This window comes from Saimiri boliviensis, chromosome 17 (assembly GCF_048565385.1).
Source record: "Saimiri boliviensis isolate mSaiBol1 chromosome 17, mSaiBol1.pri, whole genome shotgun sequence".
Lineage (NCBI taxonomy): Eukaryota > Metazoa > Chordata > Mammalia > Primates > Cebidae > Saimiri > Saimiri boliviensis.
Genome location: NC_133465.1, coordinates 24,274,528 through 24,513,607, shown reverse-complemented (window position 1 = coordinate 24,513,607; position 239,080 = coordinate 24,274,528). Strand labels below are relative to the sequence as shown.

Sequence of the window (239,080 nt, the reverse complement as noted above, 5' to 3'; positions counted from 1 at the left end):
GAGCAGGGTAGGATCTCCACACCAGCAAGAGGGCAGTGCTGCAACCTGGGGAGTGCTGCGGTGGGAGCAGAGCGAGTAAGGGGTGTGTGTGTGTGTGTGTGTGTGTGTGTGTGTGTGTGTTTTGAGTCAGGGTTGTGCTCTGGGTGCCCAGGCTGGAGTACAATAGTACAATCTTGGCTCACTGCAACCTCCACCTCCTGGGTTCAAGTAATTCTCCTGCCTCAGCCTCCCAAGTAGTTGGGATTTCAGGCACCTGCCACCATGCCCAGCTAATTTTTGTATTTTTAGTAGAGACGGGGTTTTGTCATGTTGGCCAGGCTGGTCTCAACTTTTGACCTTGTGATCTGCCCGCCTCGGCCTCCCATGGTGCTGGGATTACAGGCATGAGCCACCGGACCCAGAGGGAAAGGTTTTAAGTAAGCGCATGATTTGGGTCCTGGGGGACAAACTCACAGAGGCACCTCCTTCCTCCTGAAGGCCACACGCCTCTCTTTGGGGTCACACCCTCTTTTCCTTGGGGGCCATAACCTCATCCTTGATTCCTCATCCACTGCCTTCATTTGAACAGCTTCTCTCCTCAGTCCCTGACAGAAAATCTCAAATCTCATTGTTCTTTTAGAGCCTCAGATATATTACAAACAGACTTGCATGGGGAAAACCAAGACACACGATCTTCACTTTCTCTCACACATGAGGTCATGCCCCGTCCCTTCCAGTGAAGTTCCAGAATAAAAAGTAAGGAGACAGATAGATGAGAGTGACAGGTGCAGTGTGCATGCTGGTAGTGCCAGGCACTTGGGATGCTTGAGCTCAGGAGTTCGAGACTGCAGTGGGTAGATCACGAGATCAGGAGTTCGAGTCCAGCCTGGCCAACATGCTGAAACCCCATCTCTACTAAAAATACAAAAATTAGCTGGGTGTGGTGGTGCAGGCCTGTAATCCCAGCTCCTTGGGAGACTGAGGCATTAGAATTGCTTGAACCCAAGAGGTAGAGGTTGAAGTGAGCCAAGATCATGCCACTGCACTCCAGCCCAGCAAAAGAGTTAGGCTCTGTGAAGGAAGGAAGGAAGGAAGGAAGGAAGGAAGGAAGGAAGGAAGGAAGGAAGGAAGAAGGAAAGAAGGAAGGAAGGAGGGAAGGGAAAGAAAAGAAAGAAAGAAAAAAAGAAAGAGAAAAAGAAAGAAAAGAAAGAAAAAGAGGAAGAAGGGAGGGAGGGAGGGAGGGAAAGAAACATTTACAAATATGAAGAAAATTAAATTTCTATGTCATCTTCAGAGTAGTATATGGACTATAACACACGGTGCCAAAAGTCACCAGCCCCATCATGAAAGCATCACTGAGCATCCCAGCTGGACTCATTCATTCTCTGAACTCATTCATTGATTCATTCAACAAAGATTTGTTGACCACTCTCTCAACTCATTCTCTGAATTCACTCATTCGTTGATTTGTCCAAATATCTATTGAACATCTATTAAGTACCAAGACCTGTGTACAAAATTAGCTGGGCATGGTGGCACATGCCTGCAATCCCAGCTACTCAGGAGGCTGAGGCAGGAGAATTGCCTGAACCCAGGAGGCGGAGGTTGTGGTGAGCCGAGATCGTGCCATTGCACTCCAGCCTGGGTAACAAGAGCGAAACTCCGTCTCAAAAAAAAAAAAAAAAAAAAAAAAAAAGAGAAATTAGGAGAAGGCGTAAAATGACAGCAGCATGCACAATGTTATTCATTTCAGCTTGGCTGATGACAGCAAAAGACTGGAAGCAACTCACGTGCCCATCAATAGGTGTCTTATGAACAAATTATGATACATTCTCACCATTGGAAACTATGAAGCTACAAAAGAATGAGGAAGGATCTTCTGTAGCCAAATGAAATGACCTCCAAAGGATAATATTAAGTGAAAAACAATAAAACATCAATTCTCCTGCCTCAGACTCCTGAATAGCTGAGGCAGAAAGGTTGGTATTGTCTATTATGTCCTCAAAAATATTTCTAGGGCTGGGCATGGTGGCTCAAGCCTGTAATTCCAGCACTTTGGGAGGCCGAGGCAGGCAAATCACAAAGTCAAGAGATCGAGACCATCCTGGATAACAAGGTAAAACCCTATCTCTACTAAAAACATAAAAAATTAGCCAAGCATGTTGGCACACGCCTGTAGTTCCAGCAACTCAGGAGCTGAAGCAGGAGAATCACTTGGGAGGTGGAGGTGGCAGTGAGCTGAGATCTTGCCACTGCACTCCAGCCTGGGTGACAGAGCAAGACTCTGTCTCAAAAAAAAAAAAAATTGGGGGAAAACATACACGTATTTGCTTGCAAATGCATAAGTATCTCTGGAAGAATACACAAGAAACTGGTGACGCTGGCTGATTCTGATGCAAACTAGATGTGTGGGGACAGTGGTAGAGGGGGGCTTTTCACTGAATTCCCTATTGTATCTTTTACACTTTGAATCATATACATGTATTAACTTTGCAAAAATTGTAATTAAATTTTATTTATTTCATTGTTAAAATTAATTTTAGAACAGCATTGATAAGTAGGAACAAGATAGGCCATCTTGTAATAAATAAGACAAAGGGCTAATAAGACAGTGTTCTAATTTTTTTTGTTTTTTGACTAAGCCATGCTCTGTCGGTGAGGCTGAGGCACAATGGCACAATCCTGGCTCATTGCAACCTCTGCCTCCTGGGTTCCGGCGATTCTCCTGCCTCAGCCTCCAGAGTCTGTGAGATCACAGGCGCCCACTACCTCACCTGGCTAATTTTTTTGTATCTGTAGTAGAGATGGGGTTTCGCCATGTTGGCCAGGCTGGTCTCAAACTCCTGACCTCAGGTTATCCACCCACTTTGGTCTCCCAAATTAGAATTACAGGTGTGAGACACTGCACCCAGCCTAGAATATATCAATTACAATGACTGGCTATTAAACCATCAGGATTAACCAGTTAGGTGTCACTACGTTTGGTCTTTTACTGCAAAGAAAGCTGAAATGAAATTTATGCTTTGGTGAAGCCATTACACAACCTACATTTCTGTGATTAATTTCAGTTCCCAACCATTGTTTCCTCTTGTAGCGAGAACTCCGTGGTCCAAACACACTAATGAACAGAAACTTTGTAGTTTCCCTGAATATCTGATGGTGATTGAGTACCTATTTTCAGAAAGTTTTTGCATTATTTACCCATTTAACAAATCTCTTTTTTGGGGGTCGGGGGGACGGAGTCTCGCTCTGTCACCCAGGCTGTAGTGCAGTGGTACAATCTCAGCTCACTGTAACCTCGACCTCCTGGGTTCAAGCGATTTTCCTGCCTCAGCCTTCCAAGTAGCTTCGATTACAGGCACGCACCACCATGCCAGGTTAATTTTTGTATTTTTAGATGAGGTTTCACTATGTTGGTCAGGCTGGTCTTGAACTCTTAACTTCAGATGATCTGCCTGCCTAGACCTCCCAAAGTGCTGGGTGCTTCAGGGTGGGGAGCATGGAGTCAGCCTCTGGTATCAGACCCAAGCTCAAGTCCAGATCAGGCTTATAACTAGTTGCAGAATCTTGTTTTGTGTGTGTGTGTGTTTTGTTTTGTTTTGTCTTGTTTTTTGGTTTTGAGGTTTTGGGTTTTGCCAGGGTCTTGCTGTGTTGCCCAGGCTGAATGCAGTGGCAGCAATCATAGCTCACTGCAGCCTTCAACTCCTGGGCTCACTTGATCATCCCACTCTGCCTCTCGAGTACCTGGGACTACAGGCATATACCATCTGCCATCATGCCTGGCTGTTTTTTTGTTTTTGTTTTTTTGTAGCTTCAGGGTCTCCTATGCTTCCCAGGCTGGTGTCGAATTCCTGGCCTCAAGCAATCCTCTGGCCTCAGTCTCCCAAAGTGCTGGGATTGCAGGCATGAACCACTGCGCTTGGCCCCAGCTGTATGATCTTGGGCAAATTACTTGTCTCTGCATCTCGGTTTCCCCATCTGTGACAAATGCATACAACCGTATCTACCACATAGGGCTGGATGAGGATTAAATGAAATAATATATGCAAATTCTTGCAGATGCTCAAAAAATATATTGTGTTCTTCCTTTCCCTTCAAGCTGCTTTGTGTCTTGCTATACTCAGGAATTTTTATTTACAAGGCAGCTTTTTGTAGTAAATAAGTGATATAAATAGCATATATCACAGGACAGTAGTTCCTAACTAGCAGTTTATATCAACAGCAAATGAAAACCTCCTAAAGTTCTTCTTAGGTCTACTCACTCAGCGTCATCAAGGACAGGGCTAGGGCATAGGACTGCAGTATGTACCTATCACCTGTATAAATAGGTATTACATGCGATGATTAAAATTTTAAATAACATAAAGGGGAACACAGTGAGAAGTAAGTCTCCCTCCCATTCCTATCCCTCTGGCTCCTTTTTCCTTCTGAAAGGCATCCATTTGGTCCAAATATGTCTCATTATTGTTTTCTAATTCTTTCTCTATGTGTTCCTCAAATTGGATACGTTCTATGTTTTTATCTTCAAGTTCACTGACTTTTTTTTTTCTATTTTCATTCTGCTATAAGCCCATCTAGTGAATTTAATATTTCTGATATAGCATATTTTTAGTTCTGGAATGCAACCATTTCGTTATGTTTTAGAAGATTCTGTTTCTCTGATGAAATTTCCTATTTGGTCATTTGTCATTAAAATATTTCCATTTATATCCAGTTCTTCTTTTTTTTTTTTTTTTCTGAGACAGAGTCTCACTCTATCGCCCAAGTTGGAGTGCAGTGGTACGATCTTGGTCCACTGTAATCTCTGCCTCCTGTGTTCAAGCAATTCTCCTGCTTCAGCCTCTGTGATTACAGGCACCCACCACCACGCCCAGCTAATTTTGGTATTTTTAATAGAGACAGGGTTTCACCATGTTGGCCCGGCTGGTCTCGAACTCATGACCTCAGGTGATACACCCACCTTGGCCTCCCAAAGCACTGGGATTACAGGCATGAGCCAGTGTGCCCAGCCTATTTCCAGTTCTCATCTCATGAAATATTTCCATCACAGACTTAAAAATATGTGTATTTTTCACTTCTATTTAAGTCTTAGATGATTTCCTGATTAAAAATGAAGAATTTAGACTCAGTGATGGTCACAGAAATAAAATCATTTCCATCTTTTAAAAGATCATTTTATTCACCTTGAAAGCAATTTTGGATTTCAGACTTTAAAAATAATATTTCCCTTGAAAACGGTCTCAAGGATCTAACGTAAATGAAAACGGCATGAATCCTGATAAGGGATTTGAAGAAAGACATCAAAACACACTGACTTTTACATGTTTTGTTTTAACTGAGAGAGAGTCTTCATCTGTTGCCCCGGCAATGGTGCCATCACAGCTCACTGCAGCCTCGACCTCCTGGGCTCAAGCAATCCTCCCTTCTCGATCTCCCAAAGTGCTGGGATTACAAGCATGAGCCATTTGCATGCTTTTTCATCGGGAATTTTTGTATCTGTCTCCAGTGCCTCCTTACGTAAGGTATACAACTTACGGGGCAACTTTCTAGTTGCCTGAACATTCTAGTGACAGAAAATAGGGCACGAGAACACGTTTGCCGCCTGTCCTACTGTTGCTAAAATAGTTTTGGCCCTTGAGTTCATGGACAAAGAGAAAGCAGTTTTGTCCTGGCCACTCACTGGCGCAAAAAAAGCAGCCCCGCCACCTGCGTTAGGAGAAAACCACGTTTTCTATGCATGAAAGAAAAGGGAACAGAACCTCTGCTAAAACGATGCCCAGGAAATTCACATCTTTTGAAATTAACTATTCCATTGGTTCTATTAATCAGTAGGGAAGTATATAATATGTAATCAGTATAGATTATGTTCACTGACGATTGCTCTAAGGATGGTGCCAGGCCAATTCTGAAAAGAGTACCTGGAACAAAATAGGCGCTCAGTAATCTTCCTTTGAATTAACGAGCAAGAAAATTTAAAACATATGGTTCACCTGGATGGTATTTCCCAATACAAATACCAGGGGCTTTCACGAAAAGCTTTTGATGGACTTTTTTTTTTTCTTGAGGGGCAACTTTTTTCATACAAAGTTTCCATTGAATAAAGTTTCAGAGAGAACAATTTCGCTCTATGGCAGAGTCTGTCTGCACATCGAAGTTGTCTTTGCTCTTTATTTATTTATTTTTTGAGACCAAGTCTTGCTCTGTCGCCCAGGCTGGAGTGCAGTGGTGTGATCTTGGCTCACTGCAACCTCCGCTTCCCAGGTTCAAGTGATTCTCCTGCCTCAGCCTCCCAAGTAGCTGAAACTACAGGTGTGTGCCACCACCCCTGGCTAATTGTGTGTGTGTGTGTGTGTGTGTGTGTGTGTGTGTGTGTGTGTGTGTTTAGTAGAGATGTGGTTTCACCATGGTAGCCAGGATGATCTCAGTCTCCTGACCTCATGATCTGCCCGCCTCCGCCTCCAAAGTGCTGGGATTACAGGCGTGAGCCACCACACCCGGCTGTTTTTGCTCTTCGTGATTATCAAACACTTACAAGATCTGAAGGTCCAGTTTCCAAGAAAGGAAGATGGTCATGGATACTGGTGTAAGTCAGGCCTTCTAGAAAAGTTTGAGCAACTGCCTGATCTCTTGAGTTGGGAAAGGTATTTTAAAATTAGTATTGCATAGCAAAAATGATGTGTTAATTGTTGTTAATTGTCTTCAGTGTTAATTGTGGGCTTGTTAATTGCATAAATCATGACTTCCTTCATGTTTTATTTGAAAGTGTAGTTTAGGATGCTAAATATATGTTTATTGTTTGCAAATACCTATGTGCTGGGATTTATGTGAGCCAAGCAAAGTCTGATTGGGCCAAACCCGGGAAAATGTGATTATGTTTATTCTTATTTTACTATCTGGCACAGCCCGTGTCTCCTGATAATTTTAAGAGTGTCTGCTATTGAATCTTGGCAGACACCGTCCAGTGTTTCCCAGAATACGGGCAGCCCTCCAACACTCTGCCTCGGAACCCCTCCCGCAGGGGAGCTTGTTAAAGGATGGATTCCAGGCCCCGCTGCAAACCTGTGAATCAGAACTGAAGTTGAACTCTCGATGCAACTTCAGGGGCGCTCGCTCCGTCCTCCCCGTGGGCTGCCCTTTGTTTTCGCGTTTCCACAGGAAACAGGACTTAGAGCTGAAATTGTCTTTGCACTTTGGTTTCTTTGCTCATTAATACAGAATAGCGTTTTGTGCTGTGACTGCGAGTGTGCTGAACAGACCCTTTGTGTTTTAGGGGAAGAAATTCAGTGCCTCGTTGCTCTGCATCACCACTGGCCCTGGTAGCTCCGCGGATAAACCAGCTCAGACTTCACCCTTGAGGATTAACGTTGCATAACCACATAAGGCCACTTGAAAGTCAAGAGGAGGCGGAGCAACGTGCGCACTGGGATCTTTGCGTGGTGGGTTTTTCTGTCTTTTGCCCTTTGTCCGGCACAGCAGCTGAGGGTGCTGAAGCAGGTGAGTCACTTTCAAGAGCCGAACAAACTGCAAGAACTTCTCCTGGAGACGGGCGTGAAGGCTGCTGACCCACGTCCTGCCCCTCCACTGCCCAATTTCACACCTGGGATTAGAGGGGATGAAACATTTATCCCATACACTCTTAAGTTCGATTCCTGGGGCCTGCAAATTAAACTGATAAAGCCCAAATTAACAAGAGAAAAAGTATACCAATTTTAGTGATGTTAATATTTTTATGTGCACAGAAGCTTCACAAAAATAAGTAGAAAACTCAAATAAATGTTTAGACTTGAGAAATTATAAACGATTTTAGCAAAGGCTAATAGGTTATAGAGAAGTGACTGGATAAAGAAAAGAAAGTTTGCGCTTCCAGGAGTGATAAGCTGTGAGAAAGTGCCTAGGAATATATGGGAGAAATTAATGACAGAGAAGAGTCATCTCTCTTCCATTTGTTTATGCAGACTCTTCTCCATGCAGCTCCCGTCACTAGCGAGAAGAGTCACTCTCTTCTGGGTGCAGAGAGGCATCTTCCTCAAAGCAAAATTTAGGACCTGCATTTAGGCAGATAGGAAGGGCGGAGAACTTTTACCATGTCTGCTGTTTCTTCACTGCCTGCAGCTCAAAGTCTTCTTCTGCCAAGGCAGCATATTTTGGCGTGGCAGGTTCTGATCCTCTTTGGAATCATCAGCACATCCAGCTGGGGTGAGGCTGGGCTGGGGCTAGCATAAAGGAGGCGTTCAAGCAGTTTCCTTGAGTTCCAACCACAGCGCTGCAGAACAATTGGTCTGTGGCCTGTGGCCTGCTCGCCCCACGATGCCTAAGTTGCTGCCGAGTAATTTATGAGTAGTCCTCTGAACACAGAGGAAGCTAGAGGAGCAGGATTGACATACCCACCAGGCACAATCACTGTAGGAAGACAGAATCAGTGAACATCACACCTCCAACTTCAAACTACTGAAAATGAGATAATAATTTTTAAGAGCTTTGTGAACTATGTGGATAAAGCATATTTTCTGATAAGCCTAATACTATGAACGATCAATTAAAAATGGGAGTTCCTATTTCAAATCTAAGCAAGGATGGCCTGGGTGCGGTGACTGTCGTCTATAATCTCAGCACTTTGGGAGGCCAAGGAGAGCCGATTACCCGAGGCCAGGAGTTCAAGACCAGCCTGGCTAACATGGTGAAACCCTGTCTCTACTAAAAATACAAAAATTAGCCGGGAGTGGTAGCAGGTGCCTGTAATCCCAGCTACATTGGAGGCTGAGGCAAGGGAATTGCTTGAACCTGGGATGCAGAGGTTGCAGTCAGCTGAGATCAAGCCACTGCACTCCAACCTGGGTGACAGAGTGAGACTCCATCTCAAAAAGAAAAAACCAAAATCTAAGCAAGAACTTGAACTCCAGGAAATCAGTATGTTCCACAAGAGGGCAGTATAGTAACTCATTTAGAAAACAGTAGGCTTGGAAGAGCACATTTGTGACCAGTTTTTAAATTTGTGATGAGAACTGCTTTGAGCAGAAACAAAATGAAATCTCATCTTTACCATCAAGTGTTTGTCTCGATGATGTGAAAACTACTCAGGAAGACTGTTTAAAGTCTGAATGGCATGCTTTTGAGAAAGTAAGTTGCTTGACTTGAAACTAAATGGCCATGTTTTCACTGGTTGCTATGTTGCTCAGTTGCTATGTGGTCTAGTAGCAGCTACAAACAAAATCAAGGCGATCACATTTCCTCTGCCTCAGCCCTTGGAAAAGCTGCATATGCCTGAGTCCTCACCTCCAGTTGTGCCTGGAGCTACAAAGTTTGCGGAGAATTTAAATCGGGAAACATAGTAATCGTTATAGCTAGCTTTTTCTGAACTCTGAGTACCAGGCTGGGCACTTTACATGGATTATTTCTTTCAGCCCCATGGTCGCTCCATGCGTTAGGAACTATTATTATCTTCATTTGACAGATGAGGAAACCTAGGCTCTTAGAGGACTGAGCGGTTGCCGGTGGGAAACGGCTCATCCATGGCAGTGTCGGGATTCCAACCAGGCAGATCAAATCTAGATCCCAAGTTTGAGCTATTTCTAGGCAATTGGTGGCAAAGATAGAACTAGAACCCATATATCTTTGTTGCAAATTAAAGAGTGATGTTAATGTTGAAAGTGATGTGTATGGACAGGACTAGGTACAAGAACCCTTTGGGAGAGGGCTGATGGGACAGACACAAAGTGACTGTGTTTGCAAAAAGACAGGTTCATGCCAAGAAACAAGGACATTCCAGGCTGAACTGGGATGCCCCATTGATGCCAATTACACGCAGTGACAGAGTGGCCAAGACCGAGGGATTTCCCCATTGCCTTCTCAACTCCACAGTGCTCTGAGATCCACAGGCTGGTGGGCTCCCCAGGAGGAGCCTGCAGAAGGTGCTTCCTCCTTCAGGGATAGAAGTTCCCCTAAATCCCCAGAGCCTTTAGTCAAGTTCATCCGGAAACTATCAGAATAATCATCACTGCTATCCCTTGAGAACTCCAATGCCAGGCCCTGTGCTAAGCGTCTTACTTGTATTAGCTCATTTAATCCTGTGTCCACCACCTGGGAATGTCACGGGCTGGCCCCTCTCACAGGAGCTGCATATGTAAGGCATGCGGACATGTACGCATGAAAAAGTAGGTCTTGTACACAGATTGCTTTTCCTAAACCCTCCCTCATCTTTCAGCAATGCTGCCAATTTCGTTTTTAAAATGTAGCCCACTTCTGAGTAAGCATAGCAGATTGCTCACTTCTCCCTTCCAAACTCCACTGAAATGGCAATAAAGGAATCCAGAATATATAAACTCATAAAGGGATAAAAGGAGGGAAGGGACGCACGTGGATGAGAGTCCTGCGGATGTTCGTAAGAGAGAGAGGAGCAGACACGGACTTGGCAGAACTGGGGATCGCTGCTGGCTCCCTGCAGACGAGGAAACTAACAAGCAGAAGGGGCTTGGTCTTGCACAACTCCAGATGCTGAGGACGGGGAGATCCAAATCTACAGAAGGTGTGCATGAGGCACGGGACTAAAAACAGGGGGGCTAAGTGGCCTGTATAGCGGAAGGATGTGCCCCCTTCCTCCTCCTACAGCAGGCACACCCCAGCTATCCACCCACTCATCGCATCCCTCCCCACCCCCACTGCCAGCAGGAGACATGACATCTTCTCCCTGGATAACTGAATGGCTCCAGAGAAAAGACCTCCACCTTCTGACATCTTGGAGTCCTGCTCCAGTTTGAAAGCCAGTTTGGGCTGGGCGTGGTGGCTCGTGCCTGCAATCCCAGCACTTTGGGAGGCTGAGGCAGGTGGATCCCCTGAGGTCACGAGTTCAAAACCAGCCTGACCAACAGGGTGAAACCCCATCTCTACTAAAAAAAGAAAGAAAGAAAGAAAAAAAACAAAGTTAGCTGGGCATGGTGGCACATGCCTGTAATCCCAGCTACTTGGGAGGCTGAGGCAGGAGAATCACTTGAACTGGGGAGGCAGAGGTTGCAGTGAACCAAGATTGTGCCATTGCACTCCAGCCTGGGCAGCAAGAGGGAAACTCCATCTCAAAGAAAGAAAGAAGGAAAGAAAGAAAGGAAGGAAAGAGGAAGAGAGAAACAGAGGAAGGGAAGGAGAGAGGAAGGAAGGAAGGAAAGAAAGAAGGAAAAGCCAGTTTGCTGTCTGGCAACCTTGTCAAAAATCCTTCTAAGGACAAGCCTCATCCAGTCCCTCAGAGTCCCCCTTTACGTTTTCAGCGGGTCACACTTAGACAAGAACAGGCCGCCCAGGATCACCTGATATTTAAAGACAGCCTCCAACTTGGAAGAGAGGCATCCAGACAAATAGGAAAAAGGAATTTGGAGAAAGCAGAGATGCTGGAAGGAGTAGAAACAAAAAGTGAAAAACATTTGATGAGTCATTTCTTCGGAAAAGTAAACTAAGATGTTCTAGCCATTTAACAGGAGTGAAATGCTTTATTCTCTTTCTTGGATGTGACTTTTAAAGGAATTAACGAGAAAACAAAAATGAAATTTTGGAAAGTGTTCAAAAGAAGAGTCAGAATGAAATATGTAAAAACAAGTTTGGTGGAAGATAAAGTAGAACAAAAATACACAGAGATTTAAAAGCAATAATAACTGAAGAAATATAAGAATGAGGACCACTCTGGGAAGTCCAGTTTCCAGCTAATAGGAATGCCGTGAGGGGAAAACAGGGGAGAGAGAGTGAGAGGAAAAACAATACCACTCCCCCAAATTGGAAGATGTGAGGCCGGGCGTGGTGGCTCACGCCAGTAATCCAAGCACTTTGGAGGCTGGATCACCTGAGGTCAGGAGTTCAAGACCAGCCTGACCAACATGGTGAAACCCCATCTTTAAAAAAAAAAAAAAGAAAAGAAAAAAAGATGTGAGTCTCCAGATTGAGAGGCCCGACTAAATGCCCACACTAAGGTGCATCATCACAAACTTCAGAAAACCCAGAATAAAGAAAATATTTCTAAAACTCCCTGAAGGAAAAAGGAAAAAAACATACAGAGGTTCAGGTATCAGCCTTGGACTTCTAAATAGCTGCACTAAAAGTTAGAGAACAATGACTTCAAGCTTCTGTGTGAAAATGATTTTGAGTCAAGAATGCTTGTAACCAGATGATCAATGAGGTAGGTAGGTGGAATCAAAGCATCTGATATACCTCACACGGGTATCCCCTCTTAAGTAGCTGCTGCAAGATGCGCACCAACAAAATGAGGAAGTAAACTAAGAAAAAGAACGTGGAACTAGAAGTCATGGGATTCAATGCTGGACAGCAGTGAAGACAAATGCCAGGATAATAGTGGCTAGGCAGCAACCAGTCCAGAGGGGAGCAGGATGGCAGGCACTAGGAGTGACACACCCCAGGAATCAAAGAAAATGGCACGTTTGAGGTTATGGAAAATAGGCTCCAGAAACATAAAAGCACTTGGGGAAAAAATTAGCAATTGCCACACAGAATAGTAGCAAATGACAAACAAAAAGTAACGATTAATTCCAGGAACTAAATGAAGAGAATGGCTCATGCAAAGGGCCTGAGGTAGAAGTGAGCCTCATGCATTCAGGGACTAGCAAGGAGAGTGGGGCTGCCGCAGAACTGGAGAGGGGGGGAGACTAGGCAATGAGCTCAGAGAGACAAGAAGGGCCAGGACGTTGTGAGGACTCAGCCATTTACTCTGAGCAAGATGGGAGCTGCTGCAGTGTTTTGTGCAGAAGAGCAACATGATCTGACTTACATGTTGGCAAGATAATTCTGCCTGTGTGCTGAGAACAAATGGTAGGAGGGAATCTGTGGAAGTAGGATGCTTTTGCAGTCAGAAGGCCACTGCGGTGATCCAGGTGAAAGACAATACTCATGGCCCCATTGGATGATGGTGGCTTAGACCAGGGTGGAAGCATTGGAGGTTACAGGGATTCATTCATGGTGGTGGAAAATTATTAAGGGAAAGTATTAGAGAAAGTTACAGAATATAGTCTCAAACTCTAATGGAAGGCCTAAGGGTTTCTTCTATAGTTCTTGGCTGAAGGGAGCTAGAGTCTCTTTGCAGGAGCTGGAGAGATTAGGGTGCAAATACAAAGGACTCTGAGTGGTTTACCTAGCTAGCTTGTTTGCTCATGTGGTCCTATAAAAGTAACCTTTGTGGGGTTTTTTGTTTTTGTTTTTGAGACAAAGTCTTGCTCTGTCACCAGGCTGGAGTGCAGTAGTGCAATCTCGGCCCACTGCAACCTCCACCTCCTGGGTTCAAGCAATTCTCCTGCCTCAGCCTCCTGAGTAGCTGGGACCACAGGTGTGTGCCACTATGCCTGGCTAATTTTTGTATTTTTAGTAGAGATGGGGTTTCACCATGCTGGCCAGGATGGTCTCGATCTCTTGACCTCATGATCTGCCCACCTCAGCCTCCCAAAGTGCTGAAATTACAGTTGTGAGCCAGCGTGCCCGGCCTAAAATTAACCTTTGATCATTGCATATGGCTCTCTCCAGGGGAGGCTGACCAAGGATATTACCCACTAATGGTGTCTGCTTTAGGCATCAGAACCTGTCCTTTAATCTTTAACCTCCAGTGGTGTTGACTCCAGCCTTTGTCAATTAAACTGTACTGAATAAATGCGAGTCTCATTAGCTGGTGAGGGCCAGTGATCACAACTGTCTACAGCACTCTCCAAGGTGTCTGTAAGCAGCCACAGACACTCAGCCAAACTGGCAAAGCATAGTATCTGTGTGTCAGTACACTTTATTCATCCATCACTGAGTCAAGGTCTGCAGGACAGGCCCTCACAAGTAGTAACTCCAACAGGAGGTAGTGAGAAGCAACTGGATTTTGGATATTTTGAAGGCAGAGCCAAATATTCCTTATAGAATGAGAGCTATGAAAGAAAGAGAAATTAAAGACAGCCTGAGCAACCGGAGGGATGAAGTTGTGGTTAAATGAGGTGAGACCACAATTGGAACCATGTTCCCATCACCTGCTGCTGACCTAAACTTACAGACGTAAAGCAACAATCATTGATTATTATTAGCTCTGACAACCCTGGCAGTTAACTGGCTCAGCTAGGCAGGTCTCGCTCCATGGTTAGGGCTAGAGTTAATTCAAAGGCCTCCTTGCTCATATGTCTGATTCCTCTACTAGAAGATTCTTAGAGCTCAGGGATGGACTGGCAGGGGCTCCTTGGGGCTCTCTCTCTATGTTCTCTGGACAGGATCTCTCCAGCATGGTGGCTTCAGAAAAGCCAGGCTTCCTGCATGGTGGTCCAGAGCTCCAAAGGTGTAGGTCCTAAGAATGAGAGGGAAGCTGTATCTCGCTGTACAACCTGTGTCAGAAGCAACACAGCGTCATTTCAATGGCATTCTGTTCCTTAGAGCTGGGTCACCATGTGCAAGCGGGGAGGGAATCAGATTCCTCGTCTTGATGAGACGAGAATCCAAGAATCTGAGATATGTTTTCAAACCACCACAGCAGGTTTTGAGGAGACCATAAGAGTTGAGGAACATTTCGAGTTAAATATTATTTGCATAGTCATTATAAACACTATCAATTTAACCAAAGTTGTGATATGACCACATTGTGGGAAGACTGAGCAGCTGAAGTGACAGGGTCATTGGGACAGGCAGGGCCTGGTTCCCACTCTCCGCCATAACGGGCGCGTATGAAGAAAGAATTAAGAAAGAAAAGAACGGCGACATCAGTCAGAAATCTGGGGATAAACGCAAAGTGAAATACACAGAAGTAAGGATTGTTCCCTCTCAGGAGCAAGATGGGGTGAGGAGGATGGTGGGGCAGGGGATTTGTGTTTTTCAATATGGCTCTTAGTACCATTTGACTTTTTTCTTTTTTTTTGAGACAGAGTCTCGCTCTGTTGCCCAGGCTGGAGTGCAGTGGTGTGATCTCAGCCCACTGCAACCTCCACCTCCAGGGTTCAAGTGATTCTTGTGCTTCAGCATCCTGAGTAGCTGGGATTACAGGTGCCTGCCATCAAGCCTGGCTAATTTTTATATTTTTAGTAAAAACAGGGTTTCACCATGCTGGCCAGGCCCGTCTCGAAGTCCTGACCTCAGGTGATCCGCCCCCTCAGCCTACCAAAGTACTAGGGTTACAGGCATGAGCCACTGTGCCTGGCCTCCATTTGACTTTTAAATTTATGTACATGTATTACTCCGGTAAAATAACTGTTTTAAAAGGATGTAAATTTCATTTCTGTAAAATTGATGTTAAAATGATAGAAAAATGCTTCCTTCAGCAGCACATATACTAAAATTGCAATGATACGGAGATTAGCATAGCCCCGAGCAAGGATGATACGTGAATTCGTGAAGCCTTCCATATATCTTTTATGTAAAAATAAATTTTTTTAACTCAAAAGTTTTAAAACTGAGAGAAAAAAAAATGCCCCAATCTGGGCAACATAGTGAGATCCCATCTCTAAAAAATAAAAATTAAAGAATTTGCTGGGCATGGTGGTGAGCGTCTGTAATCCCAGCTACTCAGGAGGCTACAGTGAGAGGACTGCCTGAGTCCTGGAGTTCGAGGTTGCAGTGAGCCATAATTGAACAATTGCTCTCAATCTGGACTACAAAACTAGGCCTCGTCTCTCTTTTTTTTTTTTTTTTTTTTTTTTTTGAGACGGAGTTTCACTCTTGTTACCCAGGCTGGAGTACAATGTCGCGATCTCGGCTCACCGCAACCTCCGCCTCCTGGGTTCAAGCAATTCTCCTGCCTCAGCCTCCTGAGTAGCTGGGATTACAGGCACACGCCACCATGCCCAGCTAATTTTTTGTATTTTTAGTAGAGACGGGGTTTCACCATGTTGACCAGGATGGTTTCGATCTCTTGACCTTGTGATCCACCCGCCTCGGCCTCCCAAAGTGCTGGGATTACAGGCTTGAGCCACCGCGCCCGGCCTTCGTCTCTTAAAAAATAAAAACTAAGGCCGGGCGCAGTGCCTCATGCCTGTAATCCCAGCATTTTGGGAAGCCAAGGCAGGTGGATCATCTGAGGCAAGGAGTTCAAGACCAGCCTGGCCAACATGGTAAAACCCCGTCTCTACTAAATATAGCAAAAAAAAAAAAAAAATAGCCAGATGTGGTGGTGGGTGCCTGTAGTCCCAGCTACTTGGGAGGCTCAGAGAGAAGAATCGCTTGAACCCAGGAGGCGGAGGTTGCAGTGAGCTGAGATAGCACCATTGCACTCCAGCCTGGGCCGCAAGAGCAAAACTCCATCTCAATAAATAAATAAAACTTTTAAAAATAGTGGGGTGTGGTGTGGCTCACGTCTGTAATTTCAGGCAGATCACGAGGTCAGGAGTTTAAGACCAGCCTGGCCAATATGGTGAAACCCCATCTCTACTAAAAATACAAAAATTAGGTAGATGTGGTGATGTATGCCTGTCATCCCAGCCACTCAGGAGACTGAGGCCGGAGAATCACTTGAACCCGGGGGGCAGAGGTTGCAGTGAGCCAAGATCGCTCCGTTGCACTCCAGCCTGGGTGACAGAGCAAGACTCCATCTCAAAAAATAAATAAATAAGTAAATAAAAATTAAAAAGTTAAAAAAACTTTAAAAAGCCGCATCCCTATGGCAAGTGCAATTTTAGGAAAGACTCCAGCCCAGTCCCTTTCCCCTCTGTGCCTTCCCCTGGTGTCTCTGGCCCCAAAGAGCACTCAGACTCACATGATTGATCGGCCTGGTGCTCTCCCACCAAGGACCATTGCGGCTCCCCAAGTCTCCGATGCCCACCACCCTCCTCCTGATCCTTTGGGGCTCATGCCCATTGCAAAGGAGAAAACTGGCTAAGTGAGTTCCCATGTTCATTAAAAGGTGGATGAGAAGCCAGACCTCCCGGCTGACGGTTCAATGGTGTCTCCAGGATAAAAATGATAGTTGCCGTCACTGAAGATGATCTGGCAGGTGGCATGGGGGACAGAGGTGGGGGGAACATTCCTGGAAGGGAAGTCCATCCCTCTAAATTAAGTGCATTAATTTTCCCGAATAAAGACGCGCCTGTCATGAAATCCACTGCCTGGAAGAGATATTTGACACAGCTGTGATGGGCCCTGGCTGGAAATACTCTATTTCCCCTTAGTCACCCTCCTCGGGGCAGGGTAAGCCTGCGGGCTAAAGGAACAGAGAAGCAAACTGATCTGTGGAATGAAATTCCCCGGCTCACAGGAAAACTGCAGTGAGGGGAGCAGGGAGCAGGGGACAAGGTTCTCAGCAGAACTTCGGGTTTTCTGTTGCCCTCAGGGCGGTCGGGGGTGTGGGAACGAATCTGGGATGTAGAAAATCAGTCCCAAGTAGGGGGTGGGCCCGATAGAGAAACCCAACCCGGGAGGCAAGGTCATTGTCATCACCGTTAACCCTCTGCAGACCAGAAGCCACCAGTACAGCCAACTAACCGTGATTATTATTGTATTTATGAGAACCCTTGTGTTTGTCAAAGCTCTTATTAGAATGTTTTAAGTGGCCTGGAAGGTGATGTTCCCCCAGTTTGCCAACGTGCAATGCCATGGTAACCGTGAGGGTGGAGCGGTTTTCACGGGCAGGCACGACAGCCTGCCATGGTCAGGTACACAGAAGCCCCTGAGGCCCGGGATGGCAGAGGGGACAGACACGAACAGAATCCCTCTGTGCCCCGAGGCTGCTCACATCGGACCCACAGCCCCCAGTGGCTGAGGTGCCTGCATTTTCCTCCGCAGCAGGAGCCGTGGTTTGCGCCCTCGTTCTGCCACGCCGCGTGGTTAATCCAGTTCCCTTAACGGCACCAGGGTGCAAGCGCTGCGTCTCATGAATTGGAAGGTGCAGCCCCATCAACACTGTGGGTTCCGAAGCGAGTGGAGGGGGAGGCGTGGTTGGCTTCTCCCTGGGTGGCCTTGCGTTTTGACAAACAACAGCAGGTCCTTTCGGGGTCTCTGGCCCAGCATCTCAGCACATCTCTGTTCTAACCTGAATTTGATTTTCTGTTTTTTTTTTTTTTTTTGTTTGTTTGTTTGTTTGTTTTCAGTCTCATGCTAGTGATTGAAGGGAATGAGACTGTGATCTCCCTCATGACACTAATAAATATCCCTCATCCAAGGCGGTGACACTGTACTTTGGGGCTGAAATCTGAAACTTAACCAATGGCAGTTCTGGCCCAGCCTGGAGAGGCTAAGTGACAGCTTGTTATCTTCAGCTTCGTTTATTAACATCAGCTGAATAAACAAATCCCTATGGGATCATAGCCCTGCTCCCCAGGAACCCCTCCCACTGGTTCTCAAAACTCTCTGCTGATTGAAGAGTTTTGAATTGAAGCCATCTTGAATAAGAAGGTACCACTGGAAGGAAATTCAATGGCAGCTGAGTGATTCTGAAAGTGAAGTAAGCACTTCACCTTCAGGAAGACGGGCGGAACCACTCATTCTTTCATTCCATCCTTCCAGTATTTACTTGGCTCCAAACAACCTGTTGACTTGGCAGTCCAGGCCATCCATTAAAAAATACTGATGAAGGCTGGCCGTGGTGGCTCATGCCTGTAATCCCAGAAGTTTGGGAGGCCAAGGCAGGCGGATCATGAGGTCAGGAGCTCGAGACCATCTTGGCCAACATGGTGAAACCTCATCTCTACTAAAAATACAAAAATGAGCTGGGCGTGGTGGCGCGCACCTGTAGTCCCAGCTACTCAGGAGGCTGAGGTAGGAGAGTCGCTTGAACCCAGGAGGCGGAGGTCGCAGTGAGCTGAGATCCCACCATTGCACTCCAGCCTGGGCAACAAGAGTGAGACTCCGTCTCAAAAAAAAGAAAATATTGTGGAGCCCCTGCTAGGTCCAGTAGGGAAGCAGGCGCACACTCTGCCCTCAGGGAGCTTATAGTCTAGTGATAAAACAGGAGCCATGAGTGATGGGATGAAGTTCCTGTGCTCCCAGGAACAGAGATAACGGAAGGGTGTTGATGGCGGCCTCCCCAGGGAAGTGCTGTTTGGACTGAGAGACAATGTAGCCAGCATCTGAAGCCAGGTCTGCTCATTTCTGCTTGCCAGCGTAATTTCACAAAGCCCCTAGTTCTGTGACCACATACAGCTCTTCGAAAAGATGCTTTGAAGACAAAACAGGACAGAGCACACGGCCAGGGGAGGTGGTCCCCAAAGCCCCGTGAAGGAGCTGCTCACCCCAAGGACAACAGGCATCCAGTCAGTGGAGGGGGCGACATGATCAGATTTGCATGTTAACGTCATCCTGGTTCCAATGTGGACAACTGGTCAGAGAGGGGCGGCAGTGAAGGCCTGGAAGCCAGTTAAGGAGGCACTTGCTCTCATCCAAGTGAGACGGGACAGGAGCTCAGCCAGGCTACGGGCAGAGTGGGTGGAGAGCTCGGATGCGGACAGACAGAAATCTCTTATTTATTTATGTATTGTTTTTTATTTTATTTATTTATTTATTTTTGAGACGGAGTCTCACTCTGTCGCCCAGACTGGAGGGCAATGGTGCAGTCCAGCCTCACTGCAACCTCCGCCTCCCGGGTTCAAGCGATTCTCCTGCCTCAGCCTCCCAAATAGCTGGGATTACAGGCACCGGCCACCACGCTCAGCTAATTTTTGTATTTTTAGTAGACGCGGGGTTTCACTGTGTTGGCCAGGCTGCTCTCAAAGTCCTGACCTCGTGATCCGCCCACCTCGGCCTCCCAGAGTGCTGGGATTACAGACGTGAGCCACTGTACATGGCCCATTAATTTATTTTTTGAGAGACAGGATCTCACTTTGCTGCCCAGTCTGGAGCGCAATGGCGCAATTACAACTCACGGCAGCCTTGACCCGGGCTCAAGCAATCCTTCTGCCTCAGCCTCCCAAGTAGTTGGGACTACAGGTACATGCCACCATGCCTGGCTAATTTTTAAACTTTTTGTAGAGACGGGGTCTCACTATGTTGCCCAGGCTGGTCTTGAACTCCTGGCCTCAAGCAATCCTCCCAGCTTGGCCTCCCAATTTGCTGAGATTACAGATGTGAGCCACTGGGTCCAGCCTGGAAATCTTTCTAATACATAAAAAGTTATTGGCCGGGAGTGGTGGCTCACAGCTGTAATCTCAACACTTTGGGAGACTAAGGCAGGCAGATCACTTGAGGTCAGGAGTTTGAGAACAGCCTGGCCAACATGGTGAAATCCTGTCTCTACAGAAAATACAAAAATTAGCCGAGCATGGTGGTGCACACCTGTAGTCCCAGCTACTCAGGAGGCTGAGGCAGGAGAATTGCTTGAACCCAGAAGGCAGAGGCTGTTGTGAGCTAAGATCATGCCATTGCACTCCAGCCTGGGCAATGGGAGTGAGACTGTCATAGACACACACACACACACACACACACACACACACACACACGTTCTTAAAAATCAAGTGGGCTGGGCACGGTGGCTCACACCTGTAATCCTAGCACTTTGGGAGGCCAAGGTGGGTGGATCACGAGGTCAGGAGTTTGAGACCAGCCTGACCAACATGGTGAAACCTTGTCTCTGCTAAAAATATACTAAAAATATATCCCAGTTATTTGTGAGGCTGAGGCAGGAGAATCTCTTGAACTGGAGAGGTGGAGGCTGCAGTGAGCCGAGATCGTGCCACTGCACTCCAGCCTAAGTGACAGAGCGACATTCCATCTCAAAAAAAAAAAAAAAAAGTGAAAAATAGAAAAATGAATTAAGACAGAAGAGTTCATAGAACAAGATATACAAGTCTCCCATAAACATGAAAATATGCTCGTCTTCACTCATAAGAGAAATACAAATTGAAACTACACTGAAACCATCTGTCACCTAAAAATTCAAAAACCTGCCAGGACTCTCTGTTGGAGAAAAGCAAGCATTCTCACGTTTCTGGTGACAGTGCAAAACAGAAGATTTTGCAGTGTCTAACAGAATACTTTTTTTTTTTTTTCTTTTTTTTTGAGACGGAGTTTTGCTCTTGTTACCCAGGCTGGAGTACAATGGCGCGATCTCGGCCCACCGCAACCTCCGCCTCCTGGGTTCAGGCAATTCTCCTGCCTCAGCCTCCTGAGTAGCTGGGACTACAGGCACGTGCCACCATGCCCAGCTGATTTTTTGTATTTTTAGTAGAGACGGGGTTTCACCATGTTGACCAGGATGGTCTCAATCTCTCGACCTCGTGATCCACCCGCCTCGGCCTCCCAAAGTGCTGGGATTACAGGCTTGAGCCACCGCGCCCAGCCCAGAATACTTATTTACCCTTGAACCCAGCAATCTCAATCCTGGGAACTAACCCTGAAGATCCACCCCCTCAAATGCAAAACAGTATACACCTAAGGCTGCTCCCTGCAATCCTGTTTCTAATAGCAAAATAGTGGAAAAACAAGTCAAGATATCCCTGCATAGGAGATGGGCTGAACGAAGGATCAGCTAGCCACAGTGGAGCGCTACCAGGCATTTTTTAAAAATAAGGCGGATCAGCTGGGCACAGTGGCTCACACCTGTAATCCCAGCCCTTTAGGAGGCCAAGGCAGGCAGATCATCTGAGGTCAGGAGTTCAAGACTAGCCTGGCCAACATGGTGAAACTCCATCTCTACTAAAAATACAAAAATTAGCCGGTGTGGGGGCGGGCATCTGCAGTCCTAGCTACTCGAGAAGCTGAGGCAGGAGAATCACTTGATCCCAGGAGTCGGAGGTTGCAGTGAACTGAGATTGCACCACTGCACTCCAGGGTGGGCAACAGAACAAGACTGCATCTCAAAAATAAAAATAAAAAAAAAGATGAGGAGTATCTCTAGGAGATGAATTCACTTGTTAATGAAAATAAAAGTTAAAAGCAAGGTACAGCAGAGAATGTGTACTATGCTATCATTTGTGTAAGAAAAAAAATAATGCCGGGTGCGGAGGCTCATGCCTGTAATCCCAGCACTTTGGAAGATCAACGCGAGTGGATCACTAGGTCAGGAGTTCGAGACCAGCCTTGCCAAGATGCTGAAACCCCATCTCTACTGAAAATACAAAAATTAGCTGGGCACGGTGGTGGGCATCTGTAATCCCAGCTGCTCAGGAGGCTGAGGCAGGAGAATGGCTTGAATCCGGGAGGTGGAGGTTGCAGTCAGCTGAGATTGTGCCACGGCACTCCAGCCTGGGAGGCACAGCGAGACTCCGTCTCAAAAATAAAAATAAAATAATAACATAGCTATGTACCTGCTTATTGTTGTGGAAGGAAGGTAAAAAGGACGCGAGGAAAAGGAGAAGACAAACAAGGAAGAGAAAACAGAGAGGAGGGGAAACGGAGGAACGGGAAGGGGAATACACCCATTCATGTAGTGTTTTTCGACCTGGGTAAAGAATATACATAGGCAAGAAAGAAACAAAAATGACGGAACAAACCTTCAAGCGAATACAAACAGAATCAAATAAACCTCATACATATCAAACTCATAACATGGCTTCCAAGAGAAAATTAATAATTCAATTACCTTTTTTTTCTTTCTTTTTTTCTTTTGAGACAGGGTTTCACTCTGTCACCCAGCTGGAGTGCAATGGCACAGTCTTGGCTCACTGTAACCTCCACCTCCCGGGTTCAAGCAATTCTTCCACCTCAGCCTCCTGAGTAGCTGGGACTACAGGTGCCTGCCACAACACCTGGTTTTTTTTTTTGGAGGATGTGGGGGCAGATTGCAGGTGACTCACACCTGTAATCCCAACATTTTGGGAGGCCAAGATGGGCAGATCACCTGAGGTCAGGGGTTCAAGATCAGCCTAGCCAACATGATGAGACCCCATCTCTACTAAAAATATAAAAATTAGCCAGGCATGGTAGCTTATACCTATAGTCCCAGCTACTCAGGAGGCTGAGGCACGAGAATCTCTTGAACCCTGGAGGAGGAGGTTGCAGTGAGCTGAGATCACACCACCGCACTTCAGCCTGGACAGCAGAGTGAGACTCAGTCTCAAAAAAATAAATAAATAATTAAAATGAAGGAAATGCTCAAAGAACCATGAAGATATGTCAAAAAGACACAAGAGCTGTCTCCTCGCTCTGAACATTTTCAGCATCAGAAAAATATTACAATAGTAAGGCATTACAAACACCTTGAATTAAAGGGAAGAAAAAGAATCATAGGCCTACAGGAATACTCAAAAACTGAGTTAGAGGGAGGGAAAGACCTTCTTTACGGAAGAATGCCAGCCAGTAAACATCAAAGAAATGGTGCCATTTTTTGAGACGGAGTTTCATTCTTGTTGCCCAGGCTGGAGTGCAATGGTGCGATCTCGGCTCGCTGCAACCTCAACCAAATTGAGGTAAAACACTCAATTTGAACAACCACAGACTCCCCAAAGCCCTGGGCTATGAATCCTGATGTAGAAGGAGAGTGGAGCTTAGGACGCAGCACAGAGGAGCACCAAGCTGAGGAGAGGAGGCTCGAATGAGCGGAGCAGGGAAAGCCACAGCCAGAGAGGGGGGCAAGCCAGGAGAAGCGCAAACGCCACGCAGTCAGCACACCAGGTGGGACGCTTGCCACTGGGAGTGATTAAAGATCAGATCCCTAAAGATCGTTTTGTTTTTGTTTTTGTTTTTCTGAGATGGAGTATCGATCTGTCGCCCAGGCTGGAGGGCAGTGACACCATCCTGGCTCACTACAACCTCCGCCTCCCAGGTTCAAGCGATTCTCCTGCCTCAGCATCCCGAGTAGCTGGGATCACAGGCATGCGTCACCACACCCAGCTGATTTTTGCATTTTTTAGTGGAGACGGGGTTTCACCATGTTGGTCAGATGGTCTCGAACTCCTAACCTTGTGATCTGCCCGCCTCAGCCTCCCAAAGTGCTGGGATTACAGCAGGCGTCCCCAAACTTTTTACACAGGGGGCCAGTTCACTGTCCCTCAGACCGTTGGAGGGCCGCCACATACTGTGCTCCTCTCACTGACCACCAATGAAAGAGGTGCCCCTTCCTGAAGTGCGGCGGGGGGCCAGATAAATGGCCTCAGGGGGCCGCATGCGGCCCGCAGGCCGTAGTTTGGGGACGCCTGGATTACAGGCATGAGCCACCGCACCCAGCAAGATCAATTTTACATCCACCTATGCGACAGTAAGAAAGCGGGATCAACTTCAGGGATGAAGGCGGACAGTCAAGACCTGTGGTAACACTGTCTGGCGTCTCTCTGGTGCCGCCACCACATATCACCTGCCTCTGATTCAGGGCCCCTTCCCAGCTGCCTGAACTTCTCCCTCCAGCGAGGCTGCCCGGATGCCTTGGAGAGCACAGCCTTCTGAGCTCCATTCTTCCTGGCGTTTTTCCTTGTTTGGTGCTTTCTAGGGAGTAGGCAGGTCATAGGAATTTTTTTTTTTTTTTTTTTTTTGAGACAGGGTGTCGCTCTGTCACCCAGGCTGGAGTGCAATGGTGCACCCGAGGCTCACTGATGCCTTGACCTTTCTGGCTCAGTCCATCCTCCTGCCCTTGGCCTCCCAGGTGGCTGGGACTGCAAGCACGTGCCACCACCACCCGGCTAATTTTAAAACTTTCTGTAGAGACAGAGTCTCCCTATATTACCCAGGCTGGTCTCAAACTCCGGAGCTCAAAGATTCGTCCTGCCTCGGCCTCCTAAAGCATTGAGGCTACAGGCATGAGCCACCATGCCCAGCCTAGGGATTTTTAATGTGCTCTTTCAAAAGGCTATGAGGGCTGTTTGGTGTCAAAGCACATCCAAGTACCAAAAGATAAGAGATCGAAAGCTCTGAAAGCATGCCCAATCCAAACTTCAAAAGTGAGAGAGATAAGATGGCTCAGAAATAACCATACTGGGTCCACTTAGCATTCAGCAGATCACGTGGTTGTGAGAGCACAGCTAAAAGAGGGAGATAAATAAGTCAAGTGGGCCACATCCACGGGCATAATCAACTATCAGAATGAGTCAGTCACCTGTCACCAGCTGAGAAACGCAAGCCAGAGCTGGCTCTGCTGGGTTGGTCAGATGTCCCACCCCAAACTGACCAACTGAACCAGCATTTCTAGTCTTCTGAATTGCCTGCAGTCCTATAGGCCTGGTGGTGACGGCAGAGAATAAAACCTTCTCTCACACTGGTCTCCAGTTACAGAGTCCTGATCACTGCCGCTTGGAAAGCTGAGAACTTTTCCTCATCTAGCACATTTGCGAAACTCATTGGCTTTAACAAACTGTTCCCCACACACCTGGCCTGTGCGGTCTCCTCTAACCAGCATGTGCTGTATCATATTCAGAAAGTAGTTATAGGCGCTCACTGGCCTTGAAAAATATCCATCAGCTGTCGGATAAGCTGAAACCCATCGAGGCTCTGGTGAAACGTTCACTTCAGGGAAACACACACACAAGGCAATTTGATCAGACTTCACACGTTTTAACAAAATCCAGGTGAAGGAATCGCCTCTGGAAAAACAGAAGACTCTTACGGGCAGCTCCAAGAAATAATTCTCTCGAGAAAGGGAAAAAAGATGTGAAATTCTCTGTACTAGGGTAGAAAACAAGATGAAATGGGATTTCACCAAATGTGGAACTTTCTCGTAACCCCAATCTAAAACGGTGGTTTCCAAATGTCTCAGGATTGTGAAACCGTCTTGGATTTTCCTCCCACACTTTGTCTTAGAGGTAATCAAGTTCAAAACCCATAAACCCTAAAAAATCGTAAGATCCCTCACCCCTCACCCCACCCCCCACCACTCCCAAGGAAGACCGCAGGCAAGAACACCATGGAAACGACTTTAAGATCTCGAGTCTGTAGAGGACACCATTCCTAAAGTTTAAAAGAAATTGATCTTTATTCTGGCAGGATCTGCTGTTTCATGCAGAGTGTATGGCCATGTCTCCGACTCGGGAGAGCTCTATTTAACGTGTGCGAGTACTCAGTAACATATACCCATGCTTTTTACAGAGCCCTTGTGTTCCCAGATTGGCTTTAGGTTTGAAACCCTAAGCTTCAGTTGTGTCTCTGCTAATAATAGGGCTCACCTCCCAACGCCTGCAAGAGACAAGAGGGCTAGTGAGGGAATGGCTTCCAGTGTGGGGGAATCCGAGAGAAAGGGCAGGACAGCGGCCTGGGTCAGCCAATCCACGGAGAACACTGCTCGGCCACCCCCAGGCCCAGCCATGTTCCTCCTGACACCCCCAGGGATCTCCTGCCCGCTCCCAACATGCCACACAAGGGACACTTGGGACCCCAGAAAGGCACTGATGTTGAGAGCCCGCTGCATGAGATGAAGACACACACTCGCTCCTTAAAGAGACGTTTGAGACATGCATGGCTAAAATCCAATCCAATTATACGAAGATTCTTGGCTGAAAATAAGCTAATGGCTGGAGCTTTATAGAATCTCAAGATGTTTCTATGTAAATCCTACCACCAAACAGCTGTGAAAATAAACCAATGGGCTTCCTCCAAGTATGAGCCCACCCGAAACCCTGCTGTCTTGGGCCACTGATTATCACAAACACTGCGGCCTACGTTTAGAGGACAGACCTCGAGGGGAATCTGCTGATGCTCCTTCTGCACCACGGAGCTGGGAGAGAGACGGACTCAGAGCTGACAGCTAACATCATCTTCAACTTTCCAGGCAAGTGATTTCAGTGCAGAAACAGGGTGGGGTTTCTGTGGATGTTCACTTGGAAGGTGTACACAGCCTCTTATTTGCAGAACTCCCTTCTCCCAAACAGAAATAACAAACCCCAAGCAAAGTTCAACACATCTTTTTTATGTACAAATGGGTCACTGGCACAGAGGGAGTTACTTTTTATAAATATCTGCAGCAAATCCCCTAAAAAAGATGTGAATAAAAACGCTCTTTCTCAGCACAAAGGGCTTATCCTGCCTCCAAATCGCAAACTTCCCGAGTGCCTGTGCTTAGTCAAACACCTGTGGGCTCCCTGGGAAAAACAGGATCATATTGGGACCAAAGGGAAGAGCCTTCCTATCTCCCGGGAGAGCGGAGGTGACTTGAAGGTCATCTGTCGCCCAGGACTTGGGAGTGATTAAACTGCTCCTTCCCAAGACTTACGGCGGCCAGTCGTCTTTGTCTAGCTGCTGATTAAGTGGCAGCGGCCCAGAGGGAGGAGAGGAACTTACAATCACGTGAGGAAGTAAAAAAACTCTGGGTATTTTGATTTAAAAAGAACACTTGGTAATCAATATAACCCTGTAAAGCCAATGTATCCAATTCACCAGAAAGAACATCTTAGGTTAGCATTCCGGAATCTATCAAGACAAGCGTTGCTTTAGGAAGATCATTACTTAGCACCAATTTCTCTCTCTCATAATTTTTCCTTTTCCTCCGAGCCCTCGGCTGTGATCAGCGCTGTCGGAGCAGAGCTCAGCGGCACTTTTAATCAGTAACACAGCTGGTCTCGAGGAGGAGTGCGGTCACACGCCACAGAACAAACAGCGCGCTCACGCCAAATGGCAAGGCCACTGGAGCACGCGGACCCACGGCCTCTTCCTGGGGCTGCTCTTTGACTCTCCAGGCCCAGGGGCTTTACTCGAAGCGACGCAGGTGGTTGTACAGCGACTGGACGTAGGTGAAGACACACATGGGGTCTGGCTTGCGGCCCATCACCATCATGTCCTCGACTTCGATGAGGCGCTCACAGTTGGCCAGATTCCTGAAACACACAAGCCCCATCAGAATGGCGGTCCAGCCCCACAGCCACGACAGGGCACAGAACTCAGCCTGCAGCCAGAGGTTCGCCCCTCTTTCTTTTCTTTTTTTTTTTTTTTCCTTGGTGTCCCACCCCAATTTGAAAGCCAGTTTGGGCCGGGCGCGGTGGCTCAATCCTGTAATCCAAGCACTTTGGAGGGCCGAGAGCAGTGGCTCACGCCTGTAATCCCAGCACTTTGGGAGGCCGAGGCAGGTGGATCACCTGAGGTCATGAGTTCGAGACCAGCAGGGAATTCAGATAACCTGGCAGAACCTTTGGACTCACTGGCTCCAATGCAGTGTTTCCAAACTCCCAGATTTATAAGCCCCCTATATAATTAATATTTTCATTTAAATAGACTTACATTATTTAATCTGGCTTTTATTTTTTAGACACAGGGTCTTGCTCTGTTGCCCAGGTGTGAGTACAATGGCACGATCCTAGCTCACTGTAGCCTCGACCTCCTGGGCTCAAGTGAGCCTCACGCCTTATCTTCCCAAGTAGCTGGGATAGACACATACCACCATGCCCAGCTAGTTTTTTGCCATTGTTGTTTTGTTTTTGAGACAGAGTCTCGCTCTTATTGCCCAGGCTGGAGTACAGTGGCACAGTCTTGGCTCACTGCAACCTCCGCCTCCCAGGTTCAAGCCATTCTCTTGCCTCAGCCTCCGGAGGAGCTGGGATTACAGGTGTCCACCACCATGCCTGGCTAATTTTGTGTGTGTGTATTTTTAGTAGAGGCCAAGTTTCACCGTGTTTGCCAGGCTAGTCTTGAACTCCTGACTGCAGGTGATCCACCTGCCTCAGCCTCCCAAAGTGCTGGGATTACAGGCGTCAGCCACCATGCCTGGCCCAGCTAGTTTTTAAAAAATAGTTTTGTAGAGATGGGGGTCTCACTGTGTTACCTGGACTGGTCTTGAACATCTGCCTCAAGCCATCACAAAGCCTCCTGAGTAGCTGGTATTACAGGCACAGGCGAGCCACAGTGCCTGGCATATTGTATTTAAATGTTAAGTGTGACTATATTTAAGTCAAAAAAAAAAAAAAGTACGCTGAGTGTCCTTGCTCACACCTGTAATACCGCACTTTGGGAGGCTGAGGCAGAAGGGTCACCTGAGGTCAGGAGTTTGCAACCAGCCTGACCAATACGGTGAAGCCCAGTCTCTACTAAAAACACCAAATAATATGCAGGACGTGGTGGCATACGCCTGTAATCCCAGCTACTAGGGAGGCTGCGACAGGAGAACTGCGTGGACCCACGAGGGGGCGCTACTGCGTCACTGCACTCCAGCCTGGGCAATGGAGCAAAACTCCTTCTGGGGAGCGCAGGGAAGTAAATAGCAATAGTATATGGAAAGTTAGCGTGCGTTATTAAAATAAAGGTAAAACTAGGTCAGGTGCGGTGGCTCACACCTGTAATCTTAGCACTTTAGGACGCCGAGGCGGGTGGATCACAAGGTCAGGAGTTCGAGACCAGCCTGAACAACGTAGTGAAACCCTGTCTCTACTAAAAATACAAAAGTTAGCCAGGCATGGTGGTGCATGCCTGTAATCCCAGCTACTCAGGAGGTTGAGGCAGGAGAGTTGTTTGAACCTGGGAGGCAGAGATGGTGCCATTGCACTCCAGCATGGGCAACAGTGCAAGAATTGGTCTTAAATAAATAAATAAATCTAAAACTAATAAAGCAAAACATAAGTTTATCCATTTGCCTCCTAAAAGTGCTTTTAGCCTTTTTTTTAATATATATTTTTGAGATGGAGTCTTGCTCTGTGGCCCAGGCTGGAGTGCAGAAGTGTGATCTGGACTCACTGCAATCTCCGCCTCCTGGGTTCAAGCGATTCTCCTGCCTCAGCCTCCCAAGTAGCTGGGATTACAGGCGCGTGCCACCATGCCCAGCTAATTTTTTGTATTTTAGTAGAGACAGGGTTTCACCATGTTGGCCAGGATGGTCTTGATCTCCTGACCTCATGATCCACCCACCTCAGCCTCCCAAAGTGCTGTGATTACAGGCATGAGCCTGTGCACCCAGCTGACTTTTTTTTTTTTTTTTTTTTTTTACCATGACCCATAGTAAGGAAGATATTTTTATTATGATTCAGCACAGGCAGACATGTATGCGAAAATAAACTTTCACATCCTTACCTTTACTACTGCCTGTATTTTCTCCGCGATAATTCATGTTATTTCTCTCCCGTGTCCCTCCCCAACTCCACCTCTTGAAAATGCTGGTCAGGAAGCACTGAAGTGATTTTACAATCACTAATGAGTCATAACCGGCACTTTAAAAGATTGCTTAATATCATTGCCACCCCCCTCACCCCCCAGGGCCCTCTGCCTCTGGCGTAGGAAGTACAGGTTTAACTTTTGGCTCACTGGTTCAGATTCGTGTGTACACTGTGGCCTTTCGCTGGGGCTCAGAGGGAGGGCGAAGGCCTGCCTCATGGCTGTGGGAAGAGGAACTTCAGCAGTCAAGACACACCGCGCTGAGCATCTCAGCACCGGGTCCTAAAGTAACAGCAGACGGCCTGCGGAACGCCCAGCCCCGCGGCCCCGCCCCCTCCGACTCTGCTGACGGCGTGCCTGGTTCCCCTGGGTTCTCGCTGGAACCGCCCTGACATTATCAGGCAGAAGCAAGAAGGCAGAAACGATCGCACTTGGCCCAGTCGTCAGCGCCCTTCCTTCAGCAGCTGTGTGCACTTTTGTAGCTCCAGGGGGCCCCAGTCTTTTGTTTTTAGTTTTTGTTTTTCTTTCCATCGATAAGTGCCTGACTGTCGGGGTTCAAATCCCAGCCCCACGTCTTACAGGCCCTATATCTTTGGGCAACACACTTCATTTCTCCAGGCCTCAGTTTCTCCATCTGTGAATTATATCTGCCTCAAAAGTGTGCCATGATGATCGTAAACCCATGCCAGTCAGACGGCATCACAAAGGGCACATCCAAAGAGCTAATAAACGTTTGAGATTAGGCTGGGCGAGGTGGCTCATGTCTGTCAGCACTTTGGGAGGCCGAGGCGGGAGGATCACTTGAGCCCAGGAGTTTGAGGCCAGCCTGGACAACACAGTAAAATCCCGTCTCTACAAAAATCGCAAAAATTCCCCAGGCATGGTGCTGCGCACCTGTAGTCCCAGCTACTGGAGGCTGAGGTGAGAGGCTGGCTTCAGCCCAGGAGGTGGAGGCTGCAGTTAGCCTGGATCGCACCACTGCACTCCAGCCTGGGCGATGGAGCCAGACCCTGTCTCAGGAAAAATAAAACCAAAACAAACAGAAAAAGTCACAGCACATTCTTGTGGCCGTTTTGATGACGATGCCTTGCATTAAGAAACAGGGTGGGTCACAGAGAAAAGGCCTGAGTGTGAAATCCAAATAGTCGAGTTCAAACTCTGGCTCTTCCAACTGCTTCACCTTCTGTGCCCATTTCCTTACGGTGGTTCATGCCTGTAATCTCGGCGGGCAGATCACCTGAGGTCAGGAGTTCGAGACCAGCCTGGCCAACATGATGAATGGTTTTTATGTCTCTACTAAAAACATAAAATTAGCCAGGCGTGGTGGTGGACGCCTGTAATCCAAGCTACTTAGGAGGCTAAGGCAGGAGAACTGCTTGAGCCTGGGAGGTAGAGACTGCCGTGAGCTGAGATTGCACCACTGCACTCCAGCCTGCGTGCAAAAAAAAAGAAAAAAAAGAAAATTGGAATACCAGCTCTGCTATCCCTCCCAGTGGGCCTGTTGGGAGGTTGTGATTCCACAATGTGTCTTTATGCATCTTGTTCCCCAGAGAGTCCAGCCAGAGGGGAGACCCCTGTGAGCGAGCAAGATTCCTCTGACCCACCCCAGTTTGGCACGACCCACTCAGCACTTTCTACCAGGACTCACACGGCTGTGCGCTCCAGAGACAAAGGCTGTAACATTACCCGAAGCCCTGCTCTGCTGTGCTGGCTGGCCGCCAGGCCTCCTATCAGAAACCAACTGTCACGGCGAAATGGAGACATCTGTCCTGGATCCCCTCCCTGCCTCCCTCTTGGGGTTGCAGCCGGTGGCCTGTAAGGGAATCCAGCAGGCTTTGTGGGGTGGTGAGTGAGTCTGGCCCGCTGAGCGGGCACCCTTTCTCCCTGGGACAGGACAGGCCAGGGCTCCATGTCAGGGAAGTCGGCCCTCTGATGCGAGCAGGCATGCAAAGGTGCTTTGTCAACGATAAAGCATTGAAAATATGAGTTCAGGCCAGGCGCTGTGGCCCATGCCTGTAATCCTAACACTTTGGGAGGCTGCGGTGGGCAGATCATTTGAAGTCAGGAATTCAAGATCAGCCTGGCCAACATGGTGAAACCCCATCTCCACTAAAAATATAAGAATTAGGCCGGGCGCAGTGGCTCACACCTGTAATCCCAGCACTTTGGGAGGCCAAGGTGGGCAGATCACCTGAGGTCAGGAGTTCAAGACCAGGCTGATCAACATGGTGATACCCTGTCTCTACAAAAAATGCAAAAATTAGCTGGGCGTGGCGGCGCGTGCCTATAATCCCAGCTACTCAGGAGGCTGAGGCAGGAGAATCGCTTGAACCCAAGAGGCGGAGGCTGCAGGGAGCTGATATCGCACCACTGCACTCCAGCCTGGGCGACAGAGTGAGAGAGAAAGAGCGAAAGAGAGAGAGAGAGAAGGAAGAAAGAAAGAAAGAAAGAAAAAGAAGGAAAGAAAGAAAGAAAAAAAGAAGGAAAGAAAGGAAAGAAAAGGAAGGAAGGAGGGAGGGAGGGAGGGAAGGAAGCCTGAGTTCAGAGAAGCTGGGGACCTGGGTTCACCTTCCTGAGTGATCCTGTCACACGTGGCGCCCTCCTCTTCATCTGCCACACAGGTGGAGCACCTCCTCTCCCAGGCCTATTTGGAGGATCCCAGGTGTGTGGGAACAGGCTGCACACATGGCCAGGTTGTCAGCCCTGACAGCGGTGGCCTCAGTGGTCCCACATGTTAATTGGGGACAGCATGAGGACTCCAGGACCTCCACCCATCCAAACACCCCCATCAGAAGCACCAGTCACCTCTATAAAGGCCCTGCCTCAGCTTGTTCATCTCAGGAGCCAGGGAAAGGGGACCCAATTTCCTCCAAGGACAGCTCAGAGCCTGCTGCAGACGCTGTGAGCACAAGAAGGTTCCTCTGACATTTCTTACGCTATTTGTGCCTGTGTGTACCTCCTACCTACTGGTCCCACAAGACTACTTATTCTAACTTTCCCCCCCATGAAAGAACCCTTCACGTGCCAGAAGAAAACCTTGCTTTCATGTCTTTCTCTGAACTAAATAGCTCTGATTCCTTAACTGTCCCCACAGAGGACACCTTAGGACGCACTTCTCTGAGCCAGGTCTTGTTGCTGTGACACCCACTTCATAGGAGGCCTTCAGAATTGCTGGCATGTTCAAGGTGCCGCTCACCGTCTGCAGAGAGCCAGCTGATTCCTGCTTCATTCTAGAGACTGCCTTTATCCTCTGTTAATGACCCCTGGCCCCTGCTCTGGCAGCAAGTCTTCAAGACCAGGGTGGCAGCTAGAATGGGAGTGGGGGCCATGCCCTGTGTCACCCTCCACTGCCCAGATCACTGGCTTCCACCGCAAGCAACCAGGGCACTGGGCCACGATGCATTTATACCCACTGTTGTTATTGCTAAGTTGAGCACAGGAGAATGTGGGGTTCCTAGGGGAGCGGGGGGGGGGTGTCACAATACGCAACACGCAACCACCATCTCCTGGCTCCCTCTTTTCTTCCCCCTGCCACCTTCGCCCCTCACCAACTTCCTTCCCTGAGAGCTTCAAATTCTCCATCCCATAGGCAGGGATCATCCTCCATCTCCATAGCTCACAGCACACCCTCAAGAGTACCCGCCTTCCACAAATCCCCTGAGGTCAGGAGGTTGTGAACAGCCTGGGCAACAAGGCAAAACCCTATCTCTACTAAAAATACAAAAATTAGCCAGACGCAGTGGCTCACACCTGTAATCCCAGCGTTTTGGAAGGCCGAGATGAGTGGATCACCTGAGGTCAGGAGTTTGAAACCAGCCTGGCCAACATGGTGAAACTCTGTCTCTATTAAAAGTACAAAACTTAGCTGGGCGTGGTGGCGGGTGCCTATAATCCCAGCCACTTGAGAGGCTGAGGCAGGAGAATCGATTGAACCTGGGAGGCGGAGGTTACAGTGAGCTGAGATTGCTCCATTGCACTCCAGCCTGGGCAACAAGAGCAAAACTTCGTCTAAAAAAAAAAAAAAAGAAAGAAAGAAAACAGAAAAAAAAAAAAAAGCACCTGCCTCCCACCTCAGCCTCCCAAGCAGCTGGGACCACAGGTGTGCACCACCACACCCAGCTAATTTTTTGTATTTTCTGTAAAGACAGGGTCTGGCCACGTTGCCCAAGCTGGTCTCGAACTCCTAAACTCAAGCAATCCACCCGCCTTGGCCTCCTGAAGTGCCGGGATCAGACTGCACCGTGAGCCCGGGGCTCACTACCATTTTTAAAGTGCCTTTGCCTGCACCCTGCGTCAGTCAGGGAAAAGCCGGAAAGGGTTTCTGCTACTCTCTGTCTCGAGCTTCAGCTACCACAGGGCTGGCCTGGAAAGGCGCTGGAGGAGGGGTCTGGGGGTTATTTTAACTTTTTTATGCCTGCTCTAAATGCAGGCAAGGATGCCAGGAATCGGACTAGTACCTCCTATCTGGTTTTAGACAGAGACACATGGGCACTACAAATAGCCTGGAAGCCCCTTCTGCTCCAGCGAAACCCGAGAGCAGGCCACATTCCCCGCAGGGCAAGTGGGAAGCCTGGGGCTGCACGTCCTGCACTCTGCCTCCAAGGAGGCGGAGGGGACCGGTGCAGAAGGGTCAGGCGTCTTCCATAAAAGGGGCTGGTCCCCGCTCGTTCCAGATCCCGGGCACCTGTGAGGCAAGGGAAGCTCGCTGCGCTGTCAGCGCCGCGTCACTCACACAGATTAGGCCGTGGGGAATCTCTGAGACCATAAATCATCAGGTGCGGGTGGGGGAGGGGAAGCACACACCACTTTCACTCCAAAGGTCACTGACGCATCTTTGTGCCTTTAAGGCGCTTGCTGGCCGAAATGTTTCCTTTTTCCTGCAAGGGTAACCCATAGCCTGGGGACCTGCGTCCTCCTTTCCCTTCCAGAGGTTGCCTTTATCAGACCCCATGCTCCTCTCGTCCCACCCTGCCTGCCCCCACGCTGTCCTTCTCGGCCCTGTGGTTCCTTCTCAGCCCCGTGCTCCCTTCCCGGCCCTGTGCTCCCTTCTCGGCCCTGTGATCCCTTCTCGGCCCTGTGCTCCCTTCTCGGCCCTGTGATCCCTTCTCGGCCCTGTGATCCCTTCTCGGCCCCGTGATCACTTCTCGGCCCCGTGCTCCCTTCTCGGCCCCATGATCCCTTCTCGGCCCCGTGATCCCTTCTCGGCCCCGTGATCCCTTCTCGGCCCCGTGATCCCTTCTCGGCTCTGTGTTCCCTTCTCGGCCCTGTGATCACTTCTCGGCCCTGTGCTCCCTTCTCAGCCCTGTGGTCCTGCTGCCTGCATGCCCTGGGTGGCTTTCAGCAGCACATGTCTGCTCAGCCTTTGCTGCAAACCTCAGGAATATGGGTGACGACATGACAGCCAGCATCCTCAGGCAGGTGTCCCTGCACTTTCCCGCCAGCTCTTCTAAGCAGCCTATTGTCTAGGAAAGGAGGTGATCCAAGCTGCCGTCCTCCCAAGAGGCCCCAGTCAGGCGAGTCAGTCTTCCCAGCCCTCTCCCCCTTGTGATGAGTCATGAGGGGAGGTGCCTTCCCAGGCTCTGAGCAAACCCCCATCCCCGACCCTGGCACAGGCCTGCGGTGGGCGCCTCTTCCCACCCCCTCGAGTCAGCAGAAAAGCAAGAACTCATCTCAGCGGCTTCAGCAGACCCATCCTCCCTGCCCCCCTCCACAGCCGGAGCAGGCTCCGGCCACAGGGAGGTTAGGCTGGCGATTTTACACTGCTGTGTGCTCCAGGAAGGCAGCAGGCAAAACCTGGACCAGCCTCGCCGCCGCCTCCCCCTCACCCCACCAGGCTGGGAATAGCAGAAACATCTGTTTGGAGTGTAGAGACTCCCTGGACCCAAACCTGGTGCTGGGGAAGCACCACCTGGAGTCACTCTGGCTCTGGCTGCCAAGGGGAGCTGTGTTCCCTGCAGGCTGGGGCACGGAGCCACCACCCCATGGCCCGTGGCATCCTCTCTCTCCCTGCCACAGCCTAGCCTGGTCCAGGGCGGAGGGTGACCGAGGTGGCCAGGACATAAGCGGGCACCACACTGGACTTAGACAACGAACAAAGAACCCTGAAAGACAGTGTGGCCTCTCCGCTGGGGCGGGTGCTGGGGTGCGCGCCCCAAGGCCCTGGCCCTGCATACCCTGACAGTCTGGTTGTTGACGGCTGCCCATCTAGGCTTCGGCAGCTGGGCCCCATCCTCTGGAGCTGCCTGCTCCCCGCACCACGCACTCCCCTTGTCTCCACCTCCCCATCGTCTGCATCCAGTTTCGCAACACGTTCGGCCAGAGCTGTTTCTGCAATTAGGATGACAGCTGACCCCAAGCAGCCAAGACAGAAAGGCTTTTCAAGTATACAAGGAGTTCTTGTGACCCCAGGGGGCTGAGTCCAAGCGCATCATCCAAGGCAACCCAACAGGGCTGATACCAAGATTCCAAAAACACACTGAGGAGCTCAGAGCCAGCGTCTCAATTCTGCCCCCAGAGTGAGAGTGGCTGCCCAGAGAGGGGCGGCTGTCTCAGGTCAAAGCCAGACTCAGAACACCACGTGTGGGTCACAAGACACCCTGGCTTTTGTTCCTTCCCTGGCCAGGCTCAGGGTCCAGGGAGGTGGGTCGGGGCCAAGGCCCGATGACTGGGCCAGGAAAGGAGCAGGGAAGGCAGGTGAGGCCTGGGGTGAGGCTCCTTCAACCCAACAAGCCCATGAGGACCACTCTTTTTTTCTTTTTTTTTTTTTTTTTCCAGACAGAGTTTCACTCTCGTTGCCCAGGCTAGAGTGCAATGGCATGATATCGGCTTAACGCAAGCTCTGCCTCCTGGGCTCAAGCAGTTCTCCTGTCTCAGCCTCTTAAGTAGCTGCGATCACAGGCATGTGCCACCGTGCCCGGCTAATTTTGTATTTTTAGTAAAGACGGGGTTTCTCCCTGTTGGACAGGCTGCTCTTGAACTCCCGACCTCAGGTGATCCGCCCGCCTCGGCCTTCCAAAGTGCTGGGATTACAGGCGTGAGCCACTGCACCCTGCTCGGTGAGAACCGCTCTTAAATGTGGGCACTGAGGACCCAGACCAGAAACAGACATGGTCAGTTGCAGACCGACGTCAGAGGCTGACGCCAGCGGGCACAAAGGCAGGGAGAGAACAGCAAACGTGTCCTCCAGAGGCTCGGCTTTGGGGATGGCCTTACTTCTCTCTGAGCTTCAGAGAGCTTAGCGTCAGGCAGCCCCAAACACCACTCATCTGTGCCCTGCTCCCTGCCCTGGGGGCCGAGATGAACCACAGCCACAGCTCCTGGCCCCTCTGTCTTCCTATTGGGTTCAGTCCCCAAGAGGCACTGGCATGAGGCAGGAGGGGAGTGAGGCTGGGCACTTATCCTATGGCTGCCTCCCTGCCAGGTCACGGTGAGCTGACTGCAACCATTGCCAGAGCATGGTCCTCATCAGACCGTCCTCTCCACCCAGGCCGTGGACTGCTGGCCACGCACTGCTGACCACAGACCGCTGACCACGCACTGCCGACCACGCACTGCTGACCACGGACCACTGACCACGCACTGCTGACCACGGACCGTTGACCACGCACTGCCGACCACGCACTGCCATTCTCCCCAGGCTGCTGCTCAGGGCCTGGCCCTCTACCTCATTCCTGCCCATGCCTTTGTCAAGAGTCCCTGTATGAAACTCTCCTCGCCCAGTTTTTGGCTGTGCCCCTGTGCCCCGCTGGAGCCCCAGCAGACACACCTAACTTTGCCACCTCTCCTAAGGCCTTTAGCCAATAACCAAATCCCAAACTCGCTTTCCAGGTGCCTCCTGAGCCCAGAGCCACTCCCATCCTCACCCCAGGAGTGGGACCTAAGCAGCGAGGCAATTTCACAGTCAATGCCAGAACACGATTTAGGGAAGGAAAATCTGATTGGAAGCAAAATCTCCTTTTTGCTTTTTAGACAGAGTCTCACTCTGTCACCCAGACTGGAGTACAGTGGCTTGATCTCAGCTCACTTTAACCTCTGCCTCCCGGGTTCCAGCAATTCTCCTCCCTCAGCCTCCCAAGCAGCTGGGACTATAGGCACACACCACCATGCCTGGCTAATTAAAAATCTCCTTTTAAGTGGCCCAGAGAGTAATCAATTTCTTGCTAATTGGCCGCCGTAGGTCAGGCAAGCAACAGCATCTCCACATCAGTCCAGAGAGGACAGATTCAGAGCTCTGGGGGACTCTGTCCGGCTGCCCTTCATGCCTGGTCCGTGGCTGTTCTCCCAGAGTGCACCCCAGAAGCTGGGCACCCAGCAAAGGGGGCAGGTATCCCAGGAACAGAGTCCCCTCCCCCACTGAGTGCTGTGTGACTCGGAACATCCTTCTCCAGGCCTCAGTCTTCCCATCTGCTTGACAGGTAGACAGACCACATGGCCTCGGGGTCCTTCAGCTTTGCAGACAGCTGCCCCACAATCCACTCGCCCCATGACCCCCCTGGGGACGAAGTTGGGCTCAGGGACCAGGCTGGGGCTGGCAGCCAGCAGGAGCCACCACACTCACTCGGCCATGGTGAAGGCCAGCTCGAAGTTCTTCTGCCGCTGCGTGGGGCTCAGGGAGTTGTAGTCGAAGGCATCGGGGAAGAAGGAGTGCACCAGGGCGCAGAAAGCCATGCCGTCACTCCAGCTGGAGGAGAAGTTCTGCAGGTCCACGTGCTGTGGGAGGGGAGTGCAGTCAGCGTGGGGCCCAGACACAGATGCCTGGAGTTTCTCAGCACACGCTGCGGGCAGTCAGGCACCCACTGGGAAGGCATGATGACTGTGGCTCCCATCCCTTAACCCCAGCCTCAGCAGGCTCCTGCCCAGGCTGGAGAACAAGGACAGGGGCAATGCCTGGTCAGGCCCCTGGCGGGCAGGTCCCAGCAGCCGGAAGGGAGCCTGGCTCACCTGGTAGCCCAGCGTCTTGCTGCGGCACCACTCAAGCAGAATCTGCTTGATGCTGCTGGCGCTGGCCACACCGAAGCTCTGCGATCGCTTCAGCCGGGCCCGGGCCTCGCCTTTCCCCCTGCAGAGAGAGCGCAGGCCTGCTGCGGGGGCCTCCAGCCACCATCTCCCACCGCGGGTCCAGGACAGGGGAGGCAGTCCCTGCACCCCCAGGGAGGAGGCCCCCGCTCCCTCTGCTCACCCAGGAGAGATGCCGACAGCACGCAGGCTCAGCTGTGCCCATGTCCACGGCACGGCCCCGTACACCAGCCACACAGCCTCCTTTGATGGTATGTGGTGGGACCATCCTCACCCAAAGCGCCCTCTAGGTCCCCTGTCTACTTCCCACCCCAGGAAGCAGGGGTCCCTTGGGAATCCTGAGACCGAAGACCCTGGCCCACCCACATAGCCCCAGGCCCTGCCTTCTGCCTGGAACTCCTTTCCCTGTTCCTTCCTCCCCCGCCTCCTTCTGAGCCCCTCTCCTAATGGAGGGCCTCCTTCCCTGATGGCTCCTTCCTAACCAGGAGGGATGATTTCCTCTTCTGGGCCCCAAGAACAGTCCCTAACGGTCGGGACCAGGTTGTTTGGGGTGAGTGGGGACACGTCCTCAGTTGGCCTCCCTCACTAGAGTTGAGCAGGGACTGGCTGGCATCTTCATCATCCCACAAGGCCTGGGCCACACCCTGCACGCAGCAGGCATCAATACCAGGAACTGACACGAAGACAGGCTGAATATGCAGAGGCGGCTGGAGCCCAGGGAGCCTCGAGGCCTGGAGCCCTCGTCTCTCGAGGCCTGGTAGCAGGCATCCGCTGTGAGTGGGCATCTGTACTTCCCCTCCCCCATCTGTGAGTGGGCATCTGTACTGCCCCACCCCCCGTCTGTGAGTGGGCATATGTACATGCCCCCCCATCTGTGAGTGGGCATACGTACATGCCCCTCCCCCGTCTGTGAGTGGGCATCCGTACTTCCCCTCCCCCCATCTGTGAGTGGGCATCTGTACTTTCCCTCCCCATCTGTGAGTGGGCATCCATGCTTCCCCTCCCCGTCTGTGAGTAGCATCCGTACTTCCCTTCCCCGTCTGTGAGTGGGCATCCGTACTTCTCTTCCCCATCTGTGAGTGGGCATCCGGGCTTCCCCTCCCTGTCTGTGAGTGGGCATCCGGGCTTCCCCTCCCCGTCTGTGAGTTGGCATCCGTATTTCCCTTCCCCATCTGTGAGTGGGCATCCGTACTTCCCTTCCCCATCTGTGAGAGGGCATCCGGGCTTCCCCTCCCCGTCTGTGAGTGGGCATCCGGGCTTCCCCTCCCCCATCTGTGAGTGGGCATCCGGGCTTCCCCTCCCCGTCTGTGGGTGGGCATCCGTACTTGCCCGCGGTCTCCTGCTCCCACTTCTCAAACAATGCCTTCCGGGCCTGCGCCCCCGAGGTGCGGGGCAGCGTCTGCGACCTCACCAGCTCCCTGCGACGCTCCCCCGGCCGATGGACCTGAGTTGTGGCTGGCGGCTGCGGGGACACGGGTGACTGGGGTGGTGTCACCAGCGGTGGGCTGAGGAGGGAATCGCCGAGTTGGGGTGTGGGCCCAGCAGCCGTCACTAGCTCAGCAGGCCCTGAGGTCCCCATCCCGCTGTGTGACAAGGCAGCTGCACCGTGAGGGGCGCTCAGAGAGGAGCCGCCTTGTTCGGGACCCCTGGCGATTTGGCAGGTTTTCCGAACCGTGCTGCCTGGCGGGCCTGGCCCATAGGCCCAACTCAGGAGGGACGCCAGCCCCCTCTCTGGGCATCACCACCCCCTTGGCAGTTGTCAGTGCCTGGGGAGACAGGGGACCCCCTCCTCGAGCAGGAGGTGCACCCAGAACCAGCCCGGTGGGGCCAGGCCTCCTGCCTCCACGGCCATGAGATAAGACCACTGTTTCCTCTGAAACCGTTTGCCAGGAAGTCACAATTATCCTTTTATTATTAAAGAAAAAAAAAAAGCCAAGCCCGCTACCCCACCCCCACCCCCATCCCCATCCCCAGTTACAGTCCGGCTGGCCAGAGTGGGGAGGCCTGCACCACAGGGAAGGCCCGGCTCACCTGTCCCTGCCCGCAGCCCTTGGGCAGGAAGTTCCTGGCTCCGAGGGACCCCAGCAGGCTGGGATGGAAGAAGACTATGCTCCTGTCCTCCCTCTCCTGCCAGCCGAGACACCTCCTCCAATTTTTTTTTTTTTTTTTTTTTTTTTGAGACAGAGTCTTACTCTGTCGCCCAGGCTAGAATGCAGTGGCGCCATCTCGGCTCACTGGAACCTCCGCCTCCCAGGTTCAAGTGATTCTCCTGCCTCAGCCTCCCAAGTGGCTGGGATTTCAGGCATCCACCACCATGCCCAGCTAATTTTTGTATTTATTTATTTATTTGAGACGGGATTTCACTCTAATTGCCCAGGCTGGAGTGCAATGGAGCGATCTTGGCTCACTGCAACCCCTGCCTCCTGGGTTCGAGTGATTCTCCTGCCTCAGCCCCCCGAGTAGCCGGGATTACAGGCATCTGCTACCACACCCAGCTAATTTTTTTATTTTTATAGAGATGGGGTTTCACCATGTTGGCCAGGCTGGTCTTGAACTCCTGACCTCAGGTGATTCACGGCCTTGGCCTCCCACAGTGCTGGGATTCCAGGCGTGCACCACGGCTCCCGGCTCTTCCTCCAATCTTTTGACTGACTTGAGTGGTCCACAAAGAAACCAGCCTGTGGCCACATTTCTCCCAATGAAGCTCTCCACCCAGCCCCTCTGCCCCACTCCCTGCTCACATCTTCCCCCAACCGTGCCGCCCAGTGCTCCAGAGATCCAGCCCCGAGCCTTCCATGGAGATGCCAACCCCTGGGCGGCCTGCGTCCAAAGCCGAGAAGACATCGGCGTGGCGACTTCGCGGGAACATGGGCCCTGACCCACCTGTCGCTGTGTTTGCTGGCTGTCACTGCCCCGTAGCCAGAGCTTGACACAGACCTCGTGAAAGAGGAACTCTTCTCTGTGGAACAGACAGAGGGAGAGAAGTGACACACCCCTGCCCAGGGAGGGCCGCCACAGCCTCCCTTCCTCTGACCTGGCATCACTTCGTGGATGAACAAAACTTCTGGGCTAAGCCAGCCCTGCCTCAGTGACAGTGACAGAGAAGGGAAGATGGGCACTCGCAGCAACAACATCAAGGAGGTCTTTTCAGCTGTCCCGCCCTGCTCCTGAGAGGGCAGAGCTCAGGGCCCGTGCCATGTATCTGGCGAACACAGCTCCCAAACCCGTCCCACAGAGGCCGGTGCCACCTCCGCCAGGACACAGCACAGAGGCCTGATCACAGGCCACATCAGGCCTGGGGCCTTGAGGGAGGGGACAGTGCCAACGTGCAGGGCAAGAGCCACCTTTCAACTGTGGCCTCCACCTGTAATAAAAGCCACGGTTGCCCCCACCAGGGGATGACGATATTTCTCAGCATCTCTGGGCAGGAGCCTGGGAGGATGGGCTAAGGGGAGGGGCAGACATGGCAGGCAGAGGCAGGGCTGGGCTTGGTCCCTCGTTTTCCAAGTCACCCACCGACTCCCCCTCCCCAGCCCTGGCCCTCCCACTCCCATCCCAAGGGGAGGTCCGCCCAAGGCTGCGCTGTCCTGCTCCTACCGCTAGGACTGGGAGTCCAGGGCGTGGTGGCCTCGCTGGGGCTCGGGTTGAGGCCCCCCAGGGTGGCAGCAGACGTGGGTGATAGAGCCGCAGCTGAGTTCTCCCCAGAGAATCTGTCAGAGACTCGGGTGACAGCCGTGACTGGCTGGTGGGGCAGCCGCAAGGAGAGACTCACAGGGCGAGGCCTGGGGGGATCTGGTGCCTGGAAAGTTTGGGCAACCTCGGAGGGGCCATCGCCTGGACCTGGAACATGTGACCAGCATGGGTGGGTGGTCAGCTGTGGCAGCCACAGGGGCCTGAGACCTCCCAGAAGGGCTCTAGCCTCCCTGAACCTTCCTCCCACCTCCTCCAGGAAGGCCTCCCTAACTGCTGACCAGCCTCCCTGACCTCCTACCAGGGATATCCTACTGCTCCAACCAGAGCTGATTTTCCCCGCTTCCCTTCATGGCCAGCTTCATAAATACTAGTTGGCTCACAGCCCACTCTCTACCCTATTCAGTGCTTAGAAAAATTCCTCAGCCTCTACTTGCTTTCCTCTAGAAATGGGAGAGCTCACTACCACCTGAGATCTTCTGACTTTCCTCTGTGTTTCAAAAGTTCTACTGAATGACGCTGCTCTCCTGGCAGTCTCTCTGCCCGCTGGGGTTCAGGCTAGAGTACCCCCACCCCAGGCCAAGGGCTGGCCTGGAGCAGATACTTGACCAAGGCCTTACTAAACCCCCAAACCTACCCAGCCACCCCTCCGCTGCCCTCAGCCCTACCTGCCCCCAGCTGGTGCCCGTTTTCCATGATGCAGGAGTTGAAGGCCTTTTTCATCTCCGACCCACTGGCCTCGTCATAATCCAGACTCTACAGAGACACAGACCACACCAAGAGCCCGTCAGCCAGGGGAAGCTGCCTGCCCCAAACCCCCTCCTGGTTCTGGCAAGATCCTGGGAGGCAAATACCTCCACTGGGCTCCTCCCCGAGTCCCAAAAAGCTGAGGACAGACATCAAGATTGAGGATTCCAAAGTAGGTGAGGCCACCTCACCCTTTCCCCCAGGCTGGACCAGATGATGGTCAGGAGTGCCTGGCCCCCTGCCCCTCTCACCTGGGCCAGACTGACACGGACACCAGGTCTTTCTGCACCAACGATAAGCAACAGCGCCCCGATCATGCTGAGGCCCGTTCGTGGGTGGCCAGGACACGATTTACCCGGCCGTTCAGAGCCTGGTCAGCTGCAGGTGACTCACCCATCCCGGCTAGGTGGTAGGAGTGGGTGGGGCAGGTGGGGGCAGACAGACAGCCAAGACCAGGAGCCAGTGGGGAACCTGGGATCCAGGCCGTGCTGCCCATCCCTGTGACCTGGGCCACAGCACTTCCCCTCAGGGTCTCAGTTTCCCCGTTTGACAAACGGGAGCAGGCTAGGCAAGCGACGCTCGGCATCCACCCAGCACCCAGCTCTTCTTCCAGGCACACCCCTTATGCCAACCAGCCTCTGTTCTCCCAGTAGATGCTGCCAGAGCCATTTGACAAATGGGACCCGGGAGTCTGAGAGAGCATGTGCCCCGCCCAAGACTATACAGCAGAAACCAGCTGGGACTTGTGGCCAGGGGAGAAGTTCCCAACCGTGGTCCTGGTCCCCTGCTCCCAGCAAAGGCGTGTGATGGGCTGAGAGTGTCTGTGGGGCTGGCAGGGGCTCCACCGAGAGCCCAGGACGAGCGGCTTGAGAGGTCGGCTGTGCGTCTTGTAGGTGCCCTGGTTTACAAGGTTCCCAGGCAAATGATGACACAGCCCTGGCCCGGAGGGCTCAGCTCCTCTCACAGCCAGGGCAGGAGGCGCGCGCCCTGCCGTAGGGAATCAGTCTGGCAGGGGAGCCAGGCTCATGAACAGAGAGGGCTGTGTCAGCATAAGGATGCCTGGCACAGGCTCCACCCAACCCATCAGGGCAAGGAGGGCCCCTCAGAGCCAGAGGTGCCTGAGCCACATCCAGAGTGAGCCCGGAGGACGAGCAAGGGAGGGCACACCTAGCAGAGTGGTCAGTGTCTGCTTCTGCAGAGACATCAAGGCACAGGTATCCTGACCATGCCCGCCTGGGACTCAGGCAGATGCAGCAGTGCACCCAGGATGTCCGCCTGGGACTCAGGCAGATGCAGCAGCGCACCCAGGATGCCCACCCAGGACTCAGGCAGATGCAGCAGCACACCCAGGATGCCCATCCGGGACTCAGGCAGATGGAGCGGCGCACCCAGGATGCCCGCCCAGGACTCAGGCAGATGCAGCAGCACACGCAGGCTGCCTGCTTGGGGTCCTCGACACCTTAGGAAGGAACCCACAGTCCTCGGCTCTGTGTTTCAGGAACACCCTCCAGAAGATGTCAGAGAGGGGCACAGTGGAGGAGACCAGACAAGACACTTCTCTAGTCCTGGGCAGGAACTGGGGAGGGAGATGGGGCACTGGGAGGGCCATGGGCAAGAAGGACTGGGGGCTTTGGGGGAAAGGGATGGGCCTGGAGACTGCGCGGATATGGAAGAGGAAGGGTGCCAAGCCTCTTCCAAGCCCAGGCTTGGTGGGACAGGTTTCACCTGGGGCATGTTGAGGGCATGAGCTGAGGTGTAGCTGAATTTTTGAGTCTGGAGTTGAAGAGAAAAGAAGGATGAGGGCGGGCGCTGTGGCTCACACCTGTAATCCCAGCACTTTGAGAGGCCAAAGTGGGGGGATCACGAACTCAGGAGTTCAAGACCATCCTGGCCAACACAGTGAAACCCCGACTCTACTAAAAATACAAAAATTAGCTGGGCGTAGTGGCGGACACCTGTAATCCCAGCTACTTGGGAGGTTGAGTCAGGAGAACCACTTGAACCTGGGAGGCGGAGGGTGCAGTGAGCTGAGATGGCACCACTGTACTCCAGCCTGGGGTGACAGAGTGAGACTCTGCCAAAAAAAAAAAAAAAAAAAAAGATAGAGAGAGAGAGAGACAGAGAAGAAACAAGGATGAGCATGTTGAAAAACAGAAGTCAGGGCATGCACTGGGCTCCTGGAAGTCCAGCAGAGGAAGAGCAGCTTGGGGCCCCTGGGATAAGGTCCCAACATTTCAGGAAGCAAAAGAGCAGTCAGCAGAGAAGGAGGAGCAGCCAGAGAGGTAGGAGGAGCCCTTGAAGAACTGTGAGAAAGCCAAGGCCAGGAAGGAAGTAAATCCAGAAGCCAGGCACGGGGCCGGCCGCAGTGGCTCACGCCTATAATCCTAGCACTTTGGGAGGCTGAGGGGGGTGTATCACTTGAGGTCAGGGGTTTGAGACCAGCCTGGTCAACACGGTGAAACCCCGTCTCTACTAAAAATACAAAAATTAGTCAGGCGTGGTGGCAGGCACCTGTACTCCCAGCTACTTGGGAGGCTGAGGCAGGAGAACCGCTTAAACCCAGGAGATGGAGGTTGCAGTGAGTGGAGATTGCACCACTGCACTCCAGCCTGGGCAACAGAGTGAGACTCTGTCTCAAAACAAAAGGGGGAAAAAAGCCAGTTTCGTCCAAAGGCAGCCTGGGGTCGAGGAAAAGGTGAAGAGGAAATGCAATCAGGCGTCCATTGGGTTCAGCAAAAGAAGAGGCCACGGGTGCTTAGAAGCATGGGACAAGGAACGGCGGGGACAGGAGAGGCCTAGGGGAGAAGTCCCAGGGAAATGAAGGCCGCACAGTAACTTTGGCCCTGAGTGGAGCCGGGGGAAGGGGTCAGAGGGGTTTTTCCAGAGGGAAGAGGCAAGACCACATTTATATGCTGAGAAAGGTGAGGGGACCTCTGCAGGTGGGGACCCTGGGGAGCTCAGAGCGGGCAGGACCCAGAGCCTGGGGAGAGGCAGCCTTGGAGAGGAGGTGACCCCTCAGCTCTTGATTCAGGAGTGGGAGGAGGAGAGGCCGGGCCTGCTCTCAGGAACACAGGAGAATCACCCTGCATCTCAAAGAATGGGCACCCCTCCAGGCATGTCGGCAGGGGGCGAAGAACCAGCCAATCCAGCTGGAACCGCAGCCCCCACTGTCACCATGGCTGTGGCTCTGGGGTCTCCATGACCCCCCGCCACACCCCTGCTCTCATCTGACAGGTTCCACAGGCCCAGGCAGGGCCCTGGGGGGAAAGGCTGAGGGCGAAACCATTTTCCCAGGAAATGTGTCTCTACGGGTGGGTGGGGAGGGGGGTCCCCTACAGATGCCTGTCCCTGCACGTTGCAGTCCCCTCAGCAACCCCCATGGTGCGCCAGGGGACCAGGTGCTGTAGCAGACCTGGTAGTCAGTTCTCTCGGCTAGATCCCTGCTAAGGGAGGAGGGGAAGGGGCTGGGGTGCAGGGCTGAGCCCAGACTCCCAAGCTCCCCTGCCTCAAGACTAGAAAGCATACCTCACCTGGGGAAAGGGTTCTGCCCAGGCCTTGGGTCAAGGTGCAAGGGGCTATTCTGAGATCACCCTCCAATCCATCATCACACCGATAGAGAGAGGCAGTGGCAGAGTCAAAGTATGGGTCTTGGGTCTCTTACCCCATGCCAGGGCTCTGTCCACGAAGTGCTCTGGCCTTCTAGGGGGCAGAGAGGACAACTCAGGCAACTTGTCTCCCAGGGCCCGGGTCAGTGGGTGCCCTGGCCCACGGGCTCTGTCTTAGACAACGAGGGTGAGGAAAAGGAGGGGGACTGGGGCCACCACCCAGTGGGACCTCCACGAAACTCAGAGCTCTTCAACCAGAGGGCTTGGCTGGAATGAGCTGTGTCCGCAGACCCCCCAGTAGGCTACTGTGGTCCTCTGTTCAGGGCAGCTGCCTCGGTCATTGGGAAGGAAACCAGGGAGGCACCTCCGATCTGGGACGGGGCAGAAATCGCTGGAGAGGCCTGGCGCTGGGGACAGGTCCTGTCGAGCTGGCCTGGTACTCCCCAAGAGTCCCCACTTCAGCTTTGTTTCCAGAAAGGGGAGGTGCCCCATGGGGGAGCCCAGGCCTGGGGTGATAAGTCTGATTTCAGGGGCCTTCCTATTGGAAGAGCTTTTAGACGTTTTTGTGGGGGAGGACGCATATTTCAGGCGTTCTGGGTGCTGCCTGAAGTGCGTGGACCCATCCGTGGGGACAAAGCCCACGCAGGGCCAGAGCCGCATCCTAAGACGATTCACACGGCTGACCCGGCCTCCTCCACTCACACCGCCGTTTGAAAGGACTGGATTCAAACTTCTCCCTAAAGCATTTAACTCTCTTATCACAGTGTGTCTGGGAAAGGAAGGCAGATAAGGCGAGTCTGGTTTCTTTCACGGTCGGGCCTCTGACATGGGGCTGGCTCCTGGCGGCTGCTCCTGAGGCCTCCGTGGCCTCGGCCATGGGAACTCAGTGGCTCTAGCTCAGTTGAGGATGACATTTCCAGGTCACAGCTCTGGTCCAACCTGCTGGGGCCTGGGCCTGGCCTCAGGCTGCCACCATCCACCTCAGGCCCCCACCTGGCTCCCAGATCCCTGCTCCCAGCCAGACAGGATTGCTTGATCAGCCCTTCCTGCGCTGAGTTCAGGACACATTTATATACTGGAGACAATATACCTCCAATCCCTCAGTCCCCAGTTTGAAAGCAAATGGGTCTCTAAATGTCATGGCTTGTTACAGAGGGTCAGCATGACACCGGCCTCTACAATGCCGGGTAGCACTGTCATCCCTGGCTTGTGTGGGTGGGATGTCCCACCAAGAACCCCACTACCCAGACACAGCCTGGGAGGTCAGACGCCCAGCAGCCTGGTGTTCGGCTGTGACTCTGTCCACGGCCAACACTCAAGTTTCACCCAGCGTTTAGCTGTGGTTCTGTGTCCACAGCTCACACTACAGTCTACTCTGCACCCAGGCTCCTTGTTTGTGACCAAGCTCTGGATCACACGGTGCTGGTCACGGCACGTCAGCCTGAGCATGTGAATGGCTCCACACGGCTCAGCCCGAGCATGTGGATGACTCCACACGGTCCCTCCTCTCGGGCCGGACGCTGGCCTGGAGGCCGTGTCAATGCTCCCGAGGCGGAGGACAGCAAGAGAGGTAGGGATTGGTGCTTGTGAGGTCAGCCCCGTGCTAGCTGCCTCAGGCCCAGGGAGCAGGGCTCAAGGGGTGTCAGGGTTCTAACCCAACTGGGGACCGTAGCCATGCTCTGCCCACAGAGCTCACCTAATCTTGCTGCTCACGCCCCTGGCTGCCTGGGTCTCCATCCTCAGTCCCCAAAAGGCGGATGCATCCCCTGGGTGCCTGGGTCTCCATCCTCACCTCCCAAAAAGCTGATGCGTCCCCTGGGTGCCTGGGTCTCCAGCCTCACTCCCCAGCAGGCTGATGCATCCCCGCTGACCCCAGCCTCTTCTTTCAGGAGGGCTTTCTCTCTGGTTTGCTCAGAATGGGCTCTCAGTCCCTCCTCCCTCCCTGGCAGCTCCCCAGTCTATTTTTGATTTCCTTCAAACTCTTCTGCCTTGGCCCAGAGAGCTCCCGCATCTCCAGCCTTGCCCGCTCTCTGGAGCACCAGATCCAGCATCCACCTGCTCTGAGACAGCTTCACCTGGTTTTCCATAGACCCTCATGTTCAGCACAGCCTGGGTGGAACCCAGCATCTCCACCCAGATCTGTGGCCCAGCGGTCCCCCAAGCCAGGGCTCCCCTCTGAGACTACCCCATCTGCTCACTCCCCTCTGAAACACCTGCCCAAGGCAGCTCCTCTACACACCATGGCCCATGCCCCAGCTCAGACCCTTCCTTTCTCCTTGGACCGTCACAGTTAAGTTACCCATCTCCAGCCACCAGCCACCTTCCATCCACTCCTAAGAGGGCTTGCCAGACACAAAGACCCACATCCTGAGCCTCACCCACCAACCCCTAAGCCAGAGGACCAGCTTGGTGCCAGTGAACAATGGCTAATTTCCACTGACAAAAGGCACAACTGGAGAGAATCCTCCCCCCTCTGTGTGTGTGTGTGTGTGTGTGTGTGTGCGTGCGAGCCCATACACACACACAAATTTACATGTATATGTGACTCTGACATTATTTTTCTTAAAATTTGGACGGCTGCTCCTATGAGCAGGCAAATAGCAAACGCATGTTAAAATCAAACCTCAGAAACAATGATGACACAGCCGACAAGGCGCGTGTTAGCTCACAGCGGTGATTTTATGCCACAGCCATGTAGAGTGTCATGTTCAGAAGCCAGGCCTAAGTGTATCCACATTTCCAGAAACTTCACACGGAGCGCTGGGACACCCACAGGCTCTGCCACCAGGACACGCATCAGAACCTCGCACAGGCTGGAGAAAGCCCAGCTCCTCTGCCCCATACACCACAGCCACTCCCCACCCCACTCACATGCCTCGAGGTGGCACTGTCGCCAGTGAGTCCTTTCAGCGTTTCTGAGGCTTAATGCACCACCCACCCCCATCTGCACCTGTGGCAGCAACCCTTGGCCCCCCAGCAGTCAATGTCTCCCTTGCTGGGAAACCCGATGAGAAGGGACTGACTAGTGTTAGTGTCTGGAGCAGAGCACGTCCGACTGCCCAAACTTGGTCTGGGGCCACCTCTCACCCTGGCTGGGACCTCCAGGGAGAAGGTCCAATCTGATATCCTCCTCCAGGCCCCCTGAGGTCCAGCCCAGCCCACAGCAGGAAATCTGAGTGCCCCATGGATCGGACCAAGGAGGGAGCAGGTGCAGGTTACACAGCGGCAGACCCTGGGAACTCAACCCCAGAGCACATGCCTGATCAGGATGGAAAATCCCACCCAAGGGTCACTGCACACGCCATGGAAACACTGGAAACATTCTAACCGCCCTGGGTGGCCCATGAGGGAAGTAGTGACAGGTCCCCGTCGGCCTCTGCCCCATCCCCACATGGTGTGGGGTTCTGGCCAGTCACTGACCCCAGGAATCTAGATGCCGCTGGAGGCTGGTTCCCATCTCTCTCCCTTCCCGGTAAGGGATTTTCGCCCCCCAACCCCCACCCCGGGATGCCGGGATCCCAAAGGCCGCTGCTGATCGGTTGGTTTGGGAACGCCAATGCCCCTCGGCCCCCCTTCCCACCCAACCAGGGGCCTGAGTTCTCAACCTGGGTTAATCAATAACCAGAGCCGTCAGGCCTCAGTGAAGCGGCAATGCAGGGGCGCGTGAATGGAGGGTGGGGGCAGGCAGGGGTGGTGACCATTCCAACACGCCCCGCGCGGCCCCAGGCAGTGCTGAACTGTCGGGAGCTGGACCTTGGCGCCCAGGCCCTTGGTGTCATGGGACAGAGGAGAGAGGGAGACGGGACTCGGAGCAAACAGAGCCTCGCTCCAAAAAAAGGGCGAGGGCCCAAGACAGGTGCAGCGGGCAGGCTAAGTGGTCCTCCCCCTGCCGTCTCCAACTCCGGAGGGGCGGCCGGACCCCATCGCTTATTCCGAGTGGTCGGTGATAGGCCCCAGCCCCTAAGACACGCGAACGCAGACGGTCGGGGCGAAGGGGCGGCAGCCGTTTCGGAGCCCCACTCCCCGGTGCCAGCGCGCGAGCTCCCCGGGGCTCACCTGGCCGCGGCCGGACAGCGAGAAGGTGGCGTGGCTGGCGAAGCGCGCGCTACCCAGGCGGGGCGCACGGTCCGGGACCCCGGGCGCGGGCGGGGGGCTGGGCGTGCCGGGGGTGCCCGGGGTGCCAGGCGCCGGGGACATCCCGCTGGCCAAACCCAGCGCCTCCACCTGGCGCGTCAGGCGCTCGAGCTGCGCCTGCAGCCGCTGGTTGTCCCGCTGCAGCTCGGCCACCGTGCGCGCCAGGGGGCCGGCCAGGCGCAGCGCCTCCGACACCCGCCGCTCCACGCCGCGCTGCAGACCCTGCATGTCCTCGTGCAGCGCGCGCACCGCGCCCTCCAGCGCCGCCTCGTAGCGGCCCAGCGCCTCGCGCACGGTGCGCGCCTCCTGCGCTTCTGGGGAGGGCTCCATCGCCCAGCGGGGTGCGTGGGGCGAGAGAGGGCCGGGCCGGGAGAGGATCCGAGCTCCGCAGCTCCGGGATGCGACTGGCAGTGCTCCGCTGGCTTCGCACGAGGGGGAGGCCGGGGAGGCGGGCGCGGGGCGGGGCCTCGGGGGCGGGGCCGGGCCGACTCGGGGACACCTCCCTCAGCCCTGGAGCCGCGCGGGACGGTGCGCAAGGAGAGCTCGCCCAGTCACTCCTCTCCCCGGCTCCGGACTGAGCCCTGCAGGAGGGGCGGCGGGCCCACCCGAAGAAGACCCTGGCCCCCCGTAGACCGTGGAGAGCACACCCGGGATGACGCGTTCTCTTGGGGGGCTCTCACGCGCAAGGCCCAGGTCCTGCCGCGGGCCGAGACTCCGGCCCTGCTTGGGGGCACCTAGAGCAGCAGCTCCCAGCGCTGCCGCCCTTCCCGTGGGGCCCTCCCTGCACAGCAGGCACGCGCTCACCTGTAGGACCTCCGTCTGCAAAACTGCACCTGTTCTAAGACCTCAGGGAGGAGACAGGTGGTAAGGTCCCCTCCCTGACTCCGCAACTATGCGCTCTCCCCTCCCGGTCCTACTCTGTGTAGCAAGATCTTCGTGCCCTTCGCACCAGCGGTCGGTGGAGGCTCCGGGCTCACCAAGGGCCCTCTGTTAGGGGGTCCTAGAGAGGCTAGAGGCAGACAGAGGAAGAAGGGGGCGCCAGGGCTGAATCTCCAAGCCTTGGAATGGGTGGCTTCGGGACTAATCGCCCCCTCCTCCAAGGAGAGTCTCAGTCACTGGCCTCTACCCGCAGGCCAGGGGTCCTACCCTGATTCCTTCTCAATGCTCTTCATGCCTGAACCCAGATAGTTCCCCCTTCCAAACACACACCCCCAACCGTAACCAGAAAAGGGATGCAGTGATGGGGAAAGCTCGCTCTCCATTTTCACTGTATCATAAAGCTGATTTCGAATCAAAATGGGAACGTATCCCCCTTTGTCCAAAAAGCCTTTTCTTGTTTTTTTTTTTTGTTGTTGTTGTTGTTTTGTTTTTGTTTTTGTTTTTTTTTTGAGACAGAGTTTCCCTCTTGTTACCCAGGCTGGAGTGCAATGACGCAATCCCGGCTCACAGCAACCTCCGCCTCCTGGGTTCAGGCAATTCTCCTGCCTCAGCCTCCTGGGTAGCTGGGATTACAGGCACGCACCACCACGCCCAGCTAATTTTTTGTGTTTTTAGTAGAGACGGGGTTTCACCATGTTGAGCAGGAGGGTCTCGATCTCTTGACCTCGTAATCCACTCGTCTCGGCCTCCCAAAGGGTTGGGATTATAGGCGTGAGCCACCGTGCCCAGCCTACAAAAAGCATTTTCTAACTGGCCTTCATTTTTTTCCCAAGCCTGGCCTGCCTGAAAGAGGCCCAGAGACTGGGCAGGCACAGCCAGCTGACCTGCAGGAAGGAGAAGTCTGAAAGGCTTGTTCATATCCTGGTCAGCTCCCAAGGGTGTTTGGCACTTACTAACCCTCCTGGGTTGGCCATCATTGCCCCAAAGGAACTGGAGCAGCCTGACAGATGCTAAATGCTTGTTCTCTCCCCCAACCCCTGCCCCAAGGGGACGGGAAAGAATGCCAAGTTACCTAATCTAAGGAGCCTTCCAGCAATTATTTCATGAAAAAGTGAAATGCCAAAAGGCGTGCATGTTGCATGTTTGTGTGAGCATGTGTGCGTTCCACGTAGCCGTCTGGACAGGGTGAACCAAACTGCTCCCCAAACTCTTCCTCCAGGTGGAATCTCGTAGCAGCCTCCAGAGACCCTGCTGCTGCTGCTCTTCAGACAGCACTCAGAGCCCCTGCAGGTCTCAGCACAAGAACCTGGAGTTAAGAAACCCTGGTCTCAGCCACAGAAGCCAGTCCCTTCCCTTGTAAGATCTAAGGAAGGACCGTGTGGAGACGTCTTGAGAGGGACTGGCTGTGCTGGTCCCCAGCCTTCTCTCCGTCCTCCAGGAGAAGGCAGAATGTCTGGGCCATGGGTGGGAAGCCTGGCAGGAAGGAGGAGGTGGCCGATGGCAGAGGCCGGCTGCCTGGGATGCATCCACATTCCCCAACCTCAGGTGTGTCATCTGGTCCCTCCTGAGCCACATGGGAATGTGTAAGAGGAGCTTCCAGGGGATGGGGATGGGGGATGGGCTGCTTCTGGGGCTGGAGGAGAGACTCGGTCAAGGGTGGAGCTGGGGTCTCACTGTGGTTTCTGGGAAGGCAGATGGTATGAGACCATCCATCTGGCTCCTTTTTGTGATCAGTCAGACCCCCAAGTCAGTAGCCGGGGTGCACCTAGGAGAGGAGAGAGGAGCCAGGGGCATGAGGAAGAAGGTGATTCTGGGGTGGGAAGGGGGAGGGGGATAGAGGGTCAGCACCACCCTCTGACCTGGCTCCGTGACAGATGGAGCACACTGCAGCTCTGTCCTCAGGCCAGGGCTATGGGGAGCCCTCCCTGCGGGCCCCTCCCCCACGCTTCGCAGCTCCACCCCTGACCAGTACCAGGCTGCGAGGGAGGTGAGGGCCTGGGGCTGCGAGGGAGGTGAGGGCCCCCGAACCTGGCTGAACTCCCTCAACATTCACCAGCCCTGATGTCAGCGAGCAAGTGGAGACCAACCTCCCACCGAGGCCTGGGGGCCCTGGCGCCTGCCCTTCCCACCCCAACCCGTGGCTCTGTCCCCTCACTTCCTGGCTGTGCCCCGGTTGCTGCCCACCGGGCTCTGCTCTGCTCTGGTCTAGGCTGGATGCAGAAGACGGGACATGCTTTCCCCAGCCCCCCTGCCAACGTCTCACAAAATCAAATCCTGCCAGGCCAAAATCAAAGGTAGGGAAGTTAGCATCTTTGGGTTTGAGGTGGGGAAACTGAGGCCCTAAGATGGGCAGGGACTGGCCCAAGGCCACACAGCAAAGCATGAGAAGACAGGACTGGAACCCAGAGCCCTGCCCCAGACCTGGGGTGCAGCACCCGGTTTCCTGCACGCCAGTCCCAGCTCACCTCCTGGGACAGCAGTCAGGTTCCACAAGGTCAGGGCAGCACCTGACTGGCTGGAGACCTCAATCCCCTGAAATTGCTCCTCAGAGGCCTCCAGTACCCCCATGACCCTCGGGACCCCCAGGACCACTCCCTCTTCCTCACTCACGTGATTCTCCTCTTTCCCTCCCCAGCGACCTTCCTGAGTGACCATGCTTTTGCTAATCCCTTCACCGAGGTGGTCCCAGAACTCTGAGCTGGGCCTCCCCCGTCTCACCTGCACAGCCTCCCTGGGTGGCCTCACCCCGACACCTGCGGGGTGCTTGCCCCCTCAGTGCTGAGGACTCCCACTTCTCTGCCTGCCCCCAGCCTCTCCCCTGAAGGCCCTGCACACTTTCTAGACTCCTCAGGTCCTGGCAGAACACGAGTAGGGCTTCCAGCCTGGGGAAAGGACAGGAGTGGGGCCACAGATTCCCGCACACCAGGTGGAAGTGGGCTCTGTCCCCCTGCCTGGTTCCACTCCTTCTGCCTCTGCACCCTGGGTCCACAGGCACGGTGCGCAGGCACGCATTGGCCCCCGTTCCTGGAGAGCAGGAGCTGTCTCAGCGTTTGGCTGTCCCCATACCTGAGTCACAGCTGGCTTTAGTCAAGGCTCAATAAACGTGGCTGGGTCCTCTGGGAAAAGGGGACTTACTGGAGAATCCGTGGAACCGATAGGAGCTGGATGTGTGGACAAGAATGAGGGAAGGGAAGAAGGCAAGGATGGCTCCCAAATTCTGACTCCGGGATATGGGGGTGCCATTCATTAGAATGGGTCACAGAGGCCGGGTGAGGTGGCTCACACCTGTAATCCCAGGTATGAAACCTTCCTTTGGGAGGCCAAGGTGGGCAGATCGCCTGAGGTCAGGAGTTCAAGACCAGCCTGGCCAATGTGGCAGAACCCCATCTCTGCTAAAAATACAAAAAATAGCTGGGCGCGGTGGCGCATGCCCGTAGTCCAAGATACTTGGGAGGCTGAGGCAGGAGAATCAGTTGAACCTGGGAGGCGGAGGTTGCAGTGAGCCGAGATCATGCCACTGCACTCCAGCCTGGTGACAGAGTGAGACTCCATCTCAAAATAAAATAAAATAAAGAAAGAAGATCAAATGGGTCACTCGCTGGGTCAAAGGCAGCTGCACATCTGACTGGGATCCCTCCAAGCCCCCTCTACCAGCAAGGACTCAGACTGGAGGGTCAGGCCCTTCTTGGCCCTGCCACACCCCCATGGTGGTCTCGCTGGCTGGGACAGCTAGCCAGCCTGGCCATCGGGGTCACCATCAGGAAGGTGGCATCCAGCCACACCCTGACTCCTCATGGTCTGTGACTGCAGGGGCCCACGGGGAGAGGGCCTCAGAGGAGATATGCGCCTCGGGACCAAACCCCACCGCCCCTGGCGAACACGTCATTCCCCCTTCTCCGCCCAAATCCTGAAATCCAGCTTCTGCCCTGGAAACTGTTGCCTTGTTATGAGATCCAGAGGGGTGGGAATGCAGGGCTTAGGTTTATCTTTTCCTGCCAGGTTGCTGGATTCAGGAGCCAAGAAGAGTGATAAAGAGGGAGGTAGAAAACTTGGCGATGATTGTGCAGGATGGGGCCCCATGGTGGGCACGTCTTGGAGGCTCCAAGTCTTACCTCCAGCTGGGTCGCAGGGCAGTGCCCAGGAGAGGGACGCATGGGTCCCACAGCTCTGCCTGCCTGAAGCAGAGCCACAGGGGTGATCCTGGGACCCTCCTGATGTCTGGATAACTTCACCTCTGCCAACCAAACCTTCTTTTAAATTCTGTCCTTCCTTCCCAACAGACATTCTGCCAGAGACACGTGTACCTTTCAATGTTCATCTCTTTCCCGTGTATCTGAGGTGAGGATGTGTCTGGGCATCCATGCTGTTTGCATCTGTGTATGTGTGTGTGTGTGTGTGTGTGTGTGTGTGTAGAGGAAAGATTTGGGGGTTCAGGCGTCTGTGCTCCTTACCAGCACGGATAGGTGGTGTGTGGGGCATGCACACATTTGTAAGTGCCCGTGTTTACAGGAGGGTTTGTAATGCGCTTGCTCCCAGGTGAGGAGCCTGTCCGTGTGCACACATTCACGTGCACGCTCGCAGTACGTGCGTCGCTGTTGACATCAGGTCGTGTCTGTGCAGCGGACACCACTCACATGCTTGTACGTGTATCACATGTGTGCACACACGCTTCCATCTATTAAATGTGTGCGTGGACAATGCTGAGTGAGCATGTTTGAACATGTATATCACATGTCCCAGTGCTGGCTCACTCTAATCAGAAGTAGGTCTCTAGAAGATGCAGATCCTGGCACTGGGGGGGTTGCTAAAATTCTAAGCATATGGCTGGACGTGGTGGCTCATGCCTGTAATCCCAGCTCTTGGGGAGGCCAAGGCAGGTGGGTCACCTGAGGTCAGAAGCTCAAGGCCAGCTTGTCCAACATGGTGAAACCCTGTCTCTACTAAAATATATACCATCAGGAGAGTTCGGGACCAGGTGTGGTGGCATGCGCTGGTAATCCCAGCTACTCAGGAGGCTGAGACAGGAATATTGCTTGAACCCAGGAGGCGGAGGTTGCAGTGAGCAGAGATTGCAGCGCTGCACTCCAGCCTGGGCGACGGAGCCAGACTCCGTCAAGAAAGAGAGAAAGAAAGAAAGAAAAGAAAGGGAGGGAGGGAGGGAAAGAGGGAATGAAAAGGAAAAGAAGAAAGAGAAAGAAAGGAAGGGGGAAAGGAAAGGAAGGAAAGAAACCTCATTTCTACTAAAAATACAAAAAATTAGCCGGGCATGGTAGTGAGCACCTGTAATCCCAGCTACTCTGGAGGCTGGGGCATGAGACTCATTTGAACTGGGGAGGCGGAGGTCGCAGTGAGCCGAGATTCCAGCATCCCTGTACTCCAGCCTGGCTGACAGATCCAGGCTCCATCTCAAAAGAAAAGAAAAGAAATCAGGGTGGCTGTGAGGTGAGGAAAGGGAGTGAGCTGAGCCTCTCACCCTCCTGCACCAGCCTTGGGCCTCTTGACCGCAGGGAGGAAGAATTTCCCGCAGGCCTCTGCGGAGGCCCAGGCTACCCCGAGAACAAACACCACCTACTCCTGCGCGGAGGGGCTGTCCTCCCTGCAGAGGCCGGGGCTGCGCAGGGTGTGGGGTGGAGACAGCTGCTTCCAGCCCAGATAAGGCTGTTTGGCTCAGATTTTCCATTTCCAGGGCCCTCCCCCTTGGGTCTCAGCCCCTGAGCCCTGGCCGAATGGCCTGGAGAGGGCTCTCCACTGACTCACCAGCTCCCTACCCCCACCCTGAAAACTGCGGAGCCAGGAGGGGAGACTGAGTCCGGGAAGAACAGGCACATGTTTAAGGCCTCAGGCCAGCAGGGACAGTTTGTCCTGGGCCAGTGGGAACCGAGGAAGGGGTCTCTGGGGCAGGCCAGGCCCAGCCTGGGGGGACCCTTGGAGCTCACATCCAGACTCTTGGACCTCCGAAAATCCACCCAGAGCTGGGAGGAAGGAGGACCGGCCTCTCCTCTACAGCAACAATGCCTCTTTCCCTGTGGAGCTCGGCTGCTCCAGCCCAGAGGACCCTGAGACTCCAGGGACAAGCAGCCATTGCCGGGGAGAGAACTGGGACTCCAATCGTGGGACCTGTCCCCTTCCTCCCTCAGCCCTCCACAGCTTCCCACCAACAGACCTGGCGCCTCCCGCCTGCCGGGCCTGCCTTCCCTCCCTCTTCCCAGAGAAGGGGTCAGGGGAGGGGTTATTTATAGGCCCTGGCTCAGCAGCCTTCAGGACAAGAGGAGCCCGAGCCCCAGGGCTCTGCTCCCCGGGCCTTCCCCAGGGGCCTCACCGGCCAGGCAGTGTCCACTTTCAGCCCAGCAAAAGGCTGCGTCAGTCAAGAGTGGGCAGTGGGGGCGGGGAGGCCAGGCCGAGGCAGGGGGCTGGGCCGAGCCCTGGGCCGGAGCCCACTGGAGCCACCACAGCCCATAGACCAGCTGGGCTTCCTCAAAAGCATTTTGGAGACTAACTGGGGCTGGGCTGGGGCTGGCAGGGGAGGTCTCGGAGGCTCCAGCCCCTCCTTGGCAAGGCCTGGACTGCCATCAAGCTGCCACTTTCCCCCAGCCCCCAGCTGCATCTTGCTTTGACAACCTGTCCCAGCTAAGACCCCTATCTCTGACTCATGGGTCCCCTTGCCAACAGGGGAGTGCCTCAGGGGGCCATTCAAGGCCCCTCCTAACCAGTCCACCCGCCGATCTCACCTCTGTTTCTCAGCTGCTGCCGCCACAAACCACAAATACAAAACTCTCTTGCAGTTCTGTGATTGCGCCTGGGTTTCTGCTTCTCAAACGGACACATTCCTGCTCATTCTCCAAATCAGGGTCCCGCTTAACCACCCCCTCCTCCGGGAAGCCTCCCCTGATAAGGCCTGTCCTTACCTCGTTACCTCCACTAACCCCATGTGCTGTCCACTATAACACAAACCTCGTCACACTCCGTCTTCCTCCTCCAAAGCAGGGCTGTGTTTCTCAACCAGGGGTCTCTGTTTGGGGTGTGTCTGTGTGGCCACCTGCCCCCCACCAGGCAAGGGGCTCCCTAAAGGGCAGGACCCTGTCTCCTTGTCCCTCTGTCCCCCGTCCCCATCACTCATCCCCACTCCATCAGCCAATGCTTGTGGAATGAGTGAATGAGTGAACTACTGAATAAACAATGGGTGATGGGCCAGGCACAGCAGCTCATACCTGTAATCCCAGCACTTTGGGACGCTGAGGCGGGCAGATCCCCTGAGGTCAGGAGTTCGAGACCAGCCTAAACCCTGTCTCTACTAAAAATATAAAATTAGCCGGCTGTGGTGGTGCATGCCTGTAATCCCAGCTACTCGGGAGGCTGAGGCAGGAGAATTGCTGGAACCTGGGTGGTGGAGCTGAGATCTCACCATGGCACTCCAGCCTGGGCGACAAGAGCGAAACTCCATTGCAAAAAATAATAATAATAATAATGATGGATGATGAAGAGGAGAAAAATGGGAAGGAAAGCAGGAAAGACACGCCGCCCCGTGTCTCCTGAGCCCAGGTAAGCACTTGGTGTCCCAGTGGGCGGGAAGGCGGCAGGGGCAGCCCAGGCCAGGTCTCAGTGACACGGCTCAGCCCTGAGCCACAGCCAGATCGGTCACTCTCATTCTTTCCAGATCAAAGTTCCCCCAGGGAACAGCCTGGAACCTGACACTGGCACTGGGAGGGTGGAGCCAACTGGCCCAGGCAGGAGGAGGGCACTGTGAGGTCGGGCGCCTGACCTCAGACCCAGGGACAGCAGCCCAGCAGCCAGGAGGACGTGGATACAATACACACGCTTACTCCAGCCCCGCCCTGCCCGATAGGGGTCCGCACAGATGGTGGGAGGAACCCCTGGCTCCAGGCCTTTTTCCCTCGGACTCCCCAGAGCTGTAATCCCCCACGGCCGAGGACTCGTTCCTTGCACTGCCACCTCCTCTATATTTCTTTTCTTTTTCTTTCTTTCTTTTCTTTTTTTTTTTTGGAGACAGAGTCTCACTCTTGCCTGAGCTGGAGTGTGGTGGCTCAATCTTGACTCCCTGCAACCTCCGCCTCCTGGGTTCAAGATATTCTCCTGGATCAGCCTCCCAAGTAGCTGGGACTGCAGGCACCCATCATCATGCCCGGCTAATTTTATTTTATTTTATTTTATTTTTTATTTTTTTTAGAGACAGGGTTTTGCCATGTTGGCCAGGCTGGTCTCGAACTTCTTTTTTTTTTTGAGATGGAGTTTCGCTCTTGTTACCCAGGCTGGAGTGCAATGGCGCAATCTCAGCTCACTGCAACCTTCACCTCCTGGGTTCAGACGATTCTCCTGCCTCTGCCTCCTGAGTAGCTGGGATTATAGGCACGCGCCACCATGCCCAGCTAATTTTTTGTATTTTTAGTAGAGACGGGGTTTCACCATGTTGACCAGGATGGTCTCGATCTCTTGACCTCGTGATCCACCTGCCTCGGCCTCCCAAAGTGCTGGGATTACAGGCTTGAGCCACCACGCCCGGCCTGGTCTCCAACTTCTGATGTCAAGTGATCCACCCATCTCAGCCTCCCGTAGTGCTGGGATTACAGTCGCAAGCCACCTCACCCGGCCTGTATTTCTGTATTCCTCTGTATTCTTTGTTCTCTTTTGGGTCCTGAATCCCTTGTTCTCTCTCCATCTCACTGTGTCCCTAGACATGAAGAACAGCAGTGAGGTGGCATGGTAGCCTTCTCCTCTAAGGAGGCAGCTGTCTTCACGTCTGCTTCCTCTCCAGGCCCCGGTCCCTACAGCCTGCAGGGAACAGATTCGTCCTACTGGTGGGCTGGGATGGGAGAGCGGGAGAGAGAGCTGGTCGCCCCTGCTGCAGCCAGACCTCCTTGGCAGCCTCGGACTCCTGCGTCCAAGCCAGTGAGTAGGCAGGGGGGATGTGGGCAGAGCATGTCTAGGTCAGAGGGTTGGTGTCCCCAAGCCAGTCCCTGAGCCTGCCACTCTTCTTCCATCCGCCTTCCACTCTTGGCTGGGGAAAAGCATGCCACTGTCAGAGGTAGCATGGACTTCATGCCCCCCGCCTTGCGTGCAAGCTAAGGCATGAGGGCACACGTGCACACACGCAGCAGAGAGAGCCACAGGACTCTGCATCCCAGTCGTGGCTCAGCACTCTTTTGGCCTCAGTTTCCTTATCTGTAAAATGGGGATCATAATAATAGTATCTGCATCCTAGGATTGTTATGAGGATTCAATCAGTTCACGTTTGTAAATCCCTTACAAAGGCCCATACGTCTGGTACGTAGTGATCACACACACACACACACACACACACACACACACACTGAAGAAAATTAATGAATTTGCATATATGTTTAAAAGGGACTCTTAATAAACACTAGAGGCGGCTTTCACCTTTATCCCGTTGCCCCAGGCTGAGCTGGACTTGGTCACAACAGGTCCAAACGGGCTTGATGTGAGTGACTGTTGTGAATGCAGAGCTCTGGAGTGCGTGCGTTTCTGCCGATCCGCTTGCCAAACAAAACCAAGTTCACAGGAGCTGTAAACACACGTAGAGAAGTCACAATGCTTCGGATTGAGATGGTTGAAACCCTTTTCTTCTGCTTCAAACATACAGTCATGAGCTCTTTTTCAAAGATAACAATGACACAAACATGAGCCATAACAAAAGGTAGACAGTTTTGCAGACCAAAACTGGAGACTTCTCCTTGGGAGAAAGGAGACCGGAGCCAGGAGGGGACACAGGAGCTGATGTTGGCAGTCTCTGCGGAGGGAAGACAGCAGGGCAGACGTTGGGCCACGGTGCCGATGTCAAGCAGGACTGGGAGCAGAGCCTGGCTGCCACTGGGACCCGCCCTGCCAGTGAGAGAGCATAAGCCAGAGTGGCTACACCGCCTCTCCAAGGTCATGGCAAAGGTCAAGCCACATGCCTGTGGCTCAGGAGAGCCACCACACTCACATGGACTTTCCCAGAAATGCATCACTCACATGAGGTGGAGACCCACAGCAGATACTTCTGAGAAAACTGTTGGTTGGAGCCCAGCCCAATATGAACCAAGCTGAGGCACTAACAGATGGACTTGGTTTCTAGAGACTCTCCAGATCACCTACAACCAGGAAGCACAGAGCACTGAGGAAGACCAGCGTCATGTAAGCAAACGCTGCAAAGAGGGGAACTGATCACTGAGAAAATCGTTTTAGAGCTGATCAAAAACACTTTAAAGAAAGTATCTTTAAAGTCCTCACCTGTAATCCCAGCACTTCGGGAGGCCAAGGAAGGTGGATCACTGAAGGTCAGGAGTTCAAGACCAGCCTGGCCAAAAACTCCATCTCTACTAAAAATACAAAATTTAACTAGGTGTAGTGGCACATACTTGCAATCCCAACCACTTGAGAGGCTGAGGCAGGAGAATCAGTTGAACCTGGGAGGTGGAGGTTGCAGTGAGCAGAGATCACACCACTGCTTTCTAGCCTGTGTGACAGAGCAAGAATCCGTCTCAAAAAAAAAAAAAAAAAAAAAAAAAATTATATGAGTGGTCCTGTTGTGAGAAAAAGAGAGAGGGTGCAGGAAGTCTACAAAATACTGCTGAGATAAATTAAAGAAGACCTAAAGAAATGGGGAGATATACCATATTCATGGATCTTAAGAATCGACATTGCCAATTCTCAAATTTATCTAGAGAGTATCACTATCCCAATCAAAATTTCTGCAGGCATTCATTCTTAAAAACAGACTAGTTAATTCTAAAATTTACCTGAAAAAATTTTAATAAGAAATATGGGCCAGGCATGGTGGATTACACCTGTAATCTCAGCAATTTGGGAGGCCGAGACAGGTGGCTCACTTGAGATCTGGAGGTCAGGAGTTCAAGATCAGTCTGACCAACATGGAGAAACCCCATCTCTACTAAAAATACAAAAGAATATTAGCCGGGGATGGTGGCACACACCTGTAATCTCAGCTACTCAGGAGGCTGAGGTAGGAGAATCGCTCGAACCCAGGAGGTGGAGGTTGCAGTGAGTCGAGATTGCACCATTGCACTCCAACCTGGGGAATAAGAGCAAAACTCTATCTCCAAGAAATAACAATAATAATTCAAAAAATTAGCCAGGTGTAGTGGCACTTACCTGTAATCCCTGCTACTTGGGAGGCTGAGGCAGGAGAACCACTTGAACCCAGGAGGCAGACATTGCAGTGAGCTGAGATCATGCCACTACACTCCAGCCTGGATGACGGAACAAGACTCTCTCTAAAAACATAAATAAATAAAAATTAAGAAATAAATATGTTGGAGGACAAAACTATTCAATTTTGAGATGTATTATAAAGCAATTATAATAATTAAGATAGTGTTCTCTCACTCTAAGGGCAAACAGGGATATCAATGGAAGAGAATAGAGTTCAGAATTAGGCTCACAGTCAACTGATTTTATCCAATGGTAACTCAGTGGGGAAAAGGATAGTCTTTCATATAAATAGTGCCAGACAAATTAGATTACCTATATGCCAAAATAAAATTTTAAAAACCTTGACCTTTACCTCACATCGTACCTTAAAATGAATTTGAAATAAATCATAGACCTAAATATAAGAGCTAAAACTATAATACTTCTAAAAGAAAACATAGAACAGAAACTTCATGACCTTGAGTTAGGCAAAGATTTCTTACATGGGAAACAAAAGCAAAATGATAAATAGAACTTTACCAGCATTTTAAAGTTTTGATCTTTAAAGTTGCTATTAAGAAAATGAAAAGCCGACCAGGCGCGGTGTCTCATGCCTGTAATCCCAGCACACTGGGAGGCCAAGGCAGGCAGATCACGAAGGCAGGAGTTCAAGACCAGCCTGGCCAACATGGTGAAACCCTGTATCTACTAAAAATACAAAAATTAGCTGGGATGGTGGCACATGGCTATAATTTCAGCTACTCAGGAAGCTGAGGCAAGAGAATTGCTTGAACCGGGAAGGAGGTAGAGGTTGCAGTGAGCCAAGATCGTGCCACTGCACTCTAGCCTGGATGACAGAGTGAGACTCCACCTCAATAAAAACAAAAATGCAAAGCCAAGCCACAGACTGAGAGAAAACATATGGGAAATTTGTTTATTGATTTAATGGGGTTGCTAAAAATAAATTTTTTAAATAATAATAATTTAATAAAGAACTTGTATCCAACATGCACAAGGAACTCTTAAAATTCAGTGATAGGCCGGGCACAGTGGCTCATGCTTGTAATCCCAGCACTTTGGGAGGCCAAGGAGGGTGGATCACCTGGGGTCAGGAGTTCGAGACCAGCCTGACCAACATGGCGAAATCCCGTCTCTACTAAAAATACAAAAATTAGCCAGGCGTGGTGGTACGCACCTGTAATCCCAGCTACTTGGGAGGCTGAGGCAGGAGAATTGCTTGAACCTGGAGGTGGAGGTTGCTGTGAGCGGAGATCACACTACTGCACTCCGGCCTGGGCAACAAGAGTGAAACTCTGTCTAAAACAACAAAAATAACAACAATAATAATAATAAAAAATTGGTAATAAAATAAAATTACCTGATTTTTTTAATGGGAAATGGAAATTGAAAGTATAATAAGATACCGCTACACACACACACACACACAGACACACACACAGAGGAACACACAGAGACACACACAGACACACGCGCACACACACACACACACACACACACCCTTAAAATCTTAAAAACTGACAATACTTAAGTGCTTCCAAGAATATAAAGCAACTGGAATATTCATCCAATGCTGGTGGGAAAGCAGTAGGTACAGTTATTTTGGAAAATAACTTGGTGACTTCTTGCTGAGTTAACCATATACTTACCATATGACCCGGCAATCTCACCCAGATATTTATCCAAGAAGAAATAAAATATTCATCCACACAAAGACTTGTGCACAAATGCTTGTAATGCCTATATTGTTTATAGTAAACAATTGGAAGCAGTCTAATCTACATCAATGGATGAATCAATAAAGTGTGGTACATAGATACAATGAACACTCCTCAGCAATAAAATGAAAAAGCTAATACATGCAATGACACAGATGCTTCTCAAAGTCTTTATGCTAAGTGAAAGAAGCCAGATATGAACAAGTACATCTTGTATGATTCCTTTTACAATATATAAGTCCTCAAAACGTGGTTTCTTTTTTTCTTTTCTTTCTTTCTTTCTTTCTTTCTTTTTTTTTTTTTTTTGAGACAGAGTTTTGCTCTAGAGTGCAGCGGCACCATCTTGGCTCCCTGCAACCTCCACCTCCTGGGTTCAAGCAATTCTCCTGCCTCAGCCTCTTGAGTAGCTGGAACTATAGGTATGCGCCACCATGTCTGGCTAATTTTGTGTTTTTAGTAGACACAAGGTTTCATTATGTTGGTCGGGCTGGTCTCGAACTCCTGACCTGGTGATCCTCCTGCCTTGACCTGCCAAAGTGCTGGGATTACAGGCATGAGTCGCCGCACCCGGTCGAAACGTGGTTTCTTAAGTAAAGACCAACATATAGGAGTCAAAATCAGATGAGTTCGTGTCAAGGACCAGAGGTAAGGCGTGGAGCAAAGGGGTGATAGAAAACTGCTTCCTTGTTGGAAATGTTCTTTGTCTTTTCTTTTAAACAGGAAACTGATTATATTCATTTGTAACCCGTCACCTCATAATTCTTTAGGATGTTCAAAGTTGGATTGACCATATGCCCATCCCTGTTCCTCTTGACACTCGGTGAGATGCAGCCATCTGAATAAGTGGGAGTGTAATATTTGCTCCGGGAATTACGTCAGGAGCCTTAAATCCAAAATGCAATGAATTGAGTCTTTTAACCCAATGGTTTGCCACTGTTGGCAGATTTAGGAACATCTGAGGCGAGAGCTCACATTATAACGGGGTGGCACAGGGCTCCCCCATACCCCAAAACCTTTCCAAGTGTTTTCCAGGCAAATGCCTCTTTCTCCTCGAATCCAACGATCTTGGTTACAGCTGACGGTAGTGCAATAGATGGGTCTGTGTGTTGATCTAGGAACTCCTTGATGGTATGATATGTTGTCATTTGCACTCTACCAGCCACTAGTCTAACCTGCTCCGGTAGCTCTTCTTCCAGGGACTCTAATTCTCCTATTTTCAAAGCAAAGACAAAGGGATCCATCCCAAGGTCTCGAATGAAACCAGTCAGCCACCAGCCCCACGTTGTCACTGAGTAACAGGTTGACACCACCCATGTGTGGGTCGTTGGAGAGACACCATCAGGTTCTTGAAGCATTTTTGAGCCTGGAGACTATTCACATGAATTTTGTCCCTCGACCCTGCTACTGTGTCAGCCATCAGGTCACAACCGTGCCGAGGTACAGACGATTTCTCGAAGGATGTGGATTCCAGGTCTTCCCTTTGAGGATTTCACCATACGGTGTTTGGGTTCTGTTCTTTCCACTACTGGAATCGCAAGATACAACTCCCCAGGGATTCCTACAGATAAGAGATATTCAGCCTGGCAGGGTGGCTCACGCTTGTAATCCCAGTGCTTTGGGAGGCTGGGACAGGCGGATCACCTGAGGTCAGGAGTTCAAGACCAGCCTGATCAACATGGAGAAACCCCGTCTCCACAAACAATGCAGAATTAGCCGGGCATGAAGGCGCATGTCTGTAATCCCAGCTACTAGGGAGGCTGAGGCAGGAGACTCACTTGAACCTAAGAGGCGGAGGTTGCCAGTGAGCCGAAAGCACACCATTGCACTCCAGCCTGGGCAACAAGAATGAAACTTCGCCTCAAAAAAACAAAAAGAGATTGTCACGTAATGCATCAAACAAAAGCAGAGAAACACCTAGCTTGTTGTGATGGGATGGATGTGTGATCAGTGGGTTGGGTCTTCTGCTTCCCCAGTTCCAGGATGCGGTTCATCTAGGTAGGTTGGGTACTGCCCAAATTTCCACTTAGCTCAAAGGACTTCCGTCCAGGAAATGGTAATGTGGAGGGAGGCTCAGAGATGCCCACGGGGTCCTCCATGGTGAACTATAGTGTTGGTTTCGGGAGCAATTGGTTCCTTCTTGGTCTTAATTGTGGTGTCAGTTGCTATTGGTGACTTTTACTTTATGCAAATTATACCGGGTGCGGTGGCTCACACCTGTAATCCCAGCACTTTGGGAGGTTGACGCTGGTGGATCACATGTCAGGAGTTCAAGACCATCCTGGCCAATATGGTGAAACCCGGTCTCTACTAAAAATACAAAAATTAGCAGGGCGTGGCAGATTAGGAGTCTGTGGTCCCAGCTACTCCGGAGACTGAGGAAGAAGAATCACTTGAAGCCCGGAGCTGGAGGTTGCAGTGAGCTGAGATTGCACCACCCTACTCCAGCCTGGCAACAGAACCAGACTCTGTGAAAAAAAAAAAAACCGTACCTCAAAAAATCTGATTTTTAAAATCCAAGTCCTGGAGCAGTGGCTATGCCTGGGATCCCAGCATTTTGGGAGCACAAAGCGGGAAGATTCCTGAAGCCCTGGAGTTCCAAACCAGCCTGGGCAATATAACAAGACCCCGTCTCTACAAAAATTTTTTATTTTAAAAAATAGTTCATGAGAGATGTGCTGACTGATAGTGGTTTTATCATAAACTGAAGAGAGCTGGCTGCACTGGAAACTGGTACCCCTAAAACCTATTATAGGAAAAGGATGTGTGATTGTTTTCGATAGACCAGATGTGATCTAAGGGGGAGGCAGACCAGCATCAGGCTGCATTAAAACCTGCCCCACCTTGAGCAAGAGCTATTTAAAAAAAAAAAAAATGGCCAGACGCGGTGGTTCACACCTGTAATCCCAGCACTTTGGGAGGCCGAGGCAGGTAGATCCTGAGGTCAAGAGATTGAGGCCAGCATGGTGAAACCCCATCTCTATTAAAAATACAAAAATTAGCCGGGCGTGATGGCGCATGCCTGTCATCCCAGCTACTTAGGAGGCTGAGGCAGGAGAATCACTTGAACCCGGGGCGAAGAGGTTGCAGTGAGCTGAGGTCGTGCCACTGAACTCGAGCCTGGCAACAGAGCGAGACTCCGTCTGAAAACATACAACAAAAAAAAACAAAGAATAAAACCTGCCTAGGAGCGCCACCTGGAGAGAAGGTGAGGCCCAGCAGGAAGAAGCTGAAGCCAGAGCTGCCTGAGCCAAGAGCTCAGCTACGCCAAGGGAACTGCAGGTGAGACCCAGGAATGGGGTCAGCTGGAGGTCTGGAAAGGACCTAAGAAAGTGTCCCAATAGATAAAGAGTCAGCCATATACGAAGCCCAAGAAGCTTCCGTAGCAGCTCACACAATACAAAATCAGATCTTCCCCGCCCCTTTCTTCCTTTCCCTACCATATCAACGCTGGGAGTCCAAAAGCAGCCATGTGAGTGAGGAGGAGGAGAATCCCAGGGCACAGGAGCAGGAGGGGGCCAGGGGTACATTGAGAAGTGAATTAGAGTCTCTCCCTCCTCACCACACCCTTCCTTACATTTACACACACACTCGCACACACACACACACACAGCCTTTTGCATGCTGCTTGCCCAAAACAGACGGAGAAGGTGCAAGGGAGAAGTTTTCAACTTTTTATTTATTTACTTATTTGAGATGGAGTTTCATTCTTGTTGCCCAGGCTGGAGTGCAGTGGCTGGATCTCGGCTCACCGCAACCTCCGCCTCCCAGGTTCAAGTGATTCTCCTGCTTTAGCCTCCCAAGTAGCTGGGATTACAGTCATGCGCCACCACACCTGGCTAATATTTTGTATTTTTAGTAGAGACGGGATTTTACCATGTTGGCCAGGCTAGTCTCGAACTCCCGACCTCATGTGATCTGCCAGCCTCACCCTCCCAAAGTGCTGGGATTACAGGTGTGAGCTACCACCCCCTGCCTGAAATTTTCTTTTTTTTTTTTATTGCATTTTAGGTTTTGGGGTACATGTGAAGAACTTTTCAACTTTAAATGGACTTTTAAATTTTGGAGAAAGGTTGTGGGGTGTTTTGGGGTCTTTTGGTTTATACTTTTTTTTTGGCATTTTTTTCACTGTGATACAGTATACATAACACAAAATTTACCATTTTAACCAATTTACATGTATATGAATCATGTCAGTGTTCCCAGATATGCTCACACTGTCACACAGCATCTGCCGAAGCTGTTCAGCCTCCCAGATATACCCACACACACTAAATAACAGTAACTCCCAGCCCGCTTCCCCCGCCCCTGGCAATCACTGCTCTACCCTCCAGCTCCATGAATGGAACCACACTTCTTTTTTAATTGCAATTATTGAAATGAAACTTTTTTTTTTTTTTTTTTTTGAGACAGGGTCTCACTCTGTCTTCCAGGCCAGAGTGCATTGGTGCAAATATGGCTCACCACAACCTCCGCCTCCCGGGTTAAAGAGATTATCTTGCCTCAGCCTCCCTACTAGCTGGGACTACAAGCACCCATCACCATGCCTGGCTAAATTTGTATTTTCAGTTGAGACAGGGTTTCATCGTGTTGGCCAGGCTGGTCTCAAACTCCTGACCTCAGGCAGTCCACCCACTGTGGCCTCCCAAAGTGCTGGGATTGCAGGTGTGAGCCACCACACCTGGCTAAAATGGAACTGCTTCAGCCTCCCGAGTAGCTGGGATTACAGTCACCTGCCACCACACCCAGCTAATTTTGTATTTTTAGTAGAGACGGGGTTTCTTCATGTTGGTCAGCCTGGTCTCGAACTCCCGGCCTCAGGTGATCCGCCTGTCTCAGTCTCCCAAAGTGCTGGGATTACAGGCATGAGCCACTGTGCCCTGCCATGAAATGAAACTTTATAACTTGAAGTGACCCAAAAACTTTTTACCAAAGCATAGTGTCCCAAAAAGACGTGGGCTTGCTCTATATTCAATTCAAAAGAATGGTGATGGGCTGTCCCCACAGAACAAACGTGAATAGAGATTAGGAGATTAAAATAAAGATAGACTGTGAGTCCTATTTGTTCAACGCACAGCTACCCAAAGAAGAGATTTATTTTCCCCAGGTGAAGGTATAGAGTCCAGGGCTGATAGCACTGGCTGAGTGGTCGGCGAGACTCAGCCTCCTTCTAGCTGCCTGCCACACTGCCTTTCACGCAGTCCTTCAGTCCTCACGGCCCAGGCCTAGAGGCTGAATTCCAGCAGGAAGAAAGGGAAAGGGCAAAGGCTTTTGGGAGAATTAGGAAAATCACTCCTGTGTCCCGTAGTTCGGAAGAGTGACCTGGTTGACAAAGCCTGCTCTAAAGAATCAAGAAGTAAGAAGTGCCGGGTGCGGTGGCTCACGCCTGTAATTCCAGCACTTTGGGAGGCCAAGGTGGGCAGATCACCTGAGGTTAAGAGTTCGAGACCGACCGGCTTGGTCAACATGTTGAAACCCCGTCTCTACAAAAAAAAAAAAAAAAAAAAAAAATTAGCGAGGCATGCTGCTGCATGCCTGTAATCCTTACTACTTGGGAGGTTGAGGCAGGAGAATTGCTTGAACACAGGAGATGGAGGTTGCTGTGGGCTGAGATTGCACCACTGCACACAGAGCAAGACTCTGTGTCAAAAAAAAAAAAAAAGAAAGAAAGAAAGAAAAGTGGGTTCTATTAGGGAGAAGAGAGGGCAGGGAGCCAGAAACCTGACAAACATCACTGCAGCAGGTAATATCTAAGATAAACAAGACTCTCGGCACAAGAAAAAGGCTGGGGCCCAACGGCAACTAGAATACTCTTGCCAGGAGGTAAAAGGAGTGAATACAGAACTAGATGCTACCAGGAATGGCCTCATAATTCATCCCCTCTGCTTCAGAAATATTAAGGAAAAAATGTGACAAAGCGATGGCCTCCTACTGGAATTGAACTTCCTCCTAGTCCAGGGCTAAGACACACTCTTCCCGGGAGCTAGCAGGTCAGGAGCGCACAAATGCCCTCTGTGCCTCTGCAGAGCCAAGCTGCGGGTGCTGTTTGCTGCCCTCTAGGGGCTTCTGGATGTATACGCATCAGTCAGTGTTACTGTCAGCAAAAGACACACTTCCGCCTGAGTTAAATAGAAAATAAATTTATGAAAAATCTATGGACACAGAAAGTGGATGGGGGTAGAGCTGTTGGAGAGCTAGCTCAGAGGCTATGCAGCCAAGATCAATGTCCCTAATCATGTTGCAGAAATGTCTGGTGAAGGCACCACTGCCTCCACCTCATCTGAGCACCAGCTGCCACAGTTAATGTGCCTGGTGTTGACCATCACATACTGAGGCAAGGTTGTAAAGGTGCACTGCTGTCCCTGCCAGGCAAAAACAAAGGAATTCTGGATTCTCTGGTGACTGGGATAAGGAACAAAGCATTTGACCAGGTGAGGTGGCTCATGCCTACAATCCCAGCACTTTGGAAGGTCGAGGCAGGCGGATCACATGAGGTCAGGAGTTTGAGACCAGACTGGCCAACATGGTAAAACCACCATCTCTACTAAAAATATAAAAATTAGCCAAGTGAGGTGGCACATGCCTATGATCCCAGCTGCTCGAGAGGCTTCGACGGGGGAATCACTTGAACCTGGGAGATGGAAGTTGCAGTGAGCCGAGATTGAGCCACTGCACACCAGCCTGGGTGGTAGAGATGAGACTCTGTCTAAAAAAAAAAAGCATTTTCCAGGAGCTATGTTGATTTTTGCCGTAAAGAAACACCTAGAGGCAGGGTGCGGTGGGTGATGCCTGTAATCCCAGCAGGTAGATCACCCGAGGTCAGGAGTTCGGGATCAGCTTGAGCAATGTGGTGAAACCCAATCTCTACTAAAAATACAAAAATTAGTTGGGGAATGGTGGCAAGTGCCTATAATCCCAGCTATTCAGGAGGCTGAGGTAGGAGAATTGCTTGAACCCAGGGGACAGAGGTGCATTGAGCTGAGATCACACCACTGCACTCCAGCCTGGGCAACGAGAGAGAAATTCCATCCCAAAAAAAAAAAAAAAAAAAAAATCATCGGACTGAAGCTCAGTGTCAGAGAAGCTGATTCAATTGGCTCGGGACTGGGTAAAAGGGAGGGACCAGGATATTGGTGTTTGGGGTTTTTCCCAATTGCTACAGGTGATTCCAATTGCAGAAATCACTAGCTAAAGCAGTGGTTCCCAGCCTTGCCTACACATTGAAGACACCTGGGAAGCTTCAACAATTGATGAAGCCACAATCTAGAGATTCTGATTTTGTCATTTAACTGATCTGCATAGGTATTTGAATTTTTCTTTTCTACAAATACATGTGTTTGGTGAGTGAGGAACAACAGAAGGCAGAGAGATGGTGCCGCACACAGCTGGTATAGGCTTGGAGGCAGAACTCCCAGCAGAGCAGGCCAGGCAGCACTCTGGGCCTTAGTTGGTGGGCGAGAGCCGGCAGGAGGTCTGGCCCAGGACTGGAGGGGCCCAGGCATGCTGCAGGCTCCCTGATCCAAGATTCTGGGTGGCATCGGTGGTGGCACCTGGGCTCAGCTCACATCACTCAGAGCCTTGCAAGGCTCGGGCACTCAGAGCCTGCAAACTCGGGCAGCACAAGGGTGGCGTGGTGCCCGTTGGAGTTGCAGTGCTTCAGCTGGATCTGTGCCACCTGCTCCTGGAAGTTGGTGCTCGGGTTCTGGCCGCAGCACATGAAGCCCATCTGGCCACTGGGGTAGGTGCGGATGGTGCAGCAGGCACCAGGGGGAACGCTGACTGGCAGAACTGCCGCCTGTCCTGGATGAGGTCCGGGTGCAGCCACTGGCACTCACCCTGGCAGCCTCACCCTGGCCCTCTTCCTTGAGGGCCGTCTTCATGAGCTGGGAATAGGACTCCCTGGGGAGTCCTATTTTGCTGGGCCCGTGGAGTCTGAGGAGTCAGTGATGGTCGCATGAAAGGCCTCCTGATTCTGTTTCCTCCTGATTCTGTTTCATGAACTCAAAACCGTCACCCACATGGAGGGTCAGCTTCAAGCTAGACTAGCCAACAGCCACGCCCAGCAGGAACTTTTTGGGGACTTGGATGGCACCCTCGACGATCTCACACTGGACCACAGACTCCACGGAGCAGTGTGTTTCACCACCTCGGGCAGGACCCGGATGGTCAGCACCTGTTGGGGACGGGGGGCGCGGGGGGGTCGGCTGCAGAGAGGCAGGTGGGCAATCAGCTCCTGGGAGGAGAACTCATCTCTCTCTGTGCATCGGATGACACTGTCGTCGGACACCAGCACGTGGCCATGGGTCTGGCTGCAGGTGAGGATGTCCTGAGAGCGCGATCGCTGGGTTTGGAGCAGCTGCTGAGCTGCAGCGATAAGGCCTGGCCAGGCCAGAGGCTGCAGGTCCCTCAGAACCAGTCCTCGTGGATGGCAGCGGGCCAGAGGCGGCTGGGCCCTCGGGGCCAGTCTCCATGATGGGCGAGGCTGCACGGAGCTGAGTGCAGTGGCGCAATCTCGGCTCACCGCAACCTCCGCCTCCCGGCTTCAAGCAATTCTCCTGCCTCAGCCTTCTGAGTTCCTGGGACTGCAGGAGCCCGTCACCACGCCCAGCTAATTTTTGTATTTTTAGTAGAGACAGGGTTTCACCATGCAGGCCAGGCTGGTTTCAAACTCCTGACCTCGTGATCCGCCTGCTTCAGCCTCTCAAAGTGCTAGGATTACAGGCGTCAGCCACCCTGCCTGACCAGTTCTTGAATTTTTTAAAGCTTGGCAGGTAATTCTAATGTGCAGCTAAGGTTGAGAACCATTAAGATAAGAGGATGAATGAGGGAATGAAGAAATGAATGAATCTACAGTCTTAGGCTTCAGACTTCAAGCCAGTGTGTGTGTGTGTGTGTGTGTGTGTGTGTGTGTGTGTGTGTGTGTGTGTCTATTATCCATAATAATCACTGGGGAGACTGAGGCTCACAGAGCAGAAAAAGGAACCCATGTTTTTGAGGGACTGCTCTGTCATAAGCACTGATCTAAATGCTTTAAATGCATTTTCTTATGAATCATCTAAACAACCCAGGAGGATGAATATTGTTATCCCATTTCACTGAAGTGAACTGAAGACACCTACAGGTTAAATGTCTTTTGCCTGCAGATCTGTATTCCGTTATTAGCCGACACGGGAGTAGACCCAGGCCTCCTGAAGCCAATGCCAACCCCCACCCCTACCCTGAGCCCTGAAATGAGAAAGGCCACACTGGAAATGTACCCCAAGCCCAACTAGTGGAGGTCTCGTCCCAAAGAGTTAGTCAGGTTCTGTGAGCAGAGGAATGCTGGCTGGGCATGGTGGGGCCGAAAATAATGCTGACTACTGGACAGAAGGAGGCTGAGGCTGGGGCAGGAGATGGGGGCAGCACAGACCCCTAAGGTGCTCAGATGCCTTTTCTTAGGAAGGAAGGACTGACCTGCATTCTGAGATTCTAACCTTCTTACATTGTGTTAACAGAAAGTGAAACCAAATTATTTTATGACATCATAAAATCGTAAAATGTCATAAAATAATCCAATGGTCATTTTGATTCCCACCCTCCCACCATTGGCGAAATTGGAAGGTGTTAACCCTAGGCTGCTCTGATTGGTTGGTTTTTTTATTGGTCCAAGGGGAAAAAAAGGGGAGGGGGAGCCAAAGGTTTCTCTGGGGAATTAAAGACAGACACCAGCTAAGAGAAGAAACAGGAGAGAGAGAAGTGAAGACAGCAGGTGAACCTGAATTTGTTTTGAGACTGAAGGTGTGGTTCCAGGTCTGTGGCGGTGAGGAAAGCACGTCCAGCTGGAGCCAGACTTTCTGGGAGGGGAGCCCATTGACCTGACTTCACAGGCTCCCCAGGTGACTGTGACCAACTTAAAAAACCCCGGTACTTGCTTGTGAAGAGGCCGAGAGAAAGGGAAGCAGCTGGAGGGCCAGATGAGATGATGGATGATTTGAAGGATGATTTGTATGGCTGTGGTTTTAATGTAGAAAATACTTCAGCTTTTTCATTTTTACTTTTTTATTGAAAGACAATATTCATATAGAAAAGTACACGTCATCAGTGCCCAGCTTGACACATTTTCACACTCAGGACACTCCTGTAACCAACGCTCAGATGAAGAAACAACATCTGGACCGGGCGAGGTGGCTCACGCCTGGAATCCCTGCACTTTGGGAGGCCGAGGCGAGTGGATCACCTGAGGTCAGGAGTTCGAGACCAGCCTGGCCAACACGGTGAAGCCCCGTCTCTACTAAAAATACAAAAAATTAGCCGGGCGTGGTGGTGCATGCCTACAATCCCAGCTACTCAGGAGGCTGAGGCAAGAGAATTGCTTGAACCTCGGAGGTAGAGGCTGCAGTGAGCTGAGATTGTACCGTTGCACTCTAGCCTGGGCAAAAAAACGAAAACTGTCTCAAAAAAAAAAAAAAAAAAGAAAAGAAAGAATGTCTCCAGCATCCCAGAAGCCCTCTCGTCCCTACTTCTAAGGGCAGACTCGTTTTGCCTGTTTGTGTACTTTATGTAAATGAAAGCACTTCACGTGTGCTGTCTCAGGCCTGGCTGGTTTCCGTCTTCCTTACGTTTGTCAGCCCTGTGTATGTTATTTGCATATGGCTGTAGATCGCTCATTCTCACTGCTGCAGAATGGTCCATTGTGACTTACATCACTCATTCCAGCGATCATGGATGTTTGACGCTTTCCAGCTGGAGGCATTACAAGTAGAGCTGTTTTGCAACAGGTCCTTGATGAGAATCCCAGAACAAACTTGACCATGCTTGGTTTCCAGGCTGTGGTGTCACCTCCTGAACCACGGTCGCATAACACGCCCAGGGAGTTCTCTTATGAACCAAGTTCCTCCCCAGAGAAACCCAGACCCGGAGTAGCCTCAGGCTTGAGCCTTGACTCTGGTCAGAGACCAGATACCCTGACGCCAGTACCTCGTCACATGCTGACCCAAGCATGTGGGACCCCAACCCAAGTCGCCACATAACTGTAGCTCTAATTCAAGTCCACGGTTTCTACGCTAGAGTCCTGGGTGGGATCCATGGGCTACATCCCCCCAAGGGGAAAGGGGGGCATCCAGCAGGTGCCTGAGTGTCAAGGTCGTGGCATTAGGGATAGGCTCCTCCTCACTGAGCTGCGATCCCTTACAGGCAGTCACAATGGAAGCCGTGTCGCGAGAACTCCCCGGGCCTTGTGTCCTAATGGGGCAGGCTCACATGCAGCCTCCTTGGCCCCATGCCCTGCCCAGACCTGTTCTGGATTCCACCCCACCCTTCCCCAAGGTCGATGCCACCTCCCACCTGCCAGGCTTGGGCAGGGCCTCTGAGACACGGCCAGGAAGGCTGGCAGGCAGGAGGGCTGGGGCGAGCACTGGGGGCCATGGAGGGGACAGCAGAGCCCGTAGTCTATCAGAAGCTGTTGCTCTGGGAGCCAAGCTTGGAGTTGGAGGAGGAAGAAGAGGAGGAGGAAGAGGAGACATCAGAGGAGCTGGTTCCCAACCCCTGGAGGCCCCAGGACTCTTCTGGGTAAGTAAGGGAGGGGTCTGGGAACTAGGCTCCCCAGGCTTAAGGTTGGCAAGTCCCTCTCTCTGGAGCCCCTCAGGGGAACCAGGTGACTCCCTGCTGGGCTTAGCTCCACACTGTCCCATCAACTTGGTGAAAACCTAGGCTGCAGCTCTAGACTTGGCCCGACCCAGTCACAGGTCTGTGCATCTGGAGGGACATCGCTACCAAGCCAGCCTCTGTCCTGTCTGCTGCTCTGTCAAAGGTCCCCAGCCCCCGAGCCCTGGTACAGGAGGCACCTGCTGGGCAGGTTGGGGCCTGGCTACACCTGGCGGCGCCTGCTTCCAGCCCCTTCTCTCCTGCCTGCCACACCCCATGGGGCCTCCCTCCCACCTGATTCGACTCTGCCTCTCCAGTCTCCCCTCCAGAGGCTCCCGCCCTAGCTACCCTCAGTTTCCCCAATCCTTTCACAGCTCCATGTTTTTGCCCAAGTTGTGCCCACTGTGAAGAAGCCCTTTTCTCCTTGGCAAACTTGTACTCTTGCTAAATCAAACCTTTTTTTTTTTTTTAATGGAGTCTCGCTCTGTCGCCCAGGCTGGAATGCAGTGGTGCGATCTCCACTCACTGCATCCTCCGCCTCCTGGGTTCAAGCAATTCTCCTACCTCAGCTTCCCAAGTAGCTGGGACTACCGGTGCATGCCACCGTGCCCAGCTAATTTTTTTTGTATTTTTAGTAGAGACGGGGTTTCACCGTGTTAGCCAGGATGGTCTCAATCTTCTGACCTCGTCATCTGCCCATTTCAACCTCCCAAAGTGTTGGGATTACAGGTGTGAGCCGCCATGCCGGCGCTAAATCAATCCTTTTGGGAAACATTCCCTGGGGTCTCTCGGGGTTCCTGGGCATCCCTCTGTCCCAGCGGTAGCTCAGGACACCCCTCTGCAGGAACAAGGCCGGTGGGCTGCCCGGAACCTGGGCCCGTCTAGCGGCCGCCCTGCTGCTTCTGGCTGTGGGCAGCTCCCTGGCCGTGCTGCAGCTCCAGCATCAAGGCAACCCCACAGGAAGCCTGGGCTCTGCGGCCCCTCCACCCAGTGGACACTCCCATGGCCCTGGCGTTTACCACCATGCTGCCATCATCAGCCCTACAGGTCAGTCATGCTGGCGGCAGCTCGGGGGAGGGAGGATCAGGGGTCACCGGGCGCAGCCCCTCCCTGCTGTATGACAGTCCCTTCTTGCTGCAGCCGCATGCTCCCACCTAGGCCGAGAGCTGCTTGTTGCCGGGGGCAACATCGTGGATGCCGGCGTGGGAGCCGCTTTGTGCCTGGCGGTGGTGCATCCTCATGCCACGGGGCTAGGTCAGTGATCCCAGACCCCGGACCGCAACCCCAGCCCATAGCCTGATCAGTGACCTGGGCCTCAGGGAGTCAGTAGCCCTGACCTCAAGGCTCACTGAACAGGACCTCAGGTTTGGGCAGCAGTCCCCACCCCTTGAGCCAGGTCTGTGTCACCTTGACCTCAGGCCTGGTCAGTAACTCCTGATCCCAGACTCAATCAAGGGATCTTGACTGAAACAAGTCAGTGGCCCTTGACCCGCGCATGCTGAGTGACCCCTCTGTCTCCTGCAGGTGCCATGTTTTGGGGCCTCTTCCACAATAGCTCCTCAGGCAATTCCACGGCCCTGACATCAGGCCCAGCGCAGACCCTGGCCCCCGGACTGGCACTGCCCACGGCTCTGCCCACCTTGCACCTGCTGCACGCACACTTTGGCCGCCTGCCCTGGCCACGCCTGCTAGTGGGCCCCACCATGCTGGCTCAGGAGGGCTTCCTGGTGGACACGCCCCTGGCAAGGGCTCTGGCAGCTCGGGGCACAGAAGGCCTCTGTCCACTGCTTTGCCATCCTGATGGGACCCCCCTGGGTGCTGGAGCCCGAGCCACCAACCCACAGCTGGCAGCTGTGCTTCACAGGGCAGCTCTCGCTCCCACCTCGGACCTTGCTGGAGATGCACTACTGAGTCTGCTGGCGAGAGACCTGGGGGTGGAGGTGCCCTCGGCTGGGCCCAGGCCCAAGCTGGAACCAGCACAGCAGCTACCCATAGCCCAGGGCATCCTGTTCACCACCCCCAGTCCCTCAGCCGGCCCAGAGCTGCTGGCACTGCTGGAGGCAGCCCTACGGTCTGGGGCACCCAGCCCTGACCCCTGCCTACCAGTCCCACAAACTGCCGTGAGCCCAGAGAGCAGCACCCTGGCCACCGTGGACAGCAGCGGCTCTGTGCTCCTCCTCACCTCCTCGCTCAATGGCTCCTTTGGTTCTGCGTATCTGTCCCCGGGCACGGGGCTTCTGCTCAGCAACACGACTAAGTCTACCGCTACTGCCTGGGCCTGCCCCCTCATCCTCCGGGGCAGCCTGGATGACTCAGAGACCAATGTGTTGGGGCTAGTGGCTTCAGGGACCCCTGAAATGGCCAGAGCCATGACTCACACCATACTCAGCCATCTGGCAGAGCCCCAGACCCAGGCCCAGCACCAGCACCAGGGCCAGCAAGAACCGACAGAGCAGCCCAGCACTTGTGGCCAAGGGACCCTGCTCCAGGTGGCAGCCTACGCAGAGCACGCCCATGTCTCCAGTGTCCCCCATGGCTGCTGCCCCTATCAGGGGATCTGACAGGATGGGGGTGGGTCTGGCACAAGACAGGGTCATCTGAAGCCTGGAGCAGAAACAGAGCAGACCCAGCAGCATGGAGTGTCCCCAGCTCACACCTGTCATCTCGAGCACTTTGGGTGGACAATGCAGGAAGATCCCTTGAGCCCAGGAATTTGAAACCAGCCTAGACAGCATCGCAAGATCTCATCTATACCAAAAAGTTTTTAAATCACCAAGTGCAGTGGCAGATGCCTGTTGCCCCAGCTACCTAGGAGGCTGAGGTAGGAAGCTTGCATAAGCCCGGGAGTTCAAGGCTGCAGGAAGCTAAGATTACACCACTGCACTCCAGCCTGGACAACATAGTGAGACCCTGTCTTTTCAAAATAATAATAATAATAATAATAATAATAATAATGATGATGGAGGGGTGCGGTGGCTCATGCCTGTAATCCCAGCACTTTGGGAGGCTGAGGCGGGTGGATCACCTGAGGCTAGGAGTTTGAGACCAGCCTGGGCAAAATGGCAAAACCCCATCTCTACCAAAAATATTTAAAAATTAGCTGGGTGTGGTGGTGCACGCCTGTAATCCCAGCTAGCCAGGAGGCTGAGGCAGGAGAATTGCTTGAACCTGGGAGGTGGAGGTTGCAGTGAGCCAAGATCACACCAGTGCACTCCAACCAGGGCAGCAAGAGTGAAACCTCATTTTTAAAAAAAGTGTGCCGGGCGCGGTAGCTCACACCTGTAATCCCAGCACTTTGGGAGGCCGCGGCGGGTGGATCACGAGGTCAAGAGATCGAGACCATCCTGGTCAACATGGTGAAACCCCATCTCTACTAAAAATACAAAACATTAGCTGGGCATGGTGGCGCGTGCCTGTAATCCCAGCTACTCAGGAGGCTGAGGCAGGAGAATTGCCTGAACCCAGGAGGCGGAGGTTGCGGTGAGCCAAGATCGCACTATTGCACTCCAGCCTGGGTAACAAGAGTGAAACTCCATTTCAAAAAAAAAAAAAAAAAAAAAGTGTGCATCTATTATGTGCTCGCTACTGGCTCAGGCCCCAACCTCTGCCCTTTTCCGTTAGCTAGATTTGACTTGTGGCATCCAGAGCTAGCACAGTCATTCTTCAAACCACCCAAACTGAGGGAATCGCTGGCTCCTTTACCAGCTAAGGAACACGAGGGTAATGAGGAAAAAGCAACAGGGCCTGGGGCAAGCACTGAGTTCAGATCCAGCTTTCGGAAGGGCAGCAGAAAGAGTGCAGAGCCTCTGTCTCAGCAAGCACTGGGCCGCAGGGAGCAGGGCAGGCAGAGCCCAGGGTACTGCTGGCATCACCGCCCTTCCCTTCAGGGAACCCTCTACCTATCTTCCTCAATCAGACTGATACAAAATAAAGATCAAGTCTCCGGGAGGCCAAGCTCCGTTCCTGCCTCTTGGTTAATTTCCCATTAGCCTTTGAAGCAACTGGAGTCGGGGCTTCCCTGATGGGCAGCACAGATGACCAGTAACCAGAGAGGGGAGAGGCTGGGTTGGTATCTTTCAGCTTCTCCGGCTCCGCTCACCTCCTGCCTCCGGGGGCACTAGACGTGCTAGGTGAATGTTTTAATCTCACTTTCTAGAACAGACAGCAAAGCAGGGAAGCAGTTGAGAGGGTGAGTAGAAGGTACCCTAGGGGCTTGGGTACAAAAGGGGTTGGAGTTGAGCATGTAGAAATTCAAGGTGAAGGGTAGCCCTGACCTCCCCGCAGGGTTAGGTCCTTTCTGGACCATAGCCCTCTAAAAACAGCTTCTCAAACCAGGAAGCAAGGGTGACCGGCAGCACTTCCCTCCCTTGCCATTGTAAAAGGCTTCTCTGATTTAATAGACCCTTTGATCCCACCACCTCCACCTCCCACTCCCAAGAAAATTCTTCTCCAGCTCAGTAATGGCACCACAATGTACCCGGTTATTTTAGTCCCAAACCTGCCATCCCCCTCACTTCCTCCCCTTCCCCATGTCCAATCCATCACCCACCCCACCTGCTCCACATCAGCCCACATCTGACCTGTTCTCATTTCCCTGGGTCCAGTCCACCACTGTCTCTAACTGGTCTTCCTGTTCTTCCACTTGTTCAGACCTACAATCCATCATCCCCCCACACAGCAGCCAGCATCACCTGGTGAAAATTTAAATCGGATCCAGGCCCGCCCCTGCCTTCAACTCACCAATGACTTCCTACCACACTCAGAATGAAATCCTAGCGCGAGGCACTAGGCAACCTTGCTTCTCTGAGCCACCTGGTAGGCTTAGACCCTGCAGTCCTGGGCCTTTGCAGTTGGGATTGGGATTTCCTCCCCTTAGATCCTTGCAGGAGTGTGGGGGAGGGCTTCTTGTTACTCAGCTCTCGGCCCAAATGCCAGCCACTTCCTCACAGAGGCCTTCCCTGAGCGATCCCTCAAATCATTACCACAGACTCTGTTGAATAATAATTCGCCGTTGTTGGAAATAGATGCTCAGTGCTGCAAAGAAATCTCGGCACTGATACAAAAGATCTTTGAGCAATGCAATTTTTACTTCCTGGGCTACAGGAAGGGTACTCTCACTAGCCATCTTGCCACAAGAATACGAATAAAAGAAAGCAGACATATTTATTTCTCAGGCCTGGACGCTCTTTCACCCCCCTTACAAAGCAGAAGGAAGGGCAGGTAGAATGAGTTAATGATGGTCGGTGAAGGGTTATGTCAATCACGTGTCTTGGAGACGGAGGCCCAGGTGAGGAGAAAACCTAAGGCATCAGCGCTTTTTTCATACTTGTCAAAAAAATAACAAGGTCACTAAGATTTATGTTACTATTACTAATTCTTATCTTCTAAGAAAAAGAGGAACCAGGTGCAGAAGCAAAACTTGAAAGTAGCCACAGAACGTGACCTCTGAAGCACAGCACCGCAGAGAGACAATTAAGTCCCCGGGTGTCTGTGGGCCTCCCTGACAGTGTCAGGCCTGCCACAAGAGCTTGGGGAAGCGGAGTTTTCTCCTCACTCCCCCAGGAAGGAGACGTCTGGGCCATCTTGGACGTCTCCTTCCCTAGCTGGCTAAACCCCGAGCTATCACGGCGCTGCCAGTGCCGTACAGCCCAGAAGTCCTCCAGCAGCCCTATGCGGGCGTGACAGAGGGCTTAGAGCATCTGGCCTTAGGGTCACCTCTTTTCCAATGCCACTTCAGTCCCATACTTTCTGAGACTTATTAGTAAGATTGGAGATTATATCATTACATACATGTATATGATTACATATGAAGAGCTATGTGATTACGTGATTATAAATCTGTATATAGTTATGATTACATACGAATAGCTATGATTATGATTATATATAGGAATAACTATGTAACTATATCTCTAATTTTTTTTTGAGTTTTTTTTAATTGCAGTTCAGGTTTTGGGGTACATGTGAAGAACATGCAAGACTGTTTACTAATTCTACATTTATATGAGAACATGCTGAGGCTTCAGGCCCTTGCTCCGGCTCTTGCTGGGTTTTCCCCCACAAAAAGGAACTTCTCAACTTCCCACAGGTGTGTTTTTAAGCGGTGATGTATTCACGTTCCAGCACCGAAAAGGCTCCCTCTGACCCCTGCATTCCCAGGTCTCTTCATAATTACGATCGTTTTCAATGCACGGGGCTCCGTGTTGCTCCAGGAGAGCAGCCGCTTTGTTCCAACCGCCCAGCGCCGCACATGGCAAGAGCCAGTAACTGTTGAATGGCTCAGGGCTCCGAGCGCAGGGCCACCCCGGGACGAGGCGGATGACGTGCTGCACCTCGGTTTGTCTCCGAGATGGGCCCTCAGAAATCGCCCCGTGGGGCTCCACGCGCCAGGGTAGAGCGGGAGTCAGCGGAAGGCTGGAGCCACCGCGCGCGGCGCAGCAAGGGACTTCCGCTCAGGGCGAGGGCGGAAATGCCGGCCCTCCTGGGGCCCCGCCCTCCTGCGCCCCGCCCCTTCTGCGGCCCCGCCCTAGCCTCGCTCCTCTTCGTTCCCCCAGGCCCTGCCCCTCCCCTCATGCGTCCCCGCCCCTCCTGGATCCCCGCCCCTCCTGCGTCCCCGCCCCTCCTGGATCCCCGCCCCAGCCTCGCTCCTCTTGGTTTCCCCAGACCCCGCCCCGCCCCCTGCCCCGCCCTCCCAGTTTTTCCTCCGAGCCACCTCAAAAAAACAGTGCGCATGCGCCGGGCCCTGACCTGGAAGCGGCTGGGTCCCGGGCACACGTGTTTCGGTGAGTGTGGCGGAGATGGGGAGCCGGGAACCCACCCAGCCCCTGTCGCCCGGAGACGCGACGCAGAACAGCGCCCGGCCTGCCGACCGCCACGGCCTGTTGAAACACAGCCGCGAGTTCTTGGACTTCTTCTGGGACATTGCGAAGCCTGAGCAGGAGACGCGACTTGCGGCCACGGAGAAGCTGCTGGAGTATCTGCGCGCTAGGCCGAAGGTGGAGCGGCGGGTTGGGGCAGGGGCCGCGCACTTCCCAAGGCAGCGGCGGCGGGCCCAGGGATGTGGGATGGGGGCACGTGGTCGCGAACCTGGATGCCAAGGTGCGCGGGGGCGTGCAGCTTCTTGTCACTGTTCAACGCGAGGGTGCGCTTGGTTCCGCAGGGGTCCGAGATGAAATACGCCTTGAAGCGGCTAATCACGGGACTCGGGGTCGGACGAGAAACAGCTCGGCCCTGCTACAGTTTGGCCCTCGCACAGGTGAGGTGGTGTTCCTGGCAGGATCCCAGCCACGCAGGTGAAAACGGTGGGGTGTGAGGAGGGCGGGTGTCCCAGCGCGGCAGAGGGGCAGGGCTGACTGGAGGCCAGCCTGAGGCAGCCTCCTCACATGAAGGTGGAGAAAGCGTGAGCGAGGCCTTTCTCCAAAACAGTCCAGGCAGGGGGAGTGGGAAGCGGAGCAGGTTTTCTTTCTGGTGCTTGGGCTACCCGGCCTCTTAGGTACACCTGCTGGGAGCAGTGAGCGCTGGATGGAGTGGGCTCCCTTAGGCCTGCAGGGGCATTCAGCTGATTGGAGTAGCCCACTCTCTGAGGAGCCCTGACAAGGGAAAGAGCAGTTAAGACCCAGGCCCGCCGGATGAGCCGGAGTGGGGCTCAGACCAGGCTGTGGAGAGAAGACCCAGTGGCTGAGAATTTCAGCAGAGCAGTCTAGGGGCTGTAGAAGGTACTTTTGTGGCTGGGAGCGGTGGCGGCTCACACCTGTAATCCCAGCACTTTAGGAGGACGAGGCGGGTGGATCACCTGGGGTCAGGAGTTCTACACCAGCCTGGCCAACAGGTTGAAACCCCATCTCTACTAAAAATACAAAAATTAGCTGGGTGTGGTGGTGCACACCTGTAATTCCCAGCTACTGTGGGGGCTGAGGCAGGAGAATTGCTTGAACCTGAGAGGTGGAGGTTGCAGTGAGCGGAGATCACAGCACTGTACTCCAGTCTGGGCAATGGATCGAGACTCCATCTCAAAAAAAGAAAAGAAAAACTGCCCTGGCCCAGTCCCAGTCCCAATCCCAGTCCCAGAACCACTTGCAGACGGTACTTTGGAAACCCTAGTGGAGACGGCGCAGGGAGGCAAGATTTGTTTCCCTGAGAGCAGCTTCAGAGGCATTCTTGGGGTGCAACTAGGCACCTGAGACTTCTTGGGAGGAGCTGAAGGGGGATGGGAGGTTGAGGTGTGAGGATGTACTGGGCCGCTTCCTGAGCCCCTCTTCTTCCTGGCAGCTGTTACAGTCTTTTGAAGACCTCCCTTTGTGCAGCATTCTGCAGCAGATACAAGAAAAATATGACCTGCATCAGGTGAAGAAGGTGAGAGTGGGCCCGGGGAGGTCAGCAGCCCCGTGGGTGAGAGGCTGTGGGTGGGAAGTCCCACAGCCCCTCATGCTATGCCTGGAATCCTTTTCTAGTCAATGGTGAGACCTGCTCTCTTTGCAAACCTGTTCGGAGTGCTTGCCCTCTTTCAATCAGGCCGGCTGGTGAAGGTGAGAACTTTGGGAGGGCAGGGGGGATGTAGGCTGGCCTTGGATGGGTGGGGGACAGTAGTGATCCCTGCTCATACCCTCTGCCCCTCTGTGGGGACCAGGACCAGGAGACGCTGAGGAAATCGGTGAAGCTGCTGCAGGCCCTGGCCCAGTACCAGAACCACTTGCAGGAGCAGCCCCGGAAGGCCCTGGTGGACATTCTCTCCGAGGTATGAGCTCACCAGCCGTGCAGGCTTGGGAGACACTTCCCACTACAGAGACATCAAGAGGGCTCAGATGAAAATCAGGAACAGCACTGTTCCATAGAAATATAAAGACATATAATTTAGGGCCGGGCGCGGTGGCTCACGCCTGTAATCCCAGCACTTTGGGAGGCCGAGGCGGGTGGATCATGAGGTCAAGAGATCGAGACCATCCTGGTCAACATGGTGAAACCCCATCTCTACTAAAAATACAAAACATTATCTGGGCATGGTGGCGCGTGCCTTTAATCCCAGCCACTCAGGAGGCTGAGGCAGGAGAATTGCCTGAACCCAGGAGGTAAAGGTTGCGGTGAGCCGAGATCGCGCCATTGCACTCCAGCCTGGGTAGCAAGAGCGAAACTCCGTCTCAAAAAAAAAAAGACATATAATTTAAAGTGTTTCCATGACTTTGTCGAAAAGGTAAAAAGAGGCGGGGCACGGTGGCTCATGCCTGTAATCTCAGTACTTTGGGAGGTGGGCAGATCACCTGAAGTCGGGAGTTTGAGACCAGCCTGACCAACATGGAGAAACCCCGTCTCTACTAAAAATATAAAAAATTAGCCAGGCATGGTGGCGTATGCCTGTAATCCCAGCTACTTGGGAGGCTGAGGCAGGAGAATCATTAGAACCCAGGAGTTGGAGGTTGCAATGAGCCGAGATCACGCCATGGCACTCCAGCCAGCCCAAGCCATATAAGAGTGAAACTCTGTCTCACAAAAAAAAAAGATGAAACAGGTGTCATTAGTAACATTTTACATCATCTAGTGTATCTAAAATATTATTTCAATATGCATTTGTATACAAAACTGTTGAGCTGGCAGGGCACAGTGCCTCAAACCTGTATTCCCAGCACTTTGGGAGGGCAAGATGGGTCCATCACAAGATCAGGAGTTCGAGACCAGCCTGGCCAACATGGTGAAACCCTGTCTCTACTAAAAATACAAAAAATTAGCCAGGCATGGTGGCAGGCGCCTGTAGTCCCAGCTACTCAGGAGGCTGAGGCAGGAGAATCACTTGAACCCAGGAGGCAGAGGTTGTAGTGAGCCGAGATCGCGCCACTGCACTTCAGCCCAGGTGACCGTATGAGACTGTCTCAAAAAAAAAAAAAAAAAATCGTTGAGGTTATCTTCACTCTTTTTCTCAGTGTGTTTCAAAATCCAGCGTGTATTTTTATACCTAGGCACATCCCTGTTCAGATTTGCCGTCTTTCAGGCGCTCAGCAGCCCCGTGTGGCTAGTACCGCTCTAGAACTGAGCCTGGCACGTGGCAGGTATATAAAACGTTTGTTGTTGCTGTCCTGGTCAAGGCTGGTCCCTCGTGGGCCTCCAGTGCCTGGCATGGGAAGGTACACCTAGGCCTTTTTGCCACTGAAGAGAAAGGCAGGGGCTGGCAGGTCGCAGGCCAGGGCATGCTGAGGAGTCTTGACCTCAGAGCCAAGAGGACCTGAATTCGAATCCCAGCTGTCTACCTAGGGCCCCTTGTGTATAAAATGGGCTAGTCCTGGCCGGGCGCGGTGGCTCAAGCCTGTAATCCCAGCACTTTGGGAGGCCGAGGCAGGTGGATCACGAGGTCAAGAGATGGAGACTGTCCTAGTCAACATGGTGAAAACCCGTCTCTACTAAAAATACAAAAAATTAGCTGGGCATGGTGGTGCGTGCCTGTAATCCCAGCTACTCGGGAGGCTGAGGCAGGAGAATTGCCTGAACCCAGGAGGTGGAGGTTGCCGTGAGCTGAGATTGCACCATTGCACTCCAGCCTGGGTAACAAGAGCGAAACTCCGTCTCAAAAAAAAAAAAAAAGAAAAAAAAAAAAATGGGCTAGTCCTCTGAAATCCCAAAACCAGGAATAATTAAATGGGTAGCTCTGGCTGGGCGCCATGGCCCATACCTGTCATCCCAGAACTTTGTGAGGCTGAAGTGTGTGGATCACTTGGGGTCAGAAGTTCGAGACCAGCCTGGCCAATATGGTGAAACCCCATCCCTACTAAAAATACAAAAATTAGCTGGGCGTGGAGGTGCACACTTGTAATCCCAGCTGAGGTAGGGGAATCGCTGGGACCGGGGAGATGGAGGTTACAGTGAGCTGAGATCACACCACTGCACTTAGCGTGGGTGGCAAAGCAAGACTGTCTCAAAAAAAAAGCAGGGGGGGGGCGGTGGGCGCAGGTAGCTCCGGGCCAGTTAGCATCAGCAGGATGCTTGTCAACAACCAAGCTGCCTGGGAATTTGAGTTTTTCAGCAAATGGCCTCTGATGACTCTGGTGCCTGGCCAGATGGCCCTGTGTCAGGAGCCTGGCAGGTAAAAAAGGCCGCTCTGGGCTCACCCTGCAGAGGAAGCCGCCATTTCTCACCTCTCTGCCTTAGGTCTCGGAGGCCACGTTGCGGGAGATGCTGCCAGAGATCCTCAGCACCGACTTGGATGTGATGCTCAGTTGCCCTGAACAGCTGGGGCTCTTCCTCCTGGCCCAGCAGAAGGTGCCCTCTAGGCTCAAGAAGCTGGTGGGATCCGTCAACCTATTTTCGGATGAGAATGTTCCCAGGTGTGAGGGAGGTGGGTGGATTTGCCCCTCCCTGGGGCCGTGGGACCGCATCTGGCCAGACCAAGATTGCCTGTGTGGCCTGGGGGTGCCCCGGCTGCTCTTGCCGGTGAGGCAAGCGTTCCCTGAGTCCCCTGCCCCCAACAGGCTGGTGAACGTGCTGAAGATGGCAGCGTCCTCCGTGAAGAAGGAGCGCAGGCTGCCCGCCGTCGCTCTGGAGCTGCTCCGCCTGGCGCTCAAGGAAGACAAGTTTCTGCGGTTCTGGAAGGGGGTGGTGGAACAGGGGCTGCTGAAGCTGCAGTTCTGGCCAGCCAGGTGCGTGTGGCACGTGGCCTCTCTTGGCCCCCTTCCCTCTCTGTGAAGTGAGACTAGGCCGCCAGTCCTGAGGTCCCCACAGGGCAACCAAGGGCTCTGACCATGCTCGGTCCCACATTCCCTCCTAGCTACCTGTGTTTCCGCCTGCTGGGCGCCGCCCTTCCCCTGCTGACCAAGGAGCAGCTGCAGCTGGTGATGCGAGGAGACGTGATCCGACATTACGGAGAGCACACGTGCACGGCCAAGGTGGGCACCGCCAAGGTGGGCCCTGCCCGTGCAGCCCAGTGCTGCCGGGAAGGCTAGGCAGGGGCTCTCCTTGCCAAGAAGGGGAGAGGGCACCTCAGGGGCCTGGCCGGAGACCTAGGTGTCCCCGCGGTCTGAGTAGTGAGCTGCCTGAACCCCTTCCCCTCTGACAGATTGTTTTGAGTGGGAGTTTTCTCTTGTCACCCAGGCAGGAGGGTAATGATGCAGTCTCTGCTCACTGCAACCTCGCCTCCCAGGTTCAAGCAATTATCGTGCCTCAGCCTCCTGAGTAGCTGGGATTACAGGTGCCCACCTCCACGCCCAGCTAATTTTTGTATTTTCAGTAGAGACAGGGTTTTGCCATGTTGGCCAGGCTGGTCTCAAACTCCTGACTTCAGGTGATCCACCCAACTTGGCCTCCCAAAGTGCTGGGATTACAGGTGTGAGCCACTGCGCTCGGCCTCCCTCTGCCAGTTTTGAAAAGGAGCGGACCCCCTCTTTGGTGTGAGTAGCCAGCAGGCTGTTCAGACCTCCCTCCACCCCCGCCCGTGTTGCGGTGATGAGAACAGTCGTCGTGACCATGTTCGCACCCCAGCATACCTGGTGCCCAGTTAGCGCTGCTGGGTTTACTGTTCTCAGCAGCTCATTTTATCTTGGCAGCGAGTTTCCGAGAGCTGTCATTCTGGGTGAGAGTCAGACTTGAAGCATCAGGCAGTGTTAGGAGCCTGGCTTGGACGGCGGCGTGCACCTGTAGTCCGCGTTACTCCGGAGGCTGAGGTGGGAGGATCACGTGAACCCAGGATTTCGAGGCTGCAGTGAGCCATGATTGTGGCACTGCGCTCCAGGGGCACAACTGGAAAAAATTAAAAAGAGCTTGGGCTGTGAGGCCAGACGTGGTCCCACTGGGAGCCCTCCGACCCGGAGGAGTTTTTGTGTCTCACGGTCCTGGCACCGAGGCAGCGCGTGAGAGGTGGTTGGGTTCGGTCCGAAAGATGACACGGCTAGGAATGGGCGGCATAGGCCTTGAACCAGGGTCAGCCTAGCCTCTTAACCACCACTCTGCCCGTGCATTGAGCCAGGAAAACGGGCCATCCCCACCCAGCAATGTGGCAAGAGGGGCCTTCTGGGGCCAGAGGCACTGAAGCTGGGGAAGTCGGACCCGGGGAGGCCTTGACACCAGACGGAAGCACTGTGGTGACCCGGAACGGAGCAAGCTCAGGCTCAACCCTGCTGTGTGCAAGGGGAGACCCTGGGCCTCGGTTTAGCCGCAAGCCTGTGGGCTCAGTGCCGTGCCTAACTCTTACAGCTCCCAAACCAGTTCAAGTTCGCCCCGGAGATGGAGGAGTACGTGGGCACCTTCCTAGAGGGATGCCGGGATGACCCTGAGCGGCAGCTGGCCGTGCTGGTGGCCTTCTCATCCACCACCAACCACGGCCTCCCCGTGGTGCCTACCTTCTGGCGGGTCGTGCGGTTCCTGAGCCCTCAGGCCCTACAGGGCTACGTGGCCTGGCTGCAGGGCATGTTTCTCCAGCCGGACCTGGACTCCTTGATTGACTTCAGCACCAACAACCAGAAGAAAGCTCAGGATGCATGGCTGCACGTGTGAGTGGACCATGCAAAGGAACCCCTCCTGCAGGAGTTAGCTTCCCTGGCCTGCAGAGCCCAGCGACCCCTCCCCCCCCGCCGCCAACCCGTGTCCTGGCTCTAAACCATGAGCAGAGAGAGGAGAAGCACCATAGCTCTCAAACAAGGCCTTGATTTCTTTGTGGGGTCCCACACGGGCAATTGGGAGGGGGACAGCTTAGTTTTCTGTCTCTGAGATCAGTTAAAGGAATGTTCTATTTTTGCCAGTTCGTTCTTTTTTTTTTTTTTTTTTTTTTTTTTTTCTGATGGAGCCTCACTCTGGCCTAAGCTGGAGTGCTGTGGTGTGTAATCTCAACTCACTGCAAATTCTCCCTACCAGGGTCAAGCAATCAAGCGAGTCTCTGCTTCAGCCTCTGCAGTAGCTGGGACTATAGGCACCCACCACCACGCCCAGCTAGTTTTTGTTTTTTGAGATGGAGTTTCACTCTTGTTGCCCAGGCTAGAGTGTACAATGGCGTAATCTCAGCTCACTGCATCCTCTGCCTCCCAGGTTCAAGTGATTCTCCTGCCTCAGCCTCCCAAGTAGCTGAAATTAGGTGGCATGTGCCACCACACCCAGCTAATTTTTGTATTTTTAGTACAGACAGGGTTTCACTGTGTTGGCCAGGATGGTCTCGGACTCCTGACCTCGTGATCCCCCCACCTCTGCCTCTAAAGTGCTGGGATTACCGGCGTGAGCCACCGCACCCGGCCTTAATTTTTGAATTTTTTGTGGAGATGGGGTTTTTACCATGTTGGCCAGGCTGGTCTCCAACTCATGACCACAAGTGATCCACCAGCCTTGGCCTCCAAAAGTGCTGGGATTACAGGTGTGAGCCACTGAGCCCAGCCTGCTTTTGCCAGTTCTAAGTGGCTCACGTGACCTTGCCCCTGCGCCCCAGGCCTGAGCGAGCTGTGTTCCGGCTGCGGAAATGGATCATCCTCCGACTGGTGAGCCTTGTGGACAGCCTGCACCTGGAGATGGAAGAGTCCTTGATGGAGCAGGTGGCCAGGTACGAGAGGTGCTAGAGCTTCCCGTGGGCGTGTGGTCAAGGAATTGAGCCCCTCAACTCATCCTGATTTGTGTCCTCTGGAGCCAGAAGCCTTTGGGTTGAGTCGTTAGTGGGGAGCAGGCACAAGGGGACTTGGGAATTCCTCAGGAACCTGTAGGGAAGGGACCCAGAAGGCATCCCAGCTGCAGGCGGCCTAAGAGATTGAGGCATGCTATGCATGCCCTGCAGGGAGCCTTTGCCCATGGGTGGCATCGGGGAAGCCTGCCCCACACCTGCCTCGTCTGTGCCCGAGCAGAGCCAGGTGCTCACCTCACCCTCAGCGTGCCCGGTTGCAGGAGGGGGCTGCACTGGCCCCGTGATTGCAGGAGCAGTGGCGTGACTCGGCCGTGACCACGCAGCCTCACGTCTCTTGGTTCCTTGAAAGGGGGCACCAATTCTCTCTCCCCAGCTTGGGTTGAGCCGTGTTCAGCTGGGGATCCAGCCCTTCCTGGCCCAGCCACCTCCAGCCTTGCCCATGAGGGCCCTGAGGACTGTACCCAGAGCAGAAGGGGACAGAAGGCTCCCCTCCTCCTGGCCTTGAACCCTGGGTGATGCCACTAGGGGATGGGAGCCCATGGAAACAAAAGGCCGTGAACAGCGCCGGCTGCTCTCCCGCCCGCCCCAGGTTTTGTTTGTTCCATTCGTTCTTCGTCACAAAGAAGCCCACATCCCAGATCCCCGAGACAAGGCAGCAGCTCTCCCTCCCTTTGGAAAGTCAGGCCCGCGAGGCCGTCAGCAGCGCCTTCTTCAGGTGAGCCTGGGGCGGCTCGGGAGAGGTCTGAAGGTGGAAGGCCTTGAGGACGCCTGTTCCCTGCAGTTCCCCGACGCTGGGGACAACGGCCGGGGTCCTGGGGAGGGCGGAGGGAGCCGGCTGTATTCACTCATCGGTCTGATGACCAAGCCCTGCCCCTCGCCCAGTCTGCTGCAGACCCTCAGCACGCAGTTCAAGCCGGCATCGGAGCAGACCGGGGGCGGGCCGCCCTGGACCTACCGCCTGGTGCACTTCGCAGACCTGCTGCTGAATCACAGCCACAGCGTGACCCCCGTGACACCCCTCACTGCGCAGCAGCGCCAGGCCTGGGACCGGTGAGCAGGTGGGATTTCCAGGGGGTGGGCAGGACGCTGCGGTCTGACGGCGGCCGGGGCCTGAGGATCTGCCTGGCTCCCCACAGGATGCTGCAGACTCTGAAGGAGCTGGAGGCCCCCTCCTCAGAGCCCAGGGCTGCCGCCTTCCAGCACCTTCTGCTGCTCGTGGGCATCCACCTCTTCAAGGTACTGTGGCCTGGGACAAGGGGCCGTGAGCCCGGGGTTCTGCGGCTGTGAGGGCTGTGGGGGGGAGCCAGGATAGGCTTGGGGAGTTATGTGGGGAGGTTTCCTAAGCCAGCCTCATCACGGGTGGAACTAGCACCCAAGGAAACATCACTCCGGCCCCTTAGCAGGCACCAGCTGATGTCCTGAGCTTTCCAGGCAGGCCTTCTAAATCCCCGCAACTTGAGGCAGACTCTGCTTCTCCATGTTTGACGTGGGGAAACTGAGACTCAGAGGCAGAGTAGCTTGCGCTGTACCCTCCAGCTGTGGGAACACCTTCTGGCCACGGGTTCCCTAAAGCCACGGGGTCTTCCTGTCAGTTCTTCCCGTCAGGAAGCCCTGACCACATTCAACACTCAGTACCCTGATTCCTTTTTTGTTTCTTTGTTTTTGAGACAGAGTGTCATTCCATCACCAGACACCAGGCTGGAGTGCAATGGTGTGGTCTCGGCTCACTGCAACCTCCGCCTCCCGGTTCAAGCAATTCTCCTGCCTCAGCCTCCCCAGTAGCTGGGACTACAGGCATGCGACACCACACCCAGCTAATTTTTTTGTATTTTTAGTAGAGACGTGGTTTCACCATGTTGGCCAGGATGGTCTCGATCTCTTGACCTCATGATCTGCCCGCCTCAGCCTCCCAAAGTGCTGGGATTACAGGCATGAGCCACCGTGCCCGGCCGTCTGTTTTTTGAGATGGAGTCTTGCTCTGTGGCCCAGGCTGGAGTGCAGTGACGTGATCTTGGCTCACTGCAAGCACCGTCTCTCGGGTTAAGCGATTTTCCTGCCTCAGCCTCCCGAGTACCCGGGATTACAGGTGCCTGCCACCGCGCCTGGCAAATTTTTGTATTTTTAGTAGCAATAGGGTTTCACCATGTTGGCCAGGCTGGTTTTGAACTCCTGACCTCAGGTGATCCGCCGGTCTTGGCCTCCCAAAGTGCTGGGATTACAGGTGTGAGCCACTGCATCTGCCCTCACCCTGATTCTTAGAGAGTTTTCTTCTCACAACATGGGAGGCTCTTACCGAGGCTGCTGGTCTTACGTAGCCTGAGTACATGGGTCTCTCACTTAGCCTGTCTGGCCACTTGGCTATGGTGGTTTTACTTGCCAGCTTTGGTTATTCCGAGCCCAGCCTGTGGATGAGCTGTGTGGGTAAAGGTCGCCCATGATACCCCTTCTGGGTCTTGGCATCAGACCTTTGATAACAACGGAGCCCTGCTGATTCCAGGACACATATGGAGCCTGCAACCTTGGGGTCTCTGGTCTTACATAGAGGAGGCTGCAGTTCGCTGTGCCAAACCCTCAGATAAAAGGTGCAGCTGTGGCCAGGCACTGGAGCTCACACCTGTCATCCCAGCACTTTGGGAGGCCGAGGCAGGCGAGTCACCTGAGGTCGGGAGTTTGAGACCAGCCTGGACAACATGCTGAAACCCCGTCTCTACTAAAATACAAAAATTATCCGGGCGTGGTGGCAGGCGCCTGTAATCCCAGCTACTCAGGAGGCTGAGGGAGGAGAATCACTTGAAGCCGGGAGGCGGAGGTTGCAGTGAGCTGAGATTGCACCATTGCACTCCAGCCTGGGCGACAGAGCAAGACTCCATCTCAGAAAAAAATGAATAAATTAAAAAGGTGCGGCCCGGAGGACAGGGACCTGCGTGGCACACAGCCTGGGAGCCGGGAGCAGTGACCAGGGCTTTGGGCTGCTTTCCCTACCCTGGCCTAAACGTTGAAGCTGCCCACTGGGTTGTGAGGGAAGTCTGCCTTTTCGGGACCAAAGATCACATAGTTGTCAACATTCCCTGCACACAGACTCTGCCACTTCAGTGCCTGGAGTCTGGGGCTATCCCGTCAGATGAGTTCGGATATAATTAAATTAGTTGAAACTAATGACTTTCAATCCTGTCTCATGCCAAGCCAAGCATGGAGGAAGTAATCTAGAACGATGAATTGGGGGCTGTAACTGCTGTAACTGATCGTAATTCAGATCCTGTAACTGTGTATTAGATGTAAAAAGGCCCTCAGCCAGCCGGGCGCGGTGGCTCACGCCTGTAATCCCAGCACTTTGGGAGGCCGAGGCGGGTGGATCACGAAGTCAAGAGATCGAGACCATCCTGGTCAACATGGTGAAACCCCGTCTCTACTAAAAATACAAAAAATTAGCTGGGCATGGTGGCGTGTGCCTGTAATCCCAGCTACTCAGGAGGCTGAGGCAGGAGAATTGCCTGAACCTGGGAGGCGGAGGTTGTGGTGAGCCGAGATCGCACCATTGCACTCCAGCCTGGGTAACAAGAGCGAAACTCCGTCTCAAAAAAAAAAAAGGGGCCCTCAGCCCTCGATATTCTGGGGTCCAGCTGGGGTCTTCCATTCTGGATTGTAGGATGGCTGGCCGGGGCGGGCCAGTGGCTGGGCTGTTGAAGACTTCTGGTGCCACTGCTTCCTTTTGGCCAGCCCCTTGCCTGGCTCAGAAGGGCTGTCCCCAGTGTGTGTCCTGCCCTGTCCCCAGTCCCCTACAGAGAGCTGTGACCTGCTGGGTGACATCCAGACCTGCATCAGAAAGAGCCTGGGAGAGAGGCGCCGTGGGAGCCGTACCAAGGCCATCGGTGGGTCCTTGCTCCTGGGACAGGGTGCGTCCTTGGGCACGAGAGGGACTGGAGTGGCGCAGTGAGGCCATCGGTCCCCTGCCTGGGCTCAATCCCCCCCTTGCAGACCCCCAGGAACCCCCATGGGTAGAGGTGCTGGTGGAGATCCTGCTGGCCCTGCTGGCCCAGCCCAGCCACCTCATGCGTCAAGTGGCCCGGAGCGTGTTCGGCCACGTCTGCTCCCACCTGACCCCGCGTGCCCTACAGCTGATTCTGGATGTGAGTTGGGACCTTTGGGAATGCACCTTGGGCTGGGGCTCACTGGGCAGCAAGCTGCACCGGGTGGGGGGACGCTTCAGCCTGTGGCCTCCCAGCCTCCCTCCTGCAAGCCTGCGCCTGGTGGGAGGGGTCTCGGCAAGGCCCTGTCCTGGCCTTGCAGGGTGTGGACACCTCTCTCAGGCTGTTTTCTTCCCTGAAATGGGGACCTTTGGCCAAGGCCGGGCGGGGGCCGCAGATGGGTCAGTGGCCAGGTCTCCTCCCCAGGTGCTGAACCCCGAGACCAGTGAGGATGAGGATGACCATGTGGTGGTGACAGACGAGTCTGACGAGCGGTGGCTGAAGGCCGCAGAGGTCCTGCCGGCGCGGGCCAGGCGGGGTGGTGGGAGTCGGAAGATCGCGGGAGTGGGAGGATTGCGGAGGTGTGTGACGCGCCTGTCCCCATCCCACAGGACAAGAGCGAGGACAGCGAGGAGAACAGAGGCTCGGAGAGTGAAGACGAGAGCGATGGGGGAGAGAGCGAGGAGGAGGAGCGTGACGGGGACGTGGACCAGGGCTTCCGGGAGCAGCTAATGAGCGTGCTGCAGGCTGGGAAGGCGCTGGTGAGCGGGGCCGGGGAGGGCTCGTGAGTGCCCGTGTTGTGTGCCCACCTGCCCGAGGCCAGGCTGACTGCTGGGCCTCTGTCCCTCAGGGTGGAGAGGAGAGCGAGGACGAGGAGGAGCTGGGGGACGAGGCCATGATGGCCCTGGACCAGAGCCTCGCCAGTCTCTTTGCCGAGCAGAAGCTGCGGATCCAGGCCCGGCGAGACGAGAAGAGCAGGCTGCAGAAGGAGAAGGCGCTGCGGCGTGACTTCCAGATTCGGGTGAGCCTGGGGGCCAGCTCCCCCACTGCCTCCATCCCCGCCCCCCTGCGCCCCGCCCCCGCCTTGCTGACCAGCTCTCTCGGCCGCAGGTGCTGGACCTGGTGGAGGTGCTGGTGACCAAGCAGCCCGAGAACGTCCTGGTCCTGGAGCTGCTGGAGCCGCTGCTGGGCATCATCCGGCGCAGCCTGCGCAGCAGCAGCTCTAAGCAGGAGCAGGACCTCCTGCACAAGACAGCGCGCATCTTCACGTGAGCGCGGGGCAGGGCAGGCGGGCAGGCGGGCGGGTGCGGCCAGCAGCCCCCAGCCCCCATTCCCCAGGCAGAACGCCTGGCTTGCTTTCTGTACGGGAAGGAGAGAGCCAAGCTTCCAGCCTGGGCCCTAGCTTGCAGGCTCACCGCTCAGCCCTAGGTCACGTGTCACTCAGTGACTCACACAGTCCCTGGTCCATCCTTGTGTTCTCCTGACACATTCGAGCGGTGCCCTGGAGCTGGGGTCCACCCCAGCCCTTGACAGTCTCCGGTGGGGCTGTGTGGGGGGTGGGTGGGGACAGTGGCAGCACCTGTGGCAGGGGACACCCACCCAGTCCTTGGGGCTGCAGTGTACCTGGGAGTTTGTCAGGGTGGGAGGCCTTGGGGAGTGCAGAAAGGGAAAAGAGCGTCCCGATGGGAGGCGGTCAGGCGAGGCGTGAGGCCACAGGCCCCTGAACCCTCGAAGGGCCTGACCCTAGTGGGGCTGGGGACCACAGAGGCATTTTCAGCAGGAGCATGAGCGTGGGGAAGGCTGTGGGTCTGGTTTCCGTGTTCGGAAATGGCTGGTGGTGTGGAGAATTGGGCAGGGCCCAGCAGGGAGGCGATGGCAGGCGCCAGGTACAGACCTGCCTTCAAGGGCTCAGGTGCTGGTGCTGGGTAGTCGAAGGCCTGGGCCCCTGGGCACTGCACGGATGCTCTGCAGGGCGAGGGGCGTGGCTGGTGGTCATCCTCCACTCAGCCCCAGGCCACACCTTCTCAGCTCTGCCAGCGTGCGTGGACAGTGTCGCTCGTTGAGCATCCTGCCCCTCATCCCCACTCTGTCCCGGCCCTGCAGGGCCACATAGGGTTCTGAGCACAGAACCCTCACCTCGCTTTACCACTGCCCCATGAGAATGGACAGGAGAGGGGCGCCAGGCGGGTGGCTGGCCCTGGTGCAGCCCTCCTCGGGGAGCTGTTCTGTTCTCCCCCGGGGTGCCCCCTCGCCCAAGCACGCCGAGCCCACATAGCTCCCAAGCAACCTGCAGGCGGTCTTGCCTTCCTCTGTGGCCTCGGTCACGCCTGTGTTCCAGGTCTGTTTCCCCACCTGTAAAGTGGGACTTGCTTGGCACTGCTTGGCAGAGCGGGGTGGACCGAGTCTGTTCTGACCAGCTCTTGTCCTCACCACCCACAGTCACCACCTGTGCCGTGGCCGTCGCTACTGCCACGACTTGGGTGACCGCGTCGAGGCCCTGCATGGCCAGGTGGCGCGGCTGGTGGAGCAGGCTGGCCGCCAGCCCGACTCCTCCACCGCCCTCTACCACTTCAACGCCTCCCTCTACCTGCTCCGGGTCTTGAAGGGCAGCACTGCTGAGGGGCGCGTGCACGAGACGCAGGAGGAGCTGGAGGCTGGCACCGACCCCAGCCCCGCGCCTGAGGGCCCGCAGGTGAGCAGGGCCTGGCCCAGGTGGAACCCACGCACTTCACACTTCCCCAGGACCCACCCTCTGCCATCCGAAGCTAGCCCAGTCTCTGCTCCCGTCCCAGAGGCCCTCTCCTGGCCTCAGCCAGCTCTCTCACCTGGCCTAGGCTGCCGGCTGCCTGGACTTGAACCTTGCAATGCACGTCTACTCGTCAGCACTGAGCTCCTTCCTGACCAAGCGCCACAGCCCCCTCACGGTCCCCATGTTCCTGAGCCTCTTCTCCCGGCACCCGGTGAGTGTCAGGGCCCACCCTGCCCACTTGGGGTCCCCTCTCAGCCCCACCCATGCCTCACAGCCCTCCCCTCCCTGCCAGGTGCTCTGTAAGAGCCTGCTCCCCGTCCTGATCCAGCACATCACAGGCCCAGGGCGGCCCCGCCAGCAGGTAAGACACTTCCCGGCTCCCAGCCCAGGGCCTGTGTGAATTAACCTGCCTAACCCGCTTCTGAGGCCCCAGAGCACTGCCCTGGTGAACACGGGCGCAGCTGTCCCTGCCACACCATGAGCACAGAGGCACTGAGGGGGCGGGGCTGGCCTCACTCCCGCTGCCCATCTGGCCACACAGAGGACACCCCAGTAGTGTCTGCTCAGGTGCCAGGGCTACTGGGGGCAAACTGAATGAAGATGGCATTAGCCAGGAATGGGTAGGAATTGTCCCTCCCGAGGTCCCACCTCTATCCAGCTAGGAGGCCTCGGTGCCCCCACCTGTACGTGAAGGCACGCAAGCAGGTGGTCACAGAGCCCAGAGCAGCAGGTGGCCTCGCACGCCGCCCACAGCCATGCCTGGCAGGCCCCCTCGCCCCCCTCAGTCTCTTGCACCCAATGTGCTGAGGCTCCAGGCAGCCACCTTCACCCAACCACAGGCCCAGGCCTGCCTGCTGCTCCAGAAGACCCTGTCCATGCGGGAGGTGAGGTCGTGCTTCCAGGACCCCGAGTGGAAGCAGCTCATCGGCCAGGTCCTGACAAAGGTCACGGAGGTAACAGCCAGGGGGCGCCCCTCCTCCCCACCTGCTTGGGATTGGTTCTCTGGGAGAGGACAAGCCAAGATTGGAGCCTGAGCCTCCCGGAGTATGGGGGATGGGGGGACGGGGAATTGGGATTGGCCCAGGAGACCGTCCCTGCCTCTGAGCTTTAGTCCCTGCTGGGCAACAAAGGCTTTGACAGCTCTCTGGAGTGCCTCAGCCTGGCCACCCCTCCGCAGAACCTGCGCGCACTGGGGGAGGCGCAGACCAAGGCGGAGCACCAGCAGGCGCTGTCCTCCCTGGAGCTGCTCAATACTCTCTTCAGGACCTGCAAACACGAGGTGAGGCGGGGCCCGGCCCGGGGCAGTGTGGGGTTCCTCCTGGGGGCCTCGAGGTCTCCCGGGCAGCAGTACCATTCACCAAGCCGGACCTTAGGGGTGGGGGTCATGTGGGGAAGGTTCTCAGTGCCTCAGTCGGGGCTCTGGGCTGTCATTTGTGTAGTTACAGAGCCGTGGATGGGCGAGTGACTAGGACAGGGACTGTGCCACCCTGTACTGCAGGGCGGGGTGCAAGGGTGTGGCACTGCCGTGTCCAGTGAGAAGGCTGAGAAGGGGCCAGCAGGGCTGGAGATGGTGAAGGGTGGGAGAAGACTCGGTGGACCTACGTTAGGGAGGCCATGTTTCCAGGCCTGGTGCAGGCCGTGGACGGGTGGAATGTGACAGGTTGGGCAGCCACAGGGCAGGGCTGGGAGGCAGCTGTAGGTGGCCATCTCGGTCTCCCAGTCTGGCCCAGAGGGCAAGGTTTGGGGGGCCTCAGCATAGGTGCCAGTCAGCCCTTACGGAGGAAGAGCTTGCCAAGGCTGTACCGGCGGGCAGAGGTGGGGCTGGGGATGGGGCCTTGCAAAACTGGGTGATAGCGAGGAAGCCAGGAGAGCAGGACTCCTGGACGCCAGCGGATTCCAACAGTAACCCATTCAGGATGTGCAGGGAGGCTGGGGGGAAGGGCATTGGCACCCTGTAGTGATGGAGTGGCGGGGATGGCCCTCCTGGAGGTGGGCGCACCAGGGCCACGGCAGAGACTCGGAGACCAGGCCTGCGGCTGTGGGGAGGAGAGCCAACACCTGGCATGTGTTTCCTCCAATGCTGAGAGAGACACGGACGCCTTAACAGGCAGAAGGAGAGGCTGAGGCCGAGGAGAGTGCAGGGGTCGCGGGCGAGACAGCCATGGGGCCAAGGTGGGAAGACCACCGGGAGCCCCAGAGAGGCCTGCCCCCTGCGGCCACCACCGCTCTGCCTTCCCACCCTCTGCAGAAGCTGACCTTGGACCTGACGGTGCTCCTGGGCGTGCTGCAGGGGCAGCAGCAGGGCCTGCAGCAGGGCGCGCACTCCACCGGCTCCAGCCGCCTGCTCGACCTCTACTGGCAGGCCATGAAAACCCTGGGAGTCCAGTAGGTTCTGGGCGGGACTCGGATCACCCTCACACTGCTGCGCACGCTCAGATGGGGGAGCCCTGGGCTTCTGGGGCCCCACGAGACCCGGGTGGAGGTGGCTGGCGCCCTCACTGGGCACCTTCTTACCTGCTCACTTCCCTTCAGGCGCCCCAAGTTGGAGAAGAAGGATGCCAAGGAGATCCCCAGCGCCACCCAGAGCCCCATCAGCAGGAAGCGGAAGAAAAAGGGCTTCTTGCCAGAGACAAAGAAGCGCAAGAAACACACGTCGGAGGACGGCACGCCTGCAGCCACCGGCGGGAGCCAGCCCCCCGGCACGGGCAGGAAGAGGAACAGGACAAAGGCCAAGGTCCCGGCCCGGGCCAACGGGATGCCTACCACCAAGAGCCCAGCCCCTGGCACCCCCACCCTGAGCCCCAGCACCCCTGCCAAGTCCCCAAAACTGCGGAAGAACAACCAGAAGCTGTCCCAGATGAATGGAGCTCCCGGCTCCCCGACGAAGCCTGCAGGCCAAAAGCACCACCACGAGGCTCTTCCCAAAAAGGGGGTCTTGGACAAATTGCCACCTTCCACACTGGCACGGAAAAAAGCAAGGCCGCCTTTGGTCATCAGGAGCCCCAGCCTGCTCCAAAGTGGGAGCAAGAAGAAGAAAGCACAGCTGAGGAAGGCCGGGAAGCCCTGAGTGCAGGCCACCCTCAGCCTCCGTCTGCCCAAGTCTTCTGTTTTTCCACCATGCTTTGAATATACAAGCCACTTCTAAGGCTCTGTCCCCAGGGAGGGTGTCACTGCCTGCCCAGGCATCCTGCTCTGGTAAGCACAGCCCAAGCCGTTCCTGCATGGGTCCCAGGATGCAGAGACCCCCCTGGTTCTAGGCTGGGACTGTGGCTTCAGGGCCCTGTGGGCCAGGTCCAGGGCTCTGGGGTTCACCTGGGTGGGTACAGGGTGACATGCTGGCTGCAGGCTGGGTACAAGTGTGACCGTCACTCACATCTCTCCCCCACCCCCAGGCTTTTTTGCTGAGGGAGCCACAGGGAGTGATTTAAATAGGTTTATTTCTTCATTTACAAGAGGAATATATTTGGCTTCTCTCTTAAGACTCTGAGATTCACAATCAATCAGCAGCTCTAAAAAATAAAGGAGCAGTTTGGCTTCCGGAAGGAAGAGGAGGCAACACTTGGACCAGTTCTTGTACAACAAGAAAACATCGCTGGGGCCCCGGCTGAGGCTGGGGTGGAGGCTGGGCTTCGGGGGTAACCACCCCCACCCCACCCTCATCAAGCCTCCCCGGGTACCCCAGAGCTCGGTGGGTGGGTATTCCACTAGCTTACACCCACTGAAGCCACAGCCAGCCAGTAACTAAGGGGTAGGAAGAGCATTGTCCAAGCCAGCTCTTGGGGTCTCCTACTGGCCACTGGGGCCCCCGACACCAGCACCACCTTGATGGCAACAAATGTGCAGGGAGTGTGTGACACAGGGCTAAGCTCCCCCAAAGGGGTTTGGGGCTGGTGTGACGTTGGCAGCTGCATCTTGGTGTGCGCACAGGCGTGAGTGGGGTGATCAAAGCCAGAGTGAAGGCCTGGCCCCAGGGGGTCATTTGTGTGATAGGGGCTGGCCTCTCCCAGCACCTCAGCCCATGCAGGAAGCTTTGTGGAGAGCTGCTTCCTCCGGCAGTGGAGGCCTGGCGGCTGCCCCATAAATTCTGGGAATGGTCTTCTGGGCCCGGGCCCGGGCCCTGGCCCTGGCCAAGGCTCAGCCCAGCCTCTGGAGGGAGTGGGTTCCTGGCTTGGGGTGGTGGCAGGGAAGGGCTAGACAGCAGAAATATTCCTGGGGCCCAGGTGGTGTGCCGCTGCAGCCAGGGCCTTCACCCCTGGTGATGCCAGCTTGTCAGAACAGTCCCCACCTGGGACCTCCAGGCCACCAGCCAACCCGAGATAGACAGTGGCCTCAAGCGAGACCCGCCCGGCCAGGGGGTGCCCAGCTTCATCTGCCAGGTTGAGTCCAATGCCCCCAAGGTCAGAGGCCAGCTGAAAAGCCGTGGTCCTGAATGCCGGCCCTCACCTGGGCCTCAAAGCTGGGACTGCCGCCCCGAGACCTGGGCCGTTTCCTCTCCATATGGCCCAGGGCCTGGTGAGTCTTCAAAACTGCGGATCGTGCTTTGCCCAGCAAGTTGCCTGGGAAAGTCCAGCCGCCTGGCCCTGCGTTCCAGGGAGGGCAGGGACTTGCCCAGGATCACATAGGCTGGTGGCAGGCCAGGCTCTCGCTGGACACCCACTTCGGGCTGCCTTCTTCCTTGGCCCCAGGGGCCTGGCAGCCCAAACCTAGGGCCAGGAATCTGTCCAGCCTCGTGGCTCCAACACACACAGCCTTCCAGGGTGACTGAGGACACCGCCTCTTCCTGAAGCCAGGGCCACTCAGCAGGTCCTGGCCAGAGCGGGTGGGCGCCTAGCCGTGGATCATACAAAAGGCTGGTGGGCAGCCCAGGCGGTCCCGGACGCTGTAGGACACCTTCCAGACCAGGTGGGAGTGTGGGTTCTTCATTGTCCCAGTGGCACCTGGGGAAAGGGGCATCGGGTCAGAAGGGGCTCGGTGGGGCCCCCTGCCAGGCTGCCCTCCCTCCCTCCTCCACTTGCCGTTGGAGCAGCAGGGCTCCCCCCGGGCTTGGGGCTGTGACCCTGGTTCTCATGCTGCTGGGAAGCTGTAGCTCCCACAGGGAAGGTCCGAGGAGCCAGGCCCTGGTACCTCCAGGAGGACCCAGGAGGGCAGAAGTCCTGATAGAGCAGGGAGTTCTGGCCAGGCCACACCCAGCCCTTGGAAGGAAGGAAGGAAGGAAGGGGAGCTATTTACTGGAAGCTGGAGCCTTGACCCACAGCTCCATCAGTGAATTCTGGCAACATCAGAGTCCAAGCCTAGGGTTGGTGGGAGGTGCTGGGGCAGGAGGGGACTCTGGAGGAAGAGTGCTCCCTGTCACCTAGCCCTGGCCTTCCCCCTCCCCTCCCCGAGGGCCTCCCTGCCTGCACTCACCACCTCAGACTTTCACAGATGCGGGCGGCATCACCAGCTGGTTCACCCTGGGGGAGAGACGGGCGGGGGTCAGGGTGGCGCGTCAGCAGGGGCCGGGCCCGGGCACTGCTCTGGCACATCGCGTCGTGGGGGCCAGCTGACCGGAGGTGCTGGGCAGGGACCTCGTCAGCCCCAGGGGGAGGTGGGAGAGCCCAGGGGTGGGGAGAGGAGAGAGAGAGGAGTGAAGAGGAAAGGAGAAAGAAGTCAGAAGGTGAGAGGAAAAGGAAGGGGGAGGGGTCCCGGCTTCGAAAACCACCAAGTCCAAGCCTGGACCACCAGACACCCCTGTGGCCCCCCACAGCTCCAGGCCGATGCTGGCGCTGAGCCCCACAGGCGCGGGAGGCCCGGGGACTGGACCCCAGCAACCAGGCCACCCACTGGGTGCACCCAGGTCTCCCCTCTGCCACCCCCGAGCAGAGCTCCCAGCAGCCTCCCTTCAGCCCCACTCACTGCTGCTCAGCCTTGGCACGGTCGCTGAGGAAGAAGAGTGCCGTGGCGAGGAAGAACATGCCCCCCAGGACCACGACGAAGGGGCAGAGCATGAGCGCGTAGCCCAGGCTCAGGAACTCCCAGAGCGGGGAGTCCTTGGTGCTCTGGCGGATCAGGTCTGAGATCTGTGAGGATGTGGGGGGTGGGTGTCAGGGCACAGCCCTCGAAGCCCTCAGCCTCCCCAGGCCAACCCCTCCCCACCCCCGCAGGGCAACTCACAAAGCCAATGAGGTAGGGGCTCCCGGCGTCCCCCAGCAGGTGGGAGGTGAAGCTCTGCAGGGCCACAGCCGTGGCGCGCCGGGTGGGGATGACCACGTACTGAGGGAGAGGCGGGCAGGTCAGCGGCCCGAAGAGCCAGCCCCAGCCCCGGGCCTGGCACCTCCGAAGCCCCACACCCTCAGACTCCCTCCTCCCGTCTGGACCCTGCCCTCCTCCCCGCCAGCCACCCCTCTCCTCCCTGAGCCCCTCCACTCACACACAGCTTCAGTCACCCCCTCAGCGCCAGGGGCTTCCCCACCTCCAGCCCAGACCAGTGCCACCTGCCCCAGAACGAAAGCATCATTGCCCTCAAACCTGCTGTGCTCCCGGGACGCCCCTCAAATGGGAATCTTCACCTCCCTCCCAGCTACTTGCAGCCAAGGGAAGGTAATTTGGGGGCTGCCCAGGTGCCAGTCACTAGAGGCCATTAGCCCAGAGCCCTCCGAGCCATCGGGAACAGCCACACCGCCACCTCTCCTGCTCCGCTCTCGCTCTGTTCCTGAGACCAGGCTGCCGTGGCTTCTGCCATTGGCCCATAGTCACGGGGACACCGAGGCCCAGAGAGGCACGTGTTCCAGGGGAACCCGAACTCTAGCTGGGGCCATTTGTCCTCACTCCCATCAAGCTAAAGACCCATCTTGGTTCCCCTCCCTGAGGACCAAGTAAGGCCTGACGCCTGGGACGGGAGCTGGTGAGGCAGGCCCCTGCCTGGAAGAGCCTCTGCTCACACCCGTGGGCACCTCAGCACTGAATGCCAGGTACTGCTGGGCCCCAGGCCCCCATCAGACCAAGCAGGCCCGAGCCACAGGAGGCCCACTTCAAAGCGGGGCAGACCAGAGTCAGGAGGGGCTGGGGCGGGGGCGGGACAGGCACAGCCAGCTCTGTGGGTGTCCCGAGCCCCTGTGCCCTGAGCTCCAGCTGCCTCACCTCTTTGGAGTGCCAGCCTTAGTGGACATCAGCAGTCAGCACCCATGGGCACCGCATTGCAGGAAAGGTGGGGGCGGGTGGAAAAAGGCCTGCATCTGGTTAAACGGAGCGGCCTCGTTTCCAGCAGGAGTCAACTGACACTGAATAAACTGGGACACAATTTCCCTGGGACCCTGACCCTGCTGGCAGCCGGCAGGTACTCCCCCGGGGGTGGTGGAGGCAGGGGAGGAGGGGTCCTGGCCAGCACCAAGGGCACTTGATCTGCACAGACTCACTCGTCCCTTCACACTGGGCGTGGGCAGCGACCCCAGCCCACTCCTGCCACTGCCTGGCTCTGTGCTGAGGCTCAAAGCTGCATCAGACCTCCCCACCACCACCGCAGCACATGGACTCAGGGGGACAGAAAGAGACAGCCCAGGGGAAGTGGATACACCAGGAGGCTCGGGGTGGGCAAGGCAGGCTTCCCAAAGCACAGGAGCCAGCAGGGGCTGCGGTGCCTGGCAGACTCATCTCCTGGGCTGTCCCATGCTGGGCACCCAACTGCAAGCACCCTGAAGGTCCACCCATGAGTCCTTCCTCTGTCTGCCCCAGAGCCTGCCCTGACACCTCTCAGACACACTCCCCTGTCCCCTGCCAACCCTGGCCAGGCTGATCCTTGGGCACGAGACCAAGTGTCACACCCCTGCCACCCCCAGCCAGCCACGAATTCTTAGCCCCCTCCTGGCTCCTCCCAGGGTGCTCCCATCCCCACCCAGGGACACAAGCGCCTGCTGGCCACTCAGACGGCCCTTTGTCCCCTGCCGGCTGGTCTGGAGCCCATTGTTGGCCCTGTGAAGACGGCCTCTGTCCGCCAGCCCCAGCCACAGGCACTCGGGCAGGCGCGCCTGGGAGCCAGGCTGAGCAAGGAGGGGCAGAGCCCATGAACACTCAGACCCGGGGGGAGGAGTGCTGGCAGGCAGCAGTACCTCGGTGCCAGCCTGGCACTGCCAGCCTCCCAGACACTAACCTGAGCCTCGAGACACCCCTCCCCACCCGGTCCCCACATCTCACTCTGCCCGCCTAGCCCTCTGCTTCCTGGCCCTGTCCAGACGCAGACCCCAAACTCTGATCCCCTCCCTGCCTCTGGCTTCACCTTCCCGCCAGGCCTGCCTTCCCGCCCACCCCCTACCAGCTCTCCTGCCCCTTCACCCGCCCTTCCCAGCCGCCCCTGTGAGGTCGAGGCCTGGGTCAGCTGCACAAGGTGACCTCAGCCTCCCTGGCTCACCATGAGGATGTCAGCGGTGATAGCCCAGTTGGAAAACAGCAGTGTCTCCCCAACGAAGATACAGATCTGCCCAGGAAGAGAGCAAAGCAACCATCAGGGGACCCTCCCCCTGCAGCGGCCACGGGCTGCTCCCTACACTGGCTGCTGGCGGGGAGCCCACAAAACCTCACCCCCCTCCCAGGCCCGCATCCATTCATGGGCCGTCCAGAGACTTCAAGCCATGCCCATGGCCCTGAGGCACCCAGAGGACACAAGAGGCCAGGGATTCGCAGGGCAGCCAGAGAACAGGAGCCTCCCTAGGGAAGGGACCATCCCACAAGTCAGACCGAATTTCCCATTCTAGACCCTCCCGTGGCCCAGGCCCAGCTCCCCCAGCACCCCTCCCCCCACCGCACTCACATAGGCCCCTACGATGCTGCTCTTGGCAGCCACGAAGATCAGGCAGATGAAGATGGCAGAGCCCAGCATGCCCACGGCACACACCAGGGGGTCGGCCCGCTGGGTCCGCAGACGGCACCAGCGCGTGGCCCCTGCACCCGTGACCACGCCCAGGAAGCCCGTAAAGCAGGTGATGGCCCCGAAGATGAGGCTGTGGGGACAGAGGATGGGGGCATGAGTTGAGGGGCGTCAGGGCTCAGGCTGAGGGGCCTTCCTGTCCAAGGTCCCACCCCAAGGGGCCCCACCTGTCCTTGGCCCCGCAGGGCGGGCTGCTGCACGACTCCGCCGTCTTCTGCACGACTTGTGCGCGGTGCAGGTACAGCGGGATCCACATGCCCAGGGCCCCTGTGGCGAAGGAGACAGCCGACGTGGCCAGGGAGGAGAAGACGTAGCTGCGGCTGGGGAGAGGCCAGGCAGTGGCACTGAGCTGAGGGACCTCCTCCAGCTCCCACGGGCAGCCCCGTGCATTGGGGGGACAGAAGGCCCCAAAAGCCTCGTCTTACAGGCCCCAGGGGTGAAGGTTCAGGCTGCAGGAATAATGGATTCTTGGGGCCAAAACGTCCCTCCCAGCACTGAGACAGCAGAGCTGGCGTGTGTCCAGCTGAGGGTGCGGAGGGCTGCCCTGCAGGGAGAGCCCCTCACCTCAGCACTCCTCCCCCTGCCCGCCAGGCCCTTCCCAGCCATACTCACTTTCGGATCAGGGCCTTCATATCTCGGAGCCATGAGGTCCGGGCCTTGAGCTGGTCCCCAAGCTGGTCGGCATGGCCTCTCTTAGTGGCTGGGACCAGGATGAGGATGAGCGTTCCTGTGATCATGCCCAGGACAGGGGACACCTATCAGGGAGCAGGAAGTTAGGACACCAGGGCCTAGCCAGCCTCGTCTCTGCTGCAGAAGGAGGGTCTCGGGCAAACCGTGACTTCTCCAGGCCACAGGCTTTTCCTCTGAGCTGGGGTCTGCCAAGCCTTCCTAACTGGGCTGCTGAGAAAAGCTGGGGCTGAGGTCAGTCAAGGGGCTGGGGGCTTGAGATGGACCTTCCAGACCAGGGGCAGGACCGGAGCAGGGAAGATGCAGGGAAGGAAGCCAGACAGACGGGAGGAAGAAGGGGTGGGTAAGTGGAGCAGTGTGTGGATGGACAGAGGAGGAAAGATGGCTAAAGAGATGGATGGAGAACAGGAGGGAGGGAGGGAGGGATGAATCGATATATGGATGTATGGACAGACGGATGAATGGACAGACAGACGGACGGACAGATGGATGGACGAATGAGAGAAGTAGATAGCCAGATGGGATGATGACTTTGAGGGAGGAGAGAATTCCTGAGGCAGGTTCCCAACATAGGTTCCTGAGTCACAGGGCACTGGGAAGGTGCTGTCTGGGCGTGGAGCGTCTGACTGACAGACCAGGTGGGCTGGCATTTAGGGGGATGGCCCATACAAGCCCCACAGGAAGAGGCTCACCAGCCCTTTTGGGTCTTCCCTGTGTCCAGCCCATTTTCCAGAAGAGAACCTCCAAGGCCCCAGGTTTCTCTCCAGATGGGAGGGTGACATCCTGGCAGCCTGGATTCCATCCCAGCAACCCCTCAGAACAGTCTCCCTTCACGCCCCCGGGACTGGGAGCCCCTGGGTTGGGGAGTTCCTCTGCATGCCACCTCCCTCTCGCACCACCCCCCCCCATTAAGAAATTCCACGGAGGCCGCTTCCTTCCTGCTTTTAGGAAAAAACACTTTGTCTTAAGCTTCCGCTCCTCCGAGACACTGGGGGCCTGTTTCCTCCGATTGCACTGTCCTGGGGCCTCGGTAACTTGCCCCAAACCCAGTGAGACAGGAAGTGACTCCAGACCCTGGGGCTCCCATGCAGAGGTCTTGTCCCAGCCTTACCCTAGCACAGTGCCAGGGCTGGAAGCAGGAAGCACCACCATGGACATGGAATTTCCTGACATGGTGGGAGAATCCTTGGTTCTCAACCTGGGACTCCTGGGCAGGAGATTCCAACCCTCAGCCTGGGGGCCCTGAGGGCGGCAGGACTGTGTCTGGCTCCCCGCCCGCCTGAGCATTCTGACACCTCGAGCTGTACTAATCTGGAAGGGCAGGGATTTCAGGGTCCAGGCAGCTGGGGAGGAATCCTGGAGGCCTACGTCCTCGCCTGGGCTCCCTCTCTGGGCAACCCTGGGGCGAGGTCTGGACTAGAGGGTGTCCTTGTGGAGGGAAGGGACGTAGGCCTTACCCGCAAGGCCCAGTGCCAGTCTCCGGCTGCCTGCTTCACGCTGGAGCCAGTGATGTAGCCCAGGCCGCTGCAGAGAAGAGACACACGTCAGGCTGAGCAGAGACGGGCTGGGGACAGGGAGTGCCCACTGGTCTTCGAGGAGGCTGCCCACCCTCCCCACCCGGCCAGCTGGCCAGGGAGTGGGTCCAGGCGTTTCTCAAAGGCTGGCCATCCACCTGTTGAGTTCCCTGAGGGTGCAGGGCACCTTCCCCAGATCCTCAGCCAGAGCCCGGTGTCTCGGCTCTCACCTGCCCAGTGGGATGGCGAAGTAGAAGACGGACAGCATGAGCGTACGCGTGTTCTTGGTGAAGAGGTCGCCGATGATGGTGGGCGCGATGGTGGAGTAGCTGGCCTCGCCGATGCCCACCAGCCCCCGAGACAGGACCAGCAGCCAGAAGTACTGTGGGGAGGGGCGGCGGATGCTGGGGACCGGCTACCCGCTCTCTGCCTCTCATCTCCTTCCCACTTTGCTCCCTCCCCCTGCAAGGCCCAGGAGCCAGGGGAGAGAAGGGTAAGGGTGCTGGTGGGCTGCACCTCTGTAAAAACGACCTCCCGGCCACTCCAGGCCTCAGTTTGCCTCTGTATAGTGGGTCTGATGGGGCCTGGCTGGCCCACGCTGGGTTGGCATAGGACGATCCCAGCTTGAGAGTGGTATGGCCCAGGCAGACCCCTCGGCCCCGATAAGCTCTGGGGACGCAAGCCTAGGTGTTCACTCTCCACCAACCAGGAGACCTGCTCCCTGGTTCTGGCTGCACTTCGGGAGCCTCAAGCCACCACATTTCACTCTGTCCCTCTCCCAAGCCGGGTGACTGGGCCAACTCTGGCAGCGCTGCATGCCCAGTGTGAGTCGGGAGTGGGCAGGGAAGCCCAGGGGGCCCAGAGCCCCTCCCGCTGCACACATCAAAGGGCAAAGCCTGGCTCAGCGAGGAAGCGTGGGGCCCTGCCAGCTGCTGGTGGCGCGACCCTTTGATGTGGACCTGTCCCCTCCTGTCCCCAGCTGCCCGAGGCCTGACAACCCAGCCTGGTCATCGTTCCCCAGCCCCACCCTGACCACTCATCTGGCCAGCATTGCCCACATCCAGCCCTCTCCAGGGGCTCCCTGACTTCCCTCCATCTGCTCACCTTGCCCCCAGCTGGCTGTGATCCCGGGTGCTGCCTGGGTGGGCCCATCTCTGACCCCTCATGCTGGTCTCTTTCTCCCTCTCGCTCTTCCCATCTCCCCATCTGCCCTTAGCTCCTCACCTCTGTTTCTCTTCCTGGGATCACCTGCCCACAGCCTTGGCCTGTTTTTCTGTGGGGTCATTTGTCTCTTTTGCATTTTTTTTTTTTTTTTTTTTTTGAGACGGAGTATCACTGGAGTACAGTGGTGCGTTCCTGGCTCACTGCCACCTCTGCCTCCATGGATTCAAGTGATGCTCCTGCCTCAGCCTCCTAAGGAGCTGGGATTATAGGCACCTCGGCCTCCCAAAGTGCTGGGATTACAGGCATGAGCCACCATGCCTGGCCCTCTGTGTGAGGCAGGGCACAGGGGCTCACGCCTGTAATCCCAGCACTTTTGAGAGGCTGAGGCAGGAGGATTGCTTGAGGCCAGGAGTTCGAGACCAGCCTGGATAACATAGCGAGACCCTGTCTCTACAAAATTTTAAAAATAAAATAAAAATCACCAGGACATCAAGGTGCACGCCTGTAGTCCTAGCTACTTAGGAGACTGAGGCAGGAGGGTCAGTGGAGCCCAGGAGGTCAAGTCTTCAGTGAGCTGTGATCACACCACTGCATATCAGCCTAGGCGACGAGGCACGGTGAAACACATTTAAGGCCAGGCATGATGGTTCACACTTGTAATCCCAGCACTTTGGGAAGCCAAGACGGGTGGATCACCTGAAGTCAGCCTGACCAACATGACAAAACCCCATCTCTACTAAAAATACAAAAATTAGCCAGGCATGGTGGTGAGTGCCTATAACCCCAGCTACTCAGGAGGCTGACGCATGAGAATCACTTGAACCCGAGGTAGGGAGGGCAGGGGGTGTCAGAGGTTGCAGTGAGCCGAGACTGAGCCATTGCACTCCAGCCTGGGCGAAAGAGCAAAACTCCATCTCAAAACAAACAACATTTAAAAATAGAATGAACGTAAAAGGAAACCTTCCATGCATCTTGTCCTGTAACTTCCTTTTGCCCTCTCATTCTTATCTTTTTGAAACCCATTTATGCTGATGAATCAAGATCTAGTTCATTCTTTTCCTGTCAAGAGTCTCACGGGGATGGGCACAGTAGCTCACACCTGTAATCCCAGCACTTTGGGAGGCTCAGGTGGGTGGATCACCTGAGGTCAGGTGTTCGAGACCAGCCTGGCCAAGATGGTGAAACCCCGTCTCTACTAAAAATACAAAAATTAGCTGGTGTGGCGGCATGTGCCTGTAATCCTAGCTACTTGGGAGGCTGAGGCAGGAGAATCACTTGAACCCGGGAGGCAGCGGTTGCAGTGAGCTGAGATTGTGCCATTGCACTCCAGCCTGGGCGACAAGAGTGAGAGCGAAACTGTCTTAAAAAAAAAAAAAAAAAAGTCATACATCATTTATCTGTGAAGCCAGTGACCGCCATTTAGATTGCTTCCTTTTTTTTTTTTTTTTTGCTATGACAGTGCTGCAATGAACCTTCTTACGTGCGTGTGTCTACAAGCTGGAATTTCTCTTTTGGGTATATACCCCAAGGAGAGGGCTGGGCCGTAGAAAATACAGAGAGTTTTATAATATCCTGCCCTTTCACTCTGAAAAGAGACTCGACCAATTTACACTCCCATCGGCAGGGCTGGAGTTCCCGAGTCCCCGCAGCTTTGATAACACTTGGTATTGTCAGCCTTTGTAATTGTCGCCAATCTGACGGGTGTGAAACAGTACCTCACTGCTCTCATCTGCATTTCCCCATTGCTGGAGAGGCTGAGCACTGTCTCTTCCTACATTTATTGGCCGTTTGGGTGTCTTCTGAAGCTGTCTGTAACCATCCCTTGCCCATTTTCTGCTGCGTTATTTGTCTTTTTCTTACTGATGTATAGTCCTAGATTTTAAGAGCTTGCTTTTCACTTTGCCCTCTCCTCTCTGGACTTTATTCTGCAGTATGGTTTGAAATACAGACCAAACTTTTCTTTCAATCCAGATGGAGAGAGTTCCTCCCAAGCCACCTGTTTCAGATGCAGCTGCCCTCCTCCATGAAATCCCCACGGAAGTGAGGACTCTGTCGCGTGGATCTTAGTCCACGGCTCTGCTGTTTGAGTTAGAATAGCTGCATTTTCATAACCGAGAGGCAAATCCCCTTTCACTGTTAATTTTTCACAATGTTCTTGGCGGCTCCTGGACATTTTCTCTGCCAAATTAACTTCGGAACCCCATGGCCACGGTCTACCAAAAACCCCCATGGGACGCAAATTGTGACTGCAATGGATTTCTAGATTCATTGGGGGTGACCTGTTTCTCTCTGTGCCTCTGCTTATCTCCTTTACCAGCTCTCCCTCCCCTTCCACACACCCAGAGGTGGGCCCAGACCTGGCACGATGGCCTCGACTCACTGGTCAGTCCCAGGAGCAGCCCCAGAGGTTGGTGACCAGGGGCCTGGCCAGGGGCAAGACAAGACCCTGAGGGGCCCTAGAGGTTTCTGATCCAGTCCCTTTTTTTTTTTTTTTTTTTTCTGTAGAGAGAGTCTTGCTCTGTCACCCAGGCTGGAGTGCAGTGGCACAATCTGGGTTCACTGCAACCTCTGCGTTCCCAGGTTCAAGCAATTCTTTGGCCTCCACTTTCTGAGGAGCTGGGACTACCGGTTCACATTGCGATGCCTGCTAATTTCTTCTGTATTTTAGAGATAGGGTTTCACTGTGTTGCCCAGGGGGGTCTCGAACTCCTAAGCTCAGGCAATCCACCCGCCTCAGCCTCCCAAAGTGCTAGGATTACAGGCGTGAGCCACTGCACCCGGCCCAGTCCTTATTTTTGACTGTGGCCACCAGGCTCACTTGCCATCCTGGGTCTGGAGCTCACCTGACCTGACCCTCCTCCGTGAAGCTGCCGAACGAAGCAAGGATGTCCCTGGAAAACCTGCCGATTCTCTCCGCCCTCCCTCCAACATCCCCTTTGTCCACCTACATCTGACCTGGCCATTGTTCTTCAAACTTTTTCAGAGCTCAGCACTACCACAGAAGGAAGCCCAGACCCTCGAGCCTGGCATTCAAGCTTCTCCATGACTCAGTCCCCGCTTCCTTCCCAGTGAAGATGCAATCCTCAATCTTTCTTTTTTTTTTTTTTTTTTTTTTTTTTTTTTTTTTTTTTGAGATGGAATTTTGCTCTTGTCACCCAGGCTGGAGTGCAGTGGCACAATCTCCACTCACTGCAACCTCCGCCTTCCAGATTCAAGCAATTCTCCTGCCTCAGCCTCCCACGTAGCTGGGATTACAGGTGCATACCACCATGCCTGGATAATTTTTGTATTTTTAGTACAGATGGGGTTTCTCCATGTTGGCCAGGCTGGTCTCGAACTCCTGACCTCAGGTGGTCCACCTACCTCAACCTCCCAAAGTGCTGGGATTACAGGTATGAGCCATTGTGCCCAGCCCAATCTCACTCTTTCAATACACTGCACCATTTTTACATCTGTGGGTTGGCTCCCTCTGCCCATGATGCCTTCACTAAAAGGCCTAATCTCCCAGTCCTGCCTGCCTAGCTCAAATACCACCTCCTCCAGGAAGCCTTCCCTGACCCCATGGATTTTAAGAGACAGCTGTCTCTTTAGTGAGGACACTTTCTGCACCTCTTGAAGGCTCTGAGCACAAGAGCTCCTGTCAAATCTTCCTGCCCAAAAGCCTGGGTGCTCCCAAGGACAGGGCTATACTGAAAGCCTCCTTGAACACAGATCATGTCCTCCCCTTCTTCCATCATCTTTCTCTACAGCAGCCATCATGTGATTGCCCCTCTCTGCTTGAATGCCCCTAGAGATGGGAAACTCACTATCTCACAAGGCAAACAGGCTCCTCTGCGGAAGAAAGAGCAGAAACAGGGACTGGTTGAACACGGGCCGTGTTCCAGGGCCTGGCCCTTCACAGCTCGGCTACTTCTCACAGGAAACCTTCGAGTTGAGAAGCATCATCCCCATTTTAACGATGAGGAAACCGAGGCTCAGAGAGATTAAGGGTAAGTTTCTCTAGGTCACAAAGCTGAGTCGGCAACAAAATTGGGATAGTCAAGCCGAGACCTGGGAGAGCTAAATGAGAGGATGCTTCTTTGTGTTGAATTGATGGTTGCTTCTGTGGAACATCAACCCAAGAAGTTAGCTGGTCATCAGACCAAGCACAAACTGAGCAAGAACCAGAGAGGGGTAGTGACTCCCCCAGGGTCACACAGCCAGGTAATGGCAGAGCCAGGACTAGAACCCAGGGCCCTCACTCCTAGGCCAGACTTGTTCTTTGCATCCATCCCAAGTCAGAGGGCCACTCAGAAGAAGTCAGGAGGCCACTTGGGCTGCAGGTCTCTCAGGTCGGACCAGCATGGGGAAGGCCCCAGCTGCAGGGCTGGTTTGTGAAAGTGCCCGAAGACCACCTTGTCCCTCTGCACTGGGAACGCGCTGGGGTTCAAGCAAAGGAGCTGGAAGCCCTGGGCTGGACGAGCACAGGCCAGTGAGACTCGCTGCTCGCTGGAGGGCCCGGGAAGCAGGGGTCGGGGAGAAGCCGGGGTGGGCCTCACCTGCTGGGGAATGAAGGAGCTGGAGAAGGTGACTGCCGACCAGAAGAAAATGCCGCAGCTGAGAATCACCTTCCTGTTGAAACGATCACCCAGGTAGCCGAAGATGGGAGCAGCCACCATGAAGCTGCAGATGAACACTGCACAGGGAAAGGGGAGCTTGAGGGGCGGACCGGGCCCCGCGCCCCGGCCCACCGGCCCACTTCACAACCGCTTGAGGCCAGGTCCCCGTGGGGCAAAGCGACTGAGGAAGCAGCCCAGAGACAGGGGACCTCAGCTCCACCTGCACCCCAGGACGGCGGGACCGGCCTTACGAGGTCAGGCGATTCCGTGGCACCATCCCCTCCAATGTATGTCCAGTTGGCCCAGTTTGTCCAGTTTTAGGTGAGCCCCTTGGGTACTTTTTTTGAGAGCCTTGCTCTGTCACCCAGGCTGGAGTGCAGTGGCGCGATCTCGGCTCACTACAACCTCCGCCTCCTGGGTTCAAGCAATTCTCCTGCCTCAGCCTCCCGAGTAGCTGGAATTACCGACTTGTGCCACCATGCCCAGCTAATTTTTGTATTTTTAGTAGAGACAGGGTTTCACCATGTTGGCCAGGTTGGTCTTGAACTCCTGCCACAGCCTCCGAAAGTGCTGAGATTACAGGCGTGAGCCACCGCGCCCAGACTTGGGTTCTTTCTAAAAGAGTAAAGACCTATTTATTGAACATTTTCTACATGCCAGACACTGTGCTAGGGGCTCAGCATGTCATATCTCATGTATCTTTTTAAAATTTGCTTCTGTTTATTGTTTTGAGACAGGGTCGTACTCTGTCACCCAGGCTGGAGTGCAGTGGCACAATCTCAGCTCACTGCAACCTCCACCTCCTGGGTTCAAGCAATTCTCGTGCCTCAGCCGCCTGAGTAGCTGGCATTACAGGTGCAGGCCACCATACTTCGCCAATCTTTGCGTTTTAGTGGAGATGGGGTTTGGCCATGTTGTCCAGGCTGGTCTCCAACTCCTGGCCTCAAGTGATCCACCTGCTTAGGCCTCCCAAACTGCGAGGATTACAGTTGTGAGCCACTGCACCTGGCTGTATCTCATGTATCATGTACCTTTCCAGCCCCTCCCACCTCACAGATGCAGAGTCAGACACAGAGGGAAAGTGACTTTCCCAACAGCTCACAGGCAATAAAAGTCCCAGTGGGGATGTGACCCCATCTGCCTGACTCCAGGGCCTGTGTTTCTTATACTTTACCACACTCTTGTACTCCTTATTCTACTTGGGAAAGAAGTTCAGAGAGGGGAAGGTATCTACACAAGGTCACACAGCAAGTCAGGGCAGAACTGGGCCTGGAACTCCATTTCACACCTGCTGGATCACACAGCTGCCCTTGCTCCCAGCATCTCAGGGGCTTTCCTGCTGGCTGAAGACACTGTCATCCATCCCCCCATCCTACCCTCCTATCATTCACCAGCACCGCCACCATCAATTTTTTTTTTTTTTTTTTTTTTTTGAGATGGAATCTCGCTCTGTTGCCCAGGCAGGAGCACAGTGTCACAGTCTCGGCTCACTACAACCTCCGCCTCCCGGGTTCAAGCAATTCTCCTGTCTCGGCCTCCCGAGTAGCTGGGACTACAGGCGAACGCCACCACACCTGGCTAACTTTTGTCTTTTTAGTAGAGACAGGGTTTCACCATGTTGGCCAGGCTGGTCTCAAACTCCTGACCTCAAGCGATCCGCCCGCCTCAGCCTCCCAAAGTGCTGAGATTACAGGCATGAGCCACCACACCCGGCCACCACAATTTTAAATAGAGGGGTCAGAGGAGGAGATATTTCAGCCAGGATCTGGAGGAGGTAAGGAAACAAATCATGCAATTCTTGGGGCAAGAACAGCAGGCGCCCAGACCCTGGGGCAGGAGTCCACTCAGCATGTCAGAGGACAGGAGTGAGGCTGGGGTGGGGCCTCAGAGCCCCCGGTGATGACTGTGACGTCCATGGATGACAAAGGAAGATATGAGAGCATGCCGAGCACACACCATGACCTGGCTTTGTTCTTCCAGGACAAGAGGTTAAAAGACTCATCGGGAGGCCACTGCCAGCAATGGGAGGGGCCTCGGAGGTCCCAGGTGGTATGAAGAGGCACAGAGCAAGGCAGGGTAGACCCTAGGTCACACGGCAAGGCAGCCCCCTTCCCCGTTCCTCCCCCTGGAAGGCAGTCCCACAGCTGATGGACAGATGGCCAGACAAAGGCTGGGAGCGGCAGACAAGGCAACCTATTGGCCTCTGACCGCCAGGCTGAATGTGTGCGTGGGCCCGGCTGCTCCTGCGTGGGCCTGAGACCCTGGCGAGATGGGACCTGAGAGGAGAGAAAGAGGGAGAGAGGAAGAAAGGAGGAAAAGAGAGGGGAAGGCCGGGCGAGAGGGCTGGGCACAGCCCCCTGAACTTGGCTGGGGGAGTGACCGCCCCTCTCTTATGCAGGCAACAGCAGGCCGGGGAGTGTATGTACATGGTGGGTGTGCAAGGAGACCCACTCATTCCAGAGGCCTCGAGCAGAATCTCCTGTAGGTGCACAGACCTGGGCATGTGAGACACTCCCTGGGCTCAAATTCACCTCTGCTCCCTCCCAGCCGGTAACCTCAGTCAGGTCCCGACCTTTCTGTCCCACCTTCAATAGTGTGCTGAGAAACGTTTAACTGGCTCTGAAAAAGGGGCTAGAAGAGCCCTCATGTGGCGTGTTTGCTCCTTTTTGTTTGTACTTGGAGTCTCTGTCTCCCAGGCTGGAGTGCAGTGGTGTGGCCTCGGTTCACTGCAACCTCCACCTCCCAGGTTTAAACAATTCTCCTGCCTCAGCCTCTGAAGCTGGGATTACAGGTACGTACCACCATGCCTGGCTAAGTTTTGTATTTTTAATAGCAATGGGGTTTTGCCATGTTGGCCAGGCTGGTCTCAAACGCCTGACCTCCCACCTCAGCCTCCAAAGTGGTGGGATTACAGGCGTGAGGCACCATGCCCGGCTGTGGTTGCTCATTTCTGTGGTGTAAACATCCGCCCTGGCTGAGTGGTCACTGATGGGAGTTAGAGAGGGATACGCTGCCCGGGGTTTCTGCTGCACAAACAGAACAGACCTCACCACCACGGGAACACGCTAACACTTAAACATAGTACAATCATTAGGAAGTGAGGGCTTTTGAGTTATCACTTTTTTTTTTTTTTTTTTGAGATGGAGTCTCGCTCTGTCCCCCAAGCTGGAGTACAGTGGTGTGATCTCAGCTCACTGCAACCTCCGCCTCCAGGATTCAATCGATTCTCCTGCCTCAGCCTCCCAAGTAGCTGGGATTACAGGTGGGAACCGCCACACCTGGCTAATTTTGTGTTTTTAGTAGAGATGGGGTTTCACCATGTTGGTCAGGCTAGTCTCAAAGCCCTGACCTCAGGTGATCCGCCTGCCTTGGCCTCTCAAAGTGCTGGGATTATAGGCGTGAACCACTGTGCGCGGCCCCCCGTTTCTAATTACTTAATTGTAAGTTAATACAATTTAGTTATTAACAATGGTTGTATTTAACGACCAGCTCACACACCATTCCTGAAATGTCAACAATCGACTCTCATGAGCCCGTCTGAGCCAGCGCCAACATGCCAACATCCTCATCTGTAAAATGAAGATAAAAATAGCAGCTCTCCAGGGTTGGTCTGGGTACTGCCTACTGCATGTGAGGAGGTACTTAATGCCACACCCTGCCCAGAGCAGGCCAGCCTTGGTCAACACTGGGCCCTTGTTTAAATTAGTCAAGGCAGAAATTATTTCCTCACATCTAGAAAAAGAATTTTTCCTGCTGGGCCTGCCTCCAAGGACCTGCCTGAGATCACATCAGAACGTGGGCAGGAGGGAGATTTCCAGTCGCATCAGGACTCACGCATGTTAGGGGGAGGGGGAAGAGTTGCCCTCCCTGTGCCTGCCTGTGCCAGGTGGGGAGTAGACAGAAGCAGAAGAAGAGTTGCCCCCTGTCTGGCCAGGGGCAGATCCTGTTCATAAGTTGCCCCGTTTAAGGACAACCTATGCTGAGCAACCAGCAAGGAGCTCCAAATCCTGCCAGAATAATGAAGAGGGGCTTCCTGGAGGTGGCGGTGTCAAAGCTGGGTGCTGAAGCATGCACAGGAGTTTACCATTACAATAATACTTAACATCAATGAAATACACTGAAATGTACACTTCAGATCTTACCAGCAATACCAGATCATGGTGGATGAGGCATAAAGCTTAGTGTTCATGATAACCACACTTATTTATGGAGCACTTGTTACAGGCAAGGCCCAGGCATGCAGCCTCGACATACACACAGACAGTCTCACTTCATTCTGTTCTCTTCATTTGACAGAGGAGACAGTACAGGCTAAAAGAAGTGACGTCACACTGCTAGTGTGTGGCTCAGCCAGAATTCAAACCCCAATTTGGCAGGCTCCAGAGCCCTTGGTTGACATCACTCCACCGTCTGCCATGCTGGGAAGCGGGACGGTCCCCGCCGATGTTCCAAAGGTCAGAGAAAGCTCAGGGCACTGTGAGGACAGCAAGGAGACAGGTCAGCCCACGGTGTGAGAAGGCTGAAGAGGAGGCAGCGCGAGGGGAGGCCGTGGAGGGAGGACTGGACTCTGAAGGGCAGGGCAGCGTCTGGTGTTTAGAAGGCCATGGAGAACCACCGCCCCCAACAACACGTGAAAAAGCCCCCGCCATGTGGGTGAAGAGGCGTCAGAGGGCCAGGGCCCAGACCTTGGCCAGACCCTGGCCATCATGGCCATTCTCCGCTCTTGGCCACAATGGATCAGGAAGCACAGGCCCCTCCTGGCTCTTTCAAGCCCTCCCTGGCTTCTGGCTGCTCACTCAGATGGGCAGAAGCCCCCAGGACCGCAGGTGGACTCCTGGCAGAGACAGGCTCGCCCCAGCCCCGCCCACCGGCCCCAGCCTGATGAACTTGCCCAAGCACCTACGTGCCTTTAGCTCCCCAAGTCCATGCCCATCTTACAGCTGGGGTCACTGAGGCCCCAAGAGGTGGTGGAATTGGCCCTAGATGCCAGCATGTGAGGAAGGAACACTCCACACCGCTGCCTGCCCCCAGTGCCTTCCCTCAGGACAAGGCGTCCAGGGTCAGGGGGAAGGTGGGGTCCATTATTGCCGATCTCCCTCTGCTCAGGATGGACAGGAGAGAAGACCCCTCCTGGCCCTCTGGGAGGCCACAAGCCTTGAAGGGGCCTGAACACAATCAGGGTAGGCGCGGGGAGGGGGCAGAGAGAACGTCGCTGGCAGAAGGGACAGGATGGGCGAAGGCTCGGCCGTGTGAACCTCGTCTGATGTGGACACAGAGGCCAGCAGGCAGCTCTGCTGAAAATAAAGACCAGCCTGGCTGGGCCTCCAGGCTAGAAGCTTCCCCTGCCCACCGCCCCGCAATCCCGTGGTCTTTGTTTGTTTGAGGAGAGCTTTCTGGGCAGACTGGCGGCCCCACCCCTGGTTCTGGCAGGGGCGGCTTTCCCAGCAGTTCCACAGGAGGACATCCTGTGGAGGGTGCGGGGAGCCCTCGCTCAGCTCACGTGTGCTGAGCCCACAGGTCTGGGACAATGGAGAGGCAGGGCAGGCAGCCAGGGCCTGGCGGGAGGGGTCGGGCAGCAGGGAGGGAGGACTCAGAACAACCTGCCGGCCTCGGGGTCTCGGGCCGGCGCTTCACTCCCTCCCCTCGCTGTTCAGGCAGGAGGCCATCAGAAAGCCACAGGGGGTGGACGGGTGCCTCAGGTGCTGGCCACCTCTCACCTCACGGCAGCCCAGAGCTCAGAGCCCCCACGGGGACTCACTGTCCTGGTGGGCAGGCCCAGACCCCCGTCCATGGTGAGGGGAGCCACCTTCCTGGCATGTCTGGCCTGTATGACCCCAGAAGGCCATTCTGGAGCAGGAGAGATAGGGCTGAGCTTGGGGGAGCCCTGAGCCCCCACTCTGTGACCTTGGACCCTGCATTCAGCCCTTGCCTCGGCCTGGGCTGAACCACGGCTATTTTTACATAGCTGACCTGTTATTTGGAGAAGACTTGCCATCCTCCACATCCTGTGGGCAGGGAGGATGCTCAGGAGGCATGGGTGGGGTGGGGCCGGGCTCTGTCATCCAAGGGACAGCCCAGATTGGCCAAGCCAAGGGAGAGTGCTGAGGATAGATGGCCCCATCGGCACCTGAGAGCTCACCACACTCAGACTTCACACCTCCTCTGTGATCCCTCTACCCAGGATATAAACTGTGCTGGCCTCTCAGGCCTCAGGGTGAATGAGGTTTTGGTGCCACGTCTTGAACAGTGTGGGGGGCTTGGGGAACAGCCACAGGAGCTGTCCGACTGTGCCTTCAGAACCCAAGTCTGCTGAAGCAGGAGGCGGTTGGCAGGCTGGCCAAAGATGTCGGGGGAGAACGGCCAGGACACTCGCCCTAAAGCAGAGAGGCACTGTCTGGTTTCAGTCTGAGCTGGCTCTTCCTGTCCCCACTCTCCCTCCGTTCCCCCCTCCCCATCATGGCACTTCCTCATGACCCCACAAACTCCAGCCCTGAGGAGCCTTCAGCTTCCTCTGCCACCCTTCCCACACTTGATCTCGGAATAAATACCCTGATACACACATCTTACATGGACCTGCCCTGCTCCAAAACCTTCTCTGGCTCCCCACTGCCCCAAGACAAAATCCACATGCCTTATCTTGGCCTTCAAGCCTTTCACAGGCAGACCCTGCCCACTGTTGAGCCTTTTCACCTCTGTTCTCCCCATGCACCAACCCATGGCCAATGGGCCACACAGGTCACTGAGTTAGGCAGTGTCACAAACAACCTTCATTCTCCCTCATCCTCTGTGTGGCACTGATGTCGATTTCCTCAGATCTAACTTTCTTTTTCCTTTTGAGACGGAGTCTCGCTCTGTCACCCAGGCTGGAATGCAATGGTGCGATCTTGGCTTACTGCAACCTCTGCCTCCCTGGGTTCAAGCAATTCTCCTGCCTCAGACTCCCAAGTAGCTGGGATTACAGGGGTATACCACCATGCCCGGCTAATTTTTGTATTTTTAGTAGAGCCAGGGTTTCACCATGTTGGTCAGGCTGGTCTCGAACTCCTGACTTCGGGATCCGCCCACCTTGGCCTCCCAAAGTGCTGGGATTACAGGCATGAGCCACTGCACCCAGCCTGCTCTATTAATTTGGAATTTGAGTTTGTCTGCAGTGACGATTGTCCCCTGTGTCCCATGCAGGCTCTGCATCATGAAGAATTCCCTAAGGAATGGTCTGGGATTTGCTTCTGCTGGGGTCCCTGGAAATATAGGGGGGGGCCTCCGTGGGGAAGGAATTAGAAGGCCCAGGCCTGTATGCAGCAGAGGCTGGAACTAGGCTCTCTCCATCAAGCTAGAGCCAGGTGGGAAATGTCCGTTCTTGAAAGGGAACTCCACCAGAAAACTACCCACCAGCGTGGGGACACAGCTTGGAATCAGGGAGCTTGGCTGGAAATGGAACCACCATGCTTGGAATGCAGAAGCCCCAGGCCTGGAAACTGAGCCAGACTGGTGCTCCTTTGCTGAATCTGGACGACGTGTTATTACGGAAGTTGGTTGGGCTATTCTCACCGTTTTTTATGTATGTTTAAAATTTTTCGTGATAAAAATGTTTATATTAAAAATACTGCGACAAGCTTCGAAGACATTTCTCTGGTCCCTAAACACTCTGCACCACTTGGCTTCGATTCTAGCTCCTACTCCATTTTCTGAGTTCAGCTCTCTGCTTCTGGCATCTGGGAATTTCCCTGCTAGCTTTAGCTGTCAAGCTTAGCTTTGTAATTTAAACATGTTTTCTTGGCATATTTTATCTAGCTTGGAGGGGAAAGGAGGGCTTCACACATTTACTCGATCTCGCACGCTGACTACAAACTCTCACTCATCTTTCAAAGCCTCATTCTGATGTCTCCTCCTCGAGGACGAATTCTCCACCTGCCACCTGCCAGGGCGAGGCGCACGCTCTCTGCCATCCACCAGGCTCCCACAGTCCCCCTGTGCCCGGGTGGTGACTTGATGATACATTTTCTGCCCCCGTAGCTAGAGGGAATCTACCTAAGGGCAGGAACTGAGTCTGGGCAGAGCCCAGCACACAGCCTGCCAAGCAGTAGCTTCAGTGGCAGCTGCCTCTTTAGGTATAGGTCATGGCGGTTCCTGATTTCCCAAAACAGCAAAGCCTATGAGCCGTAATTTTTTTTTTTTTTTTTTTGAGATGGAGTCTCATTCTGTCACCCAGACTGGAGTGCAGTGGTGCAATCTCAGCTCACTGCAACCTCTGCCTCCTAGGTTCCAGCGATTCTCCTGCCTCAGCCTCCTGAGTAGCTGGGATTGCAGACACATACCACCAGGCCCAGCTAATTTTTGTGTTTTTTTAGTAAGAGACGGGGTTTCACCATATTGGCCAGGCTGGTCTCACACTCTTGACCTTGCTATCTGCCCGCCTTGGACTCCCAAAGTGCTGGGATTGCAGATGTGAGCCACCACACCCAGCCTTTTTTTTTTTTTTTTTTTTTTTTGAGATGGAGTCTTGTTCTGCCACCTGGCATGATCTTGGTTCACCAGAATCTCCACCTCCTGCTTCAAGTAATTCCCCTGCCTCAGCCTCCTGAGTAGCTAGGATTACAGGTGCCAAGCACCACACCTGGCTAATTTTTGTATTTTTAGTAGAGACAGGGTTTCACCATGTTGGCCATACTGGTCTCGAACTCCTGACCTCAGATGATCCACCTGACTCGGCCTCCCAAAGTGCTGGGATTACAGGCATGAGCCACTGCACCTGGCCCGTGAGCTGTAATTCTGCTGTGGGCTTTCACAGAGGCTGAGCTATGACTCCTGCAGGCACCTCAGGGGCCAGGCTCCAGCTAGCGGCAGTCTCATCTGCAAAGGGGCCACTGAAAGTGGGCGGTCCTCAGCAGTTTTCACACTTGGTCCCAGAGGGGAGGCAGCAGGAGCAAGCCCAGGCCTACCCCTGAGCCACCCCCTCCCTGTCTCCTGGCCCTGCAGCCCCTGGTGCCCACAAATAAGCAGGCAGCCCAGCTCTCAGCCCCGGCCCTTTGATCTGGGCAAGCACCAACACCTGGCTGGCGCCCTCCACCTGGCTCCGACCTTATCGGGCTTGGGGAAGGCACAGATGCCTGGGACACAGGCCAATTAGGTGACTTGCCTAGTTGTCCACTGAGTCACATCCTGGTCTACTCGAATGGCATCTTGGCTCAGGTGGCCGAAGGGGTGAGGACACCCTAGAGAGCCATCCCAGCTATCCTGGGGCAGGTGACAGGTGAGGGTCATCATGCACAGACTGACTAGAGGGTCCCTGAGGATGCTGAGAGCTCTCACCACAGCCCAGAGGCACCCACCCTGGGGACACTGAGATGCCAGACACCCAGACCATGCAGGCCAGTGGGCAGGAGAGGCAGAGGACAGGTCCCGCTTCTGGGCTGGCTGCTGTCCACCGTGAGCCCTCAAGCAAGTGGCTTCCCTGTCTTGGCCTTTGTCCCTGTCTCTGATAAGTGAAGCTGACGAAGGGAACCTGCAGGGTTACCGGAAGAATCAAACAAGATGACGCGTGGCGTGCCCTGTCCACCTCTGGCCAGGTCACCGGGATGAATAGGAACTGTGTGAATTCTCTTTCATGAGCCCAAGAAGCCAGCCAAGGACAGAGCCACAAAAAGAACCAGGGAACCCTCACAGCTGCCTTGAGCCAAGCCCCATGACCCTCCCTACCATTCCCTGTACCTCCCACCCCTCCCCGTCCCTGGGCTGTGCTGGCCCCGACCATGCTCAATGGGCATTAAATGGAAGATGCTTGGGGTAAAACCTTACTCCAGATGAGGCAGTGAGGCCGGGACTAGGAGGGAGATGGGGCTCAGGCCAGGTCCCCAGTGAGTCAGGGGCCATGCAGGGCAGGGGTTGGGCATCAAGGCCTTCTCCACCCTTTCCTCACCAGCCTGGCAGCCCACTCCTTCCCATGCGCCCGTGTGCCCGGAACTCCGTTTCCCAGCCAAAGTGCTGGTCACTGCATGCGCACAGCCCAGAGGGGGCCACAGGAACCTGTCTCGGGGACAGGGTAGGCAGACTTATTCTGGCCTAGCCAGGGAGGCCCAGGAAGAGGTGGGGGAGGGGTCGGGCTCATGGCCTGGGAAGAGGTGATGTCTGCCAGGGCAGGGACCTGGACACCCACAGGGGACACTGGACCATACAGCCTTGCCCCATCCTAGCACAGTCCAGTCTCACGTGAGCCCCGGAACCATTGCATCCCCTCTCTCTGAGCCCTGAAGTCCCCATCTGGGCTATGGGGACAGCTAGGAGGGGGCGGTGAGTGGCTGTGGCACTCTGAGCTCAGGAGGCATTGTGCATACTGGAATGCCACTTAGACAGGTCAGGCAGGTTCCTGGGCAGAGCCAGCTCACTGCACCCCTCCCTCCCAGGAGGGCCCAGGAGGGGAAGCATTCACCAACTGGAATGCAGACCACAGGGACCTTACGCTACATCTGACTGGGCCTCCAACCCGGATGGACTCTGGGACCAAGGGCCCAGAAAAGGCAGGGCCCAGGCTGGGGCCACACAGCACCCCCAGGGCAGAGTCAGGACCAGCCTCCTGCCCCAGCCCTGGGTTGCAGGACTGGCTGGAGTCTCTGCCCGGCCTGAGGGGTGTTGCTGAGGGCAAAGCCAACGAGGCCAGAGGGCCAGGAGCCCAGCTCCGCCGGGACCATGCCTCGGCAAGGGCAGGGACAGGGAGGCACATTCCCGGAGGGAGGTCCTGGGAGGCTGCCGTAACTGCTCCATGGCCTCCCACACTGTCCCATCAGAAGCCCATCAGAAGCCTGGGCCCTACAGGAGAGGGTGGCAGGGAACTTCAGGCCCACGGCCAGTCCAGGGCCGATTCTCAGGCGCCTGCCCCGGGCTTGGGAACTGCTCTCGGGCTGACTAGGTGGAGTCTCCTGCTCATCACCTAAGAGGTGATTCCCAGGGTGGATGATAATGGAAGGAGTGTGGGGGAGGACAGGAGATAAAAACAGGGTCACCATGGCTCTGTTGGCACTGCCCAACTTACTGACTTAAGGAGCTCCCTACACCAGCATCAGGATAGATCCCGGATCACTGAGTCCCGATGAGGCCCCAGGACCCAGAGGAAGGGTCACCTCGCAACCTTGATCCTTGACCTGCATCCCCGTATCTGCCCTCGGGGCAGGTATTACTCATTTTAGGCTCAGAGACACGTTGCCATTGGCAGGCGACAACATTGGGATTGGGGGACAAAGCCCACTCTCTTTCCAGGAGTCAGCACCGGCGAAGAGAAACCGGGGTGGGGTGGGGGGCAGAGGACGGCCAACAGGACAGGACCCATGACGCCAGCGCCTGGGCGGAGGAAGGTAGGGGTGGGCCTCACCTGACTGCAGCAAGCCGGCGCCTCGGTCCTTGACCCCAAAGTGCTGCTGGATGTCCAGAAGGACGCCTGGAGGGAGACAGAGTGTGCTCACTGGCCGAGTCTGATGCCTGGTGTCCCCAAGCCCAGCCCAGCCTCTTTCCTGCCCTGCAGGGCCCAGCCTGCCCCCATCTGCAGATCTCCTGCTCTGCTACGACCTCCACCCTGCCCAGGTTTGCCAGGCTTGCCTCCCGCCCCGCAGGGGCCTCCTGTCACCAGCCCGTCCCCATCACTCGCAAAGGCCCGAGGGGCAGACACAGGCAGCGCTTGTCTGTGGTTATTCTGCCCCATGGGCAACTATGCCTCCTATCTGCCAGCCTGGGCCTCCTCCCTACCTGCAGCCCAGGCCTGGGTCAGTGCAACAGACGCCGGCCTTTCCCTCCGGGTCCATGACCTAGAGAGCAGCGGGGGGCCTGAAAGCTGCAGGGAGCCCTCTGGCCTGGGAGGGAGCAGCCACACTCACTCTGGTTCAGCTGCTCATGCACACACACACCCACACACACATGCACACACAAGCACATGTGCACACACGCGCGCGCACATGCACACACGTATACGCACACGCACGCACACACATGCACATGTGCGCACACACGCGCACACATGCACACACACCTATACGCACACGCACGCACACATGCACGCTCACACACACACGCTCTCACCTCTGCTGCTCTCAGGATTGTGTAACTGGGCCCTCCCATTATCAGACACAGGGTCTGGGGATACAGAGGGTAGTGGGTGGGGCTTCAGGCCTGATTTCTGGGGAGAAGTGGATTCCTGAGGCTGAACCTGCTCCCAAGCCCAACTACTTTAAGGCTTTGCATGTCACGGGATGCGGGCAGCAGCTAGACCACCTAGAAACCACCCACAGCTGCCGACTGACTGACAGAGCCATAGCTTGACGGCAGGAAGGCAGGGTCCGGGACCCTCCACCCCTCACAGCACCCAGCGAGGGCTTCTGAGTAAGTACAACCCGCAGCACTGCAAGGCCTTGGGGTCCCCACCTGCACTTCCCTCCCAGGACAGCAGGACCCAGGCCACAGGTCAGAGCCCCCCTGACCACAGCACGTCTGCAGTGAGAAGGGACAGGGGAGGAAGGAGGAGATGGCTCTGCCCTTGGGGACTCCCCAGGCTGGGACAGAGGCCTCTGGGGGACTGCAGAGCTCTCCATCATGATGATGATGATGGCAGCATTCAACAGAGGATGGTTTGCCTAACTGACCATTAAATGCCTGTTTAATCCTCATTCAGCCCCAAGATGCTGGTACCAGTATCCGAGTTGACAGATAAGGAAACTGGAGCATAGGAAATTAAGCCATGGGCTCAAAGCCAAGCCCCAGGGAAGCAGGAAAGAGTGGAATCTCCGAGCACTGTATGAGGGTCCCGCTGGCAGCTAGGACGGAGGGTGCAGAAGAATTGGGGAGGCTGGAATGTCACCATCCCTCCCGAGACCCAGGTTGGGATGCTGAGCGATTTCCTGGAAGGCAGGACCACATGGGCTGATGTCCTAGCAGCCTGACAGCCCCGAGAAGCTGTTTCCTCGTTAATGTCCTGAGTGGATTGACCATATTTACCCAGGATGAAGAGACTGTGAGAGGCCCAGTTAATGACTTAATTACCAAGGCAGGCTGTGACTTTGTCTTGACGGTGGAAGCCGGGGCCAGTCCTAGGCCTGTGGATGGCAGGGCCAGCGAGAGGGACCTCTGAGGTGTCCTGCCCCAGCCCCAGGGGCTCACCATCCCACAACCCATTCCTTTCTGAGTCAGGACCTCTGTTGCCCCTCCTGACATGTGGCTTTGATCCCGTCACTCCGTGGCATAGTCACTGTCATCTGGGGCTCCCCCACGCCCAGGCCCTTCACCAGACCACAGGGTGCTGGTGTGGCCCTGCCAGCCCTGCCCTCTGCCTCCCTTCTCAGGATACCGCCCCTCCATTAGCCGCCCCAAACTCCTCATGGCCCCCTGACTCCACATACGTCCCCTTCTTTTTCTGAGACAGAGTCTCACTCTGCTACCTAGGCTGGAGTGCAGCGGCTCGATCTCTGCTCACTACAACCTCCACCTCCCAGGTTCAACCGATTCTCTAGCCTCAACCTCCCGAGTAGCTGGGATTAGAGGCACGGGCCACTATGCCCAGCTAATTTTTGTATCTTTAGTAGAGACGAGGTTTCACCATGTTGGCCAGGCTGGTCTCGAACTCCTGACCTCAGATAATCCACCTGCCTCAGCTTCCCAGAGTGCTGGGATTACTGGAGTGAGCCACCGCACCTGGCCCACACCTCCTCTTCTATTCTTGTATGACTTCATCAACTGGGCTCACTCCTGCCACTCCTCTGAGGCCAGATCAGATGCCTGATGTTCTGGGACATCTTCCCTGGTTGCTCCCCTCCCACCACTCTCTATATAAGTTACTTTCCTCCACTCTCCCCCGTCCAAACTCATTTTAGCACTGGGCCCACCAGCATGAGTGAGTTCTATGGGGAATGCATGCAGGAGCGTGGGTTTGAGCGCCTCCTGAGGCCAGGAGCTAAGAACCACTAGTTACTGCTGCCTGCAAAGTTCCAAGGAACTGTGTGAGGTTTTGAAGATGGTACAGATGCCGGCCTCACTTTCTGTGCTGGTATTTGTGATTCTCATCCCATTTTATTTTGGAAGAAACCAAGGCTCTGAGACGTGAAGTCATTTGTCACCCAGCACATTCTGTTTTGGAGTGAGATCTGAAACCAGGTCGATGGCCAAAAACCAAAGCTTGTTCTCCTGCCACGCTGCCTTCTGCGTGGTTTGCTGGTGTCCTCCAGGGCCCAGCACGCACGTGGCCCACAGGAACTTCGCACATGGGTGTATGTGGCCTCATCCTCCACTAGACCACAAGCAAGGCAGGGCCATGGCAGGTCATCTCCAGGACTCAGACCAGGGACTGTCACGATTTTGGTGTTGGGTGGACAGAAGGATGGGCAGAGTCAGGAGGAGGCAGGAGGGTCCCCATCCATAGGCCAGGGGAGGGACATGGGTCTGCAGGTTCTGTGTCTGGGAGGGAGGCCATATCAAATAGCCATTATGGGCTGAATGTGGTGGCTCATGCCTGTGATCCCAGCACTCTGGGAGGCCGAGGCGGGTGGATCACCTGAGGTCAGGAGTTCAAGACCAGCCTGGCCAACATAGTGAAACTGCCTCTACTAAAAATACAAAAAATTAGCTGGGCATGGTGGTGGGTGCCTGTAGTCCCAGCTACTTGGGAAGCTGAGGCAGGAGTATCGCTTGAACCCAGGAGGCAGAGATTGCAGCAAGCCGAGATCACACCACTGCACTCCAGCCTGGGTGACAGAGCAAGACTCTGTCTCAAAAATATATATGCATATATATATAGCCATCATGACCACGTTCTGTGGTGCACGACAAATCAAAACACTCGTTTCCTCCCTGCAGCACATCCCAGCCATCCAACTGCACACACTTCCCCACCTGATGACTTCAAGGTCCAGCATTTGCCTCTGCCTCCAGGAAGCCTTCTGACTTCCTCTACCACATAGAGCTCCTGGTAGAGGGAGGAACATTCCTCCACATCCAGATGGGCACCTAAGGTCTCTGGGAAGTCCTGGGCAGTTCCCAGGACACAGGAAGCTGTGGATAACACGGCCTGTCCCCACCCCACCACTCCCCAGATCCCGGCCTTGGGTCCAAGGCCAAGCTCCAGGAAAAAGACCAGAGAGAGCCTTCTCAGGGAGCAGGGCTTCCTGCAGGCTGAGAGGCCCAAGGTCGGACCTGGTCTCAGCCTTTCTGGCTTGCTTTCCCTCTTCCAGGCCTGGAAGCGGCCTCAGCCACAGGAGGGTGAGAATCCTGCTGGCCGCTGGCACGGGAAGCGTGTGTCACAGCAGCTCGGACGTCGCCTCAGATTTTCCTCTGGGCTCCAGCACCCTCCCTTCTTCACCACAGCCTTATTTTTAGCCTCTTTCCTGAAGGCTGAGGTTTGGTGGGTCACAGGACGGGCCTCACGCCCAGGAACAGCCTCCCACAGCTGGGGCCAAGCCTACCTCGCCAGCTCCGGAACAGGCAAGGGGGGGGTTCCCACCCCAGATGCAGACCCCAGCCAACACAGCCACAGTGCGGGCCTCTCCAGGCGGCACCCCAAATCCACAGCCAGAATCGTCCCCTGGCCACAGAGTCCTCATCGCCCAAGAACACGGGAGTGCCTGAGTCTTCTCATCCAATGACAGCGGTTACATACCTCCCAAGCCCCGGGAGGCATCACCTCTTGTCTGAGGCCAGTGTCCCCTACTCTGGGCCAACTGTCTCTGTCACCTGGCAGGGATGTGGCACTGGGCCACTCCCTGGCTTGGGCCAGTGCATTCAGCCTCTCCCTGGCTTCCAGCTCCTGCACAGCGGCCCACACATGTGCCCATACCTCCCTCGTCCTGGTGGTGAGAACAGCTGCCTTCTCCCCTCCCCTCCTTTCACAGGTGATGGTATTTGTTGTCGCTTTGAGCAGGGTCTTGCTCTCTGACCCAGGCTAAGGTGCAGTGACACAATCACAGCTCTCTGCAGCCTTGGCCTTTTGGGCTCCAGCCATCCTCCTGCCTCAGCCTCCTGAGTAGCTGGGACCACAGTCATGTACCACCACACCGGGCAGAGAAGTTCTTAAGAGTTCTTTCCCCTTCCCAACTCAATATCCTCACCCGCTTTCCTCCTCCGAAACCAGCCACTTCCTGGAGACTCAACCCCCAGATGCTCTCATCCCATTTCCCAGACCCCTGACTCTGATTCCCCAGCTCACCACTGGGTCCCCATTCCCTGAGACACTGCAGGACCCTAAGAGTCAGCTGTATTCTCCATCTGCTTCGTCGCCCGCCATCCTCCCTGGGCTCCCTGCCTCCAGCCCCTGCCAGCCGGCCAGCCTGCCTCTGGCCCCTGCCTCCCTCCCACTGCCTGACCTCACAAGCTCTTACAAATCTCCTACTGGGTTCTAGGTCCTGGCCTTGGGCTCCAGAGGCCACAAGAGCATTCCTGGACTCACAGAACTAGCACTGTGACCCCCTGGCTGTCACCTCTGGCCAGGCCTCAGAATCGCCCATCAGTCCTTCAGGGCCCACTGGCCCACGACCCTGGTTCAGTAATGGTACCAACACCGAGGATCACACACACATCCATGCGTATCAGCCAACTGCTTTATGCCAGGCGCTCTTCCACGGGCACGGCTGCCCACTCACACGGAGCGGCCCAGACTTCTAGCATTTGAGGTCTCCACGATCTGGCCCTAAGCCAGCTATTCTCCCAGCCACAGTGCCCACCACACACACACACACACACACACACACACGCACGCAGCCCCTGACTCCAGCCAAGGGGAGTGCCACTAGCCAGGCCCCTCCACCTCCCTGGACCCCTCCTTCTTCCTGTGAAATGCAGAGACTGGGCAGATCAGTGGCCCAAACTTGCCTGAGAAGCCCAGTCACCTCTAGGGAGGGTGCTTATTAAATACAGTTTCCTGGGGCCCGCCCCAAGCCTGCGGAGCCACCGTCTCTAGATGTGGGACCCAGGTATCTATAAACGCACTGGCCGGGTGATTGGAAACCCAGGCCCGGCTGCTCGGAGCTCCCCGGGGAACCGCGCAGCGCAGGCCACACGCCTCCAGCCTTGGCTACAGCCAGACCCTCTTCCTAAGACAGTCATCTCTAGCCATTAACAGCTGCCTCGCCCTCTAGGGCCCAGATGCAAGGTCGTGTCTGTCGGGACACCTGCCCTCTTTCCTCCGAGGCTCTTGGCAAAGTGGTGCCCGTATCCGCAAGGGCACCCCCAGAACTGAACTCTGGCCCTGACTTACTCAGCGGTGGGTCCCAGACAGTCGCAGTGATTCCCCATCATTGCCAGGCCCTCCGCGGCCCCCAGAGGAGTCAAGCCCCGATTCCACGACTCCTGGCCGCCTCCTCCTTCCTCCAGTCAGGCCCAATCTGCTGACACCACAGAATCCTCAAAAGGCCCAGGTGTAAGGGGAAGCCCACACTGACCTGGAAAACCCTCGGCAGAGGCCAGCCTCAAATGCAAGATGCCAGCAGTGTGACCCTGAGGTGTCCTCCTTCCTAGGCAGCCCAGACAGGCCACCTGGTGCTCAAGCTTGTCCCCGTGTGCCCCTGCTTTCCCCAAGCACGGTCAATATCAACACACCTTCACCCTGCCCGAGCCTCTCAGCAGCAGCGGCTTACCTGAATCCTCAAGAGCATGGGCTCCAGAACTGGAGCATCTGGGTTTAAGTCCTGGTTTTCCCACTTTCTCTGCTGTGTGACCTTGGGCAAACGACATAACCTCTCTGTGCCCATTTCCTCCTCTGTAAAACGGCTCCATTTGAAGACCTGCTTCATTTCACATGGTTGTGGTGAGGTTTAAGTCGCTTAATCCACGTACCATGTTTAGAACAGTGCCTGGCACACAGTAGGTACTCAACAAATACAAATGTCAACCGCCCCAGGGCCTAGGGATCTGAAGGGATGGGCCCTCATGCCCTTGGCCAGTCCCTGTCAGAGGGACCTGGGTCCCCGTGTGGAGGTCTCAGTGCTGGCTCACGCTGGGAGTCTTACTCCTGCTCCGGCCTGGCTCAGCTCAGCTCAGCTCCCACCCCGGTAATTACAGGGGCCTGGGAGCCTGGCTCTGCTGACCTGGCGCTGGATGGCTAAGGATGGGAAGCCACAGCAAGGCCCTGCCGGCACCCCACCAGCCTAGGGACCGGGCCAAGGCCGTCCCGAAGCCAGCGCCCTGGACTTGGGCACACTCACTCCTACCCATCCCCAGGCTTCCAGAGGGCAGGATCCTGCCCCCATCTGCCCAGAGGAGGCTACATGACCTTCAGGAGCAGCTGGCCCCTACTCTGAGCCTCGGGTTGCCTATTTGAGAAGTGGCCCAGAATCCCAAGACATCCCTGCTGGGCTCATTTCTGAATCTCAGTCGGGTTTGTTCTACGTGTGCCAGTCCCCTGCCCCCATGCCACCCTGCAAATCTGGGCCATTAATGCATGGCACAGCAGCTTCGTGACCCTCTCTGCAGGGACCACGAGGATGAGGCCCCCAGCCCAGAGCCTTGACCCCTCAGAGAAACACCGCTCCCCACCCAAAAGTCCTGCCCCCAGACCTCACCAGCCCTAGAGAGACACCACCCCCGGAGCCCAGAGTGCCCCCCTCCTCCCTGCCGTGTCTCTATGCCCAGAGTGGGCGGGGCTGGGTGGCCGGGCCTCTGGCCTGTGGTTCTAGTCTATCATTTGGGGCCAGCTTTACTGGAACCAGGCTCTGCCTTAGCAATTTGGGGGCTTTGCACAGCCACTCCTTGCCCAGCTCAGCCTCCCCAGCCCTGTCCTGGCCCAGGGACTCCAAAGACCACCAGGGGCCAGGGACAAGTTGGCCACAGCCTTATCATGACCCATGAGGGTGTGGGCTGTGTGCCTGCAGACACAGGCTAAGCTAGGGGCCTGGGGAAGAGGGTGGGGAAGAGACAAGAGACCTCCAAACAGCTCCCCTTGAACCCACAAACTCTCAGCCTTCTCCCACATGCTGCTTCAGTCACCAAGGAGGCCGGGACTGCTGCTCCCCACCTCAGATGGAAACTGAGACGCAGAAGGTGAGACGCAGAGGCTGCAGGAGCAAGGCCGGGCTGGCCCCCAGGCTCCCACATCTGGCCTATGTTCCCCACCTGCACCTTAACGCCCCCCAAAAGGCTGCAACGAGTCACCCCTCAACATCCAAGCCAGCTGTCTTCACATGGGTGCTAGACACAGTTGAGCGACAAGTAAGCCCACCTCTCCCCAGGCACCGCCCTTTTCAGTTTACAAAGCCTCATCCTGCTGTTTGCCTCCTGCAAGCCTCCTTCAGAAACCCCAGGCCTGGCAGTGAAGGAATCACGAAGACCTCGCAGCTCTAGGAGCGGGAGCAGGGAGACCCTGGCCAGGGCTCCAAGCGGGCAGAAGAAAGTGGGAGACAGGACAGCCCGTGTCCGCAGCCTCCACCTTTGGCTGGGACGTTGTTCCAGGTTTGTTTCTCCCGCTGATACAGATGCTCACCCTCATCTCCCCTATGGCCCCGTTCACCCACCTCCCAGCCAGCAGGCGAGGACCAGGCCCAGAGCAGGCCAGCGCTCTGCATGACACGGCCTCCCTGTGTGACCTGGGCCAGCCCTTTGCCTCAAGTGGCCTATCTGCAGAAGAGACACGGCAAAGCCGCCACTGTGCCTCCTGAGTGTAGAAAAGCCGCCCTGCCCGGCTTGGGGGTTGGGCAGCCTCATTGTCAGGCTGAGGCCTGGGGAGACGACTACTTCCTCCCATTTCCTTCCTGGACACTCAGGACCTGAGGCTCACTGTGACCCCTGGTCAGGACGGACGGCACCAGCCACTGTCGGAGAAGCCCTGATGTCAGCAGAGGGCCTGGCCCTTCACCTGAGCTGTCCTAAACCTACCAGTCCCCTTTCAACCCAGAAAAATGTGCTTCGGGTCAGGCAGGACTGAGCCACCCCAAGTCTCAGCCAACTGAGTCTGTGGCTCAGGCAACAGGGCTCAAGCCTGGGTATCTGCCATGCATGCGGGGGTCCCAGGTGTGACCGGGCTCTGCCCCTCATGGCTGCAAGGGGATGGTGACCCTCCATGGGGATAGTGCTGTGATGGAGGCAAAGCCGAGTTAGGCGCCAGGAGTTCAGAAAGGAGTTAGGTGCCTGGTTCAGCCCAGAGCACTGGAGAAGACATCCTGGAAAGAGGACGCCGCTGAGACCCACCAGGGGACATTGCAGGTGGCTACTGCACTTCCAGGAAGCAGATCTGGGTGTCCTGGGGAAGGGAGGCGCAGATAGAGCCAGGGATCAGCAGACTTTCGTTCCTGAGAGCAAGTGCAACAGAGGGACAAAAACCATCTGTCATGGATTCAGGGATCAGAGAGAGCCAGGATTTGCCTCGGGTCACACAGTAAAGCTGGCAAAGGCTGGCAGAGCCAGCAGCAGGGAGCTCAGCCCAGGAGACATTTGGAGCCCATGAACCCCTAGGAATCAGGCCAGTGTTCTCCTGGCCTCCCCCATTCTCATCCCACTTCTGCCTTCAGGATTTCAGGCCCCCACAGGCAGAAACAAAAGCCACTTCCTACTGCAGAAGGATCTGGGGAAGGGACAAGGAGCTCCTCCTCTGAGCAGCTCTGAGCAGGGCAGTCTCCGTCTCAGAACAGGCAGACCCACAGCCTTCCTGCCTCATCCACAAAAGGAGAAACGCATGCACAGGCCAGGCCCATCACCGGCCCAGGGCCCCAGACCAAGGTAGTATGTTTCAAAGCACTTCCTCCCAAAGCACCAGAGGGGCCGGCAGAGCCCGCCGGAAGGGCCTTCAGGAGGAAGCAGGAGCAAGGAAGTGGACAGCAGGCGGTTAGTCACGGGGCGCTGGCATTCCAGGCCACCCGGCGCTCCACCTGGGTGCTGGCCCTGCCAGCCAGGCACTCTGGATGCCCCGCCCCTCAGGCCTCAGCTGCGGTTTCCCCACAGTGCAGATGTAGTGGCCAGGACAGGCCACCTAAGATGGCAAGGCAGGGGCACTGCATATCCTCAAGGCGGCCATCCTTATCTAAAGAGAGAGCCGAAAGGCAGGGCCTGGCTTAGCCCCTACCCACCCAGGTGGCGCTGTAAAAGCCCCGGGGCCTCAGTTTCCCCATCTATCAATTCTGGATAGACTTAACGGGACAGACCACAAAATGGGCCAATAGGAGAGTGAGCCCCAGCCTGGCACCCCCCACCCTCCTGCACCCAGCTCAGTGGCTCCGGGGAAGCCCCCTAGTCCCTCCCGGCTTATGTTCCCAGCTGGGTCCCCATGCTCTTCGCTCCTTCTGGGTTTGTGTTAGTGAGCAGTTGCCATGGATACAAGTCTCAGCTTCTTTGGCAGAAAACGACTCCCCCAGGGCAAGGCTCTGCCTTTCCTCAACAGCCCCCACTGCACCCAGCTCCAAGTGCCCAGGCTGCCACGGGGTGGATGGAAGGGAAAGAAAATAAATAGGTCTCCGAAGGAGAGCAGGTTCCCCAGAGAAGTTGGAGAAGGATCTCAGTTCCCAAGTAGTCACTCACCAACCATGAACAAAGCTGGGGCCGGCTCCCTCTTGCAGGGTCTGTTCCAGGAGCAAAATACTGCCACCTACACCCGCAGCTCTGCTTTCGTTTTACAGAGTGGGGCAGAGCTGGTTAGAGGCGCTGTGAGCCCCCTGTCTGAGGAACTCCCTCCTTCTCCTGACCTGGCAGCCAGGCGTGGGCTCTGAATACGGAGTGCATGGCTGCTAGGCTGGTAGGGGCTGTGGGAACAGGAGCCTAGGGGACCTCAAACTGCCTTGGCTCAATTAAACTGAAATTCACCTGCCCGAAGGGCTCTGGCCTGAGTCGGCAGAGCTGCGTTCCCAGACCAGAAGCAAGGGGCATGCCCCTACCGCCACCGGGGCTCCTGGGGCCGGAGAGGAGGCCATACTGGCTGGTGTGGCCTGCTCCGCCCCACGGGTGACCTTGGGGAAGTGTCTTTGTTCTCTGAACGGCCGCGTTCCCATCTGCACAAGGAAGTGGAAGGACAGACTTAGAAGAGGTTTCTGGGCTACCTCGATTTCATCCAATGGAAGCAGCGCTCGATAAGAAGGGAAGCACAGGAGCCGGGCCCTCCTCACCCGCTCCGAGGCCTGCTGCCCTCAGGGGGTTCTCATGGGGCAGAGGAGAGGCTGTAATTAGCAGGATCACCGGTTGGGTGGCGCTGGGAAGGCTCTCGCAGCGGCACAAGCTACTGGAGTTCCCAGGATGGAGACCAGCCCTGTGGAGAAGGGAGGGGCTCGAAAAGGTGTCCTGAAAAGGACTGTCATAAACAAAACAATCACCAAAAAAAAAAAAAAAAAAAAAAAACAGGCAGGGCTTCGTGGCCAGGGGCCCCACTTGAGCAGAGGCATGAAAGGGAAGGCAGCTGATGCTCGTGAAGCCCTCCTAGGAATCTGGCCCCGTCCCAGGTGCTGAAGATACAGTCTCATTTATCCCACACAACCCAGGAGGCAGGCGGGAGGGGAATGATCACACAAAAGGCTCAGGTGATGTCTTCAAGGTCACACAGCTGGGAAGCCAAAGACCCTTGCCTCGATCTCTGGCAGCAAAGACTCTAGACCTGCACTGTCCACTCTGGTGGCCGCTGGCCACCGTGACATGGACATGTGCTGTGAATGGAAAACGCACACACTGGGTTTCAAAGACTTCATATGAAAATGAAGGCAAAATATCCTATTAACAACTTCATATATATTTTTATTCATTTTTCTTTTCTCTTTTTTGAGAGGGAATCTCACTCTGCGGCCCAGGCTGGAGTGCAGTGGTGTGATCTCGGCTCACTGCAACCTCTACCTCGTGGGCTCAAGTGATTCTCCTGCCTCAACCTCCCAAGTAGCTGAGACTACAGGCAGCTGCCACCACACTTGGCTAATTTTTGTATTTACTTTAGTAGAGACGGGGTTTCGCCATGTTGACCAGGCTGGTCTAGAACTTCCAACCTCAGGCGATCTGCCTGCCTCAGCCTCCCAAAGTGCTGGGATTAAAGGCGTGAGGCACTGTGCCCAGCCACTGAACTGATATTTTACTGGGGCTGACAGAAATATATATGTCAGTTGGTGATAAATACTGTGAGGAAGGATAAAGCAGGCTAAAGGATTACAGGCACATGCCACCATGCCCGGCTAACTTTTGTATTTTTAGTAGAGATGAGGTTTCACAATGTTGGCCAAGCTGGTCTCAAACTCCTGACCTCAAGTGATCTACCCTCTTCGGCCTCCCAAAGTGCTGGGGTTACAGGCGTGAGCCACTGTCCCCAACCCTAACAACTTTTATATTGAATACATGTTGAAATATATTGGATATACTGAGTTAAATAAAATATATTATGAATTAATCATACCTATCTTACACTATTTAAATCCAGCTACCAGAAAATGAATATGTGGTTTACATTGCATTCCTTTTAGACAAAGCTGATCTATGCCATGAACAAACACATGTAAAGGACAGATTAAAGAAGGAGAGTGGGTCCTCCCGTCACTCTTTGGCGGGGAGCTGAGGCCAGGTAGGTGTGAACATCAAAGATGGAGCAGGGCAGCGCCTGAATCCCCACCTCCGTCCCAGCTGGGCCAGCCAGCAACAGGTGGACTCAGGCCTGGGATGCGCACTCCCCAGCCCCTAGCACATCAAGCCATGGCAGTTACCATAGAGACAACAAATAATCCTAAAAACTGAACTTGGGGAAATGGAGATGGGGAAATCTGTCATAGAGAGAGGGGCAACCAGGCTCATCCGGAAAGGAAATCTGTCTGCTGTGTGTTGGGGGTGGGGTGGTGTGGGAGCTCCCATCACAGGCCAGGAGAGGGAGGGAGGCACAGCCCAGGCCGGTGTTTGCACAGGGTTTTCCGGGCCTTCCTCCATAAGCGCCACACGCCCCTTTTAGCCACCACTCCCCACCTCCCCTCCCCTATTCACCAGAAATTTCCTATCTCATTTCCCCATTCTGACAGTCTGACTCTGAGACCCAAGTAGAGGTGGGGACAGATAAGCGCCAGCCCTCCCTGATGCCACCCTCTCAGGCTCTGCCCCTGGCAGAGGCAATTCCCCTAAGAACGTCAGAGGGGGTGGTCTGGGGCCAGAAAAATAAAGCTGGAAAGCGTTACAGTGCCAGAAGTAGTGCCTACCATTCATTCTTCAGCTGAGAAAGAGGGGGAAGACCTCTTCCCAGGCAGACCCTTGCTATTAGATGTAACACCAGCTTTGCCAGTCACTTTGGCCATCTTGGACAAGGGTGTCCAGGAACCTTGGTCCCCCCCATCTACGTCCAGAAGCCTTTTTTGAACTGACTACAGGTCCCAGGTAGTCTCTGATTTCTCCCCCAAAGGGTGGCACTTAAGCTCCCAGGTCCTGGCAGCATGGTGCATGGAAGATGGGGGTTGGCTCAATATTCCTGCTCTCTAGACCAGAGTAAATGCCTCTTTGGGACAGCTCCACCCAGAAACCATATCACTAGTACCCACTTCCAGCTTCCTCCGGTGGAAGGACAGAGAGCCAAAGGGGTTTTGAAAGCAGCAACAGGGGGAGGGGAAGCTTCCACTCTCCCATGGGAATTCCTCCCTTCCACTTGACACAAAACTCCATGCAACAGAGGGGGAGACTGAGGCTCGGAGAAGTGCACCAGCTGGCGTGTGGTTTATGTCAGGGCTCTCTTCTCTCAACTGCCACAAACTTCTCTTTAGAGTGTGTCCAAAATAAATCCTTCTCTCTCTCTCTCTCTCTCTCTCTCTGTCTCTCTCTTTCTTTCTCTCTCTCTCTCTCTCTCTCTCTCTCTCTCTCTCTCTCTCTCTCTCTCTCTCTGTTGTGTATGTATTTGGTAGCTCCAGATTTCACTAAGCTATAGTTTGTCAGGTTCTGGGCCAGCATGCCAGGCACACAGTACTGCTCTCCTCCTGCAGGGAGCCCCTACCTATGCCAGTCTGGCCAGAGTCCTTCCCTCTCAAGATGCCACCATTCCCAACGAGCAGCAGCTCAGTCTAGGGCAAATTCCTACCCCTAGACCCACCCCTAAGAGCTGGGGAGGGGAGCCAGAAGGAAATTCCAGAACCACGTGCATCCCCCCCCCCAAAAAAAAAAGCCCAAGGATCAGTCAACTCACAAATGGGCAAAGAGACCTAAACACTCGCTGAGACTGGCCCAAGGTCACACAGCAAGCACATTAGGAGCAAATCTGGGACTAGAACCCAATCCCGACCCCAATCTCGTCCCCAAGGCTAATTCCCAGAGATGCTCCCTGAGGATGAGGCTCTGAGTCTCTGGTTCCAGAGGCCTGCGCCCTACCCTGAGCCCCAAATGCTATAGAGCAGGGGGAGGCGCCTTCAGGCCTCTGTATGGGGCCAGCTGCAAACCGCATCCCGGGTCCCCAGGCGCCGCGGACCCGCCCCGCCCCTCCCTCCGCTCCCCGCAGCCCAGAGCCTTTGTCAGCCACGCGCTCACACGCTCACACACACAACCGGGCCGCCACGCGCGCACACACCCGTCTCCCTAGCGCACACCCGCAAGGGGCGCGAGCACTCGCCGCACGCACGCTGAGGGGTGGAGGCGGCGGAGAAAGGAAGGAACTGACGGGCGGTGGACGGACAGACGGCCTGGGCTGGGGGAAGGGAAGGAGGCCCGGGAACCTGCGGCTGGGGTGGGAGGGGCTCAGAGAGACGCAGAGGAGACTCTTGGAGAAGAGGACAACGGATGGGCCGCCAAGGGCTGGCGAGGACGCGCGGGCTGCTCCGGGGTGGGGACTCCTCCAACCCCTGGCCCCGGGTGGGTAGGAGCGCGGAGGCGTCCCTTGCCCAGTTGTGCCTGAGCAGAGGGCCCGTGGGGACCTCGCGTAGGGCCTGGAGCTAGGAAGCCGGGGACGACAGCTCTCTGGGGTCCCCCGAGGCGGGGGTGGGCTGGGTGGGGTCCTGGCCCCCAGGCGGGGTGGGGCCCTCGCTCACCTGCCACGGTGTACCTGTCCAGGTAGTTGAGCACGTTGCCCAAGCTGAGGATGGCGGCGGCCGCCCCCCGCCCGCGGCCCAAGCTGGCCGGTTTGGGCTGCTGCGCGCCCGGGCCCTTGGCAGCAGCTGCGCAGCCGGGGGTGTCGGGGGCTGCGGCCGGGGCCCGCCTCACGCTGCCCGACAGAGTCTGCACCTCATCGTCCGCGGCCGAGACTCCAGCGCCGCCCGCGCCGCGCGCCCCGCAGCAGCCGCCACTGCCAGCCCCGCGCTGCGCCCCCCGGCGCCGCCGCCGCCGCTCCGCGTCCGCCTCCTCCTCCTCCGCGCCGCCCGCCGCCGCCGAGGCGCACTCCAGGCACATCATGCCGGCCGGGATCGGGGCGGCGGGGGGCGCGGGGGGCGCGGGGCCCAGCCTGGGCCCGCTCAGCGCGTGCGTGCGCCGCGGGGCCGCCGCTGCACCATCCCGGTCGGGCCCCGTCGGCTCCTGCGCTCCGGCCCCGGCTGCGGCGCTGCCACAGCTCGGCTCGATGCGCTGCCGTCGCCGCCGAGGCTCTGACAGCTGCGGCCCGGCCCCGCCCCCCGGGCCCGGGCCCAATCAGCTCCGGGCTCGGGCCACAGCCCCGCCCCGCACGTGCTGCCCCGGGGCGGGGGCCCGGGGACGGGGGGCGCGGGCGGCAGAGCCCCTCCCGCAGACGGGGGCGCAGTCACCCTGGGGCCTCAGGGCCGCGAACGCCCGCAGGGAGCGGGAGAGGGTTTGTTCTGGCTGCGGAGCTGGGAGCCGGGTACTGGTGGTGGCTCCCAGCACCTACTCAGGACTCTCCACCCAACCCCTGCCTCGGGCGTGGACTCCCAGCCGAGGCGCTGGGAGAGGGCTGTGGGCTTGAGCGTATTAGGGCGAACTGGATGGAAGGGTCTCAGATGGCTGAAGTCAAGGGCGCCTGTTGGAGAGCGGGCGGCTCCTCCCATACACACACGCCCTGATTTAAACAGTGGAGGGAGGGCCCAGAACCTCGACCTCCACCAGGCATGGTGGGCTGCGTCGCCTACCTCCCCAGGACAACCCAGATCCAGCCCCAATCTACCCCGGGCCCATTCCTGTGGGGACAGTGGGGCCCTACCCTTGCCCCACAGAGTGGCCGGTAGCCCATGGCAGGGGGAGCCAGGGCTCTGATTGGGGCCCAACAGAAACAGGATATTCAGAAGGGGCTCTTCTCTCCTGAGGGACCCATCTCCAAGCTTCAGACTTCCGGGTGCGTGCCAGTGTACGAAGCCCTCAGTGGCAGATGGGAGGCTGGGTCCTAGCTCAGCTCTGCCCTGGTGTGTGGCATGACCCTGAACAAGACACCCACTCTTTCTGGGTTTCCGTTTCTGTATCTGGGGGCAGATGGCAGGATGGGATTCAGTCACTTCCCCTTGGTGGGGCGGGTTTGGGGGGTTCTGCCTCCTATGGAGAGTGGTTGGGGAGCTTCTGTGTTCCTGACTGCCATCACGGTTACATCCCTCCTCAGAGGTGCTCTGGATCTGTGACAATCCCCCCCTTCCCTCCCCCATTCACCTGTTTGGGGCTTTCATTGAAATTAAAATCCTGTACAAACAAAATGCAGAGGACAGAATGTTAGAACTGGACGGACCTTCAGAATCCAGTTAATTATTCCCTGTGTTTCACAGACAAGCCCCAGGGCATGGACATGACCCAGTAGAACAGGCAGCCAGTCTGTGGCCAGGCTGAAGCTCATTCCCTGATGCACGCTTCTCCAGACCCCACGTCCATGAGCAGGTGCATCTCATGAAGCTGGCGGGCACAGTGAGTCATGGCATAGCCAACGGGTGACGCAGCACGAGGCACCCCCTCCACTGTCTCTTGTGAGCAGAGTTAATCCCCAAGCTGGTGTTTCTTGGCGCCTTCGAGGTGTATTTTAAATTCTGCAAAGTGACTAAAAATATGCTTCAGCGTGCTGGGTCTGAATGGCTGTGACGGGAGGGTTAGGAAAACAGATTTCATTCTGAAAGTTGCCGGCTGCCTCTTTCCAGCTTGCTGAGCTCAGGCCTGCAAAGGTGGATGCGGGTGGGTTCCCCTGGGTGGCCTGGCATGACAGGTGATTAGCAAGCAAGGACAGAGCTAGGCACTCCGTGAGGCTAGAACCTGGCCCCCACAATGATCCTCAGAAGTGTGTGATGGTGCCAGCAGGTGGACAAAGCGCAGCTGTGGGAGGCTGCCCAGCGCTGGAACTGTGTTTGGTGGTGAAAGGCACAACCACAGCTCTAGATGCAACCCCACGGTCCCCTCCAGGGGGGACACTTTTGGCCTTGACAGAAAGGGGTGCATTCTGTCTACTGCCTTCCCTTTTCACCACTGGGAAGGTCCCAGAGCAGGGGAAGAGGGTGGCATTGTGAGCCTTTCAAACCTGGGGACCTCTCAGCTGCCACCAAGCAAGCCAGCTGTTCCCACTGTGTTTTACTGGGGTTTCAGCTCTAAGGCAGTCTCTAGGGGATAGGTCCTTGTGTGGGAGAGGGGGCCACCAAGGGCAGAGCAACAGGGAGGACAAGAAGCCCTTTCTGGTTGTGCAGCCCTGGGCAAATCCCCACAGCCTTCTGAGAAGCTCTGGCAGTATCCTGGGACGGTCAGACATAAGACTGGTAGGGTTCTTTCCTCCATGTCACCAATAGGAAACTGAGGCCCAGGGAATAGAAGTGATTTGCCCAAGGTCGCGCACCTGGTAAATGATGGCACATGGACTCAAACCAGGTGTGTCCACCCTCTAATCCAGCACTTCCTTCACTCTCCCACTCACTGCCCTCAGCCTCTGAGAGACACTGGTTCCTCAGCGGCATAACAGGAGGCTGAACTCCATAGCTGAAGGACCTTCTGAGATTCATCTATTAGATCTAGAACACAGCTTCAAAATCAAATGGGAGCCAGGTGCATTGGTTCATGCCTGTAATCCCAGCACTCAGGGAGGCCGAGGTGGGTAGATCACTTGAGTGGGAGTTCGAGACCAGCCTGGCCAAGATGATGAAACCCTGTCTCTACTAAAAATATAAAAATTATCTGGGCATGGTGACATGCACGTGTAATCCCAGCTGCTCAGGAGGCCGAGGCAGGAGAATTGCTTGAACTTGGGAGGCAGAGGTTGCAGTGAGCTGAGATCATGCCAGTGTACTCCACCCTGGGTGACAGAGCGATGCTCTGTCTTGAAAACAAAACAACAACAGAAATTAAAAACAAAACAAACCAGAAAAACCAAAAATAAATGGGGGGAAAAAGAAAAGAACACACACCCAAAAAAAGAAAAAAATGGGGCACAGGACATTCATGACCATTATTCAAAGGGCAGGTATATTCAGGCAGTAGTGGGATAAACACAGAAAAGCAGGTTTCCTTGCTCAGGGACTTTTCACAGCCTTGACTTTGAGAATGGACACTCAAGTCTCCCAGAGGGAAATATACAATGCCATGTTCCTAGGTGTGTGTGACCACAGAACGTCTTGTAAGACTAGAGCTCGGCAGAGCACACACTGAGAAATACTGGCCTAGAATGTGCTCGCTCCTCCACAGCTGGCAATTGGGAGCTCAGTCCGTCTGCCCCCTGCCCATCCTCCTGCATGGGGCTGTCTCCAGGGCTCAGGCCTTGGTGGCTTCCCTCCTCCCTTAGCAGCTTCTGCCTTGGCAGCCTCTCACCTAGGCCTGAACTTTACTTTTTTTTTAAGAGGCAGGTTCTCGCCAGGTGGCTCACTCCTGTAATCCCAGCACTTTGGGAGGCTGAGGTGGGCAGCTCACCTAAGGTCTGCAGCTCAACACCAGCCTGGCCAGCGTGGTGAAACCCCATCTCTACTAAAAATACAAAAATTAGCTGGGCGTGGTGGTAGGTACCTGTAATCCCAGCTACTCAGGAGGCTGAGGCAGGAGAATCAGTTGAACCCAGAAGCAGGAGGTTGCAGTGAGCCAAGATCGCTCCAGCCTGGGTGACAAAAGTGAAACTCTGTCTCACACACACACACACACACACACAAAAAAAAAAAGAGGCAGGGTCTCTGTGTCACCCAGGCTGGAATGCAGTGGTAACCTTGAACTCTTGGGCTCAAGGCATCCTCCTTAAGAAGGGGCTTCTTGAGGCCAGGCTCAGTGGCTCCCAGATTGGCTCCTGGATTACGCCTGTAATCCCAGCACTTTGGGAGGCCAAGGCAGGCAGATGACTTGAGGTCAGGAGTTCAAGATCAGCCTGGCTAACATGGAGAAACCCCATCTCTACTAAAAATACAAAAACTAGCTGGGCGTGGTGGCACACGCCTATAATCCCAGCTACTCAGGAAGAGAATCGCTTGAACCAAGGAGACAGAGGTTGCAGTGAGCTGAGATCACCTCACTGCACTCCAGCCTGGGTGACAGAGCAAGACTCCGTCACGGGCGGGGGGAAGGGGAGGAAGGGGCTTCCTCTCCTGAGGGTCCGCACTTCAGCTTCCCAAGTGGCTGGGACTACAAGCATGCACCATCACATCCAGGTTTTGTTTGTTTGTTTTTGTTTGTTTGTTTGTTTGTTTGTTTTTAGCAAAAGAGTTTCACTATGTTGACCAGGCTGGTCTCAAACTCTGGGGCTCAAGTGCTCCCACCTCAGCCTGCCAAAATGCTGGGATGAGAGGCAGGAGCCACCATGCCCAGCCATAGCCTAAACTTTCAATCATCATCCATGTGACCCCAACACCCCAACCTCCATCTCTATTCAGGGCCCCATCTCCAAACAGTAGATCTATGTGTGGTCCCTACACATTCCCCTCCCCATGCCCAGATATCCCATGGGCACCTTGGGCTCAACACATTTGAAACTGAACTAGTCATCTCTGCCCCAACCTGCTCCCACTCTGGTATCATTCGTCTTTTGGCAAAAAGCATCATCGTCCACACTGTCGCTAAGCAGGAAGCCTGGGGGCCACTGGGGCTCCTCTTACTCAACACCCACATCTAAGGCCTTTCCATTTCTTCTCTTTCACTTCTCCCCATGTCCACACTGCCCGCTCTGCCCTCTGGCTTAGCTCAGACCTCTCTATGTCTCACCCGGACCCTTGCTCTCACATCCCCCTCCAGTCTTTTTATTTTTGAGACAGTGTCCTCCTGCTCTGTTGCCCAGGCTGGAGTGTGATGGCGTGATTTCCGCTCACTGCAAACACCGCCTCCCAGGTTCAAGCAATTCTCCTGCCTCAGCCTCCCGCGTAGCTGGGATTACAGGTGCACACCACTATGCCCAGCTAAATTTTGTATTTCTAGTAGAGATGGGGTTTCACCATGTTGACCAGGCTGGTCTTGAACTCCTGGCCTCAAGTGATCCACCCACCTTGGCCTCCCAAAGTGCTGGGATTACAGGCGTGAGCCACCGCGCCGGGCTGGCCCTTCAGTCGTTCCTCCACATTGCTTTCCAGTCACTTTCTGAATCACACAAAGGACCTCATCATTACCTTGAACAAAACCTTTCTAAGGCTCTTCACTGACTATAGGGTTAAAAATATCTAATTTCCTTAAGGATCTCTAAGGGCCTTCACAACCTTTCACAACCCATGACTGTCTCCAGCTTCAGGTCCTGTGACCCATCTCTCAAAATTACCCTCTGCCACACTGAACATGGAGCTCCCTGAACTCACAGTTATAATACTTCCTGGAGCCTGGGGGAGGCGCAAGAAATGGGGCACTTGTCTATAGCCGCCGTCCGCCCCTCAACAGAAAAGCCCTTGTCCCACTAACACAATGATGATTCAGGACCACGGAGAGCATCCCGAACGCGACCCCACCCTCACCCCCACCCGACCCTGACTGAGGCATGCTCTGCCTGTGCCAGCTACTCACTCATCCTTCCCACTTGTCCTTCAGGAACCCAGCACAGAAACAGCTTCCTCCAGGAAGCCTTCCTTGACCCACCTGAACAATCATTTCCTCCTCTGGGCTATTGAGCAACCTGTGTATCCTTCCATCACACCAACACCATGCTGATTTTGTCTGTACAAGAGTCCGTTCCCCACCCTTCACCAACAGACGGTGAGCCTCGAGGGCCCATACCCTTTCTGATTCATCTCCGTGAGCCAGTACAGAGGAGGTGCTTAAAGACTGTTTGTCGACTGAATGAGTAAATGACATTTAGCAGGTGCCCAGGAAATGTGTATTAATTTGCATCATGTGTCTGTTGCTCTGAGTGACTCAGAAACGAGTTGATTCCTCTCCTGGTCTCTCTGGAAGAGACATTTTCTTCCTGATATGACTCCACCCTCCATTAGCTTCCACCTGCCGTTTGCCTCCACCCTTTGATTAGCCTTCCCCACAGGTCACCACCCACGGTGGGGAGAAGGCACCTCCTCTCTGCTCTTGCTGTCACCAAGCTGAGGACTCGTTGCGGCCTCCCTTCCCTCCCCCAGCCCAAGCCTGCCTCTGCTCGGAATGCTTCGTCTCTGCCGCTCTCTCCTGATCAGAACAGATGGCTCTGAGTCCTCACTAACACAGAAGTTCCTGTTCTGTCATTAGAACATTTTTAACACTTTCTAAATTATAGAAGCTCCAGTCTCTTCTCATCATGGATTCAGACTCAGAAATAAAGTTGCCATTGAGGGTCATCGAGTCCAGCCTCTTCCCCAGCCCACGGAGAGGCTGCGTCTCAGAGACGGCCAGGGGCCGCCCAAGATATTGTAGTGGATGCTACCTTTGTTTATGTTTTCTACCATCTTGTTTTCTTTCTTGTCTATTTTTATTTTTATTTTTATTTTGAGACAGAGTTTTGCTCTTGTTGCCCAGGCTGGAGTGCAATGGCGCGATCTCAGCTCACTGCAACCCCCGCCTCCTGGGTTCAAGGAATTCTCCTGCCTCAGCCTCCCAACTAGCTGGGATTACAGGCACATGCCACCCGGCTAATTTTTGTATTTTTAGTAGAGAAGGGGTTTCTCCATGTTGGCCAGGCTGGTCTCGAACTGCTGACCTCAGGTGATCCCCTCCGCCTTGGCCTCCCGAAGTGCTAGGATTACAGACGTGAGCCTCCGTGCCCAGCCTGGCATCTCGTTTTCTTTAATTCCTCTTTGGTTTTGGTGCTCAGACTTCCTTCCCCTTCCAAAAGCACCCTAGTTGCCTGGTCTTAATGGGTCTACAAACCAAGGCATGGGTGTAGGAGCCAAGCTAGCCCAACTGGACTCTCTTGCCCAGGGCTTTAAATCTTGAGGAGGGTGGCAAAAGAACAGGGATAAAAGGTCTAGAGTTCTGGCACAGACCCCAAAATAATATGGCCTAGGAACCAAGGCTCCTGAATCTCCAAACTTCTCATCAATTCTATGAGTTCCTAAGATGCTTTCAATAGAGTTTTGCCTAGTTAAGGTAGTCAGTCTGCTTCTGTCACATACAACCCCACAACACAAACTGATATGCTCACACAGGAGCAGAAACAGCCACACACCTCTCTGTGTTGAGATAAAGCATGACTCCCGGAACCTCTGGCTGCCTGCTGCCAGCTTTGTCTGTAGAGGCTGCATTAAACAACCACCCAAACCCACCGAGGCACAGAGGAAAGTTAAACACTTCAGGGAATGAAACAGACCAATATTTGGTGCTGCAGAGGAACAAGCCAGGGGTTAGGATGCGAGAATCCAGATACACGGGTTCAAACCCTCAACCTTCAGGACAAAGTAGAAAAAGAGATTTTAGGCCAGGCACGGTGGCTCACACCTGTAATTCTAGTACTTTGGGAGTCTGAGGCAGGTGGATTGCCTGAGCTGAAGAGTTGGAGACTGGTCAACATGGGAAAACCCTGTCTCTACTAAAAATACAAAAAATTGGGCCAGGTGCGATGGCACACACCTGTAATCCCAGCACTTTAGGCGACAGATGGGTGGATCATGAGGTCAGGAGATCAAGACCATCCTGGGTAACATGGTGAAACCTCGTCTCTAGTAAAAATAACAAAAAATTAGCCGGGCATGGTGGCACACGCCTGTAGTCCCAGCTACTCAGGAGGCTGAGGCAGCAGAATCCCTTGAACCCAGGAGACAAAGGTTGCAGTGAGCCAAGATCGCACAACTACACTCCAGCCTGGGTGACAGAGAAAAATAAAAGATACAAACAATTAGCTGGGTGTGGCAGTGTAATCCCAGCTACTCGAGAGGCTAAGGCATGAGAATCTTTTGAAACTGTGAGGCAGAGGTTGCAGTGAGCCATCACGCCATTCCACTCCAGCCTGGGCAACAAGAGCAAATATTCATCTCAAAAAAAAAAAAAAAAAAAAAAAGCTTATACCAATGTCCCCACAAGCACACACAGGTACACGTACATGCACACAGACACTCACACCTGCATTCCAGGATAACACCTAGAGCTGGAAGGCAGCGTGTGTCTGGAAAGAGCAATGAACACATGGAGAGAGCCAGGTCAGGCTTCAGAACTCGTCCTGCTGAGCGGCATTTTTCCTCCTGTTGACATTCCCAACAAATGAGTCCAGAGTATCAGTGGCTGGGATTACCCAAGTGCCCTTAGGCGGGGAAGATGTGTTCTCTTTACCAGACTCCACTCTAGCCCGAGTGGCTGGGCACTCCCAGGCTGGCATCGTAACCTCCGCCCACCAGCATTGGCCCCAAAGAGGCAGAAGGTGAGAGTCTGGGTTGGCTGCAGAGGAGATATTGGTCCCCATCACTCACAGTGTCCACTAGTCCCAGAGCTCCCACTCTGCCCCAAAGCCCTTCAGACAGTAGCATCGTATCCACTCCCGACCGGGCGTCTCGTGTGGCTCAGCCCTGGGAGCTCCACCTTGCCCTGCCCAGCAACCCAAACAACAGAATGCACTTGAGTCATAAGGAACTACCCTGGATCACAGGATTAGAGCCCAGCTTCTCTGCCTGCACCTGAAGCCCCTCTGATCCCAGACGGCCTCTCTCACCTCCTCTCCCCACTCAGCGACACACGCACCCTCCTCTCTGGCCGCACCACACCCCTCCATGATTCATTGCATATCTTCTGCTCGGCCCTCAGTGGATACGATACTCTCTCCTCTACAGCCAACCCAGACTCCCACCTCCTGCCTCTTTGGGGCCAGTGCTGGTGGGCGGAGGTTACAATGCCAGCCTGGGAGAGCCCAGCCACCTGGGCTAGAATGGAGTCTGGTAAAGAGAACACATCTTAGGCTGGGCGTAGTGGCTCACACCTGTAATTCAAGCACCTTGGAGGCCAAGGCGGGCAGATCACCTGAGGTTGGGAGTTCAAGACCAGCCTGACCAACATGGTGAAACCCTGCCTTAAAAAAGAGAACACATCTTCCCCCCACTTAGAATTCCCTTCCCCCACACCTAGTTACCAAATCCAACACCACCTCCTTTAAGGCTTCTGGGGCACGGAAGCCCTTAGTCTTCACACAGGTGTGCCACACTTGCCTGTCCCACCATGGGCTATGAGATCCATGGGCAGGGCTGCAGTTTGATTCGCTGCTGGACATCCGGAGGGGCACCCGCTGATACCAATGCATGTTTGTAGAGTTGGCACAAACGGGGTTTCTGCTTTTCCTCTACTGGATGCTGGGTGGGGGAGGTGGCGGCTGGTGTTTTCTTTTTGTTTTGTTTTTTGTTTTTGAGATGAAGTCTCACTGTGTCACCGAGGCAGGAGAATCGCTTGAAACCGGGAGGTGGAGGTTGCAGTGAGCTGAGATCGCGCCACTGCACTCCAGCTTGGACAACAAGCACGAAACTCCATCTCAAAAATGAAACCATCTCTCTTCACTACAAACCCTGCCCCCCGCCCCACCCCCGCTGGATCAAGCGATCCTCCCACCTCAGCCTCCCAAGTATCTGGGACCATAGCCGTGCACCAACACACCCAGCTATGTTTTTGTATTTTTGGTAGAGATGGGGTTTCACCATGTTGCCCAGGCTGGTCTCGAACTCCTGAGCTCAAGCAACACATCTGCCTCTGCCTCCCAAAGTGCCAGCGTTACAGGTGTGAGCCACCAGGCCCAGCCGAGCGTTCTGACCCGTGTTCACTCATTTTCTAGGAGCCTTGCCTCGCAGGGGTCCTCCCTGGGGCTGTTGGGAGGAAGGTTAAGATCCTCGAGCTGGGCTTCTGTGAGTCTAGACCCAGACTGTGCGAATCACATGAGGACCAGGCTAAAAAGCCACATCAACGCACCTCTCAAACCCAGCCAGGGAGTCAGTGGCTCTCAGGGGGTCAAGGAGCCACTGAGATCACTCAGCCAGTGAACGCTGAGAGGGACTGAGGCACTCTGCTCCCACCCTGGCTGCCTCCTTCTTAGGAAAAACAAAATATCCTCAGACATCTTTTTCCTTGTAACTTCAAAGGCCGCCTGTTGCATGAGCTCAAAGCATTGAGTCACGGTCAAGGGCCCAGCCAGCCTGCGGGGAGGGTTGGCTCTGGGCAGGTGTGGGCTGAGCTGGAGAGCCCTGCTCCTGGGGCCTGTTGTGGCCAACAGTGGGGGCTGGGAGGCACCCCACAGAAGGCAGGGACAGAGCAAGACAGGGTCAGGGGGTGCGGAGGAGTCTCAGTCACTGCTCTGCCCGCAGCTGCCGGGAGACAGGCACAGCCTGGCACAGCGAAGGTGGCCGTCAGTGAGTGAGCAACTGATCGCCTGGCTGGGCACCAGGGGAGGCGGAAAGAACATGAGAACAAGCCTCCCCACTGCTGCCCGCCTGGAAGCTGTCGATCTCCTGCAGGGCCTGCTGAGCCCAGCTGCTCTGAACCCAGCGGCAAGCGAGGGCCCCACAGAGCCAGCCCTTCCCACAGGCTGTGCCAGGGTCAGAGTATGGGCCCAGGGAAGGCTGGGGATGCAGAATGTGCAGGCCAGTAAGATGCCTTCACGACCACTCAAGTCCTTAGCAGGGTTTCGGGGCAGGGCGCCCATGTCTGTGTGGGCGCTTCTTTGTGTGGTCACCTGGAACTTAGAGCCACATCCCCACACCAGTGCCCAGTGGAATCTCATCTTCAAGACTGAGATTCAGCCCCCAACATTTTGTTCAAAGAGTGGAGTTGGCCTGGCATGGTGGCTCCCGCCTATAATTCCACCACGTTGGGAGTCCAAGGTGGGCAGATCACCTGAGGTGAGGGTTAGGAATTCAAGAGCAGCCTGGCCAACACGGTGAAACCCTGTCTCTACTAAAAATACAAAATTTAGCCAGTCATGGTGGTGGGCACCTGTAATCCCAGCTACTTGGGAGACCGAGGCAGGAGAATCGCTTGAAACCGGGAGGTGGAGGTTGCAGTGAGCTGAGATCGCGCCACTGCACTCCAGCTTGGACAACAAGCGCGAAACTCCATCTCAAAAATGAAACAAAACAAGCAAACAAAGGGTGGAGTCATGCAGAGGGTGTCTCTCGCCCGTGACTTTGCAGAATGGAGAAGCTGGGTTGGAGTGGGAGGTCCCGGGTGAGGACCCCTAGAGACCCATGCCCAGCACCCCCTCAGCTTCCCCACTTTGGGGGCAGCCCTGCACCCTTGGTCTGGACCGCCCATCCCATCGTCTCCTGCTTCCCCTCCAGCAGAGGCAAGAGAGGCTGTAAATAACACACTTGTCTACGGGCCTGAAATCCACGGGATTTGTACCGGCCCCACAGTAGCCAGGCTGAGGACCCCAGGCCGGAGCAGCCGTGAGCCGGGCCGCAGGCACAGGCCCAGGCCTCCCACGCAGGGTGCTGACAGCTCAATTCCCAGCCCAGCCACGGGGTCCTGCCAGCTCTCCAGCCGGGAACGCAAAAGTGGCAGATGCGCCTCAGCCGGAGTCCCCGAGGACAGCCAAAGAGGAACGGAGGCATTGCTACCATGGGGACGGGCGGGAGGCGTGCAGGCGGGGCGGGTGCAGGCGGGCGCCTCAGGGCTCCTCTGTGGAGGCCCCAGTGCCAGAAAGCAGGGCTTGTCTCTCCAGGTCCTTGCTGTCCACATCCTTGCTGTCTGGGGTCCCTGCAGGAAGAAAGATGCCCAGCATGCCTGAGGATGCAGAAGGTGCTTTGCTTTGAGGCCAGCGCTCAGCACGGGCTGTCCGGAAATCCTCCCTGTCCCATTCTCAAAATGCATTCCAGATCCACCCGCTTCTCATCACCCTCAGTGCCACTGCCCTCGTCTCGGCACGAGTCTCCCCTGGAGGGTCTGAGTCGGCTCTGCCTCTCGGCCTCAACGCTGACCCTCCCCCGTCTGTTCTCAACACGGCAACCAGGGTGATGCTTTCACAGCATCCATCAGACCACCTCGGCGCTCCTCTCCTGGAAGCCCCCAGCAGCTCCCGTCTCTCTCCGAGTGAAAGCCACGGTCTTTACAAGGACCCCTGCTCTGGCCCCTTATCCCTCATCCCTACCACTGTCCCTCCTGCCGCTGCTCCAGCGACACTGGCCTCCTTGCCGATCCTCAGACACATCAGGTGCGCTCCCACGGCAGGGCCTTTGCACTGCCCGAGGGCCTTCCCCTGGGGGCTGAATGGCTCACTCCCTCGCTGCCGCGAGATCTTTGCTGCAGTGTCGCCTGCACGGCGGGGACCCTTGCAACCTGTGCACACCTGTCCCTCTCTCCTTCCTTTTTATATTTTATTTTATTTTTTCGAGATGGAGTCTCACTCTGTCACCCAGGCTGGAGTGCAGTGGCTCAATCTCAGCTCACTGAAACCTCCGCCCCCTGGGTTCAAGAGGTTCTCCTGCCTCAGTCTCCCAAGTAGCTGGGATTACAGACGTGCACCACCTTGACCAGCTAATATTTGTATCTTTAGTAAAGATAGGGTTTCACCATCTTGGCCAGGTTGGTCTTGCATTCCTGACCTTGTGATCCACCTGCCTCGAACTCCCAAAGTGCTGGGATTACAGCCTTTTTTTGTTTTCGAGACAGAGGCTCACTCTGTTGCCAGGCTGGTGTACAGCAGCGCGATCTCGGCTCACTGTAGCCTCCACCTCCCAGGTTCAACAGACTCTCCTGCCTCAGCCTCCGGAGTAGTTGGGTTTACAGGTGCCTGCCACCACACTCAGCTAATTTCTGAATTTTTAGTAGACACGGGGTTTCACCATGTTGCCCAGGTGGGTCTTGAACTCCTGACCTCAGGTGATTCACCCGCCTCTGCCTCCGCCTCCCAAAATTCTGGGATTACAGGCATGAGCCACCTCGCCCAGCCTCTTTCTCCTCTCTTTCCCGCTTTATGTCTCTCTGTAGCACTCATCACCCTGATCCTGCTGTGTATTTTACTTTTTCTGTTTCTGGTCTGCCTTCACCAACGAGAGTGTCAGTTTCTACAGGGGCCTGGACTTGGCCCAATTCTTTCACTGCCCAGCATCTGCAGCCTTGCCTGGTACGTAGCAGGGGTGTACTAAGATTTCTGAATGAATGAACAAACAAGCTGGCCAGGGGCTCAGGGGGTGGCCAGTGCTGTCCCCCACCCCTAGGAAGTGTAGCCCTGAGCCCGGGCTGGTGCAAGAGGTGGGGGTACCTGTGCCAGGCTGCCAGGCCTGGGCCCGGTCTCTCTCCAGGTACAGCGCAGTCAGCAGGAAGCAGCCGCCCCCGAGGGCGATCACGAAGGCGCAGCACAGGAAGCTCTGTTGCAGGCTGAGGAAGCGCTGCAGGTAGGTGTCGGGACGCCTGGCCCGCAGGGCACTAGAGATCTGCGGAGGAGAAGGGAGGGTCTGCCAGGTCCTCGAGGCTGGCCCCCAGGCCTTGGCAAGGGCACTGCCTCCCCAGACCCTCCCCACCCTACACAGGCAGAGGCGTCTTACAAGTCCCATGAGATAGGGGCTGCCGGCGTCTCCCAGGATGTGGCCCACCATGATCTGGAGCGCCTCTGCTGTTCCCCGGCACCTGGGCACCACCACAGACTGCAAAACATAGGCACAGCAGGGGCACCCCAAGTCAGGCCACTGTCACCTCCTGCTCCCCACCTGCCAAGGATCTGCCCAGAGGAGTGAAGTCCGTTCAGGTGAGTGGGGTGGGAGGGAGTCGACGACCCCCAAGGCCTGAAGTCCCACCCCAGAACATCAGGCCCATAGGAAGTCTCCCAGTGCCCCAGGATGGAGGTGACAAGGCCCTGATCAGGGCCACCCCTCTTGAGACTTTGCCCTTGAACTGGGAAGGAAGCAGGCAGGGCTGTGACTGCAGTGACAGGGTGAGGTGTCTCAGCTGAGGGGCCCAGGACGCAGCAGCGCAGGTGGGTGGGGTGAAGAGCGGGTGCATGCCAGGTGTCTGCATGTGCAGAGGGCTCAGTCCTCTCAGGAACCTCAAGGTCCATAGGGCAGCCACCAAAGGCAGCCTATGTGGAGAAGCTCATGTGACTCCACAGAAGAGGATGAAAGTGTTAAGAAAATGAACTCTGGACTGGCCAAGGTGGCTCACACCTGTAATCCTAGCACTTTGGGAGGCTAAGGCAGATGGATCAACTGAGGTCAGGAGTTCAAAACCAGCCTGGGCAACATGGTGAAACCCCGTCTCTACTAAAAATACAAAACTAACTGGGCTTGGTGGCACATGCCTGTAATCCCAGCTACTCGGGAGGCTGAGGCAGGAGAACTGCCTGAATCCGGGAGGCAGAGGTTGCAGTGAGCCGAGATTGCACCATTGCACTCCAGCCTGTGCAACAAGAGTGAAAACCCATCTCAAAAAAAAAAAAAAAAAAAAAAAAAAAAGAACTCTGGAGTCAGACTCTCCGGTTCTGATCCAGATCCTTACTCGCCAGCTGTGTGACTCTGAGCAAGCGGCTTCGCCTGTCTTCCCTCAGCACCCTCATCTCCAAATGGGGCTAAGAATAGTGGCTGTCTTGAGAGTCTGACGCGTTATCATTATTCATCTAGTACCCGGAGGCTTCACGTGAACATCAGACTGAAATACGCTCTGAGACAGAATGCTCCCAGGCACTTGAACTCAGCCACACCTTCTGCCTGACACACCTTCAACTCTCTGGTCCATCTGGAGCACCTCTGTTTGTCATTTAGGACTTACCTTTGGGTGACCTCCTCTGTGAAGCCCTCTCAGAGTTTGGGTACCTCCCCAGAGCTCCTGCAGCCCCCATGCACAGCCCTAACTGAACGCAGTTGCCCAGAACTGGGAGAGGCCCTTTCTCTGCCCACCTCCCCTTATTCCCCATGGTGTGTGCACAGCAAAGAACCTAATTTCTCTTGGGTTCCCTGAGTGCAGCAAGGTACCAGGCACAGAGGGCACTAGCTGAGAGTTTGCCAACCACATAAGTCAAGTACGGCCAGGCGCGGGGGGGTGCTCACACCTGTAATCCCAGCACTTTGGGAGGCCAAGGCGGGTAGATCACCTGAGGTGGGGAGTTGGAGACCAGCCTGACCAACATGAATAAACCCTCTCTCTATTAAAACTACAAAAAATTAGCCGGACATGGTGGCGTGTGCCTGGAATCTCAGCTACTCAGGAGGCTGAGGCAGGACAATCACTTGAACCCGGGAGGCAGAGGTTGCAGTGAGCCAAGATCATGCCATTGCACTCCAGCCTGGGCAACAAGACGAAACTCTGTCTCAACAAAATAAATAAATAATAAGTCAAGTAAATCCATCTGGGAGACTGTTCCCAGGAGAGACTCTGTTAGAACCCAGGGCTACAGCAGGAGATAGAAGGAGGGAGGCGGAGGGGGTTCAGGCAGAGACCCCATGGTCACATGAACCGTGAACCTACCTGGACAGCCACAGGGAAGCTTCCCACTCTGGAACCTTATCCCCAAGACCTCCGTGTCCGTAATCTGAGGCCACGAGTCAATGACAGTCAATGTTAGCTGAGCATGGTGGCTCACTCCTGAAATCACAGCACTTTGGGAGGCCGAGGCAGGTGGGTCACTGGATGTCAGGAGTTCGAGACCAACCTGGTCAACATGGTGAAATCCTGTCTCTACTAAAAACACAAAAATTAGCTGGGCGTGGTGGAATGTGCCTATAATCCCAGCTACTGGGGAGGCTGAGGCAGGAGAATGGGTTGAACCTGGGAGGTGGAGGTTGCAGTGAGCTGAGATGGTGCCTTTGCACTCCAGCTTGAGTGACAGTGAGATCCTGTCTCAAAACAAAACCCCAATAATAATAAAATAATAATAATTGCCAACATTTGTTGAATGCTTCCTGTATGCATGCATGTTCTATATTAACTTAAACAACCCATGAGGGGGATATGGTGATCACCTGCATTTTACAGATGAGAAAACCCTCCACAGGTGACTTGCCCAAGGTCACCCAGCCTGAAATAATGGCTGACGTTGCTCCCAGGCCTTCTCCCTCCAGTACCTGGCCCTTTGACCACTCTGCTGTAACGGGCAAGGAGGAGCAGTGTTTCCAGCAATATTTATGCATCTGTTTTTTTTTTGTTGTTTTTTTTTTTTTTTAGACGGAGTCTCACTCTGTCGCCCCGGCTGGAGTGCAGTGGTGCAATCTTAGCTCACTGCAACCTCCACTTCCCGGGTTCAAGCAATTCTTCTGCCTCAGCCTCCCAAGTAGCTGGGATTACAGGCACCTGCTACCACGCCAGGCTAATTTTTTGTATTTTTAGTAGAGACGGGGTTTCACCATGTTAGCCAGGATGGTCTTGAACTCCTGATCTCATGATCCACCCACCTCGGCCTCCCATTGTGCTGGGCTTACAGGCGTGAGCCACCGCACCCAGCCTTATATTTACACATTTGTAATAGAACATTCAGATATGCAAGAGGAAGATGAGGATAGGTTCATTGCCAGCCCTATAAATGGATGGCAGAGGAATCGGTAACTGGCAAAGAGACGGGGAGAGGCATTCCAGGCAGAGGACAGTGTAAGCAAAGGTGTGGAGGGGGATTCCAGGGACATGATCTCTGGAATTCAGAATCCCAGGGGACAGAGGCAGGGGGTTTTGCGGTGGGCCAGGCAGAGTGGCGGGAGTCACTGTGGTGCCTGGCTGGTCCTGGGGCCTCTGGCACTGAGCCACCCTGTGCAGGTGGTGAGAGAAACCGGACCTCTCGCCATCCTCTGGATCTGCCAACAGGCCTAAGAAGGAACTGACCACAGCTTTGCACCTTCCATGAGGACTTCCTTCTCACCCCATAATTATGTGATTACTCACTGGTGGCTCTGGAAAGACAGGCGAGGCTTCCTGGAGGGAGGGGCCTGAATGTCCAAAAAGGTCCACATGGAGGCTGGGGCTGCCTGGACCACCACAGTAAGGTCCGGGCAGGCTGGCCCCTTCTTCCTCCCCCAGGAACCCCAACCTGCTGGGCCTCGGAGAGAAGTGGGTCTCCCCGAGCCTGTTCTAAGACCCTATTGTCACCATGCAGCCAGCAGCCAAGGGTGGGCCCCGCAGAAGCCGGAGAGCCCAGGGGGTAATTTCAGAAATAAGAGGCTTTGGGTTCCCAAAAATCCAGGCTCACTCTATTCTGAGACAAAAACACCTCTGTTTCTAGCTCTCTCTTCTTAGAAAAGCTGCTCCCTTTATAGCCCAGGGCAAAACCAGAGCCAACCAAGAACTTGGAGAAAGACGGAACGGCAGCCACCAGGTACAGACTCCCTGGCAGCCTTCCTCCTGACCCCGAGTCAGCCCTCGCCCACAGACGCCCCTGGGAGGGCGAGACGGGAGACAGGCGAGTGAGCTGACAGTCCCCTGGGGGGCAGAGACTGAGCAGGGAAGCATGGAGACCTGGGGCCGAGGGAGAAGGCAGAGGTGACAACCCTCCGGGGACGTGTGGGGACGCCTGCTGACGGGTGGGAGATGAGCCTGTGGCTGGATTCCAGGACCCCAGAGGACAGGCCTGAGAGAGAGAGAGAATGAGCTCCCCTTCTGCTGTAGCCCTCACACTGGGGGGTTGGGGTGGGCTGGCTCTGGGCCACCCTGAGTGGGGCCGGACAGACAGCAGGGCTGGGAGGGAGCTGAAGACCCCATGACTAGGTTAGGGGAGGCAAGGAGCTCTGCCTGGAGAGATGCGGGTTCTGGGGACACGATCACAGCCTCCAGGGAGCAGGGCCCTCTGCGGCCCAGCGAGGCCAATGTGGGGTGCCATAGGTGGGTCTTGGCTGTGACTGGGCCAAATCATTTTCACCAACAGGAAGCCCCCCAAAACCGGGTTCGGTGGCTCACACCTGTAATCCCAGCACTTTGGGAGGCCGAGGCAGGCGGATCGCCTAAGATTGGGAGTTCAAGACCAGCCTAGCCAGCATAGTGAAACCCCATCTCTACTAAAAATACAAACATTAGCCAGGCATAGTGGCAGGCACCTGTAATCCCATCCTCTCTGGAGGCTGAGGCAGGAGAATCACTTGAACCCGGGAGGCGGAGGTTGTAGTGAGCCGAGATCACGCCACTGCGCTCCAGCCTGGGTAACAGAGCAAGACTCCGTCTCAAAAAAAAGAAAAAAAAGAAAGCCCCCCCCCCACCCCACCGCCCGAGAGGCAGGGTCTGCCTGAGGTGGAGGGAATGAGCTCCCAAGGGAGGCGTATGTGAACAAGGGGACGGCTGGAGTCTGGCAAAGCATTTATGGACTGGGGAGCTTTGGTGCCAGGCCAGTGTTCTCAAAGTGTGCCCTAAGGAATTCTGCGGCAGAGTCACTTGGGAAATTCATTAGAAGCAGGTGCCTGGACCCCAGCGCGGACCCTCGGAATCAGACGTGGAGGACCCGGGACCTGGAAGCTGGGTTGGTAACAGGCTCCGTCAAACCTGATTGTTCAAGCCACTGGACCAGAGAGCCCCTGAGTTCCCTTCTCCAGAAAGAACCTGGATTCTCCCCATTGTGGAGATGGCATCAAAGAGACCAGTGTCCCGAGGAAGGAACGATCTGGAATTCAGTGGGGCCCACAGGCCCGCTCAGCAATCTGGGTGACGCAGCTGTGAGCTCATTCTATCCTTATAGCCTGGGGTGTCGTTGGTGGATACCACCACGATACCTATTGGACAGCTGAGCAAACCAAGACCCAGAGAGGTTCAGCCACGTGGCCAGGATCACACAGCTCCCTAGGAGCCAGGCTGGGAGCGAAAGTAGATGGGCTGCCACAGAGTCCTCGAGCCTGGGGTCTGCTGCCCTCTGCACTCTGATCAATGCACAGACTCCAACCTCCCAGACACCTGCAGTCTCCACTCGTTTCCGTATCAGCCCCTCGTGGCTTTCCTGGCTGCCGAAAACTGTTCACCTGCACGTGCCCAGCCCTCAGCTCCCTGCTCCCTCGTCCTGTGCCCCCACCCCATACACACCCTCCAAGGTCCCTCCCTCCCTGGGCCCCTGCTGAAAGTGAAGCCGACCTCCTGTCTCAGGAACAAGGGCACCTTCCTCTGCTTCCTGCCTCAGGCCCTGTCCCCACACATGCCCTGTCCCCACACCCTCCCTGTCCCTACACACTTCCTGTCCCTGCTCTGCTTCAAGACTGCATCCTCCCCTCCGTGCTGGAGCCCACCCCCTGCTCACCCTCGAACAGGGCCCCTGTCTCCTCCTGCTCCCTGGAGGCTGTTCTGGCCTCCCCTCTTGAAAAGCAACACCAGCTTCCCAGGATCTGCTGCCGACCCCAGCTACCACGCCCTTCGCTCCTGTCAGCTCAGCTCCTCAAGGGAATTATGTACCCTTGGGGTCCTGCCTCCCCTCCCTCGCCCTCCTCGCCCTGCTCCAAGCTGGCAGCTGACCCTCCACGGCACAGAAGCCTCCGCCACCACCTGCCTGTACAGGGAAGCAGCAATGTGGAGGAACTGAGCCGCAGGGGGCTGCAAGGATTGCTCGGCTCGGATCCCCCACGTGCAGAAAGGCATCTGTGACCCCGGGCTCCAGAAGGTGGGAAGGTAGGGGAGGGGGCAGGAGGCTCTGCTGGGGTCAAAGATGTTGCTGAGCGCTGGGGCTGGAGGCTCCCAAGCCAGGGAAGGACCACAGGGAGCCCTGAGGTGGGCTGGCTCCTGTCCAGCCGGCTCTCTGGGCAGCTCCCCACCTGGGTGAAACTGGAGCGGGCCAGCCCGTGACTCTCCTTCCCCACCCCCCGCCAGCACACATTCTCCTCTTCAACTCCACAAAGAGCCTGGCTCTCCAGGTTAATCATTCTTACAAACGCAGGCGCCGGGGGACCTGGGGAACGAGGGTGCAGTCTTCACATATCTGTGGGGCTGTCATGTGGAAGAGGGAGCCGCGCGGCGGGGGGCGGGCCAGGGAAGCTGCCGGGGCAGGTGCGGCTCTGTCTGGACCACCTCAGAGAGGACCAGCTCTGCTGGGGGGATGTGACTCTCCCTGAGCCTGAAATCCAACAATCCCACCAGTAAAACATTTGCCAATGGCTTCCCGCTTCCTGAGAGCCTTCCTGCGGGCCGCCTCGCTCACCCTACCGATCAGGTAGTAATTACCCCTTTTATAGATGGGGAAACTGAGGCCAGGGCCATGCAGCAGGTCTGCGGTTGACTCTGGGCTGGAGCCCAAGTCTCCGCTGTCTGGAGGGAGGGGCAGGAAGAGCTGCCAGCCCCGAAGCTGATACACTCCGCCAGGAGCCAGAGACGGGGCAGGCCTCTCCACACCCACTGAGCCTGTGCTATAGGGAGGGACCACAGGATCTGCCGGGAGGGGCGGACATCTTGGCAGGGAGTGAGCATGCTGTCCACAGTAGGATTCAAGTAGGCTTTGTTGACGGATTAAATGACTATGCACACCCTAACCCTGTCAAACTCAGACTCTAGAACACCACGATTTCTTTGGAAGATAGAAAATAAGAAAATGGAAAATTCGGGATCGTGTGAGAATCCCCAGCCCGCATTCTCTGTGCCAGGCACGTGGATCATCTCATTTCACCCTCAGGACAGTCCCTAAGGCAGGTGCTATTACCATCCCTGCTTTCCACAAGGGGATACCGAGGCTCAGAGACACACAGTCACTTGCCTAACGCCACACAGCTCATAAGTGGCAGGCTCAGCGCTGGCAGCCAGGCCTGTTTTCTGAACCCAGGCTGGTGTCCCCACATTGAACTGCCCTCAGAACCGATCTCAGCCTACTGCCAGTCTGGTCCAGTTCCCTTGTGGCCAGCATCAGACTGTGCCAGGCTGCCAGGAGGCAGGAGGAAGGCTCTCAGGGTACTCACAGGCCTGGGGCCTGCATTATCTGCAAAGCACAGCCCTTCATGGTATTCAAAGTCCTTCCCTGATGCCTCCCAGGAGGAGGCAGGAGGCTGGACGAAGAGCATGGGGCTTGGGGGGTGGGGGACCATGCGGGACTCTGGATGTGGCAATCATTTGATCAGGACAGCATCAGGCCTCTTCTAGGCGAGGCTGCTCCTTGCACGGCCGCCTGTGACACACAAGTCGGGGCAGGCTGGCTCCATGGCCTCAGTGTTGATTGCCCTGAAGGACAGCATCCAAGCTGCACGCCCCAGAGTGGCCAAGGAGCCTGCCTGCTGAGAAGCAGTGTGCTACAGAAAGAGGGAGGGGGACCAGGCATGGCAGTTCACGCCTGTAATCCCAGCCAACCCGGCAGATCACCTGAGGTCAGGAGTTCAAGACCAGCCTGACCACATGGTGAAACCCCATCTCTACTAAAAATACAAAATGAGCCGGGCGTGGTGGCGGGCGCCTATAGTCTTGGCTACCTGGGAGGCTGAAGCAGGAGAATCACTTGAACCCGGGAGGTGGAGGTTGCAGTGAGCCGAGATTGGGCCATTGCCCTCCAGCCTGGGCAAAAAGAGTGAAACTCTGTCAAAAAAAAAAAAAGGGAAGGAGCCCAGGGGGTCAAAACGCCTCCAGCCCTGGCACCCTGCATTGGAGCTGTGTGACTTTGGGCCACGCACCTGCCTTCTCTGAACCTCCATTTGTTCATCTGCAAAACGGGTATGACGGTCAAAGATGTTGCCGAGTGTCAGAGAGGCCTTGGGTCCGAGGTAACTGTGGACGGCTGCAATCCCCTGACTCACGGTCTCTGACACCACTGCCAGCCCCCAGCTGCTCAGCAGCAGAGGCCCAATCCTGAGCTGGACGGAGCCCAGCTACCCCAGCTCTGCCCCCACCCCGACTCCCACACCTACCAACAGGATGTCAGCAGCCACCGCCCAGTTGCAGGATAGAAGCAGCTCGCCGAGGGCCAGGAACACCTGTGGACAGAGGGCGGCCTGGGTGAGGATTCCCAGACCCCAGTCATAGGCCCCACCTGCTGCTCCTCACCCATGGAGAGGAGAGACTGGGACACCACAGAGAAAGGCATTATGGAGACTTACTGGCGTGAGCGAGGAAGGCCTGGAACTATTTTTCTGGTTTAGCAGCCTTGAGGGTGGGTAGACAGAGCTAGGACCCACTGGCGAGTGTCCAGCCCCCGGAGTCCCCCACTGGGGCCATTAGGAGACAGCTAGGCCTCCTCCCAGGCCATTGTTAAGGTAAGAAAACAGACTTTAAGCGAGGCGCAGTGGCTCGTGCCTTGTAATCCCAGCACTTTGGGAGGCCGAGGCAGGTGGACCACTTGAGATCAGGAGTTCAAGACCAGCCTGGCCAACATGGTGAAATCCTGTCTCTACTAAAAATACAAAAATTAGCAGGGCGTGCTATCTCACACCTGTAGTCCCAGCTACTCAGGAAGCTGAGGCACGAGAATCACTTGAACCCGAGAGGCAGGGCTGGCTGTGAGCTAAGATCACACCACTGCACTCCAGCCTGGGGGACAGAGCGAGACTTTGCTTCAAAAAAAAAAAAAAACAGACTTCAGAGGACAAAGACCGAAAGACTGCTGGAGCCTGCCCACCCCTCTTCTGTTTTCCCCAAAAGTCTGTGTACACTGCTAAGGCACCTACTGTGTGCCAGCCAGCCTGCCCGGCCCCAGGCACCCCCCAAAGCCCCCTCCAGGCCATCCCCCTCCCCCTGGAGCAGCACAGGCAGGTGGACAAGGCCTGGTACACCCGTCAGGCGTACAGTTAAACTGAGCCTGGTCAAGGGCAGCGCTTGTCTGGGGTCATGAGTTGACCCTGGGCAAAGACTGCCTGGAACGCAAGGCTTCCGGCCCCTGCCCAATGCCCACCCCCAGCCCTGCTCCCAATGTCCTTTGGTTACCACAATCCCTGAACCCCCGCCTTCAACTCATGCCAAGGGATTAGGACAATCCTCATTCCGCTCACTCAAGAAGCGTTTAATGAAGCAGCAAGAAGAAAGAGAGAGAGAAAAAAGTCTCATTTCTCAAAGCTTCCAAGAGCTTATTGCGGGGGGTGAAATTAGTCATTCCTGGATCACGGGGCTGTGCCCAGGGCAGCCCAGGCTCAGGCACCCAGAGACCTAATGATCAGCGGCCAGGGAGCACCCAGGGTGGAGGACCAGAAGGGCCACCCCTGTCCTTTCTCGTGACCCTGTCTAACCCCTCAGGTCAGGTGCCCCGTCAGGCAGATGCCATTACACCCATTTCACAGACAAGGAAACTCAGGCTGGAGGGCACGCATCAAGCCAGGTCCTGGTGAGCGCCCCACCCCCACCACTGTGCTTGGGGGTGAGGGTGAAGAGGCCATTTTGGGGAGGAGCTCGGGGGGGTTCCCAGCATCCACAGTGCCTGGTGACGCTAGCACAGGGGAGTCAGAGGAAAGGCCGAGATGGGCAGGGAGCCCCCAGGCAGAGGTGGTGCCGAGGAGAGCTCTGAAAGGACAGTCAAGATCCGGATGGGTCCAGGACACCCACGGGATCGCGCCACCAGGGGACCCACAGGAGCGGAGGCAAGGGGTTGGGATGTCCCACTACGCCAGGCGGGGCGGGAACGTGGCCCAGCTCTGGTGGAGGGAGAGCAGAACCCCGCGAAGGAGCCCAAGCACTCTCCTGGTCCAACCCAGTCCCTGGGACTGCAGTGCCTGGTCCCCGGTACCCACACTGAGAGGCCCCTGAGGGCACAGTGGGCGTCCCTCAGGCCTGGGACATGGGGCCCGGCACCCACAGGGGTAAGAATCAGGAAGTCACTGGCAAATAGGTCTCAGGCGGGGCCCAGGCAGCTTCAGGTCCACATTCCAGCCCAGCAGGGTCTGCCAGCTGCCTCCTGGGGCCACATGAAAGCCCGGCCGACGGACACCCACTCCCCTTCGACTTCTTCCGGGCGCCTGCACCTGCCCCACCAGGACTGTCACCCCCCCAACCCCCCGACACCACCAGCATCTGCCTCCGCGACCTCCCCTCCCTGCGCCCAGGCACCCCGCCCCCAGCCAGCCCCCGTTTCACTCTCCCCTGCCACTCCACACCCATAGGACATGCTGAAATACACCTTTTCCTTCCTCCAGCTGGGGCAGGGTGGATCCCCCCCAAAATAGAACCCCTCAGAGGGGGCAGCCACAATGGGGCCTTTGAGGCTGAAGAAGCCGCCCAAGGATGCCAGGTCTCAGACACACCTGGAGGCTGGCACCGTGCCACCAAATCCTGGTCTCCACTTGGCGGCTTTGAGGGGCAAAGGGTTCAGCTGCGGAGAGGCCACCTCCTAATCCTGTAATTACAGAGTCTCCGGGGCAGCGGCCACCGGGGCTGACTCAGCTCCAGGAGGGGCTCCACAGCCAAGGGGTGTGACCTACCGCGGTGGACAGGCCCAGCCCCACCCTGCCTTGCTGCGTGGGCCTGGGGAAGCCCCACCTCTGAGCCTTGGTTTCCCCAATGGTACAACGCTGGGGTGGTCCAGATGCTCGCCCAGGGCCCTCCAGCACCAGCAGCCCCTGCATGTGAAGCTGGTGACCTTGCTTCATACTGGACCTCCTCATAGACCAGTCTACACCACCGGCTCCTAGAGTTCAGTGGCTTCCATGGGCAGGTTTTTTTTTTTTTTAGAGAGTCTAGCTCTGTTGCCCAGGCTGGAGTGCAGTGTAATGATCTCGGCTCACTATAACCTCCACCTCCTGGGTTCAAGAGATTCTTCTGCCTCAGCTTCCTGAGTAGCTGGGATTACAGGCGCATGCCACCACACCTGGCTAGTTTTTGTATTTTTAGTAGAGATGGGGTTTCACCATGTTGGCCAGGCTGGTTTCGAACTCCTGACCTTGTGATCTGTCTGCGTCAGCCTCCCAGAGTGCTGGGATTACAGGTGGGAGCCACCACGCCCGGACCTCCATGAGCAGTTCAAACCTGGGCTCCACCACCGAAAAGCAAAGCAAGCACATAAAAAGGGCCCTGGTTTGTAGGATTCAGCTGACTGTTCAAAGCTACTCCTACCTGGGTATCTGGACACTCCCTCCTGGACAGCCACAGGCACCTCCCACTCAACAGCTGCCTAAACTCATTCTCTCCCCTGTCCCCAAACATCTGTGTTCCTGCCCACTGTGGCTGAGCCAGGACACGACACAACCCCAGGTGCAGACAGGTCACCAGCGAGCTGCCGGAGCGGATATCCTCTGGCTCAGGAATCTCGCCTGGCCCCCATCACCCAGGCCAGGTGCTGGGGGTGGGGTCCTACTTGCCTTGCTCACCCTCACACCCCTCCATCTCAGATTTCTGTCCATTCTGCATCCTGCCCGTTCCTCAAATCTGCCTCCTCCTCCTGCCCACGGCTGCTGGCCAGTGCACTCCAGGCCTCCCCCGGGCGTCTCCTCCCCAGTTTCCCAGGCCCCATCATCCCTCCAGACACCAGCCCCAGAGGGGACTTCCGAAAGAGAAATCTGATTCTGCCCCTGGCTCCTCAGAGTCAGTGCGGCCTCCTTGCACCCTGACTTAGATTCCCCTGGGAGATAGGGCCTGGGAACCCTGCCTGGAGCCTGAGAAGGCGGGAGTCCCTCCGCCCCTGGCCTCTGCCATTCTAGACTGAGAGAATTTCCCTTCAAGCTAAGAAACTGATGATGAATGTCCCTGGCTTTGATTACCCCTGCCGCAGAGACCCTCTCACATAGGCACCCATGCTCACACGGTCACGTGTGTGGCTGCACGAGCATGTCCAGACACAGGCACAGCCAAGGCCTCTCACATGGGCACACAAGCTTCGACACACAAGCACACTCCACACACGCACCTACAACCCAAGACACACACAAAGAACTCACACGCCACGACCACACACATACGGAGGTAACGGGGAGCCATTCCAAATATCAAAGCAGGCTGGGCAATGGTGGCTCACACCTGTAATCCCAGCACTTTGGGAGGCCGAGGCGGGCAATCACCTGAGGTTGGGAGTTCGAGACCAGCCTGATGAACATGGAGAAACCCTGTCTCTACTAAAAATGCAAAATTAGCCAATGTGGTGGCGCATGCCTGTAATCCTAGCTACTCGGGAGGCTGAGGCAGGAGAATCGCTCGAGCCTGGGAGGCAGAGGTTGCAGTGAGCCGAGATCGCACCATTGCACTCCAGCCTGGGAGACAAGAGAGAAACTCGGTCTCAAAACAAAAACAAATATCAAAGCATGCACAGCAAGGGCACCAAAAAAATGATGGCTATCAACGCTGGCACAGGCTCTCTGGGGCACCCTTGTCAAATAACAGCCTGGCATGTACCCGTGCGTACCTGTGGTCTCATGATAAGCATAATAAGTTATGCTTACACACACACACACACACACACACACACACACGCTTGTGTCCTCACTCTTGTACACACCCATGAAGAGTGGCTGTGCACACACTTACACCTTCACATGTACATAGCGCTCCTCATGTCCACCTGCACACACAGCTAGGCAGGAGGAGGAGGCAGGAGGAAAGGGTCAGCCCCAATGGGGTGGCAGGGGCAGTGCCTTCAATCTTGGTTCATCTTGATCTTGAACTGCCAAGAAGGGAGCAGGCCACCCTCCCCCAGGGGCTGGCTGTGCCCAGGGCAGAGCTGAGACCCAAGCCTCCTCCCTCCCAGACCAACTCTTCACTGAGCCAGGACACAGACCAGCCGCTAGCAAGCTGCTGCACCCGGCTGGCATGCTTTGTCCCTGGGCTTGCCAATCTGTAATTGCAAGGACTGGCATCATGGCACACAGGCACCGCCTGGCTTCCAGGGGCCGGCAGCAGCCCCACAAGCCGGGGGGTAGGCAGGTGGGGAGTGAGGCAGTGAAGGCAGCAGAACCCTCGCGCCCTCCCAGAGAATTCAGCTGAGACTGTGAGCTTTCCTGGGGGCTGTGAGGCCAGCCAAGACACACCAGCTAAATCTTGGCAGAGAGGTGGGGCCGTCAGAGGAAGGGTGAGTGGACCTGTCTCAGCCCCTCTCAGACAGCCCCTGGTAGGGCCCGATTACTCCAGCTCAGAAAGCCAGATAGAAAGGGCTTATCCAGCCGGGCGCCATGGCTCAAACCTGTAATCCTAGCACCCTGGGAGGCTGAGTCGGTTGGATCACTTGAGGTCAGGAGTTCAAGACCAGCCCGATCAACATGGAGAAACTCCATCTCTACTAAAAATACAAAATTAGTCGGGCATGGTGGCACATGCCTTTAATCCCAGCTACTCGAGAGGGTGAGGCAGGAGAATAGCTTGAACCCGGGAGGCAGAGGTTGCGGTGAGCCAAGATCATGCCATTGCACTCCAGCCTGGGCAACAATAGGAAAACTCTGTCTCAAAAAAAAAAGAAGAAGGCCGGGCGCGGTGGCTCAAGCCTGTAATCCCAGCACTTTGGGAGGCCGAGGCGGGTGGATCACAAGGTCAAGAGATCGAAACCATCCTGGTCAACATGGTGAAACCCCGTCTCTACTAAAAATTCAAAAAAGTTAGCTGGGCATGGTGGTGCGTGCCTGTAATCCCAGCTACTCAGGAGGCTGAGACAGGAGAATTGCCTGAACCCAGGAGGCAGAGGTTGCGGTGAGCCGAGATCGCGCCATTGCACTCCAGCCTGGGTAACAAGAGCGAAACTCCGTCTCAAAAAAAAAAAAAAAAAAAAAGAAGAAGAAGAAGAAGAAGAAGGGGCTTGTCTAAGAGGCCCCCTAAGGACCAAGTCTGGGAAGTGGTAGGAACGCTCCCCAGAGTTGGGGAGCTCACACGGCCCAGCTTCCCACACCACTCCAGGGACCAGAAAACAGATTCCACAGCCATCCCCTGAATCCTGGGCTGACCCTTGACAACAGCTGTGGTGGGCCACATCCCAGCTGATCTCTGCCAACCAACCTGCAAGCTCCCTATGGACAGATATCAGGCCTCCATCCCAGGTCCTCACTCAGGAGTCTTTAAGACTGTGGGAAGGGGCCAGGCGCAGTGGCTCCTACCGGTAATCCCAGTAATTTGGTAAGCCAAGGCAGGCAGATCACTTGAGGCTAGGAGTTCGAGACCAGCCTGGCCAACATGGTAAAACGCTTTCTCTACTAAAAATACAAAAAGTAGCCAGGTGTGGTGGTGGATACCTATAATCCCAGCTCTTCAGGAAAGGCAGTGTCCCCTCCTGGATCTAAAGGCCTAGTGACAGCCACACTGGCTCTGTCCTGTGCAGTGCTGGCCACGTCTCCATGGGCAAGGAGGAAACTCAGAGCTATGATCAAGTTGGGCAAGAAGTGGCCTTTGAGATCCCCTGGGATCTTGTCCCCAGGTCTGTGACCTGGGGCCTGTGTTCTGAATGGCTCAGGCAAAGACTTGGTCCATGACGGAGGAGGCTTGGGTATTAAGTCTGCCCCAGACAGAGCTGACAAAGAAGGAGGATTGAATATTGCATCACAGACTTAAATTCTCACACAGGAGCAAAACATTGCCAGAAAAAGTGATTTTTTTTTTCCAAGAAAAGAACAAAACCTAGTGAAATAAACATTCAATACTGGCAGCCAGGCGCAGTGGCTCACACCTGTAATCCCAACATCCCAAACTTTGGGAGGCTGAGGCAGGAGGATTACTTGAGCCCAGGAGTTAAGACCAGCCTGGACAACATAATGAGTCCCTGTCTCTACAAATCATTTTAAAAATTAGCCGGGCACGGCACCATGCACCTGTGGTCCCAGCTATTCCAGAGGCTGAGAGGACGATCCTTTGAGCCTGGGAGGTTGAGGCTGCAGTGAGCCATGATCACACCACTGCACTCCAGCCTGGGTAACAGCAAGATCAAAAAAAAAAAAAAAAAGGCCACTGAGCAAAAGAGCAGATGATTCTGTAGAAGAGAGTATTACCCTTCTCAGCTTCCCCTCCCCAAAGCCGTTCACCAAAACCCTCATCTCTGGAGGGAAATAAACTGAATAGCAGTCCCTGACTGACAGCCAGCAGGGAAAGCTGCTGGGGACAGAGGCTAAAAACAGAGAAGGGGAACAGGGACTCCAGTCACTGACTCCACTCAAGGCCCGGGGGCACCTCCCATCTCAGAAGGGAATGCACCCAGTAATTAAGTAGAATGAACCGTGTTAGAGAGCATTTACCTGAATCCCAGAAGACAGAGCAGACCCGGGTGTTTTGACAAAGACTCCTCATTTGCCTGAGCCCTGCATTTCCCTCCGGCAGCAGAAAAGCCTGCAGAGCCCAGACTCAAGCAAACTGCATCCCCTTTGGACAATGGAGTGATCACAGAGAAGGCAGGCAGAGTCAAAGACAAGAGTCACCCACACTACAGAAAGCACATCCAGCTTCTGAGAGCTGCCCACACCCAGCTCAGAAGAAAGGATTCAGCACGCAAACTATGGAGACATATTGTAGAAAAGGAAGGAAGGAAAGAAGGAAGGGAGGGAGGCAGAGAGAAAAAATCCAACTTTAAAAATAGGTGATAAGAGAAGGAGCAGAAGGAAATCTTGTATTTGCTTCAAGCTATAAAACAATGCGATGAGAATATTAATTCAGGCTGGACACAGTGGCACATGCCTGTAATCCCAGCACTTTGAGAGGCCAAGGCGGTTGGATCACTTGAGCTGAGGAGTTTGAGACCGGCCTGGACAACATGGAGAAACCCTGTCTCTACAAAAATCACAAAAATTAACCGGCCGTGGTGGTGCATGCCTGTGGTCCCAGCTACTCAGGAGGCTGAGGCGGGAGGATCACTTGAGCCCAGGAGGTCAAGGCTTCAGAGAGCCGTGATTGCACCACTGTACTCCAGCCTGGGTGACAGGGTAAAACCCTATCTCAAAATAAATAAATAAACAAATATCAAAGAAGAGACAATCTTGCGTATAAATGAACCAAAGGAAAATAAACTCTCTAGCCTTTGAGGGGGATAGGCGGGCGGATCACCTGAGGTCAGGAGTTCGAGACCAGCCTGATCAACATGGAGAAACCCCGTCCCTACTAAAAATACAAAATTAGCTGAGTGTGGTGGCACATGCCTGTAATCCCAGCTACTCGGGAAACTGAGACAGGAGAACCTCTTGAATCCAGGAGGCGAAGGTTGCGATGAGCCAAGATCACGCCATTGCACTCCAGCCTGGGCAACAAGAGTGAGTCTTCATCCCAAAAAAAAACCAAAAAAAACAAAAAAAACAGACTGTGAATGGTTTACATCTAGAAAAAGTAAAAATAATAAGATAACTAACAAAAATCAGAAGGTCAGAGAGAGGAGGGAGAAAGGACGTATCAGAAGGCTGGTGTCCTCTTTCATAGATAGTATTCATCAATACGTCCACTTAATTGTAAAACTGAATTAAGTTTTACAATTAATTCAAACTTAATTCCTTTGATTTCTTCAAGTGGATTCATATAAATTAAACATATTATATGATTCTATTTATATGAATTATCCAGAATAGACAAATCTATAAAGATGGAAAGTAGATTTAGCAGCTGCCTAGGGCCAGGGCTGGGGTGCAGAGAGATAGATTGAAGAGAAATGGGAGTGACTGCTAATAGGCACAAAATTTATTTTTAGGGTGAGCAAAATGTTCTGAAATTAATGTGGTCATGGTTGTACAACTCTGTGGATGTACTAAAAACCAGTGAATTATATACTTTACTGGGTGAATCGTCTGATACATGAATTATTATTACTATCATTTTGAGACAGGGTCTCGCTCTGTCGCCCAGGCTGGAGTACAGTGGCGTGATCTCAGCTCACTGCAGCCTCCGCCTCCCAGGTTCAAGTGATTCTCGTGCCTCAGTCTCCCAAGTAGCTGGGATTACAGGAGCCCACCATCACACCCAGCTAATTTTTTGTATTTTTAGTAGAGTTGGGGTTTCACCATGTTGGCCAGGTTGGTCTCGAACTCCTGACCTCAAGTGATCCACCCGCCTGAGCCTCTCAAAGTGCTGGGATTACAGGCGTGAGCCACTACGCCTGGCCTGATGTATGAATTATACCTCAATAATTCTGTTTTTTAAAATTGCACTGCCATATGACCTCAGTTTAATAAAACTATTTCTACCTAACCATAAGCCTTTGAATGTATAGAGACAGATACAGAATGATGTTTACCTAATTAAATAAGAAATACGGAAGCAAAAAGGCCAAAACGGTAAGAATCATTCATTCTTGTGGATGAAAATGTGAATAGCTGTTATTTTCTTCTCTGTGATTTTCTGCTTTTTTTGTTTTGTTTTGTTTTTTTTAGTGTCCCCCATAAAAATATAAAAGCATGCTAGAGTGAGTTGTTGGCCCCACCCTCGACCTCACCACGGCGGCACTGCGCACACACACCCTTGACTGACGTGTGGACTGCCTCCAAGCTCAAGCTTCAGGTCTATTTCCTGCCCTTGGCGACCTCACTTGGTTTCATGGCTTTAAATAATCAACTTAGACCCTCTCTCCTGAACTCCAAGACTCATACATACCCAATTGCTTTTTTTTTTTTTTTTTTTTTTTTTTTTTTTTGAGATGGAGTCTTGCTGTGTTGCCCAGGCTGAGGTGCAGTGGCGCAATCCTGGCTCACTGCAACTTCCTCCACCCAAGTCCAAGTGATTCTCCTGCCTCAGCCTCCTGAATAGCTGAGACTGCAGGCTCCCACCACCATGCCTGGCTAATTTCTGTGTTTTTAGTAGAGATGGGATTTCACCATGTTTGCCAGGCTACTCTCAAACTACTGACCTCAAGTGATCCGCCTGCCTTGGCCTCCCAAAGTGCTAGGGTTGCAGGCAGGAGCCACCATACCTGGCCCAACTGTCTCTTAATATGTCCAGTTGAGGCCGGGCACAGTGGCTCATGCCTGTAATCCCAGCACTTTGGGAGGCCGAGGCAGGCGGATCACTCAAGCCCAGGAGTTCAAGAGCAGCCTGGGTAACATAGTGAAACCCCATCTCTACAAAAGAATACAGAAATTAGCTGGGCATGGTGGCTCACACCTGTAGTCCCAGCTACTCAGGAGGCTGAGGTGGGAGGATCCTCTTGAGCCCAGGAGGTCCAGGATGCAGTGAGCCAAGATCGCACCACTGCACTCCAGCCTGGGTGACAGAGCGAGACCCTGTCTTAGAAAACAGGTCCAAGGCGGGGCACTGTGGCTCACGCCTGTCATCCCAGCACTTTGGGAGGCTGAGGCGGGCAGATCACCAGAGGTCAGGAGTTCAAGACCAGCCTGGCCAACAGGGTGAGACTGTCTCTACTAAACACACAAAATTAGCCGGGCTTGGTGCAAGAGGGGCCTGTAATCCCAGCTACTCCGGAGGTGGAGGCTTCAGTGAGCTGAGATCATGCCATTGTCCTCCAGCCTGGGCAACAAGAGCAAAACTCCATCTCAGAAAAAAAAAAAAGAAAAAATGAAAACAGGTCCAGTTGAACGTCCTAAGAAGTACCTCAATTTACCATGTCTAAAATGACCTCTCCACAATGAATCGCCCTGCCCCTCCCTCAGTCTTCCCACCGCAGGAAGGGGCAAGTCCACGCTTCTAGCTGCTCGGGGCAAAAACCTTGAAGTCACCCCACACCCCTCCCTTTCACACTTCACACCCAGTCTCTCAGGAAGTCCTGTAATTCTACTTCCAAAATACACCCAGAATCTGACCACTTCTCCACACTTCCTCCGTCACTATCAACTGCCTAGATTACTAGAAAACCTCCTGAGTGATTTCCTTGTTTCTGCCTTTGTCTTTTTTTTTTTTTTTTTCAATTTCTGGTTTTTGTTTTTGTTTTTTTCTGAGACAGAGTTTCGCTCTTGTTGTTCAGGCTGGAGTGCAGTGGCATAATCTCAGTTTACCACAACCTCCGCCTCCCGGGATCAGAAAATTCTCCTGCCTCAGCCTCCCGAGTAGCTGGGATTACAGGCATGTGCCACTAAGCCCAGCTAATTTTGTATTTTTAGTAGAGACAGGGTTTCTCCATGTTGGTCAGGCTGGTCTTGAACACCTGACCTCGTGATCTGCCTGCCTCGGCCCTCCAAAGTGCTGGAATTACAGGTGTGAGCCACCATGCCTGGCATCTTTTTTTCTTTTTAATTTCTTTTTTGTTTGTCTTTTAATTTTTTCTCTCTATGTGGCCCAGACTGGTCTCAAACTCCTGAGCTTAAGCTCAAGGGATTCTCCAACCTCAGCCGCCCAAAGTGCTAGGATGGCAGGTGTGAGCCTCCACGCCCAGCCTGTCCTCTTTCATCTATTCTCAACCTGGCAGCCAGAGAGCGCCTGTTAAACCACGTGGTCCACAGCTACAAAATGGCCCCAAATTAATCAGGCCTCTTGACATTCACTCCTTTGTATGAAGGCCCCTGCCATGGTAAACGGGCTGGCGTTATACCTTGCTTTGACCAATAAAATCAGGTGTAAGTGGCCGGGCGCGGTGGCTCACTCTTTCATCCCAGCACTTTGAGAGGCCGAGGCAGGTGGATCACTTGAAGTCAGGAGTTCGAGACTAGCCTGGCAAATACGGTGAAACCCCATCTCTACTAGAAATACAAAAATTAGCTGGGCATGGTGGCTACTGTAATCCCAGCTACTCGGGAGGCTGAGGCAGGAGAATCACTTAAACCAGAGAGGCGGAGGTTGCAGTGAGCCGAGATCACAACGCTGCACTCCAGCCTGGGCTACAGAGTGAGACTCTGTCTAAAACAAATGGATGGATGGATGGATGGATGGATGGATGGATGGATGGATGGATAGATAGATAGAGAGATAGATGATAGACAAATAAAATCAGGTGGAAGTGATGCTTTTCAAGTTCCTGGCCTGGGGGGTAACACACATTGCAACTCCCACTTCTGCTTTCTTGAGCATTGCCCTGAGATGGTCATGTAAGGAAGCTGATCTAGCCTGGTGGAGGATGAAGGGCCACACGGAGAAAAATGAAGGGGACCCAGGGGACAGCCAGAGGGGAGCAAGGTCGGCGTGGACCTTCTAGTGCAGCAATTGTCCAGGTGAAAGCAGCCGCGTGAGTGGGTGCGGGCAAAGCAGCAGGAAGCGTTCAGCCAAGCCACCAAATTGGACATAACTGGGCATTGTTGTTTTTGTTTGTTTGTTTGTTTGTTTGTTTGCAATTCTCTTGCCTCAGCCGCCAAGGTAGCTGGAACTACAGGAGCACGCCACCACACCCAGCTATTTTTTTTTTTTTTTTTTTTTTTTAGTAGAGATGGGGTTTCACCACACTGGCCAGGATGGTTTCGATCTCTTGACCTCGTGATCCGCCCACCTCAGCCTCCCAAAGTGCTGGGATTACAGGTTTGAGCCACTGTGCCCGGCCTGGGCATTGTTTGAAGCCACTAAAAGTTTTGGGGTGATTTTATCACCCCAAGTCAGAACTTCTCACCTCTGCACTGGACACTTTCTGGTGGCGTCCCCTTTCACTGGCGTTGGAAGCCAGAGGGAATATATGTACAAGGCCCTCCGTAATCCCCACACTCCCTCCCCCATCAGAGGTCACAGTCCACTACTGCTCCCTGGCTGACCGCATTCCGGTCACATTTCCCCAACACAGCAGACACGTGTTCTCCCTTACGGCCTCTGCGCAGGCAGCTCCCCTCGAAGGGACCACCCTTCCCCGCCCCCACCCCAACCCAGACCCACACAGCTCCTTCCCACACTCACTTCTGGAATGCCACCGTCTCAGTGAGGCCTCCCCTGGCTGCTTGTATTGCCCTGTCACTCCCTTTGTCCCCTTTCCCTGCTGCTGCTCTCCACAGAACTCGTCCCCATCTAACATGCTATGGTATTTATTTTGTTTTATTTTATTTATTTTTTGAGCGGCAATCTCACTCTGTCACCCAGGCTGGAGTGCAATGGCATGATCTTGGCTCACTACAACCTCCACCTCCCAGGTTAGAGCGATTCTCCTGCCTCAGCCTCCCAAGTAGCTGGGATTACAGGTGCGAGACACCACGCCTGGCTAATTTTTGTATTTTTAGTACAGACTGGGTTTCACCATGTTGGCCAGGCTGGTTTCAAACTCCTGACCTCAAGTGATCCTCTTGCTTCGACCTCCCAAAGGCCTGGGATTACAGGCATGAGCCATTGCACCCGGCCTCTGCACACAGCCTTTTTTTTTTTTTTTTTTTTTTTTTTTTGAGACAGAGTCTTATTCTGTCACCCAGGCTGGAATGCAAAGGCGCAATCTCAGCTCACTGCAACCTCTGCCTCCCGGATTCAAGAGATTCTCCTGCCTCAGCTTCTTGAGTAGCTGGAATTACAGGTGCTCACCACCACGCCCAGCTAATTTTTGTATTTTTAGTAGAGACAGGGTTTCACCATGTTAGCCAGGATGGTCTCAAACTCCTGACCTCGTGATCCACCTGCCACAGCCTCCCAGGGTGCTGGGATTACAGGCATGAGCCCCCGCACCTGGTCTTCTTTTTTGTTTTTTGATTTTTTTTTTTTTTTTTTGAGATGGAGTCTTACTCTCTCGCCCAGGCTAGAGTGCATTGGCGGTGATCCCGGCTCACTGCAACCTCTGCCTCCTGGGTTCAAGTAATTCTCCCACCTCAGCCTCCCAAGTAGCTGAGATTACAGACACCTGCCATCATGCCAGGCTAATTTTTGTATTTATGTAGAGAGGGCGTTTCGCCATGTTGGCTAGGCTGATCTTGAACTCCTGATCTCAGGTAATCCGAGGGCTGAGATCACAAGTATGAGCCACCGCGCCAGCCTAGAGTTCATTTATTTGTCCCATTAATTGGAGCAGGAAGTAGTTGTGCTCAGGTTTAAAAAAAAAAAAAAAAAAGTGAATGCAGTAGAATGCAGAGAATGAAGTTACATTCATGGTAACTTTCAAGGGTAGGTCATAAAAGGCAATACAGTTCCACCTGGCCCTCTGTCTCGGGACATTAGTCCTTGTTTAACCCAGACACCATGTTGTGAGGAAGCCCAGACCACACGGAGAGGCCACAGACAGAAGTTCCAGCCTATAGCTTCTGCTGAGGTCTCAGTCAATAGCTGCATCCTGTGCCAGGCAGGCCCCACCCCTTTGGTGATCCAGCCCCTCACCCTCGTCCTGCCTAGCTAATACCAGGTGGAAAAGAGATATCAACCTCTTTGCTCTCAAACCTGGCCCAAACTGCACATTTGTGAGCAAAATAAGTTTTGCTGTCATTTTAAGACATTACTTTTTGTGGCATCGCCATAGCAATTAGAACAGGCTCCAAAGTTCACTTACCTCTTTCATGAAACCGAGAGGTAAGGAGTAGCACTCCCATTCTATTGCTAAGAAAACTGAGGCTCAGCAGGCCGGGTGCGGTGGCTCACACCTGTAATCCTAGCACTTTGGGAGGCCGAGGCGGGTGGATCACGAGGTCAGGAGATCAAGACCATCCTGGCCAACATGGTGAAACCCCGTCTCTACTAAAAATACAAAAATTAGCCGGGCATGGTGATGCACGCCTGTAATCCCAGCTACTCGGGAGGCTGAGGCAGGAGAATTGCTTGAACCCAGGAGGCAGAGGTTGCAGTGAGCCACGATCGCGCCATTGCACTCCAGCCTGGGCAACAAGAGCGAAAGTCCATTTCAAAAAAAAAAAAAAGGAAAAGAAAATTGAGGCTCAGCAAGGTCCAGATCTTGCCCTAGGTCACACAAGTCACACATCGGGTAAGGGAAGAAGAAGGAATGATGTCTTTCAGGTCTTTCAGGCAATTCATTACCTGCCCTCTCCCATGCCCCACTCCTGACCCTCTACCTTGACCACAGAGCCCACCTGAGGGGGACCGCCAACGTGCACCCACATCCTCCAGCCACCAGGTCAGTGACAGTGGAGCCCCTGCCGTGGGCGCGGTCCCTCCTCTGAGCACAAACGTCTTCTCCTCTGAAGGGCAGCAGCTCTGGGAAGAAGGCCAAGGAAGGCGGCATGAGCCAGGACCTGCTGCGTGCGTGTCTGGACCCTAATTAACAGCCGGGAAGTCCACTTCCCTTGCCAAGAGGCCTGGAAAGATGGAACCCTCTGTTTCTGGAGGTGGCCACAGGGTGTGAGCTCCCCCAGGGAAGGCCCCGGACCGGACTTTATATTCTCAGAAAAACTCATTTCCATGAAACCAGCAGCAGGATTTGGCCCTACTTCAGGAAATCTGGGAGTAGACACACAGTGCCACCCAAAATCAGCCTGCCCACACAATGCAGTTACAGCCACCAAGTAGCAAGATAAAAGCTATACTTAGCTGGAGGCCCACATGTGCACACAGGCACATTCCACGCAGCTATCTGCATGTCCTGACGTGGGTGTGCACGCCCAGGCACAGACCAGTGTACAAAACAGCACACACACACGCATGCAAATTAAAACAGACACACTCGTACATACAACATACATTTAGCATGTTTATTTATTCATGCTAAATTTAAATGTACATTTATGCTAAATGTATATTGTATGTACAAGTATATTCTCTTTTTTTTCTTTTTTTCTTTTTTTTGAGATGGAGGCTCACTCTGTCGCCCAGGATGGAGTGCAGCGGCACAATTTCGGCTCATTGAAACCTCCACCTCCTGGGTTCAAGCAATTCTCCTGTCTCAGCCTCCAGAGTAGCTGGGATTACAGGTGCCCACTGCCACACCCAGCTAATTTTTTAAAACATATTTTTAGCCGGGCACGGTGGCTCACACCTGTAATCCCAGCACTTTGGGAGGCCGAGACGGGTGGATCACGAGGTCAAGAGATCGAAACCATCCTGGTCAACATGGTGAAACCCTGTCTCTACTAAAAATACAAAAAAATTGGTCAGGAGTTCAAGGAGGTCAGGAGTTCAAGACGAACCTGGCCAATATGGCGAAACCCCATCTCTACTAAAAATACAAAAATTAGCTGGGCATGGTGGCACGTGCCTGTAATCCCAGCTACTCAGGAGGCTGAAGCAGGAGAATTGCCTGAACCCAGGAGGCGGAGGTTGCAGTGAGCCAAGATTGCGCCATTGCACTCCAGCCTGGGTAACAAGAGCAAAACTCTGTCTCAAAAAAATAAATAAATAAATAAATAAAATAAAATAAAATAAAATAAAATATATTTTTAGTGGAGACGGGGCATGGGAGAGAGCATGTCGCTCAGGCTGATCTCGAACTCATGACCTCAATGATTCGCCCACCTTGGCCTCACAGGTGTGAGCCATCATGCCCAGCTAGTATATTCATGTTTTTTGTTTTATTCTGAGACAGAGTCTTGTTCTGCTGCCGAGGCTAGACTGCAGTGGTGTGATCTCAGTTCACTCAGAAATTCTGCCTCCTGGGTTCCAGCAATTCTCCTGCCTCAGCCTCCTGAGTAGCTGAGATTACAGGCACATGCCACCACATCCGGCTAATTTTTGTATTTTTAGTAGAGATGGGGTTTCGCCATATTGGCCAGGCTGGTCTTGAACTCCTGACCTCAAGTGATCCACCCACCTTGACCTCCCAAAGTGCTGGGATTATAGGCGTGAGCCACTGTGCCCTGCTAGTATGTTCATTTTAATGTATACACACAAGAATGAACGTACACACACTCATATTAGATGCATGCACACACTAGCCCATGGGCCCTTCCCAAGAAGAGTTCAGAGCCTATCTGCCCAGGACCTACTCCTTCAACAGCAGAAATCCTGCAGGAAGGACTTTGGTTCCTGCAATCTGAGAAGCAAAGTGGTGGGTGGGTGGGTGGGTGGATGGATGGACTCATTCCTTCCTGCAATTCATCAGGAAATTCTGATAGCTCTAACTTCAAAATACGTATGTAATCCAACTGCCTCTCACCACCTCCATTGCTGTCCCTCTGGTCTAAGCCCCATCATCTCACCTGCATTCTAGCAATAGGCTCCTCACTCCTCTCTACTTCTGCCCTTGCCCCCAGAATAGCCAGATTCTACTCAACATAAGCCAGACAGATGGGGTGGCTCTCTCCTATAATCCCAGCAGTTAGGGAGGCGAGGCTGAGGCCGAAGTATTGCTTGAAGCCAGGAGCTCCAGCCTGGGGGAAACAAAGCCAGACCCTATGTCCAAAAAAAAAAAAAAAAAGAAAAAAAAAGGCAAATAATAGAGAAAAATCGATGAAACCAAAAGCTGGTTCTTTGAAAAGATCAGCAAGATGGACAAACCTTTAGATAAACTGACTGAAAAAAAAGACTCAAATTATTAAAATTAGGAATGAAACGGGGACATTACTACTGACCTTGCGGAAATTAAAAAGAATTAGGAGGAACTGTTATATAAACTATTGTGTGCCAACAAATTAGATTAACCTAGAGTAAATGGACGAATTCCTAAAAAGATACAAACTACCGAAACAACTCAAGAAGAAATAGAAAGTTTGAATTGACCTATAACAAGTAAATATTGAGTTAGCAATCAAAAAACTTTCTACAAACAAAAGCCCAGAACCAGATGGCTTCACTGGTGAATTCTTCCAAATGTTTAAAGATGAATTAACAAATTCCTCATAAAGTCTTCCAAAAACCAGAAGAGGAAGGAACACTTGCCAACTCATTACAAGGCCACTACCCTGCTACCAAAACAGACGAAGACACCACAAGAAAACGGAACACCAATATCAAAACGTGCATGCAAAAAATCCTCAACAAAGTACCCTCAAGTCAAATCCAGCAATACATAAAAATGATCATCCACCATGACCGTGGAGAACATATCTCCGAAATGCAAGGTTGGTTAAGCGTATAAATATCGGTCAGTGTCATAAACTGTAGTCATCAAACAAAGGACAAAACTACATGATCATCTCAACAGATGCGGAAGACAAAAGCCAGATGTCCCCCGTCTTAGAACCCAGCATCAGGCACCCATCACCTCTCTGTCCCCCCCTCTCTCCTCCTCTCTCTCTGCACTAATCAGAGTAGCCACCTTGTTGTGTACCCATTGGGTACACTCCTGACTTACTGTTCCCCCATATGTTCACATAATTCACTCTTCACCTCCTACAGGTCTTTATTCAACAACTACCTTCTCAGTGAGGCCTCTCTGGCCACCCTATGTCAAATTGCTGCCCTCTCCTCCCAGTACTCACACTCTCCCTATTTCCCTTCCCAACACCACTTCTCTCCTAAACCTTTATGATTATCAGAAATACTGTGAATTTTACAATAGAATTCACAATACTTATATATCTTGCTTGTTATCTATCTCTCCCAACTAGAATGTAAGTTCCCTCAGGAGAGAGACATTTTTATCTGTTTTACTCATTGCTATATCTACAGCATTTATTTATTTAGACATCGAGTCTCGCTCTGTTTCCCAGGCTGGTGTGCAGTGGCATGATCTTGGCTCACTGCAACCTCTGCCCCCTGGGTTCAAGTGATTCTCCTGCCTCAGCCTCCCAAGTAGCTGGGACTACAGGCATGTACCACCATGCCTAGCTAAATTTTTGTATTTTTAGTAGAGACAGGGTTTTGACATGTTGCCCAGACTGGTCTTGAACTTCTGACCTCAGGTGATCTGCCTGCCTCGGCCTCCCAAAGTGCTGGGATTACAGGCGTGAGCCACCACGCCCAGCCACCTATATCTAAAGCATTTAAACTAGTATGCCACTTAATTGGCATTCAATCACTATTGATTGAATAAACAAATGAATACAAACAGTGTGTCAGCCGACTCTTCACTCAGCCGGCAGTGACTTTCACCCAGCCATCCGTGTGCCTGACCGTGCTTTGAGCTGGAGTGCAGAGAAAGATTAGAACCAGACCTGGGCCCTGCTAAAACTCACAGACAGGGCTGGGCGAGGAGTCAGAACGTACATAACCGGCACCCCAGGAAGACGATGCTGGGGCGTACTAAAGACAGGAGGGAGAGGGGGTCAGGCCCGGCAACAGGGAGGAATGCATGGAGAGACAGAGGCCCTTGAAGGCCTAGGATGCTTTGGACATATGGAGAAGGGAGTGAGGATGGGGAAAGAGAGAGAGGGAGGCAGGCCTAGGGAATCAACAGGGACCCTGTATGGCGGGACTGCAGCGGAGGAATAAGGTTCCCAGGGTTATCAGGGAAGTTCATGAGGGGCTTTAAACACCAGGATAAGGAGCTGGACCTAGCCCCAGAGGCCCCAGGGAGCCATGCAAGGCTTCTGAGCAGGGAAGGGTCGTGGTGCCAGAAAGCTCACTCTGTAAGCCAGGCACAGTGACACACACCTGTAATTCCAGCTACTCAGGAGGCAGCATGGGCAGGATCGTCTGAGGCCAGGAGTTCAAGACCAGCCTGGGCAACACAGGGTGACCCTGTCTGGAAGGAAGGACAGAAGGAAGGAAGGAAGGAAGGAGGGAGGGAGGGAAGGAAGAAAAAAGGAAGAAGGAAGAGAAAGGAAGAAGGAAGAGAAAGAAAGAAAGAAAAAGAAAAAGAAAAAGAAAGAAAGAGAGAGAAAGAAAAGAAAGAAAGAAGAAAGGAAAGAAAGAAGGGAGTAAGGGAGGGAGGAGGGAAGGAAGGGAGGGAGGGAGGAGGGAGGGAGGAAGCTCACTCTGGCAGGTTGTGAAGAACTGAAGAACAGATTGTGGTGGGTGAGCAGGAAGACACGCAGAGCAGTAAGGTGGCTTCTGGAACAAGACAGAGGCAGGAGAAAGACAGCAAGGCATGAGCCAGGGACGGGCAGGGAGGACGGGGGGAGGACGGAGAAGGGCGGGTGGACTCTGGAGAGGTCAAGGGCTTTGCGACTGACACTTGTTGAAGAGGAGGAACTGGAGCCTGAATCTCAGCTCAGAACATCCAAGCAGACTACGGAGGCACAGGCAGAGCCACGGGGTGGGGGCGGCATGCAGCACCTCTGGAGGGTTAGAGTTCTGGTCACAGCGGTCAGCATTGGTGGGTACCAGGCCGGACCCAGCAGCTTCCCAGCACCAGAGGATGGATGCACCCTGCCCCTGCCCGCCTTTCCGCCCCTCAGCCCCAACCCCCAGGGCAGGTCTAAATAAGTGTTTCTCCAGCTGGCTTTGGCAGCCAAGACGCAATGTCATTTCTAGATGAGCCAACCAGCTCTGGAGATGTGCCAGGCTGCAGGGTGCCAGCAGGAGGTGGGGGGCAGCTGTGTCCCCAAAACCCAGCCAAGGAGCCACCTCCCACAACCAACCAAGGCAGTGGCAGAGGCAGGGCTGGCAGGGGGTCCCCAGCCCCAGCTGGCTGGTGCAGGGACAGCTTTGATGGGACCTCCGTCTGCCTGGGCTGCAGCCTCCCTGCAAGTTCAGGTCCCCCCAGCCCCCACGGCTCCTATCAGCCAGAAGTGATGCCCCCTCCCTAGGTCAGTAAGCACTGAGGTATTTGCTAGTTCCTGGGGTGTACGCAGCTCTGTTCCTGGGTCAGTGCACTAGGAAGGACACAGGCTTTGGAGGCGTCAGAGCCACGGTGGAGGTTGCTGGATTGTTTGTTTTGACAGGGTCTCAAACAAACTCTGCCACCCAGGCTGGGGTGCAGTGGCATGATCGCAGGTCCCTGCAGCCTCCATCTCTCGGGCTCAAGCAATCCTCCAGCCTCAGCCTCCCACGTAGTTGGGACTACAGGCATGTGCCGCCATGCCCACCTCATTTTTTAATTTTCTGTAGAGACAGGGTCTTGCTGCATTGTCCAAGTTGGTCTATAACTCCTGGGCTCAAGCAATCGTTTCACTTCAGCCTCCCAAAATACTGGGGTTCCACGTATCAGGTTCCAGGTACCCGGCCATTCGTTGGAGTTCTGTCTGTCCCGCTATTCACCTGTTTCTATCCGTGGACTTCAGTTTTCTAGCCTGTCAAGTGGCATAAGAAAAAGCCTCTAACAGCCGGGTGTGGTGGCTCACGCCTGTAATCCTAGCACTTTGGGAGCCTGAGGCAGGCAGATCATCTGAGGTCAGGAGTTCAAGACCAGCCTGGTCAACATGGTGAAACACTGTCTCTACTAAAAATACAAAAATTAGCTGGGCATGGTGGTGAGTGTCTCTAATCCCAGCTACTCAGGAGACTGAGACAGGAGAATCACTTGAACCCGGGAGGTGGATGTTGCAGTGGGCCGAGATCATGCCACTGCAACCTCCATGCCACTGCACTCCAGCCTGGGCAACAGAGCAAGACTCCATCTCAAAAAAAAATAACAAATAGAAAAATTAGTGGCCCATGCCTGCAGTCTCAGCTGCTGGGGAGGCTGAGGCTGGCGAATCACTTGAACCTGAGAGGTGGAGGTTGTAGTAAGTTGAGATCGTGACACCACACTCCAGCCTGGGCAACAGAGAGAGACTCTGTCTCAAAAAAAAAACAAGGAAAGAAGAAACCTTCCCCACAAACGGGTCAGTCATGAGAACTAAATCAGAGTATATGCAGACGAGAATGACAAGACTTTTCTAGTCTTCAGGAATTTCCGCAGGGACCCAAGGCTGAGAGCAAGGGGTAAGCAGCGCCCACACCTTAAGAGGGGTGCCAGACACACCTTCAGGACTCGGCGGGAGGACAGAACTATCCTATGTGGCCCCCACCCGCCTGCATCAAAGTCATGCTTGGGGGAGGATTTATTAAAAGAGTTCTGCCCTTGACCAGGTGCGGTGGCTCACACCTGTAATCCCAGCACTTCGGGAGGCCGAGGTGGGCGGATCATGAGGTCAGGAGTTCGAGACCAGCCTGACCAACATGGTGAAACCCTGTCTCTACCAAAAATACAAAAATTAGCTGGGTGTGGTGGCGCATGCCTCTAATCCCAGCTACTAGGGAGGCTGAGGCAGGAGAATCTCTTGAACCCACGATGTGGAGGTTGCAGGGAGCCGAGATTGTGCCACTGCACTCCAGCCTGGGCAACAGAGCGAGACGCCGTCTCAGTAGTAATAATAATAAATACAAAAATTAGCTGGGTGTCATGGTGCAAGCCTGTAGTCCCAGCTGCTCAGGAGGCTGAGGCAAGAAGATTGCTTGAGTCCAGGAGTTCCAGACCAGCCTGAACAACATAGTGAGACTGCCATCTCTAAAAGATGAATAAATAAATAATAAAGAGTTCCACTCTTAAGCTGAGTAAGGAGCTTCAGGTGACAATCCCCACAGAGGGCAGTGCTTAGGAAGCTGGCCTTTCCCCCCTGGCTAGACACCAGCTAAATGCCAAACCTCCTGTACAGGGCACCTGAGGGGCGTGCACAGAAGGCGTCCTCAGGACATCCAGATGCACATCATTTGGCATTAGGGGAGACGGATCCTGGGGCCGCGATGCCAGATCGAGCAGTCTGCAGTGTCATGGCGGGGGACAGGGTGGCAGTCGGGGAGGCTTCCCTTCCTGACCTCCTCCAGGGGTCAGATGGACACCATGGAGGGAGACAGGTGCTCATGAGAGGGGAACCCTTGCAGGATCTCCTGCCTCGGCAAGAAGGCCAGGCTGGAAAGGCAACCCTGCAACAAGGAATTGGGCAAAGCAGAAACCAGGGCCACAAAATGCCCACAAAAGTGCCCGCCCACCCCGCCTCTGGGCATCTGCCACAGGGAAGGCACTAATAGTCAGCAGAAACAGCTCTGGACACAGGAAATGCATGGCCGTTCTGGGCCATCCTTCCTCGCCTGCTCATCTCTGGAGGAGACAGAATCTCCAGGGGAGGCATGGTGCCGGGATGCCGGTAGAAGATGGAACAAGGGGAACAAGACGAAACTGCAGCCCCCCACTTCCCAAGGCAAGTTTCTGGGCCTGGAAAGAAGCTTCGTTTGGGGCCGGGCGCAGTGGCTCACGGCTGTAATCCCAGCACTTTGGGAGGCCAAGGCAGGCGGATCACGAGGTCAGGAATTCGAGATCAGCCTGACCAACATGGTGAAATCCCGTCTCTACTAAAAATACAAAAATTAGCTGGGTGTGGTGGCGCATGCCTGTGATCCCAGATACTCAGGAGGCTGAGGCAGGAGAATCACTTGAACCCTGGAGGCGGAGGTTGCACTGAGCCGAGATTGTGCCCCTGCACTCCAGCCTGGGCAACAATGCGAGACTCCATGTCAAAAAATAAAATACAAAAATTAGCCGGGTGTGGTGGCTCACACCTGTAATTCCAGCTACTCAGGAGGCTGAAGCAGGAGAATCGCTTGAACCCAGGAGGCAGAAGTTGCAGTGAGCTGAGATCACACCACTGCACTCCAGCCTCGGCAACAGAGACTCAGTCTCAAAAAAAAAAAAAAAAAAGCAGCAGCAGCAGCAGCTTTATTTGGAAGCAGGGCCAAAGTTTTGGTTTCGACGATTTCAATGGGAACAGCCTGTTTAGCTCCTGCGTGTGACTGCAGAAGCGATGGGCTCTGGCCATGGGCGGGAGATGCAGCCAAACTGGTGGGAGGACCACAGAGCCATGCCTGGTTCCCTTTCCCCAGGCCTGCTCCGTGAACCTGCTGTACACACAAGCGCATCTGTGTCTGCAGGCTCCGGCTCAGGGCTGTGGAGCTGGGAGAGGCAGGGAGCTCCGGCCCCTCTGCTTGCCTCCAGGCTGGTGTCACCCTCTCCGAAGCAGTGGCCCTTCCCCCTGTTGGGGACAGGCAGGGCTGGGGCTTTGAGGAGCCAGGGACACTGCTGCACACGGGACTCTCGGGCTCTGGTCTCCACCCTTTTGACTCCCTGTCCATGGACAAGCCCCATAACCCTCGGCGCCTCCTGGGACCCAAACCAGCATGAGCCCAAGTGGGAACATGAATTCTGGCGTGAGGACAGAATGGTCTGGGAAGGCTTCTGGAGAAGCAACCTTTGAGTTGAGACTTGCAGAAGGAGGGTTTCAGGATGCACCAGAGAGGAGATGGTGCTCTTTTTGGAAGAAATGGACACATGCAAAGTCTGGGAAGCGTGTGTGCCCACGTGGCTGGCATGGCCACAGCTGAAGGCCCCTGAAGGGCTGTGATGCAATGTGGATTCAGAACAGTCGACGTGACCGTGATTATCAACTGAAAGCAGCGTCCACACTGGCCATAACCAATCTGGGCCTTGCTTCCCTCCTCTGTGACCTGGGGAGAATTGCTCTATTTCTTCCTGGGCTCACAATATGACCTGGCAATAAATGAGTCCTATTTTCTCAAACTAACACATTAACCCAGAGCTCAGAGGACACCTTTTACAGTCAGAAAAGCTTAGGCTCAAATCTCAGTTCTGTGGAACTCCTGTTAAGCTTCTCTTCCCCGTATCCCCACCCCCACCCCGCCCCGTCACCAAGATGGAGTCCCGTTCTGTCGCCAAGGCTGGAGTGCAGTGGCACGATCTTGGCTCACTGCCACCTCCGCCTCCTGGGTTCATGCGATTCTCCTGCCTCATCCTCCTGAGCAGCTGGGATTACAGGTGCCCGCCACCATGCCTGGCTAATTTTTTTGTATTTTTAGAAGAGATGGGGTTTCACCATCTTGGCCAGGCTGGTCTCGAACTCCTGACCTCAAGTGATCCACCCGCCTTGACCTCCCAAAGTGCTGGGATTACAGACGTGAGCCACCATGCCCGGCCAAGCTTCTCTTTGCTGATCTGTAAAATGGGGATTACAAGCTCTATTCAGAAGGAAGGCAGAACATAATGTACGTAAAGGCCCGGCCCAGCGTGAGCCTGTGGAAACAGAAGCCCTCACCCCCGACACTGTCTCTGCCTCCACAGAGGCTCTCACTTACGTAGGACACCAGCAGGTTGGTCGGGGCCAGGACGAGAGCCAGGTAGAGGCAGGGGGCTGCGGCGAGTAGGCTGGAGGCGCAGATGAGGGGCTCGGCTCTTGGGTTGACTTTCTTGTACCTCCTCGAAACTTCTGCCCCCAAGATGACCCCAATGACGCCGGTTATGATGGTCAGTGACCCAAAAATCAGGCTGATGGGGAAGAGCACAGAGGGGTTGGTCAGCTGGGTGGGGTCAGCACAGGGACCTTTCATCCTGCTCCCAGCCCCAGGTCTAGTCACTTGGCCCAAGCGCACGATCTGATGCCTGCAGGGAGCATTGCTGTGGACCCCTGACCTGACCCAGGCCTTACCCACCCTTCTCACTGATGCTCTCAGGGCCTGCGGACCCTGATCAGGGACCAACATCCCCCCGCCCTTCCCCACCCCCTTTCCTGCCCCATCCGCTGCCTCATCCTGGGGATCCCACTGGCCATGTAGGTGATCACCCAGCACCCCAGGGCCCAGCCTGCCTCATCTCCATTGACCCTCACCCTCCCACCACCCAAAACGGCCCCACTCAAAATCTTTATTCCAGGGTCCCGCTCTGGCCCCAGCCTTTCCAGCTCCCAGTACTAAGAGGAATGGAGGTGAGCGCACATGGACTGACTGGGCCCCCGTGATGCACCCGGCCCTCGTCTGGGCCCTGAACACACACTCCCCCCCTTGAATCCCACCCTTCCAGTCCCTGTCTTCAAACCCCTCTCAAGCAGCACCTGCGACGGAAGTCCCTTCCAGCCCTCTCCAAGACCCACTTCAACTCTGCTTGGCTTCCCCTTGCTGATCCTTCCTGTGGAGACCTGTCCCTCCGAAGTAACCTCCAGACAGGCTCCCCAGTGCACTGCAAACACAGATCTGTGGTGGGAGGAGGTCAAGACCAGCAAGATCCCGTTTCTACAAAAAAATGTTTAAATTATCCAGGCTTGAGAGCGTGTACCTGTAGTCCCAGCTACTCAGGACGATCACTTGAGGTCAGAAGTTCAAGGCCACAGGGAGCTACGGTCATACCACTGCCCTCCAGCTTGGGCAACAGAGCAAGAACCTGTCTCTAAAAGTAAAATTAAAAACAAAAACCTGACCTTGTCCCCGCCCACCTCCTACCTGAAATTCTCCACAAGCTCTCAAACACCCATGAGATCTGTCCCCAGTTCCATATGGCATACATTGTCCTTCGTGATCTGACTCTGGCTCACATCAACCCCAGGTCCCAGCTCTATTTTCTCCCAGCTCTCTTTTCTTCCCCTCCCCACTCCACACCTCATACTTTCATTCCTCCATCAGGAACAGCCTTCACTAGTTTTTGACCTACCAAACTCCTACTCATCCTTCAGAACCCATCACAGCCTCCTTGTGGATGCCCTTCCTTTGTTCCCTTGCTGATCCCTTCACTCCCATCAGTTCCCACAGCACCTTCTGTGTCTCCAGGTTCATTCCCGGCCAGGAAATTCCTAGAGAACAGTGACAGGTTTGGTGTCTTTTCTTGACTCTCTGCTGGGAGCAATGAGCTCATTGATCCCTCCTAGAATTCCCAGACAGACAGACAAACAAGGTGAGGCTGAGAAAGGGCAAGGCCAAGATTACCCAGCTGGCAAATGACAGACCAGGATTGGAATATACATCATCACCCTATTCGTCCATTCTGCAACCTCCAGCCTCCTTTTAAAGGAGCTCAAAGGGGCCGGGCAAGGTGGCTTAAGCCTGTAATCCCAGCACGTTGGGAGGCTGAGGCGGGTGGATCACTTGAGGTCAGGAATTCAAGACCAGCCTGGCCAACGCAGCAAAACCCCGTCTCTACTAAAAATGTAACAATACAAAAATTAGCTGGGCATGGCGGTGGGCACCTGTAATCCCAGCTACTCGGGAGGTTGAGGCGGGAGAATCACTTGAATCCGAGAGGCAGAGGTTGCAGTGAGCCAAGATCGCACCACTGCACTCCAGCCTGGGTGACAGAGCGAGACTCCATCTCAAAAAACAAAACAAACAAATAAAGGAGCTCAAAGGAAAGGCTGAGACCGACCAGCATGAACTCTTGAAGACACCAGTCTAACCAGGGTCTTTCCAGCCTCAGTGGCTGGTGCTCCTCCCAGCAAGCTCCCGGCCAGCACGGATGGCCCTGCAGGACCGGTCCATGCTGACCGAGGCAGCTTCCCCTCTCTTCTCCCGCCCTGACTTTGCACAAAGGACTGGGAATTCTCCAAACTCACCCTCTACCTGCTGGCCTGTTTCCTGGGTGCAGAATACCACAGCCCCCCACCCACCATTCGCTACCTGGCCATATCCACTGCTAGAGCCAAACGTTTCTAGAGGTGTGGATGGCCAGGCGCCCTGCTATCATTCTCATAGTTCCCACCAAGATGGAAGACAGTCACAGAGGCAAGATTATGGTTACCAACGAACTGTACTATGAGAAAACCACTTCTCCCCTAAGAACATCCGTGAAGTGTCCATCTCGAAGGCTGAGGACTAATGGGTTAATTCCCCTCTGCCATCCTCCCAGTGTAGAGAAGACAGTGTAGTGCCCAGAGAGGGCAGGAACTTGCCTGAGGTCACACAGCCCCTCAGGGGCACAACCAGGGCCTCAGGGCCCTCTGCCTGCCAGACGGAAGCATGTGCGTCCTTGGGTAGTTCAGAAGTGTTTTCCAAACCTTCCCAGGCTTCTGAGCAGTTCGAGGTCTGGCTCAGTCCAGTCAGGTGACTGGAATCCCGGAGGAATGCTAGCCGCCTTTGAGTCCTGGTCTGAGCTGACCTTAGCAGGTTCTCGATATATTCATGAGACTTAGGATTGATTATTCAGACAGGCTGCCTGAACAGGCACCCCCACCAGCCCCTGAGCGGGAGGTACAGCCAGAGGGCACGCCACAGCACCAAGCCCTTCGAGTTCCCTCCGTCTACATAGGGCCTTCCCAGCATCACAGATTCTCACAGCCAGGACAGCCCTTAAAGACCTATCAGCACGGCCAGGCGCAGTGGCTCACGACTGGAATCCCAGCACTGTGGGAGGCTGAGGTGGGCGGATCATTTGAAGTCAGCAGTTCAAGACCAGCCTGACCAATATGATGAAACCCCGTCTCTACCAAAAATACAAAAATTTAGGCCAGGCACGGTGGCTCATACTTGTAATCCCAGCTTAGGTGGCCAGGTGGGTGGATCAATTGAGGTCAGGAGTTTGAGACCATCCTGGCCAATACAGTGAAACCCCATCTCTACTAAAAAGACAAAAATTAGCTGGGCATGGTAGCAGGCACCTGTAATCCCAGCTACTGAGGAGGCTGAGGCAGGAGAATCGCTTGAATCTGGGAGGCGGAGGTTTGCAGTGAGCCGAGATCTTCCCACTGCACTCTAGCCTGGGTGGAAGAGCTAGGCTCTGTCTCAAAGCAAAACAAAACAAAAATTAGCCAGGCATTGTGGTGTGTGCCTATAATCCCAGCTACTTGAGAGGTTGAGGCAGGAGAATCGCTTGAACCTGTGAGGCGGAGGTTGCAGTGAGCCAATATCACACCACTGCACTCCAGCCCAGGTGACAGAGCGAGACTCCGTCTCAGGAAAAAAAAAAAAAAAAAAAAAAAAAAAAATCTGTAAGTTCTACACTGATCCCCTGTACATTGGCCCTGGCAAGCAGCTGCCCAACCTCCACTTACATGCCCCCTGGGGCAGGAAGCTCACTACTCCCCTCCCCATACAGCCCCTTCCATCTGAGCCACTTGGGCTCTGAGTGTTGGAAGTTTTCCCTCTGGCTGAACTGGAATCCTGTGTCCTGTGGCTTCCTGCCCCTGCTCACCCTCACCCGGGAGCTCACCCTCACCACAGGGGAGATATTAACAGCTGAGGTCTGTGCAGAACCCCCACACCAGGGCCTTCTGTCCGCTCAGGGGTAGGCTGAATGAATCCCTCCCCCCACCCCCCCGCAAGATGTCTACGTCCTAATCTCTGCAACCTGTGAATGCTACCTACCATATATGAAAAGATATACTTTGTAAGCCAGGCGCAGTGACACACATCTGTAATTCCAGCACTTTGGGAGACCGAGGCAGGTGGATAACTTGAGGTCAGGAGTTTGAGACCAGCCTGGCCAACATGGTGAAAGTCGGTCTCTACTAAAAATACAAAAAATTAGCCGGGTATGGTGGCAGGTGCCTGTAATCCCAGCTACTCGGGAGGCTGAGGCAGGAGAATCACTTGAACCCGGGAGGCAGAGGCTGCAGTCAGCCAAGATTATGTCATTGCACTCCAGCCTAGGCAACAAGATTGAAATTCTGTCTCAAAAAAAAAGCAAGAAAGCCAGGCGCGGTGGCTCAAGCCTGTAATCCCAGCACTTTGGGAAACCGAGGCGGGTGGATCACGAGGTCAAGAGATCGAGACCATCCTGGTCAACGTGGTGAAACCCCGTCTCTACTAAAAATACAAAAAATTAGCTGGGCGTGGTGGCGCGTGCCTGTAGTCCCAGCTACTCGGGAGGCTGAGGCAGGAGAATTGCCTGAGCCCAGGAGGTGGAGGTTGCGGTGAGCCAAGATCGCACCATCACACTCCAGCCTGGGTAACAAGAGCGAAACTCCGTCTCAAAAAAAACCCAAAAAACAAAAAATAGACAGGCATGGTGGCACGCACCCGTGGTCCCAGCTACTTGGGAGGCTGAGGTGGGAGGATTGCTTGAACCTGGGAGGTTGAGACTGCGGTGAACTGTGTTTGTACCACTGCCTTCCAGCCTGGTGACAGAGTGAGACCTTGACTCAAAAAAGAAATAAAAGAAGGAATGAAGGGGAGGAAGAAAAGGAAGGGGAGGAGAGAAGAAAAAAAAAAAGAAAAGAAAACCTGGGCCCGGTGGCTCATGCCTGTAATCCTAGCACTTTGGGAGGCCAAGGCAGGCAGATCACAAGGTCAGGAGTTCAAGACCAGCCTGGCCACGGTGAAACCTGATCTCTACTAAAAAGACAAAAATTAGCTGGGTGTGGTGGCGTGTGCCTGTAATCCCAGCTACTTGAGAGGCTGAGGCAGGAGAATTGCTTGAACCCAAGAGGTGGAGGTTGCGGTGAGCCAAGATTGTGCCATTGCACTCCAGCCTGGGCAACAGAGTGAGACTGTCTCAAAAAAAGAAAGAGAGAGAGGAGAAGAGAAGAAGGTATGTTCAGCATAGGGCCTGAGCCAAAGTAAAAACTTAGTAAGTAATGATGAGAAAAGGGAAGGAAGTTCTGCGCAAAGGGCATGGCTGAGGCCCAGGCACAGAGCAGTGAGAAGCCAAGGACGTTCTGGAAGTTACACGGAGCTCCCTCTGGGCATCAGGGAGTGAGGCAGAGGCAAGAGAGGAAGAGGAGGAGGAGGAGGGAAGGAGAAGGGGGAAGACAGAAGGAGGAGGGGGGAAGGAAGAGGAGGAGGGAGAGGAGAGGGGGAGGGTAGGAAGAGGAGGAGGGGGGAAGGAGGAGGGAAGGAGGAGGAGGAGGGAAGGAGGAGGAGGGAAGGAAAAGGAGGGAAGGAGGGAAGGAGGAGGAAGAGGGATAGAGGAGGGAAGAAAGAAGAGGAGGGAAGGAGGAGGAGGGGGAAGGAGGAGGAGGGAAGGAGGAGGGGGAAGGAGGAGGGGGAGGAGAGGCAGTCAGCAGAGGACAAGTGTCACCAAAGCCCTGGGGAGGATGGGGCTCCAGGGAAGAGGACAGCGTCCCCAGGACTCACCAGGACAGGGTCAGAAAGGAGGAAGAGGCCACAGGGAGGCTGAGGAGCAGTCCCAGAGGCAGGGAGGAGGCCGGGGTTGAGGGTTAGGTGCCTGCTATTCAGGGAAGATGTCCTTGACTCAGCATCAAGCGGTCACTGGAGCTCTTGGGGCCCGGGGTCAAAGTTGGCAGGGACAGAAGTGGAGCCCGGCAGGGTGGCGGAGACAGCCAGGCAGGAATCGGGAGAGGCTGTGCCCGGAGGGCAGAGTGCCCTCGCTCCCCTCCCAGCAGCCTTCCCAACACATGAAATCCCAAAACCAGAGAGGCGATGAGGCCTCCAGGCCCCCGTTTGCCATGTGTAGAATGGGATGCCCTCACAGAAGACACTGCAGGCCCCCCACAGGATGGTTGCTAAGGCTCCTGTCATCTGGCGGGCCCCGCAGAAGCCTCACCCCCATCTCCCACAGGCACCTTCCGGAGCCTACAGCAGCCCCAAGGGTGGAGAGAAGGGGAGTTCAGCCCAGAGAAGACAAGGGGGCTGGCTGTGGCTGTCGGAGCAGCAGAGGCTTGGACGGAGCCAGAGCCAGGCTCCCACTGTCTCCACACAGCGCCACGTGCTCCGCCCCCCCCACCGCCCCCCGCCCCAGAAACTAAATGTTGGAGCTCAGATCTCAGAACTTCCTCAGTGAGAGCCCTCCCGGCCTCCTGAGCTGGGCCACGAGCCCCCGACGCCCTCACCTGTCGGGGTTGCTGCACGGTTCCTGCAAGCAGGGAGGCTGCAGCCCGTGGACCACGCGTGCCTCGAGCAGAAACTTGGGGGCCCAGAAGCCCAGGGCTCCAGCCACAAAGGCCATGGCAGTCACGCCGAGGGTCAACCACACAAAACTCCAGCTGCAAGACAGACAAGATGCCTCGGCTGAGGTCCGGCAGGGCTGGGGCTGAAGGGGCCTGTCCACCCTCCCCGATCCTGGGCACTCCAGGAACTTTCCATCTCGTGTCTCATTAACCTTCAAGATTCCGTAGGCAAGGCCGGGCGCGGGGGCTCACGCCTATAATCCCAGCACTTTGGGAGGCCGAGGCGGGTGGATCACGAGGTCAAGAGATCGAGACCATCCTGGTCAACATGGTGAAACCCCGACTCTACTAAAAATACAAAAAATTAGCTGGGCGTGGTGGCGCGTGCCTGTAATCCCAGCTACTCAGGAGGCTGAGGCAGGAGAATTGCTTGAACCCAGGAGGCGGAGGTTGTGGTGAGCCGAGATCGTGCCATTGCACTCCAGCCTTGGTGACAAGAGCGAAACTCTGTCTCAAAAAAAAAAAAAAAAAAAAAGATTCTGTAGGCAGCATTCGCCACCCCCTCTTTACAGGCAGGCAAACTGAGGCTCCAAAGAAGGCGGCACTTAGGTTTCCCCAGACTCCAGCCTCCAGATCCTTCCCGGCATCTCCCCGAGCTCCAGCCTCCCCGACGTTTCTGAGGCCCCCACCTGCACATCCCAGCTCCGGCATGCCGCCTGCTCCCTCCGTCCTCTCTGCAGGACCCACTCTCCCCATCCTGAGGGGCCCCCATCCAGCATCACATTCTGTAGGAAGCTGTCCCTGCCTGCCCCATGTTCCCCTGAGTCCTCCCGGCCAGTGCCACAGCTCAATACCAGAATCGGGTCCTGTCCCTGGCCTGCACTGCAGTGAATCCGATGCCTGGGACCGGCAGGGGACTCCTGCCTGCCTCCCCAGCGTGGCTGGCACAGAGGATGACGCACGCCACAAGGCTGGGAGAGGTGAGTGATGAACTCCCAGCATCCTCCCCACAACCCAGAGAAGTGGACAAGGCTGGAGAATTCCTTCCATTGAATGAATGGACAATGAGGTTCTGAGCGCCAGGGCCACTTATGGGCAGGGCAGCAGCAGCAGCAAGGCTGGGGCTCACGCCATCTCACCTCCCTGTCCATATTTCTGTCACATGGCAAGGTGACGGGGGGCTGAGCTCTAAGGGAGGGAGGGCCACTTCCATTGGTAAGTGGAATCTCAGAGGAAGAGGAGGGCTGTGAATACTGGGGCAACCAAGGAGGGCTCCCTGGAGGCGGAGAAAGGGGGGTCAATGAGGCTGGGGCAGACAAAGGGGTTTTTCCGTGGCTGGCAGGGGGTAGCAGGGACACTCACTTTCTCCCCAGGTATCTGACATCTTCGAACCAGCTGCTCCTGGAGCCTCCTGCAGCCCCCTCCCCTTGCGTCTCCGCAGCTCCCCGGGGTGGGTCTGGAACCAGCAGGATAAGCAGGATCAAGGCCACAGCCTCCAGGCAGGGCATGATCTGGGGACAAGAGAGCCCGGGAAGCTGAGAACCACATATTCTCACAGGAGACCCCAGGGACAGCTGGCCACAGTACCAGCCAGCGTCTGACCTCTGGGGTCCAGGCCCTGGGGGTAGTCGGGGTGACGTGATTCCTGGGTGCTGCTATCCACAGAGCAGGACGTACCCCTGTTTCTCAGCCTGCTCCCCTGCAGCCTTTCTGGAGAGTGGGGTCTCTTTGGGGCTTGATGTAACTCCCATCTTTCCAGTACTGACACCACTCTTTTGGAGCCAGTGAGCCTGAGATAGTTGAGAACAGGGACCCTCGCTACACTGGCCCGGCCTCCGGAGGACTTGCTGCCCCTACAGCTGACCTTTCCCTGGGCCAGCCCTCCATCTGCCACACCCGTCTTGGTATCCCCTACTAGGGGCCCCTCGGCTCCAACCCCAAGGACGGGGATCTCACTGCCCGCCTTGGGTGACCGTCAAACAGCTCAGACCATGAGATGGTACATTCGAGCCAGGTCAGACCTGCCTCCTTGAAGCCCACCCCACCCGCAAGGTTCCGGCTCTGGCTTCAGTGCTCCACACACCAGCCCCTGGGCACACCCAGGGCTGAGCTCAGTGCCTTCCTCTGCAGAATGATCAGCTCATGCCCACATTGGAGTCACGATGCTGCAGCCCCAGCAGGACCTGCACAGCGTCTCCCGAGCATCCTGCCCCACTGCCCAGCAAGCCTCGCTGCCAGTCCTCAAGGGACCCCTCTGTGCCCTGACCCTGCGGCTCAGAAATTCCATCTCTGTCTCACTGACCCCCAAGATGCCTCCGGTAGCATTTAGTATCCCCACTCCGCCCCCAGGCAAACTGAGGCTCTGAAGAAGAAGGTGGCTCACTTGAGGTCACACATCGAGGACATGAAGTAGCCAGCTTTGGAACTCAGGGCCACGACCTCCACAACCCACGCTCCCTATGAGGCCCCAAATGTCCAAAGCTGCTGATGCCTGACCACCGCCCCCCACTGTGGCGCCGGGTGCTACGCCAAGTGCCAAAGGTCACCCGAGGCTGGAAAGTCCCTGCCGGTCCAGAGGGAAAGCAGAGGGAAGACAAGGAAGCTGGACTCACTCGTAGGGCCCAGCGCCAGCTCCCGGTCAGCACCGTCACAGCCGACCCCAGCACGTAGCCCAGGCCACTGCAACAGAGGGGCAAGGGGGATGGGCTGTTGGGGGGGCACGGGAGGCAGACCCCATGGCCAGCCTGACCTAGGGTGCCCCCCCCACCACCCCAGGGAGCTGACCCTCTGCACGCTCAGATCTGTTTCACTGAGGAAAGTAAGCCACGTGAGGCCCAGATGTCCACTGCCCTTGATCAAGCCACCAGCGGCCTCTGGCTCCCGGCCCACCCCCAGCACCACTCTGCCACCTATGGGGACACCCTCCACCCTCCTGCCCAAGGCTGGGCCCTGCTTGAGTCAGGCGAGTTCAGGAAAGCAGGGTCATAGGCCAGGGTCCTGACAGTAAGCCCCACCCGGGCCGAGCCTGTTGTGGGTGCAGGGCCTGGTCCTAGCACACTTCCTCCCCTGGCCGGCCCCTCCCTGCGCAGACCACGCTGCCGCCGAGTGTACGAATCTGTAGGTGCATCCCCATGCCCTCTACTCCTCCCCCGTCCATCAGCTGGGGCCCTTGCCCCGTTCACAGATGAGGAAACTGAGAGGTAAACTCACGCAGTGAGGAAGGGGCAACAATAGAATTCCAATCCCAGCTCCTCTGGTCTGACCTCTCCTACCCACCCCAGCCCCTGTTCTGACTCCTTCAGGCCTCAGTTTACCACCTGGGGAAGTAGACCCATGGGTGATACCAACCTTCCCACGGGGATGAAGATGTAGAAGACGGCCAGCACACGGGTGCGCTGGCCCCTCACAAAGAGGTCACCCAGGACGGTGGGTGCGATGGTGGCGTAGCTGCCGGAGCCAGTGCCCATGGTGCCCCGGGACAGGAAGAAGAGCCAAGCGTACTGGGCAAGCGGGCACAAGACCACAGTGAGTTCCAGAAACCACCATTGGGCCAGGGGCCAAGGGGACCCGTGACACAGGACCCCAGAGCAGGGAGCGGGGATGGGGGCTACAGACACCTCACTACCCTCCCGCTCCAGGTTCCCAAAGTCACACATGTGTCCCCTGCAGCCACCACCTGCCCTCCTGCTCAGGGGAGCCCTTCTCCTGGGTCCCTCCGTGGCTAACCAGGCCAGTTCCCCAAGACAGCAGCTGTTACCCCTAGCCCCACCCCAGCAGAATCGGGCAGAAATGAACCCAGTGTGGCAGTGAGAGGTAGGAGAGAGGAGGCCTCCTGTTAAGAAAGTCCACCAGCTTGGCTGGGCGCAGTGGTTCACGCAAGTAATCCCAGCACTTCGGGAGGCTGAGGCGAGGGGATCACCTGAGGTTAGGAGTTCAAGACCACCCTGGCCCACAAGGTAAAACCCTGTCTCTACAAAAACAACAAAAATTCACCAGGCTTGATGGCAGGTGCCTGGTATCCCAGCTACTCGGGAGGCTGAGGCAGGAGAATTGCTCGCACCCAGGAGGCGGAGGTTGCAGTGAGCCAAGACCATGCCATTGCACTCCAGCCTGGGCAACAAGAGAAAAACTCTGTCTTGAAAACAAAAAGAAAAAAGAAAGAAAGTCTCCGGCTCTGTCCTGTGCAGGCTCAGCTGGAGGCTGTGCCCTCACCTCCTCTCCCAGCCCTCAGTGCGACCCCCACTCATAGCCGGGAATGGAGCAGAATTGTCCCCACCCAGCTCTGCTGGGGCTGGGCCAGGGGGGAGGCAGGTGGGGAAGGGGCCCCCAGGGGCCTGGGCAGGGGCCTGGACACCTACCTGGCATGGGATGAAGGAGCCAGCCAGGCCAGCTCCTGACCACAGCAAGATCCCAAAGCCCATGGTGGCTTTCCGGCTATGTCGGTCACCCAGGTAGCCAAACACCGGTGCAGACAGCAGCAGGCAGCCGATGAAGACTGGAGGAGACACACAGGGGCAGCCTGGGTCCCCCCACAACTGTGATGGGGCAGGTGGCCCGGCAGGCCCGGGGAAGGAGCCTGACTCAGATGCCACGAGCTAGCATCTTGGCAGTTGGCCCAGGGCATGAGGAAGAAAAGATAAGGTGAATCTCACAGTGGTCTGCCAACATGCAACCCCAGCCCAGAGTGTGGGGGCCTGGACCCGGCACTGGCTCTAAGCATCACCCCAAAACTGGAGAAGTCACCATCCCCTCCAGGCTGGTAAAGGTGGGATGGGAGTGAATACGGAGCATCAGGCCTGGAACAGATGACAGCCTCCCGGCTTTACAAAGACACGTGACCCCTGTGAGCCTGGATATGGTACTGGTCTGATTTTTCATTCATACACCTGCTGGGGCGACAGGGAGCAGGGGAAGAGGGAAGTCCGCCTGGGCCTGCTCTGAGCAGCAGATGAGAATGGTTTTGAACGAGCACACTGCGCCGGGAGTGGGGGCTCACGCCTGTAATCCCAGCAGTTTGGGAGGCCGAGGCAGGCAGATTGCCTGAGCTCAGAAGTTTAAGACCAGCCTGGGCAACACAGTGAAACCCCGTCTCTACTAAAAAAAATTCAAAAAATTAGCCAGGTGTGGTGGTGGGCACCTGTAACCCCAGCTACTCCGGAGGCTGAGGAACGAGAATCACTTGAACCTGGGAGGCGGCGGTGGCAGTGAGCCGAGATTATACCACTGCGCTCCAGCCTGGGTGACAGAGCAAGACTCCAGCTCAAAAACAGAAAGGGAAAAAAAAGAGCAAGCACATTGACTATGAATTAGTGACGAGTCCAGGAAGCCGGGAAAGAGTTGGTTTTCCTACTACGTAAAATGTTCCCTGGGCACAGCTGTATTTATACCTCTTTTTTTTTTTTTTTTTTTTAAGAGAGTCTTACTCTGTCACCCAGGCTGGAGGGCAGTGGCTCCATCTCAGCTCACTGCAGCCTCTGTCTCCTGGCCTCAACCCATCCTCCTACCTCAGCCTCCAGAGTAATCGAGACTACAGGCGTGTGCCACCACACCTGGCTAATTTTTGTAGTTTTTGTAGAGATAGGGTTTCACCATCTTGCCCAGGCTGGTCTTGAACTCCTGGGCTCAAGGGATCCACCCTCGGCCTCCCAAAGTGCTGGGATTACAAGTGTGAGCCACCGCTCCTGGCACTCTCTCCATTTTTCCACTGGGCTGTTGTTTGTTAATATATTTTGGAAATAAGTTCCCATCGTTTTCTATATTTGTTTTAAGAATTAAAAACTCAACTTCTGGGACTAAGTTGGCTGCGTTTGCATCCTGGCTCACCACTCTGGTTGTGTGACCCGGGGCAAATTCCTTAACTCTTCATGCTCCCTTTCATCAACAGCAATGTTCTGTTGTTGCATTACTGACAGGATGAAGTAAAATAAAGCACATGAAAGCTATCTGCATAGCTTCATGTAAATGTCCAATAAATGTCACCTATTATTATTACTAATTGCATAATTTCGATCACCATCATACAGAAGTGTTTAGCTTCGATGTGGTCAAATTTATTAACCTTCCAGAGGGGCAAGGGTTGTTTCATGTCTTGTTTATGCACATCTTCTTTACCCAAAAGTTATAAAAAATATTTCCCAGCCGAGTACGGTGGCTCATGCCTGTAATTCCAGCACTTTGGGAGGCTGAGGCGGGCGGATCACCTGAGGTCAGGAGTTCAAGACCAGCCTGGCCAACATGGTGAAACCCTGTCTCTACTGAAAGTACGGAAATTAGCTGGGCATGGTGGCTTGTGCCTGTAATCCCAGCTACCAGGGAGGCTGAGACAGGAGAATCACTTGAACCTGGGAGGCAGAGGTTGCAGTGAGCCAAGATTGTGTCACTGCAATCCAGGCTGTGTGACAGAGCAAGACTCTATCTCAAAAAACAAACAAACAGCAAAAAAAAAAAGCAAATATTAGTACATATATTTCCCCATATTTCTCATCTGCAGGGATCACTTGCAGGCTGTAAGTCCCTGCAGAGGCGCTGTGAACCTGCAGGTGCCCCTCCCAAGGGGAACACAGACAGTCTTCATTCCCAGCATCTCCAAACATAGCGGATGACATTAATCCTCCCGGAGTTAAAAGACAGGCTCAGGAGGCACACCTCCTGGATTCAAAATGGCATAAGAGTAAAACCTGCCTCGTGAATGTTAAATAAGCTGATATTTAAAGCACTTAGAATACTGCCTAGCACGGGGTAAGGGCCAAGTCAGTGTCAGTTTTAAATATTATTAATGAATTAGCTAACTCCAGCAGCCTCCCTATATCACGGAGGGCTGGAGGGAGCCTGACCACTGTGTCTTCTCCCCTTCCACCCCTTTCTCTTTTTGTTTTTTTTGAGACAGTCTCGCTCTGTGGCCCAGTCTGGAGTGCAGCGGCATTGACCTCGGCTCACTGCAACCTCCACCTTCTGGGTTCAAGTGATTCTCCTGCCTCAGTCTCCTGAGTAGCTGGGCTTACAGGGACCCACCACCACGCCTGGCTAATTTTTGTATTTTTTGTAGAGATGGGGTTTCACCATGTTGGCCAGGCTGGTCTCAAACTCCCGACCTCAGGTGATCTGCCCACCTCGGCCTCCCAAAATGCTGGGATCACAGGTGTGAGCCATGGTGCCCAGCCCAGCCCCTCTATCTCTTCACCAACCTCTCTCTCAGTCACCAGGTTCCTCCTGTCAGCAGGCCTGCGGACAGACAACAGGCTGGCGCTAAGGGCCATGCAATGGCAACAGAAAAAGGTGGAGACTCACCTGAGCCGCCAGAGACCATCAGCCTCCAAGCCCACTGTCCTTTCCACGACATTTTTGGGCTGTTTTTGCAAAGATGACCCTTCTCTTCACCTACTCCCAAACACACACACACACACACACACACACACACACACACACACACACACTCCTCCCTCTGTGGCCCAGGCTTTATAGTAATAATCCTGACCACTATGGTAAGAACCAGGTAAGGACAGGGCACGGTGGATCACGCTTGTAATCTCAACATTTTGGGAGGCCAAGGCTGGTAGACCACCTGAGGTCTGGAGATCAATACCACCCGGGCCACACGGTGAGACCCCATCTCTACTAAAAATATAAAAATTAGTGGGCATGGTGGCAGACACCTGTAGTCCCAGCTACTTGGGAGGCTGAGGCAGGAGAATAACTTGAACTCAGGAGGTGGAGGTTGCAGTGAGCCGAGATCATGCCATTGCACTCCAGCCTGGGCAATAAGAGCAAAACTCCATCTCAAGAAAGAAAAACAAAAAGAACCAGTGAAGGGAAATGTTGACTACACCACCATCATCTATTTAATCGAGAAGGCTGTGGGTGTTGAACCAAGATGGTCTTACTTCAGCTACTTAACCAAGATGTGGCTGGAAAATCAGCTGCCAGCCTCTTGGCCACAAGACTGAGGGGCAATTGGAAATGATGCGTGTTCTAAAGCTGTGATCTTCTAACTCTCGCTCACGTCACTCTCAAAGAAGTTTCTAGAACTACGTACTCCTCCACACATTTTCGGCTAACACTAAAATGTTCTTATCGTAAGTTTGAATCGTTGCCAAGGATGGGATTTCCCACATTGCTGCTTCTTTTTTTTAACTGTATTTTCATCCAAACTCTTGGAGCTACAGGGCCAAGTTGATTCCGTTTCTGGGAAATCTCTGCAGTAGAATCTAAGCAAGGACACCCATCCTCTTCTGCCAAACCAATTACACAATCAAAACTGATTATAAGAAAAATGTTGGTTTTGTTTTTTTCACTGAAAGAAATGTGTGAACATGCATCCCTGAGACCATTATCTCACTCCGAATTCTAATTTGTGGATAGATGGTAGACATGACACGCAGGGATGGCTAGATAAGGCCTGGCTCCTTGCCTGGGCCTGTGGCCTGGAGCAAACCTCCCAGCACGTGTCTCCTGATGCTCCCTGCTTGGCTCCCAAGACCCGCCCCCGACAGAAACCAAGCATCCACATGGGAGGGAGCCTGGAGGGTTCTACACCCAGGACAGGGAGAGGAGTCCCTTTCTGCTTCCCTCAGTAGACAGGGAATTGGGAAGGAGAAGAAGAGAAAGGGAACGCGCAGGCTGACCACAGGCTTCCCCTCAGGCAAATAGTTTTAGGAAAAAACACACAGGCTTGAGGATCTAGAACTGAGTCAATCTCTCAAAACTCTCTGTGTTCATGCAGCCGCTGGAAAGTTACTGTATATCCCCAGGAATACCTGTACCCAGTTTGAGAGCCATGTTCCTTTTCTTTCTTTTTTTTTTTTTTTTTTTTTTCTGAGATGGAGTCTCACTCTGTCACCCAGGCTGGAGTGCACTGGTGCCATCTCATCCCACTGCAGCCTCCGCCTCCTGGGTTCAAGCAATTCTCCTGCCTCAGCCTCCTGAGAAGCTAGGATTACAAGCATATGCCACGACACCCAGCTAATTTTTTTGTAATTTTAGTAGACACGGCGTTTCACCATGTTGGCCAGGCTGGTCTCGAACTCCTGACCTCATGATCCACTCGCCTCGGCTTTCCAAAGTGCTGGGAATACAGGCATGAGCCGCCACACCCAGCTGAGAGTCATGTTCCAAAGCCCTGAGACGCTGCATGCTACTTACAGGCTGGGTGTGTGTGCACGTGTGTATCACATGTTGTGACTATGTGTGTGCACATGTGGGTGTGTGTCGCCATCCAGGCACCCACAGGGGAAAAGCTCATGCCTCATGGCCCCAGCCGCTCTGATGCTGAGATGGGACGGGTGGCCGCCCTCACTGCCAGGTGTTAGGCTGTCTGTGGGCCGCGCCCCTCTGAGCCCATGCGGGCAGATGTGTCTGTCTGTCTGTGTCTGTGTCTGTCCCAGTAGTCAGATTTTTCAGGTCTGTGAGACGAAGGCACACATCAGGATTTCTTTCTTTTTTTTTTTTTTTGAGACGGAGTTTCGCTCTTGTTACCCAGGCTGGAGTGCAATGGCGTGATCTCGGCTCACCGCAACCTCTGCCTCCTGGGTTCAAGCAATTCTCCTGCCTCAGCCTCCTGAGTAGCTGGGATTACAGGCACGCGCCACCACGCCCAGCTAATTTTTTTTATTTTTAGTAGAGACGGGGTTTCACCATGTTGACCAGGATGGTCTCGATCTCTCGACCTCGTGATCCACCCGTCTCGGCCTCCCAAAGTGCTGGGATTACAGACTTGAGCCACCGCGCCCGGCCCTCACATCAGGATTTCTGAAACCCAAGCAAGCCTCAGGTGCATAGCTGAGCTTCACCAATGCCAAGGGACAGAGTGATCAGCTCCGCAGCCAGGAGCTGAAGTGCGGGGCCTCCCCCAGCCCCATCTCCCTCTACTTTCCTGCGGTACCCTCCACTCGAACTAGTGTGGCTGTTCCAGCCTAGGCTCCCTCCTCCTCCTGCCCAGATTGCCCATCAGGCCACGCCCCACCCACTCCCTGTGCCAGCGGACCCAGTGGGGCTGAAGCTGGGCACAGAACATGAGCCACTGAAAGAGCCCACCCCAGCATGAGCCCAGGGCCCCAGCTCCAGAGCCGGGACTCCTCCTTACCAGTCTGAAGCAAACCAGCATTGCTGTCACTGATGTGGAAAAACGTCTGTACGTCCAGCAGCACTCCTGCGGACAGAGGGACAGTGCTCATGAAACGGGAAGTTGCCCTCCTGGTATCGAAAGGGGCAGAGGGTTGCAGCTGACCAGCACGGCACAGGGCATGGCACCCAGCACAGTGTCCTGTCCCCATCTCCCACACATGTACAACCACATGCACACAAGAGCAGGCACACAGAGAAACGTGTGCATATCAAACACTCAAAGCAACAAGCATCTCAAAGGCATGGATGTTCACATACACAAGTTTACACACACGCCTGCAGCCACGTGGCTCCTTCCCCGCTTCACGTGCGAACACAAACATAAGTCGTGGCTCACATCTGCAATCCCAGCACTTTGGGGGGCTGAGGCAGCCACAAAGTCAGGAGATTGAGATCAGCCTGGCTAACATGGAGAAACCCCATCTCTACAAAAAAATACAGAAATTAGCTGAGCATGGTGGCTTGCATCTGTAGTCCCAGATACTCAGGAGGCTGAGGCAGGAGAATCACTTGAACCCGGGAGACAGAGGTTGCGGTGAGCCAAGATTGCACCACTGCACTCCAGCCTGGGCCACAGAGTGAGACTCTGTCTCAAACAAGAAAAAATAAATTAGCTGGGCGTGGTGGCAGGTGCCTATAATTCCAGCTACTCAGGAGGCTGAGGCAGAAGAATCGTTGAACCGGGGAGGCGGAGGTGGCGGCGAGCCAAGATCGCGCCCATTGCACTCTAGCCTAGGCAATAAAAGCAAAACTCGGTCTCAAAAACAAAGCAAAACTAAACCAAAAAACAAGGCATTGCCAGAGAAACACACCTGCAGAGGCACAAATATACACACACAGGAACTCACACTCACAGACATGTACACCCAGCCTCATACACCCAGACACACATACACACGTGCAGTGAGATGAACCCATAGAGACACACCCAGAGTTCTGCCAACCTGTGCACAGGCTCAGGGCTGCCACCCATCGTGCAGTCGGGGGGTGCTGGTGGCTCTCTTGCTGCGAGGTGCACAGCCCTTCGCTTAGGCCGCTGAGTAAACGGAAGTCCCTGGAGGTGTGTGACACGGTGGCCTTGCCCATGCACAATCACCAGGCATGCACAAATGAACAGATACGTACAAAGACACAAGTGTCCCGGCTTGCACGCATGCAAGCACGCACACACAAGCATGTTCTTCCCTAGGCGCAGCAGTGGGTGCCCCGGCTAATGCACAGAGACAAAGTTGGTCTCCCAGACACTAGGGTCTGTTTCCTGGCAGCCTCTTGGTAGTATCTCGGAAGGCTCCGGGTCTGCAGTACCCGCTCACATGAGCCAGGCAGCTCTAGTCCTTCATTATCATGAAGAAGAATGATCATCACATTTATGATCAGAAGAAGACCGAGACCCAGGCCCTGAGCTGTACACACAACGCTGTCATCCTAAAAGGTGGGGACTCTCATTGCTCCCATTCTACAGATGAAGAAACGGAGGCTCTAGCTGCCCAAGTTTACCCATCTGAAGCTGGAAGAGCTGAGACTCAAATCTCAGCCACAGGAAGCCTGTCCGCACACCCAGAACCACAGAAAGGGAACAGAAGCCCCTACGTGGGTCCCCACAGAAACACCTATCCCAAGAAAACCCTGCATGCACACCTCCAAGACATGCCCCATGCACATAAAGATCAAGGAATCGGGCCAGGTGTGGTGGCTCACACCTGTAATCCCAGGATTTTGGGAGGCTGAAGCAGGCAGATGGCAAGGTCAGGAGATCCAGACCAGCCTGGCTAAACCTCGTCTCTACTAAAAATACAAAAAATTAGGCAGGAGTGGTGGGACCTGCCTATAATCCCAGCTACTCGGAGGTGGAGGCAGGAGAATCGCTTGAACCCGGGAGGTGGAGGTGGCAGTGAGCAGAGATTACGCCACTGCACTCTGGCCTGGGTGACAGAGTAAGACTCCATCTCAAAAAAAAAAAAAAAAAAAATCAAAGAAACAGAGAAGCAACATAAGAAATCTTTGTTTAGACATTTAATTTGTCCCCAGTTGCCACCACAACCTGGCATACAAACCAGTATGTCTTTTTCCCCCTTTTAATATTTTCTTTATTTCCTGTTGTTTTGTTTTGTTTTTGAGATGGAGTCTCATTCTTTCATCCAGGCTGGAGTGCAATGGCGCGATCTCGGCTCACTGCAACCTCCGCATCTTGGGTTCAGGCTATTATTCTCCTGCCTCAGCCTCCCAAGTAGCTGGGATTACAGTCACACGCCATCATGCTCGGCTAATTTTTGTATTTTTAGTATAGACAGGGTTTCACCCTGTTGGCCAGGCTGGTCTCGAACTCCTGACCTCAGGTGATCCACCTGTCTTGGCCACCCAAAGTGCTGGGATTACAGGCATGAGCCACCGTGCCCGGCCTGTTGCTGTTTTTGTTTTTGTTTTTTTTTTTTTTTAGGTCTTTTTTTTTTTTTTTTTTTTTTTGAGACGGAGTTTCGCTCTTGTTACCCAGGCTGGAGTGCAATGGCGCGATCTCGGCTCACCGCAACCTCCGCCTCCTGGGTTCAGGCAATTCTCCTGCCTCAGCCTCCTGAGTAGCTGGGATTACAGGCACGTGCCGCCATGCCCAGCTAATTTTTTGTATTTTTAGTAGAGACGGGGTTTCACCATGTTGACCAGGATGGTCTCGATCTCTCGACCTCGTGATCCACCCGCCTCGGCCTCCCAAAGTGCTGGGATTACAGGCTTGAGCCACCGCACCCGGCCTGCTGTTGCTGTTTTTTTGAGACGGAGTCTCGCTATGTCACCCAGGCTGGAGTGCAGTGGTGTTATCTCAGCTCATTGCAACCTCTGCCTCCTGGTTCAAGCAATTCTCCTGCGTCAGCCTCCCAAGTGGCTAGGATTACAGGCATGCACCATCACGTCTGGCTAATTTTTTTGTAATTTTAGTAGAGATGGAGTTTCACTGTGCTGGCCAGGCTGGTCTTGAACTCCTGGATCGCTCCACAAGTGACCCACATGCCTTGGCCTCTCAAAGTCCCCCTTTTATTATTTCAAATACACAAAGAAGACAGTCATTGGAAAGAAAAAAAATACACAACACAGGTAAGCAAAATAAATAGCTAAATGCAAATGCTCTAAATTGTGCCCATCTTCCATTTTTAGGAATTAGGACTCATCCCTTTGTCACCTCCTGGGCTCCCCCCAGCTCCGTGGCGCTCTGGGGATGACCCAGAGCCAAGCGTGTACCCAGCCTTGCTGTTACCTGTAGCCCACCACCCTGGCCCCAAAAGAGCCATTTCCTGCAAGAACATATCAGCCCCCACCCGTTTCCAGATACTCAGCACGATTTCACTTCTCCAGGCCTCTATTGCCCCAGTAACCACAGCCCCCTTTCTTACACATCCAGAGGAAGTGCTAACGGGGAAGGGACCTGGACAGGCAAGACGCAGGGTCTTAGGGCCCAGCCAGGGGCCCTCAGAGTCAGCAGCAGAGATAGCAGGTCCCCCGGTTCCTGGGTTCAGGGCGCTCTGCACTGGCAATTCCCGGCTCCCATCCGCCTCTTGCTCCTTCCCTCCTTTGCTGGCCCTCAGCCCACACTCCAGATCAGGCCTCCTCAGCTTTGGCCTGATTCTGAACTGACTCCCCGGCTCGTCTTGCCTCCATCAGGGCTTCAAATCCAATTATACGGCTCCCCATTGCCCAAGGCAGAAAACCCAAGCTCCCAGCCTGGCACCCAAGAAGCTTGTGATCTCACCCCATACGTTCACATCTGGAGGCACACAAACCCTTCTGGGGTTTTTGTTGTTGTTTATTGTGTTTTGTTTTGCTTTGTTTTTGTTTTTTGTCTTTAGGGGATTTTTTTTTTGAGATAGGATCTTGTTCTGTCACTCAGACTACGGTGCAGTGGTACCATCATGGCTCACTGCAGCCTCAAGCAATCCTCCTGCCTCAGCCTCCCAAGTAGCTAGGACATCAGGCTTGCATCACCGTCCCTGGCTAATTTTTAACATTTTTTGTAGAGAAGGTTTTCCTCTTTTGCCCAGGCTGGTCTTGAACATCTGACCTCAAGTGAGGAGGAGGAACTCCTGACCTCTGAGCTCCTCAAAGACAACAACCAGGTCTAGGGGTGATTCTGCAGCCCCTAAAGTTTTATGATTCCATAGCCACTCTCTGGCATGCTGAGCTGGTAAGTGACAGGCAGCTGCAGCCCCTCTCCTGAGCTCCCAGCCTGGCCTGTGCCTGCCCCGCGTCTGGCCTCACCTCTCTGCCTCGCAGGACTGCCGTCGATCAGCCCCTATTTCTGCCCCAGGAGATGGTCGTTCCTGAGTTCAGGAACTACAAGTCTGATTTCCACCCTGGGTCCCCAGCAGCCACCAGGGGGTCCTGCCCACAGTTGGTCTTGAATGAATGAGTGAATGAATGAATGACAAGGAGAGAACAAGTGAAGTCACAATCAGTATTTTCTTTTTAAGATCGAGTCTCGGCCAGGCGCGGTGGCTCAAGCCTGTAAGCCCAGCACTTTGGGAGGCCGAGGTGGCTGGATCACAAGGTCAAGAGATCGAGACCATCCTGGTCAACATGGTGAAACCCCGTCTCTACTAAAAATACAAAACATTAGCTGGGCATGGTGGCACATGCCTGTTATCCCAGCTACTCAGGAGGCCGAGGCAGGAGAATTGCCTGAACCCAGGAGGCGGAGGTTGCGGTGAGCCGAGATCGCGCCATTGCACTCCAGCCTGGGTAACAAGAGTGAAACTCCGTCTCAAAAAAAAAAAAAAAAGATCGAGTCTCACTCTGTCGCCCAGGCTGGAGTGCAGTGATGTGATCTCAGCTCACTGCAACCTCCGCCTCCCAGGTTCAAGCAATTCTCCTGCCTCAGCCTTCCTAGTATCTGGGATCACAGGTGCACACCACCACACCTAGCTAATTTTTGTATTTTTAGTAGAGATGGGGTTTCACCATGTTGGCCAGGCTGGTCTCGAATTCCCAACCTCAGGTGATCCGTCTGCCTTGGCCTCCCAGAGTGCTGAGATTACAGGCATGAGCCACCATGCCTGGCCCCCGATCAGTCTTGAGTGAGTGACAGAAGGCAGAGGCAGGTGGAGCCCTGAGGCCTGCAAGAAGGAAGGCAGCATGTTCGAGCAGCCTGCTGTCCTAGAAACACAGCTGGCAGGAGCTATTCTTGCCGCCCCAGGCTACCCTGTCCTCCACCCAGAACCTCGAGGCCTCTGCCTGGAAGTCCTCCCTGCTGTCCTTACCCACTCCACCACCCAGTATGTCCCTGGCCCCACCCCCACTGTGCCCTCTCTTAATTTTTAAAAACATTTTTAATTTTTTTTTTTTTTTTTGAGACAGAGTCTCCCTCTGTCACCCAGACAGGAGTGCAATGGTGAGATCTCAGCTCACTGCAACCTCCACCTCCTGGGTTCAAGCAATTCTCCTACCTCAGCCTCCCCAGTAGCTGGGATTGCAGGTACCTGCTACCACACTTGGCTAATTTTTGTATTTTTAATAGAGACAGGGTTTCACCATGTTGTACAGGCTGGTCTCAAACTGCTCATCTCAAATGATCTGCCTGCCTCAGCCTCCCGCGATGCTGAGATTACGGGCCTGAGCCACTGAATCCAGCCCTAAAATATTTTTAATTTTTTAAATAGATACAGAGTCTTGGCCGTGTGCAGTGGCTCACGCCTGTAATCCCAGCACTTTGGGAGGCCAAGGCGGGTGGATCACAAGGTCAGGAGTTCAAGACCAGCCTGGCCAAGATGGTGAAACCCTGTCTCTACTAAAAATACAAAAAAATTAGCCAGTCGTGGTGGCAAGTATCTATAATCCCAGCTACTTGGGAGGCTGAGGCAGAGAACTCCTTGAACTCAGGAGGCGGAGGTTGCAGTGAGCCAAGATCACACCACTGCACTCCAGCCTGGGTGACAGAGTGAGACTCCATCTCAAAAAAAAAAAAAAAAAATAGAGACAGAGTCTCATTGTGTTGTACACACTGGTCTCAAACTCCTGGGCTCAAGCAGTCTTCCTGCCTCAGCCTCCCAAAGTGCTGGAATTACAAGTGGGAGCCACCACGTCCAGCCGGCGCCCCCTCTTAGTTGAGGCTGCATTGGGAACATCAGTTGGTCCTCCCCGATTTGGGCAGAGCTGAAAGCCACCTCGAGAGCTGAGAATACCAGAGACGGGCCCAGGAGCAGAAAGACGGTGATGGCTGGAAGGCCATCTCCGGCCTGCAGCCCCTGGCTGGCGGGCAGAGCGGAGCAGCAGATGCTGCCAGGGTGGCCATCCCCTCCTCACCTGCGATGATGAACCAGTTCATGTAGTTCAGGAGGTTGATGTAGCAGAGCACGGCGGCAGCCACGTAGGCCCTCCACCGGGGCAGGCTCCAGCGGGCGGGCGGGGCGGGAGGGGGACACTGCCTGCCTGGCCCTGGGGACTGGCCCTGCGGCCCTCCTGGCCCAGGCTTGGGGCACTCCGCTGACATCCTCCCAGCCACGCCAGCCTGCAGCTCCTGACGGGGACCGGCCCCTGGGTGAAGCCGCATCAGCTCAGCACCAAGTCACTTCCTGTCGGCTCCCAGGCGCCAAACCTCAAAGCCGCTGCCCTAACTGTGGAGCATCTTATCATAGTTTCCTCCTGGGCCCAGGGTAGCCAGGCCGATTTCCCCATCGCCAGCCTCGCAGACCTGCTGTGGAGGAGAAGGGCTCCCGGCACCCCCACCCTGGGCAACGGGACAACTCTGTGCTCCCCTCAATCCAGCCTGTGGCTGTGGTGGCTGCACTGAGGAAGGGAAGCTCAACCTCCTCCTCCTGGGTTCAAGCAATTTTCTGCCTCAGCCTCCCAAGTAGCTTAGATTACAGGCACCTGCCACTACGCCCAGCTAAATTTTTTTGTATTTTTAGCAGAGACGGGGGTTTCACCATGTTGACCAGGCCGGTCTCAAACTCCTGACCTCGTGATCCACCTGCCTTGGCTTCCCAAAGTGCTGGGATGACAGGTGTGAGCCACCTCGCCCAGCTGAGACTCTGTCTCTATTAAAGAAAATGAGATGAGCCTCCCGGACTGCTACTCGCCGTGAGACGGTCTGGCTGCCTGTACAAGACTGCGCTGAAGCCAGGTCAGATGAAGAGGTGAGGTGTTAGCCGAGACAGCTGCGTTGAGCTAGCCTGCCAGGGAGGGTGACCACCTGCCCAGGATCTAAGGTCCTGCCCAGAGAAACAAAGATAGCAGAGGGGGGTGCCCGCAAGAAGACAGCCTGAGAGCAAAACTCATCGGGGCACTACTCTGCGGGGGAGCACTCAGTGAGGGGCAGGGTGTCGGCATGGTCAGGAAGCGTCTCTTGAGAGATTACTTATGACTAACAAGAAAAAAAAGAGGCCTGGAGCAGTGGCTCACTCCTGTAATCCCAGCACTTTGGGAGGCCGAGGCAGGGGATCACTTGAGGTCAGGGGTTCGAGACTAGCCTGACTAACATGGTAAAACCCCGTCTCTACTAAAATACAAAAATTAGCCAGGTGTAGTTGCAGGCACCTGTAATTCCAACTACTTGGGAGGCTGAGGCAGGAGAATTGCTTGAACCCAGGAGGCAGAGGGTGCAGTGAGCCAAGATTGCACCACTGCACTCCAGCCTGGCAACAGAGTGAGACTCCATCTCAAAAAAAAAAAAAAAAAGAAAAGAAAAGAATGAAAAAGAAAAAAAGAGTATATTACTCTATACAGTAGAGGAATCAGACATCTTGATGAGGGATTGAAATAAACCACCTGTGAGAGCAGGAGGGTGTTGTGTGCCTCCAAATGTGAAGGTCTTTGCAGCTCACAGCATCCTCTCTGCAGCTTGCCAGCCAGGAATGCACGGCCGGAATCTAATCCTGAGAAGACATCAGCTGGGCACGGTGGCTCACACCTGTCATCCTGACACTGGGAGGCCAAGGCAGGAGGATCGCCTGAGCCCAGGAGTTTGTGACCAGTCTGGGCAACATGGCGAAACCCCATCACTGCAAAATACCAAAAATAAATAAAACATAAAAATAGCCGGGTTTGGTGGTGTGCATCTATAGTTTCAACTACTTGGGAGGCTGAGGCAGGAAGGATCCCCTCAGCCTGGGAGGTTGAGGCTGCAATGAGCCATGTTCGCACCACTGCACTTCAGGCTGGGAGACAAAGTGAGACCCTGTCTCAAAAAATAATAATAATAATTAGGGGCTGGGCACGGTGGCTCATGCCTATAATCCCAGCACTTTAGGAAGCTAAGGTGGGCAAATCACCTGAGGTTGGGAGTTCAAGACCAGCCTGACCAACATGGAGAAACCTCATCTCTATTAAAAATACAAAATTAGCCAGGCGTGGTGTTGAGCGCCTGTAATCCCAGCTACTCAGGAGGCTGGGACAGGAGAATTGCTTGAACCCCGGAGGCGGAGGTTGCAGTGAGCTGAGATTGAGCCACTGCACTCCAGCCTGGGCAACAAGAGCGAAACTCCATCTCAAAAAAAAAAAAAAAATGTTTTTAATAAATTTTTAAAAAGAAAAAATATCAGAGGAGCCCAAATTGAGAAATACTATTTCTTTTAAGGAACTGTATTATTCAAAAACATCAAAGTCGTGAAAGACTAAGAAAGACTGAGGGGCTGTTTTGGATCAAAGGAGATGAAAGAGACGAGACCGTTCAGGGCAGCCCGGAACCCCAGCCTGGCTCCTGTACTGGATTCACTGATAAAACTGGTTCAGGAAGAAACAGCATATCAGCATCAGTGAGCAACAGTTATGTAAGTACATGAGTCAATATCCTATCTGAAGTATATAGGGGTATAGGGCCATGATGTATACCACTCATTCTCAGATGGTTCAGGAGAAAATATTAGATATATATAGTAAGACAGCAAATGGGGCAAAACATTAATAATAGATGAATCTGGGTAAAGATGATACGGGTTTCCTTGTACTATATGATAAACTTTCTTTAAGTTATAAATTATGTCTAAACCAAAAGTTAAAGCACAAAATGACAAACCAATTTAAAAATGAGTGAAGAGCCGGGCACGGTGGCTCATGCCTGTAATCCCAGCACTTTGGGAGGCCAAGGCAGGTGGATCACTTGAGGTCAAGAATTCAAAACCAGCCTGGCCAACATGGTGAAACCCCATCTCTACTAAAAATACAAAAAAATTAGCTGGGCATGGTGGCGCATGCCTGTAATCCCAGCTACTCAGGAGGCTGAGGCAGGAGAATTGCCTGAACCCGGGAGGCGGAGGTTGCGGTGAGCCGAGATCGCGCCATTGCACTCCAGCCTGGGTAACAAGAGTGAAACTCCGTCTCAAAAAAAAAAAAATTACCCAGGCATGGTGGCAGTCGCCTATAATCTCAGCTACTCGGGAGGCTGAGGTGGGAGAATGGCTTGAATCTGGGAGGCGGACGTTGCAGTGAGGCAAGGTCATGCCACTGCACTGCGAGACTCCATCTCTAAAAATAAAATGGGTGAAGAGTAGGACATAGTGGCCTGCACTTGTAGTCCCAGCTACTCTGGAGGCTGAGGTGGGAGGATCACTTGAGCCTGGGAGGTTGAGGCCATAGTGAGCTATGATTGTGCTACTGCACTCCAGCTTGAGCAACACAGTGAGACCCCACCTCTAAAGAAAAAAAAAGCAGGGGACAAAAATGAGCCAAGAAGTTGAATAGAAAGTTCAACTTTCTATTAGTTCAACTTTCTAATAGTTCTTCTTCTCTGAAGATACAGAGATGACCAACAAGTACATGAAAAGATGTTCAGGCCAGGTGCGGTGGCTCACGCCTATAATCCCAGCACTTTAGGAGGTCCGGGGGGCAGATCACAGGGTCAGAAGTTTGAGACCAGCCTGGGGCTGGGCGCAGTGGCTCACACCTTTATAATCCCAGCACTTTGGGAGGCCGAGGCGGGTGGATCACGAGGTCAAGAGATCGAGACCATCCTGGTCAACATGGTGAAACCCCGTCTCTACTAAAAATACAAAGAATCAGCTGGGCATGGTGGCAGGTGCCTGTAATCCCAGCTACTTAGGAGGCTGAGGCAGGAGAATTGCATGAACCTGGGAGGCGGAGGTTGCAGTGAGTGGAGATCATGCCACTGCACTCCAGCCTGGGTGACAGAGCGAGCATCCATCTCGGGGGGAACAAAAGATGTTCAACATCACAAGTCATTAGGAAAACGCAGATTGAGGCTACCATAGGATATCCGTTAATACACACTAAGATGGCCATAATTTTAAAGAGAGAGAGAGAGGAAATAACGAATGTTGGTGGAGAGATGGGAAGCCTGGCGCATTGCTGGGAATGTGAAATAAGGCTGTGGCAGTGGAATACAGTTTGGCAGCTCCTCAAAAGGTTAAACAGAAAAATCACCATATGGCCCTGCAATTCCAATCCTAGTTATATGTCCAAAAGAATTGAAAACAGGCCGGGCGAGGGGGCTCATGCCTGTATTCCCAGCACTTTGGGAGGCCAAGGCGGGTGGATCATGAGGTCAGGAGTTTAAGACCAGCCTGGCCAAGATGGCGAAACCCCGTATCTACGAAAACTACAAAAAAAAAAATAGCCAGATGCGTTGACAAGCACCTGTAATCCCAGCTACTCAGGGGCTGAGGTAGGAGAATCGCTTGAACCCAGGTGACAGAGGTTGCAGTGAGCTGAGATCGTGCCACTGCACTTCAGCCTGGGCGACAGAGTGAGACTCCATCTCAAAAGGAAAAAAAAAAAAAAATAGAATTGAAAACAAAGACTCTGCTCCCGCCTGTAATCCCAGCACTTTGGGAGGCCAAGGTGCTGGAATTACAGGATTTGAACACTTGAGGTCAAGAGTTCAAAACCAACCTGACCAACATGGTGAAACCCCGTCTCTACTAAAAAATCCAAAACAATTGGCTGGACATGGTGGTGTGCCCCTGTAGCCCCAGCTACTTGGGAGGCTGAGGCAGGAAAATTGTTTGAACCCTGGAGGCAGAGGTTGCAGTGAGCCGGGATCTAGCCACTGCACTCTAGCTTGCATGCCAGAGCAACTTTGTCTCAAAAAAAAAAAAAAAGAAAGAAAGAAACCAAAGACTCAAAGAAAAACTTGTACGCAAATGTTCATAGCAACACTATTCACGACAGCCAAAAAGGAGAAACAATTTAAATGCCCAACCGATAAATAGGTCAACAAAATGTGGCATGATCGTACAGTGGAATAGTATCTAGTCAGGAAAAGGAAGGAAGCTCTGAGCCATGCTATGACACGGATGGACCTTCAAAACATCTGCCTGGGCGAGGTGGTTCACGCCTGTAATCCCAGCACTCTGGGAGGCTGAGGCAGGTGGATCACCTGAGGTCACAAGTTCAAGACCAGGCTGATCAACATGGTGAGACCCCAGTCTGTATTAAAATTCAAAAATCAGCTGGGTGTGGTGGCACGCACCTGTAATCCCAGCTACCTGGGAGGCTGAGGCAGGAGAATCACTGGAACCCAGGAGGTGGACGTTGCAGTGAGCCGAGATCACACCACTGCACTGCAGGCTAGGTGACAGAGTAAGACTCCGTCTTGAAAAAGAAAACATTATGCTAAGTGAAAGACACCAAACACAAAAGGCCACATAGTGTATGATTCCATCTATATAAAATATCCTGCATAGGTAAATTCATAGAAATGGAAAGTAACTTAAGGGTTGCCAGGGGCTAAAAGGGGAGGAGAAAGCTTAATGAGCACTGGTCACCTTCGGAGTGATGACAATGATTCAAAACTAGACAGAGGTGATGGTGTTTCAACACTCCGGATGTACTAAATGCCACTGCATTAATATCCTTTAAAATACTTACAATTTTATGTTATGTAAATTTCACCTCAATTTTTTAAAAAAATGTTAAAGAAGCCGGGCTTCGTGGCACGTGCCTGTAGTTTCAGCTACTTGGGAGGCTGAGGTAAGAGGATTGCTTGAGCCCAGGAGTTTGAGAACAGCCTGGGCAACACAGCAAGATCCTATCTCTTAAAAAAATACATATAGTTAAAGCAAACAAAGAAAAAAACCAGCCTGGCAACATGGCAAGACTGTGAGCTTTGCTGTCTGACCAGGCTAGATTCAAAATCAAATTTTGCCACTTTCTAGCTGTGTGCCTCAGGCAAATCTCTGAACTCTCTGAGTCTCAGAGTTCTCATTTCTTTTCTTGTTTAGAGACAGAGTCACCCAGGCTGGAGTACAATGGTACAATCTCTGCTCCCTGCAACCTCCACCTCCCGGGTTCAATCAACTCTCCTGCCTCAGCCTCCCAAATAGCTGGGACTGCAGGTGCACCCCGTCATGCCCAGATAATTTTTTGTATTTTTAGTAGAGGTGGGGATTCACCATGTTGCATAGGCTGGTCTTGAACTCCTGACCTCAGGTAATCTGCCTGTCTCGGCCTCCTGAAGGCCTGCAATCCCATGCCCAACCGTTTTATTATGCTCTATCCTAAGTGAGAACACTGGCCGGGCACAGTAACTCACTCCTTAATCCCAGCACTTTGGGAGGCCGAAGCAGGTGGATCACCTGAGGTCAGGAGTTCAAAACCAGCCTGGTCAACGTGGTAAAACCCCATTTCTACTAAAAATACAAAATATTAGCCAGGCGTGGTGGTGGGCCTCTGTAATCCCAGATACACGGGAGGCTGAGGCAGGAGAATTGCTTGAACCCAGGAGGCGAAGGTTGTAGTGAGCCAAGATTGTACCATTGCACTCCAGCTTGGGTGACAAGAGTAAGACTCCATCTCAAAAAAAAAAAAAAAAAAAAGAGAGAGAGAGAGAGAGAGAATAGTAAGACGGTATTTCAGGAGTTAATTTTGAGGATGAACTAATCTAAATATGCATAATGTTTTCAACATGGAGCTTGACATGTGACAGGCACTGCGCGGACAGCATTGTTACTGTAGGGATGACGGTGATGTCCTGGGCATCACTGCCTGGTTCAGCCACACACCCCATGCCTTGGTGACCCCCACATGGGGTCTGCAGTTGGTGAAAGAAAGGGAAGTGCAGGACTAGCCCCCCAACATGAGCCCATGCCGGCAGTCTAGCACCCTATGCAGACCCTCTCCTCCCCAGTTAGACTCACTGTCCACAAATCAGGGATGGCCAGGCGCGCCGGCTTGTGAGTGTCATCCCACTACTTTGGGAGGCTGGAGCAGGCAGGCAGCTTGAGGTCAGGAGTTGAAGACCAGCCTGGGCCACATGGCGAAACATCTCTACTGAAAATACAAAAATTTAGGCCGGGCGCGGTGGCTGACGCCTATAATCCCAGCACATTGGGAGGCCGAGGTGGGTGGATCACCTGAGGTCAGGAGTTCGAGATCAGCTGACCAACAAGGTGAAACCCCATCCCTACTAAAAAAATTTTACACCTGTAATCCCAGCTCACACCTGTAATCCTGGCCCAATCACGAGGCCAGGAGCTTCAGAACAGTCTGGCCAACATAGTGAAACCCTGTCTCAACTAAAAATACAAAAAAAAAAATTAGCCAGGTATGGTGGTGCATGCCTGTAATTCCAGCTACTCGGAGGCTGAGGCAGGAGAATCACACGAACCCAGGAGGTGGGGGTTGCAGTAAGCCGAGATCACACCATTGCACTCCAGCCTGGGTGACAGTGAGAGACTCCGTGTCAAAATAAATAAATACATAAAATTAAAAATACAAATACAAATACAAAAATTAGCCAAGGATGGTGGTACATGCCTGTAATCCTAGGATCACCTGAGCCCAGGAGATCAAGTCTTCAGTGAGCTGTGATCTTACCACTGCACTCCAGCCTGGGCGACAGAACAAGACCCTGTCTCGAAAATAAACTTAAAAATACAAAACAAATAAAATGGGCTGGACATGGTGGCTCACACCTGTCATCCCAGCACTTTGGGAGGCTAAGGTGGGTGGAACACCTGAGATCAGGAGTTTGAGACCAGCCTAGCCAACATGGCGAAACCTCATCTCTACTGAAAAAAATACAAAATTAGCTGGGCGTGGTGGTGAGCACCTGTAATCCCAGCTCCTCGGGAGGCTGAGGCAGGAAAATCACTTGAACCTGGGAAGCAGAGGTTGCAGTGAGCTGAGATCACGGCATTGCACTCCAGCCTGGTCAACAAGAGCCAAACTCCGTCTCAAACACACACACACACACACACACACACACACACACACGGGATAAAAATATAGTACACACCTCATGGGATTGTTGTGGCTTGAATATGATGATGTTTGAGAAGTACATAGAGCTATGATTGGAATTGAGGAAGTGTTACGCGTATTAAGTACAAGGGGGTTTTCCCCAGCACACGGACATGAAACTGTTCTCAGCCTCTGCCCTCAGAGCCGGAGTAGCAGGCAGAGCGACAAGCACAAGTGTGAGTGTGTGGGAAGGAAGTGGGCACACAGGCACCCACCCCCACTCACACACACTCATGCAAACCACACAACAGTAGGGACCAAGGCAGCCCCGTCCCAGCAGCTGCTCCCCGAAACGGGACCTTTCCAGGGTCCTGCCCTCACCTTTACCTAACAGGAATGACACCCTGTGGTGGCTTTCAGAGCCAGTCAGGGACTCGGGAGGGGCTCGTGGGGCCAGAACTCGCCAGAGTTGGGCAAGACAGGGATGAGTGTTAGCCAGGAGAGCGGCCTTAGAATACACCTGACTGAGCCGGGTGTGGTGGCTCACACCTGTAATCCCAGCTACTGGGGAGGCTGAGGCAGGAGGACAGCTTGAGACCAGGAGTTCGAGGCTGCGGTGAGCTATGATCGTGCCACTGCACTCCAGCCTGGGCGACAGAGCGAGACCCTGGCTCTAAAAAAGGACAGGGTCTCACTCTGTCGCCCAGGCTTTTTTAGAGACAGGGTCTCGCTCTGTCGCCCAGGCTGGAGTGTAGTGGCACCATCTCAGCTCACTGCAACCTCCGCCTCCCAGGTTCAAGCGATTCTCCTACCTCAGGTTCCCGAGTAACTGGGGCTACAGGCACCTACCACCACACCTGGCAAATTTTTTGTATTTTTAGTACATGTTGGCAACAACTGGTCTGGAGCTCCTGACCTCAAGTGATCCACCTGCCTCAGCCTCCCAAACTGCTGGGACTATAGGGTGTGAGCCACCAAGCCTGTCCAAAAAAAAAAAATTTTTTTTAGCTGCCAAAGACAAAGTAGAATGTCATATATATATATATATATATATATATATATTTTTTTTTTTTTTTTTTAATTAAGATGGGGTTTCACCATGATGGCCAGGCTGGTCTTAAACTCCTGACCACAGGTGATCCACCCACCTTGGCCTCCCAAAGTGCTAGGATCATAGGTGTGAGCCACCACGCCCGGCCAAGAATGTCATATTTTTTAAAAAATTTCTGGGCACGGCGGCTAACGCCTATAATCCCAGCACTTTGGGAGACCAAGGCAGGCGGATCGCAAGGTTAGGAGTTCAAGACCAGCCTGGCCAACATGGCGAAACCCTGTCTCTACTAAAAATACAAAACTTAGCCAGGGATGGTGGCTCATGCCTATAATCCCAGCTACCTGGGAGGCTGAGGCAAGAGAATTGCTTGAATCTGGAGGCAGAGATTACAGTAAGCCGAGATCATGCCACTGCACTCTGGCCTGGGCTGGAGTGAGACTCCGTCTCAAAAAAAAAATGTTAGTAAAAAGTAAAATCGCCGGGCGCGGTGGCTCAAGCCTGTAATCCCAGCACTTTGGGAGGCCGAGGCGGGTGGATCACAAGGTCAAGAGATCAAGACCATCCTGGTCAACATGGTGAAACCCCGTCTCTACTAAAAATACAAAAAATTAGCTGGGCATGGTGGCGCGTGCCTGTAATCCCAGCTACTCAGGAGGCTGAGGCAGGAGAATTGCCTGAACCCAGGGGGCGGAGGTTGCGGTGAGCCGAGATTGCGCCATTGCACTCCAGCCTGGGTAACAAGAGCGAAACTCCGTCTCAAAAAAAAAAAAAAAAGTAAAATCAATCTGACCAAGTGTCCTAGACTCATCAGCTTTCAAGCATGGGCTCTCCAGAGGGACCCAGGGTTCTATAAAGGAAGAGGCTTTGCCCAGAGGCATGTTGGGACTCAAGCTCTTGACCACCACCTCCCAGGAACAGGAGGCCAGCCGGGGCTGCATGGAGTCCTGGAGGGTGGAAGGAAGCCTGGGTCCCGATACTGGGAGGCACTGGAGGACGCCTTCCTGCTCTAGGCCTCAGCTTTGCTGCTTGAACATTAGTGGTCATGGTTAGAGAGGGATCCGATGGCCCTGCAGGGTCCTTCCAGCTTCACGGTGTGGGAGCACATCAGTCTCAACGCAGCGCAGGCTCCTGGGGGCAGACATCACGCTGCAAGGGAATCACGCTGGGGGCAGACATCACGCTGCTGGAGGCCCAGGGAATCACCACATGGAAGGAAACTGCTGCTGCTACTGCTGCCTTTTTTTTTTTTTTTTTTTTTTTTGAGACGGAGTTTCACTCTTGTTACCCAGGCTGGAGTGCAATTGGCGCGATCTCGGCTCACCACAACCTCCGCCTCCTGGGTTCAGGCAATTCTCCTGCCTCAGCCTCCTGAGTAGCTGGGATTACAGGCAAGCGCTACCCGCCCTGGCTAATTTTTGTATTTTTAATACAGACCAGGTTTCTCCACGTTGGCCAGGCTGGTCTCCAACTCACGACCTCAGGTGATCTGCCCGCCTTAGCCTTCCAAAGTGTTGGGAGTACAGGCGTGAGCCATTGTCCCCAGCTGCTGCTGCTGCCTTCTGACCCTCCATGCCGGAGCCAGAACTAAAACATCCTGTTTTGTAAAGAACAGAAGCGGCCCTACAGGGACAGTGACAGGAACAGTCTCTTGGGGAGAAGCGGCTTTGTGTGTGATGTGGAGCCCCATCACACAGGAGGAGGGGGCCGGGAGGATCTCCGAGCTGCCTGCAGACCTTTCCCCGTGGGCAACATCCACAGTAAGACCCATGCTGGGCATAATATGCAACATCACTTTCACTTAAAAGCAAATGTGCACTTCTGGGTGTAGACCCAAAAGAACAGACAGCAGAGACTTGAACAGATGTATGTGCACACATGTTCCCAGCAGCATGAGTCCCAGAGCCTAGGCTGGAGACAGCCCCGTGTCCATCGATGGACGAATGCTTAAAGCAAAGCAGACACAGTAGAACGGAGCATTCTGCAGCCTCAGAAAGGGAGGAAGTCCTGACACCTGCTGCAACACGGATGAACCTTAAAGGCATCAAACTAAGTGACACTAGCCAGATGCAAAAGACACTGATTGCACCATTCCACTTATATGAGATTTAAAGAATAAGCGAATTTTTTAATTAATTAATTTTTTTTTTTGAGACAGAGTCTTGCTCTGTCACCCAGGCTGGAGTGCAGTGGCACAATCACAGCTCACTGCAACCTCCACCTCCTGGGTTCAAGCGATTCTCCTGCCTCAGCCTCCTGAGTAGCTGGGATTACAGGCATGTACCCCCACGCCCAGCTACTTTTTACATTTTTAGCAGAGATGGGGTTTCGCCACATTGGCCAGGCTGGTCTCTGACTTCTGACCTCAGGTGATCTGCCCGCCTTGGCCTCCCAAATTGCTGGGATTATAGGCATGAGCCACCAAGCCCCGTCTATTTAGTTAGTTAGTTAGTTGAGACAACGTCTGGCTCTGTCACCCAGGCTGGAATGCAGTGGCATGATCTCAGCTTTCTTTAACCTCCTCCTCCCAGGCTCAATCCGCCCTCCCACCTCAGCCTCCCAAGTAGCTGGAACTACAGGCATATGCCACCATGCTGGCTAGTTTTTTGCATTTTTGTTTTTTTTTGTTTTGTTTTGTTTTGTTTTGAGACGGAGTTTCGCTCTTGTTACCCAGGCTGGAGTGCAATGGCGCGATCTCGGCTCACCACAACCTCCGCCTCCCGGGTTCAGGCAATTCTCCTGCCTCAGCCTCCTGAGTAGCTGGGATTACAGGCACGCACCACCATGCCCAGCTAATTTTTTTTATTTTTAGTAGAGACGGGGTTTCACCATGTTGACCAGGATGGTCTCGATCTCTCGACCTCATGATCCACCCGCCTCGGCCTCCCAAAGTGCTGGGATTACAGGCTTGAGCCACCGCGCCTGGCCGTTTTTTGCATTTTTTGTAGAGACAGGGTTTCTCCATGTTGTCAAGGCTGGTCTCAAACTCGTGAGCTCAAGCAATCTGCCCACCTCAGTCCTCTCAAGGTGCTGGGATTACAGATGAGAGCCACAGTGCCTGGACCAGACTACATGAATTTATAGAGACCAAAAGTAGAATAGAGGTTAGGAGGGACTGAACGGGGCGAGTGAGAAATGGGGAGCTATTGCTTAACGGTACGGAGTTTCAGTTGGAGATGATGAAAAAGTTTCAGAAATGGAGGGTGGTGATAGTTGCACAACAATGTGAGTGAATTTAATGCCTCTGAGCTATATGCTTAAAAATGGCTAAATTGAGCTGGGCATGGTGGATCACTCCTATAAGCCCAGCACTTTGGGAGGCTGAGGCAGGCAGATCACGTGAGGTCAGGAGTTCAAGACCAGCCTGACCAAAATGGTGAAATGCCATCTCTACTAAAAACACAAAAAATAGGCTGGGCAAGGTGGTTCACACCTGTAATCCCAACACTTAGCGAGGCCAAGGTGGGTAGATCATGAGGTCGAGAGTTCAAGACCAGCCTGGCCAACATGGTAAAACCCCATCTCTACTAAAAATACAAAAAAATTAGCCGGGCATGGTGGCATATTCCTGTAATCCCAGCTACTCAGGAGGCTGAGGCAGAAGAATCACTTGAACCTGGGAGGTGGAGGTTACAGTGAGCCGAGATCACGCCACTGCATTCCAGCCTGGGCAACAGAGTGAGACTCTGTCTCAAAAAATAATAATAATGAAAATAAAAAAAAAATAAAAAGGCTAAATATTAAATTTTATATATTTTACCACAATAAAAAAAGTAAATATAGTTATTGCAATATCAAAACAGCGGCAACATTCTAGATCCCAGCTTCAGGGCTGGTTAAATAAATTCTGGCGCCTCCATACAATGGGCACTACACAGTCCTGTATGGGATGTGGGTCTCTGTTGATCTGAAAGGCATTCAGGATTTGATGGTGAAGAATAAATAAGAGCCTACAGACCGGGCGCGGTGGCTCAAGGCTGTAATCCCAGCACTTTGGGAGGCTGAGGCAGGTGGATCACGAGGTCAAGAGATTGAGACCATCCTGGTCAACATGGTGAAACCCATCTCTACTAAAAATACAAAACATTAGCCAGGTGTGGTGGCACATGCCTGTAATCCCAGCTATTCAGGAGGTTGAGGCAGGAGAATTGCCTCGGTGAGCCGAGATCGAGCCATGGCACTCCAGCCTGGGTAACAAGAGTGAAACTCCATCTCAAAAAAAAAAAAAAAGAGCCTACAAAATCCAGGATAATTCCGTTCAGGTAAAACAAAAGAAAAACTTGTGAATTGGCCAGTCATAACTTAATTGGCTGCTTTTCCTCATGAACTCTGATACAGAAAGTCATTGGAGTCCGGGCGCAGTGACTCACAACTGTAATCCCAGCACTTTGGGAGGCCGGGGCGGGCAGATCACTTGAGGTCAGGAGTTCGAGACCAGCCTGGCCAACATGGTGAAAGCCTGTCTCTACTAAAAATACCAAAAAAAAGACCAGGCACGGTGGCTCACGCCTGTAATCCCAGCACTCTGGGAGGCCAAGGCGGGTGGATCACGAGGTCAAGAGATCGAGACCATCCTGGTCAACATGGTGAAACCCCGTCTCTACTAAAAATACAAAAAATTAGCTGGGCGTGGTGGTGTGTGCCTGTAATCCCAGCTACTCAGGAGGCTGAGGCAGGAGAATTGCCTGAACCCAAGAGGCGGAGGTTGCGGTGAGCCGAGATCGAGCCATTGCACTCCAGCCTGGGTAACAAGAGTGAAACTCCATCTCAAAAAAAAAAAAAAAAAAAAATACAAAAAAAATTAGCCAGCCATGGTGGTGGTGCCTGTAATCCCAGCTACTTGGGCAGCTGAAGCAGGAGAATCCCTTGAACCCAGTAGGCAGAGGTTGCAGTGAGCCGAGATTGCACCACTGCACTCCACCCTCAATGACAAGAGCAAAACTCCATCTTGAAGAAAAAAAAAAAGCTCATCTGAGATCATTTTTAGGCCCTTCCAGAGGGCATCCTGCCAGTTTAAATGTATGTCCTTCTTTTTTTGACAAAAGAAATTTCCAGCCTCACAGAATAGAAGGTGACAGGCTGGGCACAGTAGCTCACACCTGTAATTCCAACAGTTTGGGAGGCCAAGGTAAGAGGATTGTTTGAGCCCAGGAGTTCAAGGCCAGCCTGGGCAACATAGTGGGACCCCCATCTCTAAATAAATTAAAAAAAAAAAAAATTAGGCAGGCATGGTGGTGGTCTGCCTGTGGTCCCAGCTACTTGGGAGGTTTAGGCAGGATGATTGCTGAGCCAAGGAGGTCAAGGATATATAGTGAGCTGTGATTGCATCACTACACCCCAGCCTCAGTGACAGAGCAAGACCCTGCCTCAAAAAAAAGAGAGAGAGAGAGAGAGAGAGAGAGAGAGAAGGAGAAGGTAAAAAATAAATAAAAAAAAACTTAAAAAAGAGAGAGAGAGAGAGGCCGGGCGTGGTGGCTCACGCCTGTAATCCAAGCACTTTGGAGGCCAAGGTGGGCAGATCACCTGAGGTCAGGAGTTCAAGACCAGCCTGACCAACATGGTGAAACCCCATCTTAAAAAAAAGGAGAGAGAGAGAGAGAATAGAAGGTCACAGGAAGTCACTCAGGAATCACTCATCACTCTCCAGAAATCCCCAGGGAGTTGTCTTTTATGTGATGAATCAATAAGAATATTTGGCTGCAAGTAACAGCAGAACTAACAGCAGCTAAACCAGGACGTTCATTCATTCTCTTGCTCTGCAAGTAGATAAGCAGGCAGTTTCAGGCTTGATTAACTTGGTGCCACAATGACATCATTAAAAACTCAGTGTTTTCCTTTTGTGTTTTGAAATCTTTATAGTGTTGGCCTTTGATTAATTAACTAATTGCTGTAAAACAAATCCCCCCAGAACTCATGGCTTTAAAACAACAGTAGTCATTTACCTCTTGCATTGTTCCGTGGTCAGGAATTTGGGAGCAGCTGAGATGGGGGACTGTGGCTCAGGGTCTCTGGTTGCTCAGGGGGACTATAGCTCAGGGTCTCTTGCTGCTCAGGGGAACTATGACTCAGGGACTATGGCTCAAGGGGACTATGGCTCAGGGTCTCTCTTCCAGCCCCAGTCAAGCCTTCAGTTGACTGCAGCTCTTCAGTCACCTAAAGGCTTGACTGGGGCTGGAAGCTCCATTCCAAGGGGCCTCACTCACATGGCTGGCAAGTTAGTGCTGCCTGTTGGGTCCTCTCCAGATGGGCCCCTCCACAGGACTGCTTGAGCATCCTCACAGTATGGTGGCTAGTTTCCTGAAGAGGGAACAATCCATTAGGGATCAAAGCAGAAACTGCAACATCTTTTTTTTTTTTCTTTTTTTGAGACAGAGTCTCACACTGTAGCCCAGGCTGGAGTGCAATGGTGCAATCTCGGCTCACAGCAACCTCTGCCTCCTGGGTTCAAGTGATTCCCCTGCCTCAGCCTCCTGAGTAGCTGGGATTACATGTGCATACCTCCACACTCGGCTAGTTGTTATATTTTTAGTAGAGACAGGGTTTCATCATGTTGGCCAGGCTGGTCTTGAACTCCTGACCTCAGGTGATCCACCTGCCTCTGCCTCCCAAAGTGCTAGGATTACAGGTGTGAGCCACCGCGCTGGTCCTGCACTTTTTCTGACCTGGCCTCCTAGGTGTGTACGCAATTATATTCTATTGGCCACACAGGTCAGTCTATGGTCTGTGCTCCCATCTTTCTGCTGCCCCTTCACGTGGAAGGGCATGAATACCAGGAAGGGAAGCTCATGGGAGATCTTTTTTTTAAAAAAAAAAAAGAGAGATCTATGTATTTTACTTAAGCTTATTATTATTATTATTATTATTATTATTATTTGAGATGTCATTTTGCTCATTGCCCAGGCTGGAGTGCAGTGGTGTGATCTCGGCTCACTACAACCTCTGCCTCCCAGGTTGAAATAGTTCTCCTTCCTCAGCCTCCCAAGTAGCTGGGATTATAGGTACCCACCACCACGCCCAACTAATTTTTGTATTTTTTCCCCGCCCCCCTCTAATTTTCATATTTTTAGTAGAGATGGGGTTTCACCATGTTGGCCAGGCTGGTATCGAACTCCTGACCTCAGCTGATCCACCACCTCAGCCTCCCACAGTGCCAGGATCACAGGCCTGAGCCACCGCGCCTGGTTGGGAGATCTTCTTGCAGGCTGGCTACCACCATCTCCATCTTGAGGTTTGTCGTCTCACATATAAGAAGGGAGGAGATTCCTCCTGAAATGTGTTCATGTGGATTTATTAGGGAGAAAAGTCTGCCCTAGAAATCCCACGGTGGCCACTCCCTCACAACCCACTGGCCAGGGTGAGTCACACTCCCGTGCCCCAGCTGCTGGAGAAGCTGGGAAGGTGGTTGCCAAGGGAGGCTGCCTCTGTCCCTGAAGAACAAGCAGAAAGAAAGTGGCCACAGGTGCAGTGGCTCACGCCTGTAATCCCAGCACTTAGGGAGGCCGAGGCAGGTGGGTCATGAGGTCAGGAGTTGGAGACCAGCCTGGCCAATGTGGTGAAACCCCATCTCTACTACAAATACTAAAATTAGCCAGGCATGGTGGCAGTCGACTGTAGTCCCAGCTACTTGGGAGGCTGAAGCAGGAGAATTACTTGAACCCAGAAGGCAGAGGTTGCAGTGAGCCGAGATCACACCACTGCACTCCCTCCTGGGCAACAAGAGCAAAACTCCGTCTCAAAAAGAAAGAAAGAAAGAAAGAAAGAAAGAAAGAAAGAAAGTGTCCATGGGTGAGCAGACCGTGTCTTCGTGGATGGCTAGCCACCTCCCCGCCTTTATGCCCGCAGGGCTGAGACGAGCTCCTGATGTGGATTCCCAAAGAGGAAGGGAAAATCTTAGGTTCTGTATCTAGAAGGTGGCAGAGGCCAGAAGCTGTCCTAACCCAGGCCTCCTGGAGCTAGGAGTCACCCTAGATGGTGGAAAGTGTGCAGGGACAAGAGCTGCAGAACCCTGAGAACAGCAAGCTTGACATCTCAAGCCTGGAACCCACCCCGCTGAGGTTAGCGCGATTTCAGAAAGCATCATTACCAAGTCCTCCGGGCTGGTTACGACCAGGCTTCAATGGTGACACCACATGGTCATGAGGGGAAACAGCAGCCATGAACTATGTCCCGCACGGTGTCAGCCCCCCAAGATCGCACCGTTCCACTCCAGCCTGGGCAACAATAGTGAAACGCCATCTCAAAAAAAAAAAAAAAAATAGGCCAGGCATGGTGGCTCATGCCTATAATCCCAGCACTTTGGGAGGCCGAGGAGGGTGGATCACCTGAGGTCACAAGTTCAAGACCAGCCTGGCCAATATGGTGAAACTCTGTCTCTACTAAAAATACAAAATTTAGCTGGGCTTGGTGGTATATACCTGTAATCCCAGCTACTCGGGAGGCTGAGGCAGGAGGATTGCTTGAACCCAGGAGGCAGAGGTTGCAGTGAGCCGAGATTGCACCATTGTAATCCAGCCTGGGTGACAGAGTGAGACTCCGTCTCAAATAATAAATAAAATGAAATAAAAATCATGCTTTGAAACTAAACACAATGTGCATATGATGTGTGCTATCCTTACGGCTCCAGGACTCAGGACGGCAGCTGCCACAGGGATGGAGCTGAAAGCTTTCTCTCTAAGATCAGGAACAAGACAAGGATGTCTGCTCCCACCACTTCTACCCCAGAAAGCTCAGGAATTTGTGCCTGTGAAGGCCCAGTCCCCTCTCCGCCTGGGCTCTCCTTATTTGACAGCAGTGTGGAAAATCCCCTCTTTCCTTTGGCATCTATCAATACAGGGACCCACGATGATTAGGGCCCTAGCTTTGGTGAGCAATGGGCTTGAACTAGCCAGGGGCGATGTCTCACGCCTATAATCCCAGTACTCTGGGAGGCCGAGGCGGGCGGATCACGGCGTCAGGAGTTCAAGACCAGCCTGACCCATATGGTGAAGCCCCAGCTCTACTAAAAATACAAAAATTAGCTGGGCATGGTGGTGCACACTGGTAATCCCAGCTACTCGGGAGACTGAGGCAGGAGAATTACTTGAACCCAGGAGGTGGAGATTGCAGTGAGTCGAGATGGGCCACTGCACTGCATCCTGGGCGACAGAAGGCAAGACTCCATCTCAAAAAAAAGCAGGTCGGGGGGGCAAGAACTAGGAACAGAAATTGGAATGAGAGAGGATGACAAACTGAAGGCAGATGGGAAAAGAGAAGCAGGGAAAGAGGAAGTGAGCAGAGAGGGATGAAAAGGAGGAAGAGAATGCTCCAAACTCCCTCCATCCCCAGCTCCCTGAGCTTTCAACGCTCAGTCCACGGGTCTGTTGATGCCACCTCCTACAAGTGCAGACTTCACGCACCCCCTCCTCCAGGAAGTCGCCAGGCTTGGCGAAGCCTCTTGGCTTGGCTTATCTTTATTATGACACATACTGCTCATTATTAGGATTTTCTGTCTCCTCCACTGGTCAGCGAACCTCTCAAGGGAAAAGACGCCTTTCCGCCTCCCTCCCCAGAGTCTGGCCCAGACCTTGGCTACAGCAGGAAGACAAAACAGGTGTTCCGAATGAGTGAATAAATCTAGCGTCTCAGGCCATCAGCCTCACCAGCCTGGGAGCAATAGTAGGCTCTGAATTTCAGCAAAGGAGGCTGTAGCCTACATCAGTAAAACAGCTAGAACTCTATTTGAAAATGTGGGCCGGACGTGGTGGCTCATGCCTGTAATCCCAGCACTTTGGGAGGCCGGGGCGGGCAGATCACTTGAGGTCAGGAGTTCAAGACCAGCCTGACCAACATGGTAAAACGCCGTCTCTACTAAAAAATACAAAAAACTACCCAGGTGTGGTTGTGTGTGCCTATAATCCCAGCTACTCCAGAGGCTGAGGCGGGAGAATTGCTGGAACCTGGGAGGCGGAAGTTGTAGTGAGCTGAGCTCTCCAGGCGTTGCGCTCCAGCCTGGCAGCAGAGTGAGACCCTGTCTCAAAAAAAAAAAAGAAAGAAAAGAAAAGAAAATCTTGCATGCGCGTGGAATAGCCTTTCAAATGCATGACCCCAGATGCTCTCTGTACGCAGGCATCTCTGTGCGGCATCCAGGGTCTTGCAGGGATCAGGGCAGAAGTGTTCACACCCCCTCTTCCTTCCCTTAGACTAGAGACCAAGGAGCAGAGGACAACCCGAGCAGCGGGCCAGCGCCACAGACCACAGCACTCTGCTCTCCAGCACCAGGGGTTCGCACCCACCCAGCCCAGGCCCTCGCTCTCTCCTTACTCCTTGCGGGAATTCTTTTTTCCAGGAGCCACCTAGGCCCCTTATGCGAATAGACAGCATCTTTCCCACACGTACCTAACCGAAACTGAAGGCCACGGGAGGCACAACAGACTCCAGCCTGAAGCCTCATGACCAACCAAAGACCTGGAGACCCAGGGGTTCCGCACAGGCTCTAGCCCAGCTCTGCCTCCCCACGCACCCAGATCCAGCTGTAACGTCATTTCACCAGAGAGAAGAGGGAGTCCCCGGGCCCCAGCTCCAGGTTAGACTATCCCACCACCCAGCCACTGGAAAGAAGAGGCCCTCACAGCCAAGAGCAGGCCCCCGGGAGGTAGCTGTCTCCATCTTGCTTACTCTCATGTGGGAGCTAAGGAGCAAGGAGTGGTCTGTGACCCCAGAGCAGGGAGCCTGAGCTAGCTGTCTATGGCTGCTTAGCAAATTACCCCCAATTTAGTGGTTTAAAACAATAGGAAGAATTCTAGGCCTGGTGCAGTGGCTCACACCTGTAATCCCAACAATTTAGGAGGCCGAGGCAGGCAGATCATCTGAGGTCAGGAGTTCGAGACAAAATTAGCCGAGCATGGTGGTGCATGCCTGCAATCTCAGCTACCTGGGATGCTGAGACAGGAGAACCATTTGAACACAGGAGGCAGAGATTGCAGTGAGCCGAGATTATGCCATTGCACTCCAGCCTGGGCAACAAGAGCGAAACTCTGCCTTGCTCAGTTGTCCAGGCTGAAGTGCAGTGGCACGATATTGGCTCACTGCAACCTCTGCCTCCTGGGTTCAAGGGATTCTTCTGCCTCAGCCTCCCAGTAGTTGGGATTACAGGCACCCGCCACCACACTTTGCTAATTCTTTTGAATTTTTTAGTAGAGATGGGGTTTCACCATGTGGGCCAGGCTGGTCTCAAACCCCTAATCTCAAGTGATTCACTCACCTCGGCCTCCCAAAGTGCTGGGATTACAGGTGTGAGCCACCACAACCGGCAAGAATTCTATTATTATAAGAATGAGCCGGGCGCGGTGGCTCAAGCCTGTAATCCCAGCACTTTGCGAGGCCGAGGCGGGTGGATCACAAGGTCAAGGGATCGAGACCATCCTGGTCAACATGGTGAAACCCCGTCTCTACTAAAAATACAAAAAATTAGCTGGGCATGGTGGCGTGTGCCTATAATCCCAGCTACTCAGGAGGCTGAGGCAGGAGAATTGCCTGAACCCAGGAGGCGGAGGTTGCGGTGAGCCGAGATCGCGCCATTGCACTCCAGCCTGGGTAACAAGAGCGAAAACTCCGTCTCAAAAAAAAAAAAAAAAAAGAATGATATACCACAGGCCAGGCACGGTGGCTCACACCTTGGTAATCCCAGCACTTTGGGAGGCCAAGGCGGGCGGATCACTTGAGGTCAGGAGTTTGAGACCAGCCTAGACGACATGATGAAACCCTGTCTTTACTAAAAATACAAAAAATTAGCCAGGCCTGATGGTAGGTGCCTGTAATCCCAGGTACCCAGAAGACTGAAGCAGAAGAATCACTGGAACCTGGGGAGGCAGAGGCTGAAGTGAGCTGAGATCATGCCATTGCACTCCAGCCTATGCTAAAGAGCAAGACTTCATCTCAAAAAACAAAAACAGACAAAAAAGAATAATACACTATGATCAAGTAGGATTGATTTCTGGAATGGTATGCCAGGTTGGTTTAATATCTGAAAATCAACAAATGCAGTATATCACATCAATAAAATAAAAAACAAGCTGGGCATTGGCAGCACACCTGTGGGTTCAGCTTCTCAGGAGGCTGAGACAGGAGGATCGCTTGTGCCCAGGAGGCGGAGGTTGCAGCCAGCCACGATTGCATCAGTGCACTCCAGCCTTTGTGACAGAGCGAGACTGTATCAAAAAGAAAAAAGAAAGAAAAAAAATCACATGATCATTCAACAGACGCAGAAAAGGCATTTGACAAAATCCAACACCCTTTCATGATAAAACAGTCAAACTAGGAATAGAAAGGAACATCCTCAATCTGAGACAGAGCATCTATAAAAAACCCACAGCTGGCCGGGCGCGGTGGCTCACGCCTGTAATCCCAACACTTTGGGGGGGCCAAGGCGGGCGGATCACGAGGTCAAGAGATCGAGACCATCCTGGCCAACATGGTGAAACCCCGTCTCTACTAAAAATACCAAAAAAATTAGCTGGGCGTGGTGGCGCATGCCTGTAGTCCCAGCTACTCGGGAGGCTGAGGCAGGAGAATTGCTTGAACCCAGGAGGTGGAGGTTGCAGTGAGCTGAGGTCATGCCACTGCACTCCAGCCTGGCGCCCGGTGACAGAGTGAGACTCTGTCTCAAAAAAAAAAAAAAAAAAAAACAACCCACAGCCAGTGTCATACTTGAGGATGAAAGACTGACACCTTCTCTCTAAGATCACGAACAAGATGAAGATGTCTGCTCCTACCACTTCTATTCAACATTCTCCTGGAGGCTCCAGCCAGGGCAATTAGGACAAAAAAAAGAAAGAAAAGGGTACCCAATTGGAAAAGGAAGAAGCAAATATAATCCTGTACATAGCAAAGCCTGAGAATCCACTAAAAGACTATTGGAACTAATAAGTGCATTCAGCAAGGTTGCAAATACAAGATTGATACACAAAGATAAATAATATATACATTCTTTTTTGTGATAGACTTTTACTCTTGTTACGTAGGCTGGAGAGCAATGGCACGCCTGGGCCTCCCAAAGTTCTGGGGTTTTATAGGCATGAGACACTGCTCATGGCTTTTTTTTTTTTTTTTTTTTTTTTTTTGACAGAATCTTGCTCTGTCACCCAGGCTGGAATGCAGTGGTGCAATCTCAGCTCACCGCAACCTCTGCCTTCCGGGTTCAAGTGATTCTCCTGCCTCAGCCTCCCGAGTAGCTGGGATTGCAAGTGCCCGCCACTACGCCTGGCTAATTTTTGTATTTTTAGTAGACACGGGGTTTCTCCATGTTGTCTAGGCTGGTCTCAAACTCCCGACCTCAGGTGATCCTGCCTGCTCTGCCACCCAAAGTACTGGGATTACAGGCGTGAGCCACCACGAGGGCCTCTTTGCAGTAAATTTTGAAGATGGGTAGTGTGAGTTCTACTTTGTTCTTTTTAAGAATTGTTTAGGTTTTTCAGGACCCCTTGCAATTCCAGAATTTTAGAAGGATCTTGTCAATTTCTCCCACTCAGCTGAGACTCTGACAGGGGATTCCACTGAATCTGTAGGTTAGTTCTGGGAGTATTGTCATTTGAATAAAGTTAAGTCTTCTGATCCTTAAACATGAGATGTTTCCCATTTATTTAGATCTTCTTTCTATTTTATTTTATTTTTGAGATGGAGTTTTGCTCTTGTCACCCAGGCTGGAGTGCAGTGGTGCAATCTCAGCTCATGGCAACCTCTGCCTCCCGGGTTCAAGCGGTTCTCCTGCCTCAGCCTCCCGAGTAGCTGGGATTACAGGCATGTGCCACCACACCCTGCTAAATTTTTTTATATTTTTAGTAGAGACGGGGTTTCTCCATGTTCATCAGGCTGGTCTCAAACTCCCAACCTCAAAAGTGATCCACCCACCTCGGCCTCCCAAAGTGTTGGGATTACAGGCATGAGCCACCAAGCCTGGCTGGTCTTCTTTCTTTCAACATGTTCTGGAGTTTTTAGAGCATAAGTTTGAACTTCTTTTGTTAAGTTTATTCTTTTTTTTTTTTTTTTTTTTTTTTTTTTGAGATAGAATCTCGCTCTGTGGCCCAGGCTGGAGTGCAGTAGCACGACCTTGGCTCACTGCAGCCTCTGCCTCCCAGGTTGAAGTGATTCTCCTGCCTCAGCCTCCCGAGTAGCTGGGATCACAGGCATGTGCCATCATGCCCGGTTGGCTAATTTTTGCATTTTTAGTAGAGACGGGGTTTCACCCTGCTGGCCATGCTGGGCTCGAACTCCTGACCTGGTGATCTGCCCACCTCAGCCTCCCAAGGTGTTGGGATTAAAGGCATGAGCCACTGCACCCAGCTAAGTTTATTCTTAAATATTATGTTCTGTTTGATGCTGTTGTGAATGGAATTGCATTCTTAATTTTATTTTTGGACTGTTTATTCTAACTGTGTAGAAATATAATTTATTCGGCCAGGCACGGTGGCTTAGGCAGGAGAATCACTGGAACCTAGGAGACAGAGGCTGCAGTGAGCTGAAATCACACCACTGCACTCCAGCCCGGGCGACAGAGCAAGACTCCATCTCAAAAAAAAAAAAAAAAAAAAATACGAAAAGTAGACAGGCGTGGTGGTGCACGCCTGTAATCCCAGCTACTTGGGTGGTTAAGGCAGGAGAATTGCTTGAACCTGGGAGGCAGAGGTTGCGGTAAGCTGAGATCATGCTACAGCACTCCAGCCTGGGTGGCAAGAATGAGACTCTGTCTCAAAAAAAAAAAAAAGACAAATAGCCCAACTGTCTTAATAGGCATTTCTCCAAAGAAAACACATCAATGGCCAATGAACACATGAAAAGAGTCTCAATATTGCTATTAGTCAACAGAGAAATGTGCAAACCAAAACCACTGCTATGGTCTAAATGTGTGCCCCAGAATTCCTGTACTGGGGACATAACTCCCAATACAACAATGCTGGCCTCCTGGGAGGTGCTGACGTCATGAGGGCTTTGCCTTTGCGAATGGATTCATGCCACTATAAAAGAGCTTTCTGAGAGCCGGGCGCGGTGGCTCACAACTGTAATCTCAGCACTTTGGGAGGCTGAGGCAGGTGGATCACCTGAGATCAGGAGTTCAAGACCAGCCTGACCAACATGGTGAAACCCCGTCTTAAATAAATAAATAAATAAATAATAAATAAAATGATAAAAAATAGTAGTAATAATAAAAAGAGCTTGCTGAAGGGGTTGCTGTTTGTCTTGTTGGCCTTTGCCATGTGAGGACTGGCATTCGCCGAACGCAGAAGATGCAGCAACCAGACACCATCTTGGAACCAGACACTCAACTGGTTGCCGTCTTGATCTTGGACTTCCCAGCCCCCAGAACTATGAGAAATACATTTCTGTTCCTCATAAATTGCCCAATCTGTGCTATCCTGTTATAGCAGCACAAAATGACCTAAGACAGGCTGTGCACTATGGCTCATGCTTGTAATCTCAGCACTTTGGGAGGCCAAGGCGGGTGGATCACCCGAGGCCAGGAGTTCGAGACCAGCCTGACCAACATGGTGAAAGTCTATCTCTACTAAAAATATAAAAAATTAGGTGAGCATGGTGGCAGGCACCTGTAATCCCAGATACTTGGGAGGCTGAGGCAGGAGAATCGTTTGAACCTGGGAGGCGAAGGTTGCAGTGAGCTGAGATCGCACCATTGTACTCCAGCCTGGGCAACAATAGCAAAACTCCTTCCAAAAAAAAAAAAGTCACAAAAGACTATGTGATTCCATTTAGATGGGAAATCTATAGCGATAAAGAGTAAGTCAGTGGTTGCTTAGAGCTGACATTGGGCAAGGGAGTGCTGGGGGGGACAATAGCTAGAGGCCACAAGGTTCCCTTTTGAGGTGATGACATGTTCTTGAACTGACTGTGGTGATGACTGCACATATCTGTGAATATACCAAAAACCGCCGGGCGCAGTGGCTCACGCCTGTAATCCCAGCACTTTAGGAGGCCAAGGCAGGCGGATCATGAGGTCAGGAGATTGAGACCATCCTGGCTAACACCATGAAAACCCGTCTCTCCTAAAAATACAAAAAAATTAGCCTGCCATGCTGGCATGCACCTGTAGTCCCAGCTACTCACTCAGTAGGCTGAGACAGGAAAATCGCTTGAATCTGGGATGCGAAGTTTGCAGTGAGCCAAGATCGTGCCACTGCACTCCAGCCTGGGCCACAGAGCGAGATTCCGACTCAGAAAAAAAAAAAAAAGAAGTAGGGCCAGCTGTAGGGGGAGATCCCATAAGGGCCAAGGCAGGAGCCAAAAGCCTCAGCCTATTTCCATACAAATAATGAAGAAGAAAGTAACTAGAAATATAGCCATAGGCCAGGTGTGGTGGCTCACGCCTATAATCCCAGCACTTTGGGAGGCCGAGATGGGTGGGTCACGAGGTCAAGAGATCGAGACCATCCTGGTCAACATGGTGAAACCTCATCTCTACTAAAAATACAAAAATTAGCTGGGCATGGTGGCACGTGCCTGTAATCCCAGCTACTCAGGAGGCTGAGGCAGGAGAATTGCCTGAACTCAGGAGGCAGAGGTTGCAGTGAGCCGAGATCGCGCCATTGCACTCCAGCCTGGGTAACAAGAGCGAAACTCCATCTCAAAAAATATATATATAACCATAGTAGTTATTATTCTTAGTTATTCATAGGTGATCCTAATTCTTTCACTAATGCCTCTCACATCAGAGGTGTGAACCTGGGGTGACATTGTGAAAGGAATGACCCTAAGGCCAGATGCTCTAAGCCCTCTGTCATGCCTGCATAAGAGCTGCTGGAGGGCGCCTTGGCTGAGTGGCAGCACCAGCGCTGGGGAAGTACCCGCTGTTCAGCCAGCTAGGGAAGGAGACGTCCAAATAACTGAGACATCTCCTTCCCCGGAGGAGTTAGGAGAAAACTCCACTTCTCCAAGCTCTTGTGGTAAAGCCTGATGCTGTCAGGAGGCCCACAGACATCCGGGGGCTGTGCTTCAGCAGTCATGTTCCATGTCCACTCTCATGTTCTGCGTCTGCACCTGGTTCCTTTATTCTTGTAATAATTAATCAGTAAAAGTACGTAAATCTTAATGTCTTTGTTATTTCCTAACAAGTATGGAAAAAGTGCTGACGCATTATGCTTCTCACCAATTCCTGAGCCCCTACCTGAATGACCCAGGAAGTACTTGACACTATCACTGCCACGCCCTATCTACCCTGCCCCCAGTCTCTGACCACCGAGGCCACGCCCTACCTATCCCACCCCCAGATTTGCAACTCAATAAAAGTGAGCGTGTCCTGGCATTCGAGGCCACCGCAGGACTCCAAGATTTGGTTGGCAGTGGACCTCCAGGCCCAAACTTTCTTTTCTCTATCTCTGTGTCTTGTGTCTTTTGTTTCTACAATTTCTAATTCCTGCACCAGCAGGAAGGGGCTCACAGAACCCTTTAGGGCTGGACCCTACAGCTGGGTACAGTGGCTTCTGCCTGTAATCCAAGCACTTTGGGAGGCTGAGGCGGGTGGATCACCTGAGGTCAGTGGTTCGAGACCAGCCTGGTCAACATGGAGAAACCCAGTCTCTACTAAAAACACAGACAAGCACAGTGCCTCATACCTGTAATCCCAGCAGATCACCTGAGGTTGGGAGTTCGAGACCAGCCTACCCAACTGGTCTAGGGAGAAACCCCGTCTCTACTAAAAAAATACAAAATTAGCTGGGTGTGGTGGCGCATGCCTGTAGTCCCAGCTACTCTAGAGGCTGAGGCAGGAAAATCACTTGAATCCCGGAGGCAGAGGTTACGGTGAGCCGAGATCAGGCCATTGCACCGCAGCCTGGGTAACAAAGGTGAAACTCTGTCTTTAAAAAAAATAAAAAATAAAACTGTAGTCTCAGCTACTGGGGAGACTGAAGCAGGAGAATTGCTTGAACTCGGGCGGCAGAGGTCACAGTGAGCAGAGATCATGCCACTGCACTCCAGCCTGGGCAGAAGACTGAAACTCCATCTCAAAAAAAAACAAAGAAAGAAAGAAAAAGAGCCGGGCGCGGTGGCTCAAGCCTGTAATCCCAGCACTTTGGGAGGCCGAGGCGGGTGGATCACGAGGTCGAGAGATCGAGACCATCCTGGTCAACATGGTGAAACCCCGTCTCTACTAAAAATACAAAACATTAGCTGGGCATGGTGGCGCGTGCCTGTAATCCCAGCTACTCAGGAGGCAGAGGCAGGAGAATTGCTTGAACCCAGGAGGCGGAGGTTGCAGTGAGCTGAGATCATGCCATTGCACTCCAGCCTGGGTAACAAGAGCGAAACTCCGTCTCAAAAAAAAAAAATAAAAATAAAAATAAACTTAAAAAAAAAAAGAAAGAAAGAAAGAAAAAAAAAAGACAGGCTGACACGGAGACTGTGAGACTTCTCCACGGCATGCAGTGGTGTGACTGGACAAACTCCTTGTTTCTGGCCGCCCTTGGGGCAAGTCACAGAGCTGATGCCCAGTGGCCACCAGGTGTCGCTGGAGTTAAAGATGAGAAAGAGCCTTCACTAAGCTGTCATTCCGAGGCAGGGCCACCAGGAGCCGCTCTAGGAACACTTGGCCTCAGCGTTTGTCTTCTAGGGGTGACCTTGAAGTCAGGGGGTCTCCAGTGACAGGCATCCAGGCGTAGGGCCAGGTGCTGCACCCCGCGTTGTCTCTGGCCTCCGTCTTCCCATCTGTCCATTGGGTGTGGATTCACTGTCCAGGTTCCTCTAGCTCAGACCCTCCTCTGTGGGCAGAATCAGGGCAGGAGGAAGGAGGCCAGAAAAGGTTTCCTCCTCTCTTCTCTCCAGGACCCTTCCCTTAGGGTATCCCACCAAAGTCATCTTTAGGGCTTGGGGAACTCGTGGAAGGGGTGGGGAACTGTATTTTTCTTTTTTCTTTTTTTCTTTTTTTTTTTTTTTTTGAAACAGAGTTTTGCTTTTGTCGCCCAGGCTGGAGTGCAGTGGCTAAATCTCAGCTCACTGCAACCTCCACCTCCTGGGTTCAAGTGATTCTCCTGCGTCAGCCTCCTGAGTAACTGGGATTACAGGTGTGCACCACCATGCTTTGATAATTTTGTGTTTTTAGTAGAAATGGGTTTCACCATATTGGTCAGGTGGGTGTCGAACCCCTGACCTCAAGTGATCCACCTACCTTGGCCTCCCACAGTGCTGGGATTACAGGCATCAGCCACCGCACCTGGCCCAGAAATGTATTTTTCTAAATAAACATGTTAAAACTATTATTAGTTCAGAGGCAGAAAAAAAAGAAAAAGAAAAACCGGCCTTCAGCCATGCTGCCAGCAGGCCAGAGTTCACAGATCCCTGATGTAGAGGAAAGCTCATGATAAGCAGCTTGGGATCCCAGGTAATCATTTAAGAGAGGAGACTCGGGAAAGGACGCTCACCAGTGAAGGTCATCACTTTCTTCCTTCATGCAAAACACACACACAGAAAAAACACGGTCCACCAGCTGCTACGCATGAGTCCAAGGGAGAGATCTGCTCAGCCCAAAAGCCCAAAACCCCAAATCACCGCGAAGAGTGCATTTTACTGCACACATCAAAGGTTGAAATAGGTAACACAGTCCAGGCACAGTGGCTCACATCTGTAATCCCAGCACTTTGGGAGGCAGAGGCAGGCAGATCACCTGAGGTCGGGAGTTCAAGACCAGCCTGATCAACATGGAGAAACCCTGTCTCTACTAAAAAAATAAATAAATAAAAATACAGAATTAGCTGGGTGTGGTGGCACACACCTGTAATCCCAGCTACTCAGGAGACTAGGCAGGAGAATCACTTGAACCCAAGAGGCGGAGTTGCAGTGAACCCAGATTGCACTACTGCCCTCTAGCCTGGGGAACAAGAGTAAAACACTGTCTCAAAACAAACAAGCAAATAAATATTTTTGGCTGGGTGCGGTGGCTCCTCCTATAATCCCAGCACTTTACAGGCTCATACCTGTAATCCCACCAAGGCTGGTGGATCACTTGAGTTCAGGAGTTCGAGACCAGCCTAACCAACATGGTGAAACCCTGTCTCTACTCTAAACACTAAAATTAGCCGGGCGTGGTGGCAGGCTCCTGTAGTCCCAGCTATTCAGGAGGCTGAGCCAGGACAATCTGTTGAACCCGGGAGCAGAGGTTGCAATGGGCCAAGATCATGCCACTGCCCTCCAGCCTGCATGACAAAGTGAGACTCCATCTCAAAAAATAATAATAATTTCATCACCTCAAAAACCACTCTGTGCCCATTATCAGTCACTGTCTAGTTTCCCCAACTCTTCCTCCCTCCCCGCCCCTGAAAACAGCCAACTACTTTCCGT

The 239,080-nt window shown here is 54.0% G+C and overlaps 5 protein-coding genes, 3 long non-coding RNA genes, 1 other non-coding gene and 1 pseudogene across 15 annotated transcripts; 6 read left to right on the top strand and 4 right to left on the bottom strand.

Annotated features, from left to right (window-relative positions):
* Positions 1-15,226: 15,226 nt before the first annotated feature.
* On the top strand, positions 15,227-15,329 carry LOC120366993 (U6 spliceosomal RNA). Its single transcript, XR_005581500.1, has one exon. It is a non-coding gene; the product is annotated as a U6 spliceosomal RNA (small nuclear RNA).
* Positions 15,330-26,650: 11,321 nt separating this feature from the next.
* On the bottom strand, positions 26,651-51,441 carry SMTNL2 (smoothelin like 2). Of its 3 annotated transcripts, XM_039476734.2 has the most exons (8): positions 50,949-51,441; positions 43,209-43,296; positions 42,448-42,690; positions 41,734-41,809; positions 40,176-40,355; positions 38,776-38,893; positions 38,393-38,544; positions 26,651-27,575 (listed from the first exon to the last, which is right to left on the bottom strand). In XM_039476734.2, the coding sequence occupies exons 1-8, from the start codon at positions 51,354-51,356 to the stop codon at positions 27,449-27,451; spliced, it is 1,392 nt and encodes a 463-aa protein (XP_039332668.1). In that variant the 5' UTR covers positions 51,357-51,441; the 3' UTR covers positions 26,651-27,448. The 3 variants fall into 3 exon arrangements, 2 of the variants coding, with proteins under 2 accessions (XP_039332668.1, XP_039332667.1); XR_005581400.2 differs by lacking the exons at positions 26,651-27,575; positions 38,393-38,544 and having other exon boundaries at positions 38,806-38,893; positions 39,014-40,355; XM_039476733.2 differs by lacking the exons at positions 26,651-27,575; positions 38,393-38,544; positions 38,776-38,893 and having other exon boundaries at positions 38,900-40,355.
* A 100-nt stretch (positions 51,442-51,541) lies between these two features.
* Positions 51,542-57,041, top strand: LOC141581823 (uncharacterized). Its single transcript, XR_012514587.1, has 3 exons — positions 51,542-51,890; positions 53,125-53,450; positions 53,962-57,041. It is a non-coding gene; the product is annotated as an uncharacterized LOC141581823 (long non-coding RNA).
* A 40-nt stretch (positions 57,042-57,081) lies between these two features.
* Positions 57,082-64,214, top strand: LOC141581822 (uncharacterized). Its single transcript, XR_012514586.1, has 2 exons — positions 57,082-60,809; positions 61,321-64,214. It is a non-coding gene; the product is annotated as an uncharacterized LOC141581822 (long non-coding RNA).
* An 8,163-nt stretch (positions 64,215-72,377) lies between these two features.
* Positions 72,378-73,278, bottom strand: LOC101035384 (spermidine synthase pseudogene; annotated as a pseudogene).
* A 2,288-nt stretch (positions 73,279-75,566) lies between these two features.
* Positions 75,567-80,383, top strand: GGT6 (gamma-glutamyltransferase 6). Of its 2 annotated transcripts, XM_010343641.3 has the most exons (4): positions 75,569-76,354; positions 77,274-77,476; positions 77,570-77,683; positions 77,954-80,383. In XM_010343641.3, the coding sequence occupies exons 1-4, from the start codon at positions 76,065-76,067 to the stop codon at positions 78,988-78,990; spliced, it is 1,644 nt and encodes a 547-aa protein (XP_010341943.2). In that variant the 5' UTR covers positions 75,569-76,064; the 3' UTR covers positions 78,991-80,383. The 2 variants fall into 2 exon arrangements, with proteins under 2 accessions (XP_010341945.2, XP_010341943.2); XM_010343643.3 differs by lacking the exon at positions 77,570-77,683 and having other exon boundaries at positions 75,567-76,354.
* Positions 80,384-83,149: 2,766 nt separating this feature from the next.
* MYBBP1A (MYB binding protein 1a) lies at positions 83,150-100,863 on the top strand. The gene is made up of 26 exons (XM_039476150.2): positions 83,150-83,424; positions 83,589-83,684; positions 84,698-84,781; positions 84,880-84,954; positions 85,056-85,163; positions 87,560-87,735; positions 87,880-88,047; positions 88,176-88,293; positions 89,597-89,892; positions 90,816-90,926; positions 91,591-91,716; positions 91,884-92,051; positions 92,138-92,237; positions 94,774-94,870; positions 94,977-95,128; positions 95,393-95,479; positions 95,578-95,727; positions 95,817-95,987; positions 96,077-96,234; positions 97,406-97,658; positions 97,801-97,926; positions 98,008-98,076; positions 98,555-98,668; positions 98,893-98,994; positions 99,964-100,100; positions 100,248-100,863. The coding sequence occupies exons 1-26, from the start codon at positions 83,227-83,229 to the stop codon at positions 100,780-100,782; spliced, it is 3,975 nt and encodes a 1,324-aa protein (XP_039332084.1). The 5' UTR covers positions 83,150-83,226; the 3' UTR covers positions 100,783-100,863.
* A 271-nt stretch (positions 100,864-101,134) lies between these two features.
* Positions 101,135-141,026, bottom strand: SPNS2 (SPNS lysolipid transporter 2, sphingosine-1-phosphate). Of its 3 annotated transcripts, XM_003933132.4 has the most exons (13): positions 140,476-141,003; positions 125,940-126,005; positions 114,518-114,654; positions 109,046-109,197; positions 108,759-108,825; positions 107,227-107,369; positions 106,782-106,934; positions 106,498-106,687; positions 106,099-106,164; positions 103,869-103,967; positions 103,611-103,774; positions 103,122-103,168; positions 101,135-102,652 (listed from the first exon to the last, which is right to left on the bottom strand). In XM_003933132.4, the coding sequence occupies exons 1-12, from the start codon at positions 140,834-140,836 to the stop codon at positions 103,126-103,128; spliced, it is 1,641 nt and encodes a 546-aa protein (XP_003933181.2). In that variant the 5' UTR covers positions 140,837-141,003; the 3' UTR covers positions 101,135-102,652; positions 103,122-103,125. The 3 variants fall into 3 exon arrangements, with proteins under 3 accessions (XP_003933181.2, XP_039332086.1, XP_074244482.1); XM_039476152.2 differs by lacking the exon at positions 101,135-102,652 and having other exon boundaries at positions 103,125-103,282; positions 140,476-141,026; XM_074388381.1 differs by lacking the exons at positions 101,135-102,652; positions 125,940-126,005 and having other exon boundaries at positions 103,125-103,282; positions 140,476-140,896.
* A 176-nt stretch (positions 141,027-141,202) lies between these two features.
* On the bottom strand, positions 141,203-203,807 carry SPNS3 (SPNS lysolipid transporter 3, sphingosine-1-phosphate (putative)). 2 transcript variants are annotated; one of them, XM_074388380.1, is made up of 11 exons: positions 203,558-203,807; positions 197,838-197,974; positions 196,828-196,979; positions 196,092-196,158; positions 194,842-194,990; positions 193,423-193,575; positions 187,010-187,199; positions 162,388-162,453; positions 154,171-154,269; positions 153,888-154,059; positions 141,203-152,383 (listed from the first exon to the last, which is right to left on the bottom strand). In XM_074388380.1, exons 1-11 carry the CDS (start codon positions 203,745-203,747, stop codon positions 152,295-152,297), a joined length of 1,464 nt encoding a protein of 487 aa, XP_074244481.1. In that variant the 5' UTR covers positions 203,748-203,807; the 3' UTR covers positions 141,203-152,294. The 2 variants fall into 2 exon arrangements, with proteins under 2 accessions (XP_074244481.1, XP_074244480.1); XM_074388379.1 differs by lacking the exon at positions 141,203-152,383 and having other exon boundaries at positions 153,277-154,059.
* A 6,183-nt stretch (positions 203,808-209,990) lies between these two features.
* LOC141581821 (uncharacterized) lies at positions 209,991-231,480 on the top strand. The gene is made up of 2 exons (XR_012514585.1): positions 209,991-212,345; positions 220,200-231,480. It is a non-coding gene; the product is annotated as an uncharacterized LOC141581821 (long non-coding RNA).
* The last annotated feature ends 7,600 nt before the right edge of the window (positions 231,481-239,080 follow it).

Bases quoted from the DNA above. Each gene is read 5' to 3' on its own strand.
- SPNS2 (XM_039476152.2), bottom strand. From the start codon at position 140,836: ATGATGTGCCTGGAGTGCGCCTCGGCGGCGGCGGGCGGCGCGGAGGAG. The intron at 126,006-140,475 runs GTGAGCGAGGGC...GTCTCCCTCCAG, and splicing joins GGACAGGTACACCGTGGCAG to GCGTCCTTCTGGACATCCAG. The intron at 106,935-107,226 runs GTGAGTATGGCT...GCCTCTCCCCAG, and splicing joins ATGAAGGCCCTGATCCGAAA to CCGCAGCTACGTCTTCTCCT.
- MYBBP1A (XM_039476150.2), top strand. From the start codon at position 83,227: ATGGGGAGCCGGGAACCCACCCAGCCCCTGTCGCCCGGAGACGCGACG. The intron at 94,871-94,976 runs GTGGGTCCTTGC...CCCCCCTTGCAG, and splicing joins GAGCCGTACCAAGGCCATCG to ACCCCCAGGAACCCCCATGG. The intron at 97,927-98,007 runs GTGAGTGTCAGG...CCTCCCTGCCAG, and splicing joins GCCTCTTCTCCCGGCACCCG to GTGCTCTGTAAGAGCCTGCT.
- SPNS3 (XM_074388379.1), bottom strand. From the start codon at position 203,747: ATGGGGACAGGACACTGTGCTGGGTGCCATGCCCTGTGCCGTGCTGGT. The intron at 193,576-194,841 runs GTGAGTGTCCCT...TCTGTCTTGCAG, and splicing joins GTCAGATACCTGGGGAGAAA to CTGGAGTTTTGTGTGGTTGA. The intron at 154,270-162,387 runs GTAGGTGTGGGA...TATGTTTTGCAG, and splicing joins TGGCTGCTGACATCCTGTTG to TCTGTGGTGGTGCCCAGGTG.
- SMTNL2 (XM_039476733.2), bottom strand. From the start codon at position 51,356: ATGGAGCCCTCCCCAGAAGCGCAGGAGGCGCGCACCGTGCGCGAGGCG. The intron at 43,297-50,948 runs GTGAGCCCCGGG...GTGTCTCTGTAG, and splicing joins CGCTGTCCGGCCGCGGCCAG to AGTCTGGATTATGACGAGGC. The intron at 40,356-41,733 runs GTGGGTCAGGGC...TTCCCTCCTCAG, and splicing joins GCCAGCAAACACAGCGACAG to CCCACCGCTGGTGACACCAC.
- GGT6 (XM_010343641.3), top strand. From the start codon at position 76,065: ATGCCCTGCCCAGACCTGTTCTGGATTCCACCCCACCCTTCCCCAAGG. The intron at 76,355-77,273 runs GTAAGTAAGGGA...ACCCCTCTGCAG, and splicing joins AGGCCCCAGGACTCTTCTGG to GAACAAGGCCGGTGGGCTGC. The intron at 77,684-77,953 runs GTCAGTGATCCC...TGTCTCCTGCAG, and splicing joins TCCTCATGCCACGGGGCTAG to GTGCCATGTTTTGGGGCCTC.